Source organism: Calonectris borealis, chromosome 28, assembly GCF_964195595.1.
Source record: "Calonectris borealis chromosome 28, bCalBor7.hap1.2, whole genome shotgun sequence".
Lineage (NCBI taxonomy): Eukaryota > Metazoa > Chordata > Aves > Procellariiformes > Procellariidae > Calonectris > Calonectris borealis.
The window spans coordinates 847,968-1,096,887 of NC_134339.1; the positions used below are offsets into that span (position 1 = coordinate 847,968).

The following is a 248,920-nucleotide window of genomic DNA, read 5'->3' on the forward strand; positions in this document are numbered from 1 at the left end:
ACGCTGCCAAGGCGCCCCGGTTGCCTGTGCATGGCAGGGGGAGTCCTTCAATAGGTCCATAGCAAATCGATGTTATGGCAATCCGAAATGTTGGGGGCCAGCTCCTGCGGGCAGCCCAGGGGGTGGGCAGCAGGCAGCCAGTGCGGGAAGAGGAGGGAAATTCAGAGGGAAGCAGAGAGGACGGGGTCACCCCCGGGAGCGCGGATGGAGAGGGCAAGCACTTTGGTACAGCCATGCTCCAGGCAAAACCCTCTTGGACAGAAATCCTAAGAGATGGGAGAAGGAACCAGTGGCAAGGAGGGATGGTTGGTGCTCAAGACCTGCTTAGGCAGGTGGCCCTGGTAGAGGCAGGGCAGTGTCCTTACCCTTCCTCCTCCTTCCTTTCCAGGTTTTCCTGGACTGTGCGGGTGGCAGGCACTGACACGCCAGCTCCGGCTGGTGACTTCCCCCAGCACTATTCCAGCAACACAAAAATGGCTCCCCAGGGACTGCCGGTAGCTCAGGCAAGCCACAGATGGGGGCAGGAAGAGATGGAGGTCCTGGGAGCAGGAATGGATGGAGGACCTGGGAGCAGGAGGGATGGAGGACCTGGGAGCAGGAATGGATGGAGGACCTGGGGGCAGGAATGGATGGAGGACCTGGGAGCAGGAGGGATGGAGGACCTGGGAGCAGGAATGGATTGAGGTCCTGGGAGCAGGAATGGATGGAGGACCTGGGAGCAGGAGGGATGGAGGACCTGGGAGCAGGAGGGATGGAGGACCTGGGAGCAGGAATGGATGGAGGACCTGGGGGCAGGAATGGATGGAGGACCTGGGAGCAGGAGGGATGGAGGACCTGGGAGCAGGAATGGATGGAGGAACTGGAAGCAGGAACGGATGGAGGACCTGGGAGCAGGAATGGATGGAGGACCTGGGAGCAGGAGGGATGGAGGACCTGGGCACTGGAAACACCTCAAGCTTTCCCTGCAGCAAGGGGCTCGCAGCCCAGCTCCACTGGCCCCTTTCAGGTCTCATCCCAAGAAACCTTTTAGTGCCAATTTCAGTGGGAGAAACTTGAAGCCAACGCCAGCCTCTTCCAAAGAGCCCCCACTGCCATCCCATCCTCCCTCTGTTCCAAGGCAGCTCGGAGGGGCCGGGGGGACGCTGCAGAACCGGCTCAGCATCTTCCAGCCCACATGCCTGCTCTCTCCCTGGGGCAGAATATGGATGCTGTGTTTATTTTTGATTTATGCCAAGCCAAAAAAGAAATACATTTTCTTCAATTATTAATCAGCGAGGTGTGAGAGGGGGACACAAGCTGGAAATTAACTCTGTGACCTTTGGGGGTGGGTTTTTACCTCCCTGCCTTCCTCCACTCTTGAGCCCAGTGCGTTTTACCAGTCCTCTCAGCAGAAACAGGGCTGCTCCTGCGAACAAACTCCCGACAGACGTTCCTAAGGCTGCTGAGAATGTTCGGATGATGGAGACGTTGTATGATGCAGGCACCGCAGCCCAGGCTATTTGGACATCCAAAGCTTTCCTGACCCTGTGGGTGTGCGTTCACACACCCCTATGCCTGAGCCCAAAGGGTGTCTCTGATGCCAATCCACCTCCCCTGCTCTGCTCCATCCCACCATACCTTTCTGGATGCCTCTGGGTATCTGACTGCCCCTTGATCCTGCCATGCACAGGTTCTTGGGCAGGATAGAACACCCCAACCACATATCTGCTCCTACGCAGCAACTGTCCTATAGAGAGACATGGGCCCTCCAGGGAGCAGGAATGGGTGCCCCACAGCTCCCCGCACTCACTTGGATGCCCTCAGTGGGTTCCAAGGCAGGACAGAGATCACACCTACCTCTCCCTCCTTTGGCTCTTGGCTTTTGCTCTTGGCTTTGGACAGACACCCAATTTTAGGCATCTGAGGAGGCTTTAGCAAGAAAGATGCTGGACAGGAGAAAGGAGGCTTTTTGGACTGCTCTTCCACCCTTCTGCCTCGAAAACACCCCCTGAGCCAACATGGGAGGCCGGAGCTCAGCCTGCCTCCTGCAGAAGGCAAGACAACCCCGAGGCCAGCAGAACACAAAGTTGGCCTTGGGAAGTTGGAGCATCTTTGGCGCAGGCGTGCTCTCGCCTCCCTGCCCCCTCCTCTGCCTCTCCCTCCCTTCCCGAAAGCAGCACTGCGGCAGCACACACCAGCAAACTGATCAAGGCGAAAGGACTGATCAATAGGCGTATTGAGCACTTTTCAAGGTACGGTGATTTTTGCGGATTCAGTGCTAACCTCATGCCAGAGCCCCGAGCTATCTCCTCTCCCCCAGCACCACCAGCCCCAACAGCAGCTGTGCTGCTCCCTCCCAGCACACGTCCTGGCCACCTCCTCCGGGCTGGCAGGAGCACCCAGCCTGCTCCTAGGAGGAAGCAGAGACCTTGCAGGCTCGAGTTACTGGTGGCACTTTCATCTGGAGGGAGAGGGAAGAGTTAGCAGCTCCCATTTCTTCACAGTGGGTTCATACCACAGTCTTGGGGACCACCTTGCTCTGGGACAACTCGTGGTGTTCAGAGACTCTTAGAGAGGCACATCCAAGCTGTGAGATTCCCAGGGATGGGGACGGCTGAGCTGGGGTCATTGTTATGGTGGGAAGAGGAAGGCTGAGGGCAACCTTTGCAGCTTATGGGGCTGAACTGAAGGCAATGGTGGGAGGGGGGAACCCTCCAGCAGCCCGTCCTCCCTGGCTTGGATGGAAAGGGCAGGATGCGCAAGGACCTACCCCGCGCTCGGTGGCATTGCAGGAGATCCGGCTGGAATGGACCTCTGAAGGTCCTCAGCCCTGGCTGAGTGTTCCTGCGTGCAGCTCCCAGGAGAAACCCATGGGATGTGCTCCTGGCTCGGCTGGGCTTGTTGAGGGCTGGATCGACATCGCCTGCGCTGAGGTTTTGATGGAAAAGGATCTTTGCATTTAGCATCCTCCAGCTTGCTGACAGCCCGCGAGGGAAAGGATCGGGAAGGCAGATAGCCCAGAGCGGCTGATAAGGTGCTTGGAAAGATAACACAGAAATTAAACAGAACTTCATGTTAAGAGCTGCTGCTTTAAACATGTCCCAACCCCTTCGCTACCGAGGCATGGATAGATATTACACCTTGCAAGGTAAAAATAGCACATTTAATGAAGCTGGGGAAAACGTCAATTGTATTTTGTTGGAATTGCAGAGACCTCATTTCCACGTTCCCCATGAAAATGCTTCAGTGTTGGAACAGATATGAAAGCCCCACACGTTGATTTGTAAAACGTGCTTTAAGCAAGAAAACCAGCAGAAACCAAACAAAAACCAAATGTTGTTCCTCCCCGCCCCCCGGTTTGACTTTTATCGTTCTCACAAAGCTCAAGTTTTCAGATTTCGGTCACCTAGAAAAAAAAAATACTGTATTTTAACCCTGCTGAATTTTTAATAGAAATTTGCCATCTAAACAGAATTCTGCTCCAAAATCGAGGGCATTTGGGAATGAATGGTGGAGGGGATAGGAGACCAGCCGGGGCTGCTTCCCCGTGCCTGGGGACACGTGCTGCTCCGGGAGCTACAAATGCATTTAGAGGGGAAGGGATGAACCGTTTGCCTCTCTGATGCTGCCTTTGATTTAGGAGACGGGAAATGCCTGTATCTGGAGAGGGAGGAAATGTCTTTGCTCACTTTAACCTGGAGGGAAAGGATGTGTCCTGGCCCCCGTCCCAATGCCACTCCGGGAGGACAGTGCCGGTATGGATTTTTGAGGGAGGAGAGCAGTGGGGAGGGCGAGGGATGCTACCTAATGCCATTTCATTTCACTTAGCAGCACTCCGCTCGCGTGGTCTCCAATATGCCCATCCGTCACGCTCCTCGTTAGGGAAAATCTATTTTAAAAATCTCTAATTTTTATTTTAAAGTCTAATAGAGCTCGGTGGTAATTTTCACTTTAAATAACGATTAGGCACTTTGAAGTACAAGGTGTGCCTGGGCTCCGGACTGAGTACCCCTGCCAGCTGAGAGGAGCGGTCCCTGGCTGCTCTCTTCACTCAGGGCAGGACCCAAGTGATAGTGCTCGGTGCTCCACAAGTGCAATTCCTATTTGCACCCGTCATGTCACTCCTTTTTATATTTAGAAGGAGGGGGTTGGGGCAAACTTTTCATGTGGAAGTGCCAACGCCAGGCCTGACGCAGCTTTTAAGCAGAGATGGTGATACGAGCTCCATCAGTGCTTGCAGAGGGGCTTTGCTAAAGGAGTATCTCTGAAACCCTGAGAAAAAATGATGCAAGACAAAAGGGGCTCAGCCCCTGACGTTTCTGATCCTGCTGCCCACCTCCTCTCACCTCCCCTGCCCTCTCCTGCTCTCTGCCCCTGCCATTTCCCATCTCCCTCACCCCAAACCAGGACCCAGGAGTCACCGTTGTGCACCCTGGAGAAGCCGGGCTGGCTCTGCAGGGTGTCGTGTCCCCTGCAAAGCCCTCTGCTGAAGAGTGAGTTTTCCCAGGGGGGCTGCCAGGGTGCTCCATGAAGGGATTGTCCAGTGGATCGTCTGGGGGAATCCTCTCATATCATCTACCCAGCAAGGATCTCCCCGTCTGACCGGGGAGCTCGCAGTGCCCGAGTAAAACACACGGCAACGGCCGAGCTCTGCCGGGGGCTCTGCACATTTTTGCCGCAGCCCAGCAAAAGCCCTTGCAGGAACTGGAGGCTCTGCTGGAAACGGCCTCGCAGGAGCAGAGCACCCAGGGAGCGGCGGGGAGAGGGCGGCTGTCGGACACCCGCCCTGCAACACCGGGGCTGCGCGGATCTGAGACAGCAACCGGGCTTTCGGCAGGGCCGTATCCCCCTCCCCGAGCACACGAGCTGCTCTGGAGCCTGCCCCTTCCCTCATCCTCCCCTCCTCCCTCTGCATCAGCTCCTCTCCTGCGCATCAACTCGTGACGCAAGGTCTCAGCCTACTGAACAGGGCTGCCTCGAGCTGGTCGGACCTCCCAGGCAAACAAACTCTCCTCCCTCTCCCATGCACCCATCAAGACCTGTCCGTCCTCACCCGCCCTGACAACTGCCATCTCCCCTTTCGTCTGGCCGGTACCCAGAGGATGCACGGGGAGGGACAGGAGGGCACGCCGTGGCCCTGCTAACCCACCCAAGCAACAAGCAGAGAAAGAGATGCAAGGATGGAAAATTCCCCTTCATAATTAATAAATGAAGAATATTGTTGTTAATCGATGTAGCTGTGAAGAGAATATCGATCCCAGCCGCATGCTATTTTTTGTGCGGCTTAGATTTTTACACCTCATTTAGAGGCAGGTCTCTCTGGGGACCTCTTAACACCAAAAGATATTTGCAAGAGTCCAAAGTGAAGGGAAGAAAAGGGGGGAAAAAGATTAATTATTACCAGAGCTGGAGAATTATGTGTGTGTCCCGTTGTGGCCAACTGCAGTACTGATTTGAATATTTGATTAATAGCGAATTATAGCCGCAGTTGATAACTTATCTCCATGCTGGCTATTTAGTAAACAAGTGGGAGCCATTAGAAACATTTTTAATATTAATCCCAGGAAATTATGCTTATGAAGGCAGGGGCTAACCCTTTGCGTGCTGCGGCTCTGCGAGGAGGATGTTCCGCTCGCTCACCTCATCCTGTCCTTGGGTGGTTTGAATCTCTCCGTGCCTCAGTTTTCCTTCTTCAAGATGAATAAATCCTGAATAGAAAGTGGCACTGGTTAAAGCACTGAGCGAGGAGCTTTCGTTAGCACCGAACCTTTAATGAACTGCCAAGGAGATGGTTGGGGGTGAGCTGTGGGAGCAGCGGGCTCAGGGAGCTGCTGGGAGGGTCCTGCAAGATCTTGGCTTGAGGGTGGGTTTGCTCCAGGAGGGGTTTGATGCCGACTGTTGGTTTGTGGCTCCGGGACGACGCAGAGCAGGGAGCTGTGCGACTAGCGGCATTCCTGCAAACCCGCTGCTGCCTCCCTGGCAAAAACCACATCAAAGGCAGCAAGGAGTCCCTGGGACGCGGTGAGCTGCTCACGGACAAGGCAGCTGTGGACCTGCTTGTCCTGGCTTCCAGGACGTGCTCCTCCAGCAAACCATGCCGGGTTTGTGCAGCCCATCGGCTGTGCCATCGGGGCAGGGTCGGAGGGTGAGCACTGGTACCCAGGGCCAGCTGGAGCAGGAGTGCACGGAGCCCCAGGAGATGGGAAAACAAACCGTGAAACCTCCAGCACTGCAGTCAGCAATCCCTCCTACTGCAAAGCTTTAAGAGAGGGTTAGGGAGGGAAGAAAATAATTCCTAAACAGGACGAAAGCCTCCGCTGAGCAGGGTAGCATGGCTGCGCAGTGCCCGATCCTGCCATGTGCAGGTCCTGCAGGTCCTGCCAGTGCCGTCCACCCAGGGAAGCATGGAGGATTTTGGGGCTTGTGGGATGGTAGGAGCAAGTTTGTGAATTTGGGTCAAATTTTAACTGGGGGGAGGCAAAAATGTGTGAGAGAAAAAAAAATATTAGAAAATGCCATATTCAGCTTTCCACCATTACAAAACATCCCCCAAAATAAACACAGGGAGAAAGGTCCCCAAAAAGGGGAGGCTGAGCCTGCCTGAGGTGGAATAAACCTCAGCATTTGGGCAGGATGCAGAGAGGGAACCGGCTGGGCTCCAGTGGCAGGAGGGGTGGGATTCACCCGGGCAAGGCAGGGGGAAGGCAGCAGCCCCCAGCACCGGGGCTGTTATGGGTGGGCAGCTGTGCCCCACCGTGTTTGCTGGATGTGAGATGGCAAAGGGTACCCTCACTCCAAAAAAAACCCCAAGGTACCTCTTAGGAGATGGGGAAAATAGCAAAGGGTGCGGGAACGTGCATAGGGACGGCCACGGGGAGTGGAAGAGGATGGGACAAGACCCGCCGGGATGTCCCACCCCTGGTAGGGTGCTCCCAAAATAAGTCTCTGCTTCAAGGACAGAACTGTCACCTCCGGCTGCGGGAGCTCTGGGACAGAGGAGACCGGGATGAGCCATCAAAGCCGGACTGCGGAAACAGGAGCGGTGTGCCCGGGATGCGCTCCCTCCTCCACACTTCAGCAGGGCTCATGCATCCATCTCCTCCTTCGCCCGTGATAGGCCCTGGTGCTGCAGATCCATGCAGATCAATGCAAAATTAATTAGAGTAATCAACTCAGCTGTACCACAGAGATCATACAGGCAGGGTTTTAGGTGACTAATTGGTGGAAGCTGACAGCCAGTGTCCCCGGTGTCTTAGAGGTATTAACACTTTTTTCTCTGTAGATTAATTACCTTTTTCCACCTTTCACTTGATGGGTCCGTCTGTGCCGCGCTGTTTCGGGGGGAGCAGTGATGGAGGCCAGGCCTGAGGAGCATCCCATGGAGTGCGGTGCCTGGATTTGGGAGGGGGCAGGAGCCTGGGTTTGCTTTGTGGGTGACAGCTTTGGCACCAGCAGCCAGATTAGGGGAGGGACGGGTGTCCTGTGCCATGGCGAAGACCCCCTCGTGCATGCGTACAGCACGGGGTCACTCTCCCGCTGCCCCTATTCCAGGTGATCCGTGGTCCCTCCAATCCCGCACCCCCTCCGCTTCTGTCTGGGATCAGGGTTTGACACCACTGGACCATCGTTCGGCAAAGGCTGGCATCCACGCCACGAGTCTGAGGGTATTTCACAGGTCCACAAGAAGGTTAAAAGATGGGTTTCTTCTGCAAATACCGACATGGGATATCTGTGATAGAGACCTAGTGAGACACTTGTGCTGCTGGGATCCAACTGGGAACAGGGCGGACGCTCTTCATAGCATGAGTAATTAATCATCACCAGTTATCTAGTGCTAGAGATGGGCTCTCCATCGCTTGGACTCTAAGTCACCACTGGGCACCTTCCTGCTGAGTGTGCCCTCGCTCGAATAGAAATTACAGCTCGAGAGAGAGATGGACATGCAGCGGTCCCTTGAGATGGTCCTTGTGGCCTTCACAACCCTGAGCATGGGGAGCAATGGGAAATTTCCCCTTGGCTTCAACAGATGACGGGTCAAACCACACGTGAGTAACAAAAGATGTCTGCTGCCTTAGTGAAACATGTAAAAGGTGTCGGTTAGACAGGGAAGAGGATGACAGAGTTCTACTCCTGGCCCAGGACTGTCAGGACTGAAAACTGAAGGAGTTGAGCCCTTGGGCGGCACTTGTCCCCTCGAATCATGGGAGCGGTGGTGGAGGGGACCTCCACTAGGTCAGGTCAGCAGCGGCTTTCCCCAGCCGAGTCTTGGGCTTTGGCTGCCCAAAAGTAAGGTGTTAAATCCAGACTGGTCACCCGCATCACATTGATGGCCAGCAGGGAAGGATCGCCACCTCCAGAGAGCCATTTGTCCGTTCTGACGGCTGGTGTCCAATAGCCAGGATGAATTGTCCTCTCGAGGAGGCTGCATCTCCCCATCCAGCCGCCCTGGCCACCTCGCTCTCATCCCGCTCAGATGATGGGAGATGGATCCTGCCATCATTGATCAAGGGCTCAATCTCAGAAGCAGGTTTTACTGGCAGAGAAAACAGAGAGGAGAGCGGGAGGTACAAGTCAGGGAAGCAAAAGCATCCCAGCCCAGGCGGTCCATCTGGGCACGGCAAGACCAGCTCCGGTGAAATGGTGCTGCTAATTTGAACGAGCAGCAGTGGAGTCACCAGAAGCTGTTATTTCTGTTACAGGAGCATTCTGAGATCGGTGTTATACCCAGGGAGAGACAGTACTTGCTCCGAGGAGCTCAGCAGAGGACAGACGGCCAGCGCCGGCGAGCTGTGGAGCCGGTGGCCAGTTAGTGACTCTGTGGCAGAGCTGACACCTGACTCCAAATCTCAGCAGCGTCAGACTTGCATCAAAATTGTACAATCCTGCCTTTTTATCTACTTTTCTTAAAATAAAAAAGCAAAACCCTGTACCTTTCCTGCGAGGGAAAAGGCAACTTTTCCAGGAAAAGTGCCTCCCTTTCTGTGTGGCTTCAGGAACCCCTCTCGAAAAATCAAACTTCCAGATGTCCTGGCTTCCTCAGGAAGGGGGTTTAAGGGTGATTAAAGGGGTTGTGCAGAGAAGGCGGCACCATGAAGCCATGTCCCACACAGCGTGCATGATGGACGCATGTCCCCCGCAGTGGGACGTGATGGAAATCGCTGCCCCGAGACGGGGTAGCTCGTGCATCCGTGTTCCCCATCTTGGTACCCAATTCCTGGTGGCCAGTAAGTCACACCACCCCGGTGGGCTCAATGCCTCCATAAGACACCGACCCACACCTCGCACCAGTTCCGGTGTCCCAAGGAGTGAAGATTTGCTCCTGGCTTGTGCCGCGAAGGCTGGTGCAAGCGCGGTGACCCTGCCGCCGCCTCCCGCGCAGGCAGGGGGATGAAGGAGGGGGATTATTCACTACTCAGCTCCAAACACCGAAGCCAGCACTTTAGAGTGCTTTCATCCCTGAAAGCTTCGGCGGGGAAGAAAGGCGAATGGACTGATCCCCCAACAGCACCGTAAGTGCTTTCTTTTTTTAACAAAGCATCAGCGAGGTGGGAAGACGGGAGTGCGGGCTAAGCAGCACGACAGCCTCCGAGCAAACCCCGCACCGGCGCAAGGCGCGACCCCTCCCGCTGTGGGTTATCGGGATTTGCCCAACCTTAAAAATAAATCTTCCCCCGTTTCCTTTTATAGGTCCTTTCAAGCTGTATCCCCCAGGTCCTCGTGGAGGGTAATGAACGCGCAACGCATGGCTTAGAGCTGCTTGAATTATTCATCGAGAATAATATTTGTTGCCCTTTTCTTCTCTTGGTGAATCAATGGCGATTTATAGTAGAGGGTCCCCGTTATTGGGGGACCATTTGCCATGTGGACGGCAGCATTTGCAAAACCTGGGGTATTCACCACCCTCTCCCTGGGCCTCCGAGCACAGAAATCCTCACCCCAGGCACAGCCGCAAGGACTTCACTAGCCGGTGGCCAAAGTCAAGCCTGGCCTTGCTTGGGGGTGGCACAGAAGCAGAAGGGGAGGATGCTCCATGGTGGGAGGGACAACTTCGGACCCCTCCAGCAACACCTGAACAGCCGGGGGCAGCACCCCATGCACGGGGACATTTGCAGACACACGTGCTCAGAGGTCACATGCCAGAGCCCAGCGTACTCAGAGATGTCTCCTCACATCCTCGCTGGCTTAGAAAGTTGGGGTTGCCAGCCTGAAGCAGGGGCTTAAATTTGTGAGAAAGCTCTTTTTGAGGAATTTAAAGCAGAGCGATGTCCTGGGAAAGCTCCATACATGGTGCATCTGCTCCAGTGCTCAGCAGTCCAAGGAAACTCCTAGGAGAAGACCTGGACCCTTTTCCCAGCTCTGTCGCCGGGTCCGAAGTCTCAGCTTGCATTTCCTTCAGCCTGGAGTGGGGTGAGGGGAAATCTCATTCCTGCCTCCGTGCGGGTATTTAATGCTGCGTTGAGCCCTGCATCCCATTGCACCCCATTGCACCCCATCCCATCCCATCCCCATCCCCGGTCCACACCTAGGTCACCGGAGGGGGAGATGAGGAGGGCGGACCTTCCCTTCCCAGTCCAAGCCAGAGTAAATGAAGCTATTTCTTTCCGTGATTCCCAAGAGTCGGATCTTAATTAGAAAATGAAGCCGTGGCACAAACGCAGACGCAATCCCGGCTCACTAAGGGGGCAGGGGGAGGCGTGGGAGGGCAGGGTGTGTTTCCCAGCTCTGGCACCTACTGTGTCTGATAAATCCCGACCCTGCAGCTCTCTGAGCTTGCTGCTCTTGAAGGGAGTTTTTCCAAAGGGCAGGGGATGGTTTTGCCCGGCGGGGTTCACATCGCGTGGGTCCACACCTCCCCTTTGCCTGGCCTGTGTAAGCATGGAGGCCAAATCCTGACTGAAATCAGCAGCTCTCCATTGACCCCTAGGGCCAATTTACACCATCTGATGAGCTGGAGACGTGTTTCTGAGAGCTTATTTCGGGAGCATTGCAGTTTTAACACAGCCGCACACTGGGCTGAGCAATTTTGAAGGGGTTCATCCTTTCTTTCTGTTTTTCCCCCCACCAAGGATGAGGCCCCACCAGCAGCTTTCTGGGCTAACGCTGTGAAAGTTTCACAGACAGGTCTCCTTGCAGAGCCACTGAGGAGCTTTGGGAAAAGGCCCTTTCTCAGCCCCTTTTGGGATGGGAAGAGCCTTGCTTGGAGCAGAGGAACCTTGCAAGGCGAGCAACTGCAGATGGCTCAGAGCTGGCAGAAGCAACACCCTGGGTTTAAATTTAAAGAAAAGATCTGGAAATGGATTCAGCCACTTGCAAACTGCACTGAAGATGGGGGATTTCAGATCAGTTTTTCCTTCAGCAACGTTTCCTGAGATCTAAGACTTGGCTTTTAGATCCGAGATTTGGACCTGCATCCCCTCCATCCCAAAAAATCCAGGAGGGCTTCACAAACCTCCATCCCCCAAGCCTCCATGCAGCCCCCCCAGCTTCCAACACCCAGCAGTGGTGGGGCTGAATCCGGGGTCTCATCCTTCATCATCCGTCACCTCAAAGTGACGGCAAGGAGGTGGCTCTTGCTTATCAAGGTGGCATGGTGTCATGCAAGTGATGGCCTGGGGCTGGCCGGCGGGAAGGAGAAGAGCCCTAATGCAGTTTTGACAGCGAGGCTGTCGGTTAAGTGCTCCGTGTGGATATTTCCCCCCCTCTATTGTTTATTATTGGAAGTTACAAGTAGCTAAAGACCTCCCCAATTATCTGGGAGCCACTTAAGAGCAATTGAGCACCTGTCACCCACTGAATGGGCTGCATCGTCCTAATGACAGGAGCAGAGAAAAGATGCAGGTCAGCAGTGATGGGGATGCTGGCAATTTACAGCTTTGCAGTGCCAGCTCCCAGCTCTGGCGGGCAGAAAAAACCACCTGAAGAGGCAGAAGGAGGAAAGGAGCCACGAGAAGCCTCCCCAGGGGTCCCTCGTGGGATGGGTGGGAGACTCGATGGCCACAGCTTGAGGGTCACCTCTTGGTCCACGGAGCTCTGCAGGGGGTGTGGGGCAGGTCATGCCATTAGCTGCTCAGTCTTGTAAATAGGAAAGAAAAAAATCCGAGGAATCATTCACTGATAGCTAACCAGCATAAAAAAATATATTTATCTATGCTTTTTTTTCTGCTTTCAATGAATGGCTGCCCGTGGGGGTATACATCCCACGCTGTGGGGTTTCTTAGGCTAGTGGAAGGGCTGGAGGTGTTGCAAACCCCCAGACGCAGACCCTGAACCTGTGGGATGACCTGCAGCCTCTGGGTAGCGGGATCTTGGCTGTGTTTTCTGTACGAGGCCATTTAAGGCAGCTTTGGATGTGGGATCATGAAAACGATTGCTTTTGAGGCATCATTTTGATTAGATTAATTATAATTTCTATATAATATAAACATATTAAGTGGGTCAGTTGTATAGAATAGCATTAAAAATAAACACAACCCAATACCAGCAAAACCTGACGCGATGTACCCCCATCATGAACGAGAAGATATGTGTGTAAAATACCACAAAAATCATATAGTAGGAGATTGCACTCAGCTCTGTGAAACAAGCCTGGTACCCGTTCCCCAGCAAACCAAGTCTGAAACCAGCCTCTTCCCTCCGGCTGTGCCTGATGAACAACTTTGACTGGGAATCACCTTCTCGGGAAAAGCAAACCTGCCCATGCACAAACACCCTCTCCTGCAGGCAGCTCCAGCTTTGGATACGGCTTTTTGGAGCAAGGATGCGAGAAGCGGCTGGTGGACCCCCACCTTGTCCCCCAGCAGTGATCGCCCGAGCCAGGGGAGAGGCAGCGGGGTGTCCCCAGGGAGGGGGGGGCCGGGAGGCGCGGGAATGGGGGTGAAGGTGCCAACCTGGAAAAGTTCATCGATAGAAACATAAAATTAAAATAATTTGTGTCAATTCTGCTGAGTGGCTGTTAGGCCTAATTGTTATTGACTCGTCACTGTAATTATTAAGGCTCACACAGAGCTCGGCTGGCAAAGGAGGCGGGTTTGAGACCCCTCCCCACAACATGTCCCCCCCATGCTGGACAGGGCTGGGAGGGGGACGGGAGCGACACCGGTCCCCCAGCCGCGCAGGGACACGTTAGCTCCTTGGTTCTTGGAACTAGCCCCCAAGGAGTCGCCATCGGAGCAAAGGGGGAGATTTTAGCCATTTTTGGTGGGCAGGAGTGAGAGAGGGACGGCAGAAGAGAAGATGGAGAAGGGACGAATGAGGGGAAAACCGAGGGCAGATGGCAGGAATGGGAAGGGATGAGGAGGCGGCTCTGGAGAGACCCCGTAGACGCTGCCAATGCTATTTGCTCGGTGCGGTGCCGGGTAATTTTCTCCCCTCCTTTCTCTGGCCTTTGTTTCTGCTGCCAGCGTGGACCCCAAGCAGCAAAGGAGCCTGATCAATAGGAACACGGTGTTTGCATGGATCATACATGCGAAGAGCACGTTCCCGGATCAATGCCGAGGTCTCGCAGAAGGAGAGGAAGGGAGGGGAAAAAAAATAAAAAAACCGCTAGCAGGATGCGCATCGCCACAGGATGTACTGTTTCCATGGCGATGGGCTGCTCTCCCGCCACCCCGTCCTCCGCAGTGATGCTGGGACCCCGCTCAGCACCCCAAGGCAAGTCAGCCGTCCCGTCAGGCTCTCCATGGAGGGGTGATGGGGGTCCAGCTGCCCTCACGGCCACAGCGATGGGAGTCAACCCCCCCTTGGTCAGCTCTGCCCATGGGCTGGATGAGACCCCTCACATGACGTGACCTGGGGCATCACCACGGTACGGTCGGCAGCAGAGAAAATCCTCATCCTGTTTTTCCTCCTTCCGACAGGCCACAGCTGAAATCGTGGCTCCCAACTGCCCCTGAGCCCGTGCAGGATCCCCGGCTCCACCCCCCTACCTGCCTCTTTCCCCGGGGGCTCGGAGGAATTAATTAGATCATGTCTTTAAAGTGCTCTGGAAATGAAAAGCACTTGAGAAAAGTGGTCAGAAACCTTAACGGAGCCAGAGGTTGCCCAGCCAAGGATGGACATTCCCTGCTTTGTTTCCATGCAAGGAAAGACACCCTGGGCCACTTATCCCACCAAAGCCCCCCAAACCACCCCTTTGGGGCTTGCCCAGGCCATGGGCTCCTGGGGTTTTCTCACCCACCATTCACGCTGGGCTTCACCTGTGGCTGGCTGCGCAGAGAGGCAGGAGGCTGTCTTTGCAGCAAAGCCAGCCAATACTTCTCAGCCAATAAAGTTATCTAAGGGTAATCATTAAGCCCTTACAAGCAATGCAGCTTGTGTGGAGCTGGGGGAGACAGCGAGTGAGATACTGCTGCAAATGTCCTTGCAGAAAGCGGCTGACCTTGGCGAGGCAGAACCATGCGTCTGGCTCCGGACCTCCTCCAAATTTGGGGATGGGCGATCGCTGCAAGACAGGTTTCCTTGCGAGGAGTCAAAGGGCTCGTGGTGGCAACCATGGCTAACCTGTGCTTGAAGCAGTCACGTCCCTCCTGCAGCAAGGAAGGGGCACAGGGCAGAGGGAGGAGTGCAGGGAGAAGCTGGTTTGAAGAGGGGCAGGCTGGAAGCACGTGGGATCACAACCGCATGAGAGCTTCGAGAGCAGTTCCTGAGCATCACCTACCCATCCCTGAGGTTGGGCAGTTGTCCTCCACGAGGGCAAGTCCCACCCTGGGAGCCACCAGAGCTGCTACCCAAAGCAGATGCCCCGGGTGCTGGCAGCTTGCGGACAGAGCGTCTCTGGCAGGGTTTGCCTTAGCACCAGCTTGGCCCCTGCTATTGCTTAAAACATTTTTTTTTTAATCAGCCAGGAAATTAAAAAAGTTGGCTGTGCAGGAATTAGGCCTTTTGGCTGATAGTTTGGGAAGCATCTGTCTCCATCGTCTGCAAATTAGTCTTCCACAGGAGAGTAATCAGCTGGTTAATGCAGCCACAAATGAAATCACCCATCATTAACTATTCAAACCAAGAGGTCTGTAAAGGATCGGCCCAATAAATCCCCCCAGGAGTGAGGGCAGGGGGAGCCGGAGAGGGGCTGGAGTCACCTCTTTAGGGCCATGAGCTGGTGATGGGGACGGGGGACTGGGGCTGCCTGGGAGCACCAAGAGCTGTGCTCTGAGCTTGAGGTTTTCACCAGCCTGGAAAGCACGAGGAGCGGGATGGCTTTGATGAACCAAAGCCCAGCTGGTGTATTTGGAGCAAAACCAGAGATATCGGTCAAAAAAATACTGGTTTGGGAAGGATGAGGGGTCAGTGAGGCTGGGTCCCAGACCCTGCAAGGGGCATTTGGCCCTGCTGGGTCCTTGGGAAATTGCCTTTCAGAGTTTGTTAAGCAACATAGAATCATAGAATCATACAGGTTGGAAAAGACCTCTAAGATCATCGTGTCCAACCGTCAACCCAACACCACCATGCCCACTAAACCATGTCCCTAAGGGCCTCATCTACACGTCTTTTAAATACCTCTAGGGATGGTGACTCCACCACTGCCCTGGGCAGCCTGTTCCAATCTTGACCACTCTGTCAGTAAAGAAATTTCTCCTAATGTCCAATCTAAACCTCCCTTGGCGCAACTTGAGGCCATTTCCTCTCGTCCTATCGCTGTTACTTGGGAGAAGAGACCAACCCCCACCTCGCTACAACCTCCTTTCAGGGAGTTGCAGAGCGCGATGAGGTCTCTCCTCACCTCCTCTTCTCCAGGCTGAACACCCCCAGTTCCCTCAGCCGCTCCCCATCAGACTTGTGCTCCAGACTTGCTCTCCCCGGCCCCGTAAGTGCCGCCGCCCCCTTACCTCAGGGCTGGCCACGAGTACCACACCAGTGAGGCAGCATCACCTCCTCCTCATCACAACCCCCTGCCCACCCATCACCCCATCCCGGAGCTCCAGGGTGGCCCCACTGGACCCATAGGCGCAGGTGGAGGAAGGGACACGTGGGGCTGGGGACGTGCTGGGGATGTCCCAGGAGAAGCAAAGCGCATAGTGGCATCCCAGCTGGTGCAGCAGGAGAATCGCTTGGGCTTGAAGCCTGGGTGACGGGCTGGTGTTTTGGAGCTGGGAAAAGCAAGCACAGAGGGCAAAAAGGCCTTCTCTCCTGGTTTCGGTCTCTCCAAACTCCTGGCCAGAGAGCTTCTGGGAAAGAGGGGGAAAGAAAAACCAAACCAAGCAGCAAACCCCCCCGCAGTCACAGGAAAGGGGAAGATGCAGATGTTGCCAGCTGTGCCCTGCCTTGCCAGTGCCCTGGGGAAACCCCAGCACCCATGGGTGCCTCTGGTCCATAGCACCTGTTTGGGCTGGAAGTTCATCATTGCGATATAGGAAAAAACCAGGAATTTTGGTCTCACGCTGACACCGCCACATACACATAACAAACATGGAGACCGAGGGAGACCTCTGAGGTCAGCACAAAGGTTATGTAGCATCTGAGCCCCGGGGACGCCGTGGGCTGCCTCTATCCACAGGGCTGCGTTTTGCCCTTAAAGAGTAATCCCTTAAAGATGACTTTACTGCTGGAGAAGGGGAGGAGATGGAGGGAGTGTGAGAGTCTGCGTGCTGGAGGAGTAAGTTCTTTGTTGCCTAGAGCTTGTTAAATCCATACATTGAAGAGAAGAATAAATAAAAAATCAAATCTCTACTTCTGAAAAGCGTTTCTGTGGGGAGCTGCTTCCCTGAATCTTCCAGACCCGGCCTCTGTCAATAAATCAATAGCTGATGCAGGTCGGCTGCAATCGGCTGCAGGAGAGCAAGCGTGTGATGGATGGACAGGAGAGAGGCAAATCTAAAAGATAGGGCAGAGGTGATGCTCACCTTGAGCTTTATTGTTTGCCACTGAAAGACAAGGTAGTGTGGAGGCATTAACCGAAGTGCTAACAGCAGGAGCGGTAGCGCAAACACTCCCTCCCCAAAGCCAACTTCTCCTGAAGAGCCTGCAGTGTCTCTCCTCTGGTTTTTACCCTGTGTCCTGTGGTCTTCCTTGCCATGCAAATGGGTAAACCGAGGTGGGGAGAGAAGCTAAATGATGCTCCAAATGGCTGGGAAGAGAGGCATGCCCCTCGGACCCCTGCTCAGATGTCCCTGGTGCATTAAAGCTTTCCAGTTTTGGCTGCAAGGGGGATCTTGTTGTTCCTGCAGGAGGGAGGGAGGTGTGGGAGAGAATCGGCATTTTCACAGCCGATTTCCTTGTTTTCAAGCCCAGTGTCTACTGAGCATCAGGAAGGGGGCAACTATACCGGGGAACGGAGCACTAGATCTCCTGGGTTCAGAGTTCACTTGGAGCAGCACAGACCAAACCCAGCCCTCGCTCCCAGCCCAGCACCAAGGTCAGTCCGGAGCAGCGATGGGCTTCCACGAGTCTGTCTCCTGGGGAGAGGTTTTTCCTTCTGCCACCTTCCTCCTGCCCCACAGATTCATTCTTCCCTCTCCTGAAATCCAGGAGACCTTTGGGACCTTCAGCACATCCTTATCCCCAGGGACAGATGCTAAGGGAAAGCAGGTAAGAAATAAGGTGACACTTCTCATGCTGAAGCACTTCTCTTTATCTTCAGCTTAACGACTCATTTAGCTGAGGCTGCGCTGGCCATCCCATGTAACTGCCCTCAAGGGGTAATTCCAGCCCCTCCAAACACATTTATACTTTGGGTCCTGGCAGCCTGGAGATGGGGAGTTTCTAAACACCAGGGAACACAGAGGGAAGAGGATTCTCTTTGGTTTGCTCTGAGCCTGCTTATCAGAGAGATTTGAGTGTTTGCCTCATTCTTCTGTTCGGAAAACAAGAAAATAACCATTTCCCTTCTTCTCCAGGCTGCTCACCATCTTTAGGGCTCCTCATATGCCCCTTAATGTCCCTGCATGCAGGTACCAGCCCATCCCACCCTCTGCCTCTCCTTGCTCAGCTCCCGGCGCAGGAGGGGATGGGAATATCGAATATGGATTGACACAGGACTATAATGATGTGTTCTGATTTCTCCTCCGTTCCTCTCTTAATCATTGCTAACATCTGATTTGCCTTTTTGACTGCAGCCGAACATTGAGCTGACATTTCCAGAGAACTACCCACATTAACTCCAAGAGCTCTTCCCTGAGCAGTAATAGCTAATTTGGAGCCCATCGCGGTATATAGGTAGTTAGGGTTGTTTTCCTCATGTGCATGACTTTGCATTTATCAACACTGTATTTTATCTACCCTTTTATTGCCCAGTCTCTTCGTGTCCTTAGATCTTTCTGCAAACTTTCCCAGCCAGTCTTTGCGTCAACTACCCTGAAAATTTCTGCCTCCCCACCAAGCCTTATCGGTTTATTTTCTGCTTTTTCCCAGGTTATCTAAGAGCATGTGGATCAGAGTGGGTCCCAGCACTGATCCCTGTGGAAGTCCTCCACGGGGGTCGCTCTCAGGCTGAAGAAATAATATTCTAGCCCCAGGTTCTCCAGGAGAAGCAAATCTATCTCAGGCCCAGGACACTGCATAAGAAGGGAGCTAATTTTGCAGAACATGGAAGTGAGCAGCAACAGATCCCATAAGATAATCAGGAATGTTGAGGAAGGTCTGTTATCCAGGAACAAGGCTTCTGCCCATGTGGATGTTGTCTTCAAGCCCTTGTTGCTGTCCTGCAAGGACACCCTGAGGTCTGTCTATCCAGTTCATCCATCCCCTAGGATTCCACGTGAGCAATTCTGGCCTGGGAACCTGCAGAGCAGGATTTTCTCCTGGGATGTCTGCAGAGCCCTTGACCCTGGTGATGTCCAGGAGCATGTGGAGGCAATGAAGCCCAGATCCCAGGGACTGGGTCAGCCGGGGAACAGCGTTGGGCACCGACCCCAGCAAAGGTGCTCAGAAACAGGCTCTCCTTGGGCAGGGGATTCAGAGCTGCCCTTTCACCCGCGACCCACCCCATCTTCACTGGCACAAGTCTTCATCCTCTCCTTGCTACTCGGCTGCAGGATGGAGCAGCCAGGCTGACAGTCAGCCTGTGCTTTGTAGGCAAAGGCAAATACCTTCCTAATCCAGGCACCTTCTCCCCAAAGAGGGATCTGATTGCTCTCACAGGGTCTATATAAAGAGGAGAGGACTGGGATTTGTATCACTACTCATCCCATGAATGAAGACGTCCCCATTCACCTCCTGACCAAGTCACAGAGATGCTGCATCACCTCCCCTTGGCTTTCAGCCATGCCGTGTCCTGAAGGATGCAGCAGCCCCCACAACCATACGAATTGGCCCAGTAACCTTTGCCGTACACCTCCGGCTGCGCCCCTTGTCATGCGAAGAAGCAGGGGAATCCAGCTCAGAGCGCTTTGCTTTGTTTCTCCCCCCAACTCATTCTTGGTTTCATTCAAAACAGCTTGGAAAAAAATAGCCAAAAATAAACCAGGCTGCCAGGGAAGGCCGGAGGGAAAGGACTGTGCCCACTGCTATGGCAACTGCAATCACTCCCTGCCCTGCTGCGGGAGGCAGAGCTGCTGATTTGTCTTTATTTCCAAGAAGATTGGCTCAGCCCCAGCCCAAGGCATGCACTGAGGCGGTCTCTCCTTGGGTGGGCAAACTGGCATCTCACCCGCAGGCAGCATGGCGAGCCCCAGGCACCGCTGGCAGCGCAAGGGGCAGCCAGAAGCAAGTCAAATCCAGTGGCGACAAGCTTTTGGAGTTGGGTGGAAAGGAGCAGAGTTGTGGTTTCAGTGCTGGGTCTCTCCCTCCCTCTGTCCCTGCAAAGGCCTCATGTGCAAGGTCACAACAAGAGAGAGATCCTGGCGTGCCTAAAAATAAACGAAAGGCAGACAAAGAATGCTCTTATGGCAAAGGCATGGGCTGGATGCAAGTAGATGAGATGTTTAAAAGGTTTGAAAACAAACCGAAAACCAGATCAAACAGACAACCACTGCATGGCATAAAAACACCCCAGGCTTCTCCAGATCACTTCAGCCCCCTCAAGGAGATGGTTGGTTGAGGCTAAAGTAAACGAGATGGGTGAGATTTGGGATGCCCAGCCACCCTGCCTCGCACACAGGCAGTCAACACCCCTTTCGGTCCTTGGCCAGCCCCAGCCCCATCTCCTTGAGACCCTGGGGGAGCCCAGACCTCGCTCACAAGCTCCCTCCCAGAACTGGATAAGGAGACTTTTTTTGGTGCTGTTTGTGGGTTTCATGCTGTGGGTGCCTTGCTAGGATCATCCTGGACTTTTACCCAAACTCCTTCCTTTTGAGGTTATCTGAAGTACCCCTGCGAAGTAGCACCTGCACTTGAGGACTCTTGGCTTTTTCCAACCTGTTGTTTACTGCTGAAGACAGAATTTCAATAGGTTTTAAGATCTGTCCCAAGGTATGCAGAGAGGCCACAATTTTGCGTCACACTCTGCTTCCATTAGGATCCTTTGAAGCATTCAGGTTCAACCCTTCTGCTGAGGACCAGGGCCACCAGCCCAGCACAGCAGGGCTGAGTGGAAGCAGCGAACCTCCGCAGGTCCAGCCCACAGTAATGAGAAATATAACCTTCAGCCTTTAGATTTTTCTTCTTAAACTAGAACTTTTCAACACCTCCTGTGAAATAAAACTGGGGAAGGTACAATTAGACTAAAATCTAGTAACTTCTTAACTTACTCAGAAACATTATAGACATCTTAAACGTGGAAATTAAGTATCATTTGAAACAGCCTGCGTTGGCAGGTCAAAGTATTTAATTTCAGCTTTTAAATGGCATTTCCTTCCGGAGCTTTCCCCAGTACACTTCATTCAGCTGAAGTCAACACAGTTCCTTGTGTTTGTCTGATGAAGGAGTCATCACCGCACAGGTTCCCAAGCCAGTTCTGCTCATCTTTTCTTTGATTTTCACATCAGCTTTCCTCAAACGGAGCAGCCAGGCTCCTGCCTCACCGGCTATTTAAAGCACGAGGTCCTGAGCGCCTGGCACACTTCCCCAGCTGGATTTCTCCCCAGCCTGTCACCCTGGCCCTGATACTGCCTAAGCACCGAGGCTCTAATTAAGAGCCAAGCAGAACGCCACATGCTCCCAATTTGAGGACTGGAGACTAATTTAGAGGCAACAACCTATTCAGAGGCAACAGACTAATTCACCCCAAACTCCGCAGCCTGAGGAAGGGAGTGGGGCTGTATTGCAGAGCCAGGACTCAAATCTCCTTGATCTCCAGAATTTGCCCCCGCAGCCCCAACATTCAGGCTGGTAGCGGCTCCGGGAGCCCTTGCTCTTGGCAGAGGGGGATTTTGAGGGCTCTGCACGGCACTGGGTTTCACCGGTGCCCCATAGCCCTGCCGGCTGCAGACCCTGGGCTGGCTGGGGCAGGCTACAGGAGTCTCAGAAAGAAGGAGAAGAACTAGAAAGAGAATTCATCTTTTTCACAGCCCTAAAGAGACGCTGGTGCCTCACGGCTCCTGGGGAAGAATTGTCTTTTACCTGTCCCAAAATAGCCTCAGTGTCCTTCTTCTCCCTGCAGAGCCACAGCATCCCTAAGAGGGGCTGCAGGGCTGCGGTGGTGGTCTCACACACCCGCTGAGGTGGGCCTGGCTGGGCCCCGGCTGGCAGAGCTGAGGCGGGCGGTGGGACAGGAGTGGTGGGGAAGACGGCTCGCGGGTCAGAAGCAGGACTGGGATTGGGCTGGAACCAAGCAGCAGCACGGGACTGGTGGGGAAGGCCAGTGCCTGGGTCTGATAGGGGGAGGCTGAGCTGGGATTGGGAGCTGTGTCCTGGTGTCCCTCCACGACCTTGTCTGGTCTCCTTAGCCATGCTGAGGCTCCTCAGGGTCTCCAACCACCTCCCCAGGGCTCAGCCATGCATCCTGGCTGCCCTCCTCTATACGGGGCTCTTCCCTGGCATCCCTGATGCTGACCTCAGGTGAACTGCACCCTTGTGTGGACCAGGATGTGGCTCGTGGTGCCTGAAGACCCAATGGTGCCTGAGAACCCGCCAGCAGCTGGTTTGACCAGAGGAAGGGGATATTTTAAAGACAGTGCAACTCTCCTGGCCCACACAGTTGGAGACAGCCAGGTGTTTCTAGCTGTGATGAACTTGGAGCTGCAGCATGAGGCTCACCGCAGGATTGCCACCCATGTGAGCATAGAATCATTTAGAATCATAGAATCGTTTAGGTTGGAAAAGACCTTTAAGATCATCGAGTTCAACCTGCATTTCTGCACCCACATCAGTACCAGCTGTCTTGGGCGTTGCAGGATCTGCCCAAGGATAACCCAGGGAGGGCTGGTGGCTTGGGACACCTTGCTATGGTGTCCCATGCACAACTGTCCCACGTTGCTCAGCACCACCAGGCCTGGGCAAGCACATGAGGCACCTCATGCCATGGGATGTGGGGCCCTTGGACGCCAGCAGCGAGGAGCGCACTCACTGTCTTCCCTGCAACTGCAATAGCAAAGCAGTGGCAGGGAGTTGAGGGGGGAGAATGGGCTTTTTTGTCCTCTTTTTATCCTTGCACTGACATCCCCTGGGTCAAGACTGGATCCTCCACGGGACCAGCACCGCCCCAGTGCTCCAGAGCCATGCCCTGGACCCAGACAAAGTCCCCACCGCCGTCACCTCCTCCCAGCTGTCGCCAGCTGCAGCAGAAAATCCCCAGCGTCCCCGCTTTGGCCGGGCTCCGCCGCCTTCCCTGGCTCTCGGTACAGTATCTCCCGGCCCCCTCCCTGCTCCTTGGGCTTTGTCAAAGCACATTTCCCAATTAGAGGATAAAAATATTCCATTCCTGACTCCGCGCGCTATTGATTTTGCCTGTAGCTGTGGAGGGGGCGAGGGCGGGCGCGCGCGGGGTAGGGAGAGGTGAAGGGCTGTAGGCACGAAGTGCAGCTGCCTCCCCCCCTACCCCTTTATTATTATTGTTATTATTCATCACTGTGAAAAGCACCTAGCAGGACTGGTTAGCTCAGCTGACCACTGATAGAGAACAGGGGATCGATACTTAATTGACACAGGCTGGGCAGCCGGAGCAGGGATTGGAGATGGGGGAAGGCTTCTGGGAGGAGGGAGGGGAAGAGGAGAGAAGGAACAAAAGCCAGGGGAAGGGAGGAGAGGCAGGGAAAGGGTGGGAGGAGCGGAGAAATAATGAAGGAAGAGGCAGAAAGGAGAGGACGGAAGAGGAGGCGGGAGGACAAAGCCCCGTGGAGCCCAGCTCGCCCGGTGGGAGCTCTGCGGTGGGTGCTGTGCCGGCACGCGGCCCCAGGCGCCTTGCGCGCCGCAAGGTCTGACGGGATGGGAGAGGCGACGGCGTGGCAGGGACCTCCTGGCGCCCAGGCGAATATCTAAATCCTCTTTTGAATGCAAGGTGTGGGCTCTGTCACTGCTGCAGGTGTGCGTGCATCCTCGGCGTCACAGCAACAGCAAAACGCTCTGGACCAGCACTGCTGAATTGTCCCTCCTTGCCCACTGTGGCCAGGAGCATGAAAAGTAATGAACATTGCTCTGCTGTCAAAAATACCCCAGCAAGACCCAAACAGCACACAGGAAATAATCCGCTGACCTCGGATCTTCTCTTCCATCACCTCGTGGTGTAGCTCTACCTCCTTCTGCTGGCAGGAGCCATCCCTCCCTTAGCAGCACAGCCTGTCCCACGTGGCTGGTGGTGTATCTACCTAAGCAGTAGATGTGGTCTAAACTCCTCAAACCTCAGTTTTCCTACCTCTAGATAATGCCTCCCACAGCTGTTCGGAAAATGAGTAAGTCTGAGCAAGCCTTGTCTTATGAGGACTTGTTTTCTCTCACATTGGTCATCCAGGTCCTCTCTCTGCCCAGTGATGCCCTGCCATGGAGGCAAGTTCAAGTACAGATGGTGGCAATGACAGGGACAAGCGGGGCTCACAGAGTGAGGTCTCACTAAGGACCGATGTGTCACCTGGTGGCCCTGGTCATTCCCATCCCTCGAGGCGAGGGGCTTGTCCTGAGTGCTCAAAAGAGCCTGCAATGCCCTGCTTTTTGGGGAAAAGCCCCGAGTAGCTTGGGGAGTGCACAGGAGCCAGGTGAGGTACCAGACCTGGCAGTGACCCTCTTGCTTGACTCAGCTCCAGTGAGGTCCCCGCTGGAGCAGCTCACCTGGACTGGGCACCAGATTTTCAAGGAAAATGTAGACAACCTGGAGAGCTGTGGAGGGAAGGAACGAGAATAAGATGTTTGGAAGACATGGTCGTTGAGGAAGAGTAGAAGGCAGTGAGTTCGTGTACTCCAGAAGGGAGAAGACAGCAGCAGCCAAGCCTAGTAGGACAGGACTGGTTTCTTCTCTGTCTGTTGAAGGGAGGACAGGAGAAACCACGTAAGGTTGAAGATGGGCTCCCAGGCTGGAGCCAGTTTCTCTCTGAGGATTTTGGTGGCCAGTGGTGGCACCAAACATGATTGTTACAGAGGTCTGGGGGAGAACAAGGTGGATTTTCCTGCAGAACTCCAAGAGACACTGCCTGTGGTATGGAGGTCTGGTGAAAGGAACTTTGACCAGAAGGACAGAAAATTGCTGAACTTCTCCAGGACTTGGCTGCTCCAGAGGACTGTGCAAGACACGTTTGGGGCTTCTTGCTGGGCCAGGAAGGGAAAAGTCAAAACATGCCTTAACCTTCAAAGCCCTTCATCTGCCAACAGCATGGGCTGCTCTTCACTCTGAGCTGAGCTGCGGTCTCGGCCCTAGAGAGAGAGACAGCAGGAATCCTTTCTTGAGCAAAGGGCTCTTCACCCCCATTTGTAGAATAAGAGAGATGACCTTTCCCAAACTAAAAGTTCACTTTTCTTTCTCTTTCATTTTACTTTGGACCCTTCCAACTCATGACCTTCAAGAGGACTCCCACGCACAGAAAGCCTTCCAGGCTCTTCTTTCTGCCAACCTTTGCCAGCAGCTCAGGCAAACAACCCAACCAGCCAGGGAGAGGCCAGCTGGCCTTGAGCAGAGCCCAACAGAGCCTTTGGCTGCTTCCCAGTCAATGGGAAGAAGAACAACCTTCCAGGCACCTTGCCCTGCTCCAGAGCATTCAACCTACAGAGAACGTACCAACCTGGAGACATACATCTGCCGCTTGGTCCTGGGAGCTGTCTGGATGGGAAAAGCTCAGACCCTCTTCCCATCCACACAGCCGATTGCCCACAGACGGGAAAGGCAGATATATTTAGCTTCTCTTGGCACCAGCCAAAAAGAACATTGAAGGGAGGGATGGGGTGGTGGGAAAACAGCACTTTGATTTTGCTTGTTCTTTTTATGGACTCTTAAAGGTACAGGCTGGCATTTGATCCTTGTTAAGGCATGGGGCCCAACAGGCCGAGGCATGGGGAACCTCAGCCCAGGGCCTGTCCCGTCAGTCTTGATCTATAACATATCAGCCTTAAAAGGATCCTCTCCGTCTCCTTAAACAATATATTACCGCTGTCCATCGTTCCCATTAATGCATAAAAAATCATTAGGTATTTCTATGGAGACCCATCGCCATAAACACAGGCTTCCAAATGCACTCCGGCATTAAGCGGCCAAAGTAAACTGAAGGCGATTTCTGCGGTAATACCCTCTCATCACGCATCCCCATCCCAGCCCTCCCCCGTCCCCCGCTGTCTCTCTTCCCTCGATCAATTTTATGGTGCTTGCCTGGGGTTCATTAATGTTTCCGGAATCTCTCTCTGCCCTGTTTAAAAATTCTTAATTAAGCAAGGTTTTTTTGTTTACACTTGAACTAATTACACTTTTAAACCCGACAATAAAACATCAGCTCTGGGCCATTAGGGCCCGCCGCGGCCGGGCAATTCAGGAACTGCCATGCTTTGCAAGGAGATAGGAAGGCCGGAGACGCAGCCGTTCTGCCTAGCTTCAGTCAAGAGGACGCCAGGATCTTCACCTGGTACGTGGAGATGGGGGCCAAGGGTTCGAGCAGCCAGATGTCCCCTTTAGCTCTTCCTTGTTTCCTCCGGATGCGCCTCCCCCAGATAAGGTCTGGCAGAGCGGCTAGGTGCGGACGTGTCCTCTCCCAACACTCATCGTTGTTTGCCATGCATGGGTTCTCCACGCAACCGCCCCCGTTTCTCCAGAGACACATTGGCATAGTGGGGCCCAAGGGTAATAAACGATGGAGGCAATGGAGACCTGGAGAATGGGCCTACATGGAGGATGTAGGCCTGGGATGTCAGCGGTTGGGTCATCTCCAACAGGCCAGGCTTAAGCACTTGTCTGTATGGAAGGAGATGCTCTCCCAAGTGGCCAAGGAGCAGGAGGGATGGAGCAGAACCTCTGGGACAAGTCTACCTCCATCCACAGGGGAATGTGGCACAGCCTAGTGGTGGGAGCACCGTATCTCAGGAGCTTGAACGCAGGTTCTCACCACTGCAGGAAACTGTTTCCTCCTGGCCTTTGCCTGCCTTGGGCTTTTCATGTCCATCCTTAGGGACGGGAGCTGCTGCTGTGGTGCTGAGTCCTTGGGCTGTTGGTACCAGGCTGATGCTGGTGAAGACCCTTTAAGCAAGAGGTGGTGCAGCTGGTGGTGGACACAGTGTCACCGGTGACAGGGAGCTGCCCACCACCACCACGTGAATGCTCAAAATGCCCCATGAGCACAGCAATAAGGGACACCCAGAAGCTGTTCTGCTCCATTCAGGACCAGGAGATGCTGGTCATTAGTTCACCTCCCACCATAGTGGTGGCTCTCCAGATACCAGCTCCAAACTGGTATTTCCTGCCTTCTTTCTGTCCCGTCTAGAAATAACCTCCCTTACATCAGGAAAGCACAGGGCGCATGATGCAGATGGGACTGGGGCTAGGGTTGTTGAGAGCCTTTGGGTTGTGTCTGCAGTAGCAATATGGAGGCGAGGATGGCAGGACAAAGCAGGGTGCTGGTACCTGCATGTTGGCAGCTCTTGGAGGACTCAGGTTTCTGTGTGAGGCTTTTGATGTCCAATGGCAGAGGGGTGGCCATCCCACATATCCCACCCAGCCAGGCAGCCTCTCTCAGGTCCTCAAGGGACCCACCAAGAGGAGGGGGGGGAAACCAGGTCCCGATGGCCCAGCCTTTGCTCAGATGCTTTCCTGAAGTCCTCACCAGAGGGGAAAACGAGAGCTCCAGGGCTCCCTCTGCAACAGGGAGTGTGGCATTTGAGCCCCATGGGACATCGTTGCTTGTGCATCCAGGTCTCACCCAGCCAGGACCTGAGAGGGCTTTTGCAATGCAATAAACACCAAGCAAGACCAAACGCTCCCATCCAGTCCTACAACCTGCTCCCCATTGCTTCATCCCAAAAGGCTGCCCAGCTCATGTCTGCCTTTTGGAAACTCCTTTCCTGGGCAGTTACGAGCAGGGAGCTTGGAAAAAAACAATCAATATACTTTATGGCGGAATGTTGTATTTTTTAACTTAAAAAACCCCAGATGCACAAAAGTCTTTGGGAGCCCAATTCTTAAAGAAACCAGTGGATTTGCTAGGAAGGGAGGGAGGAAGACAGCACTGAAATTGTCTGTTCCAACATACTGATCTTTCCTTTCTCCTCTCCTATTTGAAGCGGAAAATTTCCCATTTTGGAAGAAAATCTGAAGCAAAACCTGAACAAACAGTTGATTCCTTCCCCACAATCGCTGCTGCCCACGTGAGCTCTCAGACCTCCTCCCGGGCAGGAGCAGGCTAGCGAGGCGGCAGCAGCGAGGCGATCGCCATCTCACCCGTAAATCCTTCTGACTTTTGTTATTTTATTCATTCTGGACTCAACCTGCTTTGTGTTGGCTCCTGGCATGTGTAAAACCTGCCCAGACCTCACTGCAGCCATCCCGGCCAGCCCCGGGTGAACCACGCTTTGGCTCACAGCCACCGGACCAGGAATCCCCTGGGAATACTCCTGGGAGGATTTTGTCCTTGCACAGCAGAGTCCCACCTTGCCCCCACTGCGGGCTATAAGGAAGGAAAGTGCATTGTCCTCCTGGGCCATAAGGGAAACTGAGGCATGGAGCAGGAGAGCAGCTCCCCAGGATTCACCAGCCCGGGGGGTGCACTCACCCCTCACCCCACAGCCCCCCTGTCCTCAGCAGCTGAGACCTGGCAGACTCGGTTCATGCAACAGCAGCACAGGGAGTCACTGCTCTGTCGCACAACTGGAGCTGGTGACGGGGGATAAAGCCTGTCGGGAGGGATCAGGAGGGGATAAGGAGGATGAGGAGGGAGGAGTGGCGGGGGACAGGGCATGGGTTTCCAGCAGGGTCCCTCTCGAGGTGACTGACTCAGGCTGCATTGATCCGGTGTTATCTGGACATTGTATTTGCTGCGCAGGGGAGGGGGAGAAAAGCTCGGGGGGGGAAGAAAACAGCAAGAAGAGGGGGCAACCCGGAGGTGAGTATTTTCCTGTCCCTTCTATTGCTCTAGAGGGAGGTAAAAAAACAGACCCCCCCTTCCCGGCAGACCCACCCCAGTGCCAACCTTGAGCATCCCGAAAATGCCAACCACAAGGCACGCGGAGGACCGGGGGCAAAGAGCACAGCTGAGAGGCATCGGTCCCAGCTACGGGGGGACCTAGGGCCCCAAATTCAAGCCCTGTTCATGTTCACTCCCTCCCTCAGCACCTTCTTCTCCTTCAAATCCTCCCTAGCAGACCACCCCCCCGCCCTGAGGACTCAAGCTGAGACCAGCCAACTCATCACACCTGTAACAACGAAACCTCTGCGCTCAGCCGACGGCCCGGTTAATGCCGCACGAGCAGCAGGAATAAATTGTCAGTCTCCAGGGCTGTTTGGTTTTCCTTGAGTGCCCACGGGCACCCGTGAGGGCCGGGGAGCTGCAGGGACGATGGAGGGGTGCTCACCTCCCCCTGTTCCACCCTGCCCACCCTCAGGGGTGCTGAGTGGGGTTCAGCCCTCCTGGGAGGGCTGTTTGGGAGAGATAAATCTCCCTGGCTAATTGGGAGTGATATTTGGGGGAGGTTTTACAGCAGGGAAAGTGCTAAAAGAGGTGGAGAAGGGAAACATGTCCTGGCACTGTGTGGGGTTTGAAACCGGGGGGAAGGAGGATGAGAAAGGGGGAGAGGAATGAAGAAGTAAATCAGTGCAGGGGGACCGCATGGGGACCATGGCCCTTCACGCCTCTCCTGGCCATGTCCCCATGAGAGGGGCCACCCTGGGATGTCCTTCTGGCTGGGGCAGGGGAGGGGGGACACAGGCTTCTGGGGCACAGATGAGCCAATGTCACTTTGCCTGGCCAGGCGCTGGCAGGTAGGGCAGGGGCTTCCTCCGCTCCTCACCCCTGCACAACCCCTTTCCCCCCTCTTTTTTTTCCCTAATTCTTCTCATAAATGTCTTTCCACATCGAGGCCTGGAGGAAAACTGCAGCTCCTGGAAATGCCGGGCAGGGTTTGCTGTTGGGGGCCAAGGGGGCAGGAGGGACGGGATGGGATGAACGGCTGCAGATCCCGCTTGCCCAGGGGACAATAAGGGGGGAAAGGCACCTTCCCCATGTGTCTCCCCCAGAAATAGGTCAGGAACCCACTGTGGGGCTTGGGCTGGACCCAGAGCTTTCTGCCCCCCGCAGCAGCCCTGTCCCTGGGGCACACGTGGCTGTGGGGGCTTACAAAGGGCTGGGGGAGCAGAAGTTTGCTGGCGTTAGCACCCAAAAACCCCTCCATGCACAGCCACATCCCCCCCGTGCTCACCCCTGGCCCCCAGCCGGGACACCATTTGGTGCTCCCCTGCCCCATGGGCTGGGTCTCCACCTCGCAACCCATCCAGCACCGAATCCCAACCCCTAAACAGCCCCCCAGGCTGGGCAGCTTCCCACCCCCTTAGCACTCTGCATCCCGCCTTTCCCCTTCCTGCGGTCAGCATCACGGCCGGGCTGCAGCCTCCTTCCCGCGCTCTGCCCTTGTTTCAATTTTATGAGCTTTTTCTTGCTATAAATATGGTTTTGAGTGCCCATTTATCAGGTCCTGCAGCTCTGGAGTCAGCCTGCCGAGCTGCCCATGACAGGTCAAAATTGACTCGTATGATATTAGAATTGCTATTGATCCCTTCGGCACCTCGCAACGCTCCCGGCTCCGTGACCCGGTGTCAGGCTGGGCAGCCCCCCCCCCGCCTCCGGCCGCCCTGCGCTTCCTCCTGCCTGCTCTCCGCTTCATCCCTCCAACTGTGGCTGGGTTGGGGTCCCTCGCTGCTTGCCCGCCTGACACCCTAGGGGGACCCGGGCACCGTGTCCCCCCATGGCCATGGCCTGTTAGCCCCCCATCGCCTCCCCCCCACCTCTTCATGGGGTGATGCTGAGCGGGATACGGCCTCGGAGCTGCTCCGTGCACAGCGCTGGGTGAACCCCAAAGGGAAATCCTGCTCTGACCTGGGTGATTTTCAAGGCTCTCAGGCCCTTGCTCAAGGACTTTGGGGTTGGGATGGGTATGGCAGCCCAAAAAGGCCATTAAATCCTCTGTGCCTCAGTTTCCCTGCCTGCAAAGTGAGCATCTTCCCTCTTCCTTTTCCTGCAGGTTTCTGCACTGGAGGCAACTGAAGACTAAGGCTCAAGCAGCTCTGGGTGTTGCTTTTATCAAAACGGGCAAATGCTACCACCAACTCAAGCTGAATTAACCTGGTTTCTTCCATCCCCATTTCCTGGGGGATCCATGCAGGTTCCTGCTGGAAGCCCTTCAGCAACTTCCCAAAAGACAGTGATTTTCAACCCCAGGTTCCTTTGACCTCCTACCAAACCTTCATCCTTTTTTTCCCTGTTTTCCCCTGAAGAAGCAGACAAGGGAAGGACTGCTTTCTGGCCCTTCTCATAAAGAATGGCATCAAAGGAAAAGAGCAAGTAGCAGGATCAAACCATGCAGGAGAAGGTCCTGCTCCTCTGATCTGTCACCCTGCAGTGGCACGTTGCTGTAGGCGCTGCAAGGGTGGTCAAGGCCAAGAAGCAGGTTCATGGGAGACAAACCATCTACGACCATGCATGGCCAAGACACCACCCCAGCAAGGGAATCCCTGCAGCTGGGGGGCCGAGGAAATAGCTGGGGCAGGGTGGCTGCATGTGTGGTGGCGGTGTTTGGTCATGTGTGGTCATTTCACAGCCATGCATGGTCATATGTGGTCATATACAGTCATGCATGGTCATCCACGGTTGTGCATGGTCATGCATGAGTGATCATGTGTGGTCATCCACAGTTGCACGGTAATATATGGTTGTACATGGTCATGCATGGTCATGTGTGGTTGTGTGTGGTCATGGATGGTGGTGAGTGGTCATGCATGGTTGTGAGTGGTCATGCATGGTTGTGCATGGTCATACATTGTCCTGCATGGTGGTGAATTGTCATGCATGGTCATGCATGGTTGTGGTGACATCCAGAGCCACATCTCTGTGCCCACAGCCTGGAGCAGGGCTGACCACAGAGGACATGAGGATGCCGCCAGATCACCAGCTCCCAGGTGCAACGTCAGGGATGACCAAAAGCGAGACCTGGCTTTCCGAGAAGTTTATCTAGAGCCAGGGCTGGCAATCGACCAAGGGGAAACTCCACATCCTCCAGAGCAACCCAGGATTAATTTATGTTTGTCTGAAGGACGTTAATTAAGCCTGTTTAAGAGAAAGTTAACTTTAATACGGTGATCTAGTTGATATTAAGAAGCTGCCAAGGAGAGCTGGAAGCAGCTGATCTAACGTCCAGCCGAAGGCCCCGCTTCAGGATCTGCTCAGCTCGGCCCCGGGGCAGGACCCGGGAGAGGCCATTCCCCTCTTGTGCGTACCCACCCAAAGGGTACAGAAGAAGGACCAAATCCGATCCAACCTGGGCTTATCAAACAGGACCAAAAATACATATTTTTTTCAGTTTATTGGCAATTTCCCATTCCCCGCCTCAAAAAAATTAAATAGAAATAATTTGATTTGAAATGAAAACCGGTTCAAAATCATTAGCAAATCGAAAGTCAAGCAAAACCCAATTGTTCTGGGTCAGGCAGCACGTTTGGGTTTGATTTCAGGCTTTGAGGCACAGCTCGAACATTTTAAGGTCAAACCAAAGGAAATTCTTCCAAACAAAGTTGCTCCGGTGGCAGAACTGGAGCCGCTTGGCACTGGAGCTGCTCCGATGCAAGCCGGCACAGCGGGCTGTGCCGGAGCCCGAATCCCCCCTGGGGATGGGATGGGATGGGATGGGATGGGATGGATGGGATGCTCCCATCACCCCAAGGGCAGGGAGCGGGGCCTGATCCTGCTCCCCCGGGTGGTGCGGTACCCGTGGTCCTCGGTTACACCCGCATTCACCGTAGCAGCTCCCCACGCACCCTGGGGTGGCGGGAGAGGCCACCGGCCTGGGGATGAGAGGTGGCAGCAGCTCCTCATCCCACCGCAGCCCCATCACCCAGGGCAGGGCGACATCCATCGAGTCAACAAAAAAATCTCCTGGCAGCTCCATCTCTTTTTTCCCCCCCTTAAAGCAAACATCTTCATTACAGCTCGGAGTTGTTTAAATAAATGAATTAATATTGACAAACCATCAACGAGGCTAATAAATGATTAGTTAAAGGCATACATACATCACATTACGGTTAGCATTAGCCGAGGCTTAATTACTTGTGGAGAGGATCCCATTAGAGTAGGTGCTACGTTGCCGTCACCCTCGCAGCCTTCCACCCCGCGGGGCTCCCGCTGCGCCCCCGGCCCCGCCGGGACCTCCCAGTGCCACCGCGTCCCGCTGCCGCCGGGCCGGGCCGGGCACCGCTGGCGGGGCAGGGCAGGGCAGAGGAAACCTCGCCCCGACACCCGCTCCTGGGCACGGCCCATCAGTGCGGCGAGCGGGCCAGGTCTCAGCGGGCAGCGGCGCCGGCGGGGCAGAGCCAAGGGCTCTCGGCAGGGGAAGTTCGGACGCTCGGTTGGCCCGAGGTGGTCGAACACCCAGATCCATGCGGCCTGTGAAAAGAGACACTGACAAATAAAATAGGCAATAAATAATAATAACAATATCATAAAATTTTCAAATTTATTGAAAACCGGTCCACTCGCAGAATATTGGATTTTTCTATTATTTACACAGCTGCTGATTTTCTGTAAATATTTAATGCCCCATGGATTTTTTTCAAAGCACAAATCTGAACAATTTCTAAATTTAAAATCCATTGCACAGCGCAACCCAGCGAGGGCCTGATCCTGCCACCCTCCCTGGAGCCGAGATGGGACCAACGCTGCACCCAGAGGTGTCCATGGAGGCTCCTTCTGGCCGGTGACATTTTGGGTCATCCTCTCGGTCCTCAGATATTGGAGGGGACAGATGGGCAAAGCAAAACCCATAAAACCTCCTAATATCCTTCCAGCGTGTCCAGCACCCTGTGCCACCTACCCCCGGGGACCCGAGGCCACCGCACCGGTCACACAGGCGGTGTCACTGGGATGGCCGTGCCCCGCCGCGGGGGCAAAGAGCCAAACATCCCAAAAGGCGAAAATTGAGATGAAAGGCGGCGTGCGCGAGGCTCGCGTCCATATGCATTTTGGCTTCGAGAGGTTTGTCAGGACTAAAGAGGCCTTTTCATCCCTTTCCAAGGTGTTGTAATGTATCCCCAGCTGGCTTTCATCTCCGCCTGATTGATACTCAGGGCTCTAATGAGCGTGACGGGAAAAGTGGCCGAGGCCGGGGGGGGTATGGGGAGGAGGGGGGAGAGACCCCTCTGCAAAGGTTTCAAAACACTTTCCGTGTTGCAGCTAATGAGGGGATCAGGAGAGGGGAGCTGAGCGCGGTGCCGAGGGGCGCGACGGGAGGACGGGGCTCCCTGCAGGCTGATGGGTGCAGGTCTCTGCCCCCCTGGGGACACTGAACCCAGGCGGCCGTGGGTGACCCCCCAGGACGCCTCCTCCCCAGAGCCAAAATGGAGCATTTAAAGCCAAAGAAGGACTTAAACCCCCCTTTAGTTGTCTCCCCGGCTGCATTTGTCCCCAAACCGTTGAGTGGCAGCAGAACGGCCCCCCTGGCCCTTCTCCCCAGGGAGGTGAAGGTTTGGCCCCTCTCCCCAGGGCGGGCGAGTGAAAGCAGCCCTGCTCCCGGGGAAGGTCGGATGCTCAGCACAGTCAATGGGCATCACCCTGCCTCCTCTCCAACCTCCTCCTCGCCAGCTGCTGCGTCTATACGAACACTAACGGGGCACCCCTGCACCCCCACTTCACTCCCCTTCTCCCGCTCCCTTCCCATTCACGCCACCAAGGTCAGCTCGATGGCAGCCCCAGACCCATGCGCTGCCGCGGGGAGCTGGGAGGACCGTCACCCCCCTGCTGTCCTGGCACCGGGGGCACAGCCCGGCTGGCACCCACCCCAGTGCTCTGGGTGCTGCCTTCCCAGGCTGGGGCCGCATCCTGCGCACCAGCGCTGCAGAAATGGTCTCACTTCAAACCTCATCAGCCCAGAAGGTCCCCGGCCAGGGCCCGTGTCGGTCCTCGGGTCTCAGTGGCCCTTGGAGACGTGGGACGAATGGATGGAGGCTGCTCCGGTGTGGTGGCACCGCTGTGCTTGGTGACCAAGGGGGTGTCCTTGCCCCCCCCCTCCCCCCCGCCCCCCGGCACACGCCTCTACCTCCATGGGGGACAGATCCTGCCCGCCCTGCGGGCAGCTCAGCCCTGCGCTGATGCCACAGGGGATGCCCCCGAGCACCCCTTACCTCTCCTTCCCCGTCCTCCTCCTCCCCCCCCCCCCCGCTGCCGGCCTTCACCTGCTCCTCTTCCCAGGTCTAAGGGGCTGCGGAGGGATGGGCCACGTGCCCATACGGATCCTGACAAATGCAGCCCGAGCAGGGCTTCTCCCTCTTCACTCCGGCCCATTCGTTTTCCCCAAGGCCCTGCTGGGGCTGGAGCTGCTCCAGCCTCTCAACCAGGGAAGGAAAAGAAAAAAAAAAAAAAAAAAAGAAAAAACCCACACAGCTTCTCCAGAAATCCCGCAAAGCGAGTGTTTTTGGAGCTTCCTCGTCTGCCTGCACCCGCTGCCCAGCCGGGGGCAGATCCAGAGCTGCCCCCATCCCTGAGACCGCCGCATTCGTTGCACCAATGGCCAAGGTGGGGGCTGTGCCTCTGTGCCCCCCGCAGTCAGAGCTGGCTGCCCCCGGCTCCTCGCCCTTCCAGAAGACCCTCAGGCGGGATTAACCCCAGTGGGTCTCAGGTCTTGCCACCTCTCCCACGGAGAGGGTCACCCAAAGGACCCCTCCTGTCCCTGCCGGTGGGTCCCATCAGCCGGCGCGGGTCCTCCCCGCGCTCAGAGCTGCGGCCATGGCAAGCGCGCGGCATCCGGGCTGGACCGACCCTCAGCAGCTCCACCCCAGCAGGCACGCTCTCCCGTCCCAGTTCGGGACTGGGGCTAGAGGACGAGGTGGCGGTTGTCACTGGCCCAGAAGGAACTGAGCAGGGCTGGACCCTTGGGGACGTCAGGGAAAGGCTGGCATGTCCCCATGGCAGAGGGAAGGGGAGCTGACCCTGGTGGGGACCCTTCCCCTCCCGGTACCAGGAGAGGGGGAGCGAGGGGCGGGGGAGGGGGGTTATTAGCAGCTTCTCCCTTTCAGGGCCAGGCAGCCAGACTCTTTAAATAGATCTGAAGGAGTCCGAGCGTTGGCTTAATTGATTGGCAAGTGCTCCAAGCTGAATATCGGAGATGTGCTGGGGAGCCAAGCGCTATCGCCTTCCTCCATCCATCACCCCGGCACGGCCCTCTCCTCTCCTCTCCCCCAGCCCAAGCAGTCCCTGATACCCACGGAGGAGATCTGGCGCTGCCAGGCCCCCTCCTGGCTCTGGCACCGGGCACCCTTCCCTGCGGCAGCTCAAGCCAGCTGGAAAGGAAAAAAAAAACCCCAACAAAACCAAAAAAGCCCAACCCAAACCACACACCATTTCCCGGGACCCGCAAGGATTCGGGGCAGAGCATCTGTGAGCACTCGCAGATGTTTGCATACGCTTATCCAAGGGGAACTGGGACGGGTTTTTTCTCCTTGTGTTTCACTTTCTATTTTATTTTAATTCTCACCCAGCCCTCAGAACTGGCTAGAATGCAGGAACGAGAATTAACACAAGAAAAAAAAAAAAAAAGAAAGAAAGAAAAAAAAGAAAAGGAAAAAAAAAAGGGGGGGACAAGCAGGGATCACCACTTTGCACCAGTGTTTGGAGTTCAGAGAGACTCACCCAGAGCCTCCAGAGCCATCAGCCCGGTGAGGAGCAGGAGCCGGGGACGCCGGCACTGCTGTGGTTGTGGTACCCAGGACCCAGCCCAGCTCTGAGCTCACAAAACCCGTGGAGGGGCTGGCCCAGGGTTTCCAGCCCTTCAAGCAACTACTCGGGCAATTCCCTGCGCGTGGGAAAGCCAGAAATGCACTTCAAAACCTCTCGAAATTCAGGACCTGAGGCTTTAAAAACCAAACCCCAACCCGGCCATAGGCAATCCCTTTCCAAGCAACTTCAGCTTCCAAAGCAGCGCAGGACTCCCCACGACCTCGGCACCAGCCTGGAGCTCGAAGACGAGCGGCTCCCGGGCCAGCCCCACGGTTGCAGGGCCAACACTCCGGCCTCGATGGGTCTGACCAAGCCCGAGTTGGCAATTCCATCCCTGCCTGTCCCGCAGAGAGTTGGGAGATGCCGTTGGGCACCCGGGATGGAGGTGGTGCAGGTACTTCAGCCGCTGGCATTTTGGCAGCCCCGATGGCTGGATCTAATCCTCCCTCCCATTGCACGCATGCTCAGAGTGCCCAACTGAGTGATCGAGAGGTTTTTATGTTATATTGGGAGGAAAAAGGAAAAAAGAAAAAAAAAAAAAAAGGAAGGCGAGGGAGGAGAAGATGGTGTATTTAACACTGGAGCAGTTGCTGATAATTGCCTGGAGCGAAACGCCTCAATACCTGGTGGCTGCTGGAGCCAGACATCCCCGTCTCGCTGCTGAATTGCCAACTGTGAGCACTGGTGCCAGATGCAAAAGGCAGCCCTGCAAGATGCAAGGAATAGCCTTGTTTTCCGTCCCAAATTCCCTTGCCCCATCTCTAGCCAGTCTCCCACTGCCCCAGCACCGTGCACGGACACCACCTCTCGCCCCGAGGGTCCTGTCCCCTTCCCTTTGCTCACTGTCCCCAGTGCACCCCTGTCCCTGCCTGGGTTTGCCGGTCTGAGCCCCGGACACGGCATCGATGGTCACAGAACCGTGGCAGGGGTGCTCAGGGACCCCCACGCCGGCAGGGCCCCTCCTGGGTGGCCCCAGGGCAAAAGGGGTGTCTCCCCTTTGGAGAGCGGAATACGGAGGGGAGCAGGCACAGTTCCCACCTAAGCACCAAGGCTGCTGGGGGGGTACCCCAAAGTACATCCCACCCCCTGGCAGCTCCGTGACCCTTCCCTGGGCTGATCCCTCCTTCCCTCCGCTCCTCCAGCAGCTGCCTCTCCCCATCGCCTTCCCCTCCCTCCTCGCTTTTAAACGATTGCAAAGCCTCTCATTTTCTAAGCCCAATTACTCCGGCACAATACCCCCGACCGCGCTCTAAGCACAGCGGCACGGTCCGTTGCCTCCCCAAGCTGCCCCGCGGCTGGCCACGGTCAGCGCCGAAAGGTGACGGCGAGAAGCCGGGATCAATGCGGCACCTTCATCTCCCGGCCCCTCTCTGCATCAGGGTCCTCACAGCCTCCGGGCTTTGCTTCGGGGAGGACCATCCACAGGAGCAGGATGAGCCGTCTCCTGTCCTACCAACTTGTTGGTGGGGAATGGGCACGGAGGACTTTTCCCTGGGATTTGGGAGCGTTATCTGCCCAAACAGGAGCTGCTCCCTCCCGGCACTCCCAGGGGAGGGGTGGGGGTTGAACCTCAGCCCCTCATCTTGTTCCCACGGGTTTGCCCAAACGCATGGGGTGGGCCTGGAAGGAGCCTCCCCTGCAAGCCAGGAGTGCATCCCAGATGCGGAGCTGCAGGGCTCGGACTCGCCGAGTGACCCGGACTGCAGCAAAGGAGGTTTTTTGGTAAACCCGCCTCCCTCTGTGCCATAGCAATAGGAAAAAAATTGTGTTTCGCCAGCTCATGCAAATAAAGCAAAGGCAAAGCCCTGGCAGGGGCTAGGGAGGCTGGGGTCAGCCCAGACGTTTCACCTGGGCTGTTTCAACGGGGCTGGGTCCTTCCCCAGGTCTCTCATCATTTCCAAGGAAGACGGGAGGTGGGAGTCGCCGGTGGCTGGTTTGGAAGGAAAGGGGCTGGCTGTGGGGTTTTCCCACTTTTGACCAATTCCACAGGTATTCCCATCCATCTCATAACACCCTTTTGAACACAAACCCTTCAGCGTCCATCCCTTTGACCCAAAGATGCCCCAGAGCACCAGATGCCACGGTCTCACACATGCATCGAGCGCTGCCCGTCCTCAGCTCCTGTTGAGCTGACACGCTGCAGACCCTTCACAACCCAAACCCTCTGCGGGGAGCTGGTTTACAAGAAGAAGAGTGCTGGCTTCCCAAACAAGCCTCCCAGTCCACAACACATTTCCAGCCATACATAATCTAATATACGTTACCATAGCGCCAATCAATAACTCAGTAGGCCAGCTCCGAAATTATTCTCTTAAAGGGCCAGCACACCTCTTCCTCCCCCTCCCCAGGTCCATCTGCCTCGTGGTACCCAGCGCTGCGTCCAGAGGAACCGCTTGCCCTCAGGTCTCGCGTGCCAGGCAGGACACGACACCAGGCTGGTGGTGACACCCTTCGTCACCCATCGCATCCTCTCTGCGCCACGTCCTTGTTGCGTAGCTTGTGACGGACACGTGGGCACCCATCTCCAGGGCACGGCTCTGCCTTCGCCGCTCGGCAGCATCTTCCCTGCTCTGCAGCTCCACCATCGACACAGCTTTCCCCTCCTCGCCGCGACCACAGCCTCCCCGAGGGCGGCCTCCCCACGTGCACACGCACGCTCACGCTAGCGGTGGGCAAAGCGTGTAAAAAGCAGGTCGTGCTCCATCAACCCACCGGCTCAACAGGATTTTCCATCCCTCCAGTTCCCGGGAGCTGACCGTGTCCGGGCTGCAACTGGAGCACAGGACCAGGCAGCACCTGAAGCCACTCCAGCCCCTGCCCAGCGCCTCCCCGCACACGTCACCGTGGGCTTGGGGACAGGCGTGGGGGACCTCAGCACCCTGCCAGCCCCTGCCCTTAGGCAAACCCCTGGGGAGCTGCCCCTCCTCTGCCAAAGCACCCAGGACCCCCAGGTGCCACAGAAAGCCCCAGGGTGCGTTTCCAGTCCGGCTCCTGAAGCATCGCTAGCAATAGCTTTTCCTCCTTCTTCAACACCAAGGGGGGAAAGCTCTAAAAGCCCCAGAAATGGCAATCGCCTCCCCGCAGCCCTCGCTGGCTTTAATCCCTGCCCCGGGGAAATACCTCCTGAGAGCAACCTTGGGCAGGACTGCACATGCGGGCATCGCCCGTAACAAATCCCGTCCTGCATCGCGAATTACCAGACCCAACGCTGTGCCCTCAAGGCACCATCCCCTTCCTCAAGCACCCGTGGTCCCAGCTGGAGCAGGTTTACAAACAGACCCTGCTGATGCGCCCCTGAGCCCAGCTCACCCGCATTGCTCCCATTATAAAAGGGAAAAAGAAGCAGCAGGACCTGGAGACACTTTCTCAGGTGGCTGCGGTGCCTCCCCAAGCCCCTCACTGTGCAGCCTGAGCAAAATGAGCCAGATAACCCCTACCTGAGTCTGTATTGGTGGGAACTCTTCCGTTCCTTAAGTGCATTAACACTGAAACCTAATGATGCCAGCCAAGGTTGCCTCCTCTATATCTCAATCCCAGCAGAGACATGCTAGAAACAGGAAGCGTAATTATGCTCTAAGACCCTAACAAGCCTCAGCAAGTGGCAGGGGCTGCGTGTTGTCTAATCTTGGGTGGAGTTTGGGAGATTTCTGCACTAACTATGTGCTCGGCAGGTGGTTCTGTTTAATTTTCATTACCAGTAATGGGAATCACCCACCTGCACCCAAGATCTATGAAAGAGAAATGCCAGTGCTAGCGGCTGCTGCTCCTGGCCCCTCAGTGCCAAGGGAAGCGCTTTTGGGGGGGATTCTTGAGGCTTGGCTTTTTTTTGAGCTCACCACCAAATGCTCTGCAAAGGCAAATGAGACATCGGAAACCTTCGCGCTTGCTCCAAGCTGGTTGTAGGCAGGGTCCTGGTTACACCCGGCTTCTCTGGGTATGGGGAGCCCTCTTGAAAGAAAAGACAACAAATTTTACTCAGAAGCTGGGGATTTTTCTCTCCTTTCATTTTCAACACACCCTACGAGATGTTTTCATGAAAATCCTGACCAAAGAGCCTCCCTGAAAGCTTTTTGTTTGCCACAAGAAAATACCATTTTTTAAACCCAAGATGCCTGGCCGTGGGGAAAGTGGCTGCAGATGCTCTTGCAGAGCTGGGCACCCTAGGGTGCCCCAGGCACGGTGCTGCCCTGGCAGCCGCTGGCAGAGCCGGGGCTCGGGCGCACGGAGCTGTCTCAGGAACCAGAGGGTCCCAAATCTCTTGTCGGGGAGAAGCTCTGAAGCCACAAGGTCCCCGTGGCCGTCCCCTGCCCCGCTGGTGTCCCCCGGCCTCTGGGCAGGATCGGAGCCAGGGTCCCCGGGGACCCCTCGCGGCATCGCCAGCTGCCTTCAAGCAGCCCCCGAAGGGCAGCCCGGCCTCGGCAGCGCTGTCAGCCAGCCTCTACGTCTTCCATTAATTCACTTCACACTGTCCATATTGATCGGCTCTGCTCTCTCCCCGGCTCCCCCTCCCTCGCACGCCCTCCCCCCCGCCGGCTGCTGCACCACTGGGCAGCCCGGGCTGCATGCTGCATGATCCATACAAACTCACTTACTCAGGGAAATCAATGGGCTCGAAAGAGCACACGCAGCAAGGCGAGGAGTCTGTCTGGGGATCGACCGCACAACAAGGAGACACAGAGAGCAGCAGCCCGCACCCCGCCTGCGCCCGGCGCCCCGCGGGGCGGCCAAGGGACCCGGCGGCCCCCGCTGCCACCCCCGCCGCAGCCGCTCCGTGCCCCGGTCCCCTGTGGGATGGGGTGACGGCGCTCGGGAGCTGGGTGGTGCCGGGGTGCAGCCGTCCTGGGGGGGGTTCCCCTTTTCCAACAAAGCGGGGGGATGGGAGGTAGCGTGTCTCCTTGGGTAGGAGCAGGGGGTCTGGCAGGGGAGGGTCCCCACCAGGACACCTGCCTCCTCCTCCCAAATGAAGAGAAAGCACATCCCCCTCTTACACTCCAGCCAGCACAGGCTCCCGTGTCCTCCCGTTGGTTCTCTTCAGCTTCAGACAAGTCACGCTGCATCTGTGCCTCAGTTTCCCCACGTTTAACCAGCAGGATGCCTCCCTTCCAGCCGGTTTCGGGGTGAGGGGAGGCCCTGCTCTGCCAGGCTGCCCTGGTTTGTGGCCAGGGCTGTTCACAGCAGCAATGAATGGGGCTGGGCTGAGGAGAGAGCTAAAATTGAGGATTTTTTGCTCCCTCTCGGGGCACTGCCAGCCCTATTCACCCAGGGAAATAGTTGCCGCTGCACAAGCAGTGCGCCGAGGTGATTAATAAATCTTGCCAGAAGAGCTGCTGCTGTGCTGAGTTCACCCATCAAGGAAGGAAATCTTTATTTATATATATTCTATAAACTAATTTTTGCATCATTGCAATAAATCCATCTTCCAGCCGTCAGCTACAATCTGCCTTCGTTGCCGTTCACATGCGGCTCCAGGCGGGATGCTGAGGGTGGGGGGGAGCAGGCGCAGGAGCATCCCGGCACCACTGGCCCCGAGGGGAGTCCCCAGGATCCCAGCTGGGGCTGGAGCCAAAATGGGATCTTGGGGCAATGTTAAGGGGGGAAGAAGAAAGCGCTGGCACCCAGCTCCCACCCTGCCGGTCCGTCATGCCTCCGCGGAGGAACGGAGGGGTCCCCAGGAGCACCGAGTGACTGGGATGTCACCGCACCCCCGATGGGCTCAGACCCACTGCCTCCCTGGGGAGGCCCCGCAGGAACCGGGAAGGCCCCGAGACGGTGCTGTCAACCCAGTACCGGTAAATCCTGGCAATGCCCCTGCCTGCGGGCGACCCGGCAGAGGTGGGGGGAGCCTTTTCCCAGCAGCCCCCCTCTCCGAGGTGAGTGTGGTTGTGCGCTGGAGACGCCGTGTCTGTCCTCTGCAGGCTCCTGCCCCAGACCGGAGCAGTGGGGAGCCGGGCGGGGGTACGGTGGGCAGTGGCAAAGCCCCGGGGACGGCCGCTGCCCCCTCCCCAAAGCCACCCTCGCCCCGAGCTCTGGGCTCTCCCTTGGGGGTTCGGTTTGGGGGTCCGGATGTGGCAATGCTGTGAGCAGCCTGTGCTGGGACCTGGTGGCTTTTTTGGCTGAGACCTCGTCGGGGGGTGGCTGCACCCCGGGGGGGGCCGCACCCCTGCGCCGCAGAGCATCTCAGGATGGGAGGTTGTACAAGAAGTCGGGGTTCCCACCCGGTTGGCCTCCCAGACAGCCTCGAGGGGTGCCCCCGTCTGCCCTGCCAGGCTGGGGTGCTCCCGAGGAGCAGGACCCCGTTTTGGGGAAGATTTCGGTGCCCCATCCCATCCCCCTGCCTGGGAGAGGGCTCTGCTGCCCAGACTCATCCCAGCACAGCCCGGAGCCGGGGCCGGCAGCGGCCGATCGAAGCCAGCCGAGTGCCCGGGCAGGCAGGCAGGAGGTGCGGGCAGGGATCCCACTGGGGAGATGAGTCTGCTGGGCCTCAGCCAGGCCAGGAGGCCCCGCAGCCACCGCTCCTGGCCCAGGGCTGGACGTGAACTGCAGGAGGGTGAGGAAGGCTCAGAGCAGCGAGGGTGGAGGAAGGCTGCCATCAGCTTGCCTCTTCGGCAAGCAGGGACCCCTGAGCCCTCCCCGGGGGGGTTTCCCCATTGCTGGGGGGCACATGGCTGCCTGCCCCCCTCCCACTCCAGGACGGGGCAGGAGGAGGCTGGTGGGGTGCAGCAAAGCCCCCTCCTCTCCTCTGCCCCTTCCCGCAGCCGCCTGCTGACGCTCTCCGGCAGGATGCGGTAACGCCGGTGGGAGTGGGCTGACCCGCGTGGGCAGGGGGTTTCGGGAACCAGCAGCCCCCAGAGGCCAGTGTACCAGGCAGCACGGCTGCCCCACCGCCTCGGCCCGACCCAGGGCACCCAGACCCCCACCCTGCCTGGGAACACCCACCCAGGCACGTCCCTGCCTGGCCCCAAGACCCCCGCAGCCCCTCTGCCCCGAGGTCCCTGCGGAGCTCTGGAGGGGTCCCCTAATGGGGCAGGGGCTGGGAGGGGATGGGGGGGACTGGGGGGCACTGGGGCAGGCTTTTGAAACAAAATTCTCCGAGTCGCTTTTATATAATTTTTCCCCCCATTTTGTCCCTTTTTCTCTCCCTTTCCTGTGCTTTGCCAGCCCTGGCATTCGTTACCAGCGCTGGCGGTAACGAAGGGCTCTGTGCATAGCAATGAGATTGATTGACCCCAGTGACCCCGGCCAGGGCCAGGGCTCCCTCCAGGGCGCCCAGGTCACCGGCTGCTGACCATCACTGGTTGCCACGGTGACACCAGTGGTCCCTAGGGATGGGCGGGGGGCTCGGGATGCAGGGGGGTGCCGGGGCAGGTCAGCGTGTCAAGGCTGGGGCGTTGGTGGGACGCTGCTGGCTTGGGGAGGGCGAGGGTTAAATTCCGGGCCCGGGTGGCACCCCACGGGGCAGCTCCCTTCCAAGGGAAGGGGGGTGCCAGGAGTCACCGGTGAGGGTCGGGGTGGTGTGTTCCCTGGGGAAACTGAGGCACAGAGGGATGCCTGGGTGGCGCAGCAGGAACCCAGGAGTGCTGGCCCCGGGTGGGAGCTGGCAGGGAGCGGGAAGGAAGGCCGGGGGAGAGTGGGGGTAGAGGGGTGGAAGGGGAAGGGGGAAGAGGTGTAGGGTGGAGGTTGGAGGTTTGGGTGGAGAGGTGGGGGGTGCAGGATGGAGGGCTGCAGGGCAGGGTGCAGGGTGGGGGATGGAGGGGTGCAGGATGAAGGGTGGAGGGGTGCAGGGGAGGGTGGTGGATGGAGGGGTGCAGGGCAGGGTGCAGGGTAGTGGATGGAGGGGTGCAGGAGGCGGGTCCCGCCCCGGGACCCCAATTCCTGGGCTCCCGCTGCCCTCTAGCGGGCAGCTCCGGCCCCTCCCCGGCCCCGCCGAGGGCACCGCGCTGTCCCCGCGCCCCGTCCCGCTGCCGCCGCCGGGGCGTCCCGGCTGCCACCCCTGCCCCGTCTCCCGGGGGGGGCGCACCCGGGGAGCGCGTAGGCTGGCGGCGGGACACGGGGTCTCGTGTGTCGTGGCGCAGCCACCCGGGGGGAGGAGCGGGGCGGGGGGCCAGGTCCCGGCATCCAGCGGGGCGGTGGTCCCGGCACAGCGCCCGGGCGGGCTGGGTCCCGCGTGGGGCCGCTGTCACGCCCCGGGGGGATACGTCGGGGACACGTCCCCGAGGTGAAGGGGAGGGGGGGCGGGAGCTGCGGGCGGGGCCTGGGGTTAAAGCCACCTACCCGCCCTCGGGGGGAGCCCCCGGACGGCCCCGCTCCCGCCGGAGCCATACCAGGGTGCGCGGGGGGCACCCACCAGGGCCCTGCCCCACGCACCCACGGGCCACCGCCGTGAGTCCCACTGCTCCCCACTCCGCCCGGGGTTCCCTTCCCTGCACCGGTGTGTCCCCACTGCCCCTCCCCGCGCCCCTCCCGGCACCTAGCGTGTGCCACTGCCCCGCCCCGAGTCCCCTCCCCGGTACCCAGGGGCTCCCACTGCCTCCCCCGAGTCCCCACCCCGGCACCCAGGGGCTCCACTGCCCCCCCGAGTCCCCTCCCCGGCACCCAGGGGCTCCCACTGCCCACCCGAGTCCCCTCCCCGGCACCCAGGGGCTCCCACTGCCCCTCCCCGAGTCCCCTCCCCGGAACCCAGGGGCTCCCACTGCCCCTCCCCGAGTCCCCTCCCCGGAACCCAGGGGCTCCCACTGCCCCCCCTGAGTCCCCTCCCCGGCACCCAGGGGCTCCCACTGCCCACCCGAGTCCCCTCCCCGGCACCCAGGGGCTCCCACTGCCCCTCCCCGAGTCCCCTCCCCGGAACCCAGGGGCTCCCACTGCCCCCCCTGAGTTCCCTCCCCGGCACCCAGGGGCTCCCACTGCCCACCCGAGTCCCCTCCCCGGCACCCAGGGGCTCCCACTGCCCACCCGAGTCCCCTCCCCGGCACCCAGGGGCTCCCACTGCCCCTCCCCGAGTCCCCTCCCCGATACCCAGGGGCTCCCACCGCCCTCCGAGTCCCCTCCCCGGCACCCAGGGGCTCCCACTGCCCCCCCCCAGTCCCCTCCCCGGCACCCAGGGGCTCCCACTGCCCCCCCCCCAGTCCTCTCCCCGGCACCCAGGGGCTCCCACTGCCCCCCCCAGTCCCCTCCCCGGCACCCAGCGGCTCCCACCGCCCCCCCTAGTCCCCTCCCCGGCACCCAGGGGCTCCCACTGCCCCCCCCAGTCCCCTCCCCGGCACCCAGCGGCTCCCACTGCCCCCCCCAGTCCCCTCCCCGGCAGCGCGTCCGTCGGCCGCCAGGTGGCGCCATGAGCCCTCCCGGGCCGGGCCGCGGCGCGAACCGGTGCGGACCCAGCCCCGACCCCCTCCCGGTCCCCATCCCTGTCCCTGTCCCGGTCCCGGCCCCGGTCCCGGTCCCGGTCCCGGTCCCAGTCTCTGTCCCGGTCCATTCCCTGTCCTTGTCCTTGTCCCTGTCCCGGTCCCTGTCCCTGTCCATTTCCTGACCCTGTCCCTGTCCTGGTCCCTGTTCCCATCCCTGTCCCTGTCCATTCCCTGTCCCTGTCCTGGTCCCTGACCCTGTCCCCATCCCTGTCCCAGTCCCTGTCCCTGTCGTCGTCCCTGTCCCTGTCCCTGTCCTGGTCTCTGTCCCCCTGCCCTGCCCACCCCACTGCCTAACGCTGGGCTGATGCTCAGCATCCTGCAGATGTGTGACACCCCCAGGCTCTCCCTGCGCCCAGCCCTTGGTGGCACCTGGCAGGCTGAGTCACCTTGGGCAGCCCCGGGTTGGTGGCACCTGGGCCAGCCTGCCGCCAGGGACGCGTAGCCACACCACGGGCTTCGGGCGAGGACAGGAAAAGCCCTCAGTTCTGCTTCTGCCCCTCTGGGGTGAGACATGGAAAGGGAACGGAGACCAACTCCAGCCCCAAGGTCAGGGCACATTTGGGGACCAGGCAGAGGGTCCTGCCTGGGGTTCGGCTGGATCCCAGCAGCTGGGATGGGAAGCCCTAAACACCACCCCGGGACAGTGATAGGGTGGAGTTCACTGCCAGCAGGGACACTGGACCAGGGGCAAAGCACCTCCAACCCGCTGCCCACGGGGTGGTAGAGAGGCAAGAGAGAGGGGGTCAGCCATCCCTCCCATCCCCTGCATCCCTCCTCTTCCTCTCAGTTATTTCGGGAGGTGGCACCTCCATACCCAGCCCGGTGCCCTGCCCTGTCCCGGGGTGCCAGTGGGAGGAGGGACGCACAGGGCTGGCGAGCGGCTGAGGCCGGAGGGCAGCAGGAGGAGGCGAACCCCCCGACTCCTCCCCAGCCTGTTGCGGTTGGAGCCGTGGAGTGGAAGTAACACGCGGTGACACCACTGCCCAAAAAGCCTCCGCCAGAACAATAGTCGGGAGCATGGAGGACGCAGGCAGCCACGCTGCCGCAACGCTCGCCAAGGAGCTGGGCACATCCCCGGGACACCCCACGAGGACACCCAGCCGGGGGGATCCCACAGCACTGGGTGGCCCGAGCAGCTGATGAGGACACTGTGCTAATGAGGAAGGCCTGACATTTCTGAGGGTGGCACTGGGACAGAGCTGGGCTGTCGCACTGGGGTCACGACCAAGGAGGCGCCCAGTGAGCTCCAGCAGTAACGGGAAGAAAGCGAAGGGAAAAGAAAATGGCAGGCGAGACAACAGCAGTGGGGTTGCTTTGCCTTTAAAATAATGCAGCAAAATTAGCAGCTCTGCAGTCATTAATATGCAAAAATGCAAATCAGGAGGTAATTAAGCTGCAGTCCTCCGGAGGATATTTCCATCATAATGAATTCTATTGTCAGGGAAAGAGCAGCCAGGCGGATTTATGTTGCTTACATGAATATAAAATATGAGTATCAAAGAGTTGTCCTTGCTGCCTGCTGCAGTCCCCTGCCCCAGACGGAGGAGGGCAGAGGGCACAACATCCCCATCCCTTGCGCCGGCCTGGCTGGCGTTGCCCGTCGCCAAGGCAAGGCAGCAGCCAGGGGACTTGGGTACCCGCAACGATGGGGAAAAATAGCCTCTCCTTTCCCCCTCCCTCTGTGCCACATCCCTGGCAAACCCCCAACCAACCGGCAGCGCACTGGTGCCGTCCTCTGTGGTGCCCACTGGCACTGAGCCCTGTGCCAGGGCTGTGCCAGCTCTCCATCTCCCCAGGGGCCAAAGAGGGACCGAGGACACTCAAGCAAGGGGGTGACTCTTCCCCACGCGGTCCTGCATGGTTGGGCTCCCTCAGCGGCACCGCGGGGACCCCGTGTCTGAACCCATCAGGACCCCCACCCCGTCCTGCTCCTGGCCAAACTCCCGGGTGAGCTGGACGCTGAATAACACCTTGTCCGTCCATACCTTCCCACCCCGGGAGTGCGCCGGGGGCCAGGACCCAACCGAGGCTGGCACTGGGGGGCGTGCAGGGACCCCAAACTAGGGGGATGACATATGGGTACCCCAGGGTTTGGGGCGGCGGGGGCAGCCGGACAGCCGAGCCGTATGAGCGATGCACCAGCCAAAGGGCCACCAGTCGTCGGGCACAGGGTCAGTCCCCGTCTGCCGGGTCAGGCCCCGCCACCGACCTGCCCATGGGTGCCACGTCCCCCCGGCAGCCCCCTGCTGCAGCCCCCAAACCTGGAGAGCGAGGGCCGGGGCGCAGCCTTCCCCTTTCATTCCCGCCAGCGGTGTCCGCCGCGGAAAACAAACCGAAACCCACCCAAAACGAAATAGTTGGCCGGGTGCCACCCTGCAGCTGCCGTCTCCCGGCTCAGCCTGGCATTTTTCAAATGTCAAGGCGAAAGGCTGCGGGGCCGCCAGGCAGCCCAGCGCGGGGGGCTCGACACCGGGGCAGGGGGGCTGGGGACGAGGAGGGGGACGAGGCTGGGGATGGGGACGGGAAGGGGTGCGGAAGAGGGGGAAGGGACGCCCGCAACCCCTGCAGCTGTCATTGTCATCCTTGCGGTGGAGGAGGTAGGTTGGGGGAGGCGGAGGGAGCCGGTTACGGGTTAGATGGGAGGGAACCGGCTCCATCTTAGCGTCGCTGTGGTCGAGGCAAGAGAAGAAGAAGATTTAAAAAAAAAAAAAAGCAGGAAAGGAGACGGGCGAACAGGAGCAGCTGCTCCCCAGAGACGCGGGGTTTTTTTCTTTCTTTCAAAGCCACAAAAGTTCTCGCTTGCAGGCTCAGGAGCCCCCTCCCACGGCCCCTCCTGCCTGTGGGCATGGGGAGGCCCCTCCTGCCCCACACTGCAGTGGCGAGGGTGGTCGGACGGCTGGTGGCCAGAGGCCGAAGCCACACTTGCCATCCGAGGGCCCAGAGAGCCGGAGCTGAGCTCATCCCCATCCCCGGAGGGATGGGTCCTCCCTGCCCGGGGGACCATGGTGTCGGAGCTGGCAGGGGACACCCACCGTCCCCTGAGGGCCGGGTGCCCCCGCCTGTGCCCAGGGTGGCATGTGGGTGCCTCGCAGCCACGCTGAGCCGGCAGACGCAACCCAGCGGTCCCCCACGGCCCCCACCCGCCGTGGCCCCCGGCCCCCCCGCCGCCGCGCTCAGCCCCACCGCGCACCTGTGAAGCCGGAAACCTTCATCTCCCCGGTGGAGCCCAGAGCCGGGGCGCGGGGGGGCCGGGGAGGGGGCGCAGGCGGGGGGTTTCCTCCATTTCCCACCCCCCCCACACTCACCCTCTCACCGTTCGGCAGCAGGGAAATCGCTGCCTTTTCCCAGGGGAGGCTCATAGCCCCGATGCCCCATCCCTGGGGATGCCTCGTGGGTGCCTGCACACGCGGGTGCTGCGGCTGCTCTGTGGGTGCCTGCACACGCGGGTGCTGCGGCTGCTCTGTGGGTGCCTGCACAGGCAGCTGTGCTGGGTGCTCTGTGGGTGCGTGCCCATGCGGGTGCGTTGGGTGCTCTGTGGATGCGTGCCCACGCGGGTGCATTGGGTGCTCTGTGGGTGCGTGCCCACGCGGGTGCGTTGGGTGCTCTGTGGGTGCGGGCACAGGCAGCTGTGCTGGGTGCTCTGTGGGTGCGTGCCCACGCGGGCGCGTTGGGTGCTCTGTGGGTGCGGGCACAGGCAGCTGTGCTGGGTGCTCTGTGGGTGCGTGCCCACGCGGGCGCGTTGGGTGCTCTGTGGGTGCGGGCACAGGCAGCTGTGCTGGGTGCTCTGTGGGTGCGTGCCCACGCGGGCGCGTTGGGTGCTCTGTGGGTGCGGGCACAGGCAGCTGTGCTGGGTGCTCTGTGGGTGCGTGCCCACGCGGGTGCGTTGGGTGCTCTGTGGGTGCGTGCCCACGTGGGCGCGTTGGGTGCTCTGTGGGTGCGGGCACAGGCAGCTGTGCTGGGTGCTCTGTGGGTGCGTGCCCACGCGGGCGCGTTGGGTGCTCTGTGGGTGCGCGGCCCCCTCCTTGCTGTGTTGCAGCCCCGTGTCCAGGGTCGCAGAGCCCGATGCGGTTGGTGGTCCTGGGTTTCCTGGCTTTCAGGGCGCTCGTGCCCCAGGCGGGCTGCGGGGGGGTTCGGGGGGTTGCGTGGATGATGGATGAGCAAAAGGGGTTTGCGGTGGTGATGGCTGACAAACTGAAATCAAACCAGCTTTTGCAGAGCCCAGAAACAGAGCAGGCTGAAGGCAGAGTCCCAAATTTACCCCCCGGCCCTGAGGACAGACCCGCCCCTCCCCCATGAGCTTAGGGGGTCGCAGGGTCCCCAACCATTGCCCCAAAGCTACCAAATCCATCTCACGGTGGATGGCAGGGGTCGGGGGGTCGGGGTGCTCTGCTGACCGCGAGAGAAGGGGACACCCTCGTGCCACCGCCCCGAGAAGGACCCCTGAGGGCATCAGGGCATTTTCTTCAGTCATTGTCATGGCAGGGTCTCAATACGGCCCTGGCAAAGGGTCGTGTCCCCGGGGGGCTCACGGTGCACCGAGGCCATTCCCCATCCCGGGGGGGACACGAGAGCCGCACGGCCCCCGCAAGGCTGGGAGGCTGCAGAAGAAGACGGTTGGGAGAGGAGCACCCGTGTTTACATTCGGTGACTTGCAAATCCCCCCCACCTCGGCATCCCGGCCGCCCTCCCCCTCAGCGGCAGCTCCTCTTGAGGTTTGAGGTGACATCCTGCCTTCTGCGTCTCGCTGTCACCCCGGCCCGGGGGCCCCCTGGAGCAGGTAGGGAAACCACAGAGGCAACAGAGGCAGGGCTGGGGGGCCACGTCCCCCTGTCCAGCTCCAGCTGCACCCGAAAAACGGCAACTATCTACACCGAAGATGAGTCAAGTCCAATGACCCCCTCATCCTCCTTGCACGGCTTGTGGGAGGCACATCACGGGGCAAGGAGCTCGCAGGTTCTTTTCCTGAGCTCCCCATCCCTGTCGTCTTCCCCTATTCTGGGGAAAAAACGGCCACTATTTGGGCTTATAAGCTACCAGGAAAGGAAAACAGCAAGCAATAAATTGGGGTGACATCCTCCTTGCCGAGCAGCAGGTTGGAGCAGGTGAAGCCTTTTGCATCGGGGCTTTATTTTGGGAGCGCCCGTGCGGAGGCAGGACTAGAGATAAAGACCGGGCTCTGCCCCGCAGCCCATCGCCCGGCCCCGAGCACCCTGGCTGCCCACACCACGGCACCCGCACGCCCTGGGCACCTCTGGACCCGAGTGCAGCCAGTTTTAGCTTCGCCGCTCATGAAAATAGAGAGAAGGTTGATACCTGGCATCTCAGCCTCCCCTTCCCGGGATGCTGGGGGATGGAGGAGGGATGTGGGGATGGGACCACTCCCTGTTCCCTGAATTAACCCAGGGGAAAGCTGTAGTGCCAGCTCCGAGCGCTGCGCACGGGGCACCCAGTCCCCACAGTGTTGAGCACACGGGTGCTGTGCCTGCACGATGCGGGTGCCCCGGCAGGCAGGAGCAGGGGAAGCCAAGGCGCTTGGCACTTGTTTAGCTGAGAGCGTACAGCGAGATGCAGAGATAAGATAAGGCATCTGACGGCTGCCAAGTTAAACTGAGGTCACTGCAAACCCAGGCGGGTGAACGTGCCCCCGCAGCCCCAGGTTGCATACACACACAGCCAGATGTATATTTTCATTTCGGGCGGATTCGTGTCCTTCCACTTGGCTCTCCTGCCTGGTTTGATAAAAAGGTAGCGTTTGGCAGAGCACCAGGCGTCGAGCAGAGCTGATGGCAGGGCTGGGGGCTTCCAAGCCACTTTTTGCCTCGTTTTGCACAAAATCTGAGCAGCTGGGAGAGGGGCAGCTTCTCGGGCAGCTAGGTTTTTTCTATTTCACAGTTCGAGCAAGGTGTCGGGGGCTTCCCCTCCCGGCGTGAACGCGGGGCGGGTGTGGGGCTCGGCTGCCGGGGCACGATGCTGCCAGCTCCCAGCCTCCTCTTGCGGCCCCAGTTCCCCCATGCTCCAGCCCCCCGGTCCTGCCGGCGGCACCCCCGGCCCCTCCTGGGGCTGGCAGAGCTGGCACCCCGCGCCCCCTCCCCGGGGGGCTCCAACGCCGCCGGTCACTGAAAGCTTTGAAAGCAGCTTCAAAAGCCGGGCTGCCCGGGAACCGCAGAGCCGGGGCTCGGCTGCACGCGTGGGCGGTTCAGAGCCTTTGGCACAGCCGGAGCCACCTTTCTGCCCTTTCCTTTCCTCTCTCCAAATGTGCTTTTTTCCCCTCTTAAGCTCCTGATTTTAAACAAAACTATCACGAACCCCCCCTGACTCCCTGACCTGGAGCTTTCCGGAGACCTCAAAAGAAGAGAAAGCCCCCGGGTGTCTGAAAACTGGGTCGGAGGAGAGCCGGGAGCCCGGGCCAGGGGCTGCCCACGGGAACAAAAGGCACATCCAGGGTTTAATAAGGGTAAAAAGCCCCTTCACCACCCCAGGGCCTCCTCTCCCCCGCCCCCGAGGATGCTCCCCGCAGCCCCCCCGGATGCGGGTTTGCAGGGAGCGGGGTGGGGAGGGGATGCAGGAGGTGGGGGGGTGACGCGGGGGGAGGCATCGCAGCCGGATTCGAACGGGAGACGCCTGACAGATGGGTCTGCCCTAGATTTCACGACTGGCTGCCGTTAATCTGGCTTCCTGCGCCCTCCCCCCCCCAGCCCACCTCCCCGCGGCTCGGGGCTGCACCCGCGCTCCCCGCTGCCAGGGCGGGGGGTGGCAGGGTGCTGGGGGGGACCCGGGGTGGGGGCCATGGCACAACAGGGGTCACCAGGTGTCCCCAGCAGGGAACCCGCTGGTCCACGGCCAGAGCCACAGCACGCCGCTCTGTCCTAAACGTCCCCTGCCCCCCTGGGCACGGCCCGAAACCGAGCCCCGGGGTGCCCATGTCCCCTCTCGTCGCCCGCGCTGGCAAACCCCTCTGCAGCCTGCTGGCCACGGCCGGGGCAGGTGGGGTTTGCTGCCGTGCCCTTTCACGTGCCCAGGGCTGAGCATCTCTTTGGCCTCCTCCTCCTCCGGTCTCCCTTAACCCGCCTTTGGATTTTGTCCTGTCTCCCCTCCGCACCCCCCTGCTCCCCAAAGACCCTGCAAAGCTGGCGGTGGCGGGGAGGGGGAGCACCCTGCAAAATGCCGGGGAGGGACCCAACAGCTTCAGCTGCAGAAGAGGCACCCACGGCTGGGCCGCAGGATTTTTGGCTGCTCCCCACGCGGGGACATCGCCCGGTGACACCCCCCTGGCAGCAGCCTCTGACCCAGCCGTGCAGGTGGGGGCAGGGCAGAGCACGGGGAAGGACGCTCTGCTCCCCTCGGCTGCCCTTCGCCGTGTCCCCAGGCCACGGAGTGCGGCCCCCCTGGACCCCCCGCCGGTGGCTCAGCCCTCCCAGGAGTTTCTGCTTCTCCTTCCTCTTAGCCGAAGTGACGTGAGCTCCCGGGGTTGCCGGCTTCTAATTATATCGCCGTGCCAGTGCGGTTGGCTCCCCCACCCACGCACCGCCTCGGCCCGGGGAAGCGAAAGAGAAGCGGTGCCACGGGCCAGGCCGGGTGGGAGGACATGGTGAGAGGCACCTGCAGCCGTGGCAAAGGACGGGCAAGAGCCGGCAGAGCTACGGCATCCCCGTGCCCGGCCCTTCCCCGGCGAGAGGGGTGGGTTCGGGGGGTGTCATCTGTCTCTGGCCCTCAGCACCCCCTGGGACAAGGCGATCTGGGCTCGTGTGTCCTTCCAGGAGAAGCACATCCAGATCTCAGCCCCTTGCTGGGGAGCTGATCTATACATTTACATCACTCAGGGACAGTTTCTCCAGGGCGCCGGGTCGGTTTTTAGGTGCCTGCTCACGGCCAGGTTGGTCTTTGCTCCTGTGCCCGAGCCCCAAGTTTTGGGGGAGTTTTCAGCATCTTCCACCCGTGCCAGAGCCACGCGCAGTGGGACCAGGACATGGAGCAGTCACAGAGGTCAAGGACTGGGGCAGCATAGAAGAGGATGGAGCCAAACTGGTTCTTACCCACGCCGTCGGGGCTGGATCCAGCAGCAGGGAGGCAGCTGGGGGGCAGGTGATGCCCAAACCCCCCCTGGGCTGAGGCCACGAGGAGGGAGGATGGAAAATGGGGCTGAGATGGGACCCGCTGCACACCCTCACTTTGCTGGAGAGGAGGCTTGAGCCCGCTCCTGCTGCGGCGAGAGGTGTCACCAGGATCCGGCCACCCTCTCCCGTGGCCGTGCCCCGCGGCGGGGGGGAAGGAGCCTGGAGCAGGGACTCACCTCAGCGGGGCGGTTTCTATTACTCCTCAAATGATGCTGAAACTTGACATTATATCACGAAACCTGCTAAGGGAAGAAATCTGGGTAGGGAAGGGAAATCCCCCGGCCGGTCCCAAAGAGGCACCACCCGAGTCCTCTCCTTCCCCCGCAGCAAAGGCACAGAGGCCACCGTGGTCCCCGGCACCCCGGCGCTCGGAGCAGCTCCACTTCGGGGCACGTTTGCAAATTGAAACTTTCTGAGCCTCACCCACCGCAATGATGTGTTTATTTAGCTGCTTAACTTGAAGAAGCTGGAAAGGCGCCCCGTTAATGACACATTCACATCCCAGCGGCTCTCAAACCCCCAGACACAGGCAAAAACCTGCCGCCTCCTCCTGTCCCTTCCTCACCGGGACTTTTGCGGGGGGTGGAGGGGCCCTTTCCAGCTGGCAGGGGGTACATTGGCAGTCCTTTAGAGGGGTGCTGCCACCTTCCTCGTCCATGGGGAATATTTACCCTCAGGCTTGGCAGCTGCCCTCAGATCCTGCTGTTTTCACCACGAAGAGGTGCTGGACGGGGCATTTGTCACCCCGACCAGCACCCACAGGCAAGGCTCCTGTCCCCGTCCCCTGCTCCGCACCCAGCTCCCGTGACAGCTATTTCCTCTCCTCCATCTCTCCCCTCCTTTCCGCCTCGCTCCTTCCCCCCTCTCTCTCCCCCCGTTCCCATCCCCCTTCCCCGCAGCCTCCTGCCTGTGCCTCTGTCCCCCTGCACAGCCGGGGACCAGGCTCCCTTCACCCTTTTCCCAGCAGGATCTCCCTCTCCCCCCATCAACCTCCTCCCACCCACGAGCTGTCTCAGCCGGCAGCATCCTTCGCCCCTGCATCCTGGCGGGGGGAGACGGTCCCCGCCAGCCCCCCCGGGGCACCCCTACACAAGGGCACCCCGGGAGATCCCCCCCGCCTCGGAGGAGGCACTAAAACGGTCTCTGGGTGCGGGGGTGCCTTTTCTTTCCATTCAGAGGAGATTCCCCGGGCCCCCCGCCCCGGCGAACACGTACAGAGGGTTTCCTGTTCGTAGGCGGATGCTATCCTGGGCCGCGGTGGGGGGGGACGGGGGACTCCACCTGGGGCCGGGGACACCGCGTTGCCTCCTCCGGCACACCGTGCCGAGGGCTCTCTCATGACGGCAGTTTGGTTTTGGTGGATTTTAAGGCAGCTTTTCCAAGCCCCCTGGGCGGGATTGCACCCCCCTGGGCAGACACAAGCATCCCCAGGCCCTGCTGTGCCCTGGGGGCCGTATCCTGCTGCCAGGGGGATAAAGGGAGCCCTCGACCTGGGGCACCCAGGGTGGGATTTCTTTGCAACCCAGTCATCTACAATTTGGGGATCACTTCCCCCTGGGCCCCGGGAGAGCCCGCGGGGCTGGGGTGTGCAGCACCGTGGCACGACCTCGCGTTTCCCAGGGGTCCCATCGGCACCCAGTGGTCTGCAGATGATGGGCTGCAAAACGTTATTCCGGGTGTAATTAGGGAGAGAGGCGGCATGGCGGCGGGAGGCAGCCGGAGCCTTTGTCATTGCCGATGCACCTGGGCAGCGTTTTGATGGAGCGTTTTTGTATTTTTTGACATTCGCACAAAGCGAGGGGTTTTGCGCACAGAATTCCCCACTGAATTTTCCAATGAGCTGCCCCGAAACTTGCCAATGCACAGTTGAGAAGTTTCCATCCCGGCTCTGCCCGGGCTGGGAGGTGAGCGGAGGCGGGTGCCCCGCCAGCGCCCGGCTCTCCAGCGGGTCCCGAGCGAGGGCTGGGCCGTGCCCTGTTCCCCCCGGTGCCTCCCCCCCGCATCGCTGCCTCCCCTCCGTCCCGCTGCTGCTGCGAGGTGGCCCTGCCCGGCAGGTGCCCGTGGAGACGCGCGACGGCCACCCCACGCTGTTGGGGTCTGCGCTCCGGCAGAGAAGCGGCCGCCCTTTCCTTTGCCTCAGTTTCCCCACCTGCAAATAGGGCTGGGGGCTGTGCGAAACCCCTGAGCGGGGGTCTGGAGGGGCAGCCGGGCAGCTCACGCCGGGGCCGCCCTCTGCCCGCCCACGGGTCCCTGGGGACACACGTGGCCCCGGCGTGGGCTCCCTCCCCAGCCGGCCACGTGCAGCCACCACTCACGCTCAGCCAGGACCCGAGACCGACGGAGGGGGGTGTCGTCCCCTCAGCAGTGGGGACCCCTGGGGTGCTGGCAGCAGGGGGGGTCAGGGCCACCGCCGTCCCTGCTCCACACTGTGCCTGAAAGAGAGGGTGAAGGAAGGGAGGAAGAAGAGGGTCCCTGATGCCTTGACGCGAAGGCAGGGGGGACGATCACGCTCTCTGTCCCTACAGCTGGAAGAAAAGGAGCAAAATAGGTCGGAGAAGGGGACCCGTCACTGCCACCGATGTCCCCCACGGCTGTGCCCCCCCGTGGGGCCCGGGGCAGGCCACGCTGAGCGGCAGCCCCGGCAGGCAGGGATGAACTCGGATCCATCGTTCGACTCCAGGCTGTCCCGCGGGAGATACTCACTATCCTAACTCAGCTGGTAGAATTGTAACTGCGGCGCGCGTTGCGGGGCTGCCGGGGGCCGTCGCTAAAAACAAACGGCATCCGAAGCGAGGACGGTGAGCGAAGCTAACGATGCTTTCGGGGAGCTGCCGGTGGCACGCGCTCGCTCTTTGGCAGAGGGAGCATCCGTGCATGGGGACGAGCAGCACCCCTGCGGGGCGGCCGGGAGCCGGAGGGGCCCCGCTCTGCTGCGGGTGCTGCAGGGGCGGCCAGGAAGGAGAGGGCACCCTTGGAGGAGAGGGGGACAGCGTGGCCAAAGGGTCGTGTCTGCAGAGCACGAGCCCAGCCCAAAGCCTGCCCTCGCCGAGAGCCCATCCCCGTGGCAGCCCGGCTGCTGCACCATCACACGGGCTGGGAGGGAGCTGAAATGTGAGAGATGGGCGGGTTTTAAAAAAAAGAAAAAAAAGAGTTTTGAGGCCTTTTTTCTCTCTCCCTGTTGTTGTTGTTGTCCATAAATAATAATTAAACCACCATTTCCAGCCGAGGCCACTTGTTTTAAATTTCCTGGCTAAAGTGATGTAACAGCTGTGCGTGATGCAACGCCATGTGGAATGCATCATTCAGGAAACCAAAAACAAAACTGCCTTTCTGTCCAAATACTCGGCATATCTCCTTCCCCCAGCCCCCGGCTCGGGGGGTCCAGCAGCCCCCAGGTCTGGGCCGGGCATCCCCGACGCTCCCGCGGGACCCGGCTCTGGGTGCCCGGTGCCTGCAGGAGGACAGCAAGGGGCAGCTGGGGGGGGGCACTGGGGGGAGGCAGCTCCCTGGTCCGTGCCAGCTGAGCTCCAGGTCTTTTTTAATTAAAAACATTACAAATCAAGAACTGGTGCTTTGCTGAGGACAAATAAACCTGTGCAAGTCCGGCACGTACCCTGCCACAGAGCGGAGGGTCTGGTGGGTTTTTCCTGGGGGGTTCCCCCATTTCCTCCCCATCTTCCCCCCCCCCGCCCTGCCCTGCGGCCTCGCTGCGATGGCCGGGGTAGCCGAAAGCTGCCGGTGACTTCAGCGGGGCTCCTGCCACCCCCACGTCCCCCCCACCGCTGCTGGAGGGATGTGGGGAGGTTACCTGGCTCAACCCCCTCCACTGCTGGGGTTTAACCCCCCCTCAGCTCCCCACTGCTGCAAGGAAAAATAAACTCTCCGGGATGCCCAGAACCGTCCCTCTGCCCCGTCCCCCCGCAGCATCATGGCTGCCCCGTGCCCAGTGCCACCTCTGCTCCCACGGGAGCCCGACCTGCCTCCGAAACGGGTCTGGCCAGAAAGGACAGACAAGAAAGGGAAGAAAAAGAGGAGAAAGGGAAAGAGAAGGGGGAAAAAAAAAAGAAAAAAAAAAAACCACCCGAGGTTGCAGTGGGAAATCAGAAGTCAGAGCTGAGGCATTTCGGCAGCCGGGGCTGGAATGTCTGACTCACACTGTGACTAAATGCAAATATGAACTCAAACTTGCTCCTTAAAGTCACCGGGATCCAGCACGAAGCCCCGAGCTCCCACCGCCCCCCTTGCCCTGGGACTCCCGACAAGGTGGCCCAAGCCCGGCCGTATGCTAGCCCAAGTCTCGGTGGCTCCGGGGACGGGCATCTGCGGGAGCATCCTCCACGCTGACAGCGACGAGCGATGCTCCGCACCTCCCGGTTTGTTTTACCTCCCTGAATCTGGAACAAAGGGGGAGGCTGGGGGGCAGGACGGCACCCCCAAACCTTGGCTCTGGGTGCGAGATGCTTGCCCGGTCCTGCCCCTCGCTGTCCCCCACGCCGAGGGGACCTCCTTGGGCTGCCTGGTTTTTAGGGGCAGGGGGGCTTTGCACAGCAACTTTGTGCAGCCACCGGCCTCGCTGGGTGGTCCCGGCCCATCCATCTCCTCTGCGCCGGACGTCAGGTCCCTCGCGGTGCGGGCGGCTGTCACGCGGTGTCCCCGGTCATTAATAGATGGGGCAAGAGTCTGGGTCCCAACCGGGGGCAGGTCCCAACCGGGGGCAGGTCCCAGCAAGCAGCGCCGTACCCGGGAATCACATCACACCCTGGAAAAACAGCCCTGCTCGAAGGAAATTCCAGGGAAATGGGGATTTTGCTCCAGCAACTTTTTTTTTAAGCCTGTTTTCTTGCCCAGCACTGACCTGAACCTTCATTCATTTTCAGTTTTGTAAGAGGGGGGTGGGAGGCTCCCAGGGAAGCGGCAGCGGCCGGCGTCCTGCAGCCCCCACCGGGGCCGGAGCCTCCCCCAGACATTGCCAAAATACTTGGGCTGGACCAGCCCAGCGCTCCCAAGCTCTCCTGGCCAAGGACCGCAGCGAGCCTTTCCCAGACCCTCCTGAATCGCCGGGAGGTGACATGGGGACGGTGACAGGCCAGGGTGGGGGCTCAGAGGCAGAACAACCTGCCCCAAAGCCGCCTTTGAGCAAGTCTCCATCCATCCTGCTTCAGGTTTCAGCCTTTTCTTCTGCTCCAGCAGCCCTTTCCCTGCAGACAGCAACGGGTCCTGCACCTCCTCGGGGAGAAATTAAATGGCTGGGATGGTTTTTGGCTCTGGGAACGAGGCCGGGACACAAGGCAGCCCCCCCGGCTCGGGCAGGTTTCTGCGGCGCAGTTCAGGGCTCCCCTGCCCGAGGATGCCGGTGTGGGCTGACACACCGGTGCCACATCCCCAGTAGCACCTGCAAAGATCTCCAGGGGTTGCACATGGGCAGCGTTTGTCCCTGCCGCCATCTCACAGAGGGGAAACCGAGGCACGGAGACCGGGGCTGCATATAAACAGAAAGACCTGACCAGCGTAACTGCTCGTCTTCCTGTGGGACGGTGCGTGCCGCTGCCGGCTGTCGGAGCTCGTGACTTCTCTCTCCTGACTTCTGCCTTATTGCATGTAACAACCTGCCCAGGCCTCAGCGGTGAGGAGGAGGCGGCTGCGCCAGGAGCTGCACGCCCGCGGCCGGCTGCCGCAACGGCTCCGCTGTGCACGTGGGGAGCAAGACCCAGGGCAGGGAGTTTGTCGCGGCCGGAGCTCAGAGCTGGCCGGAGCCCCTGGACCTCTGTCAAGGGCTATAAAGGGATGTTGTTTCTCTGCAAAAGTTTTAACGCAGGGAAATCCCCGGAGCGGGAAGCAGAGAAGCCGGCGCTGTGCAGGCTGGCGAGGGCACCACCACTCCGCCACCCCCTCCGGCTGCCGGCAGCACTGTTGCTTATTGATATTTTATTGCTTTTTGTTTCTCCTGACGCAGTGCTGCAAACACGGCATTGCTTTGGGGGGAGGCAATTGATGAACCCGGGTTTGGCTCCAGTGGGATTTGTTTGATTCCTGCAGAACTATTAACTCACCCGCACTTTCCAGGGCTGGCAGTGCCCTGTCCCGTGTTACAGCCGGCGGGTACCACGCTGCAGGGACCCGGGGCTGGAGCTGCTGGAGCTTGGGGCCGGGAGACGGGAAGGGACCCTGGGAAGGGGACAGCGAGCAGCCCTGGAATCAAAGCTGAGGGACATCGGCTGCGTTATATGCAGCAACCAAGAGACTCATTTCCACGGGAGTTGGCGGGACGATGGCAAACCCAGCGTGCGTAGAGCTGGAGGATCTTTGCTGGGGGTCCATGCTGGATGCCTGGAGAGCGGCTGGGCCGCTCTGGCCCCGCCAGCACTGCTGGGTTCACCACCAGCTTCCAGGGCTGCAAAGCCCTTCTCAAAGGTAGCAAATGCTTTTGCAACAACGGCTGCTGTTCCTCCAAAGGGGGAGCATTGCATGGATGGGCTCTTCCCCCTCCAGCAAGGCTCGGCCAGGAGCTGAGCCCCGGGGGACAACCTGCCCACGGGGGAAGGTCTCCCGTGGGGGAGCCTCCGCTACGCAATGGTTTTTTCCCCTCGCATCGCCAGCTCTCAGTATTGCAAGAGTCATTGTGAAACTGGGTTTTATTTAAGCCACAGCTCTTGGTGTCGTAGGACTGCGATAGAATCTCAGCTCCATTTATTTATTTCTTAGCTGTACGTTATTAGCACTAACAGTTGTGAGGATGATGAAGACTGCTGTCCCCATCCCAAAGGTTCAGGGGATGGAAACAAGGAGAACTCGAGGTGCTGCCCACGCAACGCTGCTGTTTTACGCCATCACACAGGGGCAAGGGCTGGGGCTGGCCTGTGTCTCACATCACGAGGTGCTCAGGGGGCGTCGAGGTTGCTCCTGAGCCTGCAGGCTCCCGCGCATCTCCAGGCAGGGAATGTCACCGGAGCCCCTCCAGTGTCCTGGATGATGTCTGCATGGCATCCCTGTGGTACCCCTTTGCGTATCCCCCCATCCCTTCTGCTTTCTCCTGCCCTACGCCGAAACAGCCCGAAATAGGAAACTGAGGGGGCCACACTGTGAACTGGAAGGGGGAACTTCTCAGCTTCAAGAAAAAAACATGATGCTGGAGGAGTTTTAAGCCTCCCCAGGTCCCCACAGGCAGGCCTGGGGACACGTTTCTTGCCATGATGCTGCAGGAAGGAGGAGCCTTCAAAGGCAAATTCTGTTTTCAACATATGCAAAGGCACACAGTGACCAAAACAGCTTGGAATAGGAAAATCTCCCCACCGCTTTTACCCCCCTCTATCCCGGCAGCGGATGACCGGGAAAACCCGGCGAGGCTCACGCCGACTCCTGCCCGCCACGGCTCTCCATCACGTGGCTTTGCACAGCCACCAGCGGCAGGATAGCTAGGCTCTGAGGTTTAATTACAATTGTTGACAGGGAAATTATGGCCACACACGCAAAATTAGAATATAATTGTGTTAGGGAAATGTTTCATCTTCTCCTTGTCATCCCCAAGAGCGGAAGGCGGAGGGGGAGCGGAGGAAGAGGAGCGATGATGGTGGGAGGCGCTGGCCCTGCACCTCGCGGTAGAGAGCAGCCGGGCTCAGGGTGCTGCAGGGCGACAGCAGCCCGAGGGACCATTTGGCACGGAGAAAATGCAGGAGAAAAGGCAAATGGCCTCCTTTTACAGAGCGGCAGAGCACGAGGCAGCGCTCCCCTTCCTTCGGGAGCAGAGAGAGCGGGCAGGGGGTTGCATCTCTGCCGTCCCGTTAGCCCAGGGCTCAGCCCTGCGCGGATTCCCAAAAGCAGCTGCACGCCATGGCCAGCCCCATCCGTGCCCTGCAGGCCTTCCCACCCCGCACCCAGGCAGCATTTCCCCCGGCCGGGCTCTTTGCCCAGGGCTGGCTGCCTGCGGGGAAGCAGCAGGGCCGAGGGCGACGCTCAGCCCACCGAGTCGCACGCGGGATCGGCGTGGGATGTGCCCGGGGCAGCTGAATCCCACCTCCCAGGGCAGTACGCTCCTCTCGGAGGGGCGCCGATGGCTGCGTGCGAGCGTGGCGGCTGGCGGTTCCCCCTTGGCGCGCCTCGGACCACCACCACAACCGGCACCTCGCTGCCAGCCCAGATACATCCCCATCCTTGCCGAGTCGCGGTGAGGGCCACTCTAACCCCTGGAAAGATCCATCCCCGATGACAGGAGATGACTTTGGTCACTGACCCCATTTAAACGCAGGCAATTCTTTCTGCTTTTTTTAAAAAAAAAAAGCGAAGTGGCCCGAATGTCCAGGTGACGCTGCCCCAGGACCCCGGCTGCAGAAGGGGGTCAGGCAAAGCGAAGACAAAAGCAGCCTTGCTGACCGACGGCTTCGAAGCCGACCAGGCAGGGCGGGAGCTGCAGGCCTTCGCCAGGGAGCGCCCGCTCCAGGGCGGGCAGCAGCCCGGCTGCCCCTCGATCCCTCTGTCGGATGCCGGTGTGGACTCCACGAGATGGGGTAACCCCCTGCCCGCACCCACAAGCTTCTGCCTCTGCTGTTGCACCTGCCTGGACCAACTGAACCGGGGCGAAGCGCCGGCTCTCCGCCGCGGCGTGGCCCGGAGCAGGGAAGCGACGTCGGGCTGAGGAGAGCCCCCGCTCCCCCGAACCCGGCTCCCTGCTCCCCCAGGTGGCTTTTGAAAGAGCCACCGAACCGCGGGGCCAGCGGCTCCCTGGGCGCCCGGGAAAGACCCCGCCGGGCGCAGCCTCCCTCGCCGCGGTTGCACAGGGTGCCGGGGCTGGCCCGTCGGCACCTTTGATACAAAGCACCCGCCGACGGGCTCCCAGGCGCCGGCTGCGAAGCTAAACCGGGCGGGTAAACGGGCGGAAAGATTAAAGGTCTGGATCCAAGAGATGGACTTCACCGCCCAACGCCCGCCGCGCTGCCGGGGACCGGCTGGCGGGCAGGACCGCGGGCGGCGCAGGCCTCGCTGCGCTCCCCGGGTGACCGCGCGGGTGGGCCCGGGCCGGGGGGCGGTGGGGCTGCCCTGAGGCGGGGACCCGACGTCCCCAGCACCGCGGAGGGTGCCCGGGGCAGCCCGAGGGGGCGGCGGGGCCAGGCCGCGGCCCCCGTGCAGCGCCAGGGCGGGTCCCGCCGGGCCCCTCCAGCCCCACGCGCGGGGCTGCCCCGGGCGAAGCTACCCCACGGCGGGGCACCGAGGGGGGGTCCACCTGCGAGGCGGCTGCTGCCGGGCGGGGCCTGCCGGAGCGCCGCCGGCCCCGCAGCGGGACCCCCACCCCGGGGCGGACCCACGGCCTGCCCGGCCCTGCCCGCCCGACCCCAGCGGGGGCCCCGTCGGCGAAGCGGGGGGAGAAGCTGCGGGCGGCAACGTGAACCAGCGGACGCCCCCGGCCCCCGCCGCGCCCCGCCCCCCGCGCTCGGTGGGCGGGGACCGGGACAGGACACGCCCTGGTTGGCCGCGCCGTCTGCCACTCGGACCGGCGGGGCCCTCCCGTTGGACGGCACCCCGCGGCCTTATCAGTCCATCTCCCGGAGCTCCCGTGTCGTCACGGCCCTCCCGCCCCGCCCCTCGGCGCTGCGTCCGCCCGTCCTCCTCCGCCAGGAAACATAGTTCTCCAGTGGGGGGGGCCTCTGCCCCGCCCCCCCTCCCCGCGCTGCCGTCGGGGCCCGTCCCGCCGCAACAGGTGCCGCCCCACCCCCCCCCACGGCAGCAGGGCGTGCGTGGGGGGCCGTGCTCCCCCCATCACCTGCTGCCTGTGCGGGAGGCGGAGGGATACGGCGGGGGGGGGAGGCGCCCCGCCGCGCAGGGGCGGGGCGTGAGGAGGGGAGGCGGGGGGTGTGTGCGGGGGTGGGGGGGGGGCGCCGCGTCCCGCGCCGCCGCCGCCGCCGCCGCGGGGGGACCATGCGGAGGCAGCGGGGCCGGCGGGCGCAGCAGCAGCAGCAGCGGCGGGAGGCGGAGCGGCCGCGGCGGCGGCAGCAGCAGCAGCAGCGTTAGGACCCGGGGCGGGGGGGGGGGTGGGGGGAGGCGGGGGCGCGGGGCGGGCCGGGGCGCACGCGCCGCCCGGTGCGGGGCGATCGCGCCGCTTCGCTACATTGTATCCGCCGGCGGCGCGAGAACAATAGGCGCCGCCGCCGCCGCCCGCCGGCCCTGGGCGCCGCGGCCCCCGCCCGCCGCCCGCGGGACCTTCATGCGCTTCCCCCCCACCCCCCGCGCACGCACGGGGGGTGCGCGCCTGCCCCGGAACAGGTAAAAAAAGAATAATTATGATAAAACTAATAAAATCATAAAATACGGACGCGCTGCCCCGGGTGCTGCTGGAGGTCCCGGCGCAGTCCCCCCACCCCCGCTCCCGGAGCCGCTGCGGGACTTAGGGCGCCGGCGCCCTCCCTCCGCCCGGGGCTGCCCCGGGCCGGCAGCGGCGGGACGGGACGGGGCTCGGCTCCATTGTCCCCGGCGCCGCCGGCTCTCGGCAAAGTTTGCCGGGGGAAGGGGGGGGCGGGCGGGCAGCGGACGGGGCGGGCTGGGGACTCCCCAAGCGTGCGGGTGCGTCTTGAAGGGGGGTTCCCCCTTCCCCGCCGGGGGGGCCGGTCCCCCGTCCTGCTGCGAACTTCAGCCGGGCACCCCCCCCCCGCCCCCGGCCGGGGCGCAGCCGCCCGCGGGAGTTCCCTGTCCCCCCTCCCGGGTCGGGGCGCTGCTAAAGTTGGGGGACCCGGCGGAGGGCGGGGGGTGCTGCTGCTTCGGCCTCCCCCGGTGGCGTGGGGGGCAGCCCGCTTCCACTGCGGGGGCCCGCTTCGCCCTCCTCCCTCCGCTGCGGGCGGGGGCAGCCCGCTGTGAGCCCCCTCCCCACGGCACGGGGGACCCGGGTGGAGGGCAGCCCGCCCTCCTCCCTGCGGTGTGCGTGGGGGGGCAGCCCGCCTGCCCCCCTCCCGGCGGGACCCCAGGCCTGGCAAGGGGCGAGCGGGGCCCGGTCCGGCCTGGCCGGGCCCACCTCGGCCTGGTCCGGCCCGGTCCGGCCTAGCTGGGCCCGGTCCGACCTGGCCGGGCCCACGCGTGTCCCGGAGCAGCCGGGCTGCACAGGCCGCGCCGGGAGTTGAGGGGGACGGAGCAGCTCGGGGCGGTCGAGCCTTTGTCCGGGGCGAGGAGGTGCCGCCGGGCCTCGCAGAGGGAAGCCGGGCGGGACGGGGGGGAGGCGGACATCTGCTGCGCGTTAGCCCGGCACCGGCGGGGCCCCCCGGCCGCCCCGGGCTGCTGCCGGGTCAGGTTGTGCTCGGCCTTTGTGCTGCCGGGGCGGGTGAAGCCCTTCCCGGGGCTGGTTCGGAGTTAAAAATAGGGGGGCGGGGGAATAAAAATAAAAGCCCGGAGTGAATTTGGGGGGAGCGAGTTGTCTCGGCGAGGGCGGCGGGGTTTGGGGGGGCTGCCGAGGTGATGCATCTGCCCCCCCCGCCCCTTCCCCGGCAGCGACCCGGGGCGCGGGGGGTTTCTGCGGGGTCTAACGGGGACGAGCTCGTCTCCCGGCCCCGGTGGGCGGTCGGGGCACCGAGGCAGGAGGTTGGGAAAGTTGCTTTAAAAATACTGAGCAGATGCACTGATGACACTTAAAGAAAAGACTTTTTAAAGAAAAGAAAAAGCCAAAAAAAAAAAAAAAATCCCCTGGCTGTTTTTTATGGTGGTGAAGGGTTTTTATATGCTGGGCTGATTTCAGTGGTTTTTTTAAAACTTCATTGAAATGTGGTGGCTGAGCCGGCACGGCCTACAAACGCTTTGGATCGCCTGGATTTTTCTTCTTTTTTTTTTTTTTTACCCTTATGATTAATGAGTTAAATTTATTGGCCAGCTGCCCTTTGTAACCATGAATGAGTTCCTAAAAAAAAAAGAAAAAAGGCCCAAAAAAAGGAATCTTTTATCTCATCCCAGGCCTCTCTTCCTCCCTCCCAAAGAAATATTTTTCTATCATAGTGAGCTGGCCAAAAAGATCAATCTCCCTTTAAAAAAAACAATCTGTAAAATTAGGAAGAATAATATTTACCTATCTTGCAAGGTTGCCTGGAGGGCTTTATTTTTGCAAAAGCCTCCGAAAACAAAATTTTTTTTTTTTTCCAGTCCCTTTTGGGAGCGGAGGGGTTCAGTTCTCACCGGCCTGGCTGGGCATCCCCAAATTCAGCCCCTGAAAAAGCAGCTGCAGGTGCTCGGCAACCCGAAGGAAAGAGGCGTAAGATCAGACCCTTTTTTTTTTTTTTTTTTTTTCTTTTTTTAAACAAAACTAGGCAAGGACAAGAGAGCCTCCTGCGGGGAGCGAGTGTGGGGGAAGGAGAGGGGGCGAGCCGAGCCAGACAAGCGCCTGAGTGATAACTTGCCTGAACCCTTTGATAAATGAGTTGACTCTTTTTTTTTTTTTTTTTTTTCTTCATTCGCCACACGCCAGGAACAGAATTGGCCTGAACTAGTGGAATTGGCAGCAAAAAACTAACATACAAGTGTGTCTGGTCAATAGAGCGCTTGTTCCTGCCTCTGGGTGCTATGTGAGGACTCCGACTGTGCTCTCAGCGGAGGAGTTGGATGCTGGAGACGCGCACAGGATTTTTCTTTTCTCGCCCCTTTCTCTCTGGCTCTGTCTTTTTAAAATATTCATCAATGGGGTGGGTAGTTTGCTCTAGTCATTAAAATATCTCTTTCCCCTCCCCCTCGCTTTCTCCAGGACTGCCACTGTTGAGTCTGTGGGAGTATGAATCAGCAGCAGCAGAGAATGGCTGCAGTTGGGACAGACAAAGAGCTCAGTGACCTGCTGGACTTCAGTATGGTAAGCGAGCGCGGCCGGGGGGCTTTAAAGGCCCCGGGGCTTTGCTTGTGTGCAGTGTTTTGGAGCTGCAGAAGGGAGGAAATGTGAGCCTGTAAATTGGACATGATGGGTTTCAGATGTGCCGTGTTTGTGTGCATGCACATGTGCTGCAACTTGTTTATTTTCAAGTTAAAGCAAAGCCTCTGCCCCTCCTCTCCCCCCCCCTTCCCTTCAAACGTATATTGTTTCCTTGCAGGGAGCACAGAGAGGTGGGTTGGGTTTTATTTTGGATGGGAAATTCTGGGGAAATGTAACGGAGTTGTGTGTTCTCTGTTTAAATGCTCACAGCTAAATGGGCTGGGTGACTGTTTCTGAAGCCATGCAAAGATGTAACTTCAGTAGCTGATTAATCAGGCTTTTTTCCTTTCCCCAGATCCAGACTATTAAACTTTTGCTCCCACAGGTTATTTGGTCACAGTTTGAAATGTGTCCAAGCTCTCCAGCGCGTTATTTTTGCAGGAGTTGGACACTTGTGTTCCCCACGCTCTGCTCTTCTGTACCCTGGAAACCTTTAGCTGCATTTAGGAGCTGTTTATTTTCGAAGAAACAGGACCTAAGAGTTCCCCCAGAAGGGTGTGCACAGCTCGGAGGGAAGAGAAGTCCCTTCTAGTCGTGGCAGAGCGAGGGTTAGTCCCCGGCACGTCTGTCCGTGCTGCCGTCCGGGGTCGGCGATGTGCCACGCTGCATACGCCGTGCGCTTGCCGCACCGGTGCTGGCTGTCGTTGGCAGGTGACTTGTGAAGGGGAGAGCTTGTGTTCAAAAGAAAATAACTTTCTGTTGGGTTCCTCTGTCGAGTGCTGCACCCTCATGGCACTTGGAGCCTGCGTCTTGCTTTTTAGATAAGCAAACGTGCTGCAAAGATAGAAAAAAGAGCTCCACGAGGAGGAATAACCATGAGTGTCACCGCTGTGGCTCTGGGCTGTCCTGGCTCACCCAGCCCACGGCCCCGCTGGGCTGATTTTCTTGCTCCTTGGAGAAGGAAGGAGTAAAAGGGGGAAAAGCAGTGGCAGAACTAGGGGCACCCGCTGTCCTGGTACCTGTTCCGCCTGTGGGAAGTGCTGAGGCTCGGCTGCTTTTCTGCACCGAGCGCTGAGGTTTAGCAATGGGAAATAAAACTTTGTATGCAGCTGGGGCTTGTACCTGTCCCGGCAGGGCTCCGCGCTGGAGGGGGGGTCGGTGGTGGCGTCTCTGAGCCCCCCAAAGAGCAATTCTTCTGCAGGAGGAGAGGCCCGGTTCTCCCAGTTTCATGCTTCTGTTGGGAGGCTGGTTCCGTTAAATTACCAGCGATGTATTTTTACAGTAGTATGTTTTACAGTTGGTAGGGGGACTGCAGCGACGGTATGTGTTTAAAAACAGGAATACGTTTGGGGCTCGCTGGGGAGCGGTGCGTGGTTATTTGTCCCTCTCCCGTCTCAGAGGTCCTGCGGGTTGGCAGGAGCCCTGGAGCTTTCCATCTCCTGCTCTGGAGAATGCCAGGTTTTGAACCGCACTGTGGGTCAGTAACCCATAATCTGCTCCCTGGCTGGGGCTGTGGTGGCTCCCGCTTTGCTTTTTCTCCCCCTTAGAAAAAAATCAAATCCCACTCACCGTTTAGAGCTTTAAAAAAAACCCAAGACCCTATTTTCAAATTTAACGAACCATCCTCATTTGCATGCTCAGAGCTGTATTCCCTGGAGGGGTCCTGACCTGTTCCCTCTGTACACGAATGTTTCTGTCCTTGGAGATTAATCTACACCTAACGGCTGAATTTGGGTTCAGTTCCAACGCTCTTACGCTGGTGTAAACCTGGGAACGGCCAGAACTTGTTCTGTGTTCGTGCTCATGCGTTCAGCAGCAGCACCGGGGGCGGCTGCTTGCAGGATCAGGGCCTGCAAATGTCATTTGCTAGCAAATGATTCGAAGACGTTCCCTCCAGGATAAGTTGGCCGATGGGCTCCGACGCAGCCTGGATTTGAGCCAGATCTGTTTCACAAACCCTCATCTCCGCGCACGCACGCCCTTCTCCTGAGTTTGCATAAAGGGAATATTAACATCTCTCCTGAAGGATGAGTAGCTAAAAGGGAAAGCTTCCTAGCTAGTAGACGGTCTTCACCCTGGCATTGCGAGCTTGTTGTGCACAGCGTGGGTCCGCTCCATGGGTTGCTCTCCCTGTGGCGTCGGGATGCAGGATTTTTGACCACAAAGCTCGCTCTTTCAAGTATATTTATATTTTTCTTTGAATAAGCAGGAGTGAAGCATTGGTCCACTAATCCTCTCCAGGAGAGTAGATGGAAGGGAAGACTAGAGAGAGAGATTGAGAGCAGCTGGAAGTATTTGCTTCAGATCAGTATTTCAATTCCTTTTTTCTAGGGAAAATAATTTCACCCCCAGTAGTCTGTGGTCCAGCCCTGCGCTGCGTTTTGCTGTGCAGTGAGTGAATTTTAAGGTCCATCCCTGACGGGGTTGCACAGTCAGACGTGGGTTCGTGGGGTCAGTAAATGGCAGGGTTGTGTGAGATGCTATAAATTGGGTTCTGAAAAGAAAGACTCGTGCCTTCTTTAATAAATAAATACATTGGGTAGTTATTGAGTGGCAAAGCGCTCGCCCAAAGCTTTGTGCCAATGTAATTTGCCAATAAGGGCGAAAATCAAAGGAATCTGTAACGTGCATCTAAGTGAGCCGGAGCCAAACACCCAGCTATGTAGTCTGATCGCTGCTTTGGGGTGTGCGCGGCAGCGTGCTTACCTCTACCTCTGAACAAATTGCCTTTTATAATTGCCCCAAAGTACAGGTAATTTGTAAGCTTTCTTTCACCACCGCTCCCTGGCAGTAGTCCAGGACGGGCTTGCAAATGTGGAGGAGAGCTTTCGAGAAAGCATCCTGCCTATAGATTTGAGTTGCCGGCTTAACCTATTTATTAGGCTTGGGTTTTGGTGCGTTATCCTTTGGTCGCCGGGCTTTGCAGCTCGGCCTGACGGGCACAGGCAGCGCACGCAGGAGCTGCCCTCGCCCTGCGCCGCCGGGAGGTGCTGGGCCGCGAGGACTCGCCGTGGCTATCCCGGGCGGCGTCTCGGCCGTGCCGTGCTGCCGGCGCAGGTGCGTTGTGGGAAGGAGCGGCAGGTATCCCGCGGGGGTGGGGTGCTCGGAGGGCAGGGGCACCCCACGGCACGGGGGGAGCCGGGAGGGAGCAGCCCGGGCGGACGGGGCTGGGGGTCTGTCCGTGCCGCAGAGCGCGCCTGCCAAGCTAGATAGAGGCAGGCGGCTGCGTGCCAGCCTAGGTCTCTGGCAGAAGTGAAATGCTGTTAACAGCCATGATTATTAGCAGAGTATTAACCATATGCTGCGGGGATGCTAGTTGTCAGGGTGGGTTTCTAGCTCGATGAGACGTTGCAGGGTGGGCAGGGGCTTGAGCAGTCACGCAGGACCTGCCGTCTGATTTCTCCGCAAGCGACGGCGCTCGCCGCGTGCCAGCCCTCGTGGCTCCAGCCGTCGAACTGGGGGTGAAAGCCGAACTGTTAGCAGCAAGCAGGGCTCGAGCAAGCTCCTTCTGCCCTCGCCGCTGCTGCTTCTGACACGCTGGAGGATGCTGAAGCCGTGCCCTGCGCCCTGCTCCGGCCAAGGCGCAGCGCCTGTGTTTCCATGATAAAACTCTCGCTTTTGTTTAGAGTGAAGCAGTCGTAAAGTTTGACTTTACGCCGCAGTGGACGTTTGGGGCTGTAGTCAGGAAGGTCTGTCTTAAATGAACACGTATAAAATATCCTGCTGGCAATGTTTATTGAGTCGAATTCCCTCTTCTCCCCGAATTAACAGCTGGATACTTTCCACGCTGCAAAATAGATTTCAGGTTTTGAGTTCAGGCCTGAGGTTGGTTCAGCCTGGAGTTCATAAGGTGGAAGAGCGGAGGAAGTGAAAACAGCTATTTAATTTGAAAACACTGATGCACTGGTAGAAGTACACAATAAATGAAATGCTGCTTGATGTTGTTACTTGTGTCTGGCAGATTCCCTTTCTTGCTTACGAGTTCCCTGTTGAAAGCGTGAGGTCTCTTAGCTATAACCTCCCCGGCCAGTGCGGGTGTTTGGATCTTCCCATATGCTGGATTTGCATCTTTTAACCTGGGAGAACTGGAGGGAGAATAAATTCTTCAGGAAGGCTGGAAATTGAGCTATGAGGGTACGCAGAAGTTGTTGTCAGCTGTCAGGGAGGCTGGAGATGGGAGTTGAGAAACCAAATACAGCGACTTAAGATGGGGGATTTTACATAACCGTTTAAATCTACATTATTCAAATCCAACAAAGGCCAAGTAATGACCCAGTTACGGTTCCTCAGATGCTCGTGCCTGGGTCCCTCCTCGATGCCCGGGTCCCTCCGGTACCATCTCTGGTTTGTCTCCTCCCTCCCCCCTGTTTATTTTTAAAGCAGCATTTAAAAGCAGAAAGGAAATTTGCAGTGGGTGGGTGAACTTTGCCTGTGAGTGACATAGGCCAGCGAAGGCAGCCGGCACTTCACGTATGACTTGCGCCGGGCTCCTCGAGGCAGCGTACCCGGTCGGCTTCAGCCCACACCACAGTGGAAAAACAAGCTGGCAGCAAGAAAAAAAACCCAAGACGCTTCCTGGAGTTGGCAAGCGATAAGGGTATTTGGAGGCTGTATTGAGGCGAGGGGTAACCCGGGGTTCCCTCCTCTCCGGCATCACCCTGCTTCAGCATCCCCAATCGCCTCGGTGTGGCGAGGGGTCCGTGACTCCCCAATCCCTCGGGGAGGGAGAGCGGGAAGGTGTTGCATCAGTCTCGAAATCTCTCTCGAAGCAGGCGGGGGCGGGCGAAGGGGAGAGGTGGGGAGGGCATCCCCCGGCGGGGCCGGGAGTGGGGGCGTGCTGGGGATTGCCGAGCGGGGCGGCGGGGGGACCACCACTTTTGCAGAAGTAGAAGGCGCTCGTTGCACAATGGAACAAGGCTGTTCATTTTCTCCACTCGTCTTTGCCACTCAAACCTTGGGTTTTTCAGCATCAGCAAGTATTAAGCAGAAACGCTGGTGAAAAAGAGCCAGCGGTGCTTTTTTTTTTTGTTGTTGTTGTTGTTGCTTTTTGCTGCTCGGGACCATTATGTTCATGCATCCCATCCCCCCCTGCTCGCACATGCAGAACTGCCTCTTGCCACTTGGAGAGGGGGTTTCTAACCGCTTCACTTAATCTTCTTCCCTACCTTAAGAGCAGGGGGCGAGCACAGGCCGGGTGGGATCAGCCGTAAATTCCATTTTTAGTAGTTTTGGAGATCTTTGCAGAAAACAACCCTGCCTTGCAAGGGGGCAGGAAAAACCTGCAGCATTGCGGAGGGAGGTAGGCTGCACGTCTTTGGTGTCGTCAGGGTTTGTTTTTGTTTTCTAGCCCGACTTCCTGAGGAAACAAGGCGTATTTGGTGGCGGGGCTGCTGGCCCACCCAGGTGACTCCGGAGCCCACGCCGGGAGGGCAGCCGCCGCCTGGGGGGTTGCAGCGGGAGCCCCCCCAGCAGTGCACGTCCAGCGGCTCTCGCTGCAAGGCTGCGTGTAGGAGGGTGTAGGGAGAGTGGGGTTACGGCCGGGGGCGAAGCCATAGGAAGGCAGGTGTCTGCAGGCTGGCTGCTGGCGGCAGTGGTTGTCCACACGCGGGCTGCATACGTAAACACTGTTTACACCTTTATTTAAATACATATATATAACATATACATGATGTGCGTGTGCGCATACATATATATGATCCCAAATTTGTGTTCTTTTTTTGAATGGCAGTTGGTTTCTTAACTGCTCTCTTTGCATCTCTACCACATTTAACTGTTTTGTTTTCTTTTTTCCCTCCCCAGCATTTGTAAAAACAAAGCTGGGCAGACGGTTTTGTACAAAGGAATGTTTCTGACCACAGCCAGACATCAGCTATGTCAGGGCATGAAATGCTGCATTTCTGTAGGCTCTTGTGCCATTACATTGTTTAATCTTCAAAGCATTAAACTTTTGAGTTACTCAGACGTTGCAAAGCTAAAAATAATAAAAATTCAAATGACTTGGTGCTGAAAGTATCTTGAGTTGAGTAGTAAAAGGATATTAAAATGTTAATTCACTAAGCGTTTTCCCACCAGTTGTTTTATTGGCTGGAGCTCCATTTGTGTGGGGAAGAATTAGTTTTCTTTTCTGCTGCACGCAGGTGCATATAAATTTTTAAATAGCAGCTTCTGAAACCCTCCCAACTTATATTAAAAATATTTATACAGGTTAGCTGACAAGGTATGCAGTATTTTTGAGGAAGCTCCCTGGCAGGAGAAGATTAGCTGTGACGCTGAAGCTGCAGCAGTGCAGCAAACAAGTAGCCAGAATGACCGACACTGTACAATACGTTAATCTTTCTGATCGTGAGTTAAACACCTTTGCCCTTGGCGCAGACCCCAGGGCTGCGTTAGCTCACGGCGCTGCTGAAGCCCCCGAAGGACCAGGGGCGGGAGCTGCTCCACAAGGCTGGAGCGTTCGTCCCTCCGAGAGCTCCTTGCGCCGAGGTCGAGCATCGCCGGAACGTGCGGCTTAGTCATCCCTGCCCGTGCCGGCGGGCACCGCACGTTGCCGGAGACGGGCCTGGGAGCACGGGAAGCGCGGGGTGAGACCCGGACCGCTGCGGGTGCTGTGGGGGATAAAACGAGCTTTGGTGGGTGCTGCGGTCTCGGTGGGGTGCTGTTATTTTCCTGCTCGCTTTTTATGAATGGAGTCGGCCTTTCTCCGTGGCCCCATGGGCACCCTCTTGCCTGGGCCTTGGTGAATAAGTTAGGGAAGAAACTGTTGGTTTTGACCACAGCAATGATGCTTCTTGGATGGTTTTCAGTTGCACCTAAGGAACCAGACACGCTGTGTACACAGGAGAAGTTTATGCACGTAGGAATGTGTGTGTATATTAGCGCACAGCTGCGCTGCTCTCCTGTCCCTCCTGCAGCTGATCTATGTGGCAGGGACACAAGGAGAGGAAAGTTTTTTGCATCAATAAAGTGCTTCTCTTCCCCCTTTCCTCCCCCCTGCCTGCCCAATCTGACCCCCTTTGCAGCAGCACAGTAAAACTAACATACTGAAATCTCTTTTCTCTTCCCTTCTCTCTCATCTTCTTGTTTTTCTAGATGTTTCCCCTGCCAGTGGCTAATGGAAAAAACAGACCCACGACCCTAGCGAGCACTCAGTTTGGAGGATCAGGTACTGTCATCTTAATTTTTTTTTCCTTAACACCGTGATGTTTCTTGCAATAAATTTGTGTTTGCTTCCAGAGGCCCAAAAGGGGGGGTTTCTGTAGTTTTGTGTTATGTGTTTTTCTGGTGGTGGTCTGCTACTATTTCTCTGGATGATTTTCTTGTTGCTCCACGTGTCTCCGAGTAGTCAAAGCTCTTGCAGATCTGTCTCCCGTTCAGAAGTCACTACCTGAGCTGAAGGTTGTTGTCTCACTGCTCCGATTGAAGCAGCCTGAGAGCAGACAGTCAATGCTGTTCTAAGCTGCTTAGACGAACGCGTGTCTGCAGACGTACGCCCTGGAAGACTTTTGCTGTACGTCACTGAGAAGACACGGTGGTGGTGGTGGTGAATTCCTGGGGCTCAGCTGCCCAAAGGGAGACTTTGGGCAGTTTGGGTGTCTGCTCCATTCAGCCCCTCCGGCAGCTCCCTGCTGTTGGGTGAGGTCTCGGCATTCCCAAAGGGCCCTTTGCAAAGCCCTCCTGGCCAGATGCCTCCAGGCAGCACGGCTGCCCCGGAGCTGTTTCACCGTCCTCCGAGCTGGACCCCGCTGCAGTTCTGGGGGGCTGTCGAGCCTAGCCTCTCCTGTCCCACCTTGCCGCAGTGGCCCCGAAGGCAGCGACTGGCCCCGCTCCCCAGAAGCACTGCGTGGCCGCATCTCTGCCGGCCGGGCTAGCGAGGAGGGGCCAGGGGTGCCGACATCAAAGGGCTTTGGGGGAGCAGGGCGTCTGCGGGGAGGAGCGGGCTGGCGATCTGGCTGGGATAGCAGGCTCTCTGAAGGGTGCGTAGCTTTAGATGTCTGATTGGGAAACGCGGTGCTGGTTAATTTGAGGCTGAAGCGGAGAATTCCCTGGCCGGGCGGACGGCGTGGTGCCGTGCCAGGCTTTTGGTGCCCGGGGAAGCTGCTCTGTGCAGGGCTCGCTGCAGCCCCTGGCATGCAGGAAGTTCAGTTAATTTGCCCTTCTTGCTGAAACATGCTGATGCTTTGTGGATGGTTAAAACTTGACCTTCTCTACCCTGGGCCGATTCGAGCTGTCCAGGGAAACTCCTGGCTGCATGGAACAGCCGTGCCGTGACACCGGGAGGCATCCCGGAGACCGGGGTGGGATTTGTGGATAACAGCTTTGATGCCGCAGCGTGCTGTGGGGCAGCTCTTGGGGAAACCTGCAGAAGCAGGACGGGAGGGGCGTACTCTGCCCTGCCCTGCTCCTGCCCTTTTTGGCCAGGAAATCTGATGCTTTCAAATTGGGCTGTTTAGCTGCATGTCAAGATGGTTTTGAGCAAACATTTTTACAGGGAGGGAAGCTGTTGAGTGGGCGCTGGAGGAAATTCGAGGGGAGAAGACTCTTGGGTTAACCCAGATGGAAGCTGATCTCTCCAGCGAGTGTTCCTGTGTGTGACTTTTGCTGTTAAAATAATCCACAAAAGACGCGCTGCACGCTAGTGAGAGAATAGTAATGGAGCAAGCTCACGTTAATTCGTTTCCTGCTCGGAGGCTGGCTTGGCTGCGGGGTTTATAGTGCTGGCCAGCGAGGAGAGGCTGCGAGCAGGGCTCTGCAGTACAGCCGGCACAGCGACCGGACCCCCCTCCGCTTGGCTGTGCAGCAGCCGAAACAACACAAAATCTTTTATCCCCCCCCCCCTTCTTTTCTTTCGGGTGAGTGAAAGGTAATGTTGACACCACCCTTCCTCTGGGCTGCTGCTTTTTGAGTCTGGCTGTGAGCAGTTCATAAAAACAGAGGACTTATGTTATACAACTGCACCGAAGGCAGTTGCACAATCGCTGCTGCCCCGGTCTCGGGGCTCTGTGGCGGCTCTTTCATCCTGCTGTGGGCATCCCAGGTTTGAAACGCAGCTCGGGGCTGGGTTTAGGGGAGCCTTTTGCTCCAGCAGCGGAGTTATCCCTCGGCCCTGCCTTTGGAGAGTGGGGGGCATATTTCATTTGCGTGTCGGCTTTGTGACTTCTCTCTGGTCCTGAATGTTTGACGATTGATTTTTGCTGGAGGGGTGAATAACTGCAGTAAGACGTTAACGAGATGTGCCTTGCACAGCAGCGCACTGCATCTGTTAGAAGGATCCAAGGTGTCTAAACCAGGTCCTAGATAGTGGCGAGTGGTTGTTTTCATAGTTTGTTGATGTTGGTTTAGCTTAATTCACTAATTGACAGCAAGGTACAATCAGATACTAGTTCATCCACAAAGGCATAGCCAGCCATCCGGCTCAAAATTTGATTTGAAGTGGAATCGTCACCAACCCTGATGTGGTCAGGGGGTGAAGAGCAGATGGTCCTTGGATTTGGGGGCCTGGACTTGCCGAGGGAGCAGAGCGCCTTGCAGCCATGCCGTAATCTGGACCTGGAGATTAGCTCCCTAAATCTTCTTGCCTTGCAGGAAGGCCTGGGCTTCATCTTTAATGTGCCTCGTGTTTTTCCAACACTCCAGTCAGTATCCCGTATCCCGATAAAGGTAGCGCAGCATTTCCCCTCCGCTGCCGTCCCTCTGCCTGGAAAGGAGAAGCAAACACCGATTCGCCTAAGTCTTAGCACGGTTGTGTGCACCATAGTGCCAGTATCTCATTATTTGGGGTTATTGTAGTAACCCCAAGATAATAAACTGATGCCATTTTATGTGCAGGAGAAATTGGTGTTTCGTGCTTCTGCCCACCCTTGGACATGTGAGTTCGTGGCCTCCCACTTTTCATCTCCCTCCTCCTCGGGGAAATCCTGGGGCAGTACGTAGCTTTTATTTTTTTCGCTTCTGGAGGAGCTATTAACTCGAGGCTGTGTCCTTCCCCGGGGAAGTTAGGAGTGAAGGGAGCAAGGCAGTGACTCTGATGACTCCTGGCCAAAACGCCCCACTTGCCAAGATGACGTTCTTGCTTCAAAGTCCAGCTGGTAAATAAGGAAGAGCAATCATTTGAAACAGTGCTACTAGAAAATCACAGTGATAAAATTGTCCCAAATCCAAATCCTTTTCAAATCCCAATTAATAATTGCCCTGGCCAAGCTGCTGGCACTCGTGCGGGTGGCCCCTTCGCGAAGAGGAACCCCTTTCTCTCTCCCAGGCGAGGAAAATTCAAAGTCTTAATGCAAGCCCTCCAGCTTTTAAAGATCCCTTTGCTTTTATATTTGTCTCCTGGTTTTATTTTAAGCTCTGCCACTGTTTCCCTCATTTCTGTCCTTAAATGCACCAGGGAGGAACTGGTTTAGCTACCCCGCCGCATGGACAATTCAACACCTCCGCTTTGCGTTTTCTTGGCAAGGCGAAACCCAACAATTGCCACTAGGATGGAGCTTACGTCATGCAGACCGTGTCTGCGGCATTTATAGCACATATAGGTCACCGCGGGGAAGTTGGTCTTCCTGGGGCTTTGAGCTGCAACTAGTGTTTTCCAGCGTGAGCCGTGTCATTTGCTGCTGGTATTTTATTTTAGCCGGGACGCGCAGTGTATGCCTATTGTCCTGGTCCTAGAAGGCTGCGGTTTTGTCGTCCCCTCGCCAAACTGTTTGTTTATTATTTGCAGTAGCAAAACATTTAAAACCGTGTCCTCTGTCCCCTGCCATGTCATAGTTCATAAATGACTAATCTGATCAGAAACAAGCTCCCTCCCAGCGCGCTTAATTAAACTGCGCCTCTAGCAGGAAACCACGCGTGCTAAATTTCACATGGAAATAACCATTTTTAATTGACATTAAGACAGTAGGAATGGCAGGAGGCAGAGAAGTTCCATTGTCTCTCCCAGCCCAGGCAGTGGTATTGCCGCCGCGGCATGGGGCCGTGCCGGGGCTGTCGCCTTGTGGCTGTTGAGTTTTCGGCGGGGTCAGTGCGTGCCAGCTGCGCCTTTGCTTCCGCAAATGAGTTGGGGCTCTGCGGAGCAGGGAAATAAAACCGAGGCAAACGGTTGCGCGAGGTAACGCATCTCCCGGAGCAGTTCATGAGCAGCGCTTTGCATCTGCGGTTAATACGGAGAGTGTGCAACCATCTCCCCTTCGCATCGAAAATGGTGCGCGGTGCCAGGTTTGTGTCCTGTCGAAACAGGAGCCCAGGCGGTCTCCTGCTGACGGATTATTCTGCTCGCCACAAATAAAAGCTTTGCTAAGAAAGCTTTTTTTCTTTTTCTTTCCTTTTGAGTAAGCGAATTCATCATTAAATGTCTTTTCCTTCTTGCTTTGTGCTGAGGGAGCGCCCTTGCTTGGGATCTCTTAGGTGGGTTTGGAAGGGAGAGTCCCCTCCTGGTCTGTGATTTCCACCCCCAAAATTTGTTAGGTGCTTTTTTGCTAGTGAGATGGTGAGATGAGGCTCATTGTTGAGGCAATTGCTTTGATCGGGGCAAGTTCATAAAATACATTTGAAGCTGGCTAACCGGGGAGATTTTCAAAGAGTTACAAGCTGGTGCATGTAACAAATTTTAAGTTATAGTCTACTGAACAAAGTAAATGCATTCTCCCTGGAGGTAGGTGAGTCTGTATCCCCTTTGAAAGCCTGCTTTAAACAACGTTCAAACTTGGATACCTGTGGCAACAGCACTGAAAGTAATAAATTCTATGAAAGATGAGGTTGTCTCTTTAATTGGTGCTGTGGGTGAGCTGTTTGAAGATTTAATTATTTTGTGTGTGCACGCAGCCCTGTGTTAGGAAGCTCCGAGGTGGGGAGGGGAGGTCTGGTGCACCGGCTGGGCGCGCGGTGCCTGCCCCGGCAGCTCCGCAAAGGCAGGAGCGGCGCTGGGCTCCGCTTCGCTCGCAGAGCAGCCGGCTGCGTAGTTTGCAGTAAAAGCATCTAAGTTAGAGAGTTGCGAAGAGCTAAGCGCAGCGTTTCTGTTGCCGTGCTGTCAGCAATTGAGTTTCAGGCTGCAGAAACGCGTTTGCCGCTATTTCCCATAGTGAGGAAAGCAGGAGCTTTTATTAGTAAGGATGTATCACGTTTTCCTACTAACTGCCTCTAGTTCCCACATGTTTTGCTTATGCTGAAGTGGGAGTGATGGGCTTTGCTTGCTATTTTGATAGATGATGAAAGGCAGACATGAGGTGCACAATATGTGACTTGATATTTAAAACTGGCACTTTCCATTAAAGTACGTACTTCAGGCTGCTTGTTTATGTTGCGGTTGCGTGCGTGCCCATACAGCAGGCTTGCAAAACTGTCACTAAACACAAAGCCACCACAACAAAAAAGTCAAAGCAGAAAAATTTACTTGCCTGCCTATTGGCGTGACGGTTTCTTTCAAAGTGAAAATTACTTTTTAGCCATTATCAAAGGAAAAAAAAAAGCCTTGCCATGGACAAGTCAAGCTTGCAAAGCTGTGGGGTCTTGTTAGCCTGGAAAGAGACAATCCCTGCCGCCCTCCGCTGCTCTCCGCACCCCTGGAGCGTTTCCATTCCTGCCGCTGGCACAGCCCGCTCCCGGGGTGTAGGAGGGTGCTGCCGTGCCGAGGGTATTGCAGGGAAACACCCAGGGTGCCACAGTCCCAGCCTTTCCAGTAACAAAGCCTGGAGGACTTTCAGCGAGGTTTGTCTCCCACGTGCTAGTCAGGTGCGTTAAACGGCGTTCTGCTTTGTTTTTGTCTCCGCCTTTGGGAAGCTCCCGCTCTCCTTCCTCTCCCCTTTCTGCTCCCTGTTTTTCCCGTGGAGTGGGTCCCGTTAACCAGGATACAGAAAGCAGGGTCTGGAAGAAGCGGCTTGGAGGGCCCGAAAGCTGGGGGCAGGGAACCCGGTCGGCAGGAAACAGCAAGCGTGGGGAGCAAATGGCAGGGGAAGATCTTCACGCCTCTCCCTTAGTCCAGCATCACACCCCGGTTGCATCTCTGATCCTCGTCTCCTGGGGCGCGTGTTCCTGCTCCCGGGGCTTCCCCACCCGGGCAGCTGTTTCTCCTGCGCCTTTGCGGTGAGGTTGAAACATGAAGGCCTTCCCCCACCTCTCTCTCGCTCTGTTACCTCTCTTCAAATTTATTTTTTCCCTCGAATTTTCAGGGGAGGCTGAGAGGAGGGTGTCCTGCCGGAGGCGCAGCCGGTTTCTAACGGGCACGCAAGGAGCGAGCCTGGGAAGAGCAGGAAAAGGGCGACCGTGCTGTGGGGGCAGAGGGGGTGCTCCGACAGCAGCTCAGGGCTTCTCCAGCGGTCGGGGAGAGGCAAACACAACCCGGTCACGCCAGTGGCTCTGCAGTTAGGGCTGAGAAATCTCACTTAGTGCCAGTCCCTGTCTTGGTGTGTGTTTAACTTTAGGGGGTGGAAGGGTGCAGGTTTTCAGGGGAGGGTTTGGTTTTTTCTCTTCTCCCAGCCTGGGGAAGAGTTCTTCTGGGTGGATTTGAGATTTTGAACTAGGAAAGAGCGCGGAGAATGTTGGGGGTGCCAGAGAGCCGAAGCTGTACTGAGATAAGTGACAGCTTTTGTTTAGAAACTGCAAATTTGACACAGACCTTGTTTAAGCACACAGTTTTAACTTTGCCAGAAGAGCTAAAGCAGTACAGCCATCTCCTGCCGGCAGAGCTTTTTCCTTCCCTAGACGAGGCAATTCAGTCCTAGTGTAACTGTAACTGAGGGGTTATGACGAGATGAGTGTATCTTATGTAAAAATCACGTGCCTTGCCTGGATTAAGGCTGACGTGAAGCTGGGCTAGGAGTGAACCTTCTGTGTTTGAAAAGAACCTGTACATGCTCAAGCACCTGCTTTCCTTCTAATAAGAGGAGCTGGTTGTGTATTAATTGCATGCCTAATGTCGTTGCCTTGTTCATGCTGCTGTCTTCTCAATTGCAAGGGCCAGGGTTTCATTACAAATGATCTTCTGGAGGGCAGCACGCTCGGGGTTTGGCGCTGGGATGCAGCAGCTCTGCCTCAGCCCACCTCAAATCCTGCTCACGCCGGACTGCCCAAGGGCACGTGTTGGTGCGGGGCTGAGCCTTTGGCTCAGCATCCCAGCTCGAGGCCTTGCACGCTTGTTGTGCCCTTTCCAAAGGGGAGAGATGGCTTTGGAAGGGGCCCAGCAGGTCTGGCAAGCGTTTCTGCTGGACCTCGCTGCTGCTAATTTCAAATTCTGCATGCTCTGTAGGGTGCCCTATTCCAGCACATGTCCCGCGTGTGACCAGTTACTCTGCCTATTGCATCTCCATTGTTAATATTTATATGCAGCGAAATTCAAATTGGGATTTTTTTTTTTTTTTTTTTCCCCCAGTTTGAGACAGCAAACGGGTGTCTTAAGGGGATGGATTTAATGCATGGTGCTATTTTGTTACTCTGGGTGGCCTCGTCTCTAACCTGGCACTACATTCTCCGGTGTTAACAGGGCTGAAGGATGCTATAAATGCATCTTCTCTGCTCACTAGCACCCAGAATCACTGGTAAAGGTGGTATTTTTGATGCTCTTCTGACACAAGAGCAGACTGTGAACCCAACCAGGTAATGATGTTATTTGCAAGCGAATTTTCACAAGTAGGAAGATGATGGTGATCTAGCGCTTTAGCTGGAAGAAGGAAATGTTGACGCAAGCCTCCCCGTGGTCATCGGAGTGAAGTCGTGAACGTCTCTGTTTCCTGAGTGCTTTGAGCTGCAGACCCGAGAGCACGAGAAGACACCGTCGACTAAACTCGATGGGCAGGTGAAGCCCTCTCGGGAAACGCCGTGTCCCCGCGTGGATGAGGCTGATGCGAGATGATTGTCTCGACTGGGCTGACCTGCCCGTTGGCAGCAACGTGGCTCGATTAGCTAACTGCGGGAGCGGGGGTGACCTGGCTGCCTCGGCTGGAAACGCGCCCCGGGAGCGGCGTGAGCCAGGCTGCGCCTGAAAAACGCGCTGCGCTCCTGGGAGCCAGTCTGGTTCCTCTCCCCCACGGTGCAGGGATCGCGGTGCAGGTAAACCCCGGGTCGCCGATTGCTGGCTGTTGTTTCTCTTTTGTCTTGGTGCTCGCTCCCCGGCGAGGCTCCTCGCCGCTTCTGCTCAGCCTGTTTTGCCTGCTCCGGGCGCAGGAGCGGAGGGGTTCGCCCGCCCGCGCGCTGGCGGCTGCCCAGCGCCCTCTCCATCGCGTGGAGGCTGCCGAGCGGTGGGCCAGCGGTGGACGTGCAGCCGATGCAGCTGTCTCAGTTATACCAAAAAGTTTGCCCGCATCTGCCTCTTGGATTCCCAGCCGCGTGGGTTGGGATTATCCTGCCTTCTCCCAGCGCCTCCAAATGGCTGAGAGATCCCAGGAGCACGGCAAGGGGCTGGCAGCCCGCAGGCTCCCAGGAGGAGCACCGGCTCGCCCGCCTGTCCCTGTGTGGCAAGGACAAGGGACCTGGGCAGCGCCGGGTTTCCCCGGCACGTCCCCAGGCCGCCAGCCCAGCTGGACACGCGCAGTTGCCTGAACCTGATCGACGCGGGGGGCGAGGATGGGCAGTGACCTGCCTGATGTCGCGCTTCCCAGCTAGCGGGCAGCTTGGAGGCTGCAAAAAACCCGAAGACGATGTGCAAGCACCTGCTGGCGACCGGCGCTGCTGGGGGAGGGATCGCATTTTTAGGAAAGTGGGGCTTTTCCATAGGTGGCTGCAGACCGCCTCTCGTCAGTGGGCTGATGCTTCTGCCCCTGCCCGACCGCCGAGCAGGGACCAGCCGGCGCGGGTTGCGTCTCGCTGCACGCTTCGCGGAGGCCCTTCTGCCAAAAGGTTCCCAAATACTTTGCAAGTCTTGATTAGCACATTAGCTTAAACAAATTGAGTTATACATGCCATGGAGGGAAGAAAGGTACTGCACTCCTTCAGTGTTGACTTAAAGTTTAATTAATTTTGTTGCCAAATGAGGCATGAAATACAGTGTGAAATATATTGTGGTGCTGAATGCGTAATTGTACGGGGGACTGGGAGCACAGCGAGCGCTGAGGATAGGAGATCACCTGAGGCAAGCTGGGGCACAGAGCTCTCGTGGCACCGAAACGCGTGCATCTGGCAGCGGCGGCGCAGCCGGGCTTTCAGCCGGCAGCAGCGAGCAGACGCGGGGGGACGCGCACCCCCGCAGCGCTCCCCGGGGCGGTCAGGGCCGGGCCAACCTCCCCACCCGACGTGGAAGCGGCGTCTGAAGACGCTGTCGCACCCAAGGGTTTGTCACTGTTGTTTTGCCGGAGGATCCAGCCACCGGAGCCAAACAGCCGGACAGGACTCGCGCCCTCCCCGGGATGCAGCAGGAGCAGCCGCTGTGGCCTTCGCATCTTTGCCATCTTGAAACCGATTCGACCTGGGTTTGGGGTAGGATGGGGAGTTTTGCCGTCTGGTTATAGAGATTCTGGGTTTGTTTGTCCCGGGTGGCCTTGCAGGGTGGAAATACATGTGAAGAAGCATCAGAAGAGGAGAAAGCTGAACTGTGAGTGAAGATTTCTGATTCAGCTTTCGAGAGTTTTTGTAGCGGCTGTTTTGATGCTCTTCTCGCTGCTGTGATTAATGAGGGAGGATGTCTTCACAGCGCCTTGCTCCCCCCCGAAGGAGGGAAAGAGGACAAGGTCCAGGACATCTGCCCACTTTTTTTTATCATGAATTTTTAAATTAACACTGCAGGTAGCCCAGCTCCAAAGCCAGCAGGGAGAAACATTTTAAAAAACACTGTCCATCTGCCTGTTAGCCCTGAGAAGCACATCCCCACCTCCAAAGTGGCCTAAGGCCACGTCTCCCTCTAAATTTAGCTGGAGATTGCGTCACGAGCAAGAGGGAGGTGAAGTTAATGTGGCATAAGCTTTTTCTAGCAGGGCAGTCTTCATGGTTAGACAGAGACCGAAAATAAATAAACGGGCCTTGTTTCAGAGCGCCTGGGGACGAGGCTGGGGGAAGGGCAGCCTCCAGCACCCCGGTATGTGTGTGGAGGTGGTTTTTGTCATACCAACCGGGGCAAAGGACAGTCATCTACAAAACCTTGGCCCATCCTAAATGGGAAGAACCTTCCAGGAAAGCAGATGACGCCCCCCAAGTCCTGTCTGCAGGGCGCTGGGGACGGCCAGCGAGCCGTGGGGTCTCCTTCGGCAGCAGCGCTCGCTTCTCCGGGGAATGCTGGGCAGCAGGTTTGGTGGTGGCCGCCTGGAGCTCGCTGGGCACCACTCGAGGCAGGGCTGTTCCTCTCCTTCTCAAAGAGTTTTGAAGCCTCTTCTGCCCATCCCTCATCCCTGGCCCCTGGGGACGAGGAATCGGTGAGGCTTTTCCCCCCTCCAAAAACCCGCCTGCGTCTCCGGTCGTGGTGCTCTTTGGTCGCAGACGTGGTGGCATCCAGGGGTGCCCCAGGGGACAACCCATCGTGGCCCTGACCTGGAAGAAGACCAGCCAAACTCCTGCAGGACAAGCCTTGGAGGACACTGGTGTCACCGATCACCTCTTACCTTTCTGCCTCGTCCGGCACACCGGGGGGGGACGGGTGGCTTGGTTGTGACAAGTGACAGAACCCGTCCTTGTGGTGGTGGGTGTGTGACCCCTCCCCGGAGAGCGGGGAGGTCCTGGGCCCCTTCTGCTTTCGGGGACTGGTTTTTTTTTTTTTCCTAAGTGAGGTGGTCTCTCTTCCAAAGGCTTCTTAATGCCCCGTTAACATTGTTATACAAAACAGCAGTGTGCCGTTTAATTAGGAAAAATACATACTAACCTCTACCATATGTTGCTCTTCTCGTATTTGCATTTGAAAGTCCAGCTGAATTTCAATGTGAAACTGGATTTTATCCAAATGATGAATGGCCCGAGAGGCTGTGGGAAGGTGGATGTGCCTCCCTATCGCATGTGGTTGGTTTTTTGTCTTTTTTTTCCTTTTTAAAGAAAAAATTTTAAAGCAAGGTTCCTTTATTTCTTGTACCTTGGTTCAAACTGTTCGCACCTTTCCTCTAAAACTTTAAGTGAGTGGGTGGTCATTCCTGCGGCCTCTGAAGTACAGAGGCTCCAGCCCCCAAAGGAGAGGGATTAGATTTGCTCTTAAAACAACGTTTTCAGTGGCCGCTCCGCTGACGGCCGAGGAGATGAGCCTGCTGCCGAGCCTCCCCGCGCTTCTGGGGTTCAGCCGCGGCTGCTCTGTCCTCGTAGGTTTGTCATCTCCTTTGCTGACTTAAAAGAGACTTTGGTATCAACAGGCGCCTTTTCTTTCAAAGGCGAGTCAGCGGCCCGGCCGTGCAGGCTCCGAGTCGCCTTTGCCTCCACGGCAGGAGCGTGGCGAGGGTTATTCGCTTCGTTTTCCCAGCCCGCTGTCGGATGGGGTTTGTGCGCGTGCGCCTCGGCTGGTCTCCTGGCGCGCAGGGCTTGGCTAAAATGCACCGGCCACAGCTTCCTAGCTGGGGACTGAAGCTTTTTGGCTTTCTGTTTTTGGTTTGTTGGAGTGGTGGCAGCTCCAAGCCCCTTCCCAGATGGGGCCATGGCTTCTCCGTGGCCGTTGCCTCTCCAGCAGCGTGCCCTGGCCGCCATAAAACAGGAGCGGTGGCATCTCGCTGCTGCTTGGGCTGCTGGAAGAAGAGCTGGACGGTGGCTGGGTGTGCGGCAGCGCATCCCCACCGTCTCCTAGAGCTGCCTGGACTTTCCACTTGGCTGCAGGCTGGATTTTTCTCCTCGCCTGAGGTACGTTAAAACTGAGTTAAGCTCTGTAACAAGCTCAGCATTACGTTGCTGAGCCGGGTTTGCTTACACGGCTCTTCGTGACCTTTTACCTCACCTACCTGGCAAAAAAAACACTTAAAAATCGCTTCATATCCTGATTATTTCACATCCTCTGCCTCTGCAAATCTTTCTTCGGAGAATCGCTTGGGTGCCAGGCTGGCCGTGGTGTTCACGGGGGGAGCTGGTTGCCACAGGTTTCTGACTTTTGTTCTCCTTTCTCTTGGCCCATTGGAGATCAGTTCAATCTTTAAGACAGTTTTTGTTGGGGCTTTTTGTTGTGTTAATGCAGCTGAACTAATATGATTACATTTCCAGATTTGGGTAATGGAATAACAAGTCAGGAAGCTCTTTTTTTTCTTTCTTTCTTTTTTTTTTTTTTTAAAAAAAAGGAGAATTTATGTCACTTCCAAATTATCCAAGTCTCCAGTTGGGGAGATCTTTCCCTTTCTCAGTTACTCTTGGCACGAGGGCTCCTTGCTACCGTGGCCGTGCGCACAGCACCCCGGTCCTGGCGTAAGGGCTGCTGCACTTCGTGCTCTGTGCCATGGTCAGCCACGGACCCCGAGGTTGTCCTGGGTGCCCAGAAGGATGGGTCTTCCCTTCCCCACGAGAGCTGCCAGGCCAAAGGGGCCATGTACGTCCCCCGGTGCTTTGTTCGGGGCAGAGACCCTTGCATGCGTGCCCTGCCCTGGGGCAGTTTCACAGCATCTCGAGGTGTGTTGGCTTTGCTCGTCTCTCTGCTCACTCTCAGATTTCGGAGGAGCGATCTGGAAAACGGCTCAGCCAAATGGTCTCGCAATGGCAACTTCCTTTCTAAAAAGAGAAGGATGTTGCGGAGTTAGTGGCTTCCCATTATTTTCCCCAATTTGAGCGCTTTCTTGCCATCGGTCCCCCAGTGTCAGGCTGTGCGGTCTGCTTTGGTTCGGAGACAGCCTCGCCGCTGCAAAAGCACACCGTGGCGCGGGGCCCCGTGTGTCGGAGCCGCGTGGGCTTTGGCTTGCCGAAGCACGGAGCTGCTCCTCCCCTCCCGGGACGGAGGTACCGGCCGGCGGAGCCCCCGCACCGACGCAGCCCCGCCGAGCGGGAGCGGGGCCGTGGCGTTTGCCCTTCTTTGGGTATGCTGTAAGAAGGTAGTGAGTCACTTTCCATCAAGCCGATAGTTACCCTGCTCCTGTCTTGTATTTGTGTTGTGTAGCCAGCAGGATTATTTATAACTTAGCCAGCATCCCGAGTCTATTGTTTCAGCAAAGAGCAGGAATGACTAGATGACTTCCTGAGATTTTTTTTTTACCACCCCCTCATTTTTTATTTTTTTTAAAATCTGCTTTTCCTTCCAAGTATTATATTCACCAGTTGGATGCTTTCCCCCCACATCTTCCCCTCCTGATTGTGCATTTGTGCTGCTGACAATCCCACTACCGGTGTTGCTTTAACTCTAAAAGCTCTCCCAGGAAAAGCCAGGCTCTGCGCCCCGGGGCGCTGGGGCACCTTCGAATGGCGCGAGCGGCTCTCACCGGTGCTGATAACCAAGGCGCGAGGCTCCGGCAGTGCCGTTAGCAGGAGGGCGAGCGCCTGCGCGCTTGCGGGAGTCACCTCGTGCCGTGGGTGCCTCGGGACGCTGCGCAACCCAGGTGCAGGGGTGGTCCGGTCCACCAGCGCAGGATTGCACCTTTGCGCTCCAGTTCGGCCCTTTTGTCGCTGCCCCTCTGAAGGCGTTAACTGGGACGATCCAAAGGTCTCACCTGAGCACGGGGCAAACGCCATTTCCATGTTGCACATCCCGCCCCGGGAACGTGGCAGTGGTGGGCACGGAAGGAGCGGGTCCTGAGCTCCTGTCCTTGCGTGTGCGGCCGTTCGCCCGGTGGCAGTGGTCCCATCTGGGCGGTGTTTGCCCTGAATCCTGGAGCTCTCCTGGTTCTTGTCCTCCTCCTCTTTGTCCATCTGCCTGCAGTTAATTCACTGTTGATATTGCAAGACCTGGCAGTCATCACGGTTTTAATTAAGCCCTTCGCTGGAAATCAGTGGGTAGTAAAGGTGTGCAAAATGAAGAGAAGGGGCAGGGTGGGTGGTTTGGGGAACTCGGCCCATCTGAATCTTTGGGGGGGACCTGCAGGTTGAGCTTCCTTGGGGAGCAACACCCAGAGCCCCCACGGCTGCCGTCCACGGCTCCTCCTTGCCCAAACAGCCCAGGTCCGCTTTGGATCTTCTTGCTTGAAATTCGGGCATAAGACTCCCACTTTGGGTTTGGTTTAGTCGAACTCTTCTTCTGGCCGAGTGGGATGCTCTGAGGTGGAGCCTCGGTGGTGCCTGTCCCGGCTGCGTTTCCTTCGTTAGCTGCTTCTCGTCCGTGATGTAACGAGCAGCCTCTGAGGTTAGAGCGGCTGCAGCCACGACCTTCAAAAGCGACCTGGGGGCGAAACAGCTGAAGAGGAAGAAGTCTTTGCTGCCTTGTGGTCAGTGGAGATCCTGCAGAAGTCCTCTCGGTTTCTATTAGTTCAGAACTCAAAACTTAGTGCTCGTTTATTTTTAAGCTGCTGTTTCTAGCCAAGGTGCCTGCAAGCCCTTGCTTGTCCTCTCCCCGTTGGTAAAAGGTGCCTCGTAGCCCCTCTGGCTCTGGACCCTTCCCGAGCGGGGCTGCAGGGAAGCAGTGGAGGGGGCTGGCAGTTGCCTGGCCTGTCCCCATATCTCCCCCCTTTTCAGGGCTAGTGGCACAGAGGTGTTGCTTTCCCTGCGCTGACTTTCCAGGAACTGCCCGGCTCCGCAGGGAAGCGTGAAGTTGATCCAAATGGAGCTCTGCCGTGCTGGAAACGCCACTCGGATGTTAGCAGCTCGAGTCCTGAGTTCTGTCCTGTGGCATTTTTACATACTCTTCGTAGCCGGTTTTGCTTTTCCAGGTTTCTTGTGGTGCAGAGCACTCGGTATGGGTCAGAAACGGGAGGAGTGTCGCATGAGATCCCGGGCTTGGGGGAGAGATGATGCTCTGAGAAGGGCCTGGGGATTGAGGCATCTCAGGGAACTGATGTCCGGAGCCATGAGCTCACAGCAAACTTCTGGGGTCCTTGATTGCTTGCTGCAGTCAAAATTGGAGGTCCTTTGGGCCAGGCACTGAACCCCAAAGCCTTTACAGCCCAAGCGGAGCGGTTTCGGGTCGCACAGGAGCTCGTGCGTCCAAGAGGATGCTTGTGCCGGCTGCTAGGCTGCCTCCCGCTGCTGCTTGCTCTCGTGGCTGTGAGGTTTTCGAGCTGCTGTTCCCCTAGCTAGGGCACCCGTGAGCTGGCTCCGTCCCATCTCAGAGGCTCGGTTATTTCGGTTTTCTCCCCTAGCTGTAGTCTACAGGCAGTGGCCTCCCAACTAAAGTGCCAGTATGATTCCTGTACCATCACCGCAGCATTTCCCTGGAGCCGTGGGAAAAGCCGAGCCTGGATGGCACTGAATTCCCACTTCCCGCCGCTCCTCAGGTTCCTTTCAACTCAAGCGCATGGAAAATAAAGCCGACTAAAAAGATGGGGAGCTGCGACTTACGCCCCCGCTGTGAAACCACTGCAGCTTAGGACCTCTGACAGCAGGACCTGTGCCACATGGCAAGGAGAGCCAGGCGTGAGCATCTCCTACAGCAACGCTGCCTCTTCCAGCCCTTCTGGGTCAGCTCAAAAATAGAGAACAGCACTTCTCCCCCAGCTTGCTTTGTATTTTTGAAAGCATTGTGGTTTTTTGTTCTGTTTTCTTTAAATAATTTTCTAAAAAGTTGAAACTGTAGGACTGGTGCTTTTTTACCCAAAGAAGAAAACTGAAAGATTAGTGAGACGTTGTGGTTTGGATTGCCAGTTGTAAAGATTTTTGCGCGCTCCGGCGTGCAAGGCTTTCGGACCTGGTGAGCGCAAGTGCTTGTTCCAAGAGGTGGCTCGACAGCATGTGGGTTAATAGCTGGAGATGTGTCTGTCCATGCAGGTATTTAAGGGGTAATCTGTGTCGCTTTATATTGTGCCAAGAGAGGCTGTCTCAGCTCTGGTCTCTGCTGCTGCATTTCCAGCTCTGCCCTAATTTTTGGGCAAGTCTCTCCATATGTACAATAGCTAGAAACAGTTTGGTTCCCCAGAGAGGCTTTGAGGTTTAACATTTATAAAATGCTTTGAGATCTGCAGATAAAGGAAAGCAAGACAATAAACAGCAACCAGGGCTGTGCCAAAGAAATACCCTGTATCACCACAACAGAGCCACGCAGGATTGGGTGGAGATGGCTTTTGTTAGAGGGCAAACAACTGCTCCAGAAGCCGCTGCTGCAGACTTGGTTGGGAGCCCTGCTAGCAGGAGGGGTGCAGCTAAGCCCCGACCCTGGCCTTTACAAGGGCTTGTTTTAAGGAGGTGACATCTGTGGATAAGAGCACGATTGAGACACATAGGTGAGTTTTTCCCTGCGCTTCCCATTTCCCGGGGTGCTCTCAGGCTCCCCGGGCTCCCTGGGAGCGAACCTGGTCTGGAAGAGATACTGCCGAGTTGCTCTTTGCTCCCCGGGCAGCGCGTCATAAAATCCCCCGGTAAACTTAATCCACTCCATAAACCTCGTTAACTTTCTTTTAACTGCCTTTGCCTGTCCTTAGAGTGAACTCCCTTATAGTCCCCCAAACAAAGGCAGGCAGGAGTGGGCAGGGACGGAGGAACCGGGAGCTGCGCTCCTCCCCGGCGCTGCCGGGCGGGTGGGAGGAGCGCGCCGGGGCTCGGACCGCTCGGCACAGGGGCTCTGGGCTCCTTGGCTGCCAGCTACTCAATGGACATGGCATCCCAGAACAAGCTGTTTTGGGGTAGGTCTTTGCGCCAGACATCTGGCGACACTGGGATTTTTTGGCAGAGGGTGGGAGGATGGAGTGCAAAGGAGTAATTTTTAGCGGATCAGTTGGGAATTCTGCTCTCGAGGGATTTGGAGGCAGGTGGGCTGGAGTGTCAGGCTGGAAATCTGCAGGGATCGTTCTCTCCTCCCCCCCCCCCTCTGAGTACCTGCCTTTCAGTACTGTTCCGCTCTTGAGCAGGAGTGGAGAGCATTAATTCTGCTTGAGGACACACGATCCTGTTTTGGGAGCAAGATGCGTGCCTCTACAAGGATAGCTCATCTTTTTCTGCTGCTTCCCTGCCTTCCCCCCTAACGTGTACATAAGTCCCTTAAAACCTATCGAAGCAAACTGCGGCGAGTGGCACGGCCAGAAGAGGAGAAGGGTACCTAGCTGGAGGCTGGCTCCAGCACACAACGAAGTTAATTGCTAGCCGAGGGTTTCTTGAGAGAGGTGGTGACCCGTGGTCCCGTGCCGCGAGCCGGTAGCTGGCATGGTTAACTGCTGTAGCATGACCTGGGTGCGGGTTTCCTTCCCCTACAAGGGGCTTGTGGGGTGGTTTTTGTTTCTACGGGTTTTAGAAACGAATCGAACCGATGCCCAGCTGTCTGGAGATGGTCTTGCTTTAATTCGAGTGGCTCATGCGTATCTAGTTTTAACTTGAGAGAAACCAGTTTATCTGAATCGCTACGAATGGTGCCTACTTTGAAATGAGCTGGCTACAGGGGCTCTGCTCTGGTTGGGAAAGCTACAGTCCTTAGTTTTAAATAAATGTGGGCTCGTGTTTAAGTGAGGTGGTGTGCTGTGTGCTTCGCAGTGGACAGGGTTCCCCCTGGGATGCCGGGGAGCAACTGAGGCTTTGGGACGCTGCTGAGATGAGGGGGGATGTGCAGGATGGACAAACCGTGCAAGCCCGGAATTAGCTTCCCACGAGAGAGTTAAACCTTCGTGCCGGAGGTCACCCGAGGTAGATGTGTGCTCCTTGTCCCGATCAGAGCAGTGTGGGCAGGAGCTGGACAGCCAAACCCTCGAGTGCGATGGATCCTGGGCACCAGAGAGGTTTACAGCCGGCTTGTTTTCCCCTCGGTTCTGTCTGGGGCTGAGGGGGCCCAGTGGAGCAGCTGAGGCAGCTTGCACGGAGGCGGGTGTCCCCTCCAGCCTCTGACCTGCTCCCTCTGCCGCGGTGGCAGAAGCAAATGGGGCTCTCGCGTTGCCTGAAAGGCGAGAGGTGCGGAGCTGTGGTTTTGCAAACAGCTGAGCTGACCGTCGCTTGCTGCCGGCTGAGGTCTTCCTCTTCCCGTCCGTCCTGGCCTGCCCCGTCTTGGGGGCTTCTGGGGCACGTTGTTCTCCAAATGGGGAACTGATTTTCGTTGGGTTTCCTGCTGTCTTACACGTTCAGCAGCCCCTGGAAAGTCCGGTGAGCCCCAGAACTTGCTCAAGATAAATGCGGGGCGAGAAGGGCCTTTTCCTTCCATTGCGTGCTGCAATGCCTTGAAACCACCTCATGAACCCGGTGCAGCGAGGAAACAGAGGGAGTTGGTCCGCAGCCAGGGTGGCCCAGGGTCTCCCCAGGAGCAGAGATGGGAGCTGCCGGCAGAGCTCATGCTCGGTTGTTTGGTGATGATTTTGGTCCTTCACATTTTCCTTGCAGCACTGAGGCTAGGAGCGGCTGCTTTTTTTCCCCCCGTCCTCATTTTTATTTTTATATCTATATATCTCTATATATATATAGATATTTTCTTTCCAAAGTTGCATTTGAAAATGCAGCCACATTTCTGCGGGGCAGCAGCTTCTTATCCTGAGCACACGCAGCGTTTCCCCCAGGCCTGCCGGGAGCCACGTGGCTCGGCTCTCACCGTCCCAACAAACCATGGAGCTCCAGGTTTTTAACCCCCTTCAGACCACCAGAGCTTCTGCACTTACGGGTTGGGCACTGATGCAGCTCTTTTTGTTGATGGAGGAAAAAATTCCTTTGAGCTTCTTGTAGTTAAGAGAAAGCAAGCTTTAAGCGAAATATCAGAGAAGCTTCTTAGTGGTCAATTTAGTAAAATAGACAGTTATATTGGCGTTCCTGATAAGAAGTGTTACTGCTTGTCTAGACAAAAGCACTGGAAAACGAAACATCATGTAGAGAAGACACAGACAAGATAATCTAATAGGTCCCTTTTTGTCTCGAACTTGTTCCTCTGAATAGCGCACAGCACCGATGTGAAGAGCATTTAAAGGGCTCGGATGCGGTGCATGAAGCCAGGCTGGATGCTCGCAGGGGCTCACCACGCCGGCTGCGGAGCGGGGGGGAAAACCGACTCCCAGCCTTCCTGGCAGCGCTGCGTCACCTGTCCGCGACCCGAACGATGGGTTGGTGCGTGCCCTGGGTAATGTGAAGGATGTAAATTAGGGGAAATGTTGCTCCTTAGTGTTGTAATAGAAGAATAAAACCTGCTTGCATGAGATCTTCGTGGGGCCTCCTGGGAACCATGCGGTGAGTTTTTTGCTGTTTAGCATGAGCGATCAGACCAAGGAGGACCGGCTCCCGCTGGCCGTCATTAAGTGATGCTGAAGTTGCACCCAGGAAATGGTTTGAAATGTGCAGGCAGGAAAGAAGTGTTGGTTAGTCCTAGAAAACAGAGGAGCCGTGCTACACGTTGAGTGCCATCTGCTGGCACCTCATCCACGGTATTGACATGTTTGCCCGGGGAGAGGGAGAGCTGTCGTGAAGGTCAGCAGCGCGGGACCCACCCGGGGGCTTGCGGGGGGACGGCTCGGTGTGCCCAGCCTGCTGACGAAGGGACGGTGAGGATGGGCTTCCCCTCCACTCGTTCAGCAATGTCCTTGTTGTCCAAGCAAGTCGCAGTCCCACCCAGTGCAGGAGGAGCCCAGGAGTAGGTATCTGCTGAGGTTGCCACCTCAGCCTGAGCCGGGTGCTTCATACCGTGCCTCCGCGACTGGCTTAACATGGGATGCATCCACGCTGCTGTTGGCAGAAGCCGTGCCGCCCTCCGTTCCTGTCCTCTCCCTTGAGCTGGCCCCGGGTACTTCTCTACATACTGAAACAGGCCGCGTGACAGATCCAGATTTTTAAAAAGGCCGACCCACCGCCACCAGCTTGGTCCCTTAATCCCTTCGCCAGCGGTTGGGCTAATGCGCTCTTGGAGGCGGGTGTTACGATCCGGTTTTATGGACAAAGGGAACCAGGGCACAAGGGGCTGGAGCAACTTTTTGGTGTCCCCTGGCCAATGTGTGATTAGAAACAGGGTCTCAGAGGCCGACTGACAGCCTAAACCCGTGGTGCGATGCATCATTGATTTCTCCTGAAGTCAAGAGGCTGGTCGAGGCCTTGCCTAATGGGCTCTACGCCGTCTACACCATAAGCCTCTGTAGACATTAAAACAAAGCTGATGATTTTATATTTTTTTTCAGGTAAGCTCTTCTGCGGCTTGTCCTTTTGGCTTTAGGAGTACAAGGGGAATTTGGGCCATGGAGTATGGTTATGCAAAGATGTGGATTCTTCGCAGGGGAAGGGACAAGTGAACATCTTGAAGTGTTTATATTTAAAGAGGAAAAAAAAGAGTCGTGGTTCTTGGAATTGGTGCTTCTTAGTAGCAAGTAGATTGAATACAGCCCTTTTTAATGCAGTTTAAATAATCGATGGTATATTCAATTACAGAAATATTTGGCAGAGCTCTAAATGGGTCACACCTGTCCTTAAACTGTTCTTAAGGTAAATATCTCACCGTGCTGTGTCGCGTTGACCAAATTCTGTAAGAACTGGTGCCTGGGAGGGAAAACTCCTTGGCTGTACATGCAGTTATCCCCCAAACCCTGTACCTTGTATACTACTGGCATTTGGTTTTGCTTTAGGGATGCCTTAGCAAGCCTGGCTTGTATATTCTGGGCATAGTCAGCTACTGAAGTTGGCAATCCTGCAGTTACAGCACTATAGCTGGACTTGGCCGGGGGTTTCGGCGTCACAGGTGTTGGTGGCTCCTGCGTTGCCCACCGGCTTGCTCTCGGGGGACAGGCTGGCAGCGGTGAGCCCGCTGGGCGCTCGGCCGCGGGGAAGGAGAGGGCAAAGGGATGAACCTTTGTTGTGGTGACCGTCGTCTTGAAGTTACACGCAAACAAAAGCTGGAGTTGAGGGCTTGCCCCAGCCCCGCGGAGGGAGGCAGGCAGGTGGTGTTGAGAACACTTTGTTTGGGAAAGTTTTTCTCATTGTGTCGAACAATTCTTCTTAGATGATCCTTCCTGTGGGCTGAATCATCGTCTCGGCGAACACGTTAGCTATCCTAGCCAGCTCCGCGGCCGCATCCTGTGCGGTCCGGGGCATCCTGCGCTGCTGGCGGAGCTGGTGGGCGCTGGGCTGCCCAGCACCCCGCAGGATTGCAGCCCCTACGTTTGGGGTTAGAATAAACACTCCTGATGTGCGTTTGCTCCAGCCTTCCTCTCCCCTTTGGGATCTGTTTTTTCCCCTTGCGCCAGGGAAGTTTGCAGGGCAAGTGCTGGCTCTTAGCAATAAAGCGTACGAGTCGTGAGCCACCGTCCCTCTCCCCGGCGAGAGAAGCCTTACAAATAAACTACCAAGGCCACTGTGATTGTGTGTGTGTGTGTTTGGCCATTTCTGCACGTAATTTCCACATTATTTGGAAACGGTCCTTAATTTGTCTAATTTTTAACTGCCTCTGGCCTCCCTACCTGCTGGCTTGGGAGTACGGTGGCGGGCTGGGCGGGCTCACGTACGCGCGGCTGGCACTGCTCCCTGGGCGCAGCCCGGGGAAGCCGCCAAGGAAAGCCTTCTTGTTTGATCTGAAATGTCTCTCTTGCAGACTTCTGCGGGTTGTTTTTTTTGGTCAGGTGTAAGTAAACAGGCTTTTGTCCCCTATTTTCTTGCTCGGTGAGTAATGGAAACCAAGTGGGAAAAGATTTCTGTTCCCCAGCAAAAGGACAATGTTCTGGTTGCATCTCTGATACGGTAATTTTATTTTACATTGCAAATTAAACAATACTTGGAAAGATGCAAATTGGAGCGGAAATAGAGGTATATGCTTCTAAGTAAAGTAGCGGGGCGGTGTGCGCCTATTCCGTGCATCTGCACGTATGTGCAAAATACACAATTGCCTGCGAAACGTGGAAGGTCAGTACGTAGCGTCTCGGGGGACCTGCAGCCGTCGTATTTCATTCCTCGCTGGCATCAGGCTGCTGTGCGCGCTCAGCAAAATGAATTCTTTCTTTGGACAACAATACGTGCGTTAGTGTCGAGTGTCTGCATCTTTCATGAGTGTGCAACTTTGTGGTAAAATAAATGAGCCGGAAAAAACAGGATGTGGATTTACTCTCGCTCTTCTCCCCAAAACTTTCTGTTTAATGGAATATAACCCCTTGCTTTGTGAATAAGCCTGTATCTACTGAATTTAAATTGTTTTGTGGTAGCAAACACGTTGATGTTGTTGAATGCATGTGATGCAGAACATGCGTAAAAGTTCTCCACAGGGCTGTCTTTGCGTTTCAGTTTGCTTGCAGGATTGCAGTTCCCAGGAGCCCTCAGAGGTCCTATAGACGCACGTATGGCCGTCGAGCCGGGAGCTCCTGAGTGGCACGAGCCTGGTGTTCAGGTCAAGGGTGTAACTGCTCGTAGCTCCGTGGGTTTTAATATTTAGTTAATAGAATTAAACATTTTGAATTGGCATGCCTGGAAATAGTGAGGAGCAGCGTGTTGGCAGCGTTCCGTAAGCTTGGGTTGAAGGAGTGCCGGGGAGGTGGCGGGGCGGCACCGCTGGTGTCCAGCGCTGCGTTTCTTTGTGCTGAGATTTGGCAGCCCCGAGTCGGAACCTGCTGTCGGTGCGTGGGTGCGTTCCCCAGCCTCCTGTCGAAAAGCAATTTGGGGAGGGCTGAGGTGCTCCGTGGCACCCTCCCGGTGGGGGGGCCCCGCGGGGTCAGGTCTGAGCCACCGCCCTGCTCTTCTGCAGGGCTGGTTTATCGCGAGCTGCTGCCAGCAGCTGCGGGTGGCTCATCCCAGGGCTCGGAGCAGCCCCTCATGCTTCTCCCACCCTCCGCCGTCCCCGCAGCCCTGCTTTGCCCTGACATGGTGCAGTGGGACCTCAGGGCCGCCTGGCCGGTGGCAATGGGGTTCCCGCTGTCGCCTCGCGTTGGGCTCTGTTTCCATCCACGAGGAGGGAGGCAGAGCTGCTCCTCCGAAATACGCGTTGATCCAAGGTGCTAGCGAAGAAGCAGCGCATTCTCTGACACCTGTTCCCGGTCTGACTCAAACCAACGTTATTCTTGGCCCATTTCCCTGCGCCTTTTGTCCCTCAGACCCTCCCTGATATCCCGCTTCTTGCAGAGCGTGGATGGGCTGTTGGGCTTGGATGGAGGCTGGGGACAAGGGACGCGGGTAGGTTCGTCCCAGAGAGGCTGGGGACAAGGGACGCGGTGGGTTCGTCCCACAGGCTGCTGACCTTTTGAAAGCACCGACTGGTCGAGCCCCGTGTTATCCTCCGTCCCCGTTTCATGCTGCTCCTTTGTGCTCTTGTTTGGTCATTGCTGTGCCTTTGTTTTTACAGCTGGGGGAAGTGTTTTGAGCTTTAAAGTTTATTTTCTTCCCTCTGGTTGTCGTCACAGGTTTGTTTTCTTTCTCCCTGTGGCATCTTGCTGGCTTTCCTAGGGGCTGGGAGGTAGGACCCTCTCTGCTCTCCCTGCCTTTCTGCTGGAGGGAGCGGGCTTCTTCCCTGCGCTCGGGAGGCCCGCTGGCCTCGCTGCCTTCACTTGGTCTCATGGCTTTTTGTTAGTTTAATAAATCCTGTCTAGTTTGGCCTGTCCTCCAGGGAGAGGATAGCCCAGCAATTCGGCACTGGCGTGAACCGCGGGACTCTGGGTCCGGTCCTTGGCCGCGCTGTGGACACCGGTGGTGGTGGCCGTGCCACGGTGCAGCGTTGTCCCACCACTGGCACTATGTGCAGTTGTTTTGCAAGGTCTTGATGAGGTTTAGGCTGGTCCAGGTAATTTATTTCCTTAATTGTGACTTTAAGCGGGCAAACATCTTGATTACCAAAAAGCCACCCCCCAAAACGCAGTGGGGACCTTCCTGTAAATAACACTTGTTTCTAAAGTGAAAGGTGGTTGAATTTGCTTGTTGGGTTTTCTTTTTCTTTTTTTTTTCCCAAACCTTCTTCATCCCTGTGCTGGGCACTGTTTTGTGCACTTATTTTTCTCTTCTCCCCCACTTCTGGATGTCACCCCAGCACCCCTGAAACCAGCCCGGGAGCTGCCTTGGAGCCTGCCCTGTCCTTTGAGAGCAGTTGCAGCCGCCCATGGGCTGTGCCATCGAGCGAAGCAGTGTCCTGACCCACAGCAGAAGCTGTGAATGCAGCTGCGTTGTGAAACATCATGTGCATCATCTCCCAGACCATCTTCCAAAAGACCAGGAGCAGCTATAGTACCTCTTTGGCTCTTTTTCCCCTCTTTCTGGCTTTTTTTTCGTGCTGGCTGTAGATTTAATTTCTCTCCATACTCATCCCTCGTCCAAAGCCGATGGGGAATGGATCATTTTTCCCCACTCTCTGCCTGGTACCGCTCCCATCTTTCCCCAGCCCCAAACATTTCCTAAAACCCAGCTCCGAGTGTGGACTGTGCAGAAACTGCTGAACCAGAATATGGTGCAGGAGATGCCAGAGCAGATGCTAAGCGGGGGAATTAATGATCACCGAAGTGGTGGCATCAGCTTTTTTTAAGTCAAAAATTATCCCTGAGCACGTGTTTGGGGAGGGGGGAGGCAGCAGCGGGCGCTTCCCTGGGGACGGGGGTGCGGGGGCCCATGTGGGGTGGATGTGCGTGTCTTGGCTTTGAATTCTCGGCACATTCATCATCACAAAGATAAATGGGCAGAGTCTGCCCCATAAATCTTGTAGGGATCTGTGTCAGCGGGTTCCGAGATGACCTGTTTGTTTAACGTGTCGGCGCAGTTGCACGTGTCCCCGCTTCGGGTGCCTGATCTGGGGGACGCCATCGCTGCCCTCCACGTCACTGCGCTCTCGGGGTCCGGAGCATCCCCTTGTGCCGCCTGGCCACTTGCTCCTCCTGGACGGGTCGGGAAGTGGCAGCACGGCGGGGCAGGGGACGGGACCGAGCTGGGTCCTGGGGAGCTGTGAGCTTCTCGGGCAGCGTGGCTCCATCCCCTTCTTGGGGCATGACGCCACCGGGCTTTGGGTCCCTCCGGCCAGGGCTGGCACCTCGCCGTCTGGGGGGCAGTTACGCAGCGGTGCTCATCCTCGGGGATCTTCCCCATGCCCCTCATGTTGTGGGCTTGCAGGAGCACATCCCGGCAAGCGGCTGTCTTCATTCGAGCCGTCCCGTCCTGCGGCCGGCCGTGCTGCATCCCTCCCCCAGGACCGGCCGGGCTGCAGCTACCAGCAGCGCAGCACGGGCTGTGCGGCCAAGGCACGAAACCGCCCACTCTCAAGCGAGATCCACTGAAACGCTTTCTTTCTCCTCAGGCAGCAGAAAAGCTGAGCCTTGCTGTCCTGGCCAGCCAGCTTTGGTCCAACCTGAAATTTTGAGGCAGTGGAGGGGATGAAACGGAGCTCCCCTACCTGGGGCGGGGGCTCCCAGTCTGCCCCATGAGCAGGGGCCACCAAGGTGGCATTGCCGGGGACCCCGTGCTGCCCTCCAGGTGTTCGGCACCGCTTGCTTTTGGGGGAATTTTTTTGCTCCCCCCCCTTTTTTTTTTTTTTAAATTGTTTTGTCGTGCGCCGGGAAAAGGAAGTGAACAAATTGTATAGTCCCATCCACAATCGACGTCCTGTAAACAGCTACCGGCTGCCTTCCATTCACAGCTGTTTTTTCCCATTCGGGGGCGGACGGGGCTGGTAAATAAACAGGCAGAGCTGGCGGCCGCTCCCAGCGCCCGCTTTTGCCCTTGCAGGGGCTCTGCCTGCACCCAGGGGCCTTTCCCGGGGACGCCTGGGTGCCGAGCTGCGTCGGTGGGTTTCTCCTCGCCGAGCGGTGGGGCGTGGGTCCGGGGAGCCAACTCTTGCCAGGAAAAACAACTTTGCTAGTTTGACTGGGACTAAAGCTAATTACTAGTCGACTAATTTTATTGATTTCAAATCCCTTTTAGTAGAGATTTTGCTGTGAGGCTGATCGCCAGAGCGATTAGGACACAAAGCCGCTTAATTTGGAAGTGTTTATCAAGCAGCCTTCTGTCACCTCTGTTTCAAATCAAATTACGGTGGTACCGGTGTCTCTATCCGTGGCGGCTCGCGCCGTCCCACCTCCAACGGAGGCCGGCGGGCAGCAGGGTCCCCCACGCTTCTCCCGGGGTGGCTCGGGGGCCAGCAGAGGTTAAGTGTATTCATAACGTGAGCGTGGTGGGCTGCGGGGTTTTTATTCCCAGCTGCCAGCACATCCCAGTCCTGCTCCGGCCCGTGGGCACTGCTCTGGCTGCAGAGCTGGATTTGCCGCCCGGCTTTCAAAGCCTCGCTGCGGGCACCTTGTGGTCAGTCGACCCTTGAAGATGGAAGATACCATCTTCATGGCAGCTGCGGCTCTCCCGAGCCTTGTCCAGCCACACGAAGGGCTTGGCCTAAATATTTTTAATAGACTTTTAAAAAAAAAAAAAAAAAAAAGCCTGGCCTAGTCGTTTTGATGGGAATCAGATTAGGGAGGGAGCTTTGATGCTGGCAGATTGCGGAGGCAGGGCGGCTTGGGGAGGGAAGCTCTCAGCCGCAGCTCGAGCAGCACAGCATCCCCGGCGGTGTCCCCCACTGTCACCCGTGGGGCTGCCGTGACGGTCCCCGTGCTGCGTCCTCCTCCTGACACTAAAACCAGGCGCCTTCCAGTCATTTGAGCCGGCTGGACTGCAGCTTTGCAGCAGTGCATGTTTTCCTCCGGGTATCCCTTGGTGCAGGATTTAAGAGCAAAAACTCTGGATCTTGCTGCACAAACGGTGTCCGAGAGGTCTCGGGAGCAAAACGTCCTGCTCTGCATCCCTGCACGTCCTCCGGGTCCAGAGGGGCGGCTGCCCACCCCTGGAGCTTTGCTTGCAAGGGAATCGTCGGGGATTGGGCTTGTTTTGAACGACCTTGGCCCGAATGCAAAGGCCATACGTCAGGGAGTCCTTCTTGGCCGTCTGCGGGTGGGCAGAGCAGGGGCTGGCACCGCAGCCACGCTCCCTCCCAAGCTGCCTCCCGGTGCTGTGCTCGGATCGGGGGTTTCAGAGCCACAAAACATCTCGGGGCGCTCGGCTGGCGCGAGGGCAGCGCGTGTGCCCAGGTAGCTGTCGGGGCTCGGGTTATTGAAACCAGAGCCGCATCTCTCGGTGCGGCATTGTCGGCCCCGAGGACCCCGTGGGTGAGGGCTGGAAGCCGCAGACCGGGAACTGAGCAGGAGGGACCGTAAGTGGCTGCTGCGACGTGGGGATGGGGCGGAAAAGCCTCCAGCCTCCTTAATGCCTTTTCTTGTTTAAGAGTTGTGTGTTTAAAGTGGTTTCGTTCCTCCTGGGTGGGGAACGGCTCCCGGTGCCCTGTGTCGCCGGTCACTTGTGCGTAGCCTTTTACTGTGGCTCATTATGGGGTGAAGGGCTTTTTTGCTGAGGCTAAATGTGGACAAATTATTTTTATCCGTGCTGAGAGCTTAGGACGGTTCTTGTCTATCAGCTCTTCTTAGCTGCTGCACAAAAATCGTAAGGGAAAAAAAAAATCACTGTCTGACAGCTACATCTTATTCTATTAGTATGTTTTAATTAGAACATGAGCAAGAAATGTGTTATGAATATTCATGATCAGGGTTATTAAAATGCACAATTAATCTGTACGCTTTTTAATAACTGTATTAATGGAGAGAGGAGGTAGTTCCTATTTTTGTCTTTTCTGAATTGGAAAGTGTGCCTTAACTTGGTTAGTTGGAAAATGGGTTTATTTTAAAATAAAGTTGGCTCCCGACAGCTGCGTGCACTCGTGGGCGTCTCTAAAACTGCACACACGCCCTGCGCTGGAAGAGCGTTGTAAAAGCCAAGCACTCAAAAGCTGGGATTTGCCAGAATTAAGCTCGCTTGTGCAAACGTAATTCAGCTCTGTGCCACATGAGTTTTGACACGATCTCGGTTGGTGACTTGGATTTATGATTTTTTCTTTTTTTGCCCGGGACCGTGCGTGCTTTAGCGCAGGAAATCTGTGCCCGGGGGTGAGGCAGAGTTGGGGGGCGAGGGAGATGCCTGCGGGATCTCCGTCTCACCCGGGGGAGCCCGGCAGCACATGAGCGACGCCCCTGGGCAGCAAACACATCGCCAGGTGCCCAAGGTGCCTCTGAGCGTCCCCTGGGCGCCCGGCCTCGCCCCCCCAGCTGCTGGGACAGAGGGGTCCGGGGGGATGCTTGGGTGCCCTTGGGCGAGCGCTCGGGGAGAGCCCCGGGGGGCCGGCGTGGGGCTGCCCGGGCGGTGGCCTTCTCACCCCAGGCTTCTGCTCCTTCCTCTTCCTCCATTGGGTCGAGCCCGGCTGCTCGGTGCCAGGCGGTGCCCGCGGGAGGGCCGGGGCTGGAGGGCACCGCCGGTGAGTGCCACGGCCTGGGGGAAGAGTGACCGTGGTGGCGGTGGCACCGTCTTCGGGGATTTTATGGTGCGAGTGGAGCAAAAACCTGCTGATGGGGGCTTTTCCAGAAGCGCCTGCTTTGGGTTTTCGCAGGGTTGGCAGAGGGCATTTGCTGCCAAATTTTAGATCCTTACTCCCATATGAAGGGAGGGAAGAGCAGGTTGGCATTGGGTGTAGGACAGATGCCAGAAGTCAAAAGAGGGCAATCTGTTTTTTCCTGGCTTCATCCCAGAAATCCCTGAATCCTTAAAACACCTGCGGGCTGAAGATGGGAGATTTTTGCTGGCACCTTTCACGCTGGTGGCTGCAGCTCGGGGAAGGCGTGAGACCTTTTTTTCCAGCAGGCGTCGGACAGCGGGCTGGCTCCGCAGCGGCACGCCGGCACGGGCACGTTCGGAGGCGGCTGAGCCTTTGGAGCCGCTTCCAGAGCCGTGTGCCGCTTGCTTTGCCGCTCGGGTGGGAGAGCGATAACCTCACTTCACCTTGGCAGCCGCGCGACCACGTGAACGCCAGCGCCTGAGGGGAAAAAAAGGCCTTTTGGGTTTCGCCGGGGGCTGGTTTGCTGCTGCAGGATCCGGCCGCGTGCTGCAGAGCCGATGGGAGGAGGGCAGGGTTTAAGGCTGGCGCAGGAGGGCGGGGGGGGGCTGCTCCGCGTCTCCCCCGGCGCAGTGAGGGGGAAGGAGCACACGCTCCGGGAGAGCGGCTCATTCTCCGGTTTTGACCCCTCTTTGGGGCGCGTTGGCGGCACCCCAGCGCGGGGGTGGCTCGTGCAGAGGGTTTCTCCCCGTCTAGGGGCCACGTTAGCCTCTTGGCCTCGGCTGGTGTCACCCGTACCGCCCGCCGCCTCCTCTTCCCCCCTTCCTTGGGGAGGCCTGGCAGGCATATTTTTTTTTTCTTTTCCAGGAATTTTGGCAAAAAATTCATCCTGGGCTTCCAGGCACCCGAGGTCCCTCCGGAGCCCCCCCAGCCTGCCCCACTGAGGGGCTCTCCCGGCGCATCCTGGCCTGGGGATGCTCCTCTGCCGTCGGGCGGGTTAGAGACAGGAGGGGGTGGCTCTGACCGGGACCCACGAACACCCGTCCTGCACGGTGCAGGGGTGGGCGTCGAGTCAGGACCCCCGTGCCTCGGCTTCCCTCTGGCGCTGGGGCTCCCGAGGTGCCTCGTGGGGGCACCGGCCGTAGCCAAAGCCTGGTCGGTGCCAGCGTCCTCGTCCTTCCAGCGCAAAGGGGCGAGTTTGCCAAGGATGTCTGATGTTCCTGCTTGTGTCTTCACCCTGACCGTTGGGGAGCTTTAAAAATACCCATGAAAGCAAAATGAATAGAAGGAGCATTTCTGCCTCCTGATCTCCGTTGGTGTTTGCAGGGTATGCAGATGAATTGCTTTAGAAAAACACATTAGCAAAGCAAAAGTTTATTCTAGGAAGTAGGAGGTGGGAGAATTGGCAGTAATTCTCCCTAGTATCCAAGGTATTATTAGAGGCTTATCCCTGCTCTGCACAGTAATCACATTGGAAATTTTTGATTAGAAAACAAAATCTAAATGAGAATTATGAATATTCATTAGGTGTATAGATTAATATGCATAATTATGCAAATTAGACAGCAATTAAACACCAATTCTCTGGGGAAATGATTAACACAAAGGCACAGAAATAGAAGGATGTAATTTGAAAGAAGTTTCTGGTTAAATGAACAGTAAGGGGAGCGGAGGAGACAAATACACGGCGTGTTTGCCATAATAATCAGCTTTGCTAAAACAGAATTGGAGTGCGCCCTGCAACCCTGCCCCCCGTGTCCTTGCTCCTGCACGCACCCCCGTCCCTGCCACCGTCCTGCGCCTCCGCTGCCACCGCTGCGGCGAGCGGGTCTCTGCTCCTAAAAGAAAATCTCCCGTAGGGCCCAGCGAGCACCTCGGCTGTTGGTGCTTTGCTATCGTTGGAGGAGCCGGTGTGGAGGGGTCCCCAGAGAGCCCCCGGGGCCCTGGCGCTGGGGGTGGCACGGGGGGATGCCGGGAGCCGCTGCAAGAGGTTTCTCGTGCCGCCCCGTGGCAAGTGTGGCCGTATACCTCCCCCCGCAGTGGGGTTGGGGTTTCCGAGGGACGCGGCAGAGAGGTGGCTCTGGCCGGTGCCATCCGCGCTGCTCAGCCTCCTGCAGATCCAGGATTTCTCCCTGCCCGTCCCAGCAGAGCTCGCAGTATCTGCGTAGGGCAGAACAATGCCCCCACCCTGCCCAGCCCCCTCTCAAAACCCCGGCTTTACCCCCACGAGCCGATGAATGGGGAGACGCCGACTGCTGCTCACTGAGCCCTGGTCGCCCACCGGAGCGGAGGAGATGGACCAGCGCGGTCGGAAACCCTGCTGCCGAGTCGAGGCGCGGCTGCCAGGAAAGGTTCCTCCGCGCAGTCGCGGTGCCAGCTTGAACTGCGAGAGCTTTGCTGATGCAGCTCCCCGGGCTGCTCCTGTCCCGGCGGACGTTCACCATCTCCCCTGGGTGGCTCGTGTGCTGGCAGCCCGAGCCGCGCAGCCTGGGTGGACCTGGCAGGCGATGAAAGGAGCCGATTTCCTACCGCAGTCTGTGTGCAGGCACATTGCAAAACCCTCCTGTTTGGTCCCTTGCCATTTTGGGTCGGATCCCCTTTGCCGAGGATACGCTTGGGAGGGCTAAAAATGGCCCTGCTCTGATGGGCCCTGGGCTGACAGCCCACCTTCCGCTGCGGGAGCGCGAGGGGCTTAAATAACAAACGCCCTCGACCGAGTGCGGCTAAGCCGCAGGTAACGTCGTACCCCCAGCAATTCCCATCCGAGGCTCTTTCGGGTCTGGGCAACGAAGAACAGAGCTTGGCCTGTGACCTCGCAGCACCATGGACAAAAATCGGGTCCCACTGGAGCAATGAGTTTTTAATTCATAGTCCTCTTCACCATCGGCCTTGGGAGAAGTTCATGGGCGCTCTCTGGAATAAAGCAAGTTAAAATACTTGTTTCTCCTCTTCCCACTGTCCCGTGTTTTGAAGCGTTTCCAGGCTGTGGTGGGATTTGCTTTGAAGTTTGTGGAATAAACTCCCAGCTGGAGTGGGAAGGTGAGGAGGGAGAGGGGAGGATCGGTCACGCCAAGTGGAAGTGGTTTATTAATGAAAATATTGTTTTGTTTGTAGAAGGAAGAGTTAATTTTGCGAGAACACCTTTGAGGCTTTGCTGATAAAGCAAGAGTAACCTTTGTTCTTCCTGTTTTTCGGTAGGTTTGGATGAAAGACCGGGATCAGGTTCCTGGGGAACGGGAGATCAAAACAGCTCCACATTTGACCAGGGAAGGGTAAGGACGAAGCACAAACACCGAGCGCCAACCAAAATAAACGGGGGCTTTGCCATGGCTTCTCAGCCCGTGCATTTGTGCCCAGGTTGGGTCTAACCCTGGAACAGCTTTTCTTGCCCCATTTTGGGCATGGGTTCTGTTAACCCTGCGGGGGTGACAGCAGGGAGAGGGGCCCCCCCCATGCCCATCTCCATCTCCCCAGGCTTTGCTGCCTTGAGGTTCCCTTTGGAGAAGGCTTCCCCTCCAAAACCCTCCCCTAGGCCCGCACCCCGTGTGGGCTCCCCGCGGCTGCTCGGGCCTCTCCCCTCCCTTGGCCGGGGGAGAGGGGGGGTCCTGGCCGCGGGGTGGGAGAGGTCCCCAAACGGGGCCACGGCCGAGCGGGTTGAGGGATCTGACCTGATGGGCTGTGCCTTCGGCAAAGCTTGCTGGGCGCCCACCATGCACGGCTTGGGGAGCCCACGGGGCCGACTGGGGCTTGCTTTTTGGGGAATCTACCGTGTCGGCCGTCCGAGGTGCCCGCAGCGGGGGTGGAGAGCGCGGGAGGGGTTCGCAGGGAAGGAGTCGAGGCTGCGACAGCGCATAACTGGGGCCTGAGGAGGGGAAGAGAGAAAAGACATTAACTTAATTGAAATGGTGTTATTTTGACAGATGCTCGTGTTAATGGGTTTGTGTGATTCGTTTTTGCAATGGCACCTTTCCCTTCCCTTAGGTCAGTGGCGGAGCAGGCGCTGTGGTGTCATTTCTCATTTTTGTAGGCCCTCCCTTCGCCCCCTGGTTCGGGGAGGGGGCTGCCTGGCTCTCACCTGGCGGGTGCCGAGCCGCTGGGTGAAGGCAGAAACTGCCTGAGAGCTGCCAGCACGGGGCACCCCCCGAATGTCCCTGCTGAGGTGCCATATCCCCTCGCAGTGCCGCAGCCTCGTGGCTGCACCGCCCTGCTCTCCCTTGCCGTGGGGATAAGATCATTTCTGTGCCCTTTTTTCGAGGAACCTTTGACTTTGACCCTTCCTGCTATGGGAGGGACTGAGCTCCGACAGCCTTGTGTTTTGGCATTGGCTCGGCATCCCCACGTGCCCGCAGTAACTCTCCCGTGTTGCTTCAGCAGAGCTATGGCGAAGGCCCCCACTACGGCGAGCCCAGGGACCTGCCGTCTCACAACAGCATATCTTCATCACCGTTCCTGGGAGCTGGACTAGTGGGTAAGTGCCTCCGGGGGCCCGGCGGGTGTGCGGTCAAAGCAGGGGAAATCTAACGCAGAACGGCGCGTGGCGGTGGGAGCGCTTGCGCTGGGCGGCCTTGCTGCTCCCCAGGTCGGACCTGCTCCAGAAGGTGTTCTCAAAGCTGTTGTTAAAGGAGCTGCTGTCCAGAGGGCCTCGTCAGCGCCTGACGTGCATGACAGCCACCGTATTTCATGGGCGTGATTATTTTTCCCTGCTTTACAGTAGCACCCAGAGGCAATAGCAGAGATTGATGCCCGCCGTGCTGGCACGGGATGGGCTGAGTTTGCTCTTGGGAGCTGGTAATCGGGGGCGGAAAAGCACCGGGAGAGAGGGGGAGAAAAGGCGCAGCTCATCGTTAAGGTCTTGCAACAGGCTCGTGGCTGCTTTGCTGTCCAGCCCTGCAGCCCCAGGGCGGTGCAGTCTCCGCAGAGAGCTGGAGGTGCTCCCCCTCGCTGCGGTGGGGTTTGGAGGGCCCCTTCTTGTGTCCTGCAAGGCTCCGGCAGCCCCGTCTGGCTCCTCCGTCCCCTGCTGCAACTGGGCAGCGTGAGGAGCTCGCGGGGACGGGCGAGTGCCGTGCGGCTCTGGCCCCACATGCTGTGCCGGAGACGGCGATCGTGCGTGGCCGGATGCGTGCGACAATTTACCCAGTTACCTCTCCCAGCTCGGGGGTGGGAGGAGAGATTAAGAGCAGAAAATATCCATCCTGAAGGGCTTAGAGAGCTCTAATGACGTGAGGTCAGGAATTGTGCTTAGTCCTCCCCACCTTTGCCCACGCAGTGGTGGTTAAAACCCTCGGGCGAGTGTGGAAGGGGCGGTGTTGGGGCAGGGCCCCGCAGCTAGCCGTGTTTGCTCGTGGTTTGAAGGGTGGGGTTAGAAGAGGGAGTTGTGTTTGAAACAGAAAATCCCCACCACGATAGGAGGTTCCTCCTGCGGAACTGGTCGGAAAGGGGAAGAGAGGAGCGGGGTCGTGCTGGGAAGCGAGCAGCCACGCGTTTGCTCCTTCTGGCTCGCGTCTGGGGCGAGGGGCTCGCTCTCAGCTCTGCCCCCGCCTCCTGCTCCTCTTGCCGTTGGGAGGGACGATGTTTAATTGCCCCTCGGGGGTCCTGTGCAGGCGTGGAAGAGCGTTCCTGGGCAGCTGCCCCCTGTCCCTCTGCAAGGGCGGTTATTCCTTCTCATTTTCTGCCCCAGGAGGATGTAAGCAAAGCAGAAGAGATGTTTCTTAATACGACGGGGGAGCCTTGATGCAGTTCAGCAGGGTTTCTTGGGGGTGTGCGTGGGGGGCACCCGTCCCACGCCTGGGGCCAAGGCAGCCTTGAGAGTTTCCAGCCGAGAACACGGAGGTTTCCCCTTTGATGTGTGCAGGGAAGACGCGTTTGGCTTCCTCTCAAAGACAGGGCTCCCAGTCTTTGGCAAGCGCTGCGGCACTCCCCGGCAAGGCTGCGAGCCCAACCGGTCCCCAGCACGTGGAGCCGGAGCCTCCGCTGCCCCGGCGGGTGATTTCCACCGGCTGTCTCCGCAGCGGAGGGCGAGCTGCGGCCTCGTGGCCGGCAGGACGGCAGCCGCCCACCGTGCCCGAGGCTCCAGTGCCCGCCGGGGCTGCGTCTCCCTGCGCCGCTGCAAGGTCTCGGCCGCTGGCCTGGACGGTTGGCTGCAGCACCAGGAGCTCCACCGCCGAAACAGGAGCTGGGGAGGCCGGGAGAGAGCAGCCAGGAGGGGCAGGGGGCTCCTCATATTTCAAAGTCGCTTTTGTTCCTAAAATCGAATGTGGTTAAAGTAGAAAACATCAAGTCCTGGAGCAGGTTCCAAAATACATAAATAAGTTTTGCTTTGCCTCTGTGCTCATGTGCTGAGAAGGATGGACCGGAGGAAGACCACGGGTGGGATTTTCTCTTCCTCTTTACCAAGCTGCTTCTGAAAACTTTTCAAGTGGCAAAATGATAAGTGGAAGGGGAGAGAAAGGAGAGCAGAAAAAAAAAAAAATGCTTTTGCATTTGCGTAAAAGCAGTGGCGAAGCGGGAGGGAAAGGTGAGTTTTGGAGATGTGTCACTTCAGCTGCCAGTCCCTGGTTTCCAGCAAGGTCCCCCTGGGGCAGCGGGCCGGGCAAGCTCCTGCTAATGGGGCGATTGAATGGAACTGGTAAATCTTAAAACATGAGGAGATGGAAGGAGCAGATTCGGATGGACGTGTCCGGACATGCGTGGACAAAAGGTGCGTGAGATTATTGTCTAAGCCCTTCTCTAAAATCAGGTTTTGTATCTCTTTCCCACTCGACCTCTATTTCTTCAAGGATGATCAGAAACCACTGGAAGAAACATTTCAGGAAGAACACGATCGCTGTTGGAAATGATGGGCTTGGCCAGCTAGGGAGGGAGGCTGAGCTGAAGGGGCCCCACAAAGAAAACGTGCACGTTGGCATCCCCCGTCTCCGCTGGCTGCCGCTCCGTTGGGGTGGTGCTGGCCTCCTCCGGGAACCCGTGTCCTCCAGCTTTTGTGTTTCTCGAGTCAGTGCAGTGTCCCAGAGGCAGCCTCAGCCAGCCATCCTCTAACAATGTGCCCTGGGGACAGCGAGCACCCTTCCCGCAGCAAAGGGACGCTGCTGGCCAGGCAGCCCTTGTAGGAGAAATGAAGCTAAACTGTGATTTTTTGGCCCTATTTTCCACATGCATCCAGCAAATGGAAAGGAGGCTCCGCTCTCACCAGCCTTTGGTGGTGTCTGGCTCGTGAGCAGCGGTGACCGCGCACGGAAGCAGCGCAGATAGAGAGGGGGAGAATGGGGAGCAGTGCCAGGGCAGCAAACTCCACGAGAAGAGCAGAGCTGGCGAGATTTGCTTGGCCCGGGAGGGGAGGAAAGCGGGTCTGAGTTCAGGGGGAGCAGGGCACTGCCAGCACACCCCCGAAACCCCCGCGAGGCTGAATCCCTGCCTCTTGTTCCTGCCTGCCTGTCCAGGCAGGTCCCTTGTGCCGTCACCCCAGCCCGTGCCCTCGTCCCCCGCCCGGGGTCCCCCACCCGAGTGCGGTGCTCAGCTCCTGGGGGGGGAAGATGCTTCAACAGCCCACGCTGGGGGAGCGCAAAGCTCTGGTGCAAAGTGCCGGACAGGTTTAATCCCAGAAGGGCAGCGTGCCTGTTGTTTCCTGCAAGCAGGCAGCAGTCCTGGCACTGGAGACACTGGTGCTGGTGGCTGGAGGGATGGTTGCCTGCCTGCTCGTCCGCGGGCAGCCCCAGTCCAACCCGCTCCCGGGACGATGGCCCTGCAGATCGCAGGGTGCACACCTAGTCCAAAACTGGTTTGAATTCAGGTAGCATGCTTTTGAAAGGAAAAGTACTGATTTCTATTCGGCTGGGACACACAGATGTGGTATTTGGGGCTTATGGATGTTCTTTAGATGAACGCACAGCATCTGGCACGATGGGAGCTTGGCTTTGGGAGGCAGCTTGGGCGCGGAGCAGGAGAGGGGCTGCACCGACAGCAGGACCTGCGGGTGCTGCTCAGAGCTGGCCTTCCCCTGCCCTCAGGGCTCCCCAAGAGCTGCGGGTGACGCCGCTCATCCGCTTTTTGAAGGGGACGGTGCGAGGGCAGGCTTCAGTCGGATGCTTTCCAAAGCCCGGGTTCCCCCTCTGCCACAGCTTCAGCTTCACAAGGTGATGGGGAAAACCAGAGCTGCCTGCAAGACTGACTGGGCGGGGAGCTCTGGCCTGTGTTGCACTGGATGGGATAACATAAATTTAAAAAAAAAAAAAAAACCAAAAACAAAAGTAAGTTTAAGTCCCTGAATGGAAATACCGTCAGTCCTCTCAACAAAAATCACCCGAAGCTGCCAGGCGGGGGTCGGTGAACCCGACGAGCAGGGTGCAGTAGCAATGCCTGCGAGCTCCATCACTGCCTTCTCCAAGTTGTCAAGCGTTGAGCCCGTGGTGCTGCTGCCCGGAGGACGGGTGACGTCCTGGGAAGGTCTGAGCATCCCAGCCTTGAGCGGGGAGAGGTGACGGGGACCGTCCCTGGCTGCCCAGGGGGGTGCCAGGACACAGCGCGGTGATGAACCGGCTCATCCCAGAGGGCGAGGAGGGCTTTTCTGTTGGTTTTAAATCACCGGTCTTCAAAATCTGCCACTCTTTTACCATTCATCTTCAGTGGGGGCAGGCGGGGGGGGATTGCTTAAACAGCGGGGAAACTGATAAGCCATAACAGATTTCTTTCTGGTAATTATTTCTAGTAATTAGCTTCTTTTCAGAGGAGTGTTTCTAATCTTGTGTGTATTGTGAGCTGTTGTGGATTGGGTTCTTCCTGGACAATGGTTTTAATCTGCCCACGGACGGGGTTTGTTGCTGCTCCTGGTTTTTGAACATTTTTTTTCCCCCCCTTTTAATCCCCGGCTGTGTTTTTCCTCCCCTTTTTCCCCAGGCTGTAACTCTAAGGGAATTACCGGCGCGGGGCTGGGGGGAGGCGCGCGGTGGGTGGCTGTGCCCTGGCCGGGGCGGTGGGTGCTGGGGGCTGCGTTTCGGAGCACGGGGACGGGGTGATGCGGGGGCACCGGTGTGAACCGCCGCGCCTCGGCAAAGCACCTGCCTTCCTCCCGGCAGGCGCTGGCAAGACCCGTAGGCAGCGTTGAATCGCCTTTTCTTGGCGTATTTGTACACATCTGTGAGTGGGGCTTGTCTTGGGGAGAGAAATCGCAAAACCACAAGTTTACTCAAAAGCATGGTTTGCTCTGGTGGAGGTGAGATGCTGCCGTGGTCCCGGGCGCCGAGGCCAAGCCCTGCCGCTGCCACAGCTGGCGGCAACCTCAGGAAAGAGGAGTTTTTATTCTGCCACCTTGCCTCCGAGCCCGGGGGCAAATCTGCCGTTGGGAGGAGAGAGAGCAAAGAGCGCGCGGGGGTTTCCCTGCAAGAGCCCTGGGTGAAGGCAGGCCCCGAGGAGGCTTCATCGGAGCCCGGCACAGCCGGATCCTGCAAGAGAGAACACGCCGGGGAGAGGAGAGAGGTTGGGAAATCGCTCGTTAAGCAGGGTTGAAGGCAGCGTGGGCAGGCGAGGGGCAGGGGAAAGAGCTGGCGGGGGGGGAAGAGGCAGGAGGGGGATGCCGGGACTCGCCGCGAAGCAATGCCACGGAGAGCTGGGAGTACTAAATGCCGCCAGCCAGCTTCTGGGTGCACCTCGCTCAAGGTGCCCTCCGCCGTGCTTCACCTTCGCATGCTGAGGTAAATCCGACAGATAGGATTTCCAAGGGAAATCCCTTTCCCATTCAAGGGATTTATTCCCAGTATCTTCTGATTTTTATTTCTGCCCCCCCCCCCAAGATCACTTAACACCCATCTGCAGGATTTCAGTAATTCGGTCATTTGGGGAGATTCCTGGCGTTTTCTGCCAGACCTGCCTCCATCCCGGTCCTTGCCACAGTCCTGGGGTTTCACCACCTTGTCTGGTCGGTGGCCCTGGGCTGTGGCTGCGAAGGGGCGACTCGGGCGAGTCCCGGCGCGGCCAGCTTTGCCGCGTGTGCCGGCTGGCATCTCCCCAGCAGCAGAAACAGCACCTTCTGCTGGCAAGTTCAGCTTTTTCTTGCCCAACTTGTGGACTTTTTTTATTTCAACAGGCTAGATACATTCCGATCCAGAAAAGCTTGCTGTTCTTCCTTCTGTCTTGTTTTCCTAGACAATTATGTGTAAAATTTCTACCGCTGAGGTTTTTGCTGCTTTTTCCCCTTGTTATGTGGTGACGAAGGAGGGCGCAGGGGCCGGGGCTGGGGCTGGCCGGGGGGGCTGCCCTCCCTTTCCCAATTTCCCCTGTCCGCGAGACGCCCGCTGATCCAAGCGCGCAGCAGATCGCTGGTACCAGGCGCGCTTGCTGTCCCACGGGAACCGAGCGAGGCGTGAGAGACCGTCGGGTGAGGGCAGCGGGTTTCGGAGCAATACGGTGCAGCGCTGGCGCTGGGTTGCAGTCCTTCGTCTTCCTGCGCCCGCGCCGAGAGCCCTGCGGTTCAGCCCCGAGGTTATCTGGTGCGGCAGAGGCGCTTGGCTCGGCGCTTCACCGCCCAAGCCACGCGTGGAAGCGGCGGTGTGTTATCAGACGGGAGGGCTGGCTGTCGCTGACCAGATAAACGAGCGTGGCATTACCCTGCTTTTCCTCTGGTTTAGGAGTAATCGTGATCCACCCGATGCCACAACCTGTTGAGTTATTTGTGTAACGTTGCCGGCGCTGCGGCAAATCGAGCTGCTAAGCTCTTTTAAAAATTAGGTCATTTAGGAGATCTGTCCTCTGACATTTTGACCTTTGTTTACTTAACGTTTAAGCCTCTGAAACGCAACGGCTGCAGCGCCCGGCGCGTCCGGCTGTCACTGGGGGCGAGGGGTGGCGGGGTGCTGACGTGCCGCGCTGTGACCCCCGCACCGTCGGGAAGGGGGGTCTCGGGTTTGGGGGTTGTAGTGGGGGAACCCACTCTGAAATTTCGGCTTGAGTTGAAGGCCCCCGTGCTAAGGTTGCAAAGCTGAGTAGCCTCCTCTTCCTTCCCATCTCTCCGCCCTGTGCTTCAGGGGGGCTGGTTTGGGGAAATGTGCTCCCCCTCCTCTTCATCTGCTCCCGAAACCTCTTGACCGTGTGTGGAGCTGCCTGCCAGCCCAAACGTCGCCCCAGTGCATTAACCTGCATCTTAGCAGGCTTCGGTGATGGCTTTAGGTTAAGGAGATTGGCAAAATCCTCCCCCTCCCAATTTTGCTTACTAAGCCAGACCGGAGGCAGGATGCGATCGCCGCTTTTCGGGGAAGGGCTTTTGCTGGGGGGGCTGGCAGAGCCCAGCACCTCCCGGCTGCATCGCGGGCAGAGTTCCCTGTGCTGCGTGGGGCAGCTGCCGGAGCGGGGCCATCCTGCCCTGGGTTCAAAGCCTTTTTGATCATCATCTCCTGTTTCCCTCTTCCCTCCCCCTTTTCCCTGGTGGCACCGTTAATAGGCTGTAATTAACAGCAGGGAAAAATTCCTCATACATTTTCAGTCCAGTTCTTTTTTTTTTTTTTTTTTTTTGTTAAAAAGTGCCTGTTCCCTGCTAGAAAAATGTCTAATTTTGCTTTGGGTGGGGGGGAGACCCCAAAGCAGACTGGTGTGCTGCTGGCTGCCCCAGCCACAGCGTAGAGCTGTCCCCTTTCTCCCTGGCCTGGGGTCCTTCCCCGGGGCTGCAACACTGCCCTGACACCCATGGGTGCTGCTTGCCGGGGAGCACGGCGTGCTCGGGGGCAGCGACCGCGAGGGAAGAGCCTGCAAGGGCACTTCAGAATGGAAACATTTCACCATGTGTGTTGGGTTTCTCCCCCCCCTTGAAAACACTATTTTCAGCAGTGTGTGGGCAGGGTGAGGTTGAGCATGTTTGATAAAAGCCGTCGCTGGGTGCTAAAGTTCACTCGGCAGCGCTGGGGCACGTGGGCTCGGCTCGCCCGGGGCTGCTCCCGCGCAGCATCCCGGTCGGCAGGGATGCTCCGGCTGCGAGGAGCCCCAGAGTCCGGGAGGAGCCTGGCCGGTGGCACCTAACGGAGGGGGCTTGGCAAGGAAGGAGACGCTTTTCTATTGAATGCCTGCTCTTTAGATCTGGATGGGTTTTTGGAAAGTTGAATCTCCACCAGGAAAGGGGAAGAAGGTAATCCCTGTGCCATAAGGAGGGGGAGCTCAGCTCCGTGCGCTGCTGCTCAGCGTGTGCTGGAATTGTGTTTCCTATTGTATGGAAAGCGCCCACAGAGTCTGGCCACTCATGCCTGGCTTTCGGTTTGCTCTGTCACTGCCTCTGCTAAATTCGGCTGGCTTTTTTTAATATGTCTGGAGGGGTTTTTTTGCTCTGGTCTGACACTGCCAGTTTCCATGGCCACAAGCACTTCCCTGCATCACTGCAGTTTTGGGGCTTTGCTGTTTATGGACCAGCCAAGCCCTGCTGTCCGGGAACTTAAAAGAGCTCCTGTTTTAGCAACAAGCTATTACGGGAGGCAGTCACCTCTGCAGGCGGGTGGAGGAAGCCGCGTTAGCAGAGCGGGCTTCGCACCTCGGCGGGATGCCCCGGGAGGGCGGGTGCGCGGGGCTGCACGCAAAACCTCCCCTTCCCTCTTACACAAAACCTTGTGGTTTTTTTTCTCCGCTGTAGGGAAGAGCAGTGAAAGAGCCTCGTACTCCACGTTCGGAAGAGACACAGGGATGCCAGGACTAAACCAGGTAACGATAAAATGCATTGGGATTTTTTGCTTCATTTACTGGCTAAGCTGCTGGGAGTGAGAGCCTGGGAATGGAAAGGAACCTGGCGGTTTGCATCTCGCCTCTCTGCATGAGCTCCTGGAAAGCCTCTGCTCTGCTCAGGAACGTCTGCTGAGTGTCGGGGGCTTAGATGGGTGTGTGTGGCTGGCTCAGAAAAGTTGTCGGAGTTTAGAAAATGGGGTTGTAGCAGCTTCTCAGTTCTTCTCAAAACCTCTTCAGACTCACTTATTTTACTATTGTTAATCCTGTTTCTAGCTGATCTGTGTTTAATCAGCTATGACCTAGCCAACACTGCCCTCGGAGGGGGTTTCAGTGCGTCGGATCCAAGCAACCTTTCCTTGTGAGAGGGTGCCGCGGGCAGAGGAGCGCTCCGGGAGGCACCTTCCCCCTCCAGCTGCCTGCTTTGGGGCTCCCACTTTGTCTCCGAGCACTGTGCCTGGTGCTGCCTGCTCTCCGTCCCCGGCCAGCACCCCCATGTCCCCCCACTCACCAGTTAAGGGGAGGGAGAGACCGTGAGATGGTTTCTGTGCTGTTGTAGCATCATTTCAGCGGACATCGGGTGGTGTTTTGGTTTTATGGTGGTTCTGTCGATGCAGGACCTGCAGCAGATGCTCGTCTCCACAGTCGGGAGGGACACGGCATGGGAGAGCTGCCTCTTGCAGCAACAGCCCTGCCCTGTTGGGTCACCCTGTGTGAACCCCAGCGGGAGGACCAGGGCTCTTCCGTGGGGAAAAACTTGCTTCCCGTGGGGAATAATAAATAATACCACAGGCGTAAATCAGAGCCCGGAACGCAGTCGACCAGCCCTGAGATAATCTAGCCTGCTGGCACCGGCATCCAGAAATAGTTTTTCGGGAAGGAGCGAGCACCTCCGCTTTGATGTGTTGCTGCAACTGCCCCGTCAGTGCCCAAGCACGGCCCCGGGGAAACAGTCCCACCATTTTATTCAAGGGAGCAGCTTTTGGCCGGACAGCTTTTTATTTTGTACATGTACACACACACATATTACATGTTTTAATTTTACACAAATTTGTCATAATTTCCTCTTCTCTGAACTGAGGATGTTTCCTTTGCTGAAACAGCTGTGCTGGCTGTCTGTGCCAGAGTGGATTTAATTTACCACTGAAGCTGCTAAAATAAAAATGGGACAGATGCCAAGCCTTGCTTTTTAATGTTATGGTTTTGCTGGGGTTTCATGGAGGAGGGGGAGATATAAGGTAACAGAAACGGGGTGGGCAAATGGTGCCGCGGGCTGGGAGAGGCCCTGGCGCGGGCGCACGGGTCCGGATCGGGTGGCAGAGCGGGAGACGGAGCCCGTTTGATGTGGAGGGGAGACAAAACCCCCCTTGTGCGGGGCGGCGGGAGGCGAGCGGGGCCGTCTGCACGCTCGCTGTGGCCCCCAGAACAGTTGTTGCTTCTGGCTCCGGGTTTGGGGGGGGGGGAGGTTGACCTGGTTTTTTTCTGTTTGAAAAGCACTGGAAAATTGTCCGGTGGCAGATGCCCTGGATGGGGAGCACGTTGTTCCTCTCCAAAACACCCTCCTCCGGGGCAGAGCTGCGGCTCCCCTCTGATTTAGCCCTTAACCGCCCCTGGAGGCATCCCCAGGGAGAGGGAAGGGGAAGAAAATTGCCTTAAAATCTCAGTGCCCCTCTGGAGGTACCCGCTGGAGGAGCCGGGCAGCAGCGACTCAGCGCTCCGGGATCTCCTCCAGGGTGCTGGGCCGCTTGCTTTTCTTGGCCGCGCTGCTCCGTGGCGCGTAGCGGTTTCAGTGCAAAGGTAATATGACCGGTGGAACAGATTGCAGGAATTTCACCAGCTGTGAACACATGAGCTCCTCTTTCCCTCCCCGACCCCTTTCTGGAGGAGACGGAGTTTTAAAAGCAGTGGGTTTTTCTTTCCAGTTTCTCAAAAGCCTGAAATCCTCCTTTATTTTAACATGTTGCCCTCGGAAGATGGGTCAAAGCTAAGCTTTTGTTACTTAAAAGCCCTTTGCCAGCCCTCTTAAATTCCACGTAAATACATTTAACTTTCTCCCGAGGTGAAAGGGGCACTGCCAGCGGGCGTGCTCCTGGAGCAAAGGCTCCGTCCCGGGAGCCAGGAGCACCCTGGGCTCCGGCTCCTGCCGGCTCCGCGCTGCTTCCCAGAGTGCCCAAGGTCAGCTGGGATAAACACGAGGGAGGAGTTTCCTCTCTTTAGAAAGAGGGATTTGACTTTTCCCTGATAAAATGCAAGAGAAAACCACCCCCAGCAGAGGCGTTGCAGCTCCGTTGCATCGTCCACGATGGGTCCGGCTGCGTGGCGCTGGGGATGGGAGAGAAACAGTCAGTGCGGCACCCTGGGCTGGGCGTTTTGGCTGGGGGAGACTGGGAGAGGCACGGTCAGACGGGCCGCCGGCTGCGTAGCCTCTCCTGACTCTCGTGGTCGGTTTATGCAGGGTCGAGAGATGTGACAGCCTGGGGGGTCCCGGGATTGCCGGTGGGTGAGCGCTGTGTCTGTCCTCTGCCCTGGCCGGGCCCCCCCGGCGTCGCGGGGGTGAGGGGCAGCGCGGGGCCGTTCGGCCGGGTGTGCCTTTTGGGGGTGGGCGGACACGCTGTGCCCTTCAGGTCCCCCGCAGGCACCGAAGCACTGATCGCGTCAGAAACTGTAATCCCTTGCCCTAAAACCTCGGGGGCGGTGAGGGAAGAGTTTTGTCCCAAGTAAGTCTGTTTGCCCCCCTGCAGGCAGAGCTCGCTGCCCCCAGATGCTTCCGACCCTTGGTTTGCGGCAGGCTGGGGAGGCAGGCGGGGAGCGCTGCCGAGCGAGCCCCTCGGCCCGACGGTCGCCTCCGCTTGGCCTTCAGAGGCTGGGCCGATGGAGCCGTCGGCGGGGTCTCACCCTGCCCTCGGGGGCAGCGAGGTGAGCACGGGACTGCGATGCTCCCCGCGACGGCACCTGCTGGTTTGCGTCCTTGGTTTGTAGAGAGCTTCCTTGCTGGGAGCCGGCAAGGAAACACAGCTTGAAAGACCCTTTGCTTCTTGCACATGTATTCCCCCATAGCTACCCCCATATTTATGTATTTGTTTTTCCTTCTGGCCCTTTGGCTTATCCTTTTTGGGGTTTTTTTTTTGTTTTGATTTTTTTCCTCAGCTGAATTTGTGCAAAGGCAGCTGAAGGCGGCTCTGTTCTCTCCCAGCGAGCGCGGTGATTTTCCAGCGTAATTACATGGAAGGGCTTTTCTGTCTCCTTGTTTGCAGACTGGTTTCCTGCCCAGCGAAATGGGAATTGCGAGTCCGAGCACGCTTTCCCCCACCGGGGTGAAAGGGGGGTCTCAGTATTTTTCTTACCCCAACAATCCTCGCAGGAGAGGTGCTGAGAGCAACATAGGTAAGTCGCTTCGCGTCACCCCCGGGTGCCACCGCTGCGGTGTGTCCTGCAGCTTGGTCGAGCGACCGCAGGGGCTGTCGGCTGGGCGGGCGCCCACATCGGGTCTGCCTTCGGGAATGAAAGCGCTGATGTTGCCATGTGTGCACATAGGCGTGAGTTTGGCATTTGCTTTTTTTAGGGGTGGGGTGGAAAATATAAAAATATATATATATAAAAAATATATATATATAAAATATATATATATGTAATTTTTTTAAAAGGGGATTTGGGCTCAGAGTCATGTAGAATTTCCTTCTTTCTGGAAAATGTCGGATTAGGTAAAAGCAGCAAATGGCTTGCGGTTCTTTTAAAAATGCCTCCAGCCACACTGCACATCAGTAGTCATTCCTGGGAAACTTTGGGCCGCCTTCGAGGCTGTTTTTATGGCCGATGGCCCTGTCCTGCTGCAAGCAAACGGACTGCCAGGAACAGGTCATTAAGAAGCGGCGTGGGGTCCCAGGAGCTGTGCCCTGGGACGCAGGCGGTGTTTGCTCCGGGACCTCTCCCTGCCCACCTGCCTGCTTCCATGTTCCAGAGCAGGAGTTGCCCACGCCTGGATCTACATGGGAATAAGCCATTTTGCTTTTAACCAAGGCTAAGGTCAGGTGTGAACTTAACTTTCAAGTGAAGACAAGCCCCAGTTCTCCAGAACTTGTGTTTCTTGTCATAGTTCCCCCCCACACCCTCCAAAGTCACTTTCTTGCTGCTATTTTGGGCTTTCCCCAACAAATGAAACCAGAAGTCACCCAGTGTTACATGTATTTTTTCCAGTGCTTTTCAGAAAAAAGCATCTCTTTGATATTGCTGCTTTAAAACATTGCTGGTTTATGTTGTCAGCCTGGAAAATGATTTTTTTGCATCAGGTCATTCTGTGTGATGAACTTCTCCTCCTGAGCTACAACCCGGCAGAGTCCCTGGCTTGGCAGACTTGCTGCGTTAGCATCCTGCATCCCCGCAGCTGGGGCTTTCCTTAATTATGAACTAAAAAAAAACCCCCAAATTTTTAACCAGTGCTTCCCCTTGAGCCACTTCTCGGGAGGTTTCCCCCACCACCTCCTGAGTCGTCTCCTTTCCCCCAGGACGCTGTGTCCTCCCCCCTCGGAGCTGGACCCGGAGAGACGGGCTGGGGAGGCACCGGCCCGGGGCGAGCGCCGGCCCTGCCTTCCTGCAGCAGTGAAGCTTTCCCAAGTGTATCACTGCATGAGGAGCAAATGGAAATACAGCCCCATCCCTGCATTTGTTCTCTTCCTGCATCCTCTCTCTGCAAAACCACTGCAAGTCAAATTGTTTCAAAAAAACAAAAGCAGCGAGCGGTTATTTATGGGCTCAGTCTCTTCCAAAGAGCGAGCGCAGCCCCTCTCTGCATGGTGAGCACCTCTTATCGCGGTGTTTCAGGAGAGAGACTGCCCTGTGAACTCTGTTTGTGGGTGAAACCCACCCTCAAAGGGTGCAGACGAGATGAGGAGAGGTTCATCCTCAGACATTTTCACTGTTGACACTTGTTGGCTACGGGGCGTCTTCCATCCTGGAGACTTTTAGCTATAGCTTGTTGTTTTCCCTCCCGCTAACCCCCTTCAAAAGTCAGATCCTCTCTTCTTTTCTTTAAACCAGACGGACAGCCCAAAAAGGTTCGGAAGGTGCCTCCTGGACTCCCCTCCTCGGTAAGTGGCAGGAGCGTTTCCCCCGCAGGTACCCCCTCCCCTCCCTCCAGCCCCTGAGCATCCCTGCTCCCTCCGCCGCGAGAGCTGCTGGCCCTACGGGTCCAGCCACCCCAAAATTGAGGGCCTGGATTTTAGCAGGAGGAGGAAGGGTTTTCCCAGCTACAGCTTCCTACGCAGGAGGAGGGGGGGAAGCGCTGTGAGGCTGCAGAACCGGGGTGCTACTTGGAGAGAAGGAGCTGCAGCGCTCCCCGTGCAGAGCAGCCGGCGCGGCACCTCCCGGCCAGAGCCCGGACCCATCACCTCCTGCCCCGCTGGCTCTTCTCTGTTTGACGTTATGTCGCGAGTGCCCGAGTGAAATGTAATATTGGGTGCGATCGGATTTCACTCCAGAAGGAAACCAAACCAGTTGTAACGCGGGCAGGCAGCTGGGGCTGCTCCAGGTGTGTGCGCTGCCTGGGCTGTTTTATAAGAAAGCCGAGCAGCCTGTAGGAATATGTTAGCCATGCTCCCGCGGCTGTTACAGGGAATAAACTGAACAATGTCTTTGTGGCTAGAAGTAATGGGATCTCCAGGAAAGCTAATTGGAGCGGGCTGGAGGGCTCCTGCAGGAATATGGGAGCTGTCTGGCTGTGCGGCGGCCGAGGCTGCATTCCTCGCTGGAGCGTTTGCGTGCTTGCAGGGGGACGGGCGGGCTCTGTCCCGCAGGCGAGCCGGAGCCCAGGCGGGGGCTGCGCTGGAGACGTGCCCTTGCCTGAGCGCCTCGTGCCGCTCGCTGCCAAAGCTGATGCAGATGCGACGTGAAGCGGGTGCCCGCTCCCCCATTCCCCGGGGAACATCTGTGTGCGTCCACCCGTGGGGGGAATCTCCTGCTGTGGCGTTCCTTCGCTGCTAGCGCAAAGCTTGGTCTGTAACCTCCCCCACGGGCTCTGCCTTTGGAAATGGACCCTGAGATGCCGATGTTGCGAGGATGGAGGGAGAGCGGGGCACCGAGGGCTTGCCAGACTGGGCTCGCAGACCGGCGGGTGTTGGAGGGTCCCTACGGACCCGCATCGTGCAGAACCAGCTCTAGCCAGCAGTGCTGAGTTGCTGCAAGAGTCTGTGTTTTAACAGGGAAAACCTGCTCAAAGCAGAATCCGTATCGCTGCCTCGAGTTTCTGTGTGAAATTCGGAGCTTTTAAACCCCTCTTGACATGTGGGGAAAACATCGCTCCCGACAAATGGCCCTTTATTGGCCTCAGATTTCAAAGGTGACGGGGCTTGCTGCCCGTCGTGCTGGCGGTGCCCTGAAGGGCCCCGGTTCCCGCAGGCAGAGCCACTCGGCGTTTGCCAAAACTCAGCCCCTTCCCAGCGCCTGAGCCAACACCTGCGCAGGGGCTTCCCCGGCCCCGAAGGCGCTGGCTGTCGCCTCGGCTGCCCCTCGACCGCAAAGCTCCAGGTTTCGTATGGGCCGGTTATGGACTTTTTTTATGCCTCTTTCCTCTGCCCTCTCTTTGCCGTGACCTCCGGCTTCTTGGTTGGTTTTTGAGCTTCCACACCTGGGGAGAGAAATCGGCACCGAGGCGGCAAGAGAAGCGTGGAGCAAAAGGAGTCGCCGGCCTCAAAGGCAGCGGATCAAAGGGTCCTTCTTGTCTGACTCGCCTGTGCAGGAGCCCACCCCGCGTTATCGCTGGACCCTGTGCAAAACAAATAGGTTAATCAGCATCTTAATAAAATAAGGTGCTTTAATCTGTAATTCCCTAGCTGCTTGGAAAACTCAGAGAGGTCAGCGGCTGGAATAGTTGCGGGTGGCTGAAAGGGGAGTGATTCTGCCAAAGGCACCAAGAGGCACCGGCAGCGCGAGATGGTTAAAGAGGGATGTGAAAGGCGATGCCGGGCAGGGACCGAGCGGCTCTGGCTGCGGACGGGCGCGGAGGTACCTGTGCTTGTAACCCACGGCCCTTTGGGGTTAGTTCTTGTGAAATAGGTGCTGGTCTGGGGCAGTGGCGCAGGCTGGGGCTGCCCCCGGGGCACGGAGCCCCTTTGAGCCCCCCTGCGACGTGGAGCTGGAAAGCAGGGTTAGTGCTTGCGGGCTGGCGTGTGCAGGCACAGGACCCGGGGCTGGATGAGGCCCCTGAGCCCCTGCTGCATGTCGGCCGGCTTTGCCGGAGGAAGCCGGGGAGGGATTTTGTGCAAGTCTGTTCCTGCAGGATTTTGTTGCCGCAGCGAGTGCGGTGGCTGGGAGCCGTTTCAGCCTGCAAATTCGCAGTCTGGTCACCGCTCTGTTTAGCTTTAGTCTGCCTGAAGTCCCACCCCGGTTCATGCATTTAAGCAAGAAAAACAGGGAGGGGAAAAAAAACCCAACACCACAAAGCCCTGCGAATCCCAGCGCTGGGGCTTTTCAAGCGGCTCTCTCGCCGCGCTGGCAATTTTAACCGGAGGAAATGACCTCACCTGGAGGTCCCCGAGGCCGCCGCCGGAGCTGCCGACGCGAGGGCTGGGGCCGCGGGGTGGGGAGCAGGGACCTGGCGCTGATTTACTGTTTCCTGCGGCGCTTGGCCGGCAGCCGCCGGCTCGGCCGGCTCCCCTGCACGCAGCGGGGCTGGGATGCTCCTCGCTGGGCCGGTGCCGGGAAGAGCGGAGTGGGCTTTTCACAGCCTCCCCTGCGCCGAGCAGGGAGATGAAAGATTTGGAGGGGCCGGGGCCACTCCTGGGATGAAACCTGGGATCCGACCGGAGGTGGGGGGGTCGGGGATGGCGGAGCAGGGCGGATACGCAGCAGGGCGAACTCCCCCTTCTTTGCAATCCTGGTCCGCTCATCCCTGCTATTTTATTCTTCTTATTTTCGCTCTGGATTTATTAAATGGATGTTGCAGCTCGCCGCGGCCCCCCCGCTCTGCTGCCGCACAGCTGCCTCGCGCGCTGGCCAGGTGCCAGCCCCTGGCAGATGGCGCGGGGCTATTAGACGTGCTTCATTCGATTCCCTGTCCCAGCTCCCGCTATTTAATCAAATTATAGGAAAAGTCAATTTACTGGATTCTTGTTCTTTGCAGCCTCCTCCATTCCCCCGCTCTCCCCAGCCGCACGCGCTGCCCACGCGCGGCTCCGCACGCCCGCGTCGCCCCGACGCTGTCCGGCGATGGCACACAAAGGCGAAGCGCCGTGAATTTTCTTTTTTGAGCGAGGGCCGAAAGGCAGCTGCCGGCGTCTGTCAGGTTTTTCCCTTCCCCCTCTCTTTATTTTATTTTTATGTCTTTTTTTTCTTTATTTTACAAGTTCCCCCGTCTCAATCTGTAGCACCGATGCCCACGCGCTGCTTTCGGCTCCCCGTTGCCCCGCAGGGTCCGGCCGCCCGCTGCCCAAGAGCCGGTCGGCGGTGAGGGGCCGGGGCTGCCCCCGGACTCTGAACTCCCCCAGCTTCGAGGGAAGCTGCTCCGAGAAGCAGGAGCCTGGGCTGCTGGGGGAAAACGAAGCAATGTATTTAAGTGCAGTCGCTGGTGCTTTGCAGAGCTTTTTGTTTTTAACAAAAAGACCGCTATTTTCAATTAACCCCCACAGAAAAAGAAGAAATTCTTGGTGTTCTGGGCAGTTACAGAAATGGAGAACGATTTTGCCCCTTCTTGCTGGGTGAGGACAAGAGGTCAGAGGGAGCTGGCTGGGTGTGGGGGAAGAGAAACTCAGGGCAGGTTTCCTTTCCAAAGAGAGCTGTGTCTTCCAGGCAGAGCTGGCTGAGCGTGCCCGGCCAGCCCCTGCACCCGCCTCTGCTTTCATGTGTATTTAAAAAAAAAATTATTGGCGGTTTCAGAATGAATCAATGGGGATGAAAATAAGCTGTGACAAAAGTTCTCACGTAATTTTGAGTGGCATTTCAGTTTCTTTGCGCATTGAATTTCTGGTTTAAAAAAAAAAAAAGTATGTTTTTGCACTGGCACAAGATGATTTTCGGTAAGGGCTTTCTAGGATGGGTTTGGTTAATTTAGAAGAGAGGAAAAAAAAGCCTTTTCTTTTGCTTAATATGCTGTTAAATAACGTAGCTGAACGGTGCTGCAGAAATCTGGCCAAGAGCCGTCCAAGAGCCGTGCCCTCCCGTGTGACATCCCTTTTGAGGGACTGCTCAGCCCTCAGCTTCCCCGTGCCTCAGTTTCCCCTCGAGCAGGACGGGCTGATTTCCGTGAAGGAGCGGATGCAGCCCGGCGTGCGGCAGGGTGGGCGCAGGGGTGAGCAGGTCCCGAAGCCTCGCTGGTCCCTGTTGCCAGCGCCCAGCCCGCGCCCTTGGGCGCGGGCTTAGCACGCAGAAATGATGGCTTTTGTGGTTACCCATAAAAAGTTATAACCACAGAAAAAGGAACTAGAGCAGAGAGTTGAAACTTCTGCTGGTGCCGGCGTCTTCTGCAGGAGGGGGCTGCGGGGATCCGCGCTGTTACAGGAAGGCAGACGGGACATGTCTACGCGACAGCCCCGTCCCCTGCGCCGCGCCCTGGCAGAGCCACGCTGTTCGGTACCGCCGCCGTGACTTCGGCTGAGCGGCTTCGGTTCCCCCCCAGCTTTGCTGCGCGACCGACTGTCACCTGCTGCGACGAACAAAAGCGAAGCTGCGCGGGGTGGGGTGACCCATGGGGAGGGTCTGGGGCCATGGGTGGCCAAGCACTTCTCTTCAACCCCTTTCCTGCCCCACAGGTGTATCCATCCAACTCAGGTGATGACTACAGCAGGGATCCAGCTGGATATACTCCGTCGAAACCTCCCAGCACTGTGTATCCCGGAGCCTTTTACATGGCAGGTGAGTTATTAACAACCCTGGCGTCCTGCAAGCCGGCCAACGCAGGGGCTGCCTGGCCCATTGCGGACGATGGGAGGAATTGCCCAGCACGTGAGATGGAGGGAGCTCGGGGCAGGAGTGCATGAGGCACGAAGCAGCTCCAATTTGCTCAGCGGGTGATGCTCGGCGCAGGCAGGACGCAGTGGGGACAGACACAGCCCCTCAGCCCGGGCTAACTTGCCCCCGAGTGGGCTGTGGGATGCATGCCAGCGTCTCTGCCCTGCTCAGCTCTGGTTTTCCTTCCAGACGGGCTCCATAACTCGCCAGACCTGTGGAGTTCACCGGGTGCCATGAGCCAGTCGAGTTACGGTGCCATGCTGGGCAGCTCCTCCTCCCCGCTCCCGCAGTCCAGCGGCTTCAACAGTTTACATCAGCACGAACGCATGGTAACGCGTCCCCGCGCTGCCCCGCGGGCGGGCTGGGGGGCTCCGCTCGGCCGGTGGCGGCGCGTCACCTCGTCCCGTAGCTGTCGGCGTGGGGCAGCTGCCGACAGCGAGGGCCTGGGTCCTGGCCCGGATGCCGAAGCCCGGCAGCCTTTCCAGGGCAACTCTCACCCCTCTCCCCCTCTCTGCTAGAACTACCAGCTTCATTCAGGAGAGGTTAACGGCGGACTCCCCTCTGTGTCTGGCTTTTCCTCTGCCTCCACGCCGTACGGTGTCTCCAGTCACACGCCCCCGATCAGCGGGACGGACAGCATGATGGGTACGTACGGTCCCCAGCGTGACGCCCTCGCTCCACTACCGTGCAGAGGCTTAACTGGAAAATCAAAGTCTTGTGCAAACCTCTGATGCCTGAGGCTGTGGTATCGGTGTCCGATGTACCTGGACACGTTTTATCCCACACGTGTCACCCGTGCATGGAGTTACTGCGTGAGGGAGAGGCGCAGCGAGGTTATTGCCGCTGGGTACCCGGGCAGGCTGTAGCAGGGGGATGGGCGGCTGGCTTGGGGGTTTACACCTCACTTGGTGGCTCTGGGAGGAACCAGGATCTGTGACATTATCTCTTGGAGGTGCCGTGGCTTAAATGAGTTGCGGGAAGGATTTGCACCTGCGTTGAGGGAAGGCGGGGGTATGTGTGAAGCCGTTCATCTAAATCCAGAATAGGAATGTTTGTGCTGCATTTGGATACCACGTTAAACCCCCGAGTGCTTTAATCTCTAACCCTGCTGAACCTGTTACAAAACCTGTTACTGAAATGAACTCGTGTTCCCCAGGAAATGAGGATCCTGACCTTGATTCGTAGAAAAACCCTTGTTAGAGGAGGGGAAGCAAGTTTGGGATTGTAGGGGCTTAAGGTGCCCTGTGAAAATGGGCCGTGCTGCAGCAGGGACATTTGATCGCTGTTGATGGCATGACACCTTTGACCCAGCGTCTTATAAAACCTTTCCTGCAGGCCCACAAAAGCTGCCGGGGCGTGTGTGCCCTCAGCCGGGCTGCTCCGAGCTGGGCATCCACTTGATTTTCAAGCAAAGCTGTAAGAGCGAGAAATTTCAATCTCGGAGCAGGTGACCCCAGAGAAGGTCTCGTACGGGTGCCTTGTCCTGCTGGGTTTCTGGTGCCCTGGCAGTGACGTCTGTGTCCTCTCTCGGCAGGTAACAGAGGAACCACAGCTGGGAGCTCAGGAGACGCGCTCGGGAAGGCACTAGCTTCAGTAAGCGTTTCTGCAGATCCTTGATCTGTCCCTGTCCTGTCGCAGCGTTGGACCTCCTCTCTGTAATAGGGACCCTCTAGGCAGCAGGGAAGATGGACACATTGAGAAGTTTGGGTGAATGCACCCCAAAAACACGGCAGCCTCTGAGGGGAGGGTTTTACCTCCTCTGTGTGCTGCCATCCTGAGTCCTGGCGCTGTGCAAAAGCACCTTTTGGCAGATGGGGAAACTGAGCCACTGGACGTTATGGTGGCCCCGCAGACCTATGTCTATGAGCCAGCTCTGTGGCGACCCAGCCTGGTACAGGTCTGGCAAGATGACCCTACACCAGGACTTGCAGGTCCCAGTAGTCCTGGCCCTGCGTGTGCTGGTTCAAACTGGAGGGCACCGGGCTGTCAGAGTTTGAGGTTGCCTCTGTCCCATTCAGTGCGGGGACCTTTGCTTCTTCTGCATGGTGCAGAGGGGCGCTCAGCACCGCACCCTGCAATAATTTCTTGGGGCTCTCGCTTCCCTCCGAGGTGGGACCTGCAGAACGGAGGCTGTAGCTGCGGGGGTGGCGGCAGTGGGGACAGAGAGAGACCCCGGCGTTAATGGGGGAGCTGCGGGGGGACTAGTGGGCTGGCCCATCAGGCTGGTGTTGGTATGGGAAGGGAGGTGCCATCGGGTGGTCCTCGCTGCACCGGGGCTTGGCGGCGCTGCTGGGGAGGGGGAGAGCTGTCGCGGGGGTGGGCGCTGCTGACTGTGCCCTGCTTCTCTCGCTCCAGATTTATTCCCCCGATCACTCTAGCAATAACTTCTCGTCAAACCCCTCTACACCGGTCGGCTCCCCTCAGGGGCTTGCAGGTAGGTGAAAAACATTGCTCTTTGTCTAAAGGGGGATGTCAGGTTTGCTTACAGGAGGTCCGAATCAGCCCCAAACCCTCATTAAAGACACTTCTGGCAATCTCGCCAAAACCCATTTATTTTTAAAAGGAGGAGAGTGAAGAGGAAGGACAAGCAAACTTGAAGATACTTTTTAAATGTCTCCTGTGAAGTTGCATGTCTGTCTGATTTAATCGGTTGTAGCTTCTCCCCCATTTGGAGCTGAGCAGTGCCCGGGAGTAGGCAAACGCCGCACGTGTGAGGGCAACGGCTCTGCCTGCGCCCGGCTTTGCCCCTGCAGAGGAGTTGTAGCAGGCGGCTCTGCCGGAGGCGCGAGCCTGGCCCGCATGGTAGCACTGCTGCGTGCTTGAGTTCAGGTGTCGCCGCCGCTCCCTGGGACCCGCTCCTGGGAACCCCTGCCGTTCAGACAGACCTGTCCCTGCGCGTCCTGTCCTGGTGAGGCTGGGAGAGTTGTCCCTGGTTTTATCTCCTGTAGGAGTGCAGTGGGAACTGGGAAGCAGCCAACTAGTTAAAAACCATTTTCAGTGCCCGACGAAAGCCCGTCTCTGCTCCCGTCGGGCGGGAGAGCTCTCGTTTCTGCCCAGCAGAGCTGGTGCCGAGGCTCCTCGGTGCCCGGGGTGCAGAGCAACGTACACGCGCCAGCCCGCAGCTCCCCTGGGGTCGGCGCGAGCACAGCCTGTGTGCTGGCTGCCCGCTCACTGAGACGATATAAATTTTAAAACCTCGAGGTCTGAAGGCCTGAGCTCAGTTTCCTGCTGAGGCAGAGCAGAGGCGAGCCCGCAGCAGGGGCTGAACAGAGGTTTCCACGGCAGGCACGTGGGATCAGACCGTGACCCCTCACAGCATCACTGCGAGAAAAGGCAGGCACCTGCTCCGAGGTGAAACGCCGCTGCGGGCACCCCGCAGAGCGGTGCCGCGGAGCAGGGGAGAAACCTGTGCCTGTGTGCAGCGTGGCTGCCTTCGTACGTGCGGTGCGGCCGTCCTTGTGCAGCCCCCTGCGTGCCGTGGTGGCCCCTGCGGTGCCGTGGTGGCCCCTGCGGTGCCGTGCACGGCGTGGTGGCCCGTGCACAGCGTGGTGGCCCGGCTTCCAGCCCCATCTAGCGGCAGCCGTGCCCGGTCCCAAGCTCTCCCCGTTTGTTCGCAGGCACATCCCAGTGGTCACGAGCGAGCGGACAGGGTGCCTTATCTCCCAGCTACGAAGGGAGCCTCCACACCTTAGTAAGTGTCGCCGAAAGGTCTGCCTTCTTTTCTCTTCCATCCCTGGTGCTGGCGGTAAAGGGCTTCTGGGTAAAGTCCGCTCCCCCAGACGCTGGGGCCTGAAGGAAGGTGGCGAGTCGATAGATGGACGTTTGGTTGGAAGCAGCTGAGCAGAGTTGGGCACCTCCTCCCCTGAGCCCAGAGCCTCCAGGCTTGCCCCCTCCCCCTGTTTAGGGCCCAGTCGCATCCCTGTGGGTCTGGCCCAGCCGAACAGATTTCTGTCAGGTTTCTGCCTCCCTTTCCTGAGCGATTCTGCTTGTGTGACCCCTTGTGCCTTTAGGGGATGGCACTGGTGGGGTTGGGGGGTTACTTCTCCCCGTACCTGCCTTGCGGTAGCTGCGTGCATGATTGCCGCCAGTCGTTCTTCAGTATGGAGAGCTGCAGTGGGCTGCTGGCTCCACAGCATTAACACAGACCTATTTCTCTGTCCTGTCCTTCAAGCAAAACAAAATGGAAGACAGGTTGGACGAAGCCATCCACGTGCTGAGGAATCACGCCGTGGGCCAGACAGCCGCCATGCCGAGCAACCATGGGGACATGCACGGGCTCCTGGGCTCGGCGCCGGCCCACAGTGCCACCGTGGGCAGCCTGGGCCAGGCCTTCCCCACCTCGGTCATGTCCCTGGGGAACAGGCACCCGAGTTTGGTAAGCGTGAAAGCATCGCGGCAGCTGGCAGGGACGCGCCGGAGACCCACGTTGTGGGGTCGCCTGGCATCCAGAGGGACGTTGCCTTTGGTGTGAGAATAGCTCAGTGTGGTCCAGCTTGGGTCAGCTGTCGGCAGCTTTGAACGGGTGACGTGCCCAGAAGCGCGGTGGCTTGCCTCTTCGTGCAGGGGGCGTTGAATCCGTGCTTAGCGCAGTGGTGGCTCTTGGGCACAAGCCCTGCACAGGTCGCTCAGCCCCTTCTTGGGGCAGGCAGAGGTGGTGAAAGCTCTTCTTCTTTCCCTGCAACATGGATGGAAATCCCTTAAAACAGCTTCAAGCCGTCCCCGGGGGATGCAGGGAGGAGGAGTAGAGGGATCCGGTGCAGGGCAGGACCGCAGGTATAGAGCCAGGTATCGCTAGGACTTCTCTGCTCCGAACCGTTCGGGCAGGCGCCGCGTCCTTCCATGCACGTGGGGAGTGCTGATGTGTGATGGCTCATTCCGGCTCCAAGGAGCGCGACTGGTCCCGGGTGCTCTGAGCACGTGGATGCTGGGGTCCCATGCCGGGTCACCAGGGTCCCCCCTTGTCCAGAGGCTGGTGACCACAGGAGCACGTTTTTGGCAGAGCTGGTGACCTGCTGCAGCAAACAGTAACGTGTCTCCAGTGTCTCCGGAGAACCAGACGTGCTTCCCTTCCGAGCTCCCCAGACTCCACTACTAAGTGATGAATCACGTGTGTGTCCTCTGTTGCAAACTGCTGCCAGTTGCAGAAATGAGAGTGTTTGCAGCAGGGCTGGCTCAGTCCTGCCGGTCCCTGGCCAGCGTAGCGCAGCCTCGGGCGGTGCGGGCTCAGAGAGGCTGCCTGACCCTCGCCCTTTGCGTCCGGGCCCTTCGGAGAGGAGTTCACGCTGCTGGGATGTCCCCTGCTTTGGTGGCACTGGGAAGGTGGCAGAAACGTTGGTGCTTGGTGGAGACAGGACACGTGCAGCCCGGGCAGGGTGTCCCCTCCAGTGTGCCAGCCTTGCATCCAGGCAGAGAGAGGCTTTTCCACGGCGGGGGGAGACAGCACTGATGGGGGCTTTCTGCTTGGTCCAGCTGATGTGCAGGGCATGGAGCTGCTTTCTGCAGTGTGCCCGCCACGGTCCCCGGAGGAGAGCTGGTGCTGGGGCAGGTTGGCTCTTCCCTCCTGCATGCCCGCGCTCTGGGTGGGGGGAGTGTGTGAGGAGGGCACGCGACTGCACCTCAGCCTGGTCTGCGGACCCCGCCGCTGTGCTCGGGGTGACTGTGCCCATGTCCGCTGGCCGTGACACTTCCCCCCCTCAAGGCTTGCTCTGCTTGTTCTGCTGTAGGTGGGAGGAGGTCACCCCGAAGATGGGTTGTCCAGCAACCCCAGCATGCTCCACAACCATGTCACACTTCCGTCACAGCCCAGCTCACTCCCTGACCTCAACAGGCAGCAAGACACGTACAGCGGTAAGGCAGCTCTGCACCCGCGCACGCTTCAGGCTCGCCTGCTGCGGGGGTGATTCGGGTCGCCCGTTAGGTCCAGCCCTGTGCAGCAGCAGCCTGGGGGGAGATGGGTGCTCTTGCAAGGCCGGTGCTTCCTTGCAGCATCCGCAGGGCAGTTTCTACCTTGAGCCTCTTCCAGAGTTTTGACCTGCGTGTTCCTGTCCCTCCTGCCAGCTGTGGGTGCACAATGCCCCCGGGCCCTGCTCTGCTGGGGGAGGCTGGGCTCTGACTCTGGAGGGCCTGGGAGGTGGGGGGGAAGAACAGGGAGTGGTGGCAGGGGAGAGCCGGCACCCCTCCAGCTCCTCTTGCTGCGGACCGGCGGTGCAGGACCGGCGGTGCAGGATGAGTCCGGGATGCCGAGTGCTGGCGATGCAGCGAGCAGGAGCAGGGCCTGGGGACCCCCCAGCCCTCCGTGCGGGTCTGGCCCCTCCAACCTCCATGTGTGACTCTGCTTCCTCAGCAGGCTTGTCGGGGGGGCTGGGGCGAAGCAGCGTCTCCTCGGGAACCAGTGAAATAAAGAGGGAAGAGAAGGAGGACGAGGAGAACACGTCGGTGGCAGATAACTCGGAAGAGGAGAAGAAGGAGCTGAAACCCTCCCGGAACAGAACAAGGTGCTCTTTGAACAGGTCTCTCCCTTCACTTACTCTGTTACCAGGCTGGGGGCATTTTGGGCTGGGGTACGGCCACGGTGACCCACCGGGCGCTGGGCTCAGCCCGGTGAGGCCGGGGTCGTCCTGCGGCACAGACCCGCCAGCCTCTGCCCACCACCGGAGCCTTGTCCATCCTCACACGGAGGCGGCACAGCCCGGGCTCCCGCTGCTTCCCCACAGCTGGGCACTTTGGGCCGTGCTGGGGAAGGGTCCCTGCCGCCCTCTCTTGCTGTCTCCCATACCTGTAGCCACAGGGCTTCCTCCTGCTCGTAAAGCAGAGGGACCACAGGGCTTCCTCCTGCTCGTAAAGCAGAGGGCTCGTGCCTTGTCCACACGAGCTGTACCCGCCTGCGTGGTCGCTCGGGGCGTTGCTTGAGGCCGTGCGTGGAAAGGACCGAGCGCTCGGCTCCCCTCGGCCAGGGGTGGGGAAGGTTTTGACCTCCTCCCTGCTTCGGGTTGTCTCCATTGTCTGCTTCGGGCTCCTGTATCCTCTGTCATATCCAGCCAGATACGTGGCAGTGGCTCGGGTAGAGTCCTTCCAGCGCGCTGGCTTGTCTGCAACCTCGCCACCGGCTTGGAGACCTCGCCGGGGTGACGCTGCCTGGAGGGGCAGCCCCGGCCCCGCTCCTGCCAGACTGCAGTCACCTCCTGCCCTGGAGGCAGAGGGCTGCATCTTCCCAAAACGCCAGCTTGGGACACCAGTGCTGGCCCCCACATCTTCTCCAGGCCACCCTGCAACCTCCTGGCAGCAAGCTCAGGCCTTAATTGCATTGTTGTGGTTTCTTTCTTTGTTGTTTAAAAACAAAACAAACAAAAAAAGGAGGCAGAAGAAGAGCCTTAATTGCTTCTCTCCAAAGTCACTGCGTGTCCCTGTGCCTGAGCGCGGGGCACCAGGCCGGCACGTCCCGGCGGGGGCACGCGGGGCGCAGCGCCCCGGCTCGCGGGGCCGCGCGCGGGGCTTGGTGTCTCGGTGCCTCGACGTGTGTTTCTTTTCTGTGAGTTGACCAGTGCTGAGAGTGCACGCGAGGAATGTCCCTGTCTCGTTCTTATTTTAAACCATTAGTCAAGATGAGGATGAGGAGGACGATCTTCTTCCCCCAGAGCAAAAAGCCGAGAGAGAGAGAGAAAGGAGGGTCGCCAATAATGCCCGTGAGCGCCTGCGGGTCCGTGACATCAACGAGGCCTTTAAAGAGCTCGGACGCATGTGCCAACTCCACCTAAACAGCGAAAAACCGCAGACCAAACTGCTAATCCTACACCAGGCCGTATCAGTCATACTGAACCTGGAGCAACAAGTTAGAGGTCAGTGAGGGTCCCGGAGTGGTGATATTTTACGTATCTGATCGGCACGGGGCTGTCTGTCTGTCTGTCTCCTGTGACATGTGCTGTGGTGCCTCGCACTGTCTCTCTCCCCTGTGGCCTTGGGTTCCCAAGGCTGTTGATGTCCTTTTTTTTTTCTTTTTTTTTTTTTTTTCTTCCTTTTTTGCATCCCTGCTGTTTTCTCTTTTGTTCCCCACTGCCACTGCGTGTGCTGCATGCTGGTCCCCGAGGGGGTACCTGCGCCGTCCTCGCTGTCCTGCAGCCAGGTGTTTTGCTCAGCTGCTTGGCCAACAAAATGAAAAAAAAACAACCAAGCAACCAAAACAACAAAAAACCAGCAAATGTCCCAGAGGGGACCCTGATCTGTCTCTCTGAGGGCTGCTCCAAGCACAGAGCCCGTCTCTGCCCGCGGCTGCAGCAGCAGTGAGCGATGTCCTGTCCTCCCTGCCCGCCGGCGCGGGGCTCCGTGCTCCTGTCCCCACCGCTGTGCCCCTGGGTTTGCGGGCGGCCGGCAAACCCCTGGGGATCGCTGGAGCCTTGCAAGGGGCAGCGGGACAGAGATGCTGAGCCCAGGGTTGGGCAGCCCTCGCTGCCCGTACAAACTGGTCTCTGACGCAAGCTGGGAGCACCGCGCATCCCTGGCAGAGCCTGGAGCTGCAGGCAGGCGCGTGCAGGCTGTCCCCCTCTCCGGGGCACGCTCGCTCCCTTCCCGCGCGTGTGCGCCCATCTCGGCCGCCCGTGCTTGCCCCGGGTGCCGCGTCCCGGCGGGAGGGGAAGCGGAGGGCTTGCCTCCCCGCCCCGGAGGACTTTGCTGCTTTGTTCCTGCATCCCGCAGTGCATGCTCCCGCTCCCCGGCCCCGCGGCGCAGGGTGCCGTGGCAGGTTAACCCCCTTTCTCTCTGCAGAGGCTGTTGTAACACGCATCGGTGGTTTGTGCCTGGCTGTGCTCCTCTCTGCTGGCCTCTGCTGTTGCATTGATGTTGGAGTCCTTTGTGCCTCTCTTCAGTTTGTAATTTTTTGCCTTTCATAACATGTATATTTTTTCCTGTCTCTTTTTTAATTTCCCCTTCCTTTTTATTTTTTATTTCAAGTTTTTATTTTTTGGTTCTGTTCTTTCCGATCTCCTACAGACAGTCCCCAGCCGTGACCTCTCGGTGGTCCCACTCTCTACCTTGTACTTGCTGCTTGCGGATCGAGGCAGGAGCCGAGGGGCGGCGGGGGGCAGGGGCTAGACAGAGTTGGCACCATGTTCACTTTGGTCTCCCACGCTTGTCCCTTTTTAAACCATTCTTGGACGCAGCCGGGGAGGCGAGCCGAGCCCCGTGCTGCTGTCACAGGCGTTAGCACAGGCAGCTGGGGTGTCCCTTCTCTGGCGGGTTTGGCCTTCGGGCTGCTTTGCAGGAGAGAAGCCGACCCCCACGTCCCCTCCTGCAGGGCTGCTGTGGGAGCGGGGCCGTCTGGGCCCCGCGTGCCCCGCGGGCGATCCTCCGGCGGCCGTCAGCAGCTAACAGGGCAGGAAGGGAAAGGAGAAGGTTGGGGGGCCAGGCAGGCAGGTCAGTGCCCCCTTTGAGCGGGGCAGAAGGCAGCCGAGGCACCGCGTGTCCTTACAACGCGGAGGACCCCGCGTGGCCGTGCAAACTGCCAGCAGCGCTTGCCGGCGGCGGGGAGACGGCTCCATCCTGCCCGGCTGTGGGGTGCAAGGCGCTGCCGGAGCTGTGTCCCTGCTGGGGGGAGCCACCAGCCAGGAACCGCGGCTGCCGGCATCTGTTTGGAGGGACGAGCTGGGTTCTGCCACGGGTGGGCTGGGGCGGCTGGTGGCTCCGCTCCCCCCGGCCATCCTGGCCGTGCTGGAGAGAAGGTGGCAGTGCCAGCTGGGGCACCGAGGCAGTGAGGAGGGGACACGGGCAGGGGCAAGGCAGCAAGGAGAGGATGCAGGCAGGGACAGTGGGCAACCCTCCGTCCCACGCAGGCAAACGCTTGCCTGGGGAGCCCTTGCTCCCCCTCCGCGCGGTCGGGCACCGTCTGGAGGCTCTCCAGACCCCCACAGCGCACCCAGGAAGGCTCTGACTCTGCAGCCCCTCTTCGGTGAAGGCTTATCCCCGCGTGGCTGCCCTGGAGCCGAAGGCCACGGTCTGTCCCAGTGCCAGGTCTCACCCAAGGACCCTCCTCAGATAGGTGTCTTTCCTGCAAGAATTTTTGCTCTGGGGGAGAAGGTCGTCTGTACAGTAAATTGGGGGTTTGGAGGGGACGGGCTGCGGGCGAGGCCATGGTTTAAGATGCTGCCAGCACGACTCTGCCTTCCCCCCTGTCCCCGCCTGTATCAGGCACCCCTGGGGTGCTGCCAGCGGTGGAGGCTCTCCCAGAGCTCCTGACTGTGCCTGGAAAAGAAAATCAGCCCCTTCCTGAGTGATTTTGGCTGTGTTGAAAGACCTGGATTCAGTGCCGGCACCCGAGACTGACCCTCAGCAGCAGCCGGGGGCACTTGGCTCCTGCACCTGGTGCTGCCCCCCACCCGTAAGAGGGTGCCGGGCCAGGCTGCCTCGCGCTGCCCGAAACGCCTTCACTGGGATGATTTTGCTGCAGATGAGATTTTTGAAGGAAATCTTACAAAGAGGGATTGGCTTTCTGCCAAAAAGTCTGTCCTTGGGGGATGATCCCAATGTTTTTGGCTGAGACCCCCCCGAACTTTTAGTTTTCAGCCGAAAACAAACAGGAAGGCAAAATTTTGCAGAGGGGAGAAGGTGTCGGTGTCGCTACTGCACCCACTGCCCGCCCTCGCCCCGGCAGCACCCTCCAGCCCCGTGGGAGCCCGGCCCCGTGCTGGCAGCACCTTCACGTGGCTCGCAGAGGTGACGCGCAGCCCGAATAGCCCAGGCCGCTCCAGGAAGCGCCCGAGACGAATTGGCTTTGCAAAGTGAGGCTGTTTGAGCCGTTTCCAGTGGACACCAGAAGCACTACCAGCACGGCAACGTATAGCCCCCTCCTTGGTACCACCCCCCTGACTAATCCCTGTGGTGCTATGAACCCAGCAGTACAGACGAGGCCTTGTCACTGGAGGACAAAGATCTGAGGGACCGGGAGAGGAGAATGGCCAATAACGCCAGGGAAAGGGTGCGTGTGCGGGACATTAACGAGGCCTTTAAAGAACTGGGACGCATGTGTCAGATGCACTTAAAAACGGACAAAGCACAGACCAAACTGATCATCCTACAGCAAGCGGTGCAGGTCATTCTGGGCCTGGAGCAGCAAGTACGAGGTATGGTAACAGCTGGCAGGTGCATTTCGGGGCCTTTCTGTCCCCCCACATCTCTGCGTGCGTGTGCATCTCTGTTCTGATTCCTGCTTTCGGTGCGAGGCCGCTTGCATCGCCAGCGGCACCCGCGGGTGCACGCGCGGCAGGCTGAGCTTTCCAAAGCGCCGGCCTGGGGTGGATTTGAGGCCGCTCTGTCCGTCTCCCCTCATGCTTAATGGGAATTTGGCACCTGGATCCCATTAAGCAGCTTTGGAAAACTCAGTCCTCAACTCCAAGAGCTGGCTGAGGCACTTGGGGCTTTCTGTAAGCAAGCACATGTTTAAATTGGCATGGTGTTTCAGCCGGGCACGGGGTTTTGCTCTAGCAGCGGTCCGGCCAAGTTACTGCAGCCACTGCAAGGAGCAGCAGGCAAAGAGCAGCTTGCACTGAGGTTGTTTCCTCGCATGGTCCTGTGTGTCTGTCCTGGAACTCTGTCCTCACTCTCTTTTTTGGATGCTGTTGCCGTGTGCGATGCTGTTGCCCAAACTGAGGTTGCTTCCCTCCCTTCCTTGCTGTTTTTGGCATAGAGCGCAATCTGAACCCTAAAGCAGCCTGCTTGAAGCGTCGGGAAGAGGAGAAAGTGTCCGGAGTAGTAGGAGATCCCCAGATGACACTTTCAGCTTCACATCCTGGTCTAGGAGATGGTCACAACCCTGTTGGACACATGTAAAGGTATTGTCCCCTGATCTCAGCACCCCGCTGCGGGTCCAGCCCACTGCTGGCGCGCGCTGCTCTGCTTTGGCTGCTCAGCCCCACTCGTTTGGCACCCGCCAATGTCCTTCTTAATTTACCTTAAGTAAATGACTTGCACGTGCCTGTCGTTTGCTCATCCGTGGGCACCCAAAGCCTCTGCCCCGCAGGAGAGGCGCAGCCCTGTAGCTGGGACCGGGGGTTTCGGTGCTGTCACCAGCCTGGGCGAGCTCAGCTCTGCTCTGCACGTCCCAGCCCAGCCCCAGTTGGCTACTGGAAACCAGCGACTCCTTTGCCTGGTGGCCTTATGGGAGGAACGGGCAGGTCCCAGGAATGCCAAGGAAGACGCATAAGGTGAAATTCCCCCAGCGAGACCGTGGCAGGCGCAGGCTCTGCTGGGCTGTCCCCGTTTTCAAGGGAACCCCGTGCTTGGCCAGGAGTAGCTGAGCCTGTTTGGCCCGAGCGGTGCGGGGATGTCGGTGGGGCCTGAGCAGCTCCAGGCGCGGTGGGTCGGAGGGGCCCCGTCAGCGGGGCTGCCCTGTGCGGGGCTGCGGTGCCTCAGCCTGCACCACCCGCGCGCCCCCGAGTGCACGCAGGGGCCGTCGTCCCCCGACGTCCCCTGCGCCGGTGGGTGCCTGGGGCTGCCCTGGGAAAAAAAAAGGCAAAGCCGGTGTCTTGGCAGAATAGCGAGCTTGCATCTCAGCTCCGCTGCAGCCACGTCAGGCCTCGGGGCTGACTTCTCCTGCGGAGACGAGGCCGCGGCAGGGGGGCTTGCGGCACCCCCATGTAAGGAGCAGAGTTTTATTCTCATTCGGGTTTCTCTCACTTCAGGCTTTTTTTTTTTTATTTGTAGATCTTTTTGTTCCTCTGGATAGAGAGATCTGTAGGAAGAAAACCCTTGGTGTGACCTGCAACCTTCTCGAACCATAAACTTTAGTACTGCTAATACTGACACACGTGGACGGATCCTGGCATGACGTAAGGGGTGGAAAAAACACTTTGTCAAAAACAAAACGAAAACAAAAAAATTGCCTTAAGTATAAAGTGCGGAACAGTCAATACATATCACTCAGTTAGGAGGGGGTGGCGTGTTCTCTTGGCTTGTTCACAAGCAGCCAGCAGCAAAATTGTGCCTAAGCTTGATATTTCTTTTTTAAAAAAAAAGAACATTAGTTATGAGATTTTTTATGTAGAACAAATAGCAATGCCTTTTGGTTTTTTTAGCTTCTTTTGCATATGTTTTGTAAGCAACGAAAAGAATTTTTTTTTGTATAAAAAAAATGTCTTGTACCCCACGCTTTTCTGCTGCTGTTTCTATAGTTAACGTTGCATCTTTAGGATCAACCAGAATATTAAAATTGTATTAAGAGAGACTGGATATAAAGAGAGGAATTCTCAGATTCGGCTCTGAAAGCCACTAAAAGCGAATGTAGCCACAGCGAGGGGATGTTCTTCCTTGCCTGGCTTGTACCTTCCATTATAAAAAAACAAACTCGTGCTGAATTCACCATCTCTTTGCTTTGGCCACTGCTGATTTGGGAAAAGGAAGTTAAACAGCAAAGCAAGTTGCAGCAGTGTCCCTCAGAGGTGCTCCCACCCCCCCTGGGAGGTGACCGAGGTCCATTGAGGGTCTCTGCAAGATTTGCTTTACTCCTGGAGGATCCTGGAGGCCGCGGTCCTACCCGGGAGAGGAGGTGCCCCGTGGCTGTCCCGGAGCATCGTGATGGGGAGGACGAGCCGCAGGGAGAGAGCAGGCCTTGGGGGGTGGAAGAGAACCGAGGGACTGGGGCACTTTCAAGGTAAGCAAAGAAGCAACACAGATGCAAGAGGAAAGCCTGGGGCAGAGGAAGGCGCCTCTTGCCCGTGTCAGAGCAAACCAAACGCCCGCTGTCAGAGGCGCTTCCAGGGGCAGCGCTGAACAAAGACGAACTGAACAAAGCTGGAGGACTGGGAAGAGGCAGAGGCGGACGGAGCAAAGGCAGCAGCGGGACACCGTGCTTGGCGACCTCGCAGCAGACCGACCCGCGGACGCTGGCGGCAGGCGGCGGAGCCCAGGGTGGCAGGAAGGGGAGCAGCTACGGGCACCTGCGCTCGCTCCAGCCCTCAGCAAGCTGCGACCGGCAGCAGGATCCCCGTCTCTGCGCAGCTTCTCCCCACATGGAGCCACCACCATCGGAAGTGCAAAATGCTGCAGGCTTGGGGAGAGGGGTGGTTTCACACCCCGCCTTCACCCACTGTTGTATCTCCAAAGCATCCTTGGAGGCAAACGCAGCTCGGCATGCCGCCCAGCTTGCCATGGGGCTGCAGAGTGACTGCTGTCACCTGCGCGCGGGCTTCTCTCTCCATGCTGGAAAGGAGGGGAGCAGCGAGCACCCGTCCTGCGTGGGATGCTCCAGCAGCCAAGCTGGGCCAATGATCCCTTCGCTCCGAGGGCTTCCCAGAGTCACTCCAGACCACTCCGGTGTGCTCAGCGGGAGGAAGACCCCCGGCAGCCCCACCGTGTGGCAGGGCGCCCCAGAGGTGTGGGAGCAAATGAAGAGGTGTGCAGCGGTGCTGAGCTGTGGCAGCTATTCTGGAGTTGGCAATGGAAAAGCGTCCACCAGGAATTTATTCTTGTTTCTTCCCTCTCCTTCCCCTTCTGAAACATTTGGTGCCCAGTTTTTCCCAGCTCTGCAGGCAGACGGGGTCAGTTCCGCAGGGGGATGCTAAATCCCATCTCAGCAGTGTCTGTAACGCCCTCAGACTGGGGCCAGCTGCTGCCCAGATCTGCCTGGCAGAGCCCGATCAGGCAGAATAGTTCACGGGGCGCGGGTGCTGGCCTGGGGGGGACGTGGGGACAGCCAGTACACTAGGGTCACCAGCAGCAGGGTCCATCTCTCCCCTCTGCTTCTCTGGCCTGTGCCCCTGGGGAAGCTGTGTTGCTTTGGCACAGGGAAGGGGAAGGACTGGCGCACAGGATTAGGTCCTGCGGCACTTCCTAGCGACCGCGGGCTTTGGCATAACCTCCTGGTGCTCCTCTGTGCGCGTAGCTATGCTTTGTGCTCCAGCAAAGCCCACTGGAAATGCTCAGGACATTGCTCATCTCCCACCTACGCCCTGGTACCGTGGGCTCAGCCCCTGTAGCCACTTATCAGTGTCAGAGCAGTATGGGATCCTCTCTCCCTACTGCCCCTCGCACCGGCACTGCCCTGGGACTCTGCAAGGTCCGACCATAGCTCAGGCTTTCGGGTGCTCCTGGCTTTCCCTGCCCACAGCTCACTGCTCCCACCATCGCTTCTGTGTGGCGAGGCCTGAGACCACAGCAGCTTCCAGCTCTGTCCCCAGGAAGGCCGGGAAAGGTCAGTGGTTGCGGTCCCTGCAGCCCAGGAACGCACGTTCTTCTCGCCTGTGTCAGCAGACATGTTTCGGCCTAATTAGCTCATCAGCTTATGACACTCTTCCCTCCCTTGGGTTCTTCTGCCTGCTTGAGCACTGGGCAGTGTGAGATGGATGAGGTTTTCCTCTGTGCGTGACAGCCTTGCCCCTGTGGAGCAGCTCCCTTGCAGCAAAAGCCGTGTCTTCCTGAAGCATCCTGCCGGGTCGGGTTGTGCTTCAGATGCTTGAGCAGGTTCAGTCAGGGGATGGTAAAACACGCAGGGAGGGGGCAGTGCCCCTCCGTAGCCCACCAGCCAGGTCCGGACGCTCAGACAGCCCCGATTCATGCTCTGGGGTAGGAATTGGGGACTCATCGGCTGCTTTCTGCAGCCTGTAAGGGGCTGCTTCATCCCGTGAGCGTTTCTGCCCTGTCGGCAGGACGGTGCTGGGGCTGGCAGGGCGCTCGCTGCTCGGGGTTTTCTGCTGGCTCGGTGCCACTGCCCCAGGACCGGGGGGGGATGGAGCAATGTCCCAGCCCTGGAAAGCTTGAAACCGTACAAAAAAATTAAAAAGTGCTTCCCCAACACTTTGATTTTGCAACAAGAATTTGACGTGGCAGTCGTGTACAGTTGGATTTAAAGAAAAGAGATTGTAGTCAAGAAAAATCCAGAAACTCAACAAAATTGGAAATTTTAGAAGATTTATGATTTGTTCAAAATTTTGCTGAACTCCATCTCCTCTGAGTCCTGGCTGATGCTCTGCAGGCCAGGGGACACTCCTGATGAGACAGAGCCTTTCCCATCATCCCCAAACCACCGGGCATTGCAACAGAGATGGGGCTTTTCATCCACATTTAGGTGGCTTAGGTACTGTTTTCCTGACAGCAAAACCAGCTAACTTCCTTGGCAAGGCTTGGGTGAAGGTCCGTGAGCATAAACCCTCGGTGCCAGGGTTTGGAGATCTTGGTTCCTCCAGCAGGAAAGCGCAGTGTCGGGGGCTGTAGTGCTGTGCCGGGAGCCGCCTCAATGGCGCAGGGTGCTTTGTGCGCTGTCGCCTTTGCTGCCTGCGCCCGCCCAGCGCAGCCGCGGTGGCTCCTCTGCTCTCCGCGTGCATAGGGAGCAATTGCAGAGTGCAGCAAGGAAAAATTACTTTGGCTTGCCAGTGTGTTTGGCTCAGCGTGAACGTGGTGCCTGTAACCTGCCAGGGAAAGTGGCTTTTCTAAAAATGAGCACTGTCAGGTGCTGTCCCCAAAACACCAGGCCAGCCCTGAAATATCAGCCTGTTGCAATGAAGCTCTTGTCTTTAGGCGTCACGGTCAGAGGGGGCCAGGGTCTGCGCCCTCCCCAGCCCGCGGCTCTGCTGGCATTCAACTGTGCTATCTTACAGATGACTTTTCTCCCCAGACTTGCTTCTCTGCCTGTCTGCATGTCCCTTGCGCCAGTGGTCCTGCACAGAAAGGTGTCACGGATGGGTGACACGCTGCAGGGTGGCATTCAGTTTTCTGCTTCACCTCTCAGCCTTGCATGGGTTCTCCTGGGCTGCGTGCCCCTCAGCATTGGGGGCCACAGAGCCCCTGCAAATCTTCCTTCGTCAGATAGGGAATCGGGAGAGGCCGCCATCCCCTGTGCGCATTTTCTAGTTTCTCTTTTCCCAGGCCACAGCAGCTGAGCTGCATCGCGGTCAAACAGCAGAACTGGGGTCCCAGGCTGCCGTGGGACGCTTCTGGTGTGGCAGGCCAGCTGCTGGGGTGCAGTCCTCGGGTCCCTAGCCCAAGGGACCTCCTCTTTCCTCCCCTCAAGCAGCTCCTTGCCTCCCTGCACATCCTGCCCGAGAGCTGTGCATGCCACCAGGTGCTGAGGAGTGTTTGGAATCCAGTTTATTAACAGTAAAAATTGCAGATTTTTGTTCTTTCTCCCTCTTCACCTGCTTTCGCCCCAGAGCAAAACAGCTGCAGCCTCCCAGAGACTGCACCTTTACGGTCTCGTACCGACGGCGCTCGGCATCGACGGGACGTGGTGGCAGTCTGCCTGCTCCTGCTCACAACCCCGCAGCTGCTGCCAGCACACCCTGGGGAGCAAAATTCCAGCTAACCCCTGGTTTGGCAGTCGCTCCCCTGCCTGTGACCCGCCAGTCAGACCTACTCACAGCCAAGCAACTGCCTGGCTTGAGTTCAGCTCCAGCTCTCTGCCAACAACTCCTCGGGCTGTCTGCTCCCCTGCTTTTACAGCTTGCGCTGGTATCCGACGGAGGTGTGTTGACAGGAGGGACAGGACATGGGGCATCTGGATCCCAGTCTGTGCCCCTCCTGTCTGCACTGAGCTCCAGCCTGCGAGCAAGGGGTGCAGCAGTGCCTGGGCAGACAGTTTGCAGGAATTGGGGCAGCCGAGTTAGCCGGGCACTCCAAGATCCCGCATCTGGCTGCCGGGAACGGGTCCATGCCAGCCCCATGCCAAGGGGTCAGTTTGCTGCCCCTTCCCCGGGCGCCATCACTCCAGGGCCAGGGGTCTGGCTGCTTTGCAGTTGGGGTTTTTGCCCTCTCCAGCGGAGAAATGCAGAAGTGTGATGTGAAACCTGCCCAGCTGTGACTTCAGCGAACAGCTTTTTTCCCCAGCCCGTGTGTCGGAGGTGAGCTGGTTTCCTAGAGGTTTTGCACTCGCTGCCCGGTAGCGATTGAACAGGAAGGACAGAATCAGGCTGGGATTTCCCCAGGAGTCTGCAATTTCAGGTTCAGTGCAGAAGCTGCTCTTAAAGGTCCTTTGTGTCTCACGCGCGTACCCGCTGAAACCAGCGGAGCTTTTGGGCCCTGGGCCTTTGCTGGGCAATTCAGTGCATCCTCCCCCCTCGGCAGGTGGGGGGGGGCCTTGAGAAACAAGAAGATTTTGAAACCCCCAATTCCCGGCATCCCTGAGCTTTGCTCCCATGGGGAGGCTGCCAACTTCAGTGCCAGTGGAGCCCGTGGTCCTCTTGCAGGCCCTGCTGTGTGCTATGCTGATGACTCTGGGCCAGCTCCAGTTTCAGCAAGCCCCTGGCCTGGGGTTTTAGAAAAGAGCTGAGAAGGGGGAGGCAAAGCAAAGCTAGTCCTGGAGTTGGGCCAGGACAAACCATCAGCCCCCAAGGTGCAGTGCTGGCTAACCTGGAGCAAGCCGTGGCCACTGGATTCCCCCGTTCCTGCTTGACACCAGCAATAGCAAGACCTGTTTTCCGTACCACAAGCTTGCACAAGGTCTTTGCCCTGTTAAATCCTATGCAACCTCCTCTCCTCTCCCCCAGGGCTCTCCAGATCCCATCCCAGCCCATTCTCTCTGCTCTTGTCCATGACTGCTGAGTTCCTGCTCCCTGCTGCTCTTAGGGTCCAGCTTCATTTCTAGCAGCTCCAAAAGCATTTCAAGACCTGGGCCCTAGAGCTGGCGGGGGAGTAGATGAGGGGTGAGACAGCAGGAACACCCCCTCCAACTCATGCTGCAGGAGCTGAGCACTGAATTGGAGGGGGTAAGACCTGGTCCTAGGGCTCCTCCACGCACCCTTGGCCCTCCTGTGCCTTCTGCTCAACGCTTGGCAGCTCACTGCCAGCATCCTTCATCTCGCTCCATCTCCCCCGGTACCCCTGTGTCCCACCTTGTTGCTGCCCGGCTCTACGGGCTGCTCTGTTAACGCCTGAGCCTCAGGCTTGGCTTGGCTGGTCTTCCTTCAACTGCCTCAAAGCCTGAAGGTGCGTTTTCCTTCCTCCTGAGCCCCCCAGTCTCTCCAGCCAGCACCTCTGAGCTGTTTCCCTTCATGCGCAGCCACCGTGGGTTTCTTCACAGTGGGGCAGAACCGTGCCACCGGCTGCCCATCTGCTGGGGCGGAGGCAGGAGGATTTGGGAGGTGGATGCTGCAGGTTGATCCTGCGGCACGGCTGCCTCTCCCTGCCCCGCTGCCCTTGGGGCAGGCCTGGGGGGACGCGGTGCCCTGTGCAGGGGTTTGATCTTCGGGGCAATTCACCCCTTCCGGAGAGCCGGCAGCTGCAGTGCCTTTGCCTGCGGGACTCCCGCGTGAGCCGAGCGCGGAGGTGGTCTCCGGTTAGGAGGGCGGTGCAGGCCGCAGGCATCCTTTCTGCCAAAACTTGTGTGTCCATCGTGCATCCCACCCTCAGGGGGCAAGAGGCAGCCCTGCCATGGGTCCCCATGCCGGTATTTCTGTTCCTCTGCTTTGGTACGCCTCTTGCTCCTCAGGTCTTGTCCAGCCAAGCACCCACCACGTTGGAAGGAGAGAGAATAAAACTTGCGCCCTGTTACATCTTGGCACAGTGCAGCTGTGGGCACCGGTACGGGAGAGCAAAGGGGTCTGTGCTTCAAAATGGGGTGTCCTGGGTACCGAGGCCTTTTGCCGAAGAGCATCCCTGGGCCCTGCATCCCTGGGCCGCGCCCTGGGGACAGACGCAGCTCCCCGCGGCAGCTCCCGCAGCAGCGAGCTGGGGACACTGCGGTTCCCCCTTCCCGGTGCCACGTCTTCCCAAATCACTTGAAACCCACCAGCTCTCGAGCAAACCTTGTAACATGGGGCCTCTCGGGGAGGGAAGGAGCCGTGGGAAGCCGTGCACCCTCCTGCCAGCGGTGGTTAATTTGCCGGGAGAGGTAGGAGAAGGAGGCACCCGGTGAAGCGGCGCAGGGATGACCCCAACCACACGCTTGGACCTCGCGGTCTGCGGGAAATGACCCATTTTCTACGGAGGGCTCCAGCTCGTTGGGGAAACGAAGCGTTACTGGGTTGATCTCTCTATATTTTTGTAGGACAGGGGGTGGGAGAGCAGATGGGAGATGCCTGCGGAAGTTGTTTATTTTTAACCCCGTAGAAGGTTTTGGGTTGTTTTTGGTTTTGGTTTTTGGCCTTTAAAAAAATGGTCCTTGCTTTTGATGTTTATGCTGCCTACCTGTAAATCCAGATGTACTTAAGTGGCTGAAATCCTTGTTCTTAAATCAGATACACATTATAGTTTTGAACTATATATATAGTAAATATATATATATATATGCCTAACCCAGCAAAAAAAAAAAAAAATAAAGTATTTGGGGGTGGGGAAATGCGTTGTTCTTTGAAATGAATCACAATTGGGGGATAAAATTGTGTTTCTGAGTGCCTCAAGATATGAATTGTTTTCATTTTTTTAAATAATTTTATACAAGTGTCAAAACAGCTGGCTGGATTATTTGGAATTTTTAAATAATCCTAACTTTTTTAAAGTAGATTTTGAGAACTGTCCTGTATATAACAGTAATGTAGCAATAAATGTGACATTTTATAACAACATTACTTTTTTCCCCCATATCTCTTTCAGATGTTGTATACCTATGACTGAAAAGTTGTAATAAAGGTTTTACCTTGTACTAAAAAAAAAAAAAGAAAGGAAAGACAAGACAAGACAGGTTTTCAGACACTGTCCACTCGCTCTCTGTTCCTGTGCTCTGGGCACAGGTCGTACCCACCCGAATTGGCACCGTGGCACAGCCTGAACCCGTGCACTGCGAGTGCTTCTGGCCCCGCCTGCGTGCGGCCTCCGGTGAAGGTTTCCAGCGCTGCCCATCACCATGGGATCTGGGCTCCTTCTCCAGCGGCCATCGGAAACGCCTTGGCAGACATGTAGGTGCTGGGGTCTCCCTGTCGCAGCACAGCTGCTCCTGTGGCTCTGCTGTGGTCGATGGGGTCCTCCGCCACCTCTCCGGGGTGCTGTTCTCGTGGGGCAGCGTGCATTTTAGCCCGGGTTACGCGTGGCAGGGATCTTATTGCTGGAAATTGTGTTGGGAGTGCAGCCCTGGCGGAAGGAGGGGGTGTCGCAGCACGACTGTTGCTTCCTTGCCTCTGCCCCGCCCTGGGGAGCACCCAGTGAGGGTGCTACCGGCAGGCTGCAAGTTGGAAGTCAGGTCAAACACACCCAGCCCATACCAGGAGCCCAGCATAGACGGGTAGTGGGAGAGACAACGTGGCAGAACGCTTAAGAGGGTTTAAACCCTGCAAGAATGGGCTGGATCCAGTACCAGGAGACAGCCCAGCCTCACCCGTGGGGGGAGGCTGTGCCCTGGCCAGGCTGAATCACCACCCTCTGCCAAGGGCCCAGCCCCGGCCACAGCGTCTCCAAACCCACCGCTGCGCTGCGCTGCCCAGCCGGGCTCTGCCCGCCCTCATCCTCCAGGCTTCGCCGGGCAGCTCCCCGATGTGGTGCTCCTCCGATCAGCAGGTATTTCCCCAAATCGTCATAGCTTCAACTCTTGTGGTTTCAGTGGTTGGGTTAGCCCTCCGCCACCGGCTCGCTCGGCACATTAGCGGCTGCCTTTTGGGGGAAACAGAGTTGCGGCAGCTGCATCCAGGAGCACTGAGCCCTCGCGGACCCTCTCCGAGAACCTGGGTCCACAGAGGAGATGCTGCCCGAAAGCAGCCCTCCTTTCTCAGGTTTGCTGCCTGTGTTTCTGCTGCGCTGCTCCAGCTCGGGGCTCGTCCACATAGGGCCAAGCAGGAAAAACAGTCCAAATTAACTGAGTAGTGGCTCTTGCAGTGGTTAGTAGAATCTCATTGAGCCCTGGCTGCCCTTCTCTCAGCAGCGAGCAAGCTCTGAGGTAGTGCACTGCCCTTCCCGAGCTGCACTGAGTGCATGGAATGATAGTCCTTCTAATTCTGTGTCTGCTTGTCCAGGCTGATGCGCCTCACCTCATCCTCCTTGCCCTCGCTCCCTCCTCACGGGGGTTGCTTCCTGCGTGCTATCACGTAGAAAAACTAGTTCAGCCTTGGGGGTTGCGTTGCCATGCGGCCAGAGCTTGTGCTGGGCCTGTTTGCTCTTCTCCCTTGAGCTGGCTAAAAGCCAGGGCAGGCCCAGATAAGCCAAACTGTTTAAAGACACCAAACACCTTGTTTATTGAGAAATTTGAGGCGTGAGCTGCCAGGCCGGGGGGTGAGGGGCATCCTCGGAGTGAGGGGAGCCGTCCACCCCTATCAGGACAAGGAAGGGCGGAGGACCGAGAAACCAAGGTTGTACTAGATCCAGACAAGGGAGAACTGCGTGCTTGGGAGCAAGGCTGCAGCTTGGAAGATGGATGCTCGGAGATGCAAAAGGCTGAAGGTGGCCAGAGCAGGCGTGGACTGGGAGATCAGGTGAGGGCAGGAACAAGGAGCAACACACAGGAGTTGCTGCCGAGTGGCTGAGAGCAAATAGTTTGGCCAAGATCCAAGCAGTGGCCACCAACTGATGTGGAGCTGGAGGTTCCTGGGTGAACGCTCAGAAGCATTTTCTCCCTGGAGATGAGTCAAGAGGCGGGACGAGACCATCAGGTCCTGTGGGCAAACGTCATGTCATGCTGGCACTGCCAGACAGGGCCATGAACGGTCCTTAACGGAAGGACAAGCTATCGCAGAGCCGTCTGCTCTCTTGGAGCAAAAAACTCCACCTCACTGCTTTAAACGAGGAGTGATTTTTGTTGATGCAAGGCATGAACAAAGGCATCCCCGCTTGCTCTGGTGGCCTGAGAGATGCAGATCGCTTGTTCTCATGGTTGAACACAGCTTTGTGCTTTACTGTGGTGTCCCTAAGCTCTGGACAACCAGGCTCACTGCCCTTTCTTTTCTGCTTGAGAATCTAAAATGACACCTGTGCCACAGAAGTCTCCAAGAGAAGAAAGTGACCTTACCTCCAGTGGCAAGTGACCTTCAGGAGTCAGGCTTTGGAGGTGTAGCTGTCCCTGCTGCGGTGTGAACATTCTCCCAACAGCTAAAAGGAGTTTCCGCAGGGAAGGAGCAAGCGTGATATTGCAGCGTGGTGTCCAGAGCAGACCGCAAATCCCTTTGAACTGTAGATGACAGCAAAATATATTGAAAGAATGAGTTGCTAATATTGCCGTTGTTTTGTTTTAACCAGGAAATTGGTAGTATTACTGGATCTTTGCTTGTCTGCCTTGACTGGGGTAAAGCAGTAGGATACACCACCCCCCTCCAAACTGCCTTCAAAACCCCAAGGCTTTTCTGAAGATAAACATTGAGCTGTTTTTCATTGCCTTTTGAGTTATTTTGCCTGTCTTATTAAAATTTTTTTTTTGGCATCTAGGAAACTTTTCAATGCAAAGTGAACGCTGCAGCTCTCCTCTGTGTGCATGACTCCATGGAGCTAAACAGACATTAAAAAAGCAAAACCTGTGCGGATCCTGTCTACCAGGCTCGCTTCCCCCACCGTGCCCTCGGTAATGCGGTGGCTGTGGCAAAGGCACCGGTTTCCTGCAGGAACGCACGCCACGAAGCTCCCGTCTGACTTCCTCATGCACCAGCTGGTGCGTAGGCAGCGGGGAAACAGCTCACAGAAATGAACCCAAAAGTCTGCATGGTTCGGTAACCTGCGTCGCCCTGCTGGCACCTGGGCAGAGAAACACTCGAACCGTCAGTATGAAACATGGTGTTGAGTCAGTCACGCAAAGGGCTGATAAAATAGTTGTTCCGTGTCCTGGTGAGAAAAAACAGGAGCTGGATTTTTGCAACAGGCTCCGCGCTGTGAATCTCAGCTCTCGGCAGCCAGCGCAGGGTGTGAAGGAAGACGTCGGCTGCTGGCGTTGCTGCCGGACGCCGTTACTGCAGGTTTGCGCAGGGGAGCACGGGAGGCGTTTGCAGCCCTGAAGCTTCGGCAGTCCAGCCGCAGGTCTCGGGCAGACAGGAGCTTCAGGCTCCAGTGTCCCCCAGGACTTTCTGCAGGTTCACAAGAGGCTGAGCTGGCTTGGAGCAGAGCCTGGGGAACGTTATGGAATTGGTGGTGGATTTAGGACCCTCTGCTGAAAAAATCTGGCTTGAAACTCCATCTCCTGTTGGGAGAGGCTGAGCGGCAGCGATGAGGAGGGTTTGCAGAGGCACTGACGGGCACTGGGGAAACCGCTCTGGGAAGGGGCCACTTTCCTCCAGCATGGAGGATGAGAAGCAGTCCCAGCTCAGTGCGAGGACAGTCCCGCTGCCTCAGGGCCCGTGTCCCCTCTCCGGTGCGGGGACGGTCTGTCCCCTCGGGCCCGTGTCCCCTCTCCGGTGCGGGGACGGTCTGTCCCCTCGGGCCCGTGTCCCCTCTCCGGTGCGGGGGCGGTCTGTCCCCTCGGGCCCGTGTCCCCTCTCCGGTGCGGGGGCGGTCTGTCCCCTCGGGGCCCGTGTCCCCTCTCCGGTGCGGGGCCGGTCTGTCCCCTCGGGCCCGTGTCCCCTCTCCGGTGCGGGGACGGTCTGTCCCCTCGGGGCCCGTGTCCCCTCTCCGGTGCGGGGACGGTCTGTCCCCTCGGGCCCGTGTCCCCTCTCCGGTGCGGGGCCGGTCTGTCCCCTCGGGCCCGTGTCCCCTCTCCGGTGCGGGGACGGTCTGTCCCCTCGGGGCCCGTGTCCCCTCTCCGGTGCGGGGCCGGTCTTTCCCCTCGGGGCCCGTGTCCCCATGTCCCCTCTCCAGACAGGGCCGGGGACGCGGCTCTGCGGCGGGCGCGGCGCAAGGGGCCCATGAGGGACGACGACCGACGGGGGGGAGGAGGGGGGGGGTGTTGCCATGACAACACCGCTTGACTCAGGCAGCGCCGCGGGCAGCCCCGCTCAATGCGGGGCGCGGGGCCCTTTCTGGCGCAGCGGCGCGCGCGCGCATGCGCAGTGGGGGTGACTTTGAAGGCGCTGCTGCGGCGGGATGCTGAGCAAGCTGGTGGGGCCGCGCTACGTCCAGCTCCTCCAGAACTGGTGAGGCCCGGCCCGGGGCTCCTTCACCGTGCGCCTTGGGTGCGCGGGGCGGGCCGCGGCCGGTGCCGGGGTCCACAGTGAGGGGCGCGCGGCCTGCTCCGCGCCCCTCACCGTGGACCCCGGGACCGGCCGCGGCCCCCACCGCGCAACTGAGGAGCCTGAGGGCTTCCCGAGCCCTCCCCGTTCCACTCCGCTTTGTTCCGCGGCTGTGTGTTCCGTGTGAGGTCCGCGGGGGCCGGCCCCGCGGGTGCGGACAGCGCTGGAGCTGGGTTTGAGGGGCCGAGAGGGGCGGACCGGGGGCGGGGGGTGGTGTCTGCCTGGCGGTGGTTTGCCTGAGGTGGGTTTGGCCTCCGGATTGCTCTGGCTGTCTCCACAGCGTTTCAGAGCTATAAATGTTTGTCGCGGTGCCACTGGTGCCGCTTTGCAGGGTTGCGTGAGGGAGAATGAAGTAGCCTGCGGGCCAGAGTAAAGGGGACGCGAGCTGTAGCGGTAAAATAGTTAAACAAATAAGCGTGTCTTTTCTTAACTTGGTAATGCTCTTTTTAAATAAAAGCATATCAGTCCTTACTGTAAAATATCTTCACCGCCCTGGGGACTAATACTTTGCTGTGTATGCGAGATTCTTTCAAGATCTCTGCCAAGCTTTTTTCTTGATTGAAATTGCTTTCCCAGGTACCTTAGTGATGAGCATTTGCCAGACCTTTCACAGTGGAGAATTAATGTTGTTTACCTGCATGTGTGTGTGTCTCTCCCTTAGGACTCCCACCCTCGTTACATGGGGTGGTGTAGCTGGTACTGGTTTAATATGGTTCACGGACTGGAAGCTGGTCCTTCAGTATGTTCCCTACATCAGTGGCAAGTTTAAAACTGAAGACTAAGCTTCCCTCTAATGGTAAGTTTTGTTTGTGCATCTCTTAGCTCACGTAGTAGTGTTGTGTTGATGTGACAGTTGATGTGTCCTGTTTGTCCAGGGCGCAATCATATTGTTGGTCCAAAACAGAACTGCTCAATTTGATTTTTCAGGCCTCTTTTTTTTTTTATTGTTTTTATATGGGGCTTCACAGAGTGCGAGAAGGATGAAATATTAATAAGAATATGTTTTTCAAATGATTATTTTGCAAGCAGTGGATTTTTCACAATGTAATGTGGTTCCTGAGAAGTCAAATCAAGTGTTCTGTGGTAATTTGGAATTTTTGACAGATCTGTTTACTTCTAATCCTAGGTAGAATGGCTTCAAGCTCATGACTAGTTTTGTTGCTAGGCAAATTCAGACTCCGTTCTGTTCATTGTAGCTGTTATCAAAAGTAAGTTAAATGTTCAGAGCTGGTTGCTGTGTATCACAAATTCATTGGAAAATTGGCTTTCTCAAGTTTGTTCTTTTCCTTCTTTAGTTGCATATGAAATGTGCTGTTCTGAATCTTCTATAAGACTGACCATCCGTAAAGCTAGAGCAGCAATAAGACGATACTTTCTGTTGGGCCTCTAAATGCATATTTGTGTGGAAGGCAGGCTTAGAACTTTTTTATTCCTTGCTGCAGATAGAAGGGAGTTAGGAATATTTTTGCCTCATGTTAAAGGATGCTGCTGGAAAAAGGTCCAGAGGAAATTATATACATCTCAATACTTGTTTCTTCCAGTCAGAATAACAGTTACATTTAAATGTGGCTAAATGAAAGTAAGATACTTGCCTTCAAGCTACACAGTATTTTATAGGGAAATCAGTGAGTCTGGAAGTCACAGAGCAAATCGTTAGTACTTTTGTAAGTCTCTTTTTCCAGAGATACTTGTTGCAGTTTAAACAATTTACTGTGTCTTCCCCATTTTCAAAATATGTATCACACAGATCCTTGGTGTAACCAAAGGATGAAAGAAACTTTTCATGAAAGTCAGCTGCACTTGTAGCGTCGTGGGTGACCGTAGATGTTTACAGACAAGTCAGTGGAAAAGCTCTCAAGTCATGTAGAGGCAATTAAATTGCCTAGTAAGGGCTTTCTTTACTTAAAAATTGTCTTAGGCAGTAGTAGGAACATGGATACGTTCCTGAGACCACGGCGTATGTTCTCTGTTTTGAAGCAGGAGCTTTGATGTGCCATTGTGCATAAATTATCTGGAAAGAGCATATTCCTCTATGAGGACAAAGAGGATGTTTCCGTGGTGGCCTGTGATTCCTTCCAAGGGGACTGTAGCCCGGCACGCCTGCATTCTGCTGTGCCTCTATCGGCTTCTGTAACAGAAACTTCTTGCCTGGATACTGGAGGCTTTTGAAATCTGTCTGTAGTGTTGGCTGCTGTAGCACTTTGCAGGAAGCACTGGTTAATGACTGCTTTGTGTTTATTGTAGGAAATTTATTGCTGGATAGAGTGTTTTGGAGCCATCCGTCCGCTGAGACCCTGCTTTGAGGTGAACTTGAAATGCCCAATACAGATTCTGCAACAGGTCGTGGTGTCCCTCTCTCTCCCATGAACAGTTGTGACCGCTTGGTTGTGAACAAATTTACCCGCACCTTACCTTCACAGCCTGCCCCGTATTCTTCCTCTGATCACTTTCACAGCAGATCTTGTCCTAATGGGAGTAATTTATAAACCTGATGTACAAAATAAACTAAGTGAATGATATTTTTGGTTCTGTGCATTACCTTCTTAGTCCACATTCTTTAGACTAAACTCCTGGTTGGGGTTTGGGTTATGTCTTCAGCTTGTTTGAACGCGAGTCCTGCCGCGTGTTTGCTGCTCTTCCTGTGCAGGTTCCTTGGGCATCAGCCAGTGGCTGCTGGGATCTGGGTTTGATGATCTTGTGTTTGATCTTTTGTAGTTGTTGCTCATCACTCTTAAGACTGCCAAAGTTCTTGAACTATTCTTAGTGATGTGTTGATTTTAAGCTAATCATTCCTAGATCAGTAGCAACTGTGGACTCTTGCATGCAGTTAACTGTTCATAGCCAATATTGCAGAGTTTCGTGGTAACACAGATTCCTGGCATTTAGTTTAAAGCAAGGTTTCGTTTCTTTTTAACATCAATTCGTGGACCTCTTGAACGGTCTGACTGGGCGCACGCCGTTTTAAAGCAGTGGGTGCTGCCTGAAGACAGGCTAGCTTTTCTGGCTTAATCTAGGGGCTCAAGGAAGGCAGTCCGCAAACCCTGGGAGGCTTTCCGTGTACCGGGGTGAGAACCAGTGGTTTAGAGAGCTGCTCAGTTACTTTCTTAATGGGGGTTTTGAGTAGGAAAAAAATATGTATCAATACTTCATAGGTATAGTTATATTTGTCAACATAAATCGGTGATGAAACAACCCACTCCTTAGATGAAAAAGTTTTTAGCTGTTAGAAAAAGGAAGTACAAGGATTATTCTTGATCTGGTCTCTGCCACTAAGCACAGCAGACAACTCAGACTTAGGGAGGGAGGTTCGTCCCTTTCCGCAAAGACCAGATTTGCAAACAAACTTCTCTCTCTGTGAGAACAGGATCACTGTTTTCTCTCTGTTTAGTGCCAAATTTCACCTCACTATAATTTTTGGCTGTACTGAAAGGTTCAAATCTCTTTAGGGAAAAATCTCAGTTGTAGTAGCTGTGCTGCTTGGGTGTCACCTTCAGGTCTGAAGGCTTCTGAGTGATGTTTCTGTGGAAAACTGTTGTAAAATCTGCCTAAACGGTGGCACTGTGCAGGATACTTGAACTACTTATTTAACAGAATAATTGCTTTAGTGTTGCTTTAGCAGCACCATTGATAATTGATTGGGGGGCGGGGAATATAATTTTTCGTATGCAAAGCTCTCTTTGCTGCCCTGCCACGTCCAATAGGATGGTACAGAAGCTTATGGCGTAATGGGATAACCGTGCTATTTCCTCAGTCGGTCCCACTCCCCTGCTCCAGCAGTGCTCCTCAGCTCCGGCTGACTCCCAAAAGGCCAAAGCCACTGTGCCTTGAAACACTGAGAATGTGGATTTGACACCACCACCCCTATGCCATATATGGGGATATTGATATTGGTCCATTTGCATCCAAAGTATGCCTTGAAGGTGGACATTATATTAGCCCGTACTCGCATGTCATCAGGATTGTAAGCTCAGACCCAAGCAGTTAAGAGTCTCTGCTCTTACTTACCTGTTGAACACGTCTAGACAGGACGGGCATAATACGCTGCCGCTGACTTCAGAAATGACCTAGTTTTGGCTTGTTCCGTGGGCGGGCGAGCCTCTGCTCCCACGGCTGAGGGAGTTCTTCAGCAGGCCTTGAGCTGAGGGTCTGCCTGTGTTGCCCGTTCCTCTAAGGACCCGGGTCTCCCCGAGCTGTCAGTCTGCAGCTCTCATTAGTGAGAGTTACCATTAGCAAAGCCGCAGCGATAGCATCGTGCACAGCAGATAAGATTAGAAGATATTTAAAGGAGGAAAACATATTCAAAATACCAACTGCCTGCACAGGCAGGCACTGCAAGAAATGTACGGACTTTGGATTTGTTTGCCCTTTGGCGATTGTTTAGCTGCTTGTGTTGTCTGCAGCATTTCAAATGATGGCTTTGTCTCTAATTAACCCTAGGATTAGCATATAACTGATTTAATTTCTAGTATTTCTCCTTCCACAAGAGCAAGCACGCTTCAGAAATGGTCTATTAGAAATATCTTCTGCATTCTTGGGCAAATTTCTGTTAAAATTCAAATAATCACTGTTCAAGTGTCATGAGTGATCTTTCTAATTTTTAATTTCCTAGCATTGCCTCTTTTCCAACAGTTAATTATTTTTCAGAATGAGCTAACCAAATGTCACGCACATTGTATGAACAAATTAGTTAAAAGACAACGACCCGCCAGAGGAGGAAAAGCTTCCCCTTCAAAACCCGGAGAGTTCCACTAGAGGGCACAGCGGCGGCCACGCTCACGGGGCTTTGGATCTACAGAAACCAAAAAGCACCCTCAGCTCCAGGTTAATGATGGAACTTCAAAACCGCCTCTAAGAAAAGGAGGGCTTGCATTCCTGCCCGCCTCTCCTGAGTGTGTGTCCGTGCTGGTACCTCCACTTCACTTTCATCACGAAAGGTGTACGTGGAGGTGGGACAGGGAGTCGTTACTGCAACCACCTCGGCGCTGTCAGTCTGCTGCATGCAGCCCTTGTTGGTCTCTTCTCCTGCAGTCGTCTCCTGGACCACCCTCAGGTTCTGCCCCTCTGCAGGGCTGGTAGGTTGGGTGCTCCCTGGCGAATCCTGCTCTGGAATAAGCTCCTCTCTTGGGTCGGGGATATTTGGCTGCAGAGCAGAAAGCTTTCAACTAGAGTTACCTGCAGGGCGAAGTGGAAGAGCTTTTTCTGTCAGGATATCCTGTTGCTTGCTTCCATGGCTGACAACAACTGATTTTGGTGATTTTTTGGATTATCTGCTAGTCCTGGAAAAACATGGACTCTCTGGCAGCTGAATACACTTTCAGCTGGTGGCAGTGTCTGCAAAGACCTTATCCTCTGTACCTTGGCAGCGTTCCCAAAGGAACACTGGGATATTTTCCCTTGGGCTCAAGAGATAGTTTCTACCCAAACATTTCATGCAGTCCTAGGAGAGTAAACATCTTCCCTTCTGCAAGCTGTTGCTGCACCAGCTGTCAGTGAAAACCGATTTTCTAACTACTGTTACCCTGAGCTTGAGGTTCAGTGGACGTTTAAGAGGTCACCTTCTCCATCCCCTCCCCACAGTAGGATCCGCTCCCCAGCTTTTCCAGTTTATTCTTAAAAAATGCCATTGAGGGAGATTTCAGAGTCCTCTACACGGTCTGTTTCTGTGCTTAACTTCTAACTTCTCAGTTTACATGTTTGGAAAAAAGAAATTCTCTTCCCTCCTGCAATACAAGCCCAGTAATTCTTTCCCTTTTACATATTTGAAGGCTATTATGAGATCTCAGCTGTTTTCTCAAGACTAAAAACTCTGCTTCTTTCCTCTTCCCTCACAGGTCATTTTGTAGACAGCTGATGGTTTTCATTGCTCTCCTCTTGGCTTGCTTCCAGTCACTCCATGTCTTTCTCAAAACGCAGTGGATGGCGTGTCTTGAACGATCTCATTTCTTAGTGAAAGGTTCACTCCTTTTCGCGGCTTTGATTTTAATCGGTGAAAGAGGAAACAATCAAGTGGTTGGTGTGAGAGAGAGGGCTACCAGCTTTCCATCCCTGGTGCTGAGGATCGCTGGTGTTTTGGAGCAGGGGGATGAGATACGGGCAGGACTCGACGCCTGCTTTTGCTCCCGGGACTCGCCAGCGGGATCGGCTGGGTTACCTCGCAGCGTGCGGGGGTTAGGACTCTGCTTTCAGGTGCTCAGCGCTGCAGTCCCACCCTTACTGAGTTCTGCTCCCCGTTTCCCCGTTTGCTGTGCTAAATGAGAGCAAACTGCAGCACTCTGTGCCTCAGTTTCCCTTTATATGCTTATTTCATTTTTAATTAAGGTGCAGTATTGCAATACAAGTTTTTGGTTAGAACAGTATGAGTTTGGCTGGGTTGTGAGTTTTTTTTTACAAAAAAAAAAGGGGAAAGTGCATTTATGAAAAATAACGTGGTTTTGATCATTACTAGCATTTAGAACTTTTCTGATCTGTGTGTTCAAAATTGCAGGAAATAACAGCGATAGCAGAGCAAGAGCCTTCATAAGCGCGAGCCCAGAAGGAGACAATGTTAAACACAAACCAACAAAACCAAAACCAATCCCTAGAGAGATGGATTGCCTTTATGGCAACAGAAGGCTCCGTATTGATTAAATTAAAGACAAAATCCCCACTGTTGCGTATCTTAAATATAAACATCTTCCTGTACAAGGCAAATGCAACCCAGCACCTACAGGCGCACCCAGGTCTTTGAAGTTGTTCCCTGTTTCTACCCGAGTCTGGACAACTTGCACCCCGTGCGCGGGGCACTCCGGGTTTCCCCTCGCCCGCGACACGCGTCTCGCATCCTTCCTCGCGCTCCCTGCTGCTTTCCAAATAAAGGAGTTTGAAACAAATGAGCGAGCCCTATTTAAAAGACAAAAACATAAGTACAACTACCCATAGCTTGTTGCACAGATGTGGGCTGGAGTTCAAACAGACTCAGTGAGCTCAGCGTCAGCACTGAGGGGTGGCTGGAGCTGCGCTCACGTACGCGCCAGGAGCGCGGCGAGCCCTGCTGATCGCGGCAGGATCCGGGAGCGCTCCCGTGGACGCTGCTGTTTTGATGGTGATCGTTTCAGGACTGCTGGTCCATGCAGGATCCTTAACAAGAACCTAGTATGTCATTTGTGCATTAAAGGCGAATTAATTACTCTGACTGGCTTGGGAAGGCAGGCTGCCTTGTGGCGCTCGGTGTGTTTTAGCACGTGGATGCTGTAACGGCGAGGAACACCCAGCTGCCAAAATAGAGGTGCTCGGTTGTACGTTACCAAACCCGGGGTTTCCAGGTAGGTGTTAACCGGCAGCGGGAGGCAGACACCTCTCTCCCGGGGTACGGCGGTAGGTGATTTGGCCATCTGTAACGGGTTGTGGTTTACACTTTTTCCTGAAAAACTTCATTGTTCTGTCTTCACACCACCTTCCCCAGAGCAGGTTTTCCTCCTTCTGGTTGGTTTTTTTTGGTGTGGGTCTCTTTCTGGGCGCTGTCCCAGGAGAAGGGCTATGGGCACCACCCGGCGCGGTGCCCCTGAACGTGCCAAGTGAACCCGGAAAAGCCATCGCGGGGAAAGCCCCCGCGAGAGGGGTCGCGCTGCAGGACAGACCCGTTCTTCCAAGCGGGGTCTCGGGCGCCGTGGGAGGACTGCCTCTGCCGGTGGGCTGCCCGCGGGGCTGTGTGCCCGGCTGGCCCGTCCGTGCCCCGCGTCCTGGCGGGTCCGTCCCCGCGTGTCCGGTCCAGGGGCCCGTGTCCCCGGTGCGGGGCCGCGGCTGCCGCGCGGGGCCGGGGCTGCAGGGGGCGCGAGCGGGCGGGGCGGGGGGCGCGGGGCCGAGCCGCCAGTCCGGCCGGGGCGGGCGCGGGGGAGGATGCCCAAAGCGGCGCTGCCGGGACACCGGGGGGGGCCGCGGCGCCCGGCGCTGGGGTAAGGCCGGGCCGGGGGGGGTCGGGGGGAGGGGGGCCGGGGGAGAGCGGCGGGGTCGCTTCCCGCCGAGCGGGGCGGCGGGGAGGGACTATATGCCCGCGGCGTGCGCGGGCGGAGGGATCCTGCCGCGGCGGAAGGCGGGGCGGTGGAAGGGGCGGGAGCGGAACCGCGGGGGCGGGCGGAGCGGAGCGGAGCGGCCGCCTTCGGCGTGGAGGAGGCGGGAGGGCCGCGGCGCGGCGGAGCGCGGAGCGGCGCCAGGGCCCGGCGGGCGCCCGCGGCGGCGGAGGCCGCGCTCGGGGAGGGCGGCGGGCGGGAGCGGGACGAGCCGCGGCCGCAGCGCCGCCTCCCGGGGGGGCAGGAGCCGGCGCCGCCGCGGCGGGGGGCGGCGTGAGCGGCCGGAGCGCGGAACAGCCGCCGGCGGGAGGAGAGCGCGGCGGCCGGGAAGAGCCGGCGGAGGCGGCGGGAGGCGGCGGCGGCCGGAGCCGGGAGGGAGCGGCCGCGGGCCGGGCCGGGCCGCGATGGAGCGGAAGAGGTGGGAGCGCTCAGCCGGGCCGCGGCGCCTCTGCCTCGGGCCCGGGGGGGCTCGGGCCGCCCTTCCCTACGGCGGGGTGCGGTGGGAGGCCGGGCCGGGGCGGGAGGGCGCCGGCCCTGTCTGTCGCTACAGGTGGAGGTGGCGCGGGGGCTGGCGGTGTGGGTGCACCCGCACTGACGGGCGCTGTAGGGGCCTCGGGGGGCTCCCTGCCACCAGCCCGTGCTGTCAGCGACCCGCCGTGGGGTGGTGGGCACCGTGGAAGGGGGCAGCGGCCTTTCGGGAGCCCTGCTCCTCCGTTCGGAGTGGCTCATGCTTAGCAAATACAGTTGGTTTTTTTTTAAAGTCAAATAAGTAAGGTGTTTGCGAAGTAGCCAGTGTCGGTGAGAGTGGTTGCCCACCTTCAGCTCTGTCTGCTGCTTTTTCTGTATATTGAGGAATTCGGGGTAGGGTGAAGAAAGCAGCATTTCCCTGCCTGCGGTGGTGGCTGTTGCTATAGATGAGAGTCCAGGGATGCGTTATCCTGTGAGTATTGCTGTTGGGGGAAGCATATGGCCAGGGAGCTGCTTGCTCGGCCTGAAGGATTTCTATTAATATCAATGTATGTCTCATATGGCTGTAGGTGGGCTGTATGGATCCTTCCTGCACCCATAAGAGGCAGCCTCAGTGCACCCGCGAGCTGTTGTGTGAAACTTAGGTCCATCGGGAGCTGGAAGAGCATAGCAGAAGTTATCCAGGTGTCCTTATCCGGCCTTTGTAGTCGGCAAAATGTATGCGATCAACTTCTGCACACATTAGGTTTCATTTTTTAAATCACATTAGGGTTGTGAGAAAAGCGTGCCGTGCTGGGTGGGGAGCGAAGCAGCAAATATCATCCTTGAGAGTGCAAAGCTGGAAGTGCCGGCTCCACCGCTGCAGCGTGAGTCTGTGGGGAGAAGAAAAGACCACCGGCAGCGGGTAGCGGAGGTGCAGCTGAAAGCTTAAAAGATCCCTGTTTTTCCAAGAACTTATTTTATTTGTAAAGTTGCGGTGTCAGAGCTGAAGTTAAAAAAGAGGGAGAGAGAGGATAAGTAGCATATTTTTATTCCAAAGTTATAATGGATTTTCCCTTTATATCAATTTGGATAGAGATCAAAGGTATAATAAGGCCCTGCTGCACTAATTTTTGGTTACTGTTGCATTTTGCATTACCTCAGAGTGGAAAATACGTATGTGGCAATTTATTAATACCTCTGTTATTTCTACCTGTTGTTTACCTGGATGATTTTTTCGTCCGGCTACGCTGAATGTACAGATGCAGTAAGTGTTTATGGAAAATTGCAGGCATGGTTTGGAAACGAGCGCTCTGGTGTGCAATCACCAGCCTTGAGAATTAGCGCTGAGCCGAGGTGATGGGCGGCGGGGTGGCAGTTACTGCTTTTCTGAACCGTTGTTTAGGGCTGCGGCGCTTTCCATTTGGAGGTTTCCTTTTGTAGCCCTAAGCGCTAGCACATGCTTTCTGCATGAAGGTTTCTGTCGAATGCGAGTCCTGCTTTGGGCGACAAGACAAAAGGGTTGCGCCAAGTATGTTCAGCCCGTGAGATGTGAGTCTGTGCGAGCTGGTCGCTGGCTGAAAATTAAACCCTCCTCGAGGTGCAAGTCCCTGGGCAGATTTTTAGAAACAGTCCTATAACCTCGCGCTTACCAGCTGTTGATTGTACAGAAGTTTTTTAACTGGAGTGCATTCTCTCCTCTGCCTGCGGGTGAAACCCAGGAGGGCGTCTGGCTGATGTGGTGGGGCTTGTGGGCCAACTTCAGAGCGAGCAGGAAAGGTGCAGGGATGCAGGATTTCAGGAAGGGAAGCGTATCAGGGATTTTGTGAAAGTGGCGGGTTGTCTTTGGGAGAGTTTTGGCTACAAGGGCTCTCTTCAGACTCAGTGTTCTCACCTAGGGGAAGGAGAATTTAGGGCTGCTTTGTGTGGCTTTTTTCCATAGCATTTTTCTGCTGAAGGTTTGATGACCAAGTGTCTGAGAAGTTTGGGGTCACTGCTCGTCTCTGCTTCAAGGAGTTGTTTTATGTAAAAAGTTGAAGAAAACATTTTTAACACCCCCCCCAAGTATATTTTAGTCTGTATACTCCCCCCCCCCCCCCAAAAAAAAAAAAAACAACCCAACCTGCTTTTACTGAGACAGTACTTTTGCTCTTTCTCGGTTGTTCCGTTTTACCCGCAGCTTCCCCAGGGAAGCTCTCACGATGCTTGAGATGAGCCATATAAAAATGGCTGATTATATTTGGGCTCATTCCTGTGTTATGGGGCTGCCGCTCAGGTTCTTGTTTAGGGGTGGGGTGCTTCTGGAAATTTGAGAGGTTTTGTGTGCGTTGTGCATATCAAAGTTTTGGGGTTTTTTTTTTTGTTCGTTGGTTTTGGATTTTGTTTTTTTTTTTTGTGATCGGAGCCCAAGTTACTGGACAAAGACAACCCCGTTGCCCTGCAGGGCAGGGAGCATCCCTTACGCGCTGCTGCTGGCAGTGGCGTGGGGCCTCCACGCGCACGTAAATACTGCTTGGGACGGCTCGGTCCCCCGAGGCTGCTCCGTGCAGAGCTGAGGGCACCCGTTTATGGAGGGATGGGGAGATGCTGCTGCGCGGATGTGTGAAGACGTGGGGTGGGTTCTGGCAGCTGGAGGAGTCTTGCTTGTTCACACCGGTGCTTTTTATGTATATGAAAAGCTGCGAGTACGTCTGTGCTAGCCTGTCCCGGGATAACCGAGTTGGTTGTGCGGGACCACCGAGGCAGGACTTGGTGCAGATGCTGCAGCCAGGGATAACGTGAAGATGCTGCGAGAGAGGGGGGCTAACGGTGGCAGTGTGTGAGGTGTCCCAGGGTTCGCGCCTCTCCCTAGGAAGCAGTGTCGGGGGGCGTACAGCACCCGAAGGGCCCCCGGCGCTGGCCTTTGCCTGGAGCAGAGCTGGGGAGAGACGTGCAGCAGAGGGAGGCTGGGGTGGGCTGTGACTCCCCAGCTCCGCGCAGGAGGGAGCACGATCGAAATGGAAAAAGAAAAACATTTTGCATTATACCCGTCACCCCCCACCGAGGAAATGAGGCTTTGGGCATATGCTATTGATCACCCTTTTTACCTAGGTTATTCCTGTCTCCATTTCTCTAAAAGGCAGGCAACGCCTGGGTTTGTTCGGGGTTTTTTTGTCTTTTGTCCCTTGCTTTCCAAGTTGTGCAGATCCTGCGTAGGCTAAATGGGGAGAGCGGAGGGGAGGAGACTTGTGTAATGAGGGAGGAGGGGAGAGGGCCTGGGCTTGCAGTCGGTCTCTCCTTAAGAATATACGGCAGGAAACAAAGGGTGAGCTGCACATGGAGAGCAGCGGGCACCTGGCAGCGCCTGGCCCGTCAGTAGGCTGCCGTGCAGTCAGCTTAATCCGCGCCCAAAAAGTCTGTGCATAACAAGCGGGGGTGGCTGGGGGTTGGTCATACCACCCCTCGGTCCTCTCGGGGTTCGTTTTGTTAGCGCGAGGCAGGCTGCGCGAGCAGATAATGCTTTGGAGCTTTTGATGGACGAGCATGTAAAATCGTTTGCAACTTTGCAGTTGCCTTGCTTTTCGTAACACGAAGTGTGAAAGACCTTAGTTCAGGAAGCAAGTCCAGCGTGCTCGCAGTATCGGTGTCTGCAGTACTATTTAGAAGAGGTTGGGTTTTGCAGCTTTGTACCAAGATGTCTCTCTTCTGGGTCTCTTCAAAGTCTTTGTATATCAAAACAGGAGTGCAGAGCAAAGCTTTTCTCTGCAGTGGAAGGAGATAAATTTCATACTTTGTGACATTTAAAGGGCACACAAGCATTTTAACGACATTCAGAATTCATAAATGCTGGTTTACCGTTTCTGTGCCTTGTGAGGTGCAGCAAGCAATCCCGCTGCTCACGTTTTGTGGTTTTTTGGCTGCCTCTTTTTTTTTTTTTCTTTCCCCTTTGACCCTCTCAGGTGTCTGTAGGTGCCCTCAATGGCTGTGTCCCACCAAGCGTGCTCCTGCCAGAGGGATCCAGCAGCTCCGGAGCACACCAGCCACTTCCTTTCTGTTTGTGTTTACTGTCAGCTTTGAGTTGTAGCTTTGTTCCCTGGTCTGCTGTTGCTCCAGAGGGGCTTGGTATGGTATTGCCTTTTTCAAGACATAATCAGAATAAAAGTTTTTCTTCTGAACCTTTCAGTGCTTTTCCTTTGGGCCAAGCTTCCCCAGGAAGAGACAGGACTCTGAGTCATTTCAGGTGGGTTTTTTTAGACACATGTGGACTTTGAGCAGTTTTTCAGATCCATTGCAAAATTATTAGAACAAATACTAAACGAAAAAGCTGAAGGGCTATGTTCATTTAAAATACTGTCTCTGAGTGTATCTGGCTCTGTTGTTCTGGAAGCTATGCTGTGCTTCTAAGGGCACAATTCACTGTAATGTATTATTTTTAAAATTACTGAGACACTAACCCGTAAATTGGAGCTGTGGATCTTGGAAGAGGAAGCAGTGTCATATTCTTCATATAGTAGGAGTTTCTCTTCTTTGCTTCACTGATGGCAATGATGGCTCTGGCCTAAAAGCTGCTGGAGTTGATTATTCCTCTTCCCGGATTGAGGCGTATAACTCCCTTCATATTTTTAAAAAGTGGTTTCAAATTTGAGTCTGGACCCAGGCTCTGTTCCTATCTGCTTATTCCTACTCTCTCTGTCATCTTCTGACCTGAGTGTTTGTGCAGCTCCGTGGTAAACTGGTCCAGCTGAGGAATAACCAGTGATAAAGTGTTTCCTCCTCTTCTGCCTACCCTCTGAAGATGGATTATTTTCCCCATCTGGTTAACTGTGCATTTGCATGAATGCTTTCACGCTTGAGCAGTGGTGGTGGCGGGAAGTAGATCGGGGCAGGATAAGCAGCTTGGGAGCAATCGGGGCCAGGAGCTTCCTAAGCAGATGCTGTTTGGGGATGACCACAACCTTTCGGTCGTAATTCCTTTGAGAGTCTTTTTCAGATTTCATTTTTGGTATAATTCATATTAACCTTGTCTCTCAGTTTTTGGAGAGCTTTTAATACTTTGGTTCTTTCTGGTTTTTTAATCTTTTTTTTTGCATACACAGTCTGACTCAGACTAATTGGTTTGCCACTGTCCCATACTAGAAATTCTATGCTTACGCTATTTTTTCAGACCATTCCCCTAATAAAGGCTTCAGGGAAGCAGATAACATGTTGAAAACAGGCTTTTTCCTTTGAGCTTTTTTTCCCTTGAGAAGACCCTAGAGAGGTTGTGAGTATCTTACAGTGTGAGCAACAGCACTGTTGTAGAGCGGGGTCTGTGCTGCTGAAATAGTTATAATACTTCTTCCCTTTCACCCTGTGACAACTTTATTATTTCAAGTTATTCTTGGCCTTCAAGTAGAAACCTTGCAACAAGTACCCTGCATTTCTGCCTTCAGGAATAGCAGAAGGTAACCTTAATCGCAGACCTCCAACTGTCCTCAGAAAGCATTTGAACTTATTGGTGTTGATTTGTCTCCGGCAGGTAGAAGTTGCATTGATATCACTTCTCTCCTCAGTAGAAAAAATAGAGACTCCAGTATGTAGGTACTGCTGCGAGTCATCTCAAGTTCAACGCTCGGATATTGTGAAGTTGCTTTGAATTGAGTTGTTGAACTCACGGGTGCCACCACTGTGTACAATGGGCAACCTATAGCGAGGTCTCACTGGGATGTGACCTTACGTCTTCTAAATGAGTTCCTTGGTACATCGAGAGCGGAGGGTATTTGTAGGCTAGGGAGGAGATCCCCCTGCTTCTATGCAATATGGCTGAAAAAAAAGTTCTAACACTACTAACCGGTTTTTAAAAGAAGAAAATGGATAAATAGGGGTGGAATGGTAACTGGCGTTTTTGGTCTTAAAATGCCCTTCACCCAACTAACCTGTGTTTAGTATGACAGATGTATGTGGAGTGAGCTTCTACCAGATGGGTACTAAGATTGAATATGCAAGTTGCAAGATGAAAAAAACCAGAAATGAGAGAGATTAAGGGAATAAAGAGGCGTTGTTATGATGCTAAGTGAGAACATGAAGAATACTTTGTGCTTATTGTCTGTATAGTTCTACACTGCAGTCATAACACATTGACTTATTTTTGCTTTATGCATAAAAAATAAAAGAGCTTACCCAGCAGTGCTTTTTGTAGTAGTGCGAAAGGTTATGTTATATTACAAAAAAAAAAAAACCAACAACAAGGAGGAGTTGGAGTAATTTGTGCCTGCTTGCCAGGTTGTAGTCTTTCATGTGAAACCAGGTGTTTAAAAAGAATCTCTCTTCTGTTTTGCCATTAATGGAAAGTTTTCCAAGGTTTTGGCCTTTATCTTTGCATCACTTGAGCTTTGTCATTCTTTGCTTTGCAGCTTGTCAGCAGTTAACTTCTGTTCTTTCTCCTTGCTACGTGTAATCCTGAAGTTAAGTGTTCAGAATGCTACCAAAGACTTGTAATCAAACCTGAATGTGCTATTCAAGGGGGGGGAAAAGGAGTCCGAGGAGACATTTGTGGTGCTAGTCAAACGTAACCCTCCTGGGAGAAGAAATTATGCTTGAAAATGGGCATTTATTATTTGAGACAACTGAGTGATAAGTACGTCTGTGCTGATATCTCCCATGTCGGTTATTGTGTGAATTATGCTATGTTCATTTATACCTGGTCTGAATCTTCCTCTTTACGTATAAAAACATTTTAGCATGGTCTGCACTTAATTTGTCTCTTCCACAGTGATCATGAGAAGGAGTTGATAAGAAAGCAATAATATCCAATTCGAGTTTAATGTGAGCTTCATTCTTGGAAGTTCAGCACACGTTTTTCATGAAGAAAATAAAAATTGCCTCTCCTGAGCTGCAGCGAGCGCTGGTATTGAAGTCCAGAGCGTTTTAATTTCCCTCCTTGTTTCTTTTCTGTGTTTTTTCAGCCCAAGTGGTAAAAAGTTCCGAAGCAAGCCCCAGCTGGCACGCTACCTGGGGAGCTCGATGGACCTGAGCACTTTCGACTTCCGCACAGGAAAAATGTTGATGAATAAAATGAACAAGAACAGACAGAGGATGCGCTATGACTGTTCCAACCAAGCCAAAGTAAGACTAAGTTGCAGTGGCAGCTTTCCCCTTTCCGTCTGCTGTTGTACTGGCCAGAGTGCCCCTCAGAACAATATCTGCGATAGCGTGAAAATTAAGCATTTTGTAATTAATGTGTGAAACTGGAGTTGTGTGAGACAACATCATCTCTGTTATGGGGTGTTGGACAAATACTGCAATTAACTGCTTCTTCCAGGGTACTGATACCATGGAAGAATATTATGGTCCTGCTAAATCTTCTGTACAGGAGGGCTGCAGGGAGGGCTGGCACCTTTCTCTCTTCCCCTCCCTGGAGTGTGAGGTCGCCTTCTCCAGCACGATCTCCTCCAGAGCCCCAAGTCTCCAGCTGACTCCTGTGGCTGTGCAGCAGCTCCGCTCCGCTCTGGCATTTGGCTCTGGGGAGGAGGGAAGAGTGGCGTGGGGCAGCAGGGATGAGGAGTAACGCAGCCTCCCGCGAGCGACTCCCTGGAGCTGTGCGTAGGCCATGCTGGTATCTCGGCTTTGGCATTGGTCTGAGGAGGGGATGCATTTGGGGCAAAAAGCTGAAGAGACAAGAGGATGGCAAGGCCTATTTGTAGAACAAAATAAAAGAGTCTGTGTTTGGCACCTGCTAATTTTGATTGTTAAGGTTTAGTCAAGATTACAGCGACGCTGGTATACTGCCTGTCTGGATAGATTGGCTCAAGTCATTCCTAAGTGTCTGCATCGGATGCTAGAAGCTTTTTCAGAACCCAAAAGCTTATGTCTATGCACCTAAACATTAAATGTGGAAAATAGCATAATGCTTATTTTCTAAATATGTCAACCAGTCAAGAATCATCATCATCGCAGTGATTGGAACATTTACTTACAGCGCTAGGTGCTGTAGTGATGTTTCAAAAGAAACATGCCTTGCTGCAGAGTCCAGCAGCTAACACGCGTCTCATAGGCTAAACATTCTGCCCAAACCTTTCAATAAATGTATGAGTAGTTATCGCTGGCTTATAAATGGATTAGCACACAGATGTTTCAGAATTATATTTGTCCTGAATACATCTTTTCTACATTTCATGAATAAATATGTTAAGCAGATGCGGTGTCTGCATCCTCAAGAACAAAGTATGTCCTACAACCATTTCAAGGCTTGCATGTTAGATCTCGGGAACGGGGAACGGTATTCCTATGTTTCCACTAACATGAGATGCAGTCACGTAGTAAAAACTTAATTGTTATAAGCTCCGTTTAAAAAATGAGTTTTGTTAAGAACTGAAGGTAAAAAAGCGATCAAGGTTGCAGCGGTATTGATTTGTTTATTAGCGTCCACAACTGCATTTGAACAGAATGGTTTCTGGATTCATAAAACAGTCTCTAAATACCACTTCATAATTTTTCTAATTATTACAAATATTGTGTCAAAATCTTCTATTTTAGTGATCTAGAGATGGCTTGTAAAAGTGCAAACTCAGTGCTCTGACTCCTAAATTCTGTCAAAATAGGGATAAAACAAATGTGTATAACGTAGAATGAGAGGAGGCTAGTACGTTAAGTAGAATGAGAGAGAGTGGAAAACTTAGTTTAATTTTGATAGGTCTAAGGCAAGATTTGAATGTAGTTATGCATTTTTAGCAGTCTAACTCATATAGCTTGAGATCAGGCAAGTTTTCAAGTCCATGAACTCTTCTTTTTCCTGCTGTACATCTTTATGGCTGTAGTAGCATTTTAGCAAATTGAAAATATTTTGTGGGCTTTTCCCCTCCTTTTGTTTTAAATTTTTAGGGCAAGCCTGATTTGAACACAGCGCTGCCTGTCAGACAGACAGCCTCCATATTCAAACAACCTGTCACAAAGATCACAAACCATCCCAGCAATAAGGTGAAGAGTGATCCTCAGAAAGCTGTGGACCAGCCCCGGCAGGTAAGGCTTGCAGCTTAGTAGCTTCCTCTCCAGAACTAAGAAACTCCTGGTTTTGCTGGGAGGGTCCCAAAATAAACCACTTTAATTTTGTGATGCTGACAAAGAGTCCATGGCAACTGGAAGTCTCTGATATTTCAGAAACAATAACTTACAGTGCTCCCAGCTTTTAAAATGGGAACAAAACCCATTTCCAATATATAGTTAATGTGCTGTCCGCGCTGTGTTTTATAACTAGACTCCAACCTTTGTTTAGATTACAATTATGCTGTAGTTAAGCCTCTATTTCCTTAATGCTGAAATTAAGTATTATCTACAAATTTAGACAGACGTCGTAACCACTTTAGGGGACACTTGCATTGTAATTAGAATCACTGTGAAATGTTCCAGTTGTGTATGAGCTCTGTCCTTCAAGAAATCCCTGTTCCTGTACAGACCACATACAATGCGGTGTTTGTGATGTAGTGCGAGGGGTTGTACCCCCTGCACGGGCCTTTTTTTCAGATGCGTATATCATTAGTAGTTAACTCTACCTGTATGAATAAGGCCATAAATTCACTTGGAATGTCATTATTAATACAAAATCAAAGTGTTTTTCTTACCATGTATTTGCAAACAAGAGAATACACCAAAATTAAAGGAAATCTTTCAGCTGAATTTCGTCTAGAGAAAGGATGCAAAAAGTGTGCTTAGGACACGTGTGGCTTTGAAGTTGGGCGCTGATAAAATCAGGTGTACCTGTTCAAAGCAGCCTTTGGAAGGCATCCTCATTTCATTAATATTACCTAGAGCTGACAGCCTGGTGCCCCCACAGAGCTCACACCAGGCATTGTGGATCCTTCCTGTAGTGAGTCCATCTTTGTACCTTTTGGAAACTAGATGTGCAGCTTCAGCAGTCTGTCCAGACGCTGTCATCGGTACCAGTCATCAGTACGTTTTAAACTCTTGTAGGGCTGGTGGAATTAAAATATATCATTCCAAGAGGGATAGTGATTTCAATAAAATTTAAAAATACCCGCCTCTCACATTGAAAACCTTTTTTGCAAACTTAAAAACTACCTTTCTGCAGTGCGAGGTAGGTTCTAGTTGAAATGGAATTGGGTGGTGTGTTTTGGTTTGGTTTGGTTTTTTGTGGGGTTTTTTGTTTGTTTGGTGTGGGGGTTTTTTTGTTTGTTTGATGTTTTTTTGTTTGTTTTTGGTTTTTTTTAAACAGGTTGGTGGGATTTTAGCATGGTTTCCTAAGGAAGTAGAGCATGTGTGTTTGTAGTATTGTTGCTATTCCTATAACCCCCTTGGCCAGTTAAGACAATAAAAGAGGGCACTAAAGATAGGACATTGATATGCAAAACACTGAGCTGGATGGAGATTTGTGTCCCTGTTGTGGAAGAGATTAATGTGTGAGTGCAATTAGACAGCAGAGATCAGCCCCAGTGCAGGACGGTGGTGTAATCTCACCTGCGCAGTTTCGCTGCTCACATTACCCCCTGTTGTAATGCAGCTTCCTAGGCTCTGCTGGTGCTTTCCTGATGTAATCCTTTTTCTTTCCCTGACAACATCTGAGTCTGTTTTCCGAGACGGTCCTTCAGAGGTTTTTAGGTATACATGTATATATGTGTATATATAAAAAATTATATAGACTGTATGTATAATATATATACATACTGGTTTATATATTTCATTTTCTATCATATAGCATAGAATAGGGCAAACTTGCTCTTTCTTGTGTCTTTCTCTGCATTATACATCTAAGAGTCTGTTAAATTACAACTTTAAAATATTTTACCAGACTGTAGTATATTTTAACCTCTGGTCAGCAGACTCCAGATGTTTCTTCAGAATTTGAAAGCAGTGCTAAGTCCATCATGTGCTGGCTTAAAATTCACCTCTTTGAAAGTCATAGGCTAGAGAATACCCAGCCTCTGTGTTTTGGCTGTGACTGTCCTTGTTCCCCTTGTTGGGAGCTGGTAATTGGAAAAGTAATGCGAGTTCAGTTGCACTCAGATCTTGACAGGCGTGAAAAAGGGGACGTGTGCGGACTGTTTGGGGTAAATTCTTAGTTTCTCAAAATCTAGATAAAATTGCTTTCTTGCAAGACAGATGGTATTCCAGCTATTCATTGGTCGTCCTTATACATACAGACTGAGAGTTGAAGGTGTAGGTATAGTATCTGGTATAGTATAGGTATAGTATAGTATCTGACTTTCCACCAAACCATGCATTCACATGTTCTTAAGCTTGAGGAGAACCTGTGACTCAAAATACGGTACAGGACTGGACATGGCTGTTCTCGTCAGAAACTGCTAGAGAGGAATAAAATAATGCTTTACCTTGGGAAGAGCTTGGATACAATTCTTGCATTCCTTAACTTCTGTGGTATATGTGAGACAGCAAGAGAGGAATAGGAGTGTAAAAAAGGCTGTCCCACACTATGTGCGCTTAGATGAAAGCCAGCAAGCCTTGCCTGGCTCTTCAGTTCAGAAGCAGGGAAAGTACCCGTCCCTGGAAGAAAAGAAAGTCTTTTTCAAGGCAGCAAATCGGGACAGGGTTGTGGGACTGGCTGGCAGTGAGGATTGTTCCCTGCTGTCGGACGTGGCAGACCCCTTCTGTAGTAAATCCAATATAAAATTGTCTGCAGCGGTGTTCTTCCCTCTTTTGATAGTGAGCAGGTGCTTTGTGTAGTTGTCAATTCCATTTCTGGTTTGTGCCAATAAACACTTTCTTTGATGTCAGCTCTTCTGGGAGAAGAAATTAAGTGGACTGAATGCTTTTGACATTGCAGAGGAGCTGGTGAAAACAATGGACCTTCCAAAAGGTTTACAAGGTAATCAGAGTCTGCCCATAACTCCAGGCGTGGCTTTTTGCTACCAGTCAGCGGTGATCTGAAGGTATTGTGTTTGACCTCCTTGTTCTCCAGTGCTGTGGACCTTTCCTGCTTCAGCAGGAACTGCTAGTGCTCTGGCTGGGAGCCTTGGTGCCCTTCATCCTGCGGGGATGCTGAAGCAGAGCTTCTTGCCTTTTTTTTTTTTGTTCATTTTCCAGAAGCAGAATGGAAACATTCCCAATTTGTGGTTGGTTTTGGGTTTTTTTGGGTTTTTTTGGGTGACAGAATGAGGAATTGATCTAGGTTTAAATAACCTTGAGGAAAGTTGTACAGGTGCTGTTAGAAGTGTTTAGGACTGAGACTTATGTTGTGTTAGCTTTCTAAATGACAGTACGTGCTTTGCCATTAAAATTTAAATAATGCTGTGGTCCTGATTTGCTGTTCTTTGTCTTGTGCAATGTTGATGATCGCTCTTCCTCCCACTTGCAGGGGTTGGACCTGGCTGCACTGACGAGACCCTTCTCTCCGCCATAGCTAGTGCTCTGCACACCAGCACTATGCCTATCACTGGGCAGCTGTCTGCGGCCGTGGAGAAGAATCCTGGGGTTTGGCTAAACACCTCACAGCCACTTTGCAAAGCGTTTATGGTGACAGATGAAGATATTAGGTATTAACTAGAAATATCACTTGCTCTCTTGGAACAAGGTTTCTTGTGGTAAAACAGTACCCCCCCTTTTTTTTTTTTTAATGGCAAGTTTAAATGTCTGATGGGGCACTATGGCTTGCTGAATTAATTGGAATGCTTCTGTATCAGTAGAGTAGAAAAAACTTGTTACATGAAGCTGCTCTCATACAGGCATGTTCTTAAAGCCCATTATCTTTTATTTTGACCGTGCTCAGTTACTCTGCGGTTTCAGGTTCATATCTGTTTTTCATGTCAGAGTATGTCTCCTTTTATTGAAAAAGGTGTCTGAATTTGAGTAACCTTGATTAAGGCACCTCTAAGCAAAGAAGGATTGGAGAAATCCTGAACAGTGCGAGTCGATTCTCTTCACCTTACTCTGCTTCAGCACAGGACCAAATAGAAGCACTAAATGCTGCGGAGGCAGCGAACAAGGATGCAATTTATTTAGGTATAGCTTGCTTTCAGTAATGAATTATATTGCTAATTCAAGACTGGTCAAATTCAGCTTTAAGCACTTGATAGAGAACTGAATATACCAAAGACACTAACCTGAAAGCACGCTGTTTTGCATTCATTAACAGTGTTCAAAAGTAGTAGTTGTTTTGACTGTTTGACTGATAAAGTCTTTTTTAAATTACAGGATGACACTTTTTTGTGCTTGATTTATACACGAACGACCAGGAAAAATGGTCTGTTTATAACTTTATGATTTCCTGTGGCTGAGATGGAATAGGAGTCCCATGAACCACAGATGGTTGATCACTTCTTTACTTTACTATGACTTTGACAGAAAAGGAGCTGTAAAATTTAAGGTTGTGACTCAAAAGGAGAATGAGCAAAAAGATTGAAATGGTCAGAAACTTAATTTTCTCCGGCCTCATTTTTGGAAATCTGAGCAGGGTAGGCTGACTTTTTCTTGTTTAAATTAATATGAGTACTAGGAATTAAAAAAAAAAAGAAGTGTTGAGTCAGCTGCTGGATTAGGAAAATTTCAGCCAGAATTAAAAATGGTACAGTTAATGCTAAGGACTTGTAATAGAAAATATTGTTAAAGTGTTTCTTTCAGCTTCCCTTACAGTATAACGCCAGGCAATTTTCTACAATGCAGATCTTGCAGAGGGCTCTTTCAAAGCCACGCTGGTCTGCCCAGCCTTGCGCGTGAGGGATTTAAGATTCCTCTCCCTTGAAAGAGGCAGCTTTGAGGACTGACGTCAGTGTTCGTTGATTTGGGGCAGGAAGCAAGAGGAACTGGTGCAGCAGGTGCGAAAGAGGCTGGAGGAAGCCCTGATGGCTGACATGCTTGCCCATGTAGAGGAAATAGCAAGAGATGGGGAAGCTCCTTCAGAGAAAGAAGGAGGCGAGGAAGAAGGAGAAGAGGAGGAGGAGGAGGAGGAGCAGGACCATGACCAGGAGATGGAGAATGTATAGTCCAGGTAACGTGGCAGCATCCTTTCTCACCTTAAAGTGTACTTCATGGAAGGCAGAAATGTTTTCAGAAGGAATCTTAGTATATTGACCAATCTTTGCCTTTTAGCATGCACTTTCAGAGGTGTAGTAGCCATGCTTTCAGGAAAAAAATCAAGTATTTTGATGTGTGTGACGTCTGGTGAGTGCTTGCGTTGTCATGGAGTGTCCTGGGCCTTATGTCTGTGTCAGATGGGCTAAATGTGTAACCAGAACGTGTATGTAAGCGCTTGAAGGATTCTGTCTTGGAAGTGGGTCAGTTCTTAAAAATTTGTCCTGTGATGTCAGTGGATTTTCCCCCCATTTATTTCCTATGATAGGCGAGAGGACACTGTGGGCAGAAGGGACAGCTGCCATCTTATGGACTCAGTTTCTCCCCCGCCTGCCTTTTTCTCTCTCTTTTGCATTTTTAGTACGCATTTTCTTGCCGGGTATATTAGAGGGCACATTTGTGGAATTTTTTTAATAATATTTGTAGAAAGTTAGAAAAAGGCAACCTGACCATCAAAAGAGGGCAATTGCTAAAAAACTTTGTATGTGGTGGGAATTGGGAATTTATAAACTGAAGGTAACAGAAGAACGTATATATTCAAAATCCGGAAACATCTGAAAAGTTTAAATTAGCGTCACAGTAGTAACTACAAGATTCACAGAAATGTGCCTTTACATTGTGCGTCCCTTAAAGGTATCACCGAGGGCTTGCTGCTCGTTCTCAAGTATATGTCTGACTGCCACTTGGGCAGCGGAACTTTTTAAAGGTGCAACTAGAATTTTTTTTATTGTCTTGTAAACCAAAATAGCTCTGGATAATGTATCGTTGCTGTGTAGCAATGCACAAAAAAGCAGATATATAAGGCCGCGTCAGGATCCACCAACAGGAGTTCCCGTAACTGTTGTGTGTCGCACTAGATGGGGGCAGCGCACCACGCTATGCAGCAGAGCTTTTCCTTGCTGCGTTCCTTTGATGTGGCCCCAGCCAGGGGCACTGCATGTGTCATCGGTGGAGCTCCTGCAGCGAGACGAAAACAGAACTCACTGATTTTAATTTTTGGTCGTTTCAGGTTTTAGCCTAAGAAAAGCAATTAGTGTTCTGTTGCTGAAATAGGATAGCCAATACCCTGGGTGCTTCATTATGTAGACTCCAGGCAAGAATCAAGAATGTGGAGGGGAAAAAAAAGAATTTTTAGGGTGAATAGCAGAAGAAAAGAAAAGCCGCTTTGGAGGGAGTGGCAGCTGTATTTCTGGTAGAAGGAAGAGTGATTTATGTTAAGCAATCCTTCAAGCTGGAAGGTCGATTATAACGTGAAATCTGTCTGGCCTTTGGGAGATACCATCTTATATCTGGGCTCTCTATATTTTCCCGTTTTACCACATCACTAACAGTAGCTTTATTTGGACAGTGAATATCTTGCATTCCTTTCTACTACAAAGGTCTGGCAATAGCAAAGAACCAGAACAAACTGTCTGCTGAGGGTGAAAAACAGGAGATAAAGAAGTGGATATGTTACGGCAACGCTGCTGTATTCTTTTAAGGGCTCTCTTGCTATAAAGAAATAAAAAGTTCGTATTGACTTACAAGGTCTTTTTTTCTCTTTCTTCTAGGGAGTTCCATCTAAGAATTCCCAGTATAAACCCTATCAGCAGGGTCAGCACAACAAAGCCAAGAGTGTCTGCCGAGTAAATTGCACCAACAATCCAACTGTACCTATGAGCATTTTGATGTACACTTCAGGAAACGTTGAGAAGCTGATGGTTCATTAATTGCTGGGTAGTTTTGAAGATGGAACTTGACTAAACTCTACTCCCCCTCCTTTTTCTAAAGGGGTAGGGTAATCGGGAATGCAAAAGTGGGAGGGAATAAAGGAATATAAAATGGTGGGAGGGAAAATACTAGGAACCAAATTTCCTGTCCTTTTTTTTGTTGTGGGTCAGTGATAGGTGATACATTTTTAAGCTTTTCTATCAAAGTACCTTTAACAATGACCCATAGAAACAATTTTCTCTCTAACACAAGTGAGAGAGATGCTGTTTCACTCCTTGGCTACTCTGCTGTAGGCTACTTGTTTGTACCAGACTGTAGAGAGGTCATTTTATGTTGTGGATGTCATTCCGTGTGTCAGTTCGGGTCACTGAATTTCCTTTTCCTCGCAAGACCACATTGGTCTTGGAAGTGTAGTCTCAGAGATGAACTGCCAGTGCCTCTTCCACCTGACGTTTTGATTAGTAGGGGAAGTTACACTTGAGGAATTGGTCTTACATCAATGGCAATCGGTTTTTTAGTTAGTTCCAGCGCCAGGCTGAATGCACTACCGTGCACGTTTTTGACACGGAGTTGTGTATGTATCCAAGCATAGCCGAATAGATTTTTCGAGGATAAATGTACCCACTCTGTGGTATATTTTGCTTTGGTGTAAGTCCGGTCAGAAGGACCTTCTCAGCTCGGAACGGAAGGATGACTCATTTCTGACTGACAATGAGGAAGACTTCCTCCTTTCTCTTCTGGTGCCAAGAACCCCGACCTCTTTCTGTGTGTGTGGAGGGAAGGGGATCCATTCCGATAGGTGTGTCTACACATCTGCTTTCGTGTGCAGTAATGTTCTGACCTCTTTTAAAACAAGAAAGGAAAAAGGTTGATTTTTCTATAATTGATATCTAAAAACGGATTTAAAGCTTTTTATTAAGTATTAAATCTTTCTTATTTGCATGTGCAGTGAAGTGACCAGCATTTTGTGTCCAAAAATGAAATGATGTGAAACCTGCCTTAATGTGTTTATAAGTATTTGGCTTCACCATGGGTACCTTGATTGATTCCTCAGTCTCTTCTAGTACATCTGTGAGCATATTGGGGTAACTTGTGGCTAAAAATGGGTTTATGTGGGGAGGGAGGGTAGGGAGAGGGGAGGAAGATGAGAGTTTATAGCTTGGAGAATAGGTTGCAAAAGTTATTTTAGTCTTAGGGTATCCATTGCGTAATTCATGCGTGGATGTCTCAGCTGAGAGTACAGTATAAAGTGGTGGATTAAATATTGTGCCACTAACCAATTGTACAAGTTGTTGGTATCCCAAAACTTGGGGAAGAAAGTAGCTCCCAGAGCCTTTATCGTGTAAGAGTGGTTAGCAGTGACAGCAAGGGACCAGGGGAATTGCCCGCAAAGTAATAGCCTGTGGGAGTAGTTCAGCGTAGCGATCTGAATAGGTTTAAGCTCCTTGAAAAATATCCCATGCCAAAGCGATTGATACTATATTAACTCTTTTCTTAAAGATTTGAAAATTCAAAAATCTTTGATATTGCTCATTTGGAGTACTGCAAGAAGACTGAATTGTACTTTGCTGCTGCTCTACCAGGTATTGCTTTGGGGAACCTTACCTGGTACTGCAGCCAGTGAAAATTATTTTCCTTTTTGAACAGTCTGTTATGGTTATTATTCTGTAAATCTGTCCTCTTGTAATTCATTGTGTTGAATTAAATGTTTCTTACAAAGTTGAGATTCTTCTAGTCTGTGTCAAGCCCCTACCTGGAGTTTTTGTGCTGCACCCCTTCCAGTTATTTCAGCGGAGACGCTCTTGCATTTTTGTTTTGGGCGCCATTCTGAGATGTGGATCTTGATATTTGGGACCCGGCAGAGGGGAATACAGAGTGAAACTTGTGGAAAGCCAGTTCCTTCTTGCCGCAGAGTCTTCCCGTGTCCTCACCAAGTAAGAGGCTGCCCGGGCAGCTTGCTGATATGGTCCTTTGAATCTCAACTCTAGCAGTTTGTAACCCATACTAGAGGTGTTCTTTTGGCCATGGCAATCTTGTTCTGACACTATTTCTTTTTTAAAACTTGTTTAATATCTAGTGATGTCTTTCCTTTTATTTGAATCTAAATATATTGTAAGCATATGTAGCACCAGAACTTAGATGATAGAGATGTTGATACTGATATTTTGATGCATTGAATATCAAGTTTTAAATTGCCGCCAACTTGTGTGCCAACTCTTTTGTTTTCACCACTCTACTTTTCCTGTCCAGCTCTCTTTCCTTCCTTCAGTCCTTTAAAAAGTTTATTAATGTTTTCATTCGTATGGAGGAATTGATTGTTCAAAGTACCAAAAAGGGGCCCCAGACTCCTATCACATCCAAAGAAACTTAAATAACTTTACCTGCTTATCAAGACAGGTAAGTAAATAAAATACTGCTTTTAAATGACCCTGATGTCTTTCTCCTGTTGCTGCAATAATAACTGGATTAGTTTGTCTTGCCACAGCCTGCTGCCATGGACGTGACTGATGGGCATATAGTGGTCTGCCATCACTGAATGGAGAAAGCAGCTGTTACTTGAGGTATATCTTGTTAAGCAGATGATTAGTAAAGGACATACTTAAGAAAAGTAGTCGAGTGCAATTGGGGCAAAACTTACTTTTTATTAATACACAGCAGTTAGCAGTTGTTACATGAGAACATATTAACAGTGGCGTTGTCCGTTGTTCCGTCGGAGAACAAGTTCATGGGCTTGGAGAAGTGCGAGCGAGGGGATGCTTTTGAAACTGGTAATTCTTTCTGTTAGTGGTAGTGACACCTTCCTGTTGCCCTCAAATACTATAAATGTATGTAATTCGGAGCTGCAATGTGAAATAGCCTTAGGTTTGCCCTGCACACTGTTTGCACTGGTAAACTATTCTGATTATTTTCTACTAAAACAATAGTACCAAGCTCTGTGGACGGATAGTTATATTGATATAGTTTAATCCTCTTCAGAGATAATATATAAGCATATTTTAATGGTCCTTAGGCAGCTTCACTAAGGGTAGGATCTTGTCCAGTACAGCTAAGGTTTTGCATCTTTTTCTGTAGACAGTGTAATTTTGGATACATACCACCTGAGTCACAAAATCTACACTTCTTGCGCTGTGTCATGCTCAGGCAGGTTTTTCTTGTTTTATCTGGAAACAGCAGCCTGCCTAATTCCAGAAGGCACTGGTTGAAGGGGCTGGGGGGGATGGACTGGTTTGGTTCATGTTGGTAGATAGGATGGAAACCCTCAAAATGCCATTTTACTCTGCAAAGGTAACTTTGTAAAAAGTGACTTCTTGTTATTTAAAACTTCTGATTTTATCTTGTGCAAAGTGTGTTGGAGCTGTTGCAGTAAGATGCCTCAATTTTTTTTCTCCGCTTTGTTTTGCAAAACTAACAAAGTTAAAGGGAATGTGATTATCTCCCTGTTTGTATTACCAGTGTTATTTTTACCGAATACTCGTTGGATGAAATTTTGTGCAATCAATAAAAATAATGAATTTGCATGGATGTTGGTACAGTCTGGATTTGGCCTGCAGAGCTTTTGTAGGTGGTTCTGCCCAGGGAAAGTTAGCTTGATTCACAGCTGAAATTGAACTTGCTGAACTGGCTGTTGAGCAAGAAAAGGGAGGAGCTTTCTTGTAAGCTGAGCACGTCAGGAAGGGAGAACAGTCGTGAATGACATGGCTGGACTGCGGGACGGCGGCATGTTAAACCCCGCGTATGGCGGCTTTGGTGTCATGGCTGCAAGTTGTTTTCTAGTGGTAATATTACCAGAAAAATATTTTTGAAGTTAGAATTCATGGATACATGTACACTCTTGTTCTACTTCCCATGTGAAAGGAGGCTAGCTGAAATTCACTTTCCAAATCAGAAATGTGTTTTCATCAGTAAAACACATTTTAGTTACGGTGGGAACTGAAAGCACGCACTGTGTACAAGGCAGACTCTGCTGAATGAAAGCTTTTTATCATGCTGGTTTATCAGCTACTGGTCGAGGTGATTTTCCTTCTTTATAGCTCTAAGAGACTGTCCTACCGCTCTTTTCTATAAGGTAAGAAAATGTTGAATGCGAGTATGAGTGAAGGTTTAAAAAAAATTTCATGTATTTTGCAGCTGCCTTGCTGAAAACTAATCTTGTACAAGCTGGCTGTGGTAATTTGAGGAATAGAGGCAAGGGGCAGCAATCTGTCCTGTTACTTAAAAGTTTCATTGCGTCAAATTAGCATTTGTGCCAGTCCTGTGAAAGGCACCCAGTTGCACAGCTCAAGGCTGCATCCCTATATTTTTAAAAGACTTTAAACCCACTGATGCTACTGTACCTTCTGCAGAGCTGCTGGGTCATTCTGTCTCTGCAGTATGGGTTGCGTAGCCATACAGGAGCAGTCTCCCTGTTCTGAGACTTTATCCTTCAAAACAGACAAGCTGTTCACCTGAAGCTTTCTTTCCAGGCTTATTTCTGTTGTTGGATATTACTTCTAATCTTCTATCCCTAAATGTCCTGACCTAATACCTATTCATCCCTGTCCAACTTTGTCTTGGCTCCTGCTTATCAACTTCTAATTGTTCTTTTAAGATCATCATGAAATAAATTCTTGCCTTTCTTCCCTCCTGTTTGCCATTGAATGTTACCTCTGTGGCAACTGTAACACTTCTGTATGTGGGGATGTATTTTAGTAACTCGCCCCCCTGGTAGCCCTTTCCGATGAAAGAGAAGAGCGTGCCCAACCCGGCAGCTCCTTCCAGGCTCCCCAGCAGCACTTTCGGGTTGGGAGCAGCCCTTGCAAATGGCAAGAGGCCCTGGGACCTCAAATGCAAAGTCTCGCACTTAAAGGAAGCCTGGCCATGTCGTCTGCACCCGGATTCCTTGCTGCCTTCTGTTCGGATCTGTGCCTGGGGTCCGATAACCTACCTGCACACTCGGCTCTTCCCCTGACCCTATGCCTGGTTGCTTGGGTTTGTGTTTGGTTTTTTTTCCCCCGCTCCTACTCTTTACTACTTTGCAGGAGGTAGATACAGCAGAACATCTGAAAGGGTTCTTCAGCACTTCTGAGTCGTGTCCTCTTTGTCTTGCTTTAAAGAGAGCCCATTCTATCTAGACTGATTCTCCCGGTCCTCAAAAAGAAGGTAGGGTAACATGTTTAAAGGGGGAGGGGGCGGGAGGAGGTTTGTTTAATGGAGAAAAAGTAAGTTTTTCAGGATTAACTCTCCAGTCAGACAATCCTATTTATTTGGGATTACGTCCATAAGAACAATCTCCAAGAGTCCAGATGCCCATGCAAATCTTTGGATGATAATACCACTTATTCCCTATCAAATAAAATGCTTATTCTTAGCTGTTGTCACTCTGAAGAGAAATTTCTGCGTGCACTGGAACTGCTTCATAACAGGCTTTTCCTTTGTGGTTGGTTGAGGTTCCGAGTGTTGCATATTTTGGCTCCCTGCTTTACATAAGTGTACAGATAAACATGAGAAGGTGGCGTACTAATTCTGCAGCACAGAAAATAATGTCCTGTATGGGATGTAGTGAGCTAAAAACTTGGATTTGTTCTCGGATTAGCAGGGATCAACTCTGTTCCCTTGAACTAATGAGGGAAAACCATTACCCTTCAGTTTGACCCCATGACTAGCTGGAGTATATGAGAGAACAGCACAGAACAGCATTTGCTAAATGATGTTTACAGTGATAGAGGATTTATGAGAATGAGGAGAAAAAAACACTTTGAACTTCAGAATGACCCACCAAATTGCACTTGAAATTGTCAGGCTTATTGGTTAGCAATCAAATTTAGTATTGATGAGTACTGATATAACACTAACTGCTAGTAATAAATAATATTTACTGAGTATGGTAAATTAATATTTTTTTAATTCATTAAATAAATCTCTTAATGTTTAGTGGATTTTTTTTACCTTGCAGAGTCACAAATGGAAATAGTTTGAGACCATGCAGAATTGGAATAGTAGGACAATGAACGACCTCTTAAATGGTTTGTCTTTAGTGGCTTAGCTGTAGGAATCTGGTTTCATTTGCATATAAAAAATACAGGTCTTCTGACAAATAGACCCCCAGGTTTGAGCTTTCGGAAGGAGATGAATACTGAAAAGTTATTGCTTGGGTTTGTTTGTAATTTGAGTCCAGTTCTACGTCCTGGATTAGCCTATCAAGCATTTTTATGGGGCTTAGTGATCTAAAAGGGCTGTAAAACTTGAAAGCTTGGTGTACCATCTTTTATTTTTCATGCTTTTGCCTGATCTGCAATTAATTCTTAGTTTTCCATCAAGTGGCTGCTCCACAACTTCTCAGAAGTCATTACCTGAAAGCTAGATTCTTCATTAATCTAATGCCTGAAAAAGAGATGTTTGCTGATGGCTTCCCCCAAAGTGCCTTTTTTATGTGCTGCTGTAGCAGGGAAATCTGTTAAGATAACGTGGTGGTGATGCTAAGAGGTAACAGAAAAAAGACTGCTCGGCCTGTTGGTGCCGAGAGGATCACAGTTGTCCATGTTTTGAGTTTCATAATAGTTGGTCACTTGTAGCATGTGCCTCTAATACAGTTTTTGCATGTCATGTTGACGTTGAGCCTCACCACCTTGAGCCGTCTCCATATGTTGTTCCCTCAGCCAGCTACTTCGTGAGATGATTGATCTCAGACTTAGGTCATTTTTCAGTTGCAGATCTTGTCAATCTGTCTGGCTCCACCTACATGCAGTGATTCAGCTCCTGATGTGCTGAAATATTCCCTTAAGCCTTCCCACACACAAGTAAGGACTTTTTTATCGTTCTTCTCCAAGCTGCACCACCTCTTGTGTGCTGTGCTCAAAGCCTGTTTTCTTTGCATGATGTTTGCATGTGCTTGAAGAACAGTGCAGAAAGCAGAGTTTGATCTCCTAAAGAGTGAGAGGAGCAACTACAATGGTTCTCTAAAAGTGCTTTTTGCCCCTAAACTTTGGATCCCATTTATAGCATTTGGCTAATGTGCTGTGATTTAGGCAAATGGATAACTGTGGGGTTTTTTGGCTTGTTGTGGGGGGGGTTCCCGCCTATGTGTTCAGTAATGCCCTCTTTAGGGGTTGATCTACAAAAGGATGGTCTTTATAGCAGAATAGATATTCTAGCTAGGGTGTTGTAGCTTCTGGCTTTGCACAGTTGACCTGGAATAAGAGCGGCTGTTGCAGAATTGTACTTGGGGGAGTTAGGCTTGCGTAGCTGTGGTGGTACTAATTATTCTGCTGTAGTTATATTGATTTGTTTCCCCATACAGAAAACAGCTTAACGGGCTGTTACACCTCTGCTTTGCTTCAGTAAAGTGTTCTTCAATTCCCTGTACATATACAGGGGATTGTATTGGTCACCCAGGGGGACATCTTTGTTCTGTGGACGACCAGAGGCTGAATGATACAGGCAGCACAAAGAGGCAGCAGAAGCAATTGTGAATGAGCCCTGATAGGAAATGGGGAAACCACCTGGAGGGATGGGCTTGGAAGCAGCAAGCAAGGGCCATCTCTCTTTGCTTGTGTTCAGGGAAGTTGGATCTTCTGTATGGTTGTGTTTTGGTAAAGGAACAGAGTTCTGCTAAAGAACTTCTCTAATTTGTATAATCCGTTTTCTCTGTTAATGGGAAGCACAGGTCTCTTACAGACCTGCTAATTACTCAGGTTAAAAAATACAAAGGCAACTTGGTGTCATGAGTGAAATTAGGAATCTAGGAAGAAAGCGTGAGCTAGTTCTGCTGAAAATGGAGCAGATCAGAGGCATAACATCTACAAACCAGGTTTGCCAAAAGCACTTAAAATAACAACTGGCAGTTTCTCTAGGTGTTCTTGGACTTGACACAGTGATTTCCCAAAAGGAGTCTCTCGAGTACAGAGTAGGCAAAACCGGCAGTGTTTGGAGCCAGCGTCGCAGTTCCTGAGGTGAGTTTTGAAAGCCCAGGTACAACACTTCTCATGGGGCTTGAGAGATGGTGACGTGGTGGCCTGCGGTGGCAAGGAGTGTGGTCAGTGTTGGGAGTTGCAGCGAGGACATAAGGAGCCATTCAGACAGGTTCAGATACAGGCGTAGTCTTCTGTGTTGGTGCAGGTTGCCCAGAGACGTTAGCAGTGTTGGTCATAACGAGAGTTTTCTACATTTTCTGGAAATGGGAGAAGCTCAGAAGGGAGGGGTTGTACCCTTCTGCCTCAAGTAATGGAAAACCCACTATTTTTAGTAGTTTAGTGGGGTGTTTCAATGTACTAGGTTAAATATTTCAGGAAGTGAGAGGGGGAGATGTCTCACAGCCAACTTGTGCAGCTCAAATCTGGTGGTTTTGCCGCGTCTGTCCCCGGAGGAGAGGCTTCAGTCCGCAGTAGGCGCGAGCCCTCCGTAACACGCCTGGAGCCTGCCAGCTCTCTGAACAGCTCCGCCGCATGGGGAAGACGAGTCTGAAGTGGGAGGATTCTCAGAGCTGTGCTCCTGCCGATGCATCCATGTAAGCACTGAGGAGTCTGGATGGATACGGACAGACCTCCATGAAATTGAGCCGTGAACACTTTGGGGGAAAACGGAAGTTGCTACAGCCTTCCTCTGCAGCAGCCATCCAGAAGGAAAGAGCTGGTGGGAGCTCACTGCCAAGACCTCTGAAGGTAAAACAGGAGGAGAGGAAGCTCGTTACCTGTTTTCATGAAACTTCTCAGCAGCTGGAAGGTGTTAGGTTTAGTTGGCAGGTAGGAGAAGTGGAGAGAAGCCTGGTGGCTGTTACCTTGCTGGAAAGATCCCACAGAAGTTCAAGGTGACCCATTCAGAGTATCAGGTGAAAGGCCTTCTCCATAGGAGAGTCACCAGCGGAAGGGCAACACTTGGAAGCACAAGGACAGACCACATGGCTCGTGTGTTTGGGCCACTGATCCTGGATCCACTGATCCTGGGAAGTAATGTTTCCCAGGATCTGTGAAATGTGAACAGAGAGTGGGTGTTTTGAAGTGGGGGTTTCTAGACCAGACACTGATGGTTCTTAAAAACAATCCCAAGCTGAATGGTTGAATCAGTCTCAAAGATGGCGATTGGGAAAGACAATTATGTGAAAATTGAGAAGATGAAGCTTGAGAATAGGACCTGTGGAATTTGAGCATCTGGGCATTTGAGGTAGTGGGTGAGCTGACAGTATTGTTATAGTGAATTAGTGGGCTGTGCCATCACTGCCAGGAAGGGTTTCTTAAAGCTCGCTCTGTGGAAATGCCCTGTAAAGTGATGGGCCAGGTGGAGCAAATGGTTTGGAGGTCATTGCTCTGCAGTGAGCCAGCTGCCTCTGTGGGGGGAGAAGCTGTCACAGCAGGGCCCTGAGGGAGGTTGGGAAGGTGGTTGGGATCCCCGTGGTCTCGGGGCATCCAAGCTGCTGAAGTTGTTGCGGCTCTGTCTGAAGCAGGAAGAGGAGACGGCTTTGCGTGATCAACAGCAAGTAACTCTTGCAAACTAGGAACTAAAGAACCAAGGGAAAAAGGTGGGAGAAAGGACAAAGATTCTATGTTTTCTTAACTTTTGTAACTCAGGAAGAAGGAAACGTCCTGCTCGAAGCGTAGCTGTGCTGTAGCTCCATACCCCGAGTGCTTGATAAGCTGTGCGTGGCCGCGGCGCGCGTGGAACGGGCGGACGGGAATAGCTGCCGCGTTTTGCTGCTCCTTGCTGGGAAGCACGGCTCCCTGGTCGACCGAAGGGTTCCGCAGAGCGGTGCCCGACTCCTCCGATCTGTTACTCCTGGGGGAAGTCCGTACAGACCGGGCCGCTGGGGCCCGGGGGAGCCGTGGGGCGAGCTACCCGGCACCCGCCGCCCGCGCCTGCCGCCCCGCTCCGGGCAGCGCCGGGAGCTCCGCTGCCCGCCGGGGCCGTGTCCGCAGGGGACGGGGCGGGACGCGGGGGCTGCGCCCTGCGGGCGGGGCCGGGCCCGGCCGCGCGCCGCGACCCCGGGCGGGAGCGGGACGCGCGCGGGCGGCGCGCGCTCCCCCGCGGCTCGGGGGCGGGGCGGGGCCGGCGCCGCCCCCTTCCTGCGGCGGGGCGGGGCCGCCTCCCGGGGGGCGGGGGCGCGGCGGGCGCATGCGCGCGGCGGGGCGCGGCCCATTGTCGGGGCGGGCTGACGTCGGGGCGGGGCGGGGGCGGCGCGGCGGGGGGCGCGCAGAGAGGCGGCGTGCGGCGGGCACCGCCACCGCCCCGGCCCGCTCCGCTGCCGGCCAGCCGCCGCTCCGCCGCCATGCCCGGCTCTATCTACCAGCCCGAGGGCGGACAGCCCGCCCGCGGCCCGCCGCGCTGCCTGGCGCTGCTCAGCCCGCCGCCGCCCGCCGGGCAGGAGCCGCCGCCGGAGCCCGAGCCCGGGCGGGAGCGGGAGCGGGAGGGGCCGCCGGCGCAGGACGAAGCCGCCGCCCTGAGGTTCGCCCTGGACCAGCTCTCGCTGCTGGGGCTGGAGGAGGCGGGCGAGCGCGGGCTGCGGGCGGCGGAGGCGGGCGGCGCGGGGCCGGAGGAGCCGGAGGCGGCGGCGGGAGGCGCGGGGCCGGGCGGCCTGCAGGCGCGGGAGCGCGGCGGCGGCTCCCCCCCGGCCGCCGGCGCCGCCTCCCCCCCGGCCGCCTTCGGTAACTTCGCCCCGCACCTGGCGCCGCCCGCCGCGCTGCTGGCCGAGCCGCTGGGCGCGCTGGGGAGCAGGAAGAAGAGCGTGAACATGACCGAGTGCGTGCCCGTGCCCAGCTCCGAGCACGTCGCCGAGATCGTGGGCCGGCAAGGTAACCCCCGCCCCGCCTGGGGACACGCGCGGGGACCCCCCCTTTGTCCGCCCCCGGGCGCCCCGCGCCCTCCGCGGGGCTGCGGCGCCGCCTCCCGCGGGATGCGCCGGCCCGGCCCGGCCCCGCGTTATTTGGGTCAGTTTTGGGGCTTTGTCTCCGTGCCCGGCAGCGCGGAGGCGGAAACTTAACGGCGACAAATCCCGCGGCCCTGAAACTCCTCCCGCGGACGCGCCTTCGCCGTGGGTTCCAGGAGCGAGCTGCTCTTCTTTGTGCCTTTCCCCAGCGCGCCGTCTGTAAATATTAATTAAACTATATAGGCCAGCAAAACGGCACGGGTGGGATAAACACCCTGTGCACACGCAAAGTTCCCGGGCGCCACGCGAGTCCGTGGGAGCAGGCAGGACACGAAGTGCAGGCGAAAGCTTTGATTTTATTGTAGTTGAGTGCCTCTTCCCCGCCCCCCCCCCCCAGCTCGGTATCTCAGGCTTGGCGTCTAAATGATATTCGGTATCTCCGACTTGATACATAAATGACAATTAATCCCCTCGTTCATTAGGCGAAGCTCTGCGGGCAGCGGAGGGGCGCGAAGCCCCACTCGCGCTCAGCTGTCACAAAAGGACGCCCGGGCACGCCTCAGCCCCAGCCCTCTCCCTGGGTGGGTGTGCCTGGCGTGGGCTTTGTCTCGAGAAAATCTGAAATAGCCCTTAACCAAAGTTTCACCTTTTTAAAAAAAAAAAAAAAAAAAAAAGAAAAGACCCCAGGGAGGAGGATTTAAGGAAAAAATAAAAAATGAAAAGGAAGGGAGCTGCTGCCTGCAGGAATCCCGGCGGCGATGGGCAGTTCGGCTCACGGGGCGCCTGACCTCCGGGGCGTTTTCCCCACGCAGGGCTCTGGCACCCCAGCCTTGCCCTCGCTCCCGCGGCTCCCATCCCTCCCTGGCCAGGGGGCTGCGGGCCGGGGGGCCGGGGGGCATTTTTTTCCTGGGGGGAAGCGGGGAGCTGGGCAGCCTCATTGTTCTCTTTGTTAGCCAGAGCCATGCTGTGATGAGCGTGGTGACATCATGCTCTGCGCTTCCCATTGGCCTGCGCTGCCTCCCAGCCGGCCCCGTTTCCCGGCCTCCCAACTTTCCGCGCACCCCTCGCCGGTCCCACCGCCCCGGCTACGGGGTCCCACCGGGCTGCCGAGCCCGGCCAAGGCAGCCGACCGGCGTGGCAAAGCCCACTACGTCGCCAGAGGAGAGGAGCGCGGCGCCGCGCCCTGCTCGCGAGGATCCTCCTTCTCCCTGGGCAGGATGGGGACCTGGATTTGGTGGCCTCGCCCGCGGGCTCTGCAGACCCCGGGGGTCCGGCAACTTGAAAGCAAACCTGTATAACGGGGTCTGGCCTCCGCTGGGAAACGCGTTGGCTCTGCGAGTTCAAGGAGGTTGGAGGAGCGGCTGCTTTCGGGCCGGCGAGCTGTCGGTTGGCACCCTTTCTCGCAGCGGCTGGGGTTGGGTGTTTCGGCTGCGGCGAGGCCCCAGTGCTGCACCTCCGGCACCCCGACGAGTTAAATGTGCACCCGGGTACCTGCCCCAAACACCTCGAGCAGAGTTCGAGTGCTCGCTAAGCTCTGTGGGCTTGTGGGGCTCCTGGAAAAGAGCTGCAAAAGAAATTATTATACCAGCTTGAGGAGGGGTGCTGGGGGGGCACCGTGTCCCGCCGGTAGGCTCGGAGGGGACCTGGGCCAGTGATGGGCTGGAGCTGCCTGCTGCTGCCCCAGCCCGCGGGCAGGAACAGCTCTCCCCGGGCGTTTTCCCTATGGATCTCCTGCTCCTCTCCCGGTCTCAGCTTTTCTGCGGCTCCCGGCCTGTTCGGACGCCGTGCCATGGCCCCATCGTGCTGGGTTTTTGGCATGAAGGGGGGCTCAGCATTTGGCACTCCCAGTTCTTGCTGGCAGGGAGTGCGGTTGGGCAGCATCCGAAGGGACAGGGCTGTCAGCAGAGCGTCTTTGTGCTCGGGCTGCTCTCCGGTGCTGCCAACAGTTGTTTAAAATCGGGGATGTGCGAGGCCGGTGCAGCCCGAGCAGGGGCAATACCGAGGTCCTTCGCAGCTGCCCGCCTCTCCGGGTCTCACACCGAGCTCAAAAACGAGCAGAGCCCTCTCACTCGCCTCATCCTCCTGCACTCGTGCTGGCTCCTGGGTCCTTCTGGTCCCCAGGTCCCCCCGTGCGAGTCTCCCTCGGTCTTCGGTAGCCCCGTGGCAGCGGGGCTCTGGCTGCGCAGCAGCGTGGAGCTGAGCCTTGGGGTGCTTCGTCGGGCCTGGCATCATTCCGGTGGCGAGATGTGCTGCTGGTGACGCTGCGGGGCTGGGCCGGGCTCCCTCAGACCGTGTCCCCGTCACTCTTGTCTTTCCTGCACTACCCAGCCTGGCCGTGACCCGGGGAGCGGGCGCTTGTGGTGCTGCCGCACTCGGAACACAGGGAGACATGGATCTGGGGGGTCTTGAGTTGGGGCAAGGCTGGGTTTCTCTCCCCGTACACCGTGTGCTGAGGAGCAGCTCTCAGGTCCTGCTGTCCCTGGCGCCCGGCAGCCCCTCGCTGCCACGGGGGTGAGCGGGGACGTGGCTGGGGGGCCCCGGCAGCCGGGGCAGCGCTTTGCCCGTCAGACCAATGCACGGCTGTCCTACGCGGGCTGAGGTGGGACCGAGGCTGTCGGACGCGATTTCTCCTACTTCTCCTTTTTCTTCAATTTCTCTCCTCCAGATCCACTAATTTAACCCTTTCCGGAAGGGAGCAGCAGCAGCGCAGCAGGTAAATCTTTCTGGTGTAAAGCAAATCTGTGTTTTCTCGACTGAGCTGGAGAGGTGGTTGCCATGACCCCTCGTCCGGCTCGGCACCGGTGAATGTGCGGAGCAGCGTCTGTTAGCCAGGATCTGCGGCTTTTCTTCTCCCTGCCCCCACGGCTACCGAAAGGCAGTGTGGCCTGGCGGGATTACGTGGCCGTGCCTTTGCGTGCAAGCCCGTTCATGACTCCTGCTGTGGGAGGGACCGTCTCCAAAAAGTGCTGTGGGCATCGATTGCAGCGGTGTGGGCTCATCTTGCTAACCAGCAAAAAGAGCGGTGGTGATAACGGAAATCGCTGGGGAAAAGGGAGACGGGGAGCACGAGGCGGGCTGGACGTCAGAGTTGCCCTGGCTCTTGCATGTCGGCACCGTGCCGGCATCGCTCCCTGGTATCCCGGCTTTGGAGGTGCGTTTCCAGCAGCTTCTGCCCCAACGAGGCCAAGAGGGTGACGGGCGGCCGGTGCAGCCGGGAGCCCTGGGCTCTGCTCTCCCCTCCTACGCCCCGTGCCTCTCGTGGGATGGAGCCAGCCACGGCTCCTCTCTCGGGCTCTGCTTCCCATCTGCGAAGCGCAGGGACTGTTCGCAGCTTTGCGAAGGATTTGGGAAAGTTGCCGTTTATAGAAGACGCTGGGATGCTCGAAGGGGAGATCCAGGGAAGGATGAAATCCGGCAGCTCTCCTGCCTGCCAGAGTGCGGCGGGCGTTTTGGCGCTTGGGAGACCACAGGCCTCGGCTTCTGGGCCAGCCCGAGCATCTGTAAACTCGCAGTGGATCGCTGGGGCTGCGATGAACCCTCTCGTGTGTCTGAGCCCGGGGCTGCTGCTCTCTGCTGTCCCCTGCCCGTCACGCCACGTCCTTTGAGGCTGGCCCGGCTGCCGCCTCCCACCTCTCTGGGTCGTAGCAGAGCCAGAGACTCCTGAAGTCGGTCGCACAGATTGATCCGATCGCTGAAGTATCTGCCTGCGCATCTTGGCTCTGGCCCCGGCTTCCTCCTCTCTGGCCCCAGGCGAGGAGCCCAGCCTCCCTGCCTCGCTTTTCCCAGTGTCTGGAGAAGAAACAAAGGTGTGATGTGCCTGCCTCCTGCAGCGCGGTTGCAAGGATGAATTAATTACTGTTTGCAGAGAGGTGGGAAGAAGCGCTCAGCAAGAGGGGAGATGAGATGCGACGGAGGTGCAACGTGTTCTCCTCCGCGTCTGGCCCCAGTCCTGGCGCATCCTGTGCCGTTCGCCTGTAACGAAGGGGACCGGGAGCACTGTGACGCCGGATCTGAGGCCAGGAGACGCCGCAGAGCTGGGGAAGAGGGAGGGCAACGTCTTTCTACAGCGGGTAGCACGCTCCAGAGGGCTGGGTGCAAGGCGTCAGCCGGCTCCCGGGCTGCGGAGGCTGTGATGAGCGCAGTCCTCCTGCTTGATGCCATCAGAGGCTCCTCCAGAAAAGCTCTGTTTGCTCTTTCTTGGGTTTTCGTAGCTTGGAGCTGGGCGCTGCAAGCGCCAAGCTGCGTGGGCAAAGGGAGACGTGGTCTGGCCAAGGGGATCGGCTGGCTTTGTCCTCCTTACGCGGAGGAGGCCACCTTATGTCAAAGCAGGTGCTGGCCGGGCCGTGCTGGGGATCAGCGAGTGGATGAGCTGCGTCGGGTCTCTTATCTCCTGCCTGGGTAACAGCAGGAACGCAGAGGATGGAGAGGCGCTTCCCGGCCCGCTGCCCCAGCCTGCGCTGTACTGGTTTTCATGGGCTCTTGCGATAGTCGCAGCCCCGATCCGACTGGGGCTCCTGGCAGAGGGCGAAGTCCTCCGTGGTGGTGCCGAGAGAGGACGTCCAGGGAGAGCAGCCGCCTCTCCTGGGGTGCTGCCTCCCATCACCGCATCACCCCGAGGAGAATCCCCTGGGATTCTGTTTCTTGTCCGAAACTAGTGATTTCTCAGCCCGAGGGCAGGTGGGACGGGTCCAGCCTGGGCGCTGCGGCTCTGCGGAGTGGAGCGTGCCGGGGGCCGCACGGGCTGGGCAGAGAGTGGCTCGGAGCGGGAGCAGCGGGAGGAGGAGAAGGGTGTGGAGACGGGAGGGCTGGAGAGGAGCGTCCAGCTCGCGCCCCTCCATCGGCGCCGTCTCTGCAGGCGGAGCTGGGTGGTGGCGAGGGGCTGTGACTCGGCGGGGTTGCGTGTGTTTGAGACCCCCGGAGTGAGGGCGTTTGCTTGCAGCCGAGCGTGGCCACGGGTTGTCGTGATGAGTTTGGGCCCACGGGGACTCGGAGCTCTGCCAAGGAGCTGTAACGGGGCGACTGAGCACTCCCGGGCTCTGGTGGTGAGAAGGGATCTGTTGGGGCTGCAGCACCCCTGGGTCTGCCCCTCCCCACCCCATTTTGGGGTGTTTTCTTTTGGATCTGAAAAGTGCTTTTAAAGCCACCTTGTTTGCAGACTTGTAGCAAAGTCTGGCGCCTTGTTTTCCTCCCCCCTCGTCATTAAGGCTGCGTGTCGGCCCTTGGCAAGGTGAAACTTGGGAATGCCAACGCTGCCGCTTGGTTGAGGTAAGGCGTTGATCTGGCAAGGCCAGGGCGAGGGCATGCCTGTGGTGGGGCTCGCCGGCAGTGCCGGGCGGCCCCTGGTCCTCTGCACAGCCCCATCCGGCACGGTCCCATGCCAGCGGGGTTGTGCTGCACCGACTCCAGAGGGATGCGGCCATCCGGGAGGGCGTTTTCAGTGTGCTTGGGCGGGGGCTTGTGGAGACCCATCTGAAATACCTCGTACTGGTGCGGCTCATTCCCCCAGTTGCAGGTTGCTGGTTAAACCGCCTGTGTCGTGCGGTTCGAGCACGTCTGGCCCTCAGGCGGGCTTGGCCGTGGGTGTCGGCGTCTCCTCGAGCGTGGGCAGGAGCAGCCTCGGCTCAGCCACCTCTCCGGGTGCAGGTGTGGTGGAGCACGGGGGTCGTACTGCTGTGAGGTTGTGTCTTCACCGGTTCCCGGTGTCGCAGACCCATAGCTCGCTGTGCCATCTGGGTTTAAATGCTGTACTGAATCCCAGCCCGGGGAGGCTGCCCGTCCTTCCCAGTCGGGGCTTTTAGGACCTGCTGCTTGGGAGTCCCCGTGGCCAGGGGTGGCTTAGGTGGTATTTGGGACTGGGGGCAGCAGCAGGTCAGGTTGGTCCCTGGGTGGGGCCACGGTGCTGTCCCGGCTCTGCTCCCACCACGTCCCCGGTGCGTCCATCCCGGAGCACGCCCTGGTGTTCACAGTGATGGAGGCTCCGCGCCGAGCGGTGCAAGCGCGGTTCCTGGTGCGGATGCCAGCACGTGGCCTCGGGCAAGCGGCTTCCCTGGCTGATGCCTCCTTTTCTGCAATGTTTCCCCGCGCGGCTCTGCGGGCGGGCAGGGAGGCGAGCCAGCACCCCCGCTGCCCCAGACCTGCCGCCCTCCTCTTTTGCTCTGGGATCGGAAAAACCAGCTCCGAGCCGTTGTGCGTTTTGCTGTGCCGCGGGCGGCCCCGGCGCAGCGGCCCCGGCAGCGTCCAGCAGCCACGGGTCGTGTGTGTTGTTCCTGCCCTGCTTGTTTGAGGAGGGTGGAGCTGGCCAAGCCAGGCACCCCTTTAATTTTTAACCCAGATTTCTGGCTTTACCGCAGGAAGGGCTCACAAGGAGCAGCCGGATAAATTCTTCCTCCATTTTGCGCTGCCGTAGCATCAGTTCAGTCCCACTGGTGCAGGCGGAGCGGTGGAGCGGGGCGAGGAAGAGCCTCGCTGTGCCGTGCCCCCCGCGGGACGTGGCTCCTGAGCAGCTCCTGTTTGCAGCCCCTGGCAGCTGCCGATACCTTTGGATCTTGAAATTGCTGCTTCCTGCTGCGAAAGGAGGATTTCGGACCTTGGGTGTGAGGCTGGCGTCCGCGGGAGGCACCGGCAGAGCCCCGCGGTGGCTCCCAGCCCGGCTGCCCTTGCCCGCTGCCACTGTGCTCGTCCCGGTTTGCCAGGCAGGGAGCAGGGGGAGAGCTTATAGCAGGTACCAGAACAAATCGGGGAGGGAGACGTGGGAGTCACAGGCACCTCGCTCTGGACAGCCTCGCAGAAGCTGGCACATGCTTAAAAAAACTTCACTTTTGATGGCTGGTTCTGCCCTGCCCCAGTGATCGCGCCGTTGCTTTCGCCACCATATGCCCCCAGCCATAAATACACCTTCCAGTTGTTGTCCTAAATTAGGAAAAGCCTGGACAAACCCTTCTCCACCCACATTCCTCCTCCGCATGTCCCCGCAGCCGCTCAGCAGCTTCCCCGGCTCGGGGGAACGGGGCAGCTCTGTGCCGGCCCCAGCCCTGCTCTGCCTGGCCGATCGCACCAAGGGTTGCATTTGGGCTCGTCCGGATGCCGCAATCCCTGAGGCAATGCAAGGCGGGAGGAACGTTCGTTTGGTTGCCACAGGTGCTTGGAGGTGGCCTTCAAATGCTTCCAGCCCGGCTTGTATGAAATCCAGAGGGCTTCCCCCCTTAGGAGGGAGGTCTCGGCAGGTCTCCCGCCCCCCAGCTCTGTCTGCCTGCTGCCCTCCCAGATTCCCCTCCAACCTGCCCGTCGCCATCCTGGGGCCTTTGCAGGCAGCAGGTAGGGCACATGGAGCTGCCAGCACCCCGAGGCAGCCCGGAGCCGGGCAGGGGCCGCGCTGGCTGGTGCAAGCTGCTGTCGAGGTTTTCTGGAGGAAGCGTCCGGAGAGGCCGGTGTCATCGCCCGTCGGATGTGGCTAACGGAGGGGTTAGTGCTGCCGAAAAGCCGGGCTGTGACACCCAGGACGGCAGCTGCCCACTTATTTTGACAGTTTTTTACTTCTTGTTATTCGTGATGCTTAATGCCCCGGTAAATGCACCGCGCTCGGCTCTCCAGGAATAGCACGGCCCCCGTTAGGGCCCTGCTCTCCAGCTGCTGGCGGGCGCGGGTTGGTTTGCCTGGTTGGGACAGACCTGCCTGAACGTCCTGCACCGCCCCAGCCCCGGCTGAGTCCCTTCACCCTCGGGGCTCTCCCTTCTCCAGCCTTGCAGCTGGAAGAGCCGCCCTGCCTGTCCTCAGGGAGCGCCTGGGCAGAGGAGGAGAAGCGCCCCGCGCGAGCCGTTGGCGGAGGAGCCAGCCGGGCGCTTGCGGCTGCCTTGGCCGTGTCTGCGAGGAGTCGAGCTCTCCCCCCGGCGCGCGGCTATTTATTGATGTGGATCTGCAGCAGCAGCGTTTGCAGTGGACAGGGACAGTCTCGCGGCTCTGACCGGGCAGCAGCCTCCATCCCTGTGGGCTCCCGGCTTTGCAAAGCTCGGAGGGTGCGTGGGAGGTGGGAGACAGGGGATCGCTTGCCCTCGTGTGCCGGGAGCCGAGGGCGGCCAGCCGGGCTGAGCTCCCGGTGCGGTGCGCCTGGCTCATGTGAATTTAATTAAGTGCGTGCACTGGAGCGCAGGCAGAGCGGATGCAATTAGCAGGGCTGGGGTTGCAGGGAGCGGTGCTGCGCTTGCGGCCCGAGGCGGCACCTCGGCGAGAGCAGCGGCGACCAGTCCCGGAGGGGAGCAGGAGCCTTTCGCTGGACAGACGCTGCAGGGGCTCGCAGCCGGAGCCCAGCTCGCCCACGGCAGGAAAGGGGCAGGGACTTGCCCGGGGTTGCGCGAGGCGAAGGCAGAGCTGGCAGCAAAGCCCCGGTCTCCTGCGTCCCAGCCTGGGCTCTGCCTGCTGAATCATGTTCCTGGTGCGGGGGAAGCAGGTCTTTCCAGAACGGGGAGAGCCGGTGCCCCGTGAGCACCCCTGCCCCAGCCGGCGAGGGCGCAGCCTCTCTGCCCTGGGGTCTCCTCCCTCGGGGCATGGAGAGGGAGGCGGGGGGTGTCTGTGCCACCCGGCTCCCCCGTCCCTCCGGGGCCATCGCTGCTGCCGTTGGGGTGCGGCCGGGGCTGCTTCTCGGGTTTAGCTGCTGGCTGAGAGGTGTCGACAAACCTGCAGGACCCCAACAAGCCTTTTCCTTCCATCTTCAGTGTCTTTTTTTTCCTTGCACCTCCTTAAACACCTTTCAGGTAAATCCGGCTTCCCGGCCCCTCAACGGCCCCCCATGGCTGCCTGCCCCGGCCCCTCTCTGCCCACGCGTTGTCCCAGCCCTCGGGGCCGGGCTGCAGGCTGCATCCCCTGGCTCCTCCATCCCCGCTGGGGTGCGGAGGAGGCGGTGGCGGAGGGTCAGGCCGGTGCCAGGAGCCTGGCGTGTCTCGGACGAGCTGGTGCAGCCTCCCAGGACGGCGCTGTGAGCCCCTGGCTGCCTGTGCGGCAGGAGGGACCCCTCTCTCCAAGAGCGTCTGTGCTGCAGGTGCAGAACCAAAGGGACCTGCTGGTCCTGCATCCCCCCATCCTGGGTGAGCCGGGGGTCCCCACGAGGTCTCAGCTTTGACGTGTCATTTTTTTTCCCCTTCTCCTTGCTCTGCAGGTTGCAAAATCAAAGCCCTACGTGCCAAGACCAACACGTACATCAAGACGCCGGTCAGGGGCGAGGAGCCCGTTTTCATCGTGACTGGGAGGAAGGAGGACGTGGAGATGGCGAAAAGGGAGATCCTCTCGGCCGCCGAGCACTTCTCCATGATCCGAGCGACACGCAACAAAGTGAACGGGCTGACGGGAGCGATGCAGGGGCCCCCCAACCTGCCGGGCCAGACCACCATCCAGGTGAGGGTCCCGTACCGTGTGGTGGGGCTGGTGGTGGGGCCCAAAGGAGCCACCATCAAGCGGATCCAGCAGCAGACGCACACCTACATCGTGACGCCCAGCCGGGACAAGGAGCCCGTCTTCGAGGTGACGGGCATGCCCGAGAACGTGGACCGGGCTAGGGAGGAGATCGAGGCGCACATCACCATGCGGACAGGCTCCTTCATTGACGTCAATGCCGACAACGACTTCCACTCCAACGGCACCGACGTCTGCCTCGACCTGCAGGGCAGCACGGCTGGCCTCTGGGCCAAGGCCCCTCACCCTGCTCGTCGCCCCTCGGCCGCCCTCCGCAACGACAGCCTCAGCTCCCTGGGCAGCGCCTCCACCGAGTCCTACTACAGCGGGCGGGTGGCGGACGCCAGCCCCACCAGCCCCTACAGCACCAGCAGCGGCTTCACCTTCAGCGAGCCCCCGGCCCCTCTGGGCTCGGAGGAGTGCGACTTCGGCTTCGACTTCCTGGCCCTCGACCTCACGACACCCACCACCATCTGGTCGCCCTTCGAGCGCTCAGGCAGCGCCTTGCAAGCCTTCAGCAGCTGCTCCTCCATCAACGGCTCGCAGAGACGCAACAGCGGCACGGCCACGCCGCGCCACTCGCCCACCCTCCCCGAGAGCGGCGGCGTGGCCCTGGACCACCCCTTAGCGCGCCGCATCCAGAGCGACCCCGTCAGCACCTTGTCCTGGCTGCCCGCCCAAGGCTCGCTGTCCTCCTTCTCCAACAGCACCGGCTACTCCTCCTCCTCCTCCCTGCCCGGCAGCATCTCCGCCACCTCGGGCTCGCCCACCGACTCCAGCAGCTCCGACGGGCACCGCAAGAGCTCCCGCGAGTGCATGGTGTGCTTCGAGAGCGAGGTGATCGCCGCCTTGGTGCCCTGCGGCCACAACCTCTTCTGCATGGAGTGCGCCATGCGCATCTGCGGCAAAGCCGAGCCCGAGTGCCCCGCGTGCCACACTCCCGCCACGCAAGCCATCCACATCTTCTCCTAGCCGGGTCCGGCCCGCCAGGGCGGCCAGCCCGCCCCTCCACCCCAACACAGCTTTTTAAGGACTTCAAACTGTTTAAATCAACCTTTTTATTTAATAACGGATCCGATGGGCTCGCGGGGCGGGGGGGGGAAGGAGAGGCTGCTGCTCGCTGGCCGGAGAGGCGGAGAGGGCAGGACGGGGCGGGAGGGAGGCCGAAACACAGGGGGTCGGGAGGGGTGGGGAAGGAGGGGCCGACGAAGACAACGAGGAAGAGGAGGGAGAGGAGGAAACTCTGATGTTTACAGAATAGCTTTAACTCTTCACCCGGCGGCTGGGAGGAGGAAGCCCAGCTGTTCTTCAACAGTCCTTCCCAAATAACAGTATTCAGTTTGCAAAGTTAAATAAACAGAAAGAAAAGGTCCGGTTGCACTTTTTATTTTAGGACACGCAAGGGTTGTCTTTTATTTTTTTAAGATCATTCTATTATTATTATAATTTTTTTGTTGTCGTTCTTTTTGTATGTAGTTATTTTTTTGGATGATTCCTGACGGTTCTATAAATATATATATATTTTTTTTGTAACGCAGGTCTATCTTCTATTTTGCCAATGTGAAAACTGCCCAAAAACGCGTGAGGAAAGGTCGGGGGTCGTGGCTGGAGGGGCCGGGCCGGGCGGGGGAGCTCGCGGGACGGAGGGGGCGCAGTTAACACGCCACGTCGCAAAAACCAGACAGATTTCTATCTCCTTTTTATTTTGTGGTTGGTTTTGTTTGGGTTTTTTTTTTAGTTTTATTTTTTTATTTTTTACCTCTTTATGTATATGTAGGGAATTTATAGGAAAATATGTACTTTATTGAATAAATTTTAAAAACTAAAATATATTTTATTTTAAAAAGAAAATAACGGACCTTTAACCTTACATGGCTAAAGTACTGATTATATATTTGCTGAGCTGACTTGACGGTTATGAAAATTGTATCAAGAGTTTTATTTTTTGACTTCAAAGCCTTCTTAATAAAGACTTTTTACTATATATGAATTCACGTGCTACCTACGGTGTCTCACTGCCCGCGCCCCTCAGCGCCTGCGCCAGCGTCCTCGGGACCAGCCGCCCTGCTCCGGTGCGGGGTTGCGCGTCTGCCGGTCCGTGCGTCTGCCGGTGATTTGCGTTCACCCTCGCTTCCCGTGTGCCGGGGGCACGGACCCTCCTGCAAACCCCGTGGCCAAGCCATGACCCCCTGGGGCAGCCGGGGCACAACGCGGGAGGGGGCGATGGGGAAAACGCACCCCTCGAGCACCCCGGGGCCTCGCTGCTTCCCTGGGTGCCATCATCCGGCGTCGGGTGGCCGCGGCACGCTTTGCCACCGCGTCTCGCTGCGCCGGGGCTGCTGCGCACCCCCCCCGCCGCAGCTCTCCCCAGCCGCGCTGGGGCTTCCGAGGCGGCTGTCGGAAAGTGCCACCGGCCCCTTTGGGAGCGGTAACGACCGAAAGCCGCCCGGGCGCCCATTTTCTCCCTGGCTGAAAGCTCGGCTATTAATGGAGCTCCGGTCTACAGGCTGCACATGGCGTGAACCCGCCTTCGTGATTTGTTAATGAGCCACATGCTGCTGACAGCCCTTGGGCAATTAGGGATTCATTATTTTTTCATCAGAAAATGTCTTTGTGGGTTCCCTGTTGCAGAATGTGCTCACTTTTTTTTTTGGGGGGGGGGGGAGGAAGGGCAGCGTTTTCAGCCCCGCTTGGCACGTTGCACTAATCTGCCGGAGTGTGCTGGGTTACCGGAGCTGGCACCCGCCGGGATGGCTTTGGAATCCCTGGAGCTGCACCAGCGCCGGGGTGGCACGGTGGGGCTGCCGAAGCTCGGCACAGCCAGCTGGGAAAAAAGCGGGTGCCCGCTTGGGTGCTGGGGGCAGGAGCAGGAACCGACGGGGACATCTGCCTCCTCCCGACAGGAGGATTTGCCCCTGCCCAGGCCGGGTACCCCTGCTGTGGGTCTGGCCTTCTTGACCTCCCGGCAAAGCGGTGCTGCGCCCATCCCCCACCTCTCGCCCTGCTTGGGCATCCTCTTGTCACCCTGTCCCCAGCTGCACCCACCAGCAGCCACCTCCGCATGGTAGCCAGTCGCCCAGGCTTCGTCCCAGCTCTGCAGGGCTGGCTGGGCCACCGCAGGCGTGCGGGGACAGCGGGGACCTGCAGGCAGCAGCACCCTTGGGCCGTGGGGACCCGTGGACAGTTGGAAGCCATGGGCAACAGGGATCTACAGACAGTGGCACCCATGGAGAGTGGCACCTACAGACCGTAGGGACCCACAGACAGCGGCACCCATGGGCAGCAGGGACCCACGGACAGTGGCACCGATGGAGAGTGGCACCTACAGACCGTAGGGACCCACAGACAGCGGCACCCATGGGCAACAGGGATCTACAGACAGTGGCACCCATGGAGAGTGGCACCTACAGACTGTAGGGACCCACAGACAGCGGCACCCATGGGCAGCAGGGACCCACGGACAGTGGCACCCACGGAGAGTGGCACCTACAGACCGTAGGGACCCACAGACAGTGGCACCCATGGGCAACAGGGATCTACAGACAGTGGCACCCATGGAGAGTGGCACCTACAGACCGTAGGGACCCACAGACAGTGGCACCCATGGGCAGCAGGGACCCACGGACAGTGGCACCCACGGAGAGTGGCACCTACAGACCGTAGGGACCCACAGACAGTGGCACCCATGGGCAACAGGGATCTACAGACAGTGGCACCCATGGAGAGTGGCACCTACAGACTGTAGGGACCCACAGACAGTGGCACCCATGGGCAGCAGGGATCCACGGGCAGCAGGGACCCACAGACAGCGGCACCCATGGGCAGTGGCTCCCACAGAGAGTGGCACCCATGGGCCACGGGGACCCACAGGCAGCAGCACCCACAGACAGCTGTCAGTAACCGCCGGTGCCGTGGCCACAGGTTTTCATCGTTACCGGAGTTTCTCTGTAACGAGGGGAGCGGGGGCCTGTGCTGTGGGGCTGTGGTGGCATGTGGGTGCTTGGAGTGCCCTGGATGGGGGACCTAGGGTGCAGGTGATCGGGCTCCAGGGAGGCCCAGGGTGCCCTGGATGAGGGCAGTTTTGGGGTGCCCTTGGTGGGCTCTTGGGGTGTCCCAGGTAGGGGGGGAGTTTGGGGTGTCCTGGGTGGGGGGAGTCCCAGATGAAGCTTCTCAGGATGTCTTGGGGTGCCCCTTATGGGGATTCTTGGGGTGTCCTGAATGAGGGCTCTCGAGGTGTCCTGCACAGGGGGCCCTTGGGGTGCCCGAGCTGGGAGGGATCTTGGGGTGCTGCAGCAGAGGGGGAACCAGCCCCAGCACCCCCCAGGAGCTCCTCTGGCCCGGGGAGGGGCTGTGGGGCGGAACGGGAGGTGGAGTGGGGCGGGGACCCGTAATGCCCCCCTCCCCCTCCAATTAGTGGCAATTAGTGGCCATAAAGGGGCTGGGGGCAGCGGGGGTGGGAGTGCTGGCAGCAGAGGGGGGCACCATGGCCGCGGGGGACCTGTATGTGCAGGTAAGGGGGCCCGGGGGGGTCCCACCCCGGGCTGCTGCAGAGGGAGCTGGAAGGGCTTCTCCCCCTGCAGCCGGGGCTGGGGGGGGGGGCAGCAAATAGGGGCTGGGGGGCAGCAAATAGGGGCTGGGGGGGCCCCGCCCGCAGGTCTGGGGTGCTTGTTGCAGACCTGGGGGGGTCTTGTGCCTCCCCCGGGGGCTCAGCACCCCGGGTGGCTGCAGGTGCTGTGCCCTGGGTGTCCCCCTGGGTCACCTCCCCACTGGTGCCCGGCTTGGTGGCACCTCGGGGGTGCAGGGTGGTGCATCGGCCGTGGGTCTGGCCGTGGGCTGCCTGCCCTATGTGGGTGCTGCCGTGGCTGCTGCACCCTAGCTAGGCTCTCGGAGGGCTCCCTGACATGCAGGGACCCATGGCCTGGCAAGCACAGCACCTTGCAGGGGTGCTGGTCACAGGTGAGAAGAAGGGTTTGGTGCTGCCTGGGCACCCATTTGTCCTGCTTCTTGCCCAACTGGCCTGGCTGCTTTCATCCCCTGGATCCATCCACATCCTCCTCCCTCTGCCTTTGTCCAGCTCCGCCTGTCAAGGATGCTTCTGCTGCGAGCAGGCAGCAGGACAGGCTCTTGCTTCTCACTTTTGCTGCTGTGTATCAAAAACGATCGCTACAGCTGCAGGGCAGACCCTAAGCACGGTCCTTTCTCCCTGGAGGTACATCAGCCTGCGGGGCGGGAGGGTGCTGGTATTTCTGCAGAGGTGCAGCACCCATCGACGTGGTGTGACTGAGGTGCCAACCTAGGCAAAGCATGGAGGGCTTCTGTGCTTAAGGCATCACGGGTTGCCTTGTCCCCGATGGCCGGCCGGGCTGGGACCGGAGCAGCGGCACGGCTGACGCAGCCGGGTGCCCCGTGGAGCCCTGGCGTTACCCTCCTGTGTCTGCTCGAGCACCAGCCTGGTGCTCCCTCGGAGCAGAGCCGGGGAGCGGCCCAGGGGCGAGCTGGCCGTGCTAGCAGGGATGCTCTTTTGTCCAGCTGTGATTTCAGACTAAAATCCGTTAGTGCCTTGCTGGGAAGCTGAACATCGTGCAATTTTCGCTCCCCCCAGTGGCTACTGCTCATAAAAAATAATGGCTTCCTGTCGCCGCTCCTCTGCTGAGCGGCCCCTGCAACCTGATCCCCTTCCTGCCCTCTTTATTTCGACTGTAAAGTCAGATGTTCAGTCTTCTGACGACTCCTTGGATGTGAGCCCAAAGTTCAGCCCCTTCCTTCCCCCTCCCCAGACTTCCCGCCTGCTCAGTGCTTGTTTGATCAACTTTAATGATGCATTAACACATGTGCTTTGCACACTGCAGACCTGGAAACATTTGCTGCAAGCCAAGTTCCCTGGATTTGCAAAATCAGCGAAACCAGGAGGGCTTTTCAGGCCCCGGTTTCTAGCAAGAGGCTGGCCCCAGCCCACTGGGGTGGGAGCGTGGTGTGTTAGAGCCCTGCGGCTGCTCTGCGATAGCTCCCAGAGTCTGTGGAAGCGGATACACGCTCCCAGCTCAGCCCCAGAGCAAAGCTGCAACCATCAGATTCTCCCCGCTCCCCCGCCCTTTCTAAGCTTGCAATATGGCCTCATCTCCGCCTGCTCGGAGCAGCAGGAGGTGCCGGCCTCCTGGAAGCAGCCCCGGTTCCCCGCAGTCTGGCAGAAGCCTGGGGCAGAGCGGGGCCGCGGGCACCCGTGCCAGGAGCGGGGGCAGCAGGAGCTGGGGCTCTCCAGCCCAGGAGGTTGCCCTGGGCCAGCCTGGGGCCAGGTATTCACTAGTCACCCTCTTGCCAGTTGACAGGGTGCCTGCAGCAGGGTTTTGAGGTTTTTTGGCCCAGTTCTTACCTCTCTACCCCCATGGTGCTGCGCTGCTTCGCTCCTGCTGAGCGTGGGATCCCGCTCCCTGCGGGGTGGCTCCAAAGAGACGTTTTCCAGGCATGAAGGAGGTGTTAACAGTCGGGTCTGGGTGCAGAGGGAAATCAGGGCTCACCATGCTGCAGAACTCCCACTTCATCAGCACCCAGTGACTGCAGAGGGGAAACTGAGGCAGGGTGCTGGAGGCAGGGAGCACCGGTCCCATGGGTGCCAGCTGGTCCCTAGCACAAAGCTGCCCACTGCGGCTGGCCCCAGGGAGCTGCAGATTTGGGGGGCGAAAAGGGTATGGGGTGATTTTTCCTATCGCTGTCCCTGTGCCCTGGGCTGTAGCTGGGTGCAGAGCTGGCAGACTGGACCCGCTCAGTAGTTAGCAAGGGACCTGTACTGCACGTATCTGCTTTCAGGCCTGGTATCTCTGCCCAGCCAAACACGCGGCTGCATCCCCAGCACGCCAGGTGTTCAGAAATGCCGGTGCTCGGCATCTCCTGTGCTTCCAGAAACCTTCCCTGCAGCGGCAGCTGTGATCGCATCCATGCCGAGGGCAGAGAGGTGCTGACCTTCCTGGGGTGGGCAGCAGGGCCGGGGAGAAGCAGGGCTCCAGCAGAGGCAGCTTCCCAACAGCTGGAGAGCAGCTCCCTGCCTGCAGGAGCCAAGGGGCCATGGGGCACCTAGCAGGGTGCTGGGTCCCATGGCTTGCCCCGCTATGGCGATGCTGAGCACCAGGCTGACTGTCCTGAGAACCGTGGGGAGGGCTGCGACGCTTGGTTCGGAGGCTGGTGGCCAGACGCTTTCCCCGTCTCTTGGCCGTGGATCTCTGCAGGGGTCCCCTCCCTCCCGTGTCCCTGCAGGGTGCCCGGGTGTGGATCCCTGACTGTGTGGAAGTCTGGAGGGTGGCAGAAATAACCAGAGGCTACAAGGAAGGAGATGCCGTTCTCCATCTCCGCCTGGAAGATGGCTCGGTAAGGCTGGAGCTGTGCAGCCCAGCGGGTCCCTCCTCTGCTTGCCATGCCGTCGGGAGGTAGTCCACCTCTGCACCCCCAAACCAGCCTGGGCTCCCCAGCAGGGTGCGGAGAGGCTCAAACATTGCCTGGATGTCTCCCGTCTGGTGTCTGAGCAGGAGCCCAGACCACTGCGGCTGTGTCTGGCTCCGTGCCCTGTGGCCCCTGACTGCCCGGTGAGCTGGTCCTCGCTGCCTGCTGCTGCCTGACTTCCCAAAAGGCCTCCAGCTCAACGCCGTGCTGGCTGGGCTGTGATTCCCGGTGACTAACAGCCCAAGAATAGCCCGCAGCCAGCATCCCTCCTGCTGTGCTGCTCCCCACAGGCCCATCCTGCCTTTGCGGGGCTGGCTGACCCTGCTCAGCACTTGTCCTGCTCCTCCTCCATCCCCGCAGGCGCTGCCCTACCCCATCGAGTTCCAGCTGCCGCCGCTCTGCAACCCCGACTGCCTCTCGGGCGCCGATGACCTGGTGGCCCTGAGCTACCTGCACGAGCCGGCGGTGCTGCACTCGCTCCGCCGGCGCTTCCTGGAGGCCAACGCCATCTACACCTACTGCGGTGAGCCCCGTGCACCCCCCTGCTCCCCATCCCGTGCCCCTTCCCCGCAGCCACCTGGGACAGGTGCCCCTCCTGCCCCTGCCCTTTGCACAGCGCTCTTCCTCCAGGCATCATCCTCGTCGCCATCAACCCCTACAAGCCGTTGCCCATCTATGAGGAGGAGGTGATTTACGCCTACAGCGGCCGCGAAATGGGGGACATGGATCCCCACATCTTCGCTTTGGCGGAGGAGGCGTACAAGCAGATGGTGAGGTGAGAGCATCACGTGGGAGCATCCCCGGGGTTGAAGTGGGGAAGGGCTGAGGGCCCCTCTGGACCGTGGCATGTCTGTGGGGAGCATCCTGCTGGGTCATAGGCTGTCCCCAGCTCGTGTCCCCCTCTGGCAGGTTTGGGAAGCACCAGTCCCTCATCATCAGTGGCGAGTCGGGTGCAGGGAAGACTGCGTCGGCCAAGTATGCCATGAGATACTTCACCACCGTCGGGGGCTGCCTAGGTGACGCCAGCATGGAGAAGGTGCTGGCCTCCAGCCCTGTCATGGAGGTGGGTCCCCCTGGGTCCCCAGGCTCTTGCATGGGGATAGTTGGGGTGTCCCTGCAGGCTCTCCCCGTGCTCCTCATGGCTGGTATCCCTGATGTGATGCCATGTCTGTCCCCACCGTAAAACGGGTGGCAGGAACTGAACTTCTCCAGAGCACCTGGAGATCTGGGGCCAGCTAAAACCTCCTGCCCTCCTTCCCCACCAGGCCTTTGGGAATGCAAAGACAACCAGGAATGACAACAGTAGCCGCTTTGGGAAGTACATTGAGATTGGCTTCAGCCAAGCGCATGTCACAGGGGCCACCATCAAAACCTACCTGCTGGAGAAGTCCCGCGTCACCTTCCAGGTGGGTTTCTGGGGTGGCATGGGGACAGGGCTGAGTGGGAGCCCCAATCCTCGGAGCGGGAGGGTGCTCCTCCTGGGCATCCCCCAGGGAAGCAACCCCAGCACTGCTGAGTCGATGTGGGAGAAGGGAAGGTGTCCCTTGTCCCCAGACCTGGGGCTGCAGCACCGCTGCAGGGGAGCAGCGTGGCCCGAGGTGACCAGCCTTCTCAGAGATTTTCTTGCTCATCCACAGGCAAAAGCGGAGAGGAACTACCACATCTTCTACCAGCTCTGTGCCTCGGCCACCCTGCCCGAGCTCCAGGGCCTGGGTCTCCGTGAGTGCCCCCACGTCCCCCCCACAAGCCCCACGGCACGGTTTGCTGCCAGCCTGTCCCACGCTGGGCAGTGCCAGGCCTTCCTGCCCTCCCCAGCTGGGTGCTGGAGGAGGCTCTGCTGCTGCTGGGCAGCCTGGGGTGGGATAAGGGTGGTCGGGAGCCCTGTGGGGCAGGTGGTGCTGGTTCACAGCCTGAAACATCTGGCCCACAGGTGGGGCAGAGTCCTTCCACTACACCCGCCAGGGCCAGTGCGCCGCTGCCCAGGGCGCCGACGACGCGGCCGACTTGGACAGCACGCGGCACGCCTTCTCGCTCCTCGGTACTGTCCTGGCCGGGCACGGGTGGGGAGGGGACGGGCAGGGTGGTCGTCCCACCACCCTCACCGCGATGCTGGTGTAGGAGTGCTGGTGCCAGGCATCCCAGTGCGGGGGAGCCCGGCTGCCTGCTGGCCGTTGCCATCCCCCTGGTTTGTGCGATGCAGGGGGTCAGACCAGCCCGGGGTGGGGGCAGCTGGGGAGCCCCTCATGCCTGTGCTGTGCCTGCAGGTGTCCCTGAGGCCGAGCAGCTGGAGCTATTCCGCACCCTGGCTGCCATCCTGCACCTGGGCAACGTCGTGGTCAGAGGGAGGGACCGCCGTGGGGATGGCTGCTTCGTGGAGGTGGGTGGGAGCTTGCTGCCCGCACCCTGCGTCCCAGACGGGCCCCTGAGCGGCGCTGGCTGCAGGAGCCGCGTCTCAGCACTACTGCGGTGACAGGGTCTGTCCCTTTGCAGCCTGCCGATGAGGCCCTAGGGCTGTTCTGCGCACTGCTGGGCGTCGAGGCATCGCAGGTCATGCGCTGGCTCTGCCACCGCAAGCTGGTCACTGCTGGTGAGACCTACCTGAAGCCCCTCTCCAGGCAGCAGGCGCTCGACTCCCGGGATGCCCTGGCCAAGCATATGTATGGGCAGGTCTTCAGGTGGATGGTGAGCAGGGTCAACCGTGCCCTGCGGTCACTGGAGGGCCACTGTACCTCCATTGGCATCCTGGACATTTACGGGTAAGAGCAGCTCCCCTCTCCTGGGCTGCCTGGAAGAGCGTGGTCCTGCGGAACATGGTCCAGCTGGGACATGGGGCAGTACCTGCCCCTGGTTGGGTGCCCGTGCCTGGAGCTCGTGGCTGGCTGGGGTGGCTCTGCCTGGCAGCTGCCTAAGGCAGGTCTCTGCTGCCCGCAGGTTTGAGATGTTTGAGCTCAACAGCTTTGAGCAGTTCTGCATCAACTATGCCAACGAGAAGCTGCAGCAGCTCTTCAACCTGGTGGGTGTCACCCAGATGTCTCCCCTTGCTGGGAGCTGGCGAGGGTGGGCCCTGCACATCCCCGCTGTGCTGTTGGTGCTCTCTGCCTTGAATGTGGGTGGTGCTTCAGTCCCTGCAAACACGGGGTCTGGGAGGCTGCTGGAGCTGGGCACCGTCCCCTCCTTTCTCCCAAAGAGCTCCTGCTCCAGGAGAAGGGCTGCTCAGGTGTCTTATGGACACCAAGCCACTGCCTGGTGGCTGGCCACCTTTGTCCCCTCCTGGCTCAGTCCTGCTCTGCTCTCCCTGTCCTCCAGCATGTCTTCAAGCTGGAGCAGGAGGAGTATGTGACCGAGGAGATCCCTTGGGTCTTCATTGACTTCTGTGACAACCAGCCATGCATTGAGCTCATCGAGGGCCGGCTTGGCATCCTGGACCTGCTGAATGAGGAGTGCAAGGTGCGCAAGGGGTGCCAGGAGCAGGCTGCCATGGCCACCCAGAGCCCCCCCGCTGCCCCGTCTGACCCATTTGCCTTTCAGATGCCCCAAGGCAGTGATGGGAGCTGGGCCCAGAAGCTTTACCAGACCCATCTCAGCAGCTCCCACTTCCAGAAGCCCAAGAGGCCCAGGGATGCTTTCGTTGTCTGCCACTTTGCTGGCAAGGTAGGGAAAGCTGTGGCAGTACAGCCCTGGGCGGGGAGGGCTCGGCAGAGGCTCTGCACCAACGGGCACCCGGCCTGCCCTGGCTAGAGCTGGTGGTGGCAGCTCCTGAGCCTCCCACTGTCCCAAGTGGCTGTGGCCGCTGTCTGCACCCTCCCAGGCTGGGAGGTAGATCCTGCTGGCTCTGCTGCTGCTGAGTGCTGGGCTGCAACTCTCCAACTGAGGGTGAAAACATGGAAACTCTGGCTCTGATGGTTCTCATCGGTACCCTTGCAGCAGGGCAGGAGCTAGGCAGCGTGGCCACCATCAGCTCTGACTCCTGCGAGGACTTCTTCCGACAGCCTTGGACTGTGTCCAAGCAGACCAAACCGGTCTGGGAAGCTGCAGGCCAATGCTGGTGTTTGCCTTGTCTCCTGCCAGGTGGAATACCAGTGTGATGGGTTTGTGGAGAAGAACAGGGACGCTGTCCCCGAGGAGCTGGTGGGGCTGCTGCGAGCCAGCAAGGTGAGAGCCACCCTGAGCAGGGGCTGTGTAGGGCAGAGCCTGGCCGGCTTGTGGCCCCGGGAGCCTGGGGCTGGGCAAGACTGATGGTGTAGGAGGTATAAGCAGTGCAGGGTGAATCCCTGTCTGCCTGCTGGCACAGCCCCATGCAGTGCTGGCCATGGTCAGGGTGCCCTGAAATGTGGGTGCTCTCCACTCTGTTTCCCTGCCTTGGGCTTCCCCATCTTGGGGGACACCTTGGCGATGTCCCTGCTGAGAGGGCTGGAGGGCCCTGCTGCTTGCAGGTCTGTAACGCTGTCACTTCTCCCTTCCACCCTGCGTGGCCCTAGCAGAACGTAAGGGACATCTTGGAGGGCTTCCCACTTGGGAAGGTGCACTTAGTTTTTCCTGGGGGAAGCAGCAGGCAGGGCCACAGCTGGATCTGGCACATCTGGGCTGTAGCAGCGCGGAGGACCATGCACTGAGCTGGCCTCTGTGGAGCCTGTGGTCTTCTGGGGCTGTGTCTCCTGGTGGCGATGGCTCTCGGGGTGTTGGGAGATGCTCGCTGCAAGGTCTGCCTGGCTCTCACAGCTCTGCTCTGTGCAGTCTGCTCTGCTCGCTGAGCTCTTCCTGGAGGAAGGGGACGGCCCCACGTCCCTGCAGTCCCGCAGGTCCAGCGGGCCCAGGATGGCTGGTCGCCCCAGCCGGAGATCGCTGCCCAGTAGCCAAAAGAGCAAGAAGTCCATCTCCAGCCAGGTATGGGGTGAGGGGTGCTGGCCCTGGACAACCGGGGCTGCGAGAGCCCCAAGGGGACCCCTGTGTGTGCTGGCCCAGGGAGCCCCACCAGCCCCAGGAGGTTCCTGCTGGCCCTGATCGCACTTGCCTTGTCCTCTGCAGTTCAAAGCCTCCCTGAAGCGGCTGATGGAGGTGCTGGGCAGCAGCACACCGCACTACATCCGCTGCATCAAACCCAACGACGGGAAGCAGCCCTTCATGTGAGTGCCTGGCCAGGGAGGCTGGAGGGGATGGGGACACTGCGGGGCACTGCTGTCCCTCCAATCTGTGTCCCTCTTGCCCTGGCCCTGCATAGCTTGGAGCGTGCCAGGCTGGCTGGGACCCATTCTAGATCAGCCCCTCTTTGCCCCAGGTTTGACTCCAGGCGAGCAGTGGAGCAGCTACGAGCCTGTGGGGTCCTGGAGACCATCCGGATCAGTGCCTCAGGCTACCCCTCCAGGTACCCCCTGCTTCAGCAGCACCCTGGGTGCTCTCCCTCTCTCCAGGCACAGCACCTCTGATCCCCACTCTGTCCCCCACAGGTGGACGTACCAGGAGTTCTTAGAGAGGTACAGGGCTCTGCTGAGCAGAGAGGAGCTGATGGGCACTGACAAGAAGCAGATCTGCAGCCTTGCCCTTGAGAGGCTGCTCCAAGTAAGGGTCCTGCTTGGGGGGTGCAGCCGTGGTACCGGAGTATCCCTTGCAGATGCTTCTCCCCATGTGCGGGTGCCCAGTGAGGTACAAAATGGGTGAGCTGGGGGATGGGGAGGAACTCTGCCTCCAGGGAGGCTGGATAGGGAGATCGGTGGCATGAGGAGCATCACTCTTGAGGGAGCCTGGCTGGGGTGTGCTTTGTCCCTGGGACTGACTTCGCCCTTGCACGCAGGACCCCAGCAAGTACCAGTGTGGGAAGAGCAAAGTGTTTTTCCGGGCTGGCCAAGTGGCTTACCTGGAGGAGCTGCGGTACCGGCGGCTGAGGGCAGCCTGCACCCTGCTGCAGAGGCACCTGCGGGGCTGGCTGGCGCGGAGGCGCTTTGGACGGGCACGTGCCGCGGCAGTCTGCCTGCAGCGCCATGCCCGGGGCATGCTGGCCCGGAGGTGAGCGGGGGACGGGGCTTGGAGGGAGCTGCAATGAGCTGAGACAGAGCTCAGCCTTGGGCTGAGCTGGCAGCTGTACTGGCTCGGGGCTGGGCTCTGACCCGCTGTGGGCTGGCTGCAGGCTTTGTCAGCCCCCCGGTGCTCTGTCCTCCCTGCAGGTTCGCCAGGATGCTGCGAAGGACCAGGGCTGCTGTGATGCTGCAGAAGACCCTGAGGATGGTCCTGGCCCGGCGCTCCTACCTACGCGTGCACCAGGCTGTCGTCACCATCCAAGCCTTTGCCCGGGGCATGTTTGCCCGGCGTCTTTACCAACAGGTAGGAGCCTGGCAGGGTGGTGGGAGTCCCAATCCCACCTGGGGGGGCTGCGCCGCTGGCAGTGCCACTGCCCCATCTCTCCCTCCACAGATGGTGTGGCACCAGAAAGCCGTGGTGATCCAGGCCGCTGTCCGGGGCTGGCTGGCCCGGACCCACTATGCCCGCCTGCGTGGGGCCGTCGTCTACCTGCAGTGCTGCTACCGCCGGGTGCGGGCACGCGGGGAGCTGCGGCGGCTGCGTGCGGAGGCACGCTCGGTCGAGCACTACAAGCAGCTGCACAAGGGCCTGGAGATCAAGGTGATACAGCTGCAGTGCAGGCTGGATGAGCAGGTGGGCGCTGGCTTCAGCCCTTCGGGGGTCCCAGGGCAAGGGGGCAGCTGCTTTTTGCTGACCGCTTCTTACCAGTCCCCGTGCAGTCAAAACCACGCCTGCCCTTGTCTTCAGTCCTCTCCCGGCCCCGGGAGGGAGCTGGCCCTGCCTGACGTGCGTCCCCAGGCAGGAGCCATGTATCTGGGTCTTGTCCTGGGTTTTCAATGCTCCCTATGGGTGTGGGGCCCTGGGGATGGGCTGGGCCCCCTCCTGGGTGCTTGGTTGGGTGCAGTCTTGCAGCACCGTGTCACGTGCTGGGAACCGTTCCGGCATGGCGCGTTCTCCCACCACGCTCCTGCCGGCAGCATCTGCCATCGCCATCTGGGTGAGTGTCTCTGCTTCGGCTGTCACCGTTCCGTTTCTGGGGGTGTCTGTGGAGGGGGAGGGAGGGCTCCTGTGGTGTGATCCTGTCTCGGGGGGTTGGGGGAAGCAGAGCTGGAAAATCCTGCTCTCGGGGCTGGCCAGGAGGTGGGTAACGGGCTGTAAAGCCATGGCAAAGCTGATGCGTGGCTCCTGTGGGATGGCATGTCATGGAGACTGCTCTCCCAGGCCTGGGCTCTGTCTGAGGTGACACCAGAGGCTCAGGGCTCCAAACAGATGGGTGGGAAATGGGGTATCCGGGTTCATGGCAGAAGGGCAGCCGCAGTATGGATGGGCTCTCATGGATGGGCGACACGCGGGGATATGCCCTTGTTCCCGGCCACCCGCCTGACGTCTTCTGCCCGTTGGCTCAAGGCCCAGGAGAAGCAGCGGCTGGTGGAGCAGCTCTCTGGGCTGAACGCTGCCCATGCTGAGGAGGTGCAGCGGCTGCGGGCCGAGATGCAACAGCTGCGGGAGGATGCGGCCCGTGACGCCCAGGTCCAGCGGCTGCAGGAGCGGCTGGCCGAGCTGGAGAGGCACAGCGTGAAGAGCTGCCTGGGCCAGGAGGTCGAGGAGCTCAGGCAGGTCTGTCTGTCCGGGGATGCTCTTGCTCTGCTGGGGCTCCACGGGGCTCTCCAGGGACCCGGCAGCGTGCTGCGCCTCCTGCTGCGGGTGGTCCCTGGAGGAGACCACCGGCAGCCAGGGCTGGCCCCGGGCAGGGCTCTGGCTGTACCTGCCCCTCTGCCTTCCCGCAGCGCTTGGCAGAGGTGGAAGCCATGAAGCTGCAGCTGGGGGAGGAGAGGGATGCCCTGATCCAGCGCACGTTGGAGCAGTCGCAGGATCTGGAAGGTAAAAGGGGTCCTCGGATCCCCTCATCCCATTCCTCTGGGTATGGGCTGGTCCTGCAGGCTTGGTGTGTTCCTGCACGTCCCCTCGCAGAGGGGTCCTGGCCTTGCCCGTCCCCACTCCTTGCTGTGTCCGTCCCCACAGAGCAGCACCGGCGTGCGGCACGGGAGAGCCAGGGGCTGCTGCAGGAGCTGGAGGAGGAGCGGGCACGCTACCAGAGCCTGGTGCAGGAGTACGCCCGTCTGGAGCAGGGCTACGAGAACCTGCGGGATGAGGTGGCCTTCCACAGGGTGAGGGGCTGGCAGGGACACAGGGAGGCTCAGGGCAACCCCTTCCTCGGCGCTGGCTGGTCCAGGGAACCCTCTGTGGGAGAAGCGGGCTCCCCAGCTCACGTGCTGAGGGATCCCCAAGCCCGAGGTATCCTCCTGAAGCTATCGCTGCTCTGCACCAGCAGGCGCTCAGGGTGTGGGGGAACAACCTTGTCCTTCTCTCCCCACTCAGCAAAGCACCTTGAGGCGGTCCCCTTCGTCAGAGAGCTTCCTGGGCTCCGAGAGCAGCTACTTGTCCTCCATGTCCACAGCTCCCTCACGAGATGGCTCCGACCAGCAGGCTGAGGCTAGTGGTGACACTGGTGGGGACAGTGGGCTGGGGCTGAGACGTGGACTGTCCCTTCCCCTGGCTATGGGGACAGCTGTGCCCTGGGGCTCCTGGTGGGAGCTGCTCCCATTGGGGAGGGGTGTCTGCAGGTGTTCTGGCACTGGTGCCCAGCCCTGGCTGCTGTGCCAAACCCTGTCTCTGCACCCAGGGGCTGGAGGAGCGCTGGCAGCCGGTGCCAGAGGGGCTGCAGCCACAGCCCAGCAGCGAGGCGCCGCTGAACGGCGGCGTGGGCCAGCATCCCTTCGAGAAGGCGTACCTTCTCCTCCTGGGGCAGCTCAACGCTGTCAACGAGGAGCTGGCCCGGACCCGGGAGGAGCTGCGGAGGTCCAAGGCCCCTGTGGAGCCGGAGGAGAGGAAACCGTTGGACTTCCTCAAGCGCAGGGTGAGCCCCTGCCCCACCGCCATGAGCAGGGCCAGATCCAGGCTGGTGGGGCTGGCCTCACCCTGCTCTCCTCTCCCTGCAGAACATAGCTGAGATGCTGGGGCTGGGCAGGAGCCCCGAGAAGGTGGCAGTGGATGACGACTTGAAGCACGCGTACGATGCGGTGCAGGTTGCCAATAGGTGAGTGTGGTCCCAGGGAGATGGTCCCCAGCTGAGCTGTTGCCCCACAATGGGCTGCTGGATCCATGCTGCTGGCGGGGCTTTCCCTGCTGTTTTAGCCGCTTGGGTCGCAGCTGCCTGGCCTCTGCGGTGCTGTGGTGCTGGGCAGCGGCAAATCCTCTTTGAAGCAGCCACCTCCTCACATGCTGTTGGCACCGTAGCCCCAGCTGGGCTGGGAGGGCGAGGGCAGCCTGCCCCTCGCTGCCCAGCGGGGTGTGGGGCAGCCCTGGCTCTCCTTCCCTTCTCTCCAGTGCACCCAGCTGCGTTTTCCTGGGGGGCTGGAGCACCCCACCTTGCTCCGGGCACAGGCACACCCACTCAAGAGCAGACTGGATGCCCTGGGCTCAACGGGAGCCTCCTAAGAGGGCAGGGCTGGTGCAGCCTGTTCCTGGGCTGTGCTGGGTGCTCGAGGCTCAGTGCAGCCGGAGGGGAGATGCTCTCTTAGCACAGCTGGGTCCGTGCTGTCCCCAGGGTGCCTGGGCAGGGGGAGAGTTCCCAGCTCTGAGGCTTGAGGGGAGAAATACCTCCTCAGCAGCCTCCCCAAGGGATGGGGCGTGGCAGCTGAAGGAGGTCGGTGCCTCAGTTTCCCTCGTGCACGTGTGCAGGCTGCTGGCGAGTCAGCTGCGGGAGGAGAAGCAGCAGCATGAGGAGGAGGTAGAGGGGCTGCACCTCGACATCTGCTCACTCAAGCAGCTGAGCCAGCAGCAGGCAGCCCTCATCCAGGACCTGCAGCGGCACCAGGGGCAGGAGGGGCTGCAGCACCATGTCCTGCGGCTCAAGGAGGAGAACTGGGTAAGGGGGGGGGTGGGCAGGACCGGGCTTGGGGCTGGCTTCCACCCCCTTGCCCTGTGCTGAGCTGTAGCAGCCCCTTAGGGAGCAATGTGGGGGACCCTGCTGCATCCCCCCAGCTCTGTTCCGCTCGGGTGCTGGTGGGGATGTCCAGCTGAGGGAGGCTGGCTGAGCCCTACCGGGGCTGTCCCTGCCCAGGAGCTGGCCCAGAAGCTGGAGAAGCAGGAGAGGACCACAGTGAAGCTTCAGAAGCAGCTGAGAGCCTATGCGAAGCAGATCCAGGAGCTCGCAGGCAAGTGCCTGCATGGGAGGGAGGCGTGGGGCTGGCTTGGAGGGTCACCAGCCTGGTTTGAGGCTGGAGCATCGCCCAGCCTCAACACAGGGAGCAGAGTCCCCTGTGTGCCCCCCCACCCCAAACAGAGATGCTGGGGAGCATCTGCTTGGACTGAGCTGAAGGGACCTGATCTGGGTCCCGTAGCCCAGGACACAGCAGGATGTGACCTGCGCTCCTCTCCCCCAGTGAAGAAAGAGGCTACTGGGCCAGCGCAGGAGTTGGCAGCGTCCACTGTGGTCCCGTCCCGGTCCCCCATGGTCCCGTCCCTGGCTGGGCTGTCCCAGGCCATGCTAGCATGGAGGATGGAGGACGAAGGGCGCATTATCAAGGCCATCATCACAGGTAGGGCTTGGAGGGATGGGGACTCCTTACCCCAGCTTGGTCCCTGCTAGGGCTTCTTGCCAAACTCTGTGTGAGCTCATCCTTTCAGTGTTGCTGGGACAGCATCCTGCCTGGCTCAGGACCAGCTTTCCATAGCTGCCTGGTTTCCAACCGTCCTGCTTTCCCCTGCAGACTACAAACCACAGAACAGCCCTGGGGCGCTCCCAGACCTGCCAGCCTATGTCCTCTTCCTGTGCTTCCGGCACGCGGACCACTGCTGTGACGAGCCGCGGGCCCGCTCGCTCCTGGATGCAGCCATTGATGCCATCAAAAGGGTCATGAAGGTGCTGGGCTTGGGGGTGTGGGCTGGGCTGAGGAGCGGGCGCTTCACTGGCCAAGGCAGGGGTGGCACTGGGGCAGCAGCCTGGCCCCCAGGGCACAGTGTGTGCCTGCCTGCAGTGTCCAGCCTGAGCATCTCCTGGGGTGAGGGGTGCCCCTGGGTGCTGCAGGGCTCCTGTGAGAGGGTCCAACAGTTCCACACCCCCATAGCCCTCATCGGGCTGCAGCTAGCTCTGTGTGGCTCATGGAGCTACTGCGGGGCGTGAAGGCTCGCTGCCGCCGGAGCCCGCTGACCCCGGTGCTCTCCGTTCCCTCCTGCAGAAGCACAGTGATGACTTTGCCATGGTGGCTCTCTGGCTTGCCAACACCTGCCGGCTCCTGAACTGCCTGCGCCAGTACAGCCAGGATGAGGTAGGGCTGGGCTGCAGGGCGTCTGCCACCTCCCTGGGAAGGGCGGGAGCTTAGTGGGGACTGGGTTTGGCCCCACCTGGGGCTGCATCCTCTTTGCCCCAACCCCGGTAGGCAGGGATGTGCTGGGCTGACACTGCCCCACGCTTGCCTGGGACCCAGCTGTGTCCCCTGGTGCTGCTGGCTCTGACCCAGCCTGTGCCCGCAGAACTACTGGCAGGGGAACACGGCGCGGCAGAACGAGCATCGCCTGCAGAACGTGGACCCCCAGAGCTCCTGCCGCAGCCTGGGTGCCCTGGCCGTCCAGCTCTACCAGCAGCTCATCCGCACAGCCGAGAAGCGCCTCAAACCCATGATTGGTACGGCCTGGGCTTGGGGGGCACTCAGGGGATACTGGTTCGGGGGGGAGTGCTGTGCTCAGCTGTGTGAACTGCTGTACCCAGAGGGGGAAGGTAGGCTTGGAACTGGGGGCCCCCTCCTATGCGGGACCATCTGCTCCTTGAGCCTCCTGGCTTGGAGGAGGTGGCTGGGGAGCTAAAGTGGGCTCAGCACCCCGGGGACCTTGGGCTGCATCCATGGGGAGATTGTTCCCCCCATGCCCCGCTTTGCAGCCTCGTGGAGCAGGGCCAGCCCCTGGGCTAGCCTGGACCAGCTATCCTGGAGGTGCCATCGGCCCCTGCAGCCCCAACTGGGACACAGTGCCAAGGAGCAGTGTACTGGGTGCTCAAGGCACAACGCAGGGTCTCTGCCTCGTTATGATGAGCCTTTTCTACCCTTCAGTTGCCGCAATGCTGGAAAGTGAGCCCATACAGGGCTTGTCCTCCTCCTGCCCTCCTGGCCCCCGCCGGTCCTCGGCAGCCCCTGCCCACACCCTGCCTGAGCTGCTGCAGCAGCTGGGCTCCTTCCGTGCAGCGCTGGACCACCATGGGCTGGCCCCCAGTGTGGGGCACCAGGCCCTGCGCCAGCTCCTCTTCCTCGTCAGCGGCACCACGCTCAACTACCTGCTGCTGAGAAAGGACACGTGCTCCTGGAGCCGCGGCATCCAGCTCAGGTCAGCGCCCGTGCGGGATGGGGCTATCTGGGGGGGCTGGGGCATGGCCCATGCCTCCCCCTGACCTGGTCTCCCTGGCAGGTACAACATCAGCCAACTGGAGCAGTGGCTGCGGGCAGAGGGGCTGCAGCAGAGTGGGGCCCACGAGGTGCTGGAGCCCCTGGTCCAGGCTGCCCAGCTGCTGCAGGTGAAGAAGGTGACAGAGGAGGACGCTGGAGCTCTCTGCAGCCTGTGCACGGTGCTGTCACCCCAGCAGGTACTGGGGGGTGTTGGGGCTCACTGCCTGCTGGGCGCTCATCCTATCCTGGGGCTCCTTGGCCTCCCTGGGTGCACCAGGGATGCACTGGCAGGTGGGGACTGCACCATACCCGAAGTGTCTGGATGTGCCCAGCCCTTCCCTCTTCATGGTCCCCATCGTCTCCTCCAGGTTGTGAAGATCCTCCGGGCTTACACCCCGGCTGTGGGGCTGGAGGAGCGCATCAGCCCCAGCTTCATCAGCAATGTCGAGGTAAGCAGGACCCGTGGTCCGCTCCTGGGGAGACTGTCCGCACGGACCCCCTTACTGGGGCAGCCCTGGCTGTGAGCACTGTGTCTCCACAGAAGCAGCTGCAGGACCAGTATGGAGGGGGACCCAGCCAGCTCCTGGTGGACACCAGCCACCTCTTCCCTGTGCATCTGCCCTTCACTGCCTCCCCCCTGCACCTGGATGAGCTCCGCATCCCTGATGCCCTTGACCTGGCCTTCCTTGTCCGCCTCTGAGCCAAGGTCCGGCCCTGGACACTGCCAGTGCCCCGATGAGGGGTGTCTGACCCCCCTGAGGTGGGGGAAGGCCACGAAGGGTGGGGGTGCAGCACTTTTTATGTGTGCCGTTCTTCTGGGAAGTTGTTTGTTTATTGAAACTCAAGTGCCTTGTTTGTGGCATACCCAGGGCCCATGGCAGTCCTGCGCTGGGGGTTTTGGCCACTTTTTAATCCTTTGAAGTGAATAAAAGTCTTTGCAGATAACTTTGTAGTCTGAGGCTGTCTAGGGTGGGTGTGCTGTTTGCAGGGTGATGTGAGGGAGCTCGAGGACCATCACTGGGGCATTCCTGGGGCTTTTCATGAATTATAGAATGGTTTGGGTTGGAGAGCACCTCTAAAGATCATCTAGTTCCAACCCTCAGCAATGGGAAGGGACATCTTCCACTAGATAATGTTGTTCAAAGCAACATGACTTTGAACGCTTCCAAGGATGGGGTTCCACAAGTTCTCTGAGCAACCTATTCCAGAGTCCCACTACCTTCATTGTAAGACGTTTCTTACGTAAGTTGAATCTAAATCTAAAGTCCAGTCCAAATCTACTCTCCTTCAGTTTGCCCCAGAAGGTCAGCTGGGGCCATAGAGGGCCCTGGGGCTCTTTGGAGGGTAGCAGGGTCCTGCATGGGCTCTGGAAAAGCACTGATGTGGCTCATGCCCTGCAGTTCTCAGAGCTGCTGAAGGTGAACGAGGAGGGCACCAAAGTGAGGTGGCATCCCCCCAGCACATGGCTGCTGGCCTGGCAGCTGCTGCCCCAGGAGCAGGACATGCTGCCGCTCATCCAGAAGAACTTCCTTGAGACCATCATGAGGACCTTCAGTGCCATCGCCTCCATCCGCATCCTGCGGCCGGGCTACAAGCTGCCCTCGGAAAAACACTGAGCTGCTGAGCAAGCGCTGCGCGCTGGAGGAGTACAAGAGCCTGGAGAGCGCCCGCAGGGCCTTTGAGGACCTTGGCCGCCAAAGCCCCCCAGGCAGCGAGACCATCAGGGTGGTCCGGCTGTGCGGGAAGGGCCCCAAGAAACGCGCGGCTGAGAAGGAGGTGGCGGAGGAGCTGGTGGACCAGCTGGGTTGGAAGGAGCAGGAGGCAGCCGCGACCTCCCCCTACGGCACTGGGGACTCCCTGCTCGGCAGCCCTCTGGAGTCAGACGGTGGAGTCAGACGGTGCCCTGGCGTCACCCCCCCTCCTCCTGAACAAGGACCCCTCGGCACCCCCCTGGCCCGGCAGCGACTTCAAGCCCAGCAACTTGGGCAACGCCTTCACCAGGTCGCTCCTCGCCAGCAAAGTCCTCCCTCCGCTCAGGACAGGCTTGGGCATCGCAGCTGCTACGGCCGCTGCTGCAGCACCGCGAGCCCCCGCGGCTGCGGCTGGGGGATGCAGCTCCCACCGCCCCAGCGGCGTCACTGGGACTGCCCTAAGGAAAGGGCTGATCCCCCCTTGACCCCCGGGGCTGGGGGACTGTCCTGACAGGGACCTCACCCTGCACCTCCTGCGAGCCCGACGCGGAAAGGTGAGGCCGCTTCCCGACGGTGCCGTTGGCTGCGTTGGCCCCAGTTGGGAAACGGGCAATAAAGAGAGCTGAGGTTTCCAGGCACTTCCTGGCAGGTGCAGTGGTTTTTTGTTATTATTATTTTTTCCCCCTTCCTGGTCTTGCTGCTGCCCAGGGTGCACCCAGACAAGGGGAGGAGGGTCCCTGCCTGGCCTGCAGCTCCCTCCCTCGCCGTTCTTGGGGTGATTTGGGGTTCTTTTGCTGAGGCAAAGCCGGGCTCTGGAGCCGAGCGTGGTGGGACCCGAGGAGGGACGCGATTGTCTTGAGGCTCTGAAGGGCTTTGCACGGAGCCCTGTCCCCGCTGGAGGGGCCGCTGCTTGTGTTCAGGACGAAGGCGTTGCAGCCCTTACTGTCTGTGTGGGTCTGTCCCCGCCCCGGCCCCCGAGGTCTGCCCTTGTCCCAGGGGCTCGGTGCTGCTTTCTGCGTGGGGCCGTGTCCGTGAGTCCTGCAGGGACCCGTCTGTCCTGGCTCCCCCGCCAAAGGGCTGCTTCCCCTGGGGAAGGGGACAGGGGAGTCCCCCCTCCCTGCCCCATTGCCTGCCCTGCTGGCAGTGACTCAGCCCTGGGGGTGGCTCGGTGCCCTTTAGGGCTCGCCGGTTCCGATTTGGGGCTCAGCAGGGCTTTAGCACCTCTTGGGTGCCATTTCCCAGTGCTCCCTGCGCTCCCTCCCACACAGGCACGGAGCGGTTCTGAGAAACAGCTTTTAATTGAAAAAGAACAAGAGCAAAGGTCCCAGCAAAGCTACTCTAACCCCGCCCTCCCCCCAAAATACACCACCCCTCCTCCCCCACCCCGCACTCCCCCCTGCATCGGGTCTAATCCCCCTCTCCCACCCCATGCTGCCTGCGAGAGCCCTGCGCTTGCCGGGTGGCCCTGACAAGGTGCTCTTCTGCCTCTTCCCCCGCTGTTCCGCCATGGCAGGCTGGGACGGTGGCGGGTCCCCCCCCGCACCCCCCCACGGCTCCTTAGGGCTCCATCCAGATGCTGTTGAATTCTTGCAGCATCAGGAGGGTCTCGGGGACGCTGTAGTCGGGGGTGAGCAGCTCCTCCGGGAGCGAGGCGAAGTCGCGGTGGGGGATGGCTGCGCCGGTGCCACCGGAGTCCCCAGGCATGGGGCCACTGCCGGGACCGTCCTGGCTGACCCCCACCATGTTCAGGGAGCAATCAAAGAGCCTGAGGGCCTCTTCCAGAGGCACCTCCTCGGACACGGCAAGGTTCCCTGCCGGGTCCCCAGGGGCTTGGTTGTGGGGGATAGCACAGGGGCTGGGGGGGACGTCGCTGCCCGGGGTAATGTTGGTGCCCGGGGGTCCCCCCGCGGGGGTGGCCGTGCCGCAGATGTTGGCCCGTGATGGCTGCCCCTCGATGTCCTGGTAGCCGGGGATGGATGTCGGCAACACCGGGGGGGCTGGGGCCACCGCTGTCTGCTCTCTGCCAGTGCCAACGGGGTCCCGAGGCATGGGGCTGCTGCCGGGACCATCCTTGCTGACCCCCACCGTGTCCAGGGAGCAACAAAAGAGGCTCACGGCCTCTTCGAAAGGCAGCTCCTCGGATACGGCAAGGTCGCCTGCCGGGTCCCCAGGGGCTTGGTTGGGGGGGACAGCACAGGGGCTTGGGGGGACATCGCTGCCTGGGGGGATGTTGCTGCCTGGGGATGCCCCCATGGGGGTGGCTGTGCTGGAGATGTTGATCCATGATGACTGCCCCTCGATGTCCTGATGGCCAGGGATGGACGTCGACATCATCAGGGGGGCTGGGGCCACTGCTCTCCCCTCTCCACCGGTGCCACTGGAGTCCCCAGGCATGAGGCTGCTGCTGGGACTGACCTGGCTGACCTCCAGCGCATCTGGGGAGCAACCAAAGAGCCTGAGGGCCTCTTCAAGAAGCAGCTCCTCGGACACCTCAAGGTCGCCTACTGGGTCCCCAGGGGCTTGGCTGTGGGGGACATCGCTGCCCAGGGGGATGTTGCTGCCTGGGGATGACCCCATGGGGGTGGCTGTGCTGGAGATGTTGGTCCACGCAGACTGCCCCTTGATGTCCTGGTGGCTGGGGATGGACGTTGGCAACACCGTGGGCGCTGGGGCCACCGCTCTCCCCTGATGATTGTAGGGCAGGAGGTGTTGCGTCGGGCCCTGGGGGGTCCCAGGGGCTGCCCAGGCCAGGGGGGTCCCGAAGCCCCACCAGGCAGCACTCGGCAGAGAAGCGGCGCCTTGGCCGAGCGTGGCAGTGGCCGGTGGAGGCAGGGTGGTGGTTGTCCACTCGATGTGGAAGACCCGGGGGTTGAAGCAGCAGCCGCATGGAGCCCTCTGCAGCCCTGCAAGGGTGAGAGGGAGCTGTACTGGGCCGGGGGGACCCTCCAGGGGCACCCACCAAACCGGCCCCCATCACCGACATCCCCCGGCTCTGCACCAGGCACGTGGGGAGCTTGTGGCCGGGGCGCTCCCCGCGGGGTGAGCTGCTGCGCCGGCGGGACGGGGTTGCAAATCGTCGAGGAGACTTGCTTCTAGGAGGTGAAACGGGAGAGGTGGCCCCAGGTATTGGGGAAATTCTCTGGAAATTGGATTGACTGAGCACGCATCACCCAGGCGAGGGCAGGGACGCTTGCCCGGCCTTGCTGAACCCCCATGCCAAAACTGGTGGGGGCACAGGGGTGGTGGGGATGCTGGGAGTGCCTGGGGGTCGGGGTGCCAGAGCAGACAGGGTGCCATACCTGCTGGGGGTGCCTGGGGTGCCAGCGGTGCCACCCCCAGCGGGGGTGCCCAGCCTGCGGGGAAGGGCTGCTCCTGCCCCGGCAGTCGGCACAGGATGGGGGAGCCTGAAAGAGAGAGAGGAGCCATGGCCAGCGATCACCTCCGCTCCTTGCCCCAAGAGCGTCCCCGGGCTGCAGGGGTCGGGGTCGGTCCCTACCTTGGGGGTAGAAGGTTTCCGGGAGCACAAAAGGCTGAAGGAGCCAGGGCGCCGGGGGGGCTTGGGGGTGGAAGGTTTCGGGGAGCAGAAAAGGCTGAAGGAGCCGGGGCGCCAGGGGGGCCCGGGGGCCGCATGGTGGGAGCCGCAGTGGGGGCTGCGCCATGGTCCCTTCTGGCTGTTGGCTGCTAAGGACTCTCTGGCGTCTCCCAGGAGGGAATGTGGGGGCTCCCCGTGTTCCGCCCCGCCCCAACAGCCTCCCCAGCTCCTCCTGGGGAGGGAAAGGGTTAAGGGGGGCTGGGGTGCCCCCAGCTCCTACAGGCAGCTATCGGGGGCTGTGGCTGCAGGTGCCTTTGGCTGGAAGCCTCGGTCTGTTCCCAGAGCTGGCATATCCTTGGGATTAGTGGGACTTGGTGGAACGAGTCCCACGCCTGGAGTGCTCGGTGGAGGGTACTGGCTGTTCAGGAGGGGTGGGCAGGGCAGGCGAGGTGGAGCTGTCGCACTGCATGTGATGGAGAGGTTTGATGGTCCAGCCCATAGTCAGTGACGATGTGGTTGAGAGCCTCTGGGTGAGGCTTGGGGGGGTGGAAGACAAAGCAGGTGTTGCAGTGGGTGTCTGCTACGCATCGCCCAGCCGGGATGCCAGCACTGAGGAGTTATTCTACAGGCAGTTAGGAGAATCTCTGGACAGGTAGCCCTTCTCCTCAGGGGATTTTCAACTTCCCAGACATCAGCTGGGAGGACCATGCTGCTGTATGAATATGCTGTACGCCAGCTGAATATGAGCCAGTAGTGTGCCCAGGTGGCCAAGAAGGCCAATAGCATCCTGGCTTGTATCAGAAATAGTGTGGCCAGCAGGACTGGGGAACCGATTGTCACCCTGTACTGGGCACTGGTGAGGCTGCACCTCGAATCCTGTGTTCAGTTTTGGGCCCCTCAGGACAAGAAGGACATGGAGGTGCTGGAGCGTGTCCAGAAGAGGGCAACGAAGCTGGTGAAGGGCCTGGAGCACAAGTCTGATGGGGAGCGGCTGAGGGAACTGGGGGTGTTCAGCCTAGAGAAGAGGAGGTGAGAGGAGACCTCATCGCGCTCTACAACTCCCTGAAAGGAGGTTGTAGCGAGGTGGGGGTTGGTCTCTTCTGCCAAGTAACAAGCGATAGGACGAGAGGAAATGGCCTCAAGTTGCGCCAAGGGAGGTTTAGATTGGACATTAGGAGAAATTTCTTTACTGAAAGAGTGGTCAGGCCTTGGAACAGGCTGCCCAGGGAAGTGGTGGAGTCACCATCCCTGGAAGTATTTAAAAGACGTGTAGATGAGGCGCTTAGGGACCTGGTGTAGTGGTGGACTTAGCAGTGTTAGGTTTACAGTTGGACTCGATGACCTTAAGGGTCTTTTCCAACCTAATGATTCTATGATTCTAAGTCCATGGGGCCTGATGAGATTCGTCCCAGAGTACTGCAGGAGATGGCAGATGTTACAGTAGGACCCTCTCGATCATCTACCAAAAGTCTGCAGACTGGAAGCTAGGCAATGTTATTCTAATTTATGAGAAGGATGTGAGGGAGGATCCAGGAAGCTACAGACCTGTTAGTGTAACCTCAGGTCCTGGAAGATCATACTGGCTGCTACTGAAAGGCATTTAAAGAATAATGCAATCATCAGGCACAGTCAACATGGGTTCACAAAGGGGAAGTCCTGTTTAAGCAATTGGATATCCTTCTAGGATAAGGTCACCCGCCCAGTGGATGAAGGGAAGGCAGTGGATGTAGTTTGCCTGGATTTCAGAAAGGCTTTTGATACTGTCCCTCACAGCATCCTTCTGGACAAGTTGTCCAACTGTGAGATGAGCGGGTTCACGGTGCGCTGGATGAAGAACCAACTGGACGGCAGGGCTCAAAGGCTTGTAGTGAATGGGGCTACGTCTGGCTGGCGACTGTCACCAGCGGTGTTCCTCAGGGCTCAATCCTCAGGCCAGTGCTCTTCAAGCTTTTGATCTGTGATCTGGATGCAGGAGTTGAATGCCCCATTAGCAAGCTTGCTGACGATACCAAACTGGGAGGTGCTGTTGGCTCTCTTGAGGGACAAGAGGTCTTGCAGAGGGATCTAGATAGATTGGAGCATTGGGCAATCATCAGCGGCACAAAACTGAACCAGTCCAAGTGCCAGATTCTGCACCTGGGAGGGAGTAACGCCGGGCACAAGTCTAAACTGGGAGAGGAGTGGCTGGAGAGCAGCCCTGCGGAAAGGGATCTGGGGGTGCTGGTGGGCAGCAGGCTCCACAGGAGCCAGCAGTGTGCCCTGGCAGCCAAGAGGGCAAACCGCATCCTGAGGGGCATCAAACACAGCAAAACCAGCCGGGCAAGAGAGGAGATTGTCCCGCTCTGTTCAGCGTTGGTGCGGCCTCACCTGGAGCTCTGTGTGCAGTGCTGGGCCCCTCCGTTTGAGAAGGATGTGAAGGTCCTCGAGGGCGTCCAGAGGAGGGCAACCAAGCTGGTGACAGGGCTGGAAGGCATGTCCTCTGAGGAGCGGCTGAGCACTCCGCGTTTGGAGAAAAGGAGGCTGAGGGGTGACCCATTGCTCTCCGCAGCTTCCTGAGGAGGGGAGGTGGAGATGGAGGTGCTGATCTCGTCTCCCTGGGATCCATGGACAGGACGCCTGCGAATGGTTCAAAGCTGCACCAGGGGAGGTTCAGGCTTAACATTAGGAAGCATTTCTTTACCAAGAGGGTGCTCAAACACTGGAACAGGCTTCCTAAGAGAGGTCATTGATGCCCCATGCCTGTCAGTGTTTGAGAGGCATTTGGACAATGCCCTTAATAATACGCTTTAACTTTCGGTCAGCCCTGAAGTGGTCAGGCAGTTGGACTGGATGATCATTGCAGGTCCCTTCCAACTGAAATATTCTAGTCTGTTCCGGTCCTGGGGGCAGCAGGACTCTGCCCGGGCCCCCACAAAAAAAGCCCTAGGAACACTCCGCAGGGCAGCATGGCCCTTTGACGGCCCCGGCAAACCCCAGCGAAGGCCCTGGGGCTCTCTGGAGGGCAGCACGGCCCTGCCGGGCTTCGGCAAAGCCCGGTGAAAGCCCCAAGGGTCTCTGGGCGGTAGCAGGGCACTGTCCGGGCCCTGGCAAAACCCAGCAAAAGGCCAGGGGCTCTCTGGAGGGCAGCAGGGTCCCACCTGGGCCATGGCCAAGCCTGGTGAAAGCCCTGGTCCTCTCTGGAGGAAGAGTCTGGTGATGGGCATGAAAGGTGTATGCAAAATACAGCACATGGCCGTAAAGAACGGAGAGACGTGCTGCCTGTACTCAGCGTTATCCCGAGTGAGCCTGGCCAAGCCACCTGCACACATCCCTCGCAGTACTTGTATGTGAGCATCGGAGAACGCACGAAGGGGAGGAGGGATGCTCTGACACTGTGCTGGGCTCTCTCAGGACACTTCCCTCTCTTCAAGGTGTGCAGAGCAGGGGGCTGGAGGAGCAGGGACCTCAGCAAGGGACCAAGTGCCCAGTGACGTGAGTCCTGGGGTCCTGACGTTCACCCTGAAAATGGTGCTGCAGGCTGAGATCACAGCAGGAGTGGGCAGAGCCAAGCAGTACAGAAAGGGCATTGGATTGCTTGCTGAAGTTGCAGTGTCTAATATTAGCCACAGATCGTATACTTTAGACGCCCTTTCAAGAAGGACGGAGATCCCAGGACAGCTTTCCTGTTTTTAATCCCCTGGAGCAGCACACGCAGTAGCAGTCCTTTGCGGTTTGTAACACAAATCCTGCCAGGCTGCACAGGGAGACAAAAAGGCTCTTGGCTACTTTGATATGTACTTAAAATAGGAACAAAACTGCTCCCATGTGCCTCCCCACAGGGCCTGGGATTGGGGGGAGAGAGTTGCACGGCATCCAAGAGTGCTCATGGTGCCTGCATCTCTCTTTTTTCTATTACACTCACAAAGCCATAACTTCAGCTCAGGCTACTGAATTTTGGCACCAGGCAATAAGCCACCTTCTCTGGATACCCGAGGTTGTAAGGATACCCAAGGACAACCAAGCCGGGCTGATACACGGCAAGAAAAATGTGTGAGTGAGGCAGCGCAGTGGACGCCGGCAGCAGAAGCGGGTAAGTGGACTGCAATAAGCACCAGGACGTGCTGTCTCTGCACGGTGCGTCTGAGGCCCCTCTGTCATCCTAAACATTAGAGCTGAGAAACCAAACGGCACAGTAAGGGCAGACACCTATGTCAGAGGTTGGAGTGGGGATGGCAGTGGGAAGGAAGTGGAGCTGTGTCAATGGGCCATCATCTGTCACGGGCAGGATTTACGGCAGAGTCTAGGTAGCCGATAGCTGCTGAGAGACAGATAAGGGAGGACCCAATGTCCCCGAATAAAAAATTCTGTATTGGGCTTGAAACAAGTGAAGAAACTGAACGGCACCAAGAGCTGAGGATGACCTAAGTGGGAAAAAGGAAAGCAGATTAACAAAAATATCCATACAATGGCAGTAACAGAGAGCTGCACATTATTCTCCTAAGGAATAGTGTGATCAATAGTAATGGCACCTCTTGGGATGGTGTTGACTCTCAACGGGAGCTGCTATTCCAGGAAATTCAGAAAAGACACTGCATTTACAAGAATAGCCACTGGTGGATGGAGAGAGAAAGGGACCTAGAAAGCGTATGCAATCTCTTCCCAATCAAGACATTGTTTAAATCCCACTAGCTATTCTGCATTTCAGGGTAACTAAGATGGCAGAGACCTGCTCAAAGCACTCTGAGTCCATTATGTCTAGGAAGGTACATGAAAGAGTTTTTCTTGGTGTGTTCATGTTGCTTATTATACTTTGTAAGAATATAAAGATAAGTCAAGGATCTGGGTGTAAGTTGCTGGCTCAAGGATTTTTCAATGCAACCACAACACATGCTATGTATAAGTCAGTGCTTCCAGTGCAAGACAGCATGGTGAACATCCAGTAGCTGGTGAAACCAACTGCACTGTCAGAACAACCTGTGTGTTGTCCTTTGTAAAGGTGCTGTAAACTAAGCTCTTGCTGTTGTAATGTGCAGGTTCCGATGGCCTTCAGAGAAACAGGATCTGAGACATATACGTGTGCAGTGCATTATATTATTGCATTGTATTTTGTTGAACTGCAAACGGAGCTGGACTCCTTCTGGTACGCCTTAATCATGTAAATGCCCATTACCCTACTGACCCCAGCCAATGCTGAAACTGTGCCGAGTCAGGTGTAGTGACCAAGCAGATGTGGAGGCACCCACGTGGAGCTGGAATTCATAGTCTCTAAAGAAGGGGTGGCCAGCAGAACAGAGTTATCTGCTTTCTGTGAAGACACGTGAGGATTTATTTTGAATGACCTAGCTTAGCTGATGACATAAAGACTTTGAGACTCCTTAGCCTGTTAGGGTTAGGAGTGTTGGCATGAGTAATGCCACCAATTTAGAACAAGAGCAATTATTGAAGGAAGGTTTGGTGCAGTTAATAATGGTTGGGCCTTCTCTTGAGAAGCGTAAATGAAGTGTTAGCCATAGTATCTATCCACTGTCACCCTTATGGTCACCCTGCCTGACCATAACCACATGACTAACCGCAATCTACAGGAAAGTAGATTTCTGAGTTTGTCTGCTACTGATGACTCCTTCCAAACTCCCAAGTTACTCCGCCTTGACAAACAGACACGAAGTGATAATCAGAAAGGCATGTTCAAAAGGACGCTCATGTTAGCAACAGCATCTTCTAAGATTTCAGGTGTAAATAATTGCATGCTCTTCCCTGAACGATCTATGCAGTTCCAGTTAGACACTGTCTCACAGCATCCTCTCTTCAGGTCTGAGGAATTGCAGCATCTACTGAAGACAGCCTCCTCCAGGACATATTTCAGAATATGTTGTGTCCTGGTCTTGAATTATAATGGCTTTGGGATCCTTAGGATTGAGAGGTGCATGAAGAAGATGTAGGATGAGGTGTCATGAGAAAGTCATGACTCAGAGTGACTTGAACTCAAATGTAAGAATCCAACTATTTTCCACACTATAACCGAGGTGAGATTTGTTGGTGGGAACATGGACTAGTAAGGCTGCAGTCCCCATCAGCTCTGTCCAACACCGTGTGCCACATCACGCAGGAGCACTCACCTCACCATCACCGACCCTGGTGCACACTCAGCTGCACGCTTATCAGCATTCATTTATGTTTGGAGTTTGATTATACCAAGTCAGGGCTGGGTGTGCAGGAACTTTGGTTGTCCACACGAGGGTGCCGTCCACATTGGCAAAGGCCACACTTCAGGTTTTCCAGCAGAGCACATAATAACCCAGCATCGCACCAGAGATCATAGCCAAACTGACCATCAGGCCCGGTCAGAGATTTATTTGGACTTGTTGAACAGGATTTCAGACAGTGACTCTTTCATAGACTATGACTAGAGGACTTGTTGGACATCTGAACACAATATTGTCCTGCTCGCAGTGGGCAGCTGGTGGATAAATGATTACATTTAAAAAAAACTGGTTTTCTTACTCATAAATGTATTGTAATATAAATACTAACCTGTCAGGGGTTCAGCAGCCTATGTTCTAAAATGATGACTGATTTTTAAGTACCTCAAATCCTAATTATTTCATGAAACATCTTGAAGAAGCCTGATATTTAGAGACTGTGTGTCCATCTCTGTGTTTCAGGCCTTTGGATGCCTTGAGGTACATATCCCCAAAAGACTGGTAACTTTTACAGCTTCAAGGGAGCACTCCCTGCAGTGGGAGTGAGGGGCAGTGTTCAGCACTCATAGTCACAGTTCAAAATTCACCACGATTTATACAACTGACGAGGCACGAATGGGTCATGGGCACCAGGTCAGGGCTCCTGTGTTCTGAGCTGCTTTGCTGTGTGGAGCCTTGCAGGTTTGCGCTGTGCGTTGACGATGCTGCGGGTCTGTGTGCTGTGCCTCTCTGGTGATTACGCAGAGACTGCTCCTCCTGAGTGGCAGGACTGATATTACACTTCTGTAACCGAGAGAGTCACAGCTAACCCAAGAAAAAAAAAAGACAAGTAACACCCTGAACACAGCCCCCTCCTTTGCTCTAGTGGTCTTAGATGGTTTTGTTTCACCCTCCGCACACACTGAAATGACCAGGTTTTTGCTCATGGAAGGCCCAATCCAAATCCTTTGAAAGTCAGTGGGAGTTTTTCATTGACGTCAGTGGGCTTTGGATCAGACCCGGAAAAGCTGGCTTTACAAATACAGACACTGCAGGTCAAGCACTGTTTTAAGTTGGTTTCGGTGATGCCACACGATGAGCTACAGGACCACCACCTGCATGTAGGAGCAGGGATGAGTACATCATCTTCATTTTCCTCACTGAAAACCAAGTACTGATTTAGCCAGTTAAAAACAAGGCCAGAAAAGGCACTGAGTACCTCCGGCTTCACCGTGTCTTTGGTCAGGAGGTACGTAGAGCAGTGGGCCCAAATTTTTCTTAGCCTTCCTCTTGCTGCCAATGCACTTAGAGAAGCCCTTCTGGTTGCCCTTCACATCCCTCACTGCAGCTGAGCTTTGGCTTTCCTACCTCCATTCTTGTACGCTCCAAGGGGCTGCGATACTGCCAGAGGTTCCTGACACGATTGTAGCTCCAGGGCCCTACTACCTTGGGCAAATATATTCACTGCTACATTTGCCCAGATACTACTCTGCTCCTGGCAACCTGGCTACCGGAGCAGAAATTGTTTTCAAGCCATCAGCCTGCTACGAGCTTGATTGTCTATTGCTTGATTGGAACTGAGCACGTGGCCTAAAATGTGCTATAACAAGTGACTGTATTTGTTTTAAAATTGTTAACATTTCTACCTGCACAGGTATTTATAACCATGCTCATCATAACCATGCTGACCACGGCTTTAGAAAAGCCTGGAAATAAAGAGCTGATGGACAGCTTTTTAGTAAGATGAGAGAACAGTCTTAGGTGCTCCAAGAATGCGTTATAGCACACTGGCAAACAATAACAGTACACATGATCTGTAGTCCCAAGACTTGAAAGCCAGAACGATGGGGTGGAATTTTTTTTGGTGTATGTAACACAGGAGGACAGAGTAGATCATCTTAAGGACTTTTTTTCCTGGCCTTAAAATCTACACAGCTGTACTGCAGTGATTCCAAAGCTGTGGTGCACAGTATTAGCTCCTACTCCTTGTTTTGACTGAAATAATATGTAGTACTTTAACCACTGTTTTTCCATATAAAGAGCAGCTGCAATTTGCCAAAGGACCTTATTTTTTTTCCTTTTTTTCTTCACTTGTGAAGTGAAATGTGGAACTGCAGAAACGGGTTGCAGCATCATCCACTCAAGTGTTTATAGGCTGCTATATGTCCTGTTTGGATTTTAGAATATAATTGTGTGTGCATGCATTCATACTTGTATTTAAAATGTACTTTTACACAAGTGATAGAGCGGGTGCTTGGGCATGAAATCAGCAGATTTGTTGTAAAGAGCTTTAGGAGAGTAATGGAGGTAAAAGAAGACGGTTATAGGCAAAAGAAGAGGGGGGGAAGCATGCACGACAAGAAAAGGAGCAGAAGCTGGTTCAGCAGGGCAGCGGCAGGATGGCTGAAGGTTGTCTCTTCCACCAGACTGCAACAGGAGGAAGTGTCTCACAATCAAGATTCACCTTCTTTATCTTTTCATTTGCACTCATGAAAGGTGCATATAAAACAACTGTTAGGCCAGTTCATTAGCATTTCATTCTCACTCTGGCAGCTAGAAATGGCACCCGGCAAATGGCAGTATTACCTTGCAGTGACATATGACAGAAAATAGGGTCTTTGGTGACGTTGTTCTGCCGAGACTCCATCTGTTATCAGGGCTGCCGTGTCATTTATGTCACCTCACACATGTCCTAGCAGGGCAGTCCCTTCCAGCCCTTCTCCTCGAGACATCTGAATCCTCTGGGGGAAGGCGAACAGGCCGAGTTTTCCTTTAATATCGTAACACACCCGGGCCTTCCTGCGTGCTCCATTGCTCTTGGCAAGGCTCCGGCAGGGTGAAGCACTCCAGGGTCACCAGCACCTGCCTGTCCTCCCAAACCCCCTGCGTGCCCCGTCCCCAGCAGGCCTGGGTGCCCCTGCTCATGGCCCGCTGGCTTTGGGGGCCCATCAAAGCCCTCACGCCTGAGGAAGACCGCGCCCCGGGGGGCCGCAGGGCTTTCAGCTCAGGACTCTCCCGCCCGCGCCGAGACCCCCCAGCGGCGGCCGCCCTGAGGCCGGGGGGCCGGGGCGGGAGGGCGGCGGGCAGGGCTGAGCCAGGAGAGGCCCGGCCCGGCCCGGCCCGGCCGGCGCCGGGGGGGCGCAGAGCGGCGCCTGGGCCGCCCCGCCCCGCGGCCACCGCCTCCTCCTCGCTCCGCCCGGGGCGCGCAGAGGCCGGAGGCGGTGCGGGTCTCCGCGGAGAGCGGGTTGGCGCCGCCCCGGCGGGGGAGGCTGGAGGTAAGCGGGCAGCAGGCGGCGGGTGAAGTAACGGCGGGAGCCCGTGGGGCTGGCGGTGCCGGGAGGGCAGGGGGCGCTGGCGGGGCGGGGGCTGCCTGACAGGATAACGGGGGAGCAGGCGGTGCCCGATGGAGGGAGGGGGTGGCGGGGCCGCGGGCTTGTGGCGCTTGGGCTGTGAGCGCTGCTGAGGGGTGCGGGCTCCCGCTCGGTCTGCAGACGCCGCGGTGGGAAGGGGGGTTTCGGGGCCCGGCTCCTCACGCCGGTCCCGCCCCGGCGGAGACATGTTGCGAGGGAAGAGCTGCGAGGAGCTGGCTCCCGCCTGCCGAGGGGCACCGGCGGGGTGGGGAAGGGGCCGGGTGGGCTCTTGTTGGCTGCGCCGACCTGGAGGAGAAGAAAAACCCTCCGCGCAGCTCTCTCAGAGGAATTTCTGCGCCGCTGGCACGGCGCAGCCGGATCGTATGGAATCCATACAGAAATAAAGGGTTATATTGAGCTGTCCTTACAGGCGGCCTAGTGGTACTTTCTGAGAAGCCATTCTGTCTTCCTGTGGGCAGCTCTTAGTTGAGTCTTCAGTACTTCCCTCGTAACCCTTTGCATGAAAAATGATGAAATTGAGGGAAGATTTTCTTGCTGGCAATGAAGACTGTTGCCAGAGAAAAGGATGGCAAAGCTGGCCACGAGGCTGAAAGAATGTGTTCGTGATTATGATTCTTCTTAAAAAGATGTGTGTAATGGTCAAAATTCAAGTAGTATAAGGGCAAAAAAAATTAATCTTAGGTTAAAGTTGCCAAAAAACCCAAACCAAATGCATGATGGTGAATTCCACGTTTGGAGTTGTTTAAAGCCAGGTCGGATGGTAGGATTTAGGAAGCGCTGGCAGTTGAGTAAGACTAAAGTCAGGTATCGGAGCATGAGGTCAGTGTTTCTGGGGTAGATAGTGGTGCTTAGTGTTGAAGTCAGACATCTGACTTTTAGCTAGCCAGATGTGAAAATGCTTGCTTATTTATCTACGTCATGTATCAGCATCTAAAGGTAATTCCTTGTTTTGCAAGTGTAATGTGAGGTTTTATGAGGTAAGTTTTGCAAAAGTCAGATGGAAGGTGTGTTTGAGAGGACAAACGCGGTGATGTTTGTCCTCCAAAGGAGCCAATCTCTCCTTTGGCCAACAGGGACAACTGGTTGTGATACGTGAGACTGTGCTGGTGATTGATGTATGTACAAGCTCAGGTTTATCGAGATAGTCAGGACACTTACGGAGACTTAAAAATGCAGTGGAGCTTTTTTCCCATTTCTGTTTTAAAAAAAAAAAAAGGAGGAAGCTTTTATGTTGTTAACCTAAGGTTATATGTTGGAAGGTAACGGACTTTGTGAGATGCTTGTGTTCAGAGCAGCAAAGAAGCTGGCAAAATCGAAAAGTGCATCTGATGTTAAGCCAAAAGTGCTTTTTACCTTGAATCAATGCTGCTGAGTGAGGAATACCTGTTCTGGTTATTAGCTGTTACAAACTGGTGACATTCATATAAAATATTAATTTTGTTAATCTAATTCCCATCTCGTGTTAGAATTATATTAAGGAGATAAAGCAGAGAGTAGAGATTTCTCTAACTGCTTCCAGGCAGGAAGGAGAACAAATACCTGCAATGAAAAATGATTATGACATTGTCCTTCTGTTTTAGACCACCTAAATCCACAGAAACTGGATTTATTTTTGCAGTCTGTCACACAGGTAATTCAGAGAGACTCGGCTTCTCTGTTCACATGTGGCAAAGATGAGATTCCTGCTGCCAACTCCACAGGCTATGCTTGAGGACCTAATGGTGTATTTCACCTCTAATCAAAATAAAAATGTCTCTGCTGAGTTGGTGCCCTTTTCCCATGTTCTTAGACAGTGTCTGGGGAGGCCCTGCTCTACCAAGAAAGAGAGACGAATGGTGGTGCTTGGGGATGTCTAAACTATCTGCTCTTACCTCCCAGATCTACCTGGGGACACCGGCCCGTCTGAACTCTGAAGCCCTGAGGTTCTGTACTCGTGCAGACATCATCACAGACTTAAAAGTTCATTTTTCTAGTATGTGCTTTTTTTGGCAGAAATAGAGCTAACGAAGGCTTCTTTTTAAAACTTCTCCACTTGAGGGAGTTCCGTTTCTTCTCTTCATGAGGTCACCAGCTTGATAGGAGGCATTTTTATTGTGGTTTTTGAAGGCTACTCACGGTTTTCTGACATCCTTTTGAGTGCAGACCTTAAATGGTATCTGGCCTGAAGGAGGGCATGAGCTCTGAAGAGTCACTACCACAACAACAGCCAGTTTTTTATAGACCTAGCAGTGTCCGGTAAACACAAAACCAACTATATCAGTCATTCCTGCAACTGAGAATTTTTCTGAAAGGCAGCTGATGAGCATCTTTGATTATATTAATGAGCCCAAGGGGGCTCAAGAAGCAAAAAGGTGTCAGGAAAGTCTGATTGCTTTCTGTCCTTTGAGATATATATCAAGAAAATTAGTACTGTTTTTCTAAATTTTTATTCTGTATTATAATGCCAGCTTCTATAATATGCTAAACTCTTCCCTGCAGAGCCTTTGGGGAAAAAAATTGCTTTCAGGCTCATAGATTTAGCCAAATTTTTCTTTTCTGACATGTTTATGGCAGAGAACAATACTTCACAGGCCAGGGAAGGAACTGAAAGCCTCTGTAGATCATTCATTTTAGCATTCTGAGATTCTAGGAAGCAGCATGTATGGGCTTGATACACAAAAATCAAACTGCAAACCAGTTATTTCTACTTGTGAATAGGGATTATGGTAAAGGAGTGTTTAGTCAATGGTAAGGCTATAGCCATCTAGGCATACTTCTGAGCTTTGCCTCATTTTCCTCCAAGGCAGTTACAACCATGGGACTTCTCTTTCTGGAGAGCACCGCACACAGAACTAGTATAAAAGAGTTTTGTGACCACAGCTTGGAGCAGATCGAGTGATCCAGGATCTGTTCTGTAGCAGCTGGGTTGCCGCGTATCCAGGTTATGATGGTTTGTCAAGACTTAGGGAGCAGTTGTTTTAAACGAAAGATCTCTTGGGGAATCTTCAGATCTTAATTCATAGCCCTTTTCTCTGCAAGAGAGTAAAACACGGCTAGAATGTTATCATACGCTACTTTTTCAGGTCTAAGATGAGTAGGGGAAAGTTTTCTAAGCTTGCCACTCACCCTTAAGAGAAATATGGGAGAAACACAAGCACAGAGGGTTTTACGTGATGTAATGCTGAGGGTCCCTGCAAGTTAGTTGTATATGTACACTCAGAATTTGCTTTGGGCTGTGTATATAAAATATTTAGGCTTAATTTTGTGTTTTGGGGTTTTTTTTTCAGGTTCCTTTTGCAGAGGCCAGTAAGGACTTGGTGACATGAATCCAGATATTTCCAGGTATGGTGTAGCAGTTGGACATCTGGAGCTCAGCGGAGGCATTTTCTGCAACAGTACAGCTTGATCAGCTTGAGCTGCATTTCTGTGGAGAGAAGAAGTAACACCTTTGCCTGCCCCAAGCCACTTGTGCTTTTCTCTTGCACCAAGCCTGCACAAAGGATTTTGAAGCCAGGTAGTGAATTGCACTGAGGAACCGGTGTGGGGTAAAATCAACCCCGAGTAAAAAGAAAAACAGTTTAAGTTTTAGCCCAAATCTTTTTTTCAGCCTGATTCTCTGTGAAGCCTCACAAATTCTTGTATTGAGTACGGGGAGGTAGTGGCAATGAAGTGGGAATGCTGGTCCGGAATGGGTGGAGGGTCTAGTCTTTGATGGCAGTGTTGGTTTACTCTGGCTCTAAGTTATAAGGAACCTGTCTCAGCAGGGGAATCTTTTCATGCTGGAAGGAGCAGCAGTTTCATTTTAAGGGTTGTAGTGGATCTCTCCACCCATGGATACAATCTTAAAGGAAACACATCTGTTTCTTTCCTTGCTGTGGTCGCCTGTGCTCCAGTCTTTGGCTTTGTTCAGGTGAAAGCAAACTTACAAGAAATGAGATTACAGAATCTCAAAGGACTAACATCCAAAAGTCAAAACAAATAGTCTGTCTTGATCTTCTGTACTGTGGGCTGTAACTAACATGTACTTCTGAAATGCTGAAAATTGAGTCTGTATCTCACAGCAATATCTGGAAAATCAGATTTTTAAAAATTTGGACTCTTTGGGTGCATCCAGACATTTCCGTGACATAACAAGTACACACTAAAATCCAATGTAAAGAGGGGAGTGCAGTTTTGAACTGGCTCTACTTCAGCTGTGAATTTAGAGCCTGTTGATAAGAACAAAAGTGTAATGAGATTTCCAGGGTCAGGATGGTTTATGTGTTTTATCTGCTCCTGCTTGTACTTCTAATATCTGCTACTTCCCTGTAGGAGGAAAGCCATGCTTTCACCTAAAGGGAAAGGGGAAGCCAAGAGTCTCTATCTGATACAAGAACTTACTTAAAAATAGATTGCTTTTTAGAAAGCCAAAATCTTGTCATTATTTCCTACTAGTAAAATGAATTACCCTCATTCTAGTTAATAGCGTACTTAACCACTTCAGTGGAATATGTCACAGGTTTAGAATTTATACCACCATTTTCACCAGAGGATGAAGTTAATGACCTGCTACGCCACCTGGATGCTCATAAGTCTATGGGGCCGGATGGGATCCACCCAAGGGTACTGAGGGAGCTGGCGGAGGAGCTTGCCGAGCCGCTCTCCATCATTTACCAGCAGTCCTGGTTAACTGGGGAAGTCCCGGACGACTGGAGGCTCGCCAATGTGACGCCCATCTACAAGAAGGGCCGGAGGGAGGATCCGGGGAACTACAGGCCGGTCAGCCTGACCTCGGTGCCGGGGAAGATCATGGAGCGGTTGGTTTTGAGGGTGCTCACGAGCCACGTCCGGGACAACCAGGGGATCAGGCCCAGCCAGCACGGGTTCATGGAAGGCAGGTCCTGCTTGACCAACCTGATCTCCTTCTATGACCAGGTGACCCGCCTCGTGGATGAGGGAAAGGCTGTGGATGTGGTCTACTTGGACTTCAGTAAGGCCTTTGACACTGTCTCCCACGGCATTCTCCTAGAGAAGCTGGCGGCTCACGGCCTAGACAGGTACACTCTTCGCTGGGTAAAAAACTGGCTGGACGGCCGAGCCCAGAGAGTTGTGGTCAACGGAGTTAAATCCAGTTGGCGGCCAGTCACGAGCGGTGTTCCCCAGGGCTCAGTACTGGGGCCGGTCCTGTTCAATATCTTTATCAGTGATCTGGACGAGGGGATCGAGTGCTCCCTCAGTAAGTTTGCAGATGACACCAAGCTGGGCGGTAGTGTTGATCTGCTGGAGGGTAGGAAGGCTCTGCAGAGGGACCTGGACAGGCTGGATCGATGGGCCGAGGCCAATGTATGAGGTTCAACAAGGCCAAGTGCCGGGTCCTGCACTTGGGCCACAACAACCCCAGCAATGCTACAGGCTTGGGGAAGAGTGGCTGGAAAGCTGCCCGGAGGAAAAGGACGTGGGGGTGCTGGTCGACAGCGGCTGAACATGAGCCGGCAGTGTGCTCAGGTGGCCAAGAAGGCCAACGGCATCCTGGCCTGTATTAGGAATAGTGTGGCCAGCAGGAGTAGGGAGGTGATCGTGCCCCTGTACTGGGCACTGGTGAGGCCGCACCTCGAATCCTGTGTTCAGTTTTGGGTCCCTCACGACAAGAAGGACATTGAGGTGCTGGAGCGTGTCCAGAGGAGGGCAACGAAGCTGGTGAAGGGCCTGGAGCACCAAGTCTGATGGGGAGCGGCTGAGGGAACTGGGGGTGTTTAGTCTGGAGAAGAGGAGGTGAGGGGAGACCTCATCGTGCTCTACAACTACCTGAAAGAAGGTTGTAGCGAGGTGGGGGTTGGTCTCTTCTGCCAAGTAACAGCCATAGGACGAGAGGAAATGGCCTCAAGTTGCGCCAAGGGAGGTTTAGATTGGACATTAGGAGAAATTTCTTTACTGAAAGAGTGATCAGGCCTTGGAACAGGCTGCCCAGGGAAGTGGTGGAGTCACCATCCCTGGAAGTATTTAAAAGACGTGTAGATGAGGTGCTTAGGGACATGGTGTAGTGGGCATGGTGGTGTTGGGTTGACGGTTGGACTCGATGATCTTAGAGGTCTTTTCCAACCTGTGTGATTCTATGATTCTATGATTCTATTCTATGATTCTATGATTTTCATTGCAGTGCAACACACTGCAGGTTGTGCTGTAAAAGCTCCCGCTAACAGCGTCTCTAGGCCTGGAGTACATCTGATGAAGAGGTGTATAGAAACTCTGCCAGGAGCTGGGGCACTGCAGCCTTGCCCAGCAGGTTAGAAAGGGAAGCATCTCCAGGTTCCTGGAGGAGCAATATGGCAGAAACAGCCCTGGTATTTCAAAATGAGCATGTAAGTTCTTGGGTCTTTGTTTTTTGTTTTTTGTTTTTTTAATTTCAGGAGGGTAGGTTTTGGCTTGTTCAGGGATCTGCTTGGCAGGATCTTATGGGAGACTCTCCTGGCAGGCAAAGGGGCCCAGACAGCTGGTTGATCTTCCAGGACAGCCTACTCCAAGCACAAGTGTTGTCCACTGCAACATGCAAGAAGGCAAACAAAAATGGTAGGAGGCCAGCAGGGATGAACATGAAACTGTTGATTGAGCTCAAACACAGAATGGAATTATCAGGAAGGTGGAAGTGGGGATGGATGGCCGGGAGGAATATAGAAGCGTTGCCTGAGCGTACAAGAATGGAGGTAGGAAAGCCAAAGCTCAGCTGCAGTGAGGGGTGTGAAGGGCAACCAGAAGGGCTTCTGTAAGTACATTGGCAGCAAGAGGAAGGCTAAGAAAAATTTGGGCCCACTGCTCTACGTACCTCCTGACCAAAGACACGGTGAAGCCGTAGGTACTCAGTGCCTTTTCTGGCCTTGTTTTTAACTGGCTAAATCAGTACTTGGTTTTTAGTGAGGAAAACGAAGATGATGTACTCATCCCCCTCAGTGAGGGGTGATCGAGAAGAGCTGTCTGATTTGCATTCTGACGTGGATGAGTGACATCAGCCTGAAACCTGTGCTGTCAGTCATACCTGGCAGTCTGCTGGGAGCCAAACTCTCTCGGCAGTCAGAGCAGCCTAGCAACGAAGGAGCTGGCAGGCAGAGCACAAGGTATGGAAGTTAGTAAGTAATTTATGCTGGGTAAGGAAGAAGAGAGTATTGCTCACTGGAGATCTCGGTAAGCAAGTTTGTCTGCTTGCTGGACTTCTATTTGCAGCTTCTGTTTGGGTATTTTATGCTTTTTCTGGGACAGAGGTCTCCCAAAAGAGGATGTATATGAAAATTGTTGCTTTTGAAAGAGCAGCACGTGACCAGCCTGCAGCAAAGTATGAGCTAGGGTTAATGTTGGTGAAAAGCTGGAAAGTCTAGGAACCAGGGCAGAGCAACCCAGCTCTCTCAGTGGGCTGAAAAGAGGTATTTTCTTAGTCAGGGGGTTGTGGAGGCTAATTTTGCCTTTCTACTTTTGAAGTTAGGAGTGAAGAATCAAGCTTCTGTTGGACTAGTAGTGGAACTAAACAAATAGTGAAAAGTTCCTTGAAGAAGATGAATAATTGCAAAATGAATTTATTCTTGGGTGGGCAGCAGACATGAAATAATTTGATAGGAAATGTCAGCTGGTAGATCTAAGTGAGGAGAACATCTGAAAGCCAGGAAGTTGAGGATAACCGGTCATTGGTGGGGAAAACAAGGCTGCACAAACAATTTCAAATTTTCCAGCCAGCTTCCAAAGAGGATATGGAGAACAAAGTCTGGATGAGGAAGGTGAGCCTGGAGAACATAGTGTTGATGATTGCAAAGGGAAAGAGATTGTGGCTTTGTCTCTTTCACTACTAGTCAGAGTTGAAAAACAGTCTTATTTCATGCAAAAACAAAGGGGAGATTCTGCCAGAAGTTGTGGTTTTAGGGAAAAGACAAGGGCGTTCAGAATAACAAGAGAAAGGGATGAGAAAGCTGGGGAACAGAGGAGAAATAAAGCAGAATTAGGGGTTCAAGTATAGTAGTGTTCCTGATCTATGGCTGAGGGTTCAGGGAGCCCTGCAGTGGTGCTCTCTGCTGCAGTGTGCAGATGCTGCAGGTGCATTCCTGCTGGCCAGCACAGCAATGTCTGCTTTCCTTAGAGCATCTCAGGGCAGCCTGACAGCAGAGACCTTTGTAACTCTAAGGATTCAGATAAAATCAACAGGTTTTTAAAAAAAAAAAAAAACAGGAAGGGCAAGATTTAACAAAGTAAATACAGTGGACAGGGCTGCAGAGTGTCCAGTTGCTTCAAGACCTTCTAGCTGTGTCAACTTAAAGGAGCTGTGTTGGATCGCATATTGAGTGCCTGATCTTGTTGCAGTACAGGCTCAGTAGACGCTGAAGCCTTATCCTCCCTATCCCCATGGCATAGCTGTGATACTTCTCTATTCTTGATTTCATCTTTACATGTATATTCGATGACAAACCTAATGCTGATCTTCCAGCGTTTGTGAAACGCTGTTTGCTTACTGTTTGTGAAATCCTAATGCTGATCTGTTTAGTGTCAGGTATGGGAGAGTGGTTTGCAGTGTTGGTTTTTTCCTTTGTTCTCGCTGAACCCTTCTTTGCGTGAGAGGCTGTCTCTCTGTTACACTGGTATTCAGAGCTGGAGGGCTTCATCCTCTGTGTAATTACAAAGCTACAACTAATAACGCTCTGTGAGGCATAAAGAACTTTTGAGAAAGAAATGAGCCCGCTTATGCTTTTTGTGGGTGCTCAAAGAGCATTTTAAACACACCGTTGTCTTCAGCTTTCCAGCGGCCTTGACTTGGGAACTTGGCCTGTGTAAATTGCAAAAGATAAACATGATGCTTCGTACTGTACCCTTTTCTATATGTTTGAGATGTGTAAAGAGAGCTGCAGAGAGAAAGAAATCTGCCAGGAAGGTGATCCTGACTGTATATAGTTTGCACTTGAGAGTAGATTAGATAATGGCTGTTTACTTCCTTGGCACTTTGAATCTAAGAATATTCCCCCTTAGCAAATTGGAAGACTTATTTTATATACTCGCCACAGAGAGCCCTCGGCAGAGTTCAGCTGCTGTCCTCTACCAAGTGCGTGTTGCATCTTTTTGTGTTGCTGCCAGATATATAGAGTTCTGGAGGGAGAATCCTTGGTTGTGTAATTGCAAAGCTAGCTACTATGACAGCGTCCCTGCTGTCTCTGCACTGTGGGGTAACCCTGTGGTACTGAAGAAATGTTTTCTGAAGAGCTGAGGCAGGGAGGAAGTGTAATTTCTCTCTGTAGTTCTCCTAAGTATTCCTGATATCCTAATGTTTTTCCTGACTGGAGCTGAGATTTTTTAACAGCTAAGAAAGTTTACCAACACTTTTGAGGTTGGTGTCTTTCATGTCTTGTAAAGGTCTTTGTAATTCAGACACCTTGCTTAGGTTATCTGACTTTTCTAAGCTGGTATCCAGTACTTACCTGAAGTGCACAAGCTGTTTTGGAACACTGTCACCACGCTTCATAGTGACAGTGTGTTGAATTCATTGTAGCCCATACGCGTACACTTTGCTTCTACATAGACACTTTCTGCTCTATAACGGTAGAGTTTTGTGCAGAAACCTGTGTTCACACAGTCTACAGGAGACTCAGGGACGTGCTGAAAACCTGGTTCTCCGAGGCTCTGAGGTTCAGCACAGTAGCCAGCCTGTCCCATGGGCTTATGTCTGTGTCACCCAACTGGAGCTATACTGGTTAACAGCATGTTTATTGAGGAGTCTGAAAAGCTTTCTCTAGCATGTATCTATGTGTGCTTCAGCTACCTTCTCTCTTTTTAACGCGCAGCGAGCCCTGTCACCACTCTCCCATGGTCCTGGTTTCAGGTGCCTTTGCTGAATCACCAAAGGCAAGATGGAAAGGGAACCAGCGCTAAAGGATCCTACAGCCCAGCCAGAGGAAGAGGGGACAGATAGTGGGTAGCAGATGTTCCCACCTTAAAACAGCCTTGATGAGGGAGATTAGGTTATACTCTAGGTCCCAGAGAGTTGTAGAGACTCGAGATTTGGCAGGCGACTTAAAAACTGTTGCATCTTGATTGACAGGCTCTTAGAACAGAATTTGAAGAGTCTGTAAACCCTGTTTATCTTCATTTTATGTGCCAATGATTTTTGTCCAGACATTGCACTTGAAGAGAGCTAGCAGAAGGAATGGAGAACAGCCCAGAAGTGGGAGCAAAACCGCAGTTTCCAGAGCCCAGAAGCTGCACCAGAAAGAAAGTACTGTGATTATCGTCAAACTGCAAGCTGGTAAAAGAGCTGGATGTTGTTTTTGGTGCTAGTGAAGTTGGATATTAGCCTTACTGCCACTTCTTTTGGTTGCAGTTCTGCAATATATCAGGCTCCTGATTTTTAGGAGTTATTTTTATGTTGCGAGTGTTGCTATCAAAAGGTGAAATTGGGGAATGCGGGGAGGACGAGGAGAACGCATTTTTAGTAAGATGGTTTTCCTTTTTCTTTGTGGAAAAGGGGAAAGTGTTTTCCTGCTTTGTATGTTTTAAATGGTGAGAAAGTTTGCATCCACTTGGTGTCAATTACACCTATATTTGTAATCAGCTTTGTCATCATACTGAATGGCTGTGCATGCTCCAGGAGAAAGGAGAGTCCCATTTGAAGAAATAGGGTCCAGTTCTTCCCTCTTGTAGTCAGATCAAAAGACACATTGAGATGAATTATAAAGTCCAAATCAAGAAAAGAGGTTACGATTTGGCCAATATCCCTCAGACTGCAAAATTCTGGAATAAGGCAGATCTTGAGTTTAACAAAGAAAGAAACTACTTCTGAATTGAAGATGTCTTCAAAATTAAATGTATGATTCATTTTTGATGTGTTAGGCAGTTCTCCTTGCAGAAAATGGGCCATGGTTTGGGCCTCCACTAGGTGAGATGCTTTATGATACTCAGGTCAGGCACTTAAATTATGTGCTTTTTCCCTTTGTTTCGTAAGGTGGCATTTCCCGTGTGCTGTTCAGATGATCTCAATGGGCATCTCATTCCCACGCTTCCCTTTTCCTTGTTCTGTGCCTGCAGAGAGTCTGTTTGATTCTGTTCAGGGCTTGTGTTTGGGATATTTGTTGTTACCGGCTAGAACGAGCAGCCTGTATTGGAGGGCAGTGCAGCTCATATTTGTGTATGAGATAGAATTATCTAGCAACAGTATTTTCATGTTGAATGCCTTGTTACACCCATTCCACAGTCTTTTATGCCGCTAAATTGTCTGATCATGTAAATCCCACCTTCAGGCATGGTCTTTAAAATTACATTAAGAATCCAGCTTACCACTTAGCACAAAAATTCTTACCTGGAAGTACTTTCCTTAATAATTTAAGGCAGTAGATCTTTTTTTCTTTTTTTTTTAAAGGTGAAGTCTCAGAATAATATTAATTATAATGCATACATACACACACATGCACACAGTGGAATTCCAATGTGTAAACAGAAACAAATAAATACGAAAGATCAAAGACTAAAAAATAAGGATATGTACATGTGAAAGGACAGCTGGCAGCCAGCCCTGGAGCAGACTTGCCGCATCCTCATGATACCAAGCTGTCAGTCCTGTAGAAAGGAACCTATGAACCTGAGAAGCTGCAGTATTAAACTTAAAACTTTCCGATACATCTTGCTGAGAATGACACTAATGTTCTGTTGAATTCCGAGGCACTTATCTCCATTTTAGCTCTTTTTTGGTTCTGTGCCAGGAGTCAGCAGTCACCGAGCACGCAACAAAAATCTGCAAGCAGGTTATCAGTTCCTTGGGCACTGATGCGTTCCACACCTCTTCTGCTTTCACAGCCAGATGCAACCTCAGCGAGGGTGTAATCCTTCACTGGCTTGTGCTGACGGGTTTGCTGTGTGTGAGGCTGTCCTCAGTTTGTCCTGGTCTCTCTTCCTTCCAGGATGGCACGCTCTCTGAATGCGTGGCTGTGGCAGCACGAGTTCTGGCTGCCCCCAGGAATCACCTGGGAGGATATGCAAGAGTCTGAAGATGTCCATTACCCTCAGCCTCGTGATCTCCTGCTCAGTATTCCTTTTGCTTTCATCTTGGTTGTTATTCGATGTGCCTTTGAAAGGTAAGTTATTTGGTACTGTTTGGGGTTTTTTAGGGATAATGCTGGCAGTTTGGGTCCAAAAGCTGGCGTTATTGTCTGTGCCAATGTATGACTGAAAAAACTCCAGGTCATAAAGTCTGCTGAGGTACATTTTTCAGCTCTTTGTTTCCAGCCCTGTGTGCTGGCTAAAGAAGTGTGTTGAATATGTCACACAAACCCTACCCTTAAGGGCTAATTATAAGCAATGTGACTTCCTACACTTAAAACAGACAGGCCCTAGATGAGGTTTGTGCTTGTGTTTCAGAAGGCAGACACACTGTTTTGTGTTCTGTTGCACATTACTTGCTGTTTCTGGGTGGAGTGCAGCGGAAATCGTGTTTAGACTACCCAAATACAGTTAAGTCTCCTTTATCCTGGGTAATGGGGATCTGGGGTATCGCACCTGACAGACAAGTCTGAATAAGATGCATTAGATTGGGCTGAGTCATCTGAACCAGCGCTGCAGAGCCACACGAACGTGTGCATTTCACCGACCACTGCTGTTCAGGAGTGTCATTTCCCTGGGAGTGCCACGTAGAGACATTCGTAGCTGCTTCCTCTGGCTTGAAGCCTGCTACAGGCCCTTGCGGTGCTGGGCTGCCAGAACTTCTCCTCCTCTTCTCCTTCTGCTGCCAGACCTGCTTTTGTTGCTGCTTTTTGCAGCGATATCATCTTCCAGGGTCGGCACGAGAAGTTACTCTGGCTCTAGGATCTTTCTGGCCAGAGCTATCCGAGTATTTTGCACACTATGCTTCAGCACAAATATTTGGGGATTATGGCAAAGGTATAGCTAGAAATTCTGCAAGGTTCATTGAGTTTCATAAAGGTCCTGAGCTGGTGCTGTTGCTTTATGCAGTTTAGTCAATAGTGTGGTCTGCAACCCAACATGAGTTGCTGGTGGATAACTGAGATGTACCATAGTGTCAACCATTGTCAAGACTGCATGATTTTGAATACCCTTTCATGATTTTGAATACTCTTTAAAGTGGTTTTCACTGGATTCAAAAATCACTATTCCTAGCTGCTGCCTGAAGAGGTATTCTTTTGAAATAGTTTAGTCAAAATCTGCAGTGGTTTTAAGTTTAGAAAGAGGGAAAAAAAGACAATGCAAAAAATCTGAAAAGTGGCTGCACAAGAAAATGGAAACGGACTTCTCTGTAGGCTAGAAAGATGTTTCTTCTCCAGATTCTCTGTGATACAAGAACAGGTTGGAAGAGGTTTTCCAGGAAAGCCACAGAGATGAAAGAAATCGTTAAATACATGCAGTATCTATTCACCTGTCAAAAAGTATGTCTCCATAGGGTAGGCATGGAAAAGGTTTTCCAGAGATTTTGTGTGTTCAGTGTTTAGCAGCAGTGCTGAAAAGTGCTTCTAGGCTGACAGTGGGCTCTTTTTTCTCATGAGACTAATTGCATGCCAGTGGCAGTGTGTAAAAGGTAGTGATTAATAAGGAACAACTAATTCTCCAGAAATTCAAGGAGAAAGCAGTTAATTTTTTAAAACGTTGATTTGCCACGTTTCCTGTTTGTGCAGTGTCCGTGCAGGACCTCACTTCACACCATTGATGAGGCTCTTTCCTACTGCCGAGAGAGAGAAGAGTGTAGTGGAATTGTTGAGCACAGCAATTCTGTGCCCAGTTCTGTTGCCCCTTGATAACTTTTTTCTATTTATGCACATTTTTTCTTTGCATTGTTTCACTGTGAAAGACTGAAGATGCACAGCTAGCGTAAGCATCCATTCCTTGTGACTAAGTTTCTAGTTGCTATGTCCTCATTTTACAACCGATGTTTGACTTGCATTAGGAAAAATGGAGGTAAGTTACTCCAGTAAAGACCAAGTGGCCTCCTGTTTCAGCAGGACATTTCTTCTGCGTTAATACCACACATCTGATAGAGCCTCCCTCTTGATCCTGAGCCAAGTCCTTAGTTCAAGTGGATGCCATGTGTATTCAGTATTCTAGATTGAGCAGTGGAAAACATTTAGGCCTTATCATCAATGTGGTACTCTGCCTAAGCTGCAAGCAAGCCAAGGACCAGTGATAGGTATCATGGCTGTCTCTGCAAGCCTGGGCTTTGTGCCATAATCCCGGACACCCAAGCACAGTGGATTCAGAAGCTGACAAAGCAGGATATAGCATTTCCCAACCTCATGTAATTTCGGATATTACAGCACAGAGCTCAGGGCAGTGGAATACAAGTCCCACTGTTTCTGCTGTAAGTTTGGGGTTTTTTCTTCTCAGTTTCTTTATCTATCTGCTTGACGTGATACTTGTGCATAGATTCAAAATGTGGGAGGCAGCCGTTATGTGCTACATCATGTTTTAACAGTGCTGCAATATCAGAAATCACTGTTCTATTTTTGGCTGAACCTTTATCTTTTCCCTTGCAGAGCCATAGCCCTGCCCCTCAGTAGCAAACGGGGTGTGAGAGACAAGCAGAGACCAAAAGCTCAGCCCAGCCCTGTGCTGGAACCCTGAAGAGGTGAGTCCGTCCTTCCTCTGCTTTCCTCTAGATGTAGCCCTCGTGTCTTTAGCCAAATAAAATCACATCTGGAATCCTGAAGTTTGGTAATGCCACTCATATTTGGAAGCTCAACAAAGCAGCAGGAACCACTGTGCACTGGCCACCTGAGACCAGCCGGCCACAGGGGCCATTCTGCAAATCCCATCAGCTATCAGTTCTGCTTCTGAACATGTGGGAGTAACAGCTTCCTATAGGTGGCATTCAGAGAATTTAAATCCCAAACTTCAATGGACAGGAAACTTCTCCCAAAGGAAATAATGACAACTCCTGTTCCCTCTTGTGTTTGCCTTTTACATGGCACAAGCTGAAACACAGGAGGCTCTGTCTGAACATCAGGAAACACTTTCTTACTGTGAGGGTGACCAGGCACTGGAACAGGTTACCCAGAGAGGTTGTGGAGTCTCCATCCTTGGGGATACTCTAAAGCTGATTGAGCGTGGTCCTGGGCAACCAACTCTAGGTAGCCCTATTTGAGCAGGGGGGTTGGACCAGGTGACCTCCAGAAGTCCCTTCCAACCCCATCCATTCTGTGGTTCTGTGATGGCTTCTTTTCATACATCAGCAAATCCCTGTCACATCTGCCTTGAACTGACTCCCATGTTGCTAGTCCTTGCAGCTCAGCAGGCGTGAATTGCTTGATGCTCCTAGTTCTGGGGTGGGTCGTTCTGTTGCTGTGCAATCCATGAGTTTGAGATTGGCCTTTCAGGAAGCCAACTAAAGCCAACTAAATCACAGAGATTGTGCAAACACAAATGGTGGATACTTTTCCCATGAGAGATAAAAAGAGTGATCTTGAAGAACTTGGCAGGATAATCCAGAGTTATAATGGCTGCTGCTGAGGGAAAAAGCATTGGCAGGATTCTGAATTGTCAGGCAGTATTAGGATTTAACCTGGTCAGTGAAGTCCCTGGATGTGACCCCTGTGATAGGGAAAGGAATCAGATTTTCTTTCAGCACCTTTTTGCAGGCTTTCTTGGCCTTGAAGCAAAAGCTATTAACTTACCGAGGATGTATGAGCAGGAGGCTGGGGTTCCAGTCCCACGGGGTGGTCCTAGCGCGAACACGTTGCTGCCTCGACAAGGCTGTTGCGGCACAGTTCGTACTGCAGCGGGGCGTGTGGAGCCCCAGGACATTCAGTACCAGGTCGAAAGTAAAAGAACGGAGGCTAAAATAAAAATGCAGGCATTCATCTGGGTTGTGCAGCCAGCCTTTCTCCCCAGCAGTGGGAAGGAGTGTTCTCAGGAACACTTGCCAGTATGGTGGTCCCTGACCTTCCTCTTGCCTGTCTGTCTGTGAAATCCACACATTTCTCAGTAAAGCTACTCCCGTCGCAGAGATCTAACTCAAGGCCTAGCTTTGCAAGCAGGATTTCCCCACAGCTTTACCTGCACCCACATTGCACTGAAGCTGGCACTTTTATCCCAGAGAATCTGTGATTCCTCACCGCGAGAATCCTGACAGCAGTGTGACGTGGAGCAAGAACGGGATGCCGCCTTGCTCTCTCCGTTCACCGGTTGCACCTCAGCCAGACTCCTAGCTCCCTCCCTCTCCCGTGAGCTCTCAGACACCTGCTTATGAGTCAGCTTTTACTTGTCCAACACACGATGAGATTTCGCTGTTCTCAGCAGCCTTCTTGGGAGGAATTCCACATTATGGAGCAGCTGGAGAATATAAATCAGTGTCTCCATTTGTCTCTGCGACAAGAACAGAAGTCACGAAGTAAGAGTGGAAAGAAGCACATCTGAAAATTGGTAACGGACATACTTTTGTACAACACGCTCGGACTATGTAAGTCACTCCCACATGATACCATTAAGGTAAGTGCATTCCATGAAAAACTATTGCTTTACTGAAAAAATAAGGCTAGCCATGGTGACACTTCCAGAAGGAATATAAAACATGACAAACTTTTTTACGTCACATGCCAAACTCCTAAGAGCCTAAGGACAAGAAGGAAGGTAATTGCAGGATTTCTGTGGGTAACCTATTGAAAAATTATCCCTAACAGGTTTACCACAACAGAGAATATCCGGAAGGAAAATGGTGTTGCCTCTGCTCATGACGTCAGTCAGGTTATTGGCTGATACTGCATCAGAATGCTGAAAGGCATGACAAGATTCAGTGCAGAACTTCTTTAAAAATTATTTAAGCTGCAGTAAATCTTTCTTGGAGTGCCAGATTTAAGGGACTCAGTCCCTGAAGACAGAGTGAGGAAGTGATTTGACAGCAAACTCCTGTGAGGAGACGAGACCAGATTTTGAAAGTTGAAACTGGAGAAGTTCACATAAAAATATAAAGTTTCAACATTTAGCATTAATAACCAGTTGCTTACAGGGGGAATGGAAAGATTTTCTACTATCTGAGGTCTTTACACTAAGAACGGACAGCTTTCTGAAAGATGCCTTAGCTTGAACAGATTAGGTCTTGCCCGGAGCCTCCAGCTGGGCTCTGTGGTGGGTCAGGCGAGATGCCCCTTCTGACCTTCAGACCTGGATCTGAACCCTGCTGCCTCACCTGTTTTCCAGGCTGAGCTGATCAGTTTAGCCAAACAGTGCGACCTGCCGGTGCGGAAGGTGGAGAGGTGGTTCCGGCGCCGGAGGAACACAGACCGACCCAGCCTGTCGAAGAAGTTTTGCGAGGCCTGGTGAGTGGGAGCGCAAGCCGTGAGCAGCACGGGCCTTTCACCGGAGCTGAGCTCCGCGGGCAGCTCTCTGCTTCCCAGCCTGCCCTCCACCCCTACGCAGAGAGCATCCCAGCTCCACTGCCTCCCAGCCTGCCCTCCACCCCTGCGCAGAGAGCATCCCAGCTCCGCTGCCTCCCAGCCTGCCCTCCACCCCTGCGCAGAGAGCATCCCAGCTCCGCTGCCTCCCAGCCTGCCCTCCACCCCTACGCAGAGAGCATCCCAGCTCCGCTGCCTCCCAGCCTGCCCTCCACCCCTACGCAGAGAGCATCCCAGCTCCGCTGCCTCCCAGCCTGCCCTCCACCCCTGCGCAGAGAGCATCCCAGCTCCGCTGCCTCCCAGCCTGCCCTCCACCCCTGCGCAGAGAGCATCCCAGCTCCGCTGCCTCCCTGCCTGCCCTCCACCCCTACGCAGAGAGCATCCCAGCTCCGCTGCCTCCCAGCCTGCCCTCCACCCCTGCGCAGAGAGCATCCCAGCTCCGCTGCCTCCCAGCCTGCCCTCCACCCCTGCGCAGAGAGCATCCCAGCTCTGCTGCCTCCCTGCCTGCCCTCCACCCCTACGCAGAGAGCATCCCAGCTCCGCTGCCTCCCAGCCTGCCCTCCACCCCTGCGCAGAGAGCATCCCAGCTCCACTGCCTCCCAGCCTGCCCTCCACCCCTGCGCAGAGAGCATCCCAGCTCCGCTGCCTCCCAGCCTGCCCTCCACCCCTACGCAGAGAGCATCCCAGCTCCGCTGCCTCCCAGCCTGCCCTCCACCCCTGCGCAGAGAGCATCCCAGCTCCGCTGCCTCCCCGCCTGCCCTCCACCCCTACACAGAGAGCATCCTGGGTCTTCCCTGCCCCACCTGGTTCTGCTGCTTCTCAGTTCCTTGCTTTTCCCCTTTATTTTCACTCCCAAGTCTCCTTTCACTCCTCTCTCACCTTTATTCCTTATAGGGCCTCTGTTTCTGACTTTGTAAGACTGGCATTCTGCTTTGAAACACAATTGTACCTGAAAAACTCCCTACTTGCACCTTACTGCTTCTTGCTGCTTTGCTTCTGTTTCGGCGCCTCCAAAATAGTCAACCTTTCTGTTGCCTTTGCCGTGACTTCCCTTTGCCTCACTGCAAGCTGATTCCTTCTGCTGCGTCTTTTCTGCAACTGTTCTGCATGCTGTTGCTTTCAAAAGTCACAGACTAGATTGTATTCTGCTGTCAGTTAACTTCAGCATCCTGAAAGTCAAAAACCAGCACCCTTTTAGTGGCAGAAAAAGGGGCCTATGTGAAAGCTTGTGTTTTCCAAAGAGAAAACTCTTCTTGGAAACAGCGCTGTGGAAATCCTCCTTATTATGTGGAGGCACAAAATAAATCTCACGTCAGCCAGTTCTGTGACTGTTAGTCCTGGCTAAGCTTTCTACAGAAAAGGAGGATTCTCCTGAGCTTGGTTGAAATGCCTTACTTATGGGTGGCTGCTCTGCTATTCCTGTAAGGAAGTAGGTTCTCCCAGGAAAGCCACAGAGATGAAAGAAATCATTAAATACCTGCAGTGCTATTCATCTGTCTAAAAGTGTGTCTCCATAGGGTAGGCATCAACTCTGAGCTAATCACCTTGTGCTCCATTTAACTCTCAACCTCTAATTCAACCCCTGCCTAAAACCCCTAATTGAAAAAGAAAAAAGAAAATAAAAAGGATGTGTATTATTTATTTATAATATTCCAGATAGTTGCAGTTAGAAATATTTAGAAAATCCATTTACAAAGAGTTGTCAAGCCACCATGCTTAATCTGCTGCCATCAAGATGAAATCTAAGTTCTCCCTGCACTCAGCTGACTTGCAGTAAATAGTAACAAGGAGTAAATTCTTTTCTGACTCAGCTCACTGCGGGTGGTGTCCTTCCACCTGCCCTCTATCACCATTTGCAGTCCGTAGAGAGAATGTCTTTCTGATGTGACTGTAGTAGCTTTGTACAGTTTATGTCTGTCTTGGAGCTCCTGGGGGTTTCCTTGGCAGGTGGAGTCTCTCAAAATGTAGTTACTTCTGATTTGTTGTGGAGATTTTTGGAAATTAAAGGACTGGTTTAGACAGTTTTACTCCTTCGAAGATTTCCTGTGTTTAGTCTATTAACAACTTGTTTATTCTGTTGGAGTGAAATTCCTCTCATTCCTTACTATATGTGTATCTATTCAGTGTGACCTGCCTCTGTCCACTGAACTTGGCAAACATATATGTACTCCTGTGTGGGTTTAATGTGGTAAATCATTACCAACTCCTGACTGAGACCAAACGTGACAGTAATTAATTACTTTACATGATAATGAATTTAGCATGCCTAATCTCCAGAAGCCTAGGAGAAAGATTGGCATTGTTTGACTTTTACCCATGCATCTGCTAGTGCTGGGAAGGTTTGGGATGATTATCTGGGTGATTTTAGTCAGCGGGATTCTTGTATTTTCTGCCATCTCTAAAGCAGAAGAATTGCTCTTTGTGAAGTCTGTCGGATGTGCTAGTGACATGCAAAGAGCCACTCCTGTTATGATCTGGGCAAACCTTGAACATACTCATATATGTCTGCCTTAACAGTGTCATTCTTTGAACGAGTGTGATTGATACATAGAATTGCAACTTGGTGGTTAATGAATGGGATTCTAATGTACTTTGTTTTGTTTGTTTGTAGCTGGAGGTTTACATTTTACATCATTTCTTTCTTCACTGGACTTGCTGTCCTGTACGATGTGAGTACACAAGCGGTGCCACCTGCTGTTCCTGCCAGTGCCTGCAAGAATGGCAGATTTTGTGGTCAAACATGTCCTTTCAGACCTTCTAATAGAGGTTTTCCCACCAGGTCAGTGTGTATTCTCTGCCCAGCACGCTTCTGAGACCACAAACATATTGGACCGTGCTTATTTTAAAAACTCCAGCTCAAACCCAAGAGGTTTCCTCTTCTTCTGGCAAAGCAGAAGACAACTGGGATTGTATGAAAATACATTTCTGTGGGGTAGAGATGAAACACTTACCTGATATGGAAGCTGCAGGCCTGTTTATGTGTTGTATCCCATACCTGTTTAAGGTAAAAAACTCAGGCTTCCTTTGGAGCACAGACTGCAGTTTAATATCTTTATTTACGAATTTTCTTTTTCTTGCGGAAGGTGTGAGAGGTTCAGGCTCATGTGTCTGCCTTTTCTCTGATTCGTTAAATAATGAGTTCTCTTGATGCAAACGGAACTGCCTCAACAGGAGAAGACTGAGA

At 56.0% G+C, this 248,920-nt stretch overlaps 5 protein-coding genes across 32 annotated transcripts; all 5 read left to right on the forward strand.

Annotated features, from left to right (window-relative positions):
• Positions 1–63,730: 63,730 nt before the first annotated feature.
• Positions 63,731–137,473, forward strand: TCF3 (transcription factor 3). Of its 26 annotated transcripts, none has more exons than XR_012677592.1 (21): positions 63,763–63,927; positions 66,377–66,478; positions 73,625–73,697; positions 104,928–105,001; positions 106,101–106,197; positions 114,328–114,395; positions 117,668–117,797; positions 119,448–119,497; positions 124,151–124,253; positions 124,539–124,678; positions 124,868–124,994; positions 125,884–125,942; positions 126,705–126,783; positions 127,967–128,040; positions 128,521–128,724; positions 130,073–130,196; positions 130,693–130,858; positions 131,946–132,184; positions 135,231–135,457; positions 136,021–136,165; positions 137,037–137,187. XR_012677592.1 is itself a non-coding variant. In XM_075175831.1 (20 exons), exons 2-19 carry the CDS (start codon positions 66,404–66,406, stop codon positions 136,161–136,163), a joined length of 2,010 nt encoding a protein of 669 aa, XP_075031932.1. In that variant the 5' UTR covers positions 63,731–63,927; positions 66,377–66,403; the 3' UTR covers positions 136,164–136,165; positions 137,037–137,473. The 26 variants fall into 26 exon arrangements, 23 of the variants coding, with proteins under 23 accessions (XP_075031932.1, XP_075031941.1, XP_075031930.1 ...); XR_012677594.1 differs by having other exon boundaries at positions 130,693–130,843; XM_075175831.1 differs by lacking the exon at positions 131,946–132,184 and having other exon boundaries at positions 63,731–63,927; positions 135,234–135,457; positions 137,037–137,473.
• Positions 137,474–149,145: 11,672 nt separating this feature from the next.
• UQCR11 (ubiquinol-cytochrome c reductase, complex III subunit XI) lies at positions 149,146–151,848 on the forward strand. The gene is made up of 3 exons (XM_075175121.1): positions 149,146–149,233; positions 149,991–150,125; positions 151,574–151,848. Exons 1-2 carry the CDS (start codon positions 149,184–149,186, stop codon positions 150,109–150,111), a joined length of 171 nt encoding a protein of 56 aa, XP_075031222.1. The 5' UTR covers positions 149,146–149,183; the 3' UTR covers positions 150,112–150,125; positions 151,574–151,848.
• A 5,356-nt stretch (positions 151,849–157,204) lies between these two features.
• Positions 157,205–175,245, forward strand: MBD3 (methyl-CpG binding domain protein 3). 3 transcript variants are annotated; one of them, XM_075175504.1, is made up of 8 exons: positions 157,205–157,260; positions 161,984–162,040; positions 164,745–164,904; positions 166,660–166,797; positions 169,525–169,615; positions 170,105–170,282; positions 171,536–171,733; positions 173,367–175,245. In XM_075175504.1, the coding sequence occupies exons 1-7, from the start codon at positions 157,205–157,207 to the stop codon at positions 171,726–171,728; spliced, it is 873 nt and encodes a 290-aa protein (XP_075031605.1). In that variant the 3' UTR covers positions 171,729–171,733; positions 173,367–175,245. The 3 variants fall into 3 exon arrangements, with proteins under 3 accessions (XP_075031605.1, XP_075031606.1, XP_075031607.1); XM_075175505.1 differs by lacking the exon at positions 157,205–157,260 and adding an exon at positions 157,619–157,792; XM_075175506.1 differs by lacking the exons at positions 157,205–157,260; positions 161,984–162,040 and adding an exon at positions 157,621–157,792.
• An 8,452-nt stretch (positions 175,246–183,697) lies between these two features.
• Positions 183,698–196,733, forward strand: MEX3D (mex-3 RNA binding family member D). The gene is made up of 2 exons (XM_075175503.1): positions 183,698–184,283; positions 193,506–196,733. The coding sequence occupies exons 1-2, from the start codon at positions 183,761–183,763 to the stop codon at positions 194,768–194,770; spliced, it is 1,788 nt and encodes a 595-aa protein (XP_075031604.1). The 5' UTR covers positions 183,698–183,760; the 3' UTR covers positions 194,771–196,733.
• Positions 196,734–198,281: 1,548 nt separating this feature from the next.
• LOC142093680 (unconventional myosin-Vb-like) lies at positions 198,282–214,613 on the forward strand. Its single transcript, XM_075175073.1, has 37 exons — positions 198,282–198,308; positions 201,047–201,157; positions 201,590–201,752; positions 201,860–202,004; positions 202,139–202,292; positions 202,495–202,635; positions 202,867–202,948; positions 203,160–203,267; positions 203,494–203,606; positions 203,720–203,985; positions 204,161–204,242; positions 204,536–204,676; positions 204,758–204,880; positions 205,298–205,381; positions 205,964–206,113; positions 206,255–206,352; positions 206,505–206,591; positions 206,674–206,785; positions 207,018–207,229; positions 207,388–207,544; positions 207,635–207,874; positions 208,649–208,858; positions 209,029–209,122; positions 209,264–209,409; positions 209,621–209,734; positions 209,925–210,158; positions 210,241–210,338; positions 210,983–211,169; positions 211,365–211,458; positions 211,687–211,842; positions 212,014–212,165; positions 212,482–212,571; positions 212,777–212,927; positions 213,349–213,619; positions 213,701–213,875; positions 214,047–214,127; positions 214,220–214,613. Exons 1-37 carry the CDS (start codon positions 198,282–198,284, stop codon positions 214,376–214,378), a joined length of 5,208 nt encoding a protein of 1,735 aa, XP_075031174.1. The 3' UTR covers positions 214,379–214,613.
• The last annotated feature ends 34,307 nt before the right edge of the window (positions 214,614–248,920 follow it).

Bases quoted from the DNA above. Each gene is read 5' to 3' on its own strand.
- MEX3D (XM_075175503.1), top strand. From the start codon at position 183,761: ATGCCCGGCTCTATCTACCAGCCCGAGGGCGGACAGCCCGCCCGCGGC. The intron at 184,284-193,505 runs GTAACCCCCGCC...CTTGCTCTGCAG, and splicing joins CGAGATCGTGGGCCGGCAAG to GTTGCAAAATCAAAGCCCTA.
- LOC142093680 (XM_075175073.1), top strand. From the start codon at position 198,282: ATGGCCGCGGGGGACCTGTATGTGCAG. The intron at 207,545-207,634 runs GTAGGAGCCTGG...CTCCCTCCACAG, and splicing joins CCCGGCGTCTTTACCAACAG to ATGGTGTGGCACCAGAAAGC. The intron at 211,170-211,364 runs GTAAGGGGGGGG...GTCCCTGCCCAG, and splicing joins GGCTCAAGGAGGAGAACTGG to GAGCTGGCCCAGAAGCTGGA.
- MBD3 (XM_075175504.1), top strand. From the start codon at position 157,205: ATGCCCAAAGCGGCGCTGCCGGGACACCGGGGGGGGCCGCGGCGCCCG. The intron at 157,261-161,983 runs GTAAGGCCGGGC...TGAACCTTTCAG, and splicing joins CCGCGGCGCCCGGCGCTGGG to TGCTTTTCCTTTGGGCCAAG. The intron at 162,041-164,744 runs GTGGGTTTTTTT...GTGTTTTTTCAG, and splicing joins AGGACTCTGAGTCATTTCAG to CCCAAGTGGTAAAAAGTTCC.
- TCF3 (XM_075175822.1), top strand. From the start codon at position 66,404: ATGAATCAGCAGCAGCAGAGAATGGCTGCAGTTGGGACAGACAAAGAG. The intron at 114,396-117,667 runs GTAACGATAAAA...CCTTGTTTGCAG, and splicing joins GGATGCCAGGACTAAACCAG to ACTGGTTTCCTGCCCAGCGA. The intron at 119,498-124,150 runs GTAAGTGGCAGG...CCTGCCCCACAG, and splicing joins CTCCTGGACTCCCCTCCTCG to GTGTATCCATCCAACTCAGG.
- UQCR11 (XM_075175121.1), top strand. From the start codon at position 149,184: ATGCTGAGCAAGCTGGTGGGGCCGCGCTACGTCCAGCTCCTCCAGAAC. The intron at 149,234-149,990 runs GTGAGGCCCGGC...TCTCTCCCTTAG, and splicing joins GTCCAGCTCCTCCAGAACTG to GACTCCCACCCTCGTTACAT.